The following is a 269,215-nucleotide window of genomic DNA, read 5'->3' as shown; positions in this document are numbered from 1 at the left end:
TGGGCTCAAACCAAGTAGCATAGTAACTCACCAAAATTACTCATCCTGGCTATATCTTTACCCTATGAGCACATGTAAAGTTACAGATCACATCATAAACTATAGAAAACTTCCTTTAATTCAATGTCATTTTCTTAAAAGTGCCATTGGAGTTATTTCTATAGAATAACCCCTTTCTAATCTATATTTCCATTTCTTATCTAGAGGCACAAAAAGAGTGAGAGAATTACAGTAAGCCATATAATTGTTAAAAGCACACTAGTCAAACGTTCTATTTGGCTATAGTACTCATGGCTGTAATGAAATTTCAGGTCTTTCCAGCATGCGTTTGGAATGAAATGCAGTCCTAATACTGTGAATATATCAGTTTACAAGGAGATTCAACCAGTGACAAGCAAATGATTTACCTTGCCTGAAATACAATTATGCCAAATTTGTTTTACAATTGTAAACCCTTTTATGTTTTATTAAGCTTCTCAATATCCACTGGGTGTTTCAAACAGAAATTGTTAATATGTCCTATTTAAATTGTGTTAAATGGTGAGTTTGCCCCAGTAACACTCTTGTCATGCTGAGAAAATGAAAAGTTTTCTTACTTATTTAATTAGGTAATTTTCATGCCTGCTGACAAATTGCATAGATGCACACTAGCTATCCAACAATATAAAAGCACAATCAAACAGGATTTGTCATTTTTTAAAAAGTATTCAAGCCAGTTTTCCCTTCACTTGAAACATTTGCTAACAGATGTTCTTCATTCCCATTCTTATTCTAGAGACAAAGAGGATGTTAAATCGGAGAACAAAATTATTGTGATACTTGGAACAAAGTTGTAATTGAAACAGCTAATAATAATGCTGAAAACTGTCAAAAGCAGGCACGATCTTCAGCCTGCTTTACTGAATTGGCACTTGCAATATACATCACTGTGAAGATATTTCTGTGTGCACATATATATGGCATGCATAAATGTGATTTGGGGGAAATGAGTGTATACAGTAGAAGATAATGAAGCTGTATAATGTCTGATTCCGATGGTAGCCTGAATTCATTGTAACCTGCCTGGAGGTTTCTTGTTGTACAGAAACATCTTAGGATGGGGGGTGTAACTTGTGAAAGTGGTCACTGAATCCTTAATATATAGACTATATGAGAACAATGGTAACAAGTCACCAATTAGTGCAATGCATTCAACTAAAATAGATGGTGCAATGTAACTGAAATATACACAGAGGATTTTAGCATTCTGGGACTTCTGTTTTCAACAGTCTGTGAAATGGTGAATAACAAGCAACATGTTACAGGTAGTGTTTCAATTTCACAAGACTTTAACCCCTTTTCACTATATAATCAGTTTCTTAACAAGGTAAAACAGTACTAGGAAACTAGGAGCATAGAAAGTTGCCATAATAAATCTTAGTCATTATTGTTTATACCAGCATTAGCCAGATGTCCAACTTCAGGTCCACTGATTCCTGTCTATTGGCCATGATGGCTGGGATTGATAGGAGTTGTAGTCCAACAACATATGAGGGCACTACATTAGTTTTGTCTACACTGACTGGTAGCAGTTCTCCAGGGTTTTAAGCAGGTGTCTCTCCCAGCCATGCTTGCAGAAGCCAGGGATTGAACCTAGGCCTTCCCTTACAATCTTGTGCCAATATATTTTATGACGCAAAAGGAAAGTCAAATGTAATTTGGCTTGTGAACTATACTACACGATTTCCTTCTAGGATCAGAATGCAGAAGTACATACTGCTGAACATGGATCCTCTGGGAATTCTTGTCTTACTGTGACCTGATGGTGCAATCATTATTTTAGCACTTGATATACAGGCCCGCAATCTCCTGGGGGAAGAAGAAGCATGTGCTGCAAATTTCTCTTGCTGTTTATAAATTCCGCCTTCATACCTTGAGCTAGGTCACTGGAACTATAGGAAGTAGTTATAATAATAATGCCTCCTGATTATTTATCCTCCATATTTGAAGTTCAGCCCCCTTCACAGAAATATAGCCTTTCAGAATGAGGTGCCAAGCTTCAGAAAAGCTAGGGGTTTACACAGTGTGATGTGCAGGGAAGATTTTACAGTTGCAGCAGCTGTGACCCATTTAACATATCCAGAAGCCCCTGTGCAATTGTAACCAAGAATATGCAAGGTTGTCCAGCTGGGATTGTATAAAAGTATCATAAGCACCTGAAGCATATACTTCATTTGAACAATCATGGCAAATTTAAACAATCCTTGATAAGTCTATCAATGGCTTACTAGCCATGCTGGCTTTCTTTGAACTGTTGTTAGAGGCAATATGTCTCTGAATACTAGTTGCTGGGAATCTCACGTGAAGAGAGCACTGTTGCATTCAACAGTGGACTTCCCATAGGCATCTGATTGGCCACTGCGAGAAATGAATGCTGGACTAGATGGGCCTTTGGTGTGTTTTTAATCATAGTGGTTCCATCTACAACCTTCACATAAACCTGTGGCAGTCCCTAGACACTCTCAGACACAATTATGTGGTTATTCACTAGCTATATGAACTAGGACCTATGATTTCTAGAAAATACACTAGTTTAACAGCCTTGCTGGTATATCCACAAGGCATTGTATGAAGCTCCCTGCCTTTATTTATTTATTTATGTAATATTGGGAGTCATTTGTGGCAGATCAGTGACTTGAAATAATCAACATTCTCCAATTTAACAAAATAACTTTTCCAACTGGTCACCTGGAAGTAACTGTTGCTTGCTATAAGCATGTAGCAAAGTGGTTCTTTGCAAACATGTGGTAATAGTGGGCTAGATTTAGCTGCTTGATTTCATATACTAATTTCATACACAGCTATTTTAGCCTTTCCACATGCCATCAGAACCTCTTTCTGGATAGCTAGGTGAAACATGCTAGCCATTAGAGTCCAAGTTTGCCAAAGTACACTTCATTCTTTGTTGGGCTGTGGTTAGGATGTGAAGCAGAATTAATGGGATGGCCCCAAGATGGTGGGTGGATGGACAGTAAACCTGTTCATGTCAGATAACAAGACCCGGTGCTCTGGAGATGCCTTGCAACCTGAATTGATAAGCAATCCCAAAAAAAACTACACAATAATACACTATATTCAGTGGTTAAATAACATTTCCCCTTTTCACCCCAACCCCAGAATAGTTCCTCCAGTGCTAAAAGTTTAATGTGCTAGGTAGGGACTATTCACATAACCATGTAACTAGGTTACCTAGGCTAAAACCACATGCCAATTTCACAATGCAGTCTACAAAACTAATGGATTGGCTGTTTTGTGGGTTTAGCTGCAAGCTCATCATAAGGTGAAGCTATCATGTAACCCTCTCGTCAGAAGCACAAATCAGTCTCTAGGGGCACATTCTAGACAGGCTAACTAATCATGTGGCTTGGCCCCACATCTTAAAATATGTAGGAGACATCCTGGGCTCATCCCATTACCTAGTCAGAAAGAGGCATACTTTTATCATTACATTTGTCAGAAACGGAACCTTTATACCAGTGGTTCCCAAACTTTTTTGAGTTCCATAAACTCAACTCCAGTGCCCCCTACCCCACCCTGTAAATATTCAGGAACCACTAAGGAGGATGATAACACAGCAAAATTCAAAACAGTAACAATTAATTGCTCATTCATTCAGAATCCAATTGAAACTGTTTAGTTCAATGAAATTGATAAACTTGACCCAGCAATATCAGCTTTTCAAAGTCTGATAGTCATTTACCTCCAGCACCTTCACCCACCCCCAGGGGGTAGCACCAACCATTTTGGGGGAAACCCCTGTATATCAAAAACCACCAGATTCCCTAAGATTTTGCTTTGCAGTTACGAGACTGAGAAAGTTTCCTTCTGTGTGAAAGACCTTGAGAACCAAATTGGCCTGCATAGTGATGCTGGTCATGTTTTCCTTTGTCTTTAAAACACACACAAACCAGTTTTTGGCTTTTCTGTGTGTATCTAGCAAGTTACCGCTTTGGTTATTAAACTAAGGCCATGATGTGAGCACTGCATAAGAAGGTCAATTAATCACAAACACACATGACTAAGATGGTTTATATTGATTGACTGCATAAACCACTGCAAGGAAAAGGCTTTCCACTCATGAGATTTTCCTGCTACTAATATAATGGGGGTGGGGTGTCTGAATGAAGAGATAAGACCATATTCTGAATAACAGCTTCCTAAATTCATAACTGCAAATGTCAAATAGAAACAATACATAAATCACATCAGAAGACACACAGAAATGTAGCTGTTCAGGTTGTTGTTTTTACCAAACATACCTGCTTCTTACGACTAACAGTGAGTTGAATGCAGAATTATGTAAAGTTTAGTAGTGACCACAAGCAGTTCTGTAGTAAAAAGCCATAGCAACTGAAATTTCTTTCTCCAATCTATGCATTACTCTTATTGTTCATTTTTCTCCTTTCCACATGAATGACTTCCTGATGATGATTCATAGCTATAGAGTTTATTTGGCGCTGGAAGGCACCAAATGGCCATTTATCCTGGGGATCCAGAACTGTCAGATACTATCTGTAAGAAGCTAGGCCATCAAGTGAGGCTTATTATTGTGTTGTTTTGAGAGAGCGCAAGAAGTACTATGCATGCTCCAGGAACACTAGCTGGTTCTTGCCTGATAGTGGACCAAATGAGGGGTAATTGGTATGTAATATGCAGTAGATAGACTGTATGAAGTTCTAGGCTTCATACAGAATTTTTAGCCATACGCAATTTTGAAAAAAAAGATCCCCCACCACCACACACACGGTACCGTTTTTGTAATACCAATCCCACATTTTTGCACATTGTGACCAGTAATTTTGATGTACTAAGGAGCTCTTCCACTCATTATAAGTTCTCTCATCCCCAGATTTGTAAACCAGCAAAAGCTGTGGCCTAAAGCAGCAGAGTGGAAAAATCAGTTTTAGGTATGTACATACATCCTAACAAACACTTTTTGCCTACCTAAATTAACAGCTCTCAAATTGCAAAATCCACAATTGAAAAGTTACACCAAGGTGTTTTTTCCCTGCTTGCCAGATTATTTTTTTAAAAATCTACTTTTCCCTAACCACCCTATAGGCATCTAAATGTTTATTTGTCTTATGTTTAGAGTTATTTCAAAAGTATTGATTTAAGTCTTAATGGGAATATCAAAATATGCAACAAGAGGGAAAGTGCTGTAGCAGTGCAAGATCAACAGTTGCTCTTTTGTTTTTAAGGCATCTTTTAAGGGGAAAAGGTAGGGCATATCTCTCACTACAAACTAATTTCCCCTGAAGCATCCTGGGAATTGTAGTGCTGGTGAGGTGAAGTGTTGAAGTTTTTTCTTTTCTTTTAGAAATGCCTGACACCCACCTACACATACATAAACATAACTACAGTTCATTTGGAAAAAGGAATGACTAATTTATAGTTTAGGTGTTCCATAATTACTGAGGTGCCTCAGCAACTTTGTTTTCATTCTTCTAACAATTAAACTAGTTAGTGCTCTGGAAACTAATCTTGGATCTTCTTAATTAACTATAATCTATATTAATTAGTAGACACATTAGTAGACATTCTACTGCAAATAAGAATTTCTTTTGCCTAACTACTCATAAAACCCTCTGCTCCATTGCACTGCTTGAAGAAAAAGGTGAGGGGGTTGTGGTGGTCCTGGCATGCCGGACAAAGTCTTGCACTCTGGTGAGGCCTTGGACCTCATCACTGCATCGTGAGATTTTGAGCACAGCCTGAAGGCACTTGAAGCCAGAACCAGGAATGTGAGCTATATCAGCCCATCTGCTGCTTATGCACATCATGAGTTGCCAGGCTTCTGCAAATTAGAAGCAAACAACCCACTAGCCCAGAGAAGCACAATGGACTGGAAATCATCATCATCTCTGACAGGCCATTTGCTGGTCAGTTTTCACTGTATCTGGTCAGAATCACTGTATTCCTCCTGCATGCAACTGAGGTCCATAAGCTTCAGTTAGCTGCATGCGGCTATTTCAGTTCATTTCTTTTATTACTGTTTGTTTATACCCTTGGCAGAAGGGGTTGTTACAGATGCAGAAGAGCAGAGGGGAGGAGCAAGGGAGCCCGAGTTGAGACCCAGAGGATCTCAGCAAGAGGGAGAGAGGCAAGGCATTCATGGATTATGCTGTGGAGCCGACGCGCTTGACCCTGTGTTTTCTTTTTCCTTTTGATCTTCTTGTCCCCGATCCAGACAGAAGACGGAGAGCTGCCAGGTGAACTGTCTATTTTTATTTTGGCTTAGTTACACGTCAGGCGGCTCGGTTGTTTTTATGGCTTGGGGAAACTCTGAGGTTCTGTCTTTCAGGACTCTTACTCTAAACCACGCCCAAAGCTAAGGCGGGTTACTTATGCTCAACAGTAGCTTGCAAAGACACAAGCCACACACATGGAAGGAGGAAGGAGGAGTCTGGTGAGCTATCATCAGGCCATTGCATCATGGTGTTGCCAACTGTCTGCCCAGTGCTAATATGCTAGAGGTGTTCCTCGAGGGAAAGAACTACCTGCAATTAAGAAGAATGTCCAAAATGGCAGCCCCGCATCAAGTTTTCCCTCCCCTTCCATGATGTGCAGTATGGCTTACTGCATGACCCCAGATCGGCTTTTCCATGCAGCAGCCCATGGTATCACACAAGGGCAGAGAAATGCACAGTGTAATTACATTGCTATTCAAACAAAAGTTGTACTAGACACTGACCACATTCACCCCCTACAGTGGTACCTCGCAAGACAAATGCCTCGCAAGACGAAAAACGCGCAAGACGAAAGAGTTTTCCGTTTTTTGAGTCGTTCCGCAAGACGAATTTCCCTATGGGCTTGCTTCGCAAGATGAAACGTCTTGCGAGTTCTTGCGAGTTTGTTTCCTTTTTCTTAAAGCCGCTAAGCTGCTAAGCCGTTAATAGCCGCTAAGCCGTTAATAGCCGCTAAGCCGCTAATAGCCATGCTTCGCAAGACGAAAAAACCGCAAGACGAAGAGACTCGCGGAGCGGATTAATTTCGTCTTGTGTGGCACCACTGTACATTGAAAGTGCTAGGATACCATAACAGGCATGGCTTCCTCCAAAGAATTGTGGGAGCTGCAGTTTGTTAGAGTTGCTTCGAGTTGTTAGGAGGCCTCTATTCCCCTCACTTCACTGTATGGAAGTGAGAGCGGGGCTGATCGCCGAAGAATTGATACTTTTGAATTATGGTGCTGGAGGAGACTCTTGAGAGTCCCATGGACTGCAAGAAGATTAAACCTCTCCATTCTTAAGGAAATCAGCCCTGAGTGCTCACTGGAAGGACAGATCCTGAAGCTGAGGCTCCAATACTTTGGCCACCTCATGAGAAGAGAAGACTCCCTGGAAAAGACCCTGATGTTGGGAAAGATGGAGGGCACAAGGAGAAGGGGACAACAGAGGGCGAGATGGTTGGACAGTGTTCTCGAAGTCACCAACATGTGTTTGACCAAACTGCAGGAGGCAGTGGAGGACAGGAGTGCCTGGCGTGCTCTGGTCCATGGGGTCATGAAGCATCGGACACGACTAAACAACTAAACAACAACAATTCCCCTCACAGAGTGACAATTCTCATAGTTCCTTATGAAAAGAAATTGATTGTTAAATCACCCCGGGAACTGTAGCTCTTAGAGAGAAACAGTGGTCTCCTAACAGCTATCCACATCCTTAACAAACTACAGCTCCCATAATGATTTGGAGGAAGCCATGGCTGTTTAAAGCGGTATCATCACACTTTATGTATGTAGTGTGAATATGGCCATGACTGGGGGGGGGGGGGGGACAGGACAACTTGATTCAGAAACCTTCGCTAATATTTGGTTGAGTGGATGGCTTCCCTCCTTGGACACTGGACTGCAGTTCTGTGCCGCTCTTTTTCTAGCCTGATATTAGTTGCCTTTGTGGCTTTTACTTTATTATTTTAATTGTAGATTGTGTTTGTTTTAATGGTTATGTTTCTGTAACTCCCCCTCAAGCCGTTTGGTGAAAGGTGAGCTGTACATGAAAATAATCCATGAATAAAGCTGCCTCCTGCCCAGTGTGTTGGACTACAACTCCCAGTGACTGGCTGTGCTGGCTGGGAGCTTGAGTTCAAGCATGTGGAAAGCACCAGGTTGATGAAGAGTGCAGTCTGGGACTACTCTTGGCAGCAGCCCTGCATTTGTCATAGCATGTGCAGGGCTTCACAGAGCGCAGATTCATGTTTTAACAACCTGAATAACATGGTCTGGTGTTGCCAGACCTGAAAAACACCCAAGGATACATCTTTTTCTTAGCGCATTTCATAGGCAGCAGACTGGAAAATCATACTGTGCGAGAGAGTGATGATCAAGTGAATATTATACAGTGAGATATGCAACAGAGGGTGTTTTCATATTCAGTAGGTATGTCCTGCATGCAACTTCATTTCTTTGTCTTATCTTTATGTGGGAACACAATCTGTTTGGAATCTGCTTGTTAGTTAATAGCATAAAACTAGAAAACTATTGTATCGGTCTGTGTACACCACCTTTCTCTGTACTTTCCCTCTTTCTCTGTTCCTCACCACCCCCTTCCACTGTTAAGACAGGGATGGAAAACCTGCATCATTGGATTGCAGCTCCCATCAGCCCTAGAAAACATAGCCAAGGATGGTGGAAGATTTAGGCCCACATCTGGAGGGCCAAAGGCTATCCATCCCACCTTAAGACATAGATGCCAGTTGCTTATACCAAGAGTTCTGTGTCACAGAAGCTAAAGATTGGCTCACACTTCCACCACAGGGACCTCCATCCCATCAGAAGCATCTCCACTGGACTTTCTTTTCATTGTTTGGTGCCACTTACAGGAGTGTGACATTGGCTAGGTGAAAAGCAGTGCACAAGGCACCAGTCCCAGTCTGACAGGTGTTGGTGTACCTGGATGTGCTTTTCCTTTACAAGGGCAAATGCTGCATTTGGCTTCCGCTTTTTGGGGATAGGTTTCATTACATATGGGAAACACTTCCATGACAAAGAAAATACAGATGATTTCGTTTTTGCTATTGACCCATCTGATACCTAGTATTCCAACAACATCTCGAGGGCCACCGGTTCCTCATTCTTGGCTAAGAGCCATCCCCCACTAGGCATCACTTTATGTGCTTCAACCTGGCTTCTCGCATTACTGGAAGTCATTGGCATCACTGACCTCTTGCCATATTGGACGATGCAGGTGAGAACTATTGTAGCCAGGAACTAACTTTAAACCATGCTAGACCCACCTCAGATAATGTATCCAGAACCTGCCTGATGCTTTTCCAGAAAACATTCCTACCCTTTTAAAACCTAGAGTTGTGTTCAATGTTGGGGGCAAAACAACATTCTTAATTCTACTGTTCATATTTTCCACATCTGCACTTCCAGTTGATACGCTACATTGACTAGGACAGCATTCTCTTGCCTGGTGGTCTCTAGATTTCCTGTTATTGTTGTTGTTGGAACATTTATGCCCTACCTTTTCTCCAAGGAGCTCAAGGTGGCATACATGGTTCTCCCTCTCCCCATTTTATCCTCACAACAACCCTGTAAGGTAGGAAAGCGACTGGCTCAAGGTCACCCAGCAATCCTCATGGCTGAGTGTGGATTTGAACCCTTCTCCCAAGCCTTAGTTCAATACTCTAACCACTACACCACCTTGGTCCTCTTTTTAAACTACAAAAAGGTTTTTTTTTACTACAAGTCCCATCAGCACCAGCCAGCATGGCCAATGGTCAGGCACAGTGGGAGTTTGTGGTCTACCAGCATCTGATACTGTTCAACAACATTTGGAGGACACCAGGTTGACCAGCCTTGGATATGCATTCAATTTCTAAATGTCTGTCTTCTGCTTTTCCATTCCATACTGTCTATATTCAAAACCAATGTATCCCAGAATTATTTATGCCAGTTGTGAAATATATCATCAGTTCAAGTCACAGATCTTGCCATCGCATCTTATTAGGAGCATGAGAATTAAAGAAGCTTTTCCCACATTACTGCTTTAAAGCCTTTTGTTTATGTTTCCATTGCCCTTCGCCACTTACTGTATATCTGGAGGAATTGCAGCTCCTAGCCAAGTGAAGAGGAGTAATATTGGAAAAAGAGTTCTTGACCTTTAGCTCAAGAGAACAGTGTGCAGTCTTGTGGACATAAAGAGCAACACTCCAGTAACTCAACTAGTACTGTATCCACGTTGATGTTTGAATTAAACTCACTCCATGGATGTGTGCATGTAGAGCACTTGACAGCCTACAGGGGGCGGTGATGCATGCCCAGATTGGTGCATGCGCAAGCACATCAGTTCATTACAGTTGCAAGCTCCTGAAACCTTAGGTACATGCCACAAATACTTTGCATGCTGTAGTGGGAGTCAGTTGTTGTGTCTCTGCTCACAAGTTATTTTTGATAATCCAGACATGCTTCCATCAAAGCTCAGTTGACACAGCATGTTTCATTGGTAGGAATGGCTAAAAAAAAAACGACGCAAGGCTCTCATTAAAAAGTTGCCACATGCAAGACAGAAACAGTAACAAGGGGCGGCTTTGTTCTTAAAAGTTTGCACATTTTGACAGAAGACTGAAAGCCCAATGCAATTTGGTGGCACCTCTCAGGATCGAAGCTGTTTAGAGGGAATGTCTGAAGAACGTATAAATTGTCATTATGTTACAATGATATTACAGCACTATATTACAGCTGGTGGCTGTTACCCATTCTTTTGTATAAACTAAGTAGCAGTTTAGAATTTGGTTCTTTGCAGGGCTTCTGGAAACCTCTGACTTGCAATCTGCTGCAGCATCATTCTGATCTTATCATGACTGGAATATAGGAATCTAAACTCTGTACATACATTGTCAGTTGCTCTTCTGCATTGGCATTTTTTCTTTGCTTGACATAATCATTCTAAAATCTAAAACGTCATACTCACTGAGGCCACAGAACTCATTGGTTAAAAGTAAAGATTTCTGCCATGCTTCCTAGAAGCCTCTCACTTTCGTTGTTCTCTGCCTGAACTGGAAATAGCAGCACTATTGCAGAATATTAGAAATGCTCTCCATTTGTTTCAATAGGACAATCAAGTACATGCTTAAATATCACCTACTGACACCAGCGGGTTATAAAAATGCTTAACTTTGGGTCACATTCTAAAGCTGCAATCCTAACTCACCTGGGGATAATCACCATTCAATAGGAGTTGCTCCTGAGCAGACATAGTTAGGACTGTGGTGTAAAGCTACAATCCTGTATGCATTTACCTGGGAATAAGCCCCAGTGGACTGAGTAGAACTTGTTGCCAACCAGACAAGCATAAGGTTGCACAATAATATATTTCTTGTGTGCTCCTCAGCAGCAGGAAAAGGTGTGAAACACCCACACCAGATTCTCAAATAGGCTTCAAGGTCCCCAGGATTTCATTTCCATTTTCCTCATTAGCAATTTGAAAGTACCGTAATACATGATAGACTTCCAGTCTGTCCTTTGGTGCTCAACACTTCTTTCATCTCTAAGCCTCCCCTCCATTAAGAAAACTCCCTGATATTTTACAAAATGTACAGGTTGTTTAAGGACATGCAAATGCTAGGCATTATTTCTCCTTGACTTCACAGAACCTGCTCTTGTCAGGCTCATATGACATCAAGCTGAATACCAATCCAAAAAGCTCAAGTAGAATAAAGTTGAGGCGTCTCATTCCCACCCACTGATAAATTTACAGGCGCCATTAGGAATACAGCAGAAGATCATCGGCCAGAAACACACATCAGCATCCTAATTGCTTCATAATAGATTAAAAGGCATAATTTTTTCATTACACTCGCTCCAGTGCATTAGGGTAGACGTTCTTTTAAAAATTATTTCAAAGTAGCATAAATCATGGCTCAAGAGAAAATAATATCTGCCTAGGACTAGTCCTAGTCTTGTGGGGAAAGGTACAAGATATCAGTTCAAAACCAAATTAATGATAATGTTGCTGAGTGTTCAGTTCGCTTTTAATTAATTTTAATTCGCCTAACTCTTCATACGAGTCCATTCATACAGAAAGAAAATGATTCTTCTAAGGTTGACATCTTCTGTGGGAGCTGAGAATAAACCATGGTTTAAAATGAGTGGGCAACCACATTCTCTTGGGAATAGTCCGTCAGGCACCACATATCAACTCTGGATGGAGCTGAAACCAGGCATGGATATAGGTGAAACCTGGTAAGTGGAATCATCCCTTCCCCTCCCATTCTTCCTCTTCTTCCCTGCCCACCAAGTGAGGAATAAATATTTCTTTGGGAAATTAACCTGGGGGCTGCATAGATCTCGAGACACAACATCCAGCAACCTCAGTTTGTCCATAGCTAGTGCCCACCGGTCTGCCTTCTTATAACTACTGTGCTACCTTGGTACTCGAACGGCTTGGCTCCCGAACGCTGCAAACCCAGAAGTAAGTATTCTGGTTTGTGAACGTTTTTCAGAAGCTGAATGTCCGACACTGCTTACGCGGCTTCCTTTGCAGGAAGCTGCTGCTGCCAATTGGAAGCTGCGTCTTGGTTTTTTAACATTTTTGGGAGTCGAACAGACTCCAGGAATGGATTAAGTTTGAGAACCAAGGTACCACTGTAATCCGGATGGTGGTCACCTTCCTCCTCCTCAGTCACAGTGCTGCTGTTGCAGAATTTAGCATGGAGAAGGACAGGGACAAAACTAGAATTAGTCACCTCTGCCAGTCATTGCCTCTGTCTGTCTTGGCCTGTCACTATCAGAGAATCATAAAATTGTAAGGACCCAAAGGCTCATCTATTCCAACCCTTGCTAAAGAACCACAGCTAAAGAATTCTTAACACATGGCCATCCAATCTCTGCTTAAAAACTTTGTGTGAATGAAAGTCCCCCAGATCTAGCTTCACCTACTATTGGCCTTCTCTGTTTCTTCCACCCTACCAGTTCCAGTGGGCACCAGCCACCAGTGAAAACAAAGGAGACTTGGTTATATGAAATCTGCATGCTTAGATGTTCATATGTGTTTGCATCCCCTTTGGTTAAACAGGAAAGGGAAATAAGTTCAGTATTTTGGTTCCCTAGAGGAATGAGCAGTAGAACCAAACAACAGTGAGATTGATCTGTGACTATAGACGTCTCAACATCTGATCAACTATAGTCACCCACTGGACCTCATTATTGGTTAGTTTTACTAGTCACCTCCTCTCGTAAACATTGACATTGGCTTTGTTGCTGTTTCCATAATCAAAAGAGATACAAGCATACCTTAGCACTGTGCAACCCGTTCACCCAAGTTTCCATTCTTTTCAAGTTGTGTCTGACATCAGTCTTGTTATTTATAGCTTTATATGCAGCAAAATATTTATTCCAAGCTCCAGTGAGGGTGGTTATTGTAAATGCCAGTGGATTATTTACGAGGCATAGCTAATTATTTCTATAAATGCCTCTTTTAAATAGGTAGGATTATTTGGGTATTAAGATCCTTTTGAAGTTCCTTGGTATTTTTTTCCCTAAGGAGCGAAGCTATGAAGAAGTGTGTGTAGCTAATGATATGAAAGCACATCTTTATGTGTGGTTTTGTTTAATTGTAGTATTAACAATACTTGGATAAAATGAATACATCAGATAATACTGAATTACATTTTAATTTCGATGGAAGTATACAACAATCCCCCATGATCAGTCTGTGAATGTATTTTGATAATGAACAACAGAACAATCAAAGACATAAAATAATTAAAAACTCATTTTAAAAAGAACTATTTTAAAAACATACAAATATATGCTTATAATGCTGGGATGTGATTCATTTGCTTCACTATTAGCAACAGCAGCCATATAATCAGGTTCACCTAAAATAGTGTTGTGAGATGGGGGTGGGTGAGTAGGAGAAGGTTAATAGGTTGAGAATGACTGTCAATGCTCCTTAATAAGGAGTGGCAAAATTGCCAGGCATATCTTCTGTTAGGGGAATTACAGATGAATATCCCTAGAAGCCAAGGAGATAGTTGAGGAGCATGACTTACCCTGCTGCTTCAACTCCAGCCACACAGGTGGGGCAAGCCAGATGTGAGGAGAACAAATAAGTATATTCAGAAGTCAGGCTACTGTTTTTGGAGAACACACACTAAACCTTTAAAGCATATTGAAAGCACATTCTTTTCCTCAAAGAATTATGGGGACTGTAGTTCACCGCTCACGGAGTTACAATTCCCAGCACACCCAACAAACCACAGTGCTCAGAATTCTCTGAGGAAGAAAATGCACTTTGAATGTGCTTTAAAGGTATATTATGTACACAGCCACTGAGAAAGTGACAAGAAGAGAGCAGGCTATGGGGTGTACCTTCTGAGGGACTGCTTCTTTCTGAAAATCTGATGTGCGTAAGTAGATCTGTTTGAATGCTTAAGCTGGCTGTCTCCCCCTATGATCAAGCTATATATTTGTAAACAAACTCAAAAATTATGAAACGTCATCAGCCTCCAGTGCCCTCCTTCCAAAGGGAAACCAAATCAACAGAAGCATTATGCCTTGGAATTGCCACACCAATCAAAGTGGATCGAGTTAACACTATAAAATGAGTGCAGCTGCTTCTCTCCCCAATTAAAGTGCCTGTTTTTATCCATCAGTTGCCACCAAACAGAATGTTAAAAATTAGGTGGGTAAGTACTGCTGTGTTTAGCTTATTTATTTATGATCTTCAAACCTACCCTTTAAAAACCTCTAAGCAGCTTACAAAAATACAACATAAAAACAAAGAAACTGTATCATAAAAATAGATACCACATAAAAAACCAGAACAGCAGTACTGTAAAATCAGATAAAAACAGGAATTCAGTAATCACAAAGTTACGGGTCTGGGGAAAGATATGTATCATTACAACATGTCTGAAAGCAAATGATGGATAATGGAAGGGAATAGTATTCGCCCATTTGGGGTCAGCGCCCTGTGAGGTGCAGCAACCCAGAAGAGCTAAGTCAGGAGAATCTGTGGCCAGCCCTCCAGATATTGTTGGATTCCAAGCCCCATAAATCCTTGACAACATTGCCATATCTATAGAGTCATAGATCCCTCACCCCGGATCTAAATGACTTTACAGGTGTATAGAGGAGGAGGCTAATATTTCTGTATATCAGGTGGCCCTTATCTTGTGAGGTCTTCGGGTGAAGGGCAGTATATAAATTTAATGAATAATAAAGGTAATGATAACATTTCTACCTGAATAGTCAACAGGGTGACCAGACACAAAGTAGTAGCTTGCTATAATCTTGAACAACTGAAAATAATTGAGACTTTTAGCCCTCAGCTGCACAGCTACCAAAGGGTTAATAACCTGAGCACCATCTTCCTTTTCCCTGGTCCCATTCATCTCCCTTTCAACATTGACCTATGCCATATACAGTGGTACCTCGGGTTACATACACTTCAGGTTACAGACTCCGCTAACCCAGAAATAGTACCTCGGGTTAAGAACTTTGCTTCAGGATGAGAACAGAAATCGTGCTCCGGTAGTGTGGTGGCAGCGGGAGGCCCCATTAGCTAATGTGGTGCTTCAGGTTAAGAAGAGTTTCAGGTTAAGAACGGACATCCGGAACAAATTAAGTTCTTAACACGAGGTACCACTGTACCCTTCTTTACTAAATATGAAGATAAAATATGCCACACTCTGGTGGTTATTAACCTCTTTTTAATGCATGGAGTACAATGGCCTTATCTGGTTTTCTTTGTGTCTCATTTATATAATTAGAACATATTTTCCTATTTTGTATCTCCCATTGTTTGAGTCCCCCCCCAAAAAAAGTTGTTACCAGACACTCATTTAGATATATCATTCCTCTCAAAGGCCATTGAGCTTCAGACATTTTTTTTTACAGTCAGTGAATATTTTTAATGAATTGCAGTCTGCCTAAATTAAAATGCAGCACATGTGTAAAAGGACGTCAGTGGTACCATCAAAGATATATTCAGTATACTATGATATTTCTGTCTCTGAGAGAAGTTCTGTTAGCTGGCTCAGGAATTCCTGTTTGGAATGGGTATTCGCAAAGTGAGAAAGCAGGCATTAATCATATCATCTGTACGCAGGCTGAGATCCTACCTGCCTGCAGACTGTCTCACCAGAGTGGTGGATGCTCTGGTTATCTCCTGCTTGGACTACTGCAATGCGCTCTATGTGGGGCTACGTTTGAAGGTGACCCAGAAACTGCAACTAATCCAGAATGCGGCAGCTAGACTGGTGACTGGGAGTGGCCGCCAAGACCCTGTACACTGGTCCTGAAAGACCTACATTGGCTCCCAGTATGTTTCCAAGCACAATTCAAAGTGTTGGTGCTGACCTTTAAAGCCCTAAACGGCCTCAGTCCAGTATACCTGAAGGAGCGTCTCCACCCCCATCGTTCAGCCTGAACACTGAGATCCAGCGCTGAGGGCCTTCTGGTGGTTCCCTCACGGTGAGAATGAGGTTACAGGGAACCAGGCAGAGGGCCTTTTCGGTAGTGGCCTCCACCCTGTGGAACGCCCTCGCATCAGATGTCAAGAAAGTAAACAACTACTGTATCTGACTTTTAGAAGACATCTGAAGGCAGCCCTGTTTAGGGAAGTTTTTAATGTTTTAGTTTGTCGCTTTTATTATTATTATTATTAGTAGTAGTAGTAGTATTCTGTTGGGAGCTGCCCAGGGTGGTTGGAGAGGCCCAGCCAGATGGGTAGGGTATAAATGATGTTTGTTTGTTTGTTTGTTTGTTTGTTTGTTTGTTTGTTTGTTTTATTACTACTACTACATAAGAGCCATACTGGAGCAGACCAAAGGCCCATCTAGCTCAGCATCCTGCTCTCACAGGATTTGTGATAGGGGCTTACAAAAAGTTGATGCTGATGAGTCAGAGAATACTGAAGCAGAAGAAAATCATCTTGCACAGAATGAAACAGCTTGCCTCGTAAAGAACTTTCTCGGCAGGTTTGCAGCTTTTGGCAGCGGGACGTATTAGACAATGAAGAAGTAAATTGGCAGCCTTTAAGGAGGAAATTACCCTGAAAGGCAAAATCCAGGTGGAAATTCACACGGCCCTTGACCGCTGCTCCCCTTACATTTCCAAAACAAGTGTTCACTTTTTTCACACTTCTGCACTTGGCGTCAGCATGATGGCACACACACCCTCCTGTAATACATCATCAGATAGCATTTCACAGTATGCCAGCATACCGGAGCATAATATCTCTGCAAGCCTAAGATCTTTGAAGATTTATGACTCTGTTTTCCAAGCATCAGAATGTAGCTTTGCTCCTTGCTTAAAAAGTGATGCCAGCATGAAAATTATATCTGCCCATGAAGCTTGGAGAGTGGGGGGGGGGGCAGGAATACTGTTCCATCATGCTAGAATTTTCTATAATAAAAGCCTCATTCTTCTAACAATACAGTAATGTGATGGATGCTATATACTATATTGGCCCAAATATAAGACGCACCTGCAAATAAGCCACACCTTTAAGACTGAAGGAGGGAAAAGAAAAAAAGACAAAACCTGGGCTGTTTCCTGGGGGGGGGGAGACGCACTGCTTTGCCAACGGCCTTCTCCCCTTCCCCCATCTTTCTGGCGGCTTGGGGGAGGCTTAGGAGTGGCGAGTAGACTGCACACCATTGCCCCACACTCCCGGGCTGCGCTTGGGGGGGGAGGCCACCAGCAAAGCGGTGCGACTCCCCCCCCCCAGAGCAGCCCAGGAGCACGGGGCAATGGCACGCAGCCCACCCGCTGCTTCTAAGCGCCCTCCAAGCAGTTGGGGAAAAGGGAAGGTCGCGAATATAAACCACATTTTAAACTTTTCGCTATCAGAATTTGGAGAAAAGGTGCCGCTTCTATTCAGGCCAATACGGTAAGTAGCAGCTTGGGAGTACTTCTGGACCCACTGCTGTTGCTTGAGGCTCAGATGGCCTTGGTGGCATATAATGCTGAACTACACATAGACATACACACACCTCTGTCTCAATCCTAAGTGGCCAGAGAAGGACTATATAATAAGATATATTTGGTCTTTTTACTTCTCTCTTTTTCTTTTTACCAAATTGTCTGGATTCTGATTTATCCATGATCTCATACCCATCCTGCGTTGGGGGGGGGGATAGTGTTTTGTGTGGTTTTTTGTATGTATGCATTTTCTTTTTTTATATTTTGGGAACTTAATAAAAATAATTTTATATTTTATATTAGGTCTTTCCTAGCCCCTTTATAGAAACTGCCATGCAAGAGACACACACACACCCATTAGAGTTATTAGGGCAGCGCCTATCGTTCACTGGGGTTTTATTTTGTCTGCCTTCTAGTGAATTGGGAGGGAGAAGCTTAAACCTTGCATAAGCACAACAGCTGTACGTGCAGCCTTCCTTTGTTTGAGCACTGCCTGCACACTTCTGTGAGGTCTGATGCAAGTTTGATGTGGCCCAGCGTGCCTGAACCCCCCAGTGATGTTCTCAGCTCCTTCCACAGCTAAGATTTTCGGGGAGAAGTGCAAAGGTCATGCATAGGCCATCATGCATGTTTATTTTGAGTATCTAGAAAGCTGCAACTAGCCAGGGGAGACATGTCTGGCACCAATCTTTGCTCTTCCAGTGTTTCCTATGTTGCATTATAGTTTGAAGGGGCCCCAAGAGCTGGAGGATATCCGCAAGGGAATGCACACATTCACTGCTTCGGGAGGTAGCATTTTATCCTGCCCTTTATGTTTTATTTACTATGCACCAGATGATGCATTAATCTAAATGCTTTGATTTTCAACCATGCAAGGAAGCACAAGGAAAAGAAAAGGTAGGACGACTATTGTGGTTGACTGCTGAGACTAGTGTTTTTGGTGGCGCTATAGGATATAAAAGGTAACATTTTAAAGACTTCTAAAGCTCCATTGTGATCAAGTACAATTAATTTTGGCAGTGTCAACTGGAATTAGAGACTATGCTTTCTGCAGAGCTGCAAAACCCTATCTCCTAATTGCTATGTGCCACAGCAGCTGAAAGACATACCTTGTGCTTTTTAAAACAATAATATATACTTTTGTCATTTCTACAATAATACATAATGACACACAATTGCTAAACCAATTGTTCAGTGCAGCTCTTTCTTGACTTTTTGGGCTTGTCCATTCATTCAGCAGTTGCACACTTGACTCCCTTCCTGGTAACAGTGGGTGGTTATCCTCAAGTTATACAGGTTACTACAACATGTTGTGTTGCTTAAAGCTACAGTGTTATGGAAGAAACAATACATTTTCCCAGTTCATTTGTTTCAGGGGAATTTGACTGTATTTTACTCATATGATAACGTGGGGATACCTGTGGGTACCTTCCAAACCAATGACCCTATGTCTATGAGGTTAAAATTTAGGAAGGATAAAGCTGCTGAACCAGCCAAACCAATTCCTTTGTTAAGGTGTTAGTCTTATTTGGCTAGTACAGCCATGTGCATGTCCAAAGAGGTTGCGTAATTGCTATGGAGATAAATGGGTGAGATTCTTTCCATCTCACCTAGCTGGATGCCACAACATTCTAGGCTGGAAAACAATAAGGCAAGAGGGCATCTGTGTGTGCACACGATTGCGTGCTTTGTGCTAAACCCAAAGCTGTGACTTGGTGTTTCCCTGGAAACCTAATGGGGAGGCAATGGGGAGAGTGTTTGTGCTGTGAACCCCTGCCTCCTATGCTCAGGCTGTATGTATGTGTAAGAAAACACTGTACTGTATGTTAGCAATAATACTAATAATAGCAATAATAATAATGACACCACAGTCTCTATTGGCATTCATTCCAAGGAAGTTGAATCCTGGACAAACACTGGAACCTCTGGAGTCTTTTGCTGCTCAGAGATTGAGGTGCATGCAGCAATAATATATAATATTATAGAAGCAGAAATAGTGATGGACAAATAGTAGTAATGGGTGTGGATGGGTGAGTACACACACACACACTTGTTTCAAATTCTTGGGAAATAAGTAGGTTGATTTGTAACTCATGTATATTTAAAAAATAAACCTAACACACACAGAAATCCAGGGCTGCATTCTGTCTTGAGCTACATTTTTGAGCTCGTGTGTTATATCATTAAATTTTTTCTCCCCTCATTAATGCCAACATATATTCCCCTCTCCCAGAAAGGGAATATCTGGAGATATTCATTATCCATGTTGCTTCCCACAGATTTATTTCAAGTAGGCTACAAATTGCCTCCAGGCTTGCAACATCAGATTACAGGGGCTATCGGTTTGCATTAGTCACAATAGCAGGCATTCCTACGACTATGAGGCTTGCAGGGCACTGGTTAAGAATTGATGCTACCCAACTGTTTCATTTTAATTCCTATTCTCTGCACAGGAATCTCAGCCAAAACAACTTGAATTGGGTTTCATGATGAGTAGACCACCTGCCTTAAAGAAAACGGAACATTCTAGCTTTCTTAAAAAGGCCAAATTACATGTGCCAGTCCTGAATCTATAAGTCTGGGGTGCCAAAAGGAAGGAGGAATTTCTACTCCTGTTCCTGTGGACACATATTTATAGATGTTTTAAACCAGAGAACATTGGTGCACTATACAAATAGGACCGTGCAGTTTTTAACATGGGGTGGGTGGCAACTCCCACTAACCTCCCTAAATTTCTTGTCTCTATTTGTATAGAGGCTGTACAAGCCATTTTTCATATGGCTGCATTCCCTTGTGACATCATTCTCTCACCCTCCAGGTGTCCTTTCTTTTGGATCAATAACCACAGAAATCCACAAAGGCTTCTCTTCAGATTCTAGGCATGCTGATTTGAGTAGTATTCTTTGCTGCCTTTGCTCTTTTTTTTACCCATTAAGCTACATATTCATTCTGATTGCACATGACTTGTCAAGAAAATGCCAGTGATTCTATTGAATTCCACTACATTTGAAGTATCTTGTAAGATGGAGCTCCCAGGCTTGAACATTTACTCAAACAAGTGGGTTATAGCTACAAAGTCAATATGACATCTAGAAAGTCGGAGAGTCAGGCATTAAGGTAGGTCAATTTACAGTGCAGTCCAATGCCTATTAATTCTACAGCAAATACACTGTTCAGTGAGGTTTACACTCAGCTAAGTGCATAGATTGTGCTGTAAGGATTGCAGCAAAATCCTATGCATTGACAGGTGGGTGGCCTTATGGATTTGTCATAAGTGGTTCACAGGTGTGGGGAGCACAGGATCCAACTTGCTGGTCAGATTTTGTTCCTCACACCTACTCTAACCACTACAGTGGTACCTCGGGTTAAGAACTTAATTCGTTCCGGATGTCCATTCTTAACCTGAAACTGTTCTTAACCTGAAGCACCACTTTAGCTAATGGAGCCTCCTGCTGCCGCTGGAACACGATTTCTGTTCTCATCCTGAAGCAAAGTTCTTAACCAGAGGTACTATTTCTGGGTTAGCGCAGTCTGTAACCCGAAGCATCTGTAACCTGAAGCGTATGTAACCCGAAGTACCACTGTACATGGCTTTAGGGCTGGGTGATGTATCTATACATCATCCCAAATCGGTTTGAAGTCAACATCATGGTAATGGTTTCATAATACAGTGGTACCTTGGTTTTCGAAAGTAATCTGTTCTGGAAGACCGTTCAACTTCCAAAACGTTAAAAAACCAAAGTATTTTCTTATAGAAAACTCAATACGGAAGCCACGTGGCACGTTCAACTTCCTTTTTTTTTTTTATAATAATTTTTATTAATTTCCACACATATAATAAAGAACAATATAAAACAGTATCACATCATACTCATCGGTTCTTACCCTTCTTTCTTTGACTTCCCCATACCTCCCCATCCCTGCATCCTTGTTTAATAATTCTTTAGCAACCCTTAAGTCCATTGTCTTAGTTCCCTTTCGTAAAAGTTTCTTAAGTTTTTTTGTTTACTGCTGCAATTCTTTACTTCTTACCCCCTGACATCCTAACATTCCTCAATTTTGCAATTATTTTTAAGATATATTTTGAAGTTCTTCCAGTCCTCTTCCATTGTCTCTTTCCCCTGGTCCCGGATTCTGCCCGTCATCTCGGCCAGTCCCATAAAGTCAATCACCTTTGTTTGCCATTCTTCCAGAGTAGGTAGTTCTTGCGTCTTCCAATACTTTGCCAGTAGAATTCTTGCTGCTGTAGTGGCATACATAAAGAAAGTCCTATCCTTCCTTGACACCGCTTGGCCCACCATGCCCAAGAGGAAAGCCTCTGGTTTCTTAGGAAAAGTCCACTTAAGGACCTTCTTAATTTCATTATAGATCATTTCCCAGAAAGCTTTAACCTTTGGGCAGGTCCACCAAAGGTGGTAGAAAGTGCCTTCAGTCTCATTACATTTCCAACACTTATTATTAGGCAAATGATAAATTTTTGCAAGCTTGACTGGGGTCATGTACCACCGGTAGATCATTTTCATAATATTTTCTCTTAATGCATTACATGCAGTAAATTTAATACCGGTGGTCCATAACTGTTCCCAGTCAGCAAACATAATATCATGACCGATATCTTGTGCCCATTTAATCATAGCTGATTTCACCGTTTCATCCTGTGTATTCCATTTTAGCAGCAAGTTATACATTTTTGATAAGTTCTTAGTATTGGGTTCCAACAATTCTGTTTCTAATTTTGACTTCTCTTTCTGAAATCCTATTTTCCTGTCCTGTTTAAACGTCTCATTTATTTGATGGTAATGCAACCAATCTCGGACCTTAGGCTTTAGTTTCTCATAACTCTGAAGTTTCACCCTTTCACCATCGTATTCTAAAATCTCATGATATTTTGGCCATTTAGAATCCATATTAAGCTTTTTTACTTCCCTAGCTTCCATTGGTGACACCCACCTAGGGGTTTTACTTTCCAACAAATCTTTGTATCTAATCCAAACGTTATACAATGCTTTCCTTACAATATGGTTTTTAAAGCTTTTATACACCTTTACCTTGTCGTACCATAAGTATGCATGCCAACCAAAACTATTATCGTACCCTTCCAGATCCAAAATGTCAGTGTTCTCAAGAAGTAGCCAGTGTTTCAACCAGCAGAAAGCTGCTGATTCATAATAAAGTCTTAAGTCCAAAAAGCTTTAAAAAACCGAAGCAAGTTACTTCTGGGTTTTTCAAAAACCGAGATCTCACTATATTCAACATAATAATATATCACGAAAACTATATGTGTATTTGCTGTGTAAAAAATCACGATGTGGGGAAAATCGTGAAGCCGGTTATTGCTTCTCTCATGATTCATGCCACCCCTGTTGTTCTCTACACACCATTGGAGGTTGGATTTTATAAACCTCAGGTCACTTTAGACTTTGCAACTCTATAGCCCCCAATCACAAAGTCTCCTGCACATGTTCGACTTAGCACTATATCCAAACCGCCCATCTTGGTCTGTTTCTCCTGGAGAAACCACAGACAGTAAGCCATACCTCAAAGCTTGGATGCAGCCCATGGTTTGACTGGTGCAAGATAAACCATGATCCTGGGTTCAGACATAATGCTAAATGAATCAATGGCTTAGTTTACAGCAGCACAGCCAAATAAGATGAAAAGTAGCTATAATATTTTCCAGGGAAACCAACATATTTGCTCATTTACACTAAGGCTATGTAGTTGTTAGGATCTCTGCCGGATTCCTACTCATGTGTAGGACCTCCTGACAGTATTCACCATACATTTAAAGCACCTGACCTTCCCCAAAGAGTTCTGGGAACCCTGGCTTCACAGAACTACAATTCCCAGTTCCCTTTTAAAAAAACTACAGTTCCCAGAATTTTTTGTTGGGGAGGATCACGTTACTTTCAATGCACGATGTGTATACAGCCTAAGCCATGGCTAGGCTTAGGGGAGAGGGAGGTATTTATTGGTTTGTGGTTTTCGTTCTTTTTTATCCTTATGTATTTCGTGCTTTTATATTGTATTGTATTTTATGTTGTGAACTGCCCTGATATATATGGATGAATACAAATGTACTAAAAGAAATAAATTACACAAGAACCAGGTCATAGGCTTTCTTTCAATGCCATGCTGAACATGCAGGTGTCAGGGAGGCCTGGGGCTGGTGACTTTCCTTCCATGCATTTAGCCTAGACACCTTTCCTTTGTGATATCTAAAATGTCTGTCTTTGGCAAAACAACAACACCACCACCCTCCTTGCCCCTCTACAATTTTCATTTACAGAGCTTGCAAAATCTACGCCAGGCTCGATCACTGAGATAGCTCGGAGTCGGTAATAGACTCTACAGAACACCCTGACTAAAGAAAAGGACTTGATTACAAACCAAATTTGAAGCAGGATGTTGGATGAAAACTGAGCTCAGAATGCTACATTTGCTCCTGGCTGTTTGCCCCATTGCTCTTTATAGTCAGCAAGCCGGCATGGAAGCATTTGACTGGGTGCTGACTGCATAAAACTTGGGGCTTGCTTCTCCATTAAGTTTCTGCCTGGAGAATTCTTACCCTGTGATATCATTCCATGAGATTTCAGTTCCCTGCTTTGGCCAAGCAAGTGCTACATTCTTTTGCCCAGCCGGAGGGAAACGTGATGCCCACAGAGCCCACACACTGCACTGCTGACATCACCCACGTAGATGGCAGCTGGGGCAGTCCAGAAGGATCAGGGCAGAAAGGATCGCCACTGCATGTTCTTGGCTGAGGCTGAGAGTTAAAAAACCTTCTCGCTTCAGGAAAGCTTAGATTTAAACATGTCATTTCCCCTTTGTTGTTGTTGTTGTTTAGTCGTATTTGACTCTTTGTGACCCCATGGACCAGAGCACGCCAGGCACTCCTCTTTTTTTTATAAAAAATTTTATTGGGTTTTTACATTTTATAAAGACACACACACATAAAAAGACAAAGACAACACATATACATTTTCATACCCTTACTTTCTTTACCCTCTTTCCCGGACTTCCCCCCACCCCCTCTTCATACATCCCAATTCCAATAATTAGTTCAGCAAGTTCTTGTCTATCATCTTAAACATATTGTTATTATTTTTAAAACTTAGCTCTTTTTAGTTGTCCACATTTAACTTATCCAATTCTCTTATAAACATTAAATCCTTTTTCTAAGGTCGACCTAACTTCCCTTCCATGAATTTCTCCCATTCTTATACTAATTATAGATCACAATAGCCAAATACAAAAATCATAAAATTTTGAAATTCAATTCTCCCCTCCCTCCCTACCCCGGTCTCCGTCCCTTCCCAAGCAAATGTCCACAAAAACAGTTCCTAGCCCGGACTCCTCACATCCGAGGCCCTCAACTCTCTGTTAGTCTCTCTCTGCCGATTTTGTTGGTAATCCTTTTTGTTGGTCCTCAGGTCTCGAAGGAGTTCTGTCACAATCACAACAAATTTTCTTCCATCCGAAATATTTAGAAGCAGTTGCTGCAAAAGGTCAACTGCTCTCCCATGCTCAAAAAGGAAGTCCCAATCATGTTTCTTTATTCTTTTAAATTCCAGTGTTCCAAGTACTCCAGGGACTTCCTTCTTCATCTTTCTCATCTTTCGCAGATTTATAATCCGAAGATCTTCTTCTTTCTTTTCTGACAATATAAATTTCTGGTTGGTATTTTCCGCCTGTACTTTCTCCACTCCTTCTTTCCTCTCCATCGGTTCCAAAGATGTCATTTCTGGTTCAGCCGCAGATTCTTTATCATTTGAGTCCTTTATGCATTCAGCAGAGTTGTTTGTTTTAGAATTCAAGGTCAAAAGTTCTTTGTTCATAGCCGTGCTCTGCTCTTGCAAAATTCCCACGAGAAAAAACATTTTTTCTATCTCTGCCAGTAATTTTCCCTCTGCAGCCATTGTAATGTCTCTAGTTCCCCCTAGGGGGGTTCCAACTGCTTAATAGTCCTTTTCCAACAATCCGTCACTTTGTTGTTTATTACTACTTTGTTTCCAACCACCTCTATTCAAATGTAACACCTTTAATTCAGAGAGTTATTAAGTAGCAAAGTTCTTAACTTTAACCGCCCGTTTGACAGCTCCTTTGACAGCTGTCAAACTCCTTATTCTTTTTCCTCCGGCACCCGCACAGGACGCTCCAGGGTTCAGGGGGGGGGGTTTTACCCGAACACTTCCAAGAGTCCTCCCTTTCTCTCCAGCACAAAAACTTCTTCTGTCAAATTCATGGAAATATCTTTGTCTAACACCACAAAAACAATAATCTTTCCACCTTAGTTCTCCGGTTCTTGCTTTAAATCATTTGTAGGTAGGAGGGGTGCGGACTTCCCTTTAGCGCATCCCCCGGTCGTGCCAAATTCCAAGGTAAAAAAAAAAGATTTTTAAAGTCCAAATTCCATTTTACTCACGGGTTGTTTGTTTTCCAGTCCAAATTTTGGGGAAAAAGTCAGCGCTCTCTGGCCATGGCTCGCGGCTTCGCTCCACTGAAGTAGCGGTCTACTCCCAGCACCACGCCACTCTCCGTACCCTCTCCGTAGCCTTTAAAAAGGCTCTTCGTGGGTCGGGGAGGGCGCTTACAGGTGCCCACCGAGTCACCAAGTCCGCAGGCTTCCGCACCTGCGGTTTCTAAGGGTCCCCGCGTCGCCGGCGCGGTAAGACCCGTCTTCAGCAGAGCCGATTCCCTCCGGAGCTCGGAGGGAATCCGCCATTAACCGATCGCGCTAACCCGGAAGTCACGCCAGGCACTCCTGTCTTCCACTGCCTCCCGCAGTTTGGTCAAACTCATGCTGGTAGCTTCGAGAACACTATCCAACCATCTCGTCCTCTGTCGCCCCCTTCTCCTTGTGCCCTCCATCTTTCCCAACATCAGGGTCTTTTCCAGGGAGTTTTCTCTTCTCATGAGGTGGCCAGAGTACTGGAGCCTCAGCTTCACAATCTGTCCTTCCAGTGATCACTCAGGGCTGATACGACCATTTGAATTTCAACCCTTGGGGATCTGCCCCACTTGAACATTTTACCTTCGGTGAACTGTGGCTCAAGCTCAAACTTGATGTGCCCACAAAACTAGGCACTGGGATTACAAACAGTGATGCAACCTCCATGTGCTTTGCGGATGCAGCCTGATAAATGTTTGGATGGAGGTGCTGCTTGGTAGTAGCATCTTTGGAACTGTTCTGACACCCACAGCAAATATTTATCCATGTAAAGATAGAAAGGGGTAGCAGCTTTTCATAATAAGTACTTCTCTTCAAAAAAAAGGTCGCCTATAATGGCTAAACCCCAAGATGATCAGGAATGGAAGGGCCATGGCTGAGTTCTAGGGCATCTGCTCTGCATGCAGAGGGTCCCAACTTCAGTCCCCAGCATCTTCAGGTAGACCCAGGAAGAGCTTCTGCCTAGAAGCCAGGAGAGCTGCTGACAGTCAGTGCAGACAATATTGAGCTAGATAGAATCATAGAATTGTTAGAAGGGACCCCTGAGGGTCACCTAGTCCAACCCTCTGCAATGCAGGAATCTCAACTAAAGCATCCATGACAGGTGGCCATCCAACCTCTGCCTACAAACCTCCAGAGCCAGTGTGGTGTAGTGGTTAAGAGCGGTAGACTCGTATTCTGGTGAACCAGGTTCACTTCTCCGCTCCTCACCCCACTCACCTCACAGAGTGTTTGATGTGGGGGAGGAAGGGAAAGGAGATTGTTAGCCGCCTTGAGACTCCTTCAGGTAGATAAAGCGGGATATCAAATCCAAACTCTCCATGAAAGGAGAGTTAACCATCTCCCAACGGAGGCCATTCCATAGTTGAACAGCTCCTACAGTCAGAAAGTTCTTCTCGATGCTCAGTCCGAATCTCCTTTCTTGTAACTTGAATCCATTGGTACAGGTTTTACCCTAGATAGATGGAACAATGGTTTGACTCGGTATAAGACTGGGTTCCTATGTTCTTATGTCCTACAAAATGAAATAGGCTTGTAGACTAAATCAGTAGTGACCAGGGGGTCAGTGCAACTGGGGCTGTGTTGCTCTGCTTCCCAACATCATGTTTTGCTGCCAGTTACTGCGGGAGCAAGGGGTAAGGTATCGGGGAGCTTGGCATGATGCAGTGCAGCATCAGCAGTGGTGAATTGGCTCTGCCACTGCACCGGACGATACCAATCTCCCTATTGGGTTGCCCTACCTCTTCTCCCTCTCGGTAACCAGCAGCAACATGAGGCATTGAGAAGTCAGCAGAGCAATGCAACTCCACCCACTCTAGCACCACTGGCCGCTTCTGAGCTAAATGAAAGAAACATGTAAATACAGTTCTTTTAAAAGATTTGTCATTGATCCCCCCTCTGCAACTATTCCAGTGCCATGCAGAATGCCTTTATGTTGCCTGAATTGTATGGAGCCAACAAAATCCCTTGGCTGAAGCAGAATTGCCTCTCCTTAAGATTCCTTCGCCTGGGTGGGGCACCCAGCCCACATGCTCATAGTTATCACTGCAAGCAGCAAATTAGCCCAGCAGACATGCTGTCCTCTCACTTGGCAATGAAATCCCTGCTAAGAATACACTTTGCTGGCTTGAGCTTAATAAATCTCTGGACGTCTGGGTGTTCAAAAGAGCCCCCAGAATTTGGTTCATGTAAAACTCTAAAACTGGTCATAGAACCATACTGATGTTTTCAATCAGAAATCCCTATGTAAAATAAAAAATAAAATAAAAATTGTTACCTAAAGATGAGGATTTGAATTTATCCCGTTCTGAAATTCATGACAAAACTCTCAAAGCTTAAGTGATCTAAACTAAGGGTACTAAACCAGAACCTTAGCAGCAGATGAAGAAAAGACATGAACCTTATAAGAAGGTACGAGGAAGATTCAGACTAGGGTCTGTTGAGCTACAGAGGCACTCAGAATGCATGTCTTGCCTTGCATCCTTTGCTAATAGTTCTGCAGTGATTTGGATAGTGCTGTGGATCTGTTCTCCCCCCAGATTGTAGGGCGCCACTGATATAAAACTTCTCCCCAACAGTGGGGAGTTCTGCATACACACACAGTTGTGCACCATGTTGAAGTCTCAGGCAGCTCTTTTTGCCCTGTTTGTTTGTTTGTTTTGCTTTTGCATCACTTTATTCTTCTTTCCACCTGAACATCGTCTGTTCCCTGTGGGAACAGCTCCTTAATTAACCCTTACTTTATCTCACAACCATCAGATGTAAATTAATAGTCCCTTGGGAGGTCATCTTTCCAAGGTTAATCAGCACAGCAACCACCTGTTATTGCCTATCAGATTTAAATCTGCAGAGTGCTGAGTTGCTTGGTAATGTACGTCACTTGAAGAGTCATCTATACAGCAAAGGGTGGCTTGGATTTTTGGACTTGAATGGTGCAAAATACATTTGGGTTAAAAAAAGATCTATAAGTAAAATCCCTTGTCTGAAGCAGAATAAATATAAACATAATAAGTTGATAACGCCACTTAATTCTCTTAGACCTTGAATGAGCTAAGCTCATATAAGAAGCATGATTACTCTAAATTATACCAAATCCACACTGCTTCCAGGAGTTGAGTGATATGTTAAAAAACAAGCAAATAGGAAACCCCCAAGCCAACTGTGTATAAAACAAGCGACTTTCTTCATTTTTCTTTTCTGAACAAGTTGTTTCACTTTATATGTTCATTTATATGTTTAAAGGAACATTTATAATAGCCAGCAATTTTTAAAATTTACAATGAAGTATAAAATAAAATCATTGAAACATCATAAAATTATAATATAAAATACGGAACAAATTATTAACACTAAATCAAATTAATTCTGTAAAAATGCTAGTGAAACAAAAATATTTTAAGCAGGACAGAAAATATCATAATGGCCACGTGGCTAAATGACAAATGTTGATTTTGATCACTTCTATGTACTAGGCTTTCCCTTCCAGCAGCCCTTATAAGAAAAAAGGGTTAGAATCAGTGCTTTTTTCTTTAAAAAAATGTTTAGGGGTACTCTCATTTTAGGGACGCAGGTGGCACTGTGGGTTAAACCACAGAGCCTAGGACTTGCCAATCAGAAGGTCGAATCCCCGCGACAGAGTGAGCTCCCGTTTCTCGGTCTTTGCTCCTGCCAACCTAGCAGTTCGAAAGTACATCAAAGTGCAAGTAGATAAATAGGTACCGCTCCGGCGGAAAGGTAAATGGCGTTTCCGTGTGCTGCTCTGGTTCGCCAGAAGTGGCTTAGTCATGCTGGCCACATGACCCGGAAGCTGTACGCCAGCTCTCTCGGCCAATAAAGTGAGATGAGCACCGCAACCCCAGAGTCGGCCACGACTGGACCTAATGGTCAGGGATCCCTTTACCTTTACTCTCATTTTGACTCAACATCACCATTTTATAGTTCAAATAAATACAGTAAATACAGGGGAAATAAATACAGTAAATAGACAAAAGTACAAAAATTCAAAAATGTTTAGGGGTATGCATACCCCTGTGTCCCCCCCAAGGGGAAAAAAACTGGTTATAATACATTTGGCAGGTACGTATCAAAGCTTCAGTTTACCAATATGGAAGCTTCAATTTACCAGATCTAAAATTATATCATGATGCATTTAAACTTAAACAGCCAATCCATGTTGTTAGACTTGATCAAGGAATCCCTTGGACGTCTCCCTGGGGATTCTCTCAATAAGAGCCTTCCCTTTTCTACCACTCATGCGCTTTGTCATTTAAAAAACAGAAAATCCATTCCTTCAGACTTCTTCAGATCATATAACACAGTAGGTGCTGTCTTACTGCCTTTGGGGTGGCACTGCACTGTAGCACAAGACTTGGTGGAAAGCTTTTTAATCAAATCACTCCAATCACCATAGGACGCTGCTTTCTATCAGGTCAGAAGATTGCCTCTTATGTCAGTCCTACTCACAGTAGACCCAGTGAAATCAACAAACAAGACTAACTTAAATCCATTGATATCAGTGGATCTACTGATCCACTGAGACAAACCAGATTCTTTTTTTATCAAGACTAGTAGTGTCTACAATGACTGCAGCTCTCTAGGGTCTCAGGCACACAGAGAAATTTCCATCACCTCTTACCTGACCCTTTTAAGTGGAGGTACCAGGAAGTGAACCTTTAGCTTTCTAAAGCCATAGGATGTGTACATCTCCCAAGCTGTGGTTTCTCCCCCCATCGTTCAGAGCACTATTGCTAGGAAGGAAAGAAGGAGGATTATTGGTTTGTTTTCATTTTCATTTACTGTATTATGTCTTTTGTGTTCTCATTTTGTATTTTAATGTTGTGAACTGTCCTGTGATCTTTGGATGAAGGGCAGTATACAAATTTACATCATCATCATCATCATCAATAATTGCATCTGTGGGGCTGCTTCTCAGTCAACAAGGTTAAGGTAAGGTTTATTCATACATGACATGGCATTAGAGTGCTTCCTTTGTTCCTAATTATTTTATTACAGCTCATAGAAAACCATGCAAATGCTTTTTTAAAAAATCACAACCTATGCTTCTGATTAACACAGTGCAATATGTGACAGGATCTAAGGAAAATAAACTTCCTCAGTCAGGCTAAAGCAAGAGTTATTTTGAGACAGGCAGGATGTTGGAGCCAGACTGAAACATCTTGAAAAATGTCCTACTATTTCCTATTTGCTCTGCAGTGGAAAATAAGGAAGCTCAAATCAAACCCATCTTGCATTTTCAAACTCTAAGGTAATTTATCAGCGTCTTTTTTCTAAAATGAGTTTTTAAATTCTAGAGGCTGACACTGATTTTGGGAAGTGAAGTTTCTTCTTTCTCTTTAAAAGAAACTTCACTTCCCAAAATCAGTGTCAGCCTGGTTGAAGCTCAGAAAGCTCTATGGATCCTCAGTTCAAATTCCACCTCTGCTGTGGAACCATTGGGCATGTTGTTCTCTTGCTTTGCCATCAAATTAAAATTGCCATTATACTAACCTACTTCACAGGGTTGGCAAAGCCATTGCTTTTTTTTCTAGGGGTACGCTGTACTGGCACCTCCCCCCCCAATGTTAAAAGTGTGGCTCTTACTGTAACAATTTCATGGTGAGTACCGGCTCCTCCCCCCCCCCAAAAAAAACCCCACAATTATACTGTAAAAGACTGTGTAAATGGAAAGCGCTAAAGGATTATAATTTGTACATTTCCCCCTGACATTGTATGCATTTCTTGAGAGTTAGACAATTTCTCAACTGAAGATATCAGCATATATTTAAGGAAAGCAGGTTATGTTAACAGGCTCTTAAAAACTACTTTCACATATGTGAGAGCCAATGTGGTGTAGTGGTTATAGTGGCAGGCTAGCAATGAGGAAAGGCAAGTTCAAATTCTCTCTTAGACATGAAGTTCACTAAATAACCTGGATGCCCCATTGAGCTACTTAGAAGAAATGTAGGTAATAAATGAGGGTTATTGTTTTTTACAAGCTGTTTGGCAGATGGGACATTTGCCCCTCTCCTTTTTGTCTGGCTTGATAATAACTGATCTTAATGGTGTGAGGCAACAGTCTGATATCATTGCTCAAAAAAAATCAGGAAGTTTTCTAAGACTTGAGTGACATTTATGCATTAACCCTGGAATGATTGGTCCAAATTGATTCTATGACTTCAAGCAAACTAAAACCGCATTACATATGCCAAGCATAGGTGCAGGATGCCATAAGAGGTGCTTATAAAGTTAATCTCTAGTGTGGAAATAGGAAACTCAGCACCATAGTGATATCAACCTCCAACTCTGGAATTCTCTCCTGCTGGGGTTTCTTTGCTGCTTTGGGAACATGGTGCATGAAGCTGCCCTCAGGCATTTTGTGCTTAGCCAAGGATGGCAAATCTAGTAGATGGGGAGAAAAATCCATGTACGATGGCATACAAGGATCCCCAGAGAATCTCACAGAAGAGTGTAAGCCCCCGGCAACAAAATATATGTCTGAAAATGCTTGGCCTTATGTCCGGAGATGACCTGGATCTATTCTGTGCAATTCTGAAAGGATTTTAGAAACTAGCAATTATTTTGAAGTAGGGCAGGAACTCAGTGCCAAGTTTCCCAGGCATATATATTCAACTGAATTTTACTCGGAATAGAACCACTGAAACTAATGAACTTTGGTCTTTACTTTCAACGGGTCTTCTCTGAGTAAAACTTGGTTAAATACTGCCCATTGTGCCTGAATAGTAGCCATTGGTTTGTTGTGATTTTAAGTGGAGTTCAACTATAGTAGAGCTTTTCCATACTTAGACCACATTCACACCATACTTTTTGAGCATTCTGATATGGCCAGCAGTGGAGGAAGCCTCTTGGGGCACCTGGAGAGGCGTGCCCAGGGGCAAATCGCCCATGGGGCAGGGCAAACCACCGCACAGCACCCATAGGGATGGCCGCCCGCTGCCTCCTCCCCAGCTGTAGGGCAGCTGAGGCCACGTGGCACGCCCCGTCCCTATGGGTGCTGTGCATCCTGTCCCGTCCCTGTGGGCCTCCTTATCAGTGCGGCAGCGATCCTCCCAGGGGGGATTTTGTCACATACACCCCTGAGAGAAGCACCCAAGGCAGACCACCCCACTGCACCCCCTTTCTCCACCACTGGATATGGCTTGCCCCACAAAGAATCTTGGGAAATGTAGTTTGTTAAGGGTGTAGAGAGTTGTTAGGAGACCCATGTCCCACTCACAGAGCTACAAATCTGAGTAGTTTACCAACCAATTCCTCTTAATGAGGAACTCTGGGATTCATAGCTCAGGGGGTGGAATAGGTGTCTCCTCACAACTCTCAGCACTCATAACCAATCTACAGCTCCCAGAATTCTTTGGGGGAAGCCATGACTGTTTAAAGTGGTATCAAAGTGCTTTAAATGCTTGGTGTGAATGAGGCATGTATCTTCATATGTAGATTGCAACAGAGTATATAAGCATTCAAAGGCAAATACAAATACCTTCCTTGTCACACAAACTATAGCCTTGCAACTCTGTACCCATGAAAATATACCGTAGTTACAAACGAGGATATTGCCATGGGCATAAAGGCAAGGCTGGGCTCACAATCCGTGTGTGTGGGAAGTTTGCTGTACACTTTCCAAGTATGTCCCCTGCTGCTTAGACTCACGAGGGGCCAAATGTCTATCTCCCAGTCTGTGGCCTGATATTACGTCTCCCTTTTGTCCTTCAGTTGAACTCCTAGGCATTATCTACTGCATGTGCCAAGCTCTCCCCCTTGATCACTACACACCACCAATTCATCTACCCAGCAGCCAGTGTGCTCAGAAAGACACGCTCCTGCCAAAAGCTTTTAAGTGGAAAGCAATGTGTGTCCAAATCGAAGAATTATTCGGAGCAGAGGGACACCAAAAAGGAGAAAATCCCTGCTTCGGATCCGAAGCGATGAGGGCAGCATCTTTGAAGTTGGCTGCTGCCAGCTACAGACTGGCTGGAGACAAGAGAAACTTATCTCAACTCTGGACATGAAAGACATCATGTTCACTCACTCTCTTCCCCATCCCCACTCGGCTGCCTCATTTAGGAATGTACCTAGTGATTTCTTTGGACACAGCTCAGCTCATACGATAGTTAATTCTGGGTGCAAAGCAGCTTTTGAGATATAAAAGATCAATGAGCAAATTATCGATCCTGTCAGAGCTCTTTAGAGCTAATTACAACACACTCCTGACTGTTCACCACAGAAACATATTAAGATCACTAAGCTGTAATAAGGTCACACAGTAATTCAACTCACATTTTTCCTTGTGGCTAATTAAATTAACGCGACTCCTACTAATAATAGTGATAGTTAGTAGTAGTAGTAGTAATAATATTATAATAATAATAATGCACTTTCATCATCTTCTTTTACAGGCTAGTCCTTTTAAAATAATAATAACTTTTATTTCTATAAAAATTGAGAGGAAGTAGGGGGATAATCATACAAAATGTCTGCCACTTGATATAAACAGCTCATTCAGGGAACGTATCCAGTTCATGTCCCTGAACTGCGTGGCAGAGATTTCCTTGCAGCTTGCTCAGATGGCTTGCTCAGTGCCTCAGGCAGGCCGATGCAGCTGGCACTACAGCTTGTGAAGGCTTTGGCTGCCTTACAAGTGTCAGATTTTTCTCACAGACAAATTGTACTTGAGTAGTGCTGCCAATGTAAAAGGCGTGCTCAGGAGGACCTCCAGCAGGGTTAGACCAGTATATCTGGCTTCTCTTTGTTTTAGCACCCCTCTTAAAATGGAAAAATGGCATTAACCACAGTCCTCAACGCAGGAGCTCTTGTTCTCTGCTCAAACGTTTGCCTCAGTGTCCTAAAGAACTGGTGACGTAAAGGATCATATTCCACCCATGTGTCTTTTTTTAACCTTATGAGAACCCAGCACTGCAGCGCAATGTGTTGAGGAGGGCTTTAGTAACCACCTGCACCAGCTGTTGGTATTTGCTGAAAACTGTATGCCTCTCATGTCAAGGTGGATCTGAATATAGGCATGTGTAACTTCCACATGTATTAATCTGGAGGATTAGCAGGATTCAGACACAACATGTTTATAATAAAAGGATAAAGAGGATTTGGGTATATTCTGTGTTTGCACTATGAAAAATAATGTTTTGCTATGAAGAAGCTCCAATGTTGAAACTGCATCCTATACAGGTTCCCTTTGAACTGTGGGATATTTACAGTGCAGTCAAACCAGCAATGCATGTTTGCTAGATAGGCACATGATAGGAGCTGAAGCTCAAAGAGTTTTCCTCTAAATTTGCTAGAGAGAACTCAGAGCCACTCCACTCCCATTGTAACCCTGACAGGGGGAGGGTGTAGCCATATATAATCTCCTCACCTGGCTGGGCAGTTGCTCTTTGACCTCATTCCAGCTCAGACTCCATTTTAAACTGGACTAAAGTATGTCTTTGCAACTGGATTACCAATTTAAGCCTGGCAGAACAAAAGACTGTATCTGTTACTCTTCAACAAGAATTCTGTTATTTTTAACTTTAACTGTTTGTGTTAGCATTGTTTTGAGGGGGAGAAAGGTGGGGGGTGGATACCAGGAGAATCCAGTCTGCCTTAAAGCATCCTGGATTACAAACTAAAAGGCTAAAACTAGACTATCTAAGCTTCCCTTTTAAGCAGCATTGGTGTGCACTATGCTGAAATAAGAAATAAGGCCTGTCTGTTTCTCCTCAAACCATAAGCTGTTTTTGTCCAGTTTGCTCAGTAAAATCTTAATGGCATTTTACTTTCTGCAGCCAGGCTCCATTTGTATTTTGCTAACTTAGGGTTGCACTATACAGTGTTACCTCAGGTTACATATGCTTCAGGTTACATACGCTTCAGGTTACAGACTCCGCTAACCCAGAAATAGTGCTTCAGGTTAAGAACTTTGCTTCAGGTTGAGAACAGAAATCGTGCTCCGGCGGCACGACAGCAGCAGGAAGCCCCATTAGCTAAAGTGGTGCTTCAGGTTAAGAACAGTTTCAGGTTAAGTATGGACCTCCGGAACGAATTAGGTACTTAACCCGAGGTACCAATGTAAATACAAAGTACACCTAAGTGAAGATAGATAATAATGTTCTTTGTCTCAAGAGTGCAGTTATCATGTTAGAGCCTGGGTGTTTAAAGTACTTAATCACACAGTGGCTTACTGTCAAAAGTCCTTTTTATCTACAAACATAGGAAGCTGCCTTATACTGAGTCAGTCCATTGGCCTATCTAGCTCAGCATTGTCTACACTGACTGGTAGTGACTCTTCATGGGGTTTCAGGGAGGGTTCTGTCCCAGCCTTACCTAGAGATGCCAGGAATTGAACCTAGGGACTTCTGCAAGCAGACAAGATCCTCTGCCACAGAGTGTAGCTGGCAATAGAATTACAAACAATAGCAGGCTATTTGGGGCCATCTTCCTGGACTACCATCTATGCTTCAGAACAGGTATCAGAATATAGTTTTTGTGGAACTTTTGTGGTTTGCTGCATCCATCACATCAGGCTGCATGTTCAGTTTTAAGGTGAAACATACAGAAGTGAACAGGATGAGCTAGCAGGTGCATTGTCTGAGAAAGAGCCTTACCTTTAGATTATTTGAATGCTGCTCATGGTATCCAGTGCTGTGTATATGTTCTGTGCTTTGGAAAAGATTCCTGTAGTTTTCCTTGATGTCAGAGTGTGACTGTGATGGTTCAAAAGCCTTTGTCCTGTTACTGTTTAGCGGTATCTGCTTGGTGACAGGTTCTGAAAGGAGAGTGAGTGTTGGTTGCATTTAGTATTTATAGACCAAGCCTGGATCAGGTAAATTCATTTTGATTGGTTTGAGAAACAACAGGCCTCCATTGGCTGAAGTTCTAGTCAGTGAAGAAAAGGCAGTTAATGGTCAGTGGGGAAGAAAAATACATCAGTTGGAGAAATTGCTTGAATATGGAGGTGTGAGAAAAGCCGAGGCCTGGTTATTAAGTTCTTCCTTTCTGGTGATGAAGTTGAGTTTCCTGCATTTGGAGAAACTGTGGGGTTCAGCACATCCAGAGTGCAATGGATGAGCCTCACCTGGAGAAGCCTCTTTCTGGAGATCAGAAGAGATCCTGGCAGCTGTGTTAGGCTAAGAGGTTGCCCTATATTAAGGTCTCAGCAGAAGAATGTTACACAAGCAAGTTTTGAAAACTAGTGAAGCTGTCCAAGCAGCCAGAAGTGTGACAGGTGGAGCTTTGGTGTCAGAGGAAGATTACACCCAGCAGCTGGATGGGGTTGTGAGTGAATTTGGCTGCGGTGGAAGTTTAGGGAATTTGGCCTGAGGTAAAAACCTTTTAGAGGCTGATGTCAGCAACCCTGTCTCTTGAGACCTTACAAACTGCAATTAAGCACGTTTAAGGCTCCAAAGTAAATATCACTGCTTTCTTTCGAACATAATATCCTTTAATAAACAATCTTATTTAATAGTTCCTTCTGTCTCCAGTGTTGGTGTCAATTTCACACCTAAGCCTACTATATCAAACTACTAGGGGGTTTTAAAAGCATTTCTAAAGGAGTGTGTGGCCATGGAAAAGGTCACATTATGCAAATCTTGAGTTAGCATGGTGGGGTGCACCAAAGACCCTGAAATATAAAAACCAAAGAAGCACAAATATGTAAAACATGTTTATAATCATGGCACAATGCCCAACTACAGTGACACCTTTCATGTCTTATTTCCATGACGGTCCTTATCCTCAGAAGAGCATTCAGCATCAGACCAGTGGCCCATCTTTTCTCACTGTGGCCAACCAGATGCCTGTGGGACCTGCAAGCAGGATTGGAGCACAAGGGCACTTTCCCCTCCTGTGGTTTGCAGCAACTGGTATTAAGAAGCATTGTTGCCTCCAACTGCAGAGGGAGAACATAGCCTTCAATAGCCCTCTCTTAAATGAATTTGCTAATCCTCTTTTAAAGACATCTAGGTTGGTGGCCATCAGTCCCTTGTCTGAAGTTTCTGGGGGGAGAGGGGGGACCCACATGTTTTTGCAGACTTTCCAGGAAAGAGTGGCAATGAGAGAGAAAAGGTGGGGGAGCAAGAGAAAGCCCAGAGAATTCTAGGAGATAGGCCAAATCTCACAAAGCCTGGGGGTGGGGGGAATCTGTATAGTTAGTAAAAGAAAATGCTGTCGTTTGGTATGGTTTTCATAATCTCAGTACCTCCAAATTTCATGTTTCATTTACCTCCTGGATTTAAAAATGGTGAGAAGTGACAGTACAAATTCTGTTCTTCTAATTAAAACCTCTTCTGTCTCTTTCCATTCGGTTCCTCTGGCAACACAGATCACAGGCTTCAGGATGACAGGATAGCAGGGGGCGTCTTTTCACGCAGATCAGGGACTAGAGTAGGATGGGCATTTGCTTAATTTTTTCCCCCTTAACTATGAAAAAGATGGTACAAAATTTTGTTCAGTTTTTGCAATAAATGTAACCTATAGAATTATTACAAAATGATTACAAGTACAGAAGAATTAGTGTTGGCTGTCAACAATTATTATATTACAATGTGGAATGTTTGAGCCCTTTGATTTATGTAAATCATATTTGAAGATGTGTGAAACTTATTTTGCTATTAATTAATAAAAGGCCATTAGGATGTGTGTTTTTTAAGTGCTAACACACACCCCTCTTACCCTTTTATTTATTTGTTTTTTACAAGTGCATGCTAATTCTTTCATTCAAAACCTGAAAGGATTGAGAGCAATCTCCTGTGCTTAGTACACCTTGTAGCACAATTTTTACTAGGCCTATAGTGAACTCAATGGGACTTATTTTTAGTGTACAGGTAAAGGATTGTGATGTCAATTATTTGCATTACTTCAGTTGTAGCCTTCTCCCCTCCCCCCCCCCAAATGGTTTGGCAGAAGGCAAGGGATGTGATGCTTATGGCACTGTTGTAGGGGGCAGGGGGATAGGAAGATCTTAGAAGGGATCCTGTTAATAAGTTAAGCATCTTGCTGAGCCAAAAACCAAATCTGGATCATGAGTGATTATGTGCACAGTATTTAAAAGATGAGGTTTTGCTCAGAAACAATACTTAATGTTAAAACTGCACCATGTTTATTTTCATTAACAAGAAAAGCATTAAGAATTAAAGATTTCAAGCAGGAACCTTAGTTGATTTGTGGCAAATTCAAAGAAATTCAGGCTCCTAACTGGTTCAAAGATGTAATCTTCTAGTAGAAGCAGCTTCTCCATACTATCTGCTGCTTATCCTACCCTTTCTCAGTAGTCACTTAGAGTAAGCATGTGTGCCTTCCCCTCCCTGTTTTCTGTTGTTCTCCCTAGGTGATAAAATAATTTGTGTTTAATCTACAGTAAAGTTCTGTCCATGTGTCTGGGGCAAATACGGGGAGGTGGGTCAGGTGTATATATGCAGGCCACACACACCCCCAACATGTCCCTTGCCTGCTGACTCCACTGTAGACCTTCCTGTGTTCAACAAAAAGGTCTGAACAGGATTCTAAGTGCATTAGGTGAATGTGCTCAGACGCCTCTCAGTGACAGGGAACGCTGCTAATACAAGGTTTCCAGCTACAGAGCTGATTCCTCCTCCTCCTCCCCTGCACACCTCCACATTCTGCTCCAGAAGCCCCCCCCCCCAACTCCCCAGAGCTGCTTTTGAGAATGTGCAGGGCACAGTGCTGGTGGAGCTGCAGTGTTGCACAGAGTCCCATGGAACTCCACCCTGAGTGCATGTTAACATTTCCCAGCTGATGAAAGAGAACAGGAAAGCTGGAAGCACAATGAAATCTATGCCTGACAGAAATCTTCAACTTGTGGACTATGGCAGTTGCTGCTAACCAGCTTTGCAGCTAGTTTCGGCACTTCTTCTCTTTAGTTTTCTTCCTGTAATTCACAAGCAAACAGAAGATGCATTCAGCAGCCTTTAATATTGCTCCCCTCTGAATGACTGAAAATCTATTTTCATTGACTGGACAGCAGGCAGAAATGGTGATTCTGCAGCTGTCTCTTAGGACAATATGTAAAGTATGTTTGGCATGCTGGATGCCTTGTTGTCTAGCTATCCAATAGAGAATTCCCTAGAACAGGATGTCAAATATAAGCCTATAAGGATACCCCGCTTAAACCGGCCTGTCATATATAACAGTGCAGCCCTTTTGTTTTGCTTTTCCTTCCTGTGGCAGGAGAAGAGGGTTACTCTTCTTGCCATGGAAAGCCATGATTAAGATGGATGCAAGGTGCTGAACCGGAAAGGCAGGAAGTCCACTACTAGATTTCCTGTGGTGAACGGGAACAAGGACAAAAACCTAGGCTTGAGTGGCCTGGAGGAGAGGGTTTCTAGGGGTCACAGAGACTTAAAAATGGGTCATGGCATGGCCTGCCATCAGAAGACCCAAGCAACTCATGGGAGTTTATAGGTGGAGCCAGTGATTGTGATTTTCTCCATTCCACAGATCCTTACATTTAGTTGTTTATGCTGAGCTGCTACTCAATAGATGAAGCAAATAAGTGATTCAGTATGAGCTTCATAACTTCATAATGTGAATACAGCATGTAATCAAGTACTGAATAGGTTTGATTTTATTTATTGCCTTTCTAAACGTATGGGGGGGGGGGGGGAATACCAAAGTTTGCATGACCTCCAGGTCTTAGGAGGGAAATGGATAAAAGTTAGCTTTAGGATCGAGGGTGACTCCTCTGTTCTTCTAACTGATGTTCAAAATTCATGCTACTCATTAATAAAACAGAAACAGCAAAAAATCTTGATCCCACATCTCCTCTGTGACATCTAGACCTTTAAATATGTGTAGAATTCAACGCAATGCATATAGATGTATATATTTCTCAAAAAACAGTATTTCATTTGAATATCACACATATTTAAGGGTCAATCTAAATGCAACAGAAGTGATGCTTGATGAATATCTTTTACGGCTTTCATTTTACTGATGTTCAGAATTTATGCTACTAATTAGTACAACAAAAAATGTTAAACAGATATATTCTCTGTCACATCTAGATTGACCCTTAAATGTGCATGTAAATACGACTTTACACATATTTAAGGTTGAAATTTCTCTGTATAAGCGCTGGAGTGCTGGCAGATCTCCAGACTGGCAATCACATCTTTTTTTCTAATTTATAAGCGTCTCTCATTTGATCTCATGCTAGTTTACTGTGTGGATAAGCCATCCTGAAAATGTTTCACGCAGATTCATTCTGAATCAGACCGGACACAGGCTAGAGCTCAGCGTCGAGTCTACCAAGTGACAATGGCGATGGCAAAGAGGACCTTCTTCACCGTCTCTATTGCATCTGCAGAAAACAGCAGCAGAAGACTCTTTCAGGTGGTTCACAATCTATCAGAACCACCTTCGGCACCGGGGCCTAGTAGGGACCCCAAGATCTCCTGCAATATTTTTGCAAAGTTTTTTTGCAGATAAAGTCTCTCAGATTTGGAAGGAGGTAGACTCCACCATGGAAGCAGGGCCGAGGCAGGAGAGTGCTGGAGTCCTGTCTAGTCATGTTACATGGGATCAGTTCCAATCTGTTACCTCCAAGGATGTGGACAGGCTGCTTGGACGAGTGAAACCGACCACCTGTCTCCTTGATCCTTGCCCATCCTGGCTAATAAAAGCGAGCCGGGAAGGGCTGGGTGATGGGCTCGGTGGGGTGGTGAAGGTTTCCCTCTGCAAGGGAGCCTTCCCAGACCCACTGAAAGAGGCGGTCATTAAACTGCTTCTTAAAAAAACATCTTTAGACCCAGCCAATATGCCCTACTATCGCCCAATCTCAAATCTACTATTCTTGGGCAAGGTGATTGAGCAGGTGGTTGCTGACCAACTCCAAGCACACCTGGAAGATGCAAACCATTTGGATCCCTTCCAATCGGGATTCAGGCCTCACCATGGGACTGAAGCTGCCTTGGTCACGCTGGTCGATGATCTCCGGCAGACTAGAGACAAAGGTGAGAGCTGTTTCCTAGTTCTGCTGGATCTCTCAGTGGCCTTTGACACCATTGACCATAACATCCTTCTGGACCGTCTAGAGGGGCTGGGAGCTGGGGGCACTGTTATACAGTGGTTCCGCTCCTTCCTCCTGGGCTGTGTTCAGAAAGTGGGGGGGGGTGAGTGTTCAGACCCCTGGGCTCTCACTTGTGGGGTGCCTCAGGGTTCTGTGCTCTTCCCCATGCTTTTCAACATTTACATGCAGCCGCTGGGATAGATCATCAGGGGGTTTGGGCTGGGTGTTCATCAGTATGCGGATGATACCCAGCTCTACCTCTCTTTCAAATCAGAACAATTGAAGGCAATGAAGGTCCTGTGTGAGTGTCTGGAGGCGGTTGGAGGATGGATGGCAGCTAACAGATTGAGGTTGAATCCTGACAAGACAAAAGTACTGTTTGGGGGGGGTGGGGGCGGGTGGGTTTGGGGGACTCCCTGGTCCTGAATGGGGTAATTGTGCCCCTGAAGGACCAGGTGCACAGCCTGGGAGTCATTTTGGATTCACAGCTGTTCATGGAGGTGCAGGTTAATTCTGTGTCCAGGGCGGCTGTCTACCAGCTCCATCTGGTACACAGGCTGAACCCTACCTGCCTGCGGACTGTGTCGCCAGAGTGGTGCATGCTCTAGTTATCTCCCACTTGGACTACTGCAATGTGCTGTGTGGGGGGCTACCTTTGAAGGTGACCCGGAAACTGCAATTAATCCAGAATGTAGCAGCTAGACTGGTGACTGGGAGTGGCCTCCAGGACCATATAACACCGGTCCTGAGAGATCTACATTGGCTCCCAGTACGTTTCCGAGCACAATTCAAAGTGTTGGTGCTGGCCTTTAAAGCCCTAAACGGCCTTGGTCCTGTATACCTGAAGGAGCGTCTCCACCCCCATCGTTCAGCCCAGACACTGAGATCCAACACCGAGGGCTTTCTGACGGTTCCCTCATTGCGAGAAGTGAGGTTACAAAGAACCAGACAGAGGGCCTTCTCAGTAGTGGTGCCCACCCTGTGGAACGCCCTCCCATCAGATGTCAAGGAAATAAGCAGCTATCCTCTTTTTAAAAGACATCTGAAGGCAGCCCTGTTTAGGGAAGTTTTTAATAGTTAATTCTGTATTGTTTTTAACACTTGACTGGGAGCCGCCCAGAGTGGCTGGGGAAACTCAGCCAGATGGGTGGGATATAAATAAATTATTATTATTATTATTATTATTATTATTATTATTAAGGCCAGGTTTAAATCCATTCAATAAATACAATGAATTATAATAATCTAATAATCCTAACAATGATTGCTGCTTTGATAACAAGTCTGAACTGATAGCTCTGAGACAGCAGATGTTGTTCATTTCCTTTTTCACTGAATTATTATTTCCTTTCCTGGCACTATAGTTAGTACAAACTGCGCAGAAGCTTATCTACCGGACATTTGACATCTTCATGCTAATGGCTGGGACCAGGTTACACACATATTTTTCATGTTCTTTGGCAGCGCATTTTACCTACTGTGCATTGAAAGAAATGCAGCATTAGATAGGAAGCCTGCAAGTAGCACCAGATTTTAGTTGTTTTTATTGCACAGCATTTTATATCGAAAACACTGTGATCATTATTTCCTTAGGCACTTCTCATGGTATAAACTCTGAACAGAAAAGAAATGTTCAAAAGCTGGCATTTGTTTCTTCGTCTTTACACCAAATAGGATGACCAGGCAGCCTCATTTTCGGAGGACAGTCCTTTAGCGGAACCCTCTATTTGAAGGGTTGTTGAGTCCAGGTCAGATTTAAATGCAAATCATAGAGTTGGAAGGACCATGAGGACCATTCTGGTCCAACACTCTGCAATGCAGGAATATGCAGGTGTCCCTTATGGGAATTGAACCTACAACCTTGGTATTATCAGCACCACATGCTAACCAGCTGAGCTATCAGTGGACCAAATAACTGTAAGAAGGAAGAGCAGGGGGAGAAAGGTGTCAATCCGCTGTTAGCATCTGAACAGTAGACTGGGCAGGTACACGGGTCATTCAGTAATAGTCTTATTTCCCACTCTGGTGAGTTGTATTGTACAGTAGTTCCATTTAAATTATTGATTTTATTTATTACTTGTATTCCACTTTTCCGACAATACACGTAATTTTTCGTAAACTGTTCTGTCAGTATTCGCCCAGTTATTGTTAAAGTGTTTTCTGTATAACTGTTCCGCTTGATTTTGAACATCTATTTATCACGCCCTTTGGTCTTGCTTGGCACTAAATATCTGAACACGATCATGCTTGCATCTGCAGAAGCAGAGGAAAGCTTCAGTCTGCATTAACAGCAATATAGTACAATTCCCCTCCATGGCTGCACTAACCCAACCCTGAATTGCAATAATGGAGGGAAATAACAAATACCAAACTCAAATATTTTAAAGTAAATGCAATAGTTGTGCATGGTGATGCCTCTCAGTTCTTCTGAGCAATATGATTGTGCTATTGCTTTATAACAATACACTTATATACAGAATAAGAGATTGCAAGTGTGTTGTATTTTACAGGAAGGGATTCAAGTGCATGCCAGAATTGGAGGACTGTGCAATTGGATTAGATTAAGCACAACAAATCCACTTTTGCTGTTTAGAAAGTGACAGGGAAATGCATTTGTAGGGTAAATAGAAGATGAAGACACACAAACACCCCACAAGCAAATCAGGATGAATGCAGGATGAATGCCCATTGTCATATAACCACCCCCAAAAATAAAACACAGAATGGATGCTCAATAAAAGTCAGTGATGATAGTCTAACCACTGTCAGCGGCTTCATTTTCATAAACAGCCTTCAGCTACAAAATCATCTTTTTTTCAGAACAATACAATGAACAAGGTCATAGGAAAGAATCATATGAGGAAATAAAGGCTAAGAACTTCCTTTGGAAAGGGTTCCTTTAGTAGTAAAACAGGAAATTATTCATTCTTCCTCTTGGTAGCTGATGGAAAGTCCAGGGAGTGTTTGATAAACACACACAAAAATGTACTATCTGGCACTTTCATTACTGTATTCTGTAAACATTGCTTCACTACATAATCCAAGCTCAGTCCTGCCTGGTCACTCAGAACAATCGAGTTTATGCACAACCCCAAACTAATGCAGCCAAACACTCCTCCTCTCATTCTTTAAGTTGCTCGCATATGTCAAATACCTTCCAAGAATGAATGGAGCTATGTAACCTGCTCCTGTGCACATTTTCTTGGATGTAAACACAACTGTGTTCAACTGTTGGTGGTGTCCTTCTGTCTCGAGACAATGGAATAGTGGACCATCAGTGGTAAAGTCAAACCACTGGAGAGTTACAGTGCCTGCTGCGACTGTAGAGACCAATTCAGAAGAGGAATGTTCTATTGCAGCTGGGGCAGATGAAGTCATCTGGTTTAGCTGGTGCAGATGCAGGTGCAGGTGCACCATGGCATTTATTACCAAATAAGTGTGCACAGGATTATAGCCTTAATGCCCAAAAATTATAAGCAAAAGAAAATTGGTTGCATAGGAACTGCTCCTTTAAATAAGTGTGCAAAATGAACAACCCACCAATATACATTTGACCAGTAGGAGCTGAAGCAGTGACCACAAGTTTTGGCTCACATTGGTAGCTAGCCATTATTTGTTACTGCCACAGACCCCATCTTTCCTCCAAGTTCTGTTCATGGGATGAACAGAAGTTTCAGGGAGAAGGAGCAGGGTTTCACCTCTAACTCCGATCTGTACTTTTTTCACAGCATATATTTAAAGCACATTTAAAGCACATGGCTTCCTGCAATGAATCCTGGGAATTGTAGTTTACCCCTTCACAGAGCTGCAGTTCCCAGCATCTGTAACAAACTACAGTTCCCAGCATTCTTTGGGAGAGAACATGTGTATTATATGCTTTAAATGTATTGTGCGGGTGTGACTGTGTCTCTGAAGCACAACACTGTCAGAGATAAACCCTGCCTCTTCTCTAAAGCCACTTGCAGACAACCAATTTAATGAGCACTGAGTTTGATTTTATTTATTAATTTTTTTGCTGAGAGATTAAACAACATTGGCTATTTAATGAGCATTTATCCTGATTTGCTTGTGGAGAGATTAGACCATGTTGCATTAGGCAACTGTTATCCTACACCTTCCAAGGTATTTTCTCATCGCTTTCCTTATCACAAAAAACTCCAGTCTTTGTAGGGCTTGTTCTGCAAGGGCTCCAAACCAGCTTTAATTGTGCAGCCTAAGTTTGCTGGGATGTAAATCTCACCCTAAAATTGTGAAGCTCTGAAAGCACCATAAGTTTAAGGCTCAAGATAAGGCAGCAGGGCTATTGCAGTATGAAGTTAAAAACCAGGGGAGGGACAAAGGGAAGGGGAGCATGGTCACCATGACTATCAAATTTGTGGGTTTTTGAGCTTAATACGCTTCCTGCTTTTATTGCCTGCCAGGAATGGCAGAAACGGGGAGATTGCTAGTGGACTGGTTTTGCCATAATGGGTCCCAAGTTCTGCAGGTCTGTCTTAGAATACTGCATGTTTGGAGTGCAGTGTAAAGCAAATATTTTTGTCTGCCAAAAATGAGACTATACTTCTTCAAAAGAAGCCGAGAGTCAACAAATGTTGGGTGTGGACAATCTTGTCCACCAGTGGTTATCCTGATGTGAACTGCTTCTGATCTCTGACAATGTGATCCTTGTATACTCAGAAGTAAGTCCTATTGAATTCAGTGGGGCTTACTCCATGGCAAGTAGAGTTAGAATGGCAGCCTGAGGTCACATCTTCACTATACATTTATACCACATGGCTTTCCCAACCAAGAATTCTGGGAACTGTGGTTTGTTAAGAGTGATGGGAATTGTAACTCTTTGAGGGTTAACAGTGGTGTAGCATGGAGGGGGGGCATAGGGGCAGTTGTCTAGGGCACAAAATTGTTAGGGCCGCAACATTTCAACATGCTTACTCTGTTTCCCTCCCTTGCCCCCCCCCCACCACATGGCCCTGGGCCCTGGCAACCCATATTACACCACTGAGGGGTAAACTAAAGATCCCAGGATCCTTTGAGCTCAGTCATGTGCTTTAAAAATACAGTATGGTGTTAATGTGACCTGCGTCTCACAAAATGTACTCTTGTAAAGCTGCATAGGATGAATCAGGGATGGGGGACGTGTGGCCCCTTCCAGAAACTTCTAATCCAATTGTATACCAATTGGACAGGTGCTAACACTGGAACTAAATGTTGTATTCTATAGTATTCTGGCTCCCAATTCATCCTATAATTTCACATTTATTGATGAGGGTATTTCAGACACTGCTAGCATCACTCCTTTAACTCTTGTTCATGAAGGCTAAAGAGAGCTATATTGCCAGATATGCAGAAGCAAAGGAAGGGATGGAAAGCTACTGCTTAAGTAGGCCTTACACTTTAAGTGAAATTGGTCTCTCCTCCCTTCCCAGGTTTGTACTGAGTCATCTGTGCAGCAGTTTATCTTCAAGGCTTTTGGCCTTTTTCATGCTTATCTGAAATGACAGGCTACACATTTATTGTTTGTATTCTTTTGCATGCTTTTCCTGACATGCATTAGGTGGGGTGGGTGAAAGGTAGCCTATAGCTTTCTCTTTGCAAATTTCATGACATTACCATAGGATCTGTGCTGTTTTCGGCGGTAATTGTCATGCTTCCATCCACCTAAAATGTTAAGGTGCTTGCTGGTTTCTAAAAGGCAGCTGCCAGGCATATATATATATTCAGCCTTCATACATAACTGAAGGCAGCTTGCCCAAGTATTCTACAGGATCGTTCTGATTAACTCCCCGAGTTCAAAGGCAACCCAGATTCCCAGCACCTTTCCCCTTACATTTGGAACCATTCACCCTGTGTGACCCATAACTGGGTGAAGTATTTTTACCCAGGAGTGAAACGCATTGAAAATACAAGCACCTGTCACATAACTCTACCAAGAACATTGGAGTGACATGAGCCTGTAAGGAGCCCCATGCATTAGATGACATCAGCGACTGGTGGTTTCTTTTGCTGTTGTTCTTGACAGAAAACACTCTGATACATGAAACTAACTGATGCTTCAACTGTAAGTACAGTACATATTTTCTTTCTGTGGGTGCAGGTTAATAGCATGTCCAGAATGTGCACCTAAATCTCAAACTCACCTGACAACGTCACCTCTTTTGCTGTCCCTGTATGAGCTAGCTATCCTAAGAGCCAGGTCTGTCGATTTGGATTAATTTAAATGTTTTTGAAAATGGTTGATGTTTTGGTAACATGAGTAATAAAAATGTGATATACATTTTTTGACACTTTGTGAATATGTGTGCTCCTTTATTGATGAGAAATATGTTTTGAACACTACACCCTGTGAATGCTTAAGGGAAATTAATTATTAGAGTGGGCAATAATGGCTGAAGTTCCTTTGGCTGGTTTCCTGCCATACTATTGAGTGTCTTTTTCACTTACCATGGAAGATGTACGCCTATTTCTTCTTTTATTTATGCATCATGTGGCTAGAATAATAGAACTAACCTCTCTAAGCAAACATGATTGGATGTAGCATCACCCACAGTCCCCATGTTGGTTTGTTAAGTTGTATATTGGGAGTCAAGTTTGCAAATGAATTTCCTTAAATTAGCCTTGCGTGCTTGAGAGTTAGTAAAATTGTGAGCGTAGCTTCATTTCAGTGAAACACACCACAGCCTAGTGGCTACAGAGCAAATTGCAACTTCACTGCCAGGAATATTGGTTGTGCCCACATTGCCAGCTTTGAAAACAGCTAGGTTGTTCCTCTTCTTGGTTCAGATTGAAGTGGTTTGGGGAGGGGGGGGAATGCATCAAAATGCAGCATTTCAGAAGAAATGAGGGGATAGGTACGAGATGGAAACTGATGGAAGCTAACTGTGTCAGAAGCAGCGGTTGGAACCCTCTGAATACAGAGTGAAGGGGGGGGGTGCATCGCCATTGTCTGAATACAGTCCAGAGAGCGAGCTGCATTACTCACGGTTACCCAGTCTCCTTTACAGTCACATAAACCCAGTGAAAAGTCACTGCAACAAACCCAGATGCCAGCTCTATGCTGATACCCACTGCATTGTAGTAGCAGCACTGTTACAGCTTCTTATAGTACCTGCCCTAACATCAGGTCTCATTCTCCAATGGGTGTGTGCCTGCTTCCATATTAACCTCCCTATGCACTCAGGTTCGTCTGTCAGTGCTTTCCTCCAATTGTTTCCACCTTTTGAGGTGACCTGTGGCAACTAGGGCTATTTTCAGTCATGTCATCCTTCATGCAAAACTTTCTCTTGAGGGAGGCTCATGTGTCCCCACGCGGTTACCTTTCTCGGTGCTAAGAAAATACTTTATCTCCATTATTATTATTTCTTATCGTCTTTTCTGTTTTATGCTACTTATGATTGCTGTTTTCCAAACATATTCTATATTTTGGATGTCTCATTTTATTATTTCATTCATAACTTTGTAAACCGCCCTGGAATAAGTCACCTGACAAGCATGTCCTTCATTATTCTGTTCTGGGCACAAAGACCAACCTTTATGCAAAATAAGAAATGGGCATCAAAATAGGACTTTGAAATTGCTGCATTAAAAATGAACAGGAGTCTCCCAGGCACTCTGTTTCTGGTTTGCAACAAATTTCACATCAGCATTTTTCTGAACAAGAACATCAAATCGTGACTCCAGTCTGAAACTGATAAATTAGAATTTTAAATGCATTTGATTGTATTCACTTATGGCTGTATTGGTGGAACAGCACCCCTGGTAAGGTACAAGAGGCGCCCACTATCTGTACTTTCCAGAAACAATGGAAGGTATTTTTATTTTGGCAATCTTTTCCAGGTTTAAAAACATACAAAATGAACATCTATCTTTAGTTGCTTTGGGTACTGTTTCTATGGTATATTTGTGTGAGGGGTTTTTTTAAAATGGTACGGTATATACGGCAAAAGGTATTGCCAAAGACTTCTATTCTCTTGTATAAATTTCAGCCTTGTGTTGAAATGTAACAGACTGTACCTCTGGTCTCCATGGTCTTTGGAACTCACTGCTCATATTTGTTTGCTCTATGCTTGCATGTGTTTATGAGTACATCTGTCAGCTGAGGATAATACTTCAGGCATCTGATGAAGTGGGCTCTCGTCCACAAAAGCTTATGCCACAATAAATCTGTTCATTGTCACAAGCCTCTTTGTTGTCTCCTCAAAGGAACTCCGGCATTCCTTAAGAGTTCTTTCACTAGAAACCACCTGGCTGTGACATATTAATGTGAAAAAAGGAATACCCACACTTGCAGCAGACACTGTGGTGCTAGATGATGCACAGGGAACATCAATAATTCCTTGTTCATTGAGACAATGCTCTTTTGTTCCGTTTCTTCTGAAGTGTGACAAAGGAAGCATTGAAAAGTGAAATTAAGCACCAGCCTTGGCTTTCTCATCCTCATGGAAAGAGGTAAGCGGAACAGGGAGTGATGTCGCCATTTTCTATATGCTCCCTTACCGCAACGTGCTTTGTTGCTGCCGTTCATCAAACACAAATGTATTGTTCTCTGCAATGGACCCTTTGTTAAGGATTCCTCATTCAGCTTTGGCCACAAAATCTGAATTGCTCAGAATGGCTGGCATCTGAAATTCAGCAAGTGACATCATAAGCTTTGCAGGATGCGCAAGAGGCATCATGACCCTAGGGGAGCCTGTGATATTTTCAACAGTTCCTAAGCTGCTTCTTTTGGTGGGGGGGGGTTGCTTTAATTGTATAGTGCGTGTGCAGCCTGTCAGTAGAGTCTCAAAGCAGTTAAAATAGACGATCCAATCAAAATGCAGTATGACACACAGGTCACCTGACCATGTTACCTGGACATTGTACATGCACCTTGGCTTATGTTGCAGTTCTAAGGGCAATGAAAAGCAAAATGGGTGTGCTAAGCCCAAAGCTTACTTCTGTGGCCTCCTGCATTTATACTTGCTTTTATACAAGCTGTTGGTGAATTAGCAGAGAGTGATGTGGGGAAAATAGCAAGAAGGAAAAGGCAGTCACGGCAGTACTTTTAATCAGATACCAAAAATGTTCAGTAAATTATGAAAGCAACCAGTTGCTGCTCAAGGAGTACACAGATGTGTGTACTCATATGGTGTGTGTGCATATGTGTAAATGTCACACACACAGAACCAGCCTTTAGCAACAGCAGTGATAGAAATGAACATTTGCTTTCATCTTCTAATTTTTCAGACAACAGTCCTGGAAAACCAGAATCTTTCAGCTGATTATTTCTGTGACTAGATTTGATTCCACTTCTCTCTGGAAAATAGCTCTTGTGCTGTGAAATGGTTGAGAAGAACTTCTTTAGTTTGAAAGTGGCTGTTTAATGATGATTGTGTAATTCAGGCAAGCTATCAGCTCCTTGTGATGACCAGCGAATCCTTTTACAACAATTGTGTATTCTCCCTAAAAGAAAGAAAATGAGTTAATTTGTAATTGTGAAAGGTGCTTATATTGTGCATTCTTAAGTGCCAGCGATTTCATTGGAGCTGAGGGCTAGTTTAGAACTATCTGCTGAAGTTGCCTCAAGTTGATATTTCAGGGGATTCCGGAATAGTGAGTCAGTTGTCCAATGCGTATTATTCCTTACTGGTTTCTGTCTTTTTGAAAAATTTCCCATAATGTTAGGTAACACAGTATTGACATATTCATAAAAGTGATTTCACACAATATAGTCCTTGGCAAGTTAAACCAAGCCCTGTGTGTACTCATCTGCACATGTGACACTCCCAGACAAGCAAACTGTTCACTCATGTCAATGGAAAGCAGCCTCCATCCTCAAAAGGATGGGCTCGCCAGCAAGCCAACAGTTGTTCCTGTAATCTGAAGCAGAAAGCTATTCAAGAAGTTAGTACATGCCATACTGCATGCTGTGATCTGTTTGCAAGTCATGGCAAGACATTGTCTAAAATAAACTATAGTTTACTGTGAATGCTGATTAATTGTACTCACTTCCCTCCTCCCTTGGGAATAAACCATGGAGTTATGTGTGACCCCGATCTTAAACAAAACACAAGTTGTAAGCTAAGAACAAAGCTTGGTTTCCATTTGTGGTTTATCTGGAGAGGAACAAACCATGAGCACGGCTAAATGTTGCCCACTACAAAAATAATAGCAGAATTAAATTCCTCACACCCAAAAACATATTTTTAAGACCCCTCACAGAAGAAATTTGCAATAAATTAAGTTTCACCCCATAAAATGACACACCCTATACATAACACCAAGTTAGCCACTCCATTCAAGAGAGAGGCTCTCCTGGTGCCTTCATTACATATCTTCTCCCAGACCTTTGACTCTAATGAGTCAAATCTATGGCCTTTTGAACTTGGGGGGCAATATTGTTTTGTTTGTTACTATGCTATTTATTCTTATATTTTTATATTGTAAACCGCCCTGTGATCCTCAAATAAAGGATAGTATAGAAATTTAATAAATAAATAAATAATGATAATACAAAAGTATTATGTATTATTATTAAGTTTTGATTCAGAAAGTACCTCTTCATATGTTGGCTCTTTACCACTGATTCTCACAGTTGTGTTAATTGTCTCTGCAGAAGAACAATCATCAAGAACTTGAGCATGACAAAAACAACATTATCCCATTATTCTTTCATTTCACTTTTCATTTCACTTTTCATTTGTATACTGCCTTTCTATATACACAATGTGGTTTACAAGCTGAAAAAAATTACAATTATACAAATACTGTATCTGCACCTTAAGAAGTTTACACATTTCTTCAGTGGGTGGGATTTCTAGAACAAATGTAGAGGGGTAGCATCTAATAGAGGAGCCTCAGAAGTGAGATTTATAGAATGTTGGAAAACTGACAGAAAGTACCACCTTGTTTCAGAACCTAAGTTTTAAGGCCTAAACTGTAACAATTCTACAATTTGGTTTAAGGAACTGAAGTAAATATAAGCTGCACATTTTCCATCTTGTTTAGAAACCTGTAACATCCACTGAATTTAATGTATAAATTTACTGTTTCTTGAAAGAATCCTGTCTTCTGACACATCTTCAGTTTTACCCTTTTTTTGGGGGGGGGGGGGTTAATCTGTTTAACTTCCCTAAGTCTCCCAAGTCCCAGAATTTCCTTTCAAAAAGCAAAAATAGCCAGTAGTGAGAGGGGCCACGCCTCAACTTTCCAGAGGCCAGTTGCTATGGTATTAATGGCATCCCACATGAACTGAAAATGTGCCCTAGCACAGTGCTGTGGGTGCATGTTTGCTAACATAGAACTACCCTTGTACATAGCAATTAGTGCAATACTGGTTTAGCCCTATGGAAGTCATTGATGGAAGAGTAAGGCTGGGATGAGAATCAGTTGAAGGTAGCTACCTGCATGAGGGAGAGGCTGCCTTACACTGAATCAAAACATTGACGCCTCTAGCTCAGTACTGCTTACACTCACTGACTGTAGCTCTCCATGGTTTCAGACAGGAGAACCTCCCAGCCATACCTGGAGATGCCAGGAATCGAACATGGGCCCTTCTGTGGGCAAAGCACATGCTCCCTTTCCCCACTTTACCACTGACTATATCATTAGTTTAGCCTGGTAGCAAAGACTTAAAAGTCACAACTGTTGTTCTGCTATGATCCGGCTAGATTTAGAAAAGTGTGATGGAGGGGAAAAGTGATGGCCCCATGTAAGACCTACTCTTGTCCCTGTAAGATTTTGCGTGTCTTCTGCATGTGTCCCAGTTTTTGGACACACAACTGTCCAAATACCTTTAGCAAATAAACAAACAAACAAACAAACAGGAGACTTAGAAAAGCCTGTGCAGGATTTCAAGCTAAGAGCAAAGGCAGACCCTGTATGTCAGCTAAAGGTGCCATAATCAGTGGCGTAGCGTGGGTTGTCAGCACCCGGGGCAAGGCAAGTAATTTGCGCCCCCTAACCCATGGATTTGCGCACCCTAACCCTAACCCCCAGATGTTGCGCCCGGTGCAGCCGGCCCCCCCTGCACCCCCCACGCTACGCCACTGGCCATAATGTACTCTTACCTCCCTTCAGAGCTCCACAAAATGTATAGCCATCATCCACACCTTCGCAAAGGGTACCTTTCCATTTCACGGCTTCAAACCCTTTAGACCATATGTTTACATGTGCTCTCAAAATGGTTAAATCAGCCCCTATAAAAATTAACACAATAAAGCATGTTACATGGCAACAATTTCAATTACAATCTTGACAACATTCAATGGCTTTCTCAGGGAAGGCAAAAATACACTTGTGATCTAGAACACTTTCTGAGCTCATTCAAATCCAAAGGAATTTTTACAATGTATTTTGTGTAATAATCTAGATGAATGAGACATGAATTGTAGACTATTATCCTCATACTTCCACCTCTTCACACACACAGCTTGGAACAGATAAAAGCTTCATTCTCCCATTGTGTAATTGTTTCCCATATTCCCTTTTCAGTAGCAAACGCAGGATTGAAAATTCACTAAGTATACCTGGCTCTCAGAAGCATTAGCAAATATAAAATGTCCAGAAAACAACAAAAGGTTGCTTTGCTTGCAGTATTACAGAGAACCTCTAAACGAACAAACAAAATCAGAATACATCCAGGGTAAATTATGTGAAATGTATAGACAAACCAATGGAAGTGGGATTGGCTCATGCCAAATGTCTCTCCTTCCCACCTCCACATAATGATAAGATCTTCTCTAAAAGCCTAAGGACAAAATGGCTTCATTTGTGAGTTGATTTTCAACATCTGCTTTCTGTCCTTGAGCAGCTGTGATAAACTACTTCTTCTGTCCAAGTTTTAACAACATCCCTTCTGGAGTTCTATGGAATAGGTTGTACCACTAGTGCAAGGCAGGGCACGTGATTTTCACTAATACACCCTGCCTCACCTGAGCACCCCTTCCCAAAAAAGTGTTTCTGGAGATCGGGAGACACACTCCTCCCAAGCAGTATGGGATATGGCAATCAGATCCCCACCCCACCTCCCTGGAAAAACCTCCCATAAGCACAAAGCCACCAGTTAATACAGCCCAGCAATGAATAAAACTTTCAGGTTGAAGTGCATCTCGTAGTAATGTAAAGCTATGAGCTTGGTGTTACTTGAAATAGGAATATATCTTACTTGGAATCCAGAAAAGAGTTCCCCGCCATTTTCTATTACGCTTTAGTGAACACGGCTCTATTTTAAGGGAGAAGTCTTTTGTTGGAAGGCCTCCACCTGCATAACAAAGAAAGTTTAATAATGTTGCAAACCTCATTACAAAGTGGCACAAAGCTTCCTTATTAGAGCCTCTGCTGAAATGCAAAATGCAACACACTTCACCTTTGAAGTTAATATTGTTGCATGTCACCCCAATCTCTGAGAGGTGTGAGATTCCTTTGGAATGAAGGACAGCAGTGTGTGTGTGTGTGTGATGGAGGGGTTTGCAGCATTAACACTCCAAAACGGTCAAATCAAAGCACATAAAGTTTTCCAAAATCATGTGATAAGAGGAAGCCTGTACAGTGTTTTCCTTGAGGGAAGTGTTTTTGTTTGTTTTGTTTTGGAAAATGCCTGCTGTATATTCAAAATATTAAAAACTTATAAAATAAATAAGGAATCAGTTTTGTTTAAAATAAAAAACACACACTCCAAAAGGGTCTTGCTTTTCGCATTGCAGCAGCCTTGGATTCAAACAGAAATCAAGCATTGCTCTGTCTCTCTCGGCTTTTCATCCTGATCACACTGGAGTACAGTACTACAGACACCCATGTTGCATTGTGCTACTTTATCCATTGATCTGTGGTGATGCACTTGGAAATACAGTAAAGCCACCCTTTTATGGTTATCCACATACTGTATTTTTTGCACCATAACACTCACTTTTTTTCTCCTAGAAAGTAAGGGGAACTGTCTGTGCGTGTTATGGAGCGAATGCCTACGGGTGGCGGGGGGGATCTGCTGCAGTCGTGAGCAGAGGATCCATGGTTCCCCTTCCTTCCCTCCTCAGTGGCTTGCTTTGAAACAGCAAAGCGGGAGAAGAGCTGCTGAGTGGGGAGGAGAGAGGGACAGAGAGCCTGCTTGCTTTAAAGGAGCAAAGTGGGAGAGCAGAGTCCGGAGCTGTTTTTTTTTCAGCGAGCCGGGGAGGAGGGAGAGAACAGCTCGCTAAATAGCAGCAAAGTTTTTCCACAAGCAGGCTCTCTGTCCCTCTCTCCTCCCCACTCAGCTGGCTTAATAGCAGCAAAGTTTTTCAGCGAGCCAGAGAAGCAGAGCCTTTAAAGGAGCAAAGTGGGAGAGGAGAGGAGCCTTCTCCTCTTATACCCCTCTTCTGCATTATTAACAGCATCCTTCTACACCCACCCCACGCTTGTTCCTTGTCCTTTGAGTGCTTTTCCTTCCCTCCCCACTTAAAACGTGGTTACAAAGCACGTATCCACATGGATCCTCAGCATTGGGCTACCCCAAACTCACCGTCAGATCACATGTCTGTGGCCACAGCATGAACCACAAAAATCATACATCCACTGTTTCGTTTAGAATATTTTTTTCTTGTTTTCCTCCTCTAAAAACTATGTGCGTGTTATGGTCAGGTGCGTGTTATAGAGCGAAAAATACGGTATATATTTTTTAATACTCCTTTAGCTAACCACCTGTACTTTCTAAACAATGAGCGCTCACACCTTCCTTTGTGGGTGCCCTTTGTGGGACCGCGCACAGCACCTTGGTCATATGGGACCCACCAGCTGTTTGGGCTGGCCTCCCTCCCTCTGCTAATCATTGGAGGTTCCTGCCTAACCTCAGCCAATCAGCACCACAGGGAGGTGGGGCCAGTTCCTTAAATAGGAGGCGGAGCAGGCAGCAACCATGGAATCCTTTAGTCTATCTTCCCTTAAGGGGTGGGGCGTGAATTCACAACCTCCCCCCCCAGCGCAGCAATTCCAGGGTCCCCTCTTAAAGGGGTTTGTATATGGGAGTTACTGGCCATACACTGAAAGGTTGTTAGTGAACTCCCCTGCGTTGCGGGGATATAGGGTGGGCTGCCAGCATACACAAGCATCTTGCTGTGCACCCTCCCATATCCCATTCACCATGAAGAGCCCCGGTTCCCCCAGCTGGTGGGGCTGGGAGAGATACACACCCAATGCCTAAGGCAAGGTCTTCCTACACCTGAAAGGTTTAATAAAGTTGTGGCCAATTTTTATTCCATAACACATTGTCATGAGTCATTATTCCTTCTGGTCGTCTCTCTGGGCCGGGGGTCTCTGCCTGGATACGCAATAGCAGTAGCATGATATCTTCATCAAGGCCAAGTGAAAGTCGTAAAATAATGAGCAATCTTTTGAATTGCACAGCACTCTTCTGCAGATGGAAAGTATCTAATAAAGAGAAGCAAGAAGAAGAGGAAGAAGTTTCTGGGAGAGAGCTTGGCAGAGGCCCAACGATAATGTGTTAAAATGTGTTTTAAAATGGTAAATGAGGAATGAGGAAGCTGTCTACAGGCTCACAGAGTGACAAACAAACTGGGTGAGGCACCAGCATCTCTGATCTGTGTGAAGTTTTAGAAATGGCAGCCAACCTCAGGGGAGGCCGACCCAGATCAGCACTGACATGCAGGGCGAGGGGTGTAAACCTTTATACACATACACACTTTTCCCTGTGAAAATTGGTTCCCTTAAACTGCTGCTTGTCACACTAGCATGCACACATAACTTTTTCCATAACGTAGCAAATAACTGTGTGTGACTTCTGTTGGGGGGGGGGGACATGGAGGCAGGTAGAAAGAGTTATGCACATATCCTGGCCTGGTCACATTCAAATCACACCCCTACCCCCACAGAACTGCTATTTGCAAATGTTTAAAGAGACGTGAGATTCATGAAAACAACTGAATTTGGCCCTCAGTTTGTGCCGAGTGTGAAATATCTCCGATTGCACCAAAGTATATTAGGACTGAGAAGCAATGGCTGATCTCCCTTGAAAACTATAAAAGCCAGCAATTATTCAGGTTGTTCTCCAGCATTATTTGCAACACACTCTTTTTTTCTGTCTTACTTAAATAAATGGAAATTGGAGACAGAAATTAACGTTTGCAATCCTAATGAAAACACCTGGAGCTTTAATCAGAGGAAAGGGGGAAGTGATCCTAATTATTTCACAAACGCTATTGGAAATTAGAGCCATCTGATACTTTACTTACTGCAGTTGGAATATAAAATGGTTACGTCGTCTGAACTGCAAAGCAGGTGTCTTTCTTCTGCCACAGTAAATCCACAAACGGAGAGAATCGTAACAAGCAGGAACATGTTTCTATGTCTGTAAACCATTTCGAGAGCAGGTCACATAGAAGGATACAAGACAGTATTGCATCATTTTTACTTAAGAGGAAGAAAGTTACGCTTAGTCACCCACCCTCAGACATGTGATTTCAGGGGCTTTTTCCCCCTTGTCGTTTTTAATTATGCTTCTACAGAAGGTGCACTACAAATGCTTGAAAGCCTTTTCTAGTTGCTTAAGAAGAATAATTTTGCCTGATTATCTATACCTAACCCAGTTTGGACAAAACTACATTTCAAGAAGTGAATTCTAAAAAGGCAAGAGAGAAAACTATTGAACCAACGTGTTTGTCTCACAATATCAAATGAGGAAGTTGCTCATGATCATCTGAGCTCATGATGGTACCAGGGTGGTCATGCATAACCCTGATTTCAATGCCTGCAAAGGTTTTGGGTATGCACATATTGCTTCCCCTCCCAACTGTGCCTGTCCTGTAGCTTGTGGCTGAAATCTTATAATATTTCATATCACAATTATTCAAGAGTTGTTTTTGTACTGCTTCTGTTGTGTCCTCCAAATGCCAGACAATAAAAATGCAGTGATTTGGCATTTCAGAACTAATAAAGCAGAATGACATATCTCTCTCTCTCTCTCTCTCTCTCTCTGTGTGTGTGTGTGTGTGTGTAGTTGATAAAAGGTAGTGGGTGAAACTGTTATTATGGTTAAAAAGAAATTCAGAAAATATTTCTAGACCTGAGTAAAGGTAAAGGTAAAGGTACCCCGACCATTAGGTCCAGTCGCAGATGACTCTGGGGCTGCGGTGCTCAGCTCGCTCTATAGGCTGAGGGAGCTGGCATTTGTCTGCAGACAGCATGTGGCCAGCATGACTAAGCAGCTTCTGGCGAAACCTGAGCAGCGCACGGAAACGGCGTTTACCTTCCCGCCAGAGCAGTACCTATTTATCTACTTGCACTTGGACCTGCTTTCGAACTAGGTGGGCAAGAGCTGGGACCAAGCAATGGGAGCTCACCCCATCGCGGGGATTCAAACCGCCAACCTTCTGATCAGCAAGCCCAAGAGGCTCAGTGGTTTAGAGCACAGCGCCACCCGCGTCCATATTTATTGAGGTACATGCTATGTATGAAAATATTGTTTTCCCAGAGCACCTGCGTAGAAACATTTTCTGTAGAACATATTATTGCTATGAAATCTCTGGACTTTGATATAGTTAGGATACACTAGGGGTGGATCTACTATGGAACTAATTAAGCTTAAGGGTCCCTAATCCTGAAGGGGTCCACGTTGCTTAATTTTGGGGGGTCTAGTAGACTCAATTTGAGTTGCATGATTTAAATGGATCAATTTTGTTGCATATATTTTTACAATTCCCAAACTTTGAGAGTCAGTAGCACAGATGTAAAGGTGTGGTGATCTGTTGTGGAACAACCCTATTGAAGAAGAAAGCAGGGGTTACCCAGACCTCGCTGCTGGTTGTGAAGGGGCCCCCATGACCGCTCAAGCTTCAGGGCCCCCAAAATGGAGGTCTGTTACTGGGATACATGGAACTCCCTTATACGCATTAATTGGTATAACTACACTATGAACTTATAAGAAATCCCAGGAAACTAGTTATCTGAGTAGACACTGGTGCCCACGAGAAAGACCCCCCTATAAGTCTATGACACATTCCTGTCATGAGTCTCATCCCATCAGGTTTCAGTAATGCCTATTAGGTCATATTTGCCATCCTGCATTAACAGCTCCAATTCATCTTGCTTGCTTCCCATACTCTGTGCATTAGTATACAGACAACCACGAGTCATTCCCTCCCGCTACTTCCTTCTTCCAGTTTCCTGTTCTTTAGCAGGTCTGTTAGTAAGAGACCTATGGCCATTCCTGGACCGAGATAGCTTGGCCGTTGTGGCAACCTCAAGATGATATTCCTTCAATGTGCTCCATGTAGGGCTTCCTCCAGGCTTAGTTTAGAAGTTGCAGCTGGAGTGCAGCAGCTAGGTTGTTGACTGGAACATCCCATCAACTGTCAAGGGAATTTCCCAGCCAAAGGAATGCACAGGCAAATAGTTAACTCTTTAGTGCCAAAGGTAATACAGTCGCTTCTACAGCTCTGGATTCCTACACACACCAGTTCTAAACTCTTGGCAGCTGTTCCCAGGTCTGCACTCTATGCAAGGGACCACTCCCCCTCCACCAGTTTATATACCTTCCCCCAAAGGGCTATGTACACACAGCTGCAGTCTGTGCCTTTCTGGCAACTTCCTCTATTCATCCCTTTTCAATCCCTTCCTGGTTCTGAGAGACAGTGGTGCAGGAGAAGGTGGGGAAGCATCTGGCCCTTCACTTGTCTGACCTGCTTCTTCCTGCTCTGGAAGCTGCTCCTGGCTGGTCCAGTTCCCCACAAACCACAGCCCTCCTTCCCCCGGTGCATACTCGTCAGTGTCATGCCAGTCTCTGACACCAACACTATGTAACACCTCTGCTGAGGGAGATTTACTGGCTGTCAGTATGGTACCAACCAGTGTTCAAGATTTTGGCTTTAGGTATTTACAGACCTAAGCAACTTGGGGCCAAATTATCCAAGGAACTACCTTGTCCAGTATAACCCTGCCCAGCAACTGCACTGCTCACAAGGGCCACTGCCTAGAGTATCGCATGCCCCAGGGGTGCTTAGCTGGTACAAGAAAACAGGGCCTTCAGTGCTGTAGCTCAAACTCTCTGAAATCAGTTACTTGAAGTTAGACAAGCACCTAGCATCTTGATACTTAGGTAGCTGCTGAATAAATTTAAGACTTTTCCTAATTTGTGACCCCATAAATTTATGGAATATTAACCATAATATCGTATAAATTGTTGGGATTTTTAGCATATTCAGTACGCTTCTTTGTATTTTATTGCATAACACATCAGTAGCATTTGGGTGCATTTTATAATTCTACAAAATAATATGAAAAATATTGTGTTAATAGTTCCACTTCTTGGAATTATTATACAGCTGCCTATAATGCTTGTTTATGTCAAGTCTTTAAAGATGTACGTAGCTATTTTCAAAGGCCTCACCAATGCTACAGTTATGAGTCCCTCTAGTGGTTTGTATAGGTAGAGACATTTTAGCAAACACTTGTGCATTGCTTGATACATACGGTACTCTTTTCAAGATATCCAATTCTTAACATTTGAGACAAAGAGGTTTTCAGGTACACCAAAATCTTAACCCTTTCTTAACCATGCACTCTCCCAGCAATTTAAGAACTGTTCCATCTGCACAGGAAGCTATAGTTAATGGTTCTGAATCCTGGCTTGTTTGGAAAGTCATTAACTGTCATTCCTGTTACATCAGAAATGGAAAACCACGGTTAATGCGGCTTCCTGAATTGTTTCCCTGCTTGAATAAAGGGTAAAAGAGCTGCGTGAGGTTGTAAGGAGTTCATGCATATGTCGGCTTAATTTGATTTTCCAAAGATGACCAAAAGGCTCTTTCGTATGATTAAAAGCAAGCCTTAAGCTAATCAAAAATCGACCAAACATCATCCCGTTTATGTAAATTCCTTTTGTAACCAACTCCAGTTTTATTCTTTTAATCAGTGTTCCTTTTACTGAACAAACTACAGTGGTGCCCCGCAAGACGAAAAACACGCTAGACGAAAGGGTTTTCCGTTTTGGAGGCGCTTCGCAAAACGAATTTCCCTATGGGCTTGCTTCGCAAGACGAAAATGTCTTGCGAGTTCCTGCGGGGTTTTTTTCCTTTCCCCCCCCTTTTTCTAAGCCGCTAAGCCGCTTATCAGCTGATCCGCTAAGCCGATAAAAGCCGCTAAGCCGCTAATAGCGCTAATCCGCTAAGCCGTCAATGGGCTTGCTTCGCAAGACGAAAAAACCGCTAGACGAAGAGACTCGCGGAACGGATTTATTTCGTCTTGCGAGGCACCACTGTACTTTTAATGAAGAAAAAAACTGCTCTGGGATTTTGTATCCTGGATTCTATAAAAGAATTCTGAATAGTCTGCACGTATACACACATTTTATTCAGAAACATCTATTTCCCTTCGCTGGATTCTTTTGATTCTTCGAAGTCAAACGTGAAGGGCTTGTCATAACCCATAAGGTGATTATAGTCTTGAGGATATTGAAAAAGCATAGGGTTAACAAGCATTGATTTCGTTTTAGCATAAAATGTTGTGAACATCTTGCTGATGTCGGGAACCTTCACATCCTTTTGATGGAACACAGTTTTCTTTTCCGCCAAAATAGCATTATACGTAATAGCTGTGTACGTGTCTGTTTCAGGCTTGTGGTACAGGCGGATGATGTAGCCCTTTGTAATCAAATGCAGAGTAACTGGAGTTACAAATGTAAAGAATCCTATAACACTGTAAAACATAACTTGCAAAGGAAGGTTGTCGACAGGCACACCAGTTTTGTAGAAGATAATAGGTATCATGCTAAGACTAAACATGCTGGTAGAGTAAGAGAAGAACTTCACGCCTGTAAGAGAAAGACAAATTAATATTTAGAGACTGGAAATAGCTTGTGAGCTCATACATCCTCAGAAGGGCAGCTGTTACCATGTTAGACACTCCCCCCCCCAAAAAAAAAATCATATGACTGTTGTTTAACCCTCACAGAGCTACGATTCCCAGCACTCTTAACAAACTACAGTTTTTATGATTTTGGGAAAGGGGGGCAGAATGTGCTTTAAATGTACTGTGCTTAAGGAAGTTTTTAACGTTTGATGTTTTATCATGTTTTTAATATTCTGTTGGGAGCCACCCGGAGTGGCTGTGGAAAACCAGCCAGATGGGCGGGGTATAAATGATGATGATGATGATGATGATGATGCAGCCCTGGGCTACAGAGAGTGACATATTGTCACTAGGCATATCAAAGACCAGGAGAAGCAGTGCTGCACTGCTGACACTCCCCCCCCCCAGCTATCAAATTAACTTGACAAATCCTCAACTGCGATAGAAGCAAGACAATTCTGACTTACGTCCTTTACACAAGTTTCTGGTGGACAGAGGGTCCCAATTCCCAGTGAAAACTAATTTTAAATACTTCAGAGTGTTCAGAACCAAAGCATAACAAGACACCTAACCCTAATATACTCACCTAGCACTGCCTTTGCCAAATTTCCCCGATAAACTAATCTGCCATGTTCAGAATCTTCATGCAGGGAGGATGTGCTGAAGCAGTGAAGAGGCTGCACATGGAGAGATGGAACCTACAGATAAACATGTATTTTGAGTTTCAGATTGTTATATGTATATGCACCATTCACTAAATCACATGGCAAGAAAATGGCTCACGACTAACAGTGCATCTGATGAGTATCCACCACCTGTCACCTGACCCCCTTCAGAATTAAAGCGAGCGTTCCCGGGACACTATCACTAGAAAAATACGTGCTCCACGCGGCAGCACCTGCTGGCTCCCCACGATCGCGGAGAGAGATCCCGGGGCTCCACGCCACCCGAGTCGCGGCCTGCATAGGGCAGCCACAGAGCGCTGGCCCGGCTCCAGGACTCCAGGATACTTCTCGGTAAGCAGGAGCGCGTGACATCTCCCGGCGCCCCGCAGCCACAGTCGGAGGCCGGGCGCGCGAAGGCGAACCCCAGCCCGGAGCAGCATCCCCAGCACCCCACGTCCTTCCCTGCTTAAGGCGGATCCAGGGCAAGCAAAGCCGCCGCCGCCGCCGCCGCCTCGGTCCTTCCCCTTCCGGTGCAGCTTGGCCGGGAAGGAGGGGCTGGGAGCCGGCGCGCCTTTGCTCGCGTCTCACACGTGGATTTCAAGCCAGACGTTCGCTAGGAAAGCGGAATCTTTGGGTTACAAACCTGCCTGGAATTCTGGCCATTTAGGTGGTAAATCGGGATCTGTTAGTACACCTGCAGCAAGGATTCTTTCGGACAGCAGCAGCAACAACACCCCGCCCTAATTTGTACTAAAGAAAGTTTGGGTTTTTTGGGTGGAAAGGGTGTGAGCTCCCATCACTTTTGGTTTTGGACCCAGGATTCTTTTTGTTTTTGGGGGGAATCAGAATCCAGTTCTACTCTACAAAACAAAACAAAAGATCCTGCAAGCCTGAAGTCCGCCCGACCCTGCTTAATATCACAGAATAGAAATGATATTCGGATTTCTAGTCTTTAAAGGCCCTGCTGTTTCTGGAAGGGATCCTAAGATCAAGATCCGGAAAGTAAGCACAATGCGAGTAAACTTTATTACCGTAATTAAATTTCCTTCCCACCAAGTGTGCTTTGGTCAGTGAAATACAAAGTAAAAAAGCGAAACATAAAAACAAGTAGGTATAACATTAGTAAAATAATGTTTTACTATTTACAGAATTTGAAATTTGGGGGGGGGGGGAGCCAGTTGAGCAAATTGCACATTTATAGAGAACAAGAGGCCACAAGCACATGGAATAGCACTGTTTTTAGCAAAGCATTCTGCATGAGTTCCAAAGTTTCCCATCATGTTTTCAGTTTTTAGGTCAAAGTAGGTTTATTCCGGGACGCAGGTGGCGCTGTGGGTTAAAGCCTCAGTGCCTAGGACTTGCCGATCGAAAGGTCGGCGGTTCGAATCCCTGCGGCGGGGTGCGCTCCCGCTGCTCGGTCCCAGCGCCTGCCAACCTAGCAGTTCGAAAGCACCTCCGGGTGCAAGTAGATAAATAGGGACCGCTTACCAGCGGGAAGGTAAACGGCGTTTCCGTGTGCGGCTCTGGCTCGCCAGAGCAGCGATGTCACGCTGGCCACGTGACCTGGAAGTGTCTCCGGACAGCGCTGGCCCCTGGCCTCTTAAGTGAGATGGGCGCACAACCACAGAGTCTGTCAAGACTGGCCCGTACGGGCAGGGGTACCTTTACCTTTACCTTTACCTTTACTAGGTTTATTCCACAACAGGGCTGTAGCTCAAATAAAGCCACAGGGCCATTTTATCTATGGTCTTGTTTTGGGAAATGCTCTGCCCAGGTTGGCATAAATAACCAAGTTGTTGTTGTTGTTGTTGTTGTTGTTGTTATTTTATACCCCACCCATCTGGCTGGGTTTCCCCAGCCACTCTGGGTGGCTCCCAACAGAATATTAAAAACACAAAAAAGATCAAACATTAAAAACTTCCCTAAACAGGGCTGCTTTCAGGTGAGGCACACGTCATTTGAAACAGACACCAGGGAGCACAAACATGATTTGAGGTGGCCTAAGACTTTTTCAAAAGAGCACAGTGGCATTTAAATACTATTAAGTTCCTTATTTGTAGACAAATCAGTTGTTTCCAGGAATAACATGCTTGAGGGATTTGGCTGGACATGTTGCTTGGCAATAGTGTTGTGTTCACTGCAGCATAAATGTGTGGTTTTTGATGGCTCAATATTTATGGTGGGATGAATAGATACTGAAATCTCACTTCCTTAATTGTAGTCCCCAGACAGCAAAAAAATGGCAGTATTTCAGCAGCAAGCAATTTGTTTGGGATCTTATGATGAAGGTCAGATACTGCATTAACAGATCCAATGTGGGTTATAATTTAAAATGTAAAACATTCTGACAAATTAGGGCTTAATGACCTAAACCAGTGGTTTTCAACCAGTGTGCCATGGCATCCTGGGGTGCCTTGAATGATGGTCAGGGGTGCCATGAGCAACATTGGCCTGTCCCTCTTTCCTTCCCTCCTCTGATGCCCTCTCATGCCTCTGACTAGGACCAGGAAAACCAAAGTTCAAATTGCTATGAAGCTCACTGTAGACTTTATGCCAGTGATTTTCTTTTTAGCCTAACCTACCTCATAAATAGTTGTTTTCAGGATAAAATAAGTGTGGGGCAGGGAATAATAATATACCGTCATCCTAAGGAAGGTTGGGATAAAAATTGAAGATTTTAGTGTTTAAAATCATAGCACAAGCAACAGAATAAAATAAGAATATGCCTCAGCCATACGACTGGGTTGACCTAGCCACTTATTATAATCACAAAGCCTTGTAAGATGTGATTTAGAACCTTGACAATCTGACAAAATTTCAGAATCCACTATGCCCCTCACCAATTCCGCAGAATGGTCTGTCTCAGAAAGCAAGTGAAGTAATCCACATCAATTCATTTGAAAAGCCAGTATGAAGTAGTGAATGGAATGCTGGGATTTGGAGTAGGAGTATTCAAGTTAAAATCCTAGCTCAGCTATAAAGATTACGGTGTGGGCTTCAGTAAGCCATAAACCTGTCTCCGAAAATGTTGAATACAAAGTAGGAGAGGCCCCAGAAGTCCCTTGGGAGTGCATTATATGCACTGGAGAACAATAGACCATGTTTTCTACAGATTTTCTGCCACTAAAAAATAAACACCTGGAAACTTTTTAAAAATGTATAAGAAGAAGAAGAGTTTGGACTTGATACCCTGCCTTTCACTCCCCTTAAGGAGTCTCAAAGCAGCTAACAATCTCCTCAAAGCAGCTAACAATCTCCTTTCCCTTCCTCCCCCACAACAAACACTGTGAGGTGAGTGAGGCTGAGAGACTTTAGAGAAGTGTCACCCAGTTTAGTGGTTTACTTAGAACACTAAATCATATTTCAATCATATAAACATTTACAGTCTAATTGAAAAAGCACTTAACTTGGAAGTAATATTAAACTCTATAGGGTTTATGGGAATTAAGTATTGAGATTAAAGGCAACAATCCTTAATTGTGCATTAAGTACAGTATATTAACAGTGCTTCCTATATATTTCCACTCAGAAGTAAGTCCCACTGCATTTAGAGCTTACTTGTAGCTAAGTGTTGGACAATTCTATTAACTGCAATGGGGTCTTTGTGTAAGGTATTCTACAGAACATCAGGGAAGTAAAGTCTGTGGTAGGTAATGTAAGCTATACAAGCATTAGGCAAAAATAGGCATACTTGGAATGTTTTATATACATACAAGATGTGGTCTACATAGTAAGAGCAATGGTGCAATGATGAATTGTTAATTCTAGAAAGAAAGAGAAAAGACCAATGGACCAATTTTCTGAGTAATGAACTATCTTCCAATTCTGAGTTGGTGCTTTTTGTCCTGCATAAAATAAAATATGATAAACATTCTCATCCAAAATAGTATGATAAATATTGGAAGCCTTGTAGCAAGCTACTGTATGTTAATATGCAACTAAATCATACTCGGAGGAGACCCACTGAAATCAATGAACTATTCTGGCAGGTGTACTCAGAGTTATTTTGCTGGATATCAACCATAAGATTTCCCCCTCTGTTTGTTACATTGGTTGTTTCTTGATAATTTTCAGTTAACTTAAAATAATTAGGCCTTGTCTTCTGAAGACATTTCTCATATTATTTTTGCCCTCCATACTTGAACTATTTAAGATGCACAATTGCCTGATTCAGTAACTGCGTGCCTCACACACTTTGTGCTTTCCTGATGCTGCAGGAAAAGCCTTTTTCTGAGTTTTCCTCCATTTGTTACATTTCAAAGTTCAGTACAAGACACAAAAAACAAACACATATCTAAAATTTAATCTTTAAGACAAGGCTTGAGTCTTAGCCTGCTGTTCCATTCTCTCCACAGCATTCTTCAAGCATTCTTCATCTTTGAAGAAGTACACCCACAGTTTTCTTTCCATCTGTTGTAATTTATCATTCTCCAAAACCTTCTTCTTAGCCTTTATATCAGCAAGTAAATCCACAATAAGAAGATTCAGTTTATTCAACAGAAATTCCTGCTGGTGAAACTGCTCAGCCAGTTCCTAAATATGGGGACAAATACAATAAGAACAAGATCAGTTTATGTCTACTCTAAATACAGGTTGAAGTAGAAAACCACCACACTATCTTCTTGCAAATTTCAGCAGCTACTAGCCATACATTTTTAAACTTTGCTCCTTTAAAAAGCCCAAATTTATGACCTAGATTAGGGAGCTATGAATTTTGGCTCGGTTGTCACCAAGCTGTTAGTTGTGGTTGCCATAAACCCTTTACTCCTGAGCCCCTTAAGCCCATGTAGAAAACTCACAGGGGTCAGTTCTTGCAGGTTCCAATTAGTTTTCAAAAACAGAAAAACTGTGCAGGACTTGAGATGTTTTTGTCTTCTCGGAAGGCATCAACTCCTACAAAAAAATTAGCTTCTGGCTAGCTAGGTGGTCAGAGCCAAAACGCACATCCTGTGGGAAATGAAGGGGAAATGTGTGTGTGTCTTATGGGGCGAATGCAGGCTTCAGGAAGCTATCCGCAAGGCTCTCCAGGCTTCAGGAAGCAGTCCCACGGGCTCGCAAGGCTTGCAGGCAGCAGCCTGCAGCCCACAAGCTTGGGGTACAGCGGGGAGGCGCAGTGCCGCTACCCTGCTATTCTCCGACCTGGTCTGGAGGCTGGGGGGGGGGGGGAGAAGCAAGCTTGCTTCTCCCCATCGCCAGCCCCACAAGCTCGGGGGACAGCGGCTAGAGAGGCTGTCCCTGAAGGCAGAAGAGGGAGACGGAGCGCTCCGTCTCCCTCTTCTAGCTTGGGGATGGCTGCGCAAAGCCTCTGCAGGGCAGCGGAGTGTGCTGCCCCACAGAGGCTTAGGGAGGCTGTCCCTGAAGGCAGAAGAGGGAGATGGAGCGCTCTGTCTCCCTCTTCTAGCTTGTGCAAACCTGGGGGGGAAATAAAACAATTTTCCTTGATTTCCCCCCCAAAAAACTAGGTGCGTCCTATGGGCCGGTGCGTCCTATAGGGTGAAAAATACGGTAGTTTGGAACTTAAGAGAGGAGGTGGAAGGTGCTGGCCAGCTATCCTGCACTCCCTATTCCTACAGCCATGTGTCCAGTTCTAGCTTAGGGAGAGGGTATATACCAGAGCTCACTACCCAGAGCCTCAGCTGTTGGCAGTGAATATGGTGAAGCAGCAGAAAGGGCAGACCTGGGCTAGAGTGTTCATGCCAGTAATTATTCAGAACTTCAGGAGGATTCACTTCTGTCTACCTTGTTTGTGGAGGCCCACTGCAAATAGCATGCAGATTTCTTGGTATTCAATATGAAAATGATAAGATGATAAGTATTATCAAGCACACTATAAAACTACAATCAGAACTGATCCTAATCTAGTTACTCACCAGGTTACTAAGACAGACCCTTTCTCCTCCACAGTACATAGAATTGCGAAGTGAGCCTAGATCAGCATCCATCTTTGACAGAAGAATTTGTTCTTGGCTAGATGCTGCTAATTGATCAAATACCGACATTGTGTCTAGATGTAATTTTTCAGCCATCTGCTCAAGGCCTTCATATGTTCTGAACAACTGCTTTGAATTACTTCCTTCCAGAAGTTGACACAGCCTTGAAAACAAGAAATAAGATTTGCTGATGTACAAGGAAGCTTCCAAAAGCAGCCTGAATACATAATAAAGGGGGGGTCAATGCAATTATTTCAGTAAAACTCATTTATAGAAACTGATTGTTCATTTAAGTATGGCAGCACAATAGTAGCTTTTGTTTTCTCTCTGTAACTCTGTAAAAGAGTTGCAGAAAATAACAAAATTATGAGACCAGAGTTGGTCCAATTCTCTCATATACAGCCCATTACACAAGAAATAATTGTTGCAAGTTTGGCTATATTAGAGTTGCACACATTCTTAATTCATATGAGAAACCACATAAGTTATCCTAACCCCAAAATAAGTTAAATCCAATGATTTAAATAGGCTTCTGCATGATGATTCTGTATAGGTTCAGTTAGCATGACTTCCTAATTTGATAATCAGCTTAAATACAAGTATCCAGGCCTAAAACCTCAATTTGGTTCATAAATGCTTAAGCTTGGGAGAAGGCATGCCTCCATACATCTAAGGCTGGGAACATTTATGTGTAGAAAGAATTAAGATCATCAGCAAAGGCTAACCCAATACATTCAGATAACTATGCTGGCTCAGAGTGGTTATCTTTTTGAAAAACCCACTGATTTCAATGGAACTTACTTCCACATTTAGGATTAATTTTCCACAATAGACTTCAATTAATACATTCATAATTCTATCAATAATCAACTGCTTACCTCTGTGCAGTAGTATCTTTTGAATCAATAGTGTTTCTTGGTATTTTATGATGGGATATTGATGGCTCTGACATTGTTTCTAGTACCTGCCCCAAAATATTACTGCTCTGTTTCAGATCTTGTACTATATTTTCTAGGAGACGGCTATTATCCCTAAGTTTTCTCAACTCAATTTCATAAGCCAACTGAAGAAGTTCAAAGGATGCCTTCTGTTTGATCAACTGATTACAAATTTGATCTTGTCTTGATATGTAGTAGTCCTGTCGAGCAATCTGTAAATCAAAGTCACCCCTCACCACTGGCATATTCAATAGCTCTGCATCCCCCTTTACGAGCAAAGGTAGAGTTTCATTGTTTATTTGAGCCAAGTGCTTTTTGAGTTTTGAAATGTCGCTGTTCAGGCTAGAAATTCTGGTTTCAACATTTTCTTTTCCAGGAGTCTGCAAACAAACAAACAAACAGATCCTGTAAACTTCTACTGTCTCCTTTCTGTCACTAACAAGTTCCAAATTCAGATACTGAGCTTCTTTAATAAAGGAAGAACAAATTTTAATAAATAAAAGATTCAAAACGTTACTTTAGGAGTTAGACAGATACACAAACAGAATACTTCTCTAGAAAATAATACTAATAAGGCTCAATACCTCAATAATTTTATAGCCATTAACAATAAACCTGTAATGCCATTTTAAAAGGTAAAGGTAAAGGTACCCCTGCCCGTACGGGCCAGTCTTGACAGACTCTGAGGTTGTGCGCCCATCTCACTTAAGAGGCCAGGGGCCAGCGCTGTCCGGAGACACTTCCAGGTCACGTGGCCAGCGTGACATCGCTGCTCTGGCGAGCCAGAGCCGCACACGGAAACGCCGTTTACCTTCCCGCCGGTAAGCGGTCCCTATTTATCTACTTGCACCCGGAGGTGCTTTCGAACTGCTAGGTTGGCAGGCGCTGGGACCGAGCAGCGGGAGTGCACCCCGCCGCAGGGATTCGAACCGCCGACCTTTCGATCGGCAAGTCCTAGGCACTGAGGCTTTAACCTTTAGCGCCACCTGCGTCCCTCAATGCCATTTTAGTTAGTCTCATTAATTAAAAACTGATTAAAGATATATATAAAATCCAATTTAAGTTGTTTTTTAAAAAATAGCCTGGTGGTTAAAATTAAAATAGAATTTTAAAAAACTTAAAACCGATTCAACTTAAATAGCCTGGTGGTTAAAATTAAAATAGAATTTTAAAAAACTTAAAACCGATTCAACTTCACATTGACAGGGTAAAGTCCAATTGTCATGGCACTCACACACCAACCTCTGCTCATACAACTCCTTTCTTTCCAGGGAACAGGAGCAATGGCTTTGTTGGCTACACCCCATACTCTTTATACAGTATCTGTACAGTGACACAAAGACTGGTTGTGAAATAATAATCATCTTCAATACATACCTTCTTTAAAGAACAAATATTATCCTCCACCCACTGGAGACCCGATTTCATGCTTAGATTCTTAGCTTCTTGCTGAATCAGCTGATGCCGAGCACAAACATAAGCCATCTTCAACCTGGTTAGCTCTTGCCTATCCTCACATACATGATTGCTCTCATCAGAAGTAAAAGAATTCCTTATATCTACAAGCTGGAAATTTTCTTCATTAGAGCTTTCAACCAACTCAGATATACCTTGGAAAAATTGTTTTTTTGTATACAAAGTAAGGGCTGCTGTGCTTTGCTCTTCTTGACACAAGTATTTATCTAAGGCAAGCTGGGCTAAAAGGACAGGTGCAGGGTCCAATTCTTGTTGTCTGGATGCAACAGCAAAGAAAGAGGTCAACTTTCCCATTTTTTGAGTAAGAGACTGCAGCTCGTTGTTTATCTTTGTATTCATGGCATTGAGAATTCCCTGCGCCTCTTTCAGGGTTTTAGGTTTTTCCTCTCCTGTGTCTTTCAGCTTCAGGCACAGAAGGTTATTGGCTGAGGCCACTGTTTGAAGCTTGTTCCGACGACGGCTTTTTAGGTGTTTCCTTTTTTGAAGGGTCTGAAGCTCATCCTCTAATATTTTAAGGTTTTCTTCTTTGTCTTCATCACAACTGTTGGTTTTAATTTCAAGAGACTTACATGTCTTCAGAGCTTCATCTAGAGCATCCTCTTCTAATAGTGGGTTTGCTGATTTAAGGAGCAGATTAAATGACTGCAGCTCTTCTTCAGATAAGGTATGACTCTCATTCAGTGTTGTACAAAACCATTCTAGAAATGACTTATCTTCCAGTGTTTCAAACAGCCAGTCAAAGTCTTCTCCATTAAGAGAATCTGCCTTTGGATAGCCAATCCTCTTTAGAGTTTCAACAAACTTGGGACCACAGTCCATGATTTCAAGATCAGTCTTCAACCTTGGATATTTGTGGAGGCTTGTCAGTAGGCTTCAAAAATATCTGTAGCAAACGAAAGTATAGAGTGATAAACAGAAAATATACTTTTAAGTAAAGTTCTGCCAAAAAAAAGACAAACAGAACATACAGAAAATACAGTAAACTATACATGTTTTTTACTTGCTAGATAGAATATATATAATTTTGCATGTTGATTACAAACTAGCCAACCCATAGTTGCCTGTCAACACTATGCAGAAAAATACTGTAGTAATTGCTTAATGATAATCTCAACTGTCTTGTAGGGCTGGCAGTAAAAAATAATGCTTTGCTGCATTAGCTTCCAGGTTAAGACAGCAAGAAGGCCCGGTTGAGTCCACTGCCATCACACAATGGCAGCAGTCTGCACAATATTCAGCAGATCCTGCATGCTCGGCCCCTCCCTGCCCCAAATCACCCTGCTTTGGGGGATTCTGCTGGTTACTGCTGGTAGGAATGCTGCCAGAGAAATGTTGATGGAATGCTGTCTATCTCCTGTTTGGGTGGATGCACTGGGACATTCCTCACTCAGAGGTAAATACAGCAGAGTAGAAGAACTTCCTACTAAGGAAATTCCAGGGGGTAGCCGTATTAGACTTTTTCCTTTTTACCAACATATTTTATTGTGGCTGAAGCTTTTGTCAGACGCCACCAGATCAAGTATGGCACTGCCTAGTCGGCTCCTGGTGGCCTCAGAGGATTAACTTTTTCCGGATGTCAATTTCTCCAGAAGGTTGACTCCTGTTTCAACAAAGGCAGAATACTTACCTGTTTCAACAAAGGCAGAATACTTATCAGTTACATGTGTTTGACAGCACACCCCATCACATTCAATGGTGGATCTCGATTAGCACCACATCCATGCACATTTACTCCCAATGAAGTACAGTAAGCCCACAACTTACACTTTTAACTTGTACGTATTCAGCTTTACAAACTTGGTTAAAAAATAAATGGAAAGAGGGCAGGCGTCCAGCAAAAAAAAGAGAGAGAGAGAGAGACTTTGGCAATCCCACGCGCCATTGAACCCAATATGTGACAGTACAAGATGTTGGCTTTAGGTGTGAACCCCAGAACATAGCCCCCACATTAGTGGTGGGCTTACTGTATGCAAAACGAATGCAGCTCTGGACATGCTACTGCCACAACAGTGGTGCAGGCCTAGGCATGCACACCTACTCAGAAGGAAGCCCCACTTTGTTCAACGGGGCTAACTCCAAAGTAAGTGCAGTGGGTTGCAGTCTAGCAACGCAATCCTGTGCATGACTGTAAGTCTCTCAGGCTCCAAGGGGACTTGGCCTCTGAAGTGTGTCTAGGATTGCAGCTTTAAGGATGCAACTCTGTACATATCCTCTCAAAAGTAACCCACCACTGGGTTCAGTGGCAGCTTATGCGTGCACGGAACTGCAGCCTAAATCTGTCTAGTCTTTAAGGTGCGTTGAGGCTCGTTTCCCTGTTGGATTGCATCCAACTAAGTTACACTCGGAGCAGATCCACTGAAATCAATGAACCCAAGTTATCATGGATCAATGGATCTACTCTGCATTGAACTGCCCTTTGTTTTTTGTTTTGCGCAAAAGAACCAAGACAGCTGGTGGCTCCTTCGCCCGCCAGCCCAACCCCCTCTGCTTGACTTACTTCCGAGTAAAGCTTGCAGAAGATCGGCCTCCCGATAAAGGGATTCCAGCTGCCGCGACGGTTTAGCGGCCGCCACTGGAGGAGGATTCAAACCTCCGCCTTCTCGCGGCGGCTGGCATACTTCAGAGTCTCGCGAGAGCAGCTCAACCCTTCCGGGTGGCGAAAGCGCGCGTCACTCAGCCTGCCGCTTCTTCCGTTCCGGAGACAGGGAGTTCCTGTATCGGTCTTTTACCTCCCGTGGGATTTGACTGATGGTTGGGCCTCTTCGGCGCGGCGAATTGCCGCCACTCCGATGTGTACGCATGCGCGGCTGGCAATTTCTAGTGAAGCAGCCTCTTGCGAACTACGTTTCCCAGCATGCCAAGGACACGCAGACACGACGCGGCTGGGGTTTTCCCGGGCCACTATTATACGAATTACGTAGACTGAAGGATGAGGAGCGCGTGCCTGTTTCTGCAATAGCTGGGTATACTGGGCTCATCAATGTAAAACTGAAGCCGCCCCCTTGTCATTTGCATAAATAGAAAGAACTTGCGCAACTAAGGAAATCCCACAGGAGAAATTACCGGGAACTGTGGCCCCGTGATCCCAAGGATGCAAATATCGAGTTTCCCCCCAATAAAGCGATGGGATTTGGATATATTGTGTATGCTTTATTTATAAACTTAAAGCGCTATAGCGACACTCCCATTGCCTGGAAATGGGATGTTCCTTTTACTTGTCTGGCATTTCTCTTTCCCACCTGCAGCGCAAAAGTAAATAAAAATTTTAAAAATGCCTAGATCAGCTTTCATAAAGGTAGCCGTGTTAGCCTGTGGCTTCTGGAACCTGAAACTACAGATACAAACGTTGGACGGCAACTCGCATCATTCCTGATCATTGAGAGTTCAGCAACATGTGGAGGGCTACAGATTGTTGTGATTGTTGTTGTTTAGTCGTTTAGTCGTGTCCGACTCTTCGTGACCCCAGATCACCCTGCCTCAAAGACTTAAAACCAATCTTTTTACGGTGCCTCTTTGTTATTGTCCAATCAGAGGGGAACTACAGGGGGCGCTACTTCAGTCTTTCTCTCCCCTCCCTCTCTCTATGGTTTTCCGTGCGCGTCCACTTCGGAGACCGGAAGCCGGGGTCTGTGACCGAAAGGAAGTGGTTTGGGGCGGAGAGGGGGGGCGGTTGTCCCGGCTGGAACCGTGAGGGGCCTGAGAAGCTACTCGGCGAATATCTTTCGGGCGCTGGCAGGGCAGAGGTGAGCGGGGACGGGGGAGCGCCCGCGGGTGGGGCCGACCGGCAAACCCCTTCCTTCCCTTTCCGCGTGTTGTGACTGCAGTCGGGGACCCTTTTCCTCCCGTCCTGTTGACTTTGGGAAGAGGCCGGGTGAAAAGCAGATCCCGTCGCGACCGAGGCGCCGCTGAGCCTGAGGGAACCGAACGCGTTCGCCGGGCGGCGCTTCTCTATCCTCTCAACTGCCCTGCTGCGCAGAGCTGCGCCGTCCTCGCCTCACTTCGTCCTCTCCCTTTTCTCCACCCCGACTCGCCCCCCGAAAACTCTTCCGTTTGCCTCAGACTCTTCCCCCGCCACCGCCGCCCCATATACGAAACAGACGGCCCACTTCTGTCGAAAGAGCCCAGGGCCACCTCAGTCCCACCGCCTTGAGGAGGAACCCAAAGTTACATCCACATCACAGTCTCCATGCGGCCTGCGATTTTTTCATTCCACGCGTCTGGATTTTCCTCTCACTGTCGCGCTTCTTTTTCCTCATTTTAAACCCGAGTGTACCCAGATTTCAGTGTTGCTAGGCTTCTAGCCCTTCTTTTCCTAAAACCGGCGGGTAGGGGGATCTTCACGTCCCAAGTCTCGGATAGCAGTCTTTCAGTGTATAGTTTAGGCATGGAGTGAGTGACCTGAAATCAGCCTTTATTTATGCAGTGAACCCCCCTGTTTTTTAGCCTCGGTTCCCAAGTGGCTCTTGCTGGTATTTTAAAACAGCTTATGCCACAAAATAACCTGAATTAAAATACAGAACTTGAGTTATTTCCACCCCGCCTAGCAAAACAAAGCAGTTTTTTCTTGTTGCTTTAAAAATCGGTTAATGGAGGGACCAGGTGAATAGGCGGAGAAACAGAGTTTATTGACCAATGTGTAACCACTAGAAAGGACCGGTGTCTGATATCCATCTTTATCGTTCAAGGTGGGGATATCAAGAGCCAGGTCCATGGCCTAGTAAATGAGAGGAGCTCACTTCATGACTTTAACTGTTCTGGTTCAAAGCTCTTCTGATGTAGCACCTGCTGCATGTACTCTAAAGGTCACAATATAAGTAGATCTTAATAATTTTCTTTCAGAAATTCCAGAACTTCCTCTTTTCATATGATTAATCTTAATGGTGTTTGTGTATTAGTGGGCATAATTTTCATTGCATTGCCATAAAAATAATGAATCACACAATTAGCCATATTCCAGTTCATTGTTTGTGGGTGAATTAATCTGCAAATCAAAACAAAACTTCTTTCAGATGCGCTTGAGAATACATTGAATTAAAATTATTATTTTTTGTACCAGGTAGTGGGGACAGTTTTTACAGGAGACATACATATAGGAGCAGTCCTATACACAATAAACTGGTGAATGGTAAACCCAGCTTAAATTAAACCTGCATAAATTACACCAGATCCAATATTCATTCAGAAACGGCTACTGCTGGCTGAGCTGGCCTAAGCCTGACAGAAGGAGAATAAGCCTTTAAAATATTGCTTGAGGTAAAGTTCCCATTTTGCTAGCTTAACTTACAATGGGTTGTCAGGTCACATGAATAAGCCCAAATCCTCCCTCTCTGGTCCTCCCCCCACCACACCCCTGGAATACCCCATTCTCAGGGCTTATGCTATTTTAAGATCTGCAAGGGAAGCTCAGTTGCTGGGTTCCAGCTGGGAAGTGGAGATATGCCAGTGTAGCTCTGAATGACCCAAGGATGGGGGAGTTAAGGTGGCATAGCCTTACTGTCCTAGCAACCTCCAGGGTCAGTCGGAGATCTGCCTGATCATAATGCCACTCATCCTTGCAGATCTTGCTATGGGGTAGGATTGTTCCCATAATCTTCAGTGGCCCAAATATTATTTTTCAGTTACAAATTTGATCAAATTCCAGTTCTTATTTAGTTTGTTTCTAAATTTCATTTCAGTTGATATTCATTATAGCATGTAGACAGAATATTAATTAGTCTGCTTGTATGCTGATTATTCAAAGAGACCTTCATGTGCTTCCCTGCCCCATGATAAATTCAGCAGAGCTACTCTTAGAAAATCTGCTGCCTAAGTGTTAAATAGCTGTTGGTATCCAGCAACCTTTTGAACAACTACAATATAAAGCTTGTACCAGCAGATCTGCTTGCAGTGCATTTGTTGGGTGGGGAATTGGTAGGCTGAATACAAGAACGTTAGCAGATACAGAGTGTGGGAAAGTAGCAGATAACAGATTCTTATATCTAGAAAACTATGCAAAAAGCTTGGTGGATGTTATGCTACTTACAACATACAGATGGTTTATATTCTAAAGGTCAAAACTCCTCTTTCTGTTGTCTTTTATCACTGTCAACAAAATTAAAAAAGGCATTGTCTTATATCTTTGATGCTCTTCCATAAAATAGTTGGCAGAACAATTAAATATCTTTTTAGAAATGTGGTAATGGGACCTTTTATAGAGCTGTGATTAATCATGGGGCACACCTAATCTTTTATAAAGTAGACAGGAAACAAAAGGGGCTTCTCATAAGTTTTTGGAATGACATGATATAGCAACCATTAATTACATCATCCGTGAAAACTTGCAGGCTTGTGCTGGTTGTAAATAACATTCCCTCTTCTGCTCTGTTATTTCTTCCCCAGCACTTGCATAAGTTGTCAGATATTATTCCTTTGCAATAATGGAAAGTTTTTTTTGTTTTTTCAAAACATGGGTGTAACCAAGTATGGTGTTGATCACTGGTGGGAGTGAAATCTGCAGTAGCCATTATGTTAGCTAAGAACTCCATTGAGACTGGGAAGAGACATTACAGGAGTGGCATGACTAGGCAGGAAAGTGGCCAAGACCCAAAGTTTCATTAATGTAGAAGGGTAGGTCATTCAGTTTTAAGTGTTTTTTTGATAGTGGTGTGTTCTCCCTTTGGCTGATTTGTGATATGAGATGGTAGTGAAACAGTTTTGTGTGTTTGTGTTGCATTTTTCTTCCCTGCACCCCCAATGCTGGGGGATCATCCATAATTTTTTTTTGGGGGGGAGGGGAAGTTCCACTGTGTGAGCCAAAGTCCACTTGTGCAACAGTGAATTTTGTTGTTTTGATTAACTTGTATTCTTAAATAGTGAAGGAAGTGACTATAAAGGTGATTCCAGTCCCTATCTGTGCCCATTGTGATTGTCCCTTCTTTCATTGTTTCTTCCCTTGCACCCTGAAAAAGTGCTTACCGGCTCATAGGAAGTATAACTTGTCTCAATGAAATAATGTTTATTGCTACTTCTCAGCAAAAATAAACCCCAAAGCACCTAAATAATATAATTTAATAAACCATTCAAAATGAAAACACATTTTACTGTTTGTTTGTTTGTTTGTTTGTTATAGTACTAAATTTGTATTATGAAAAAGTCCATCTGTCTATAGAAGCTAGGTAGAATAAAAGGCATCCACCTACCTACAAAAGCAAAGGATAAATCAGTCCTGTTGGACAATAGAAAACTTTTAATTACATATCATTTGTGGAAGTTTTCAGTATTTAATGTTGTATTATGTTTTTACTATTTTTGCTGGGAGCCTCCCAGAGTGACTGGGGCAACCCAATCAGATGGGTAGTATATACATATGCATGCACACTTCTTATTATTATTATTATTATTATTATTATTATTATTATTATATTTGGAACTGGATCTCCCCAATGAACTTAAGGAAGCGGTTATTTCTGGGAGGGCCAATATTTTGAGTTGAGCCTGGCAACTTGTATCCAGTGAAGACCCTTATATGCTCTCTTGGCTTTCCGTGGCCAATATCTGGGTAGCCTTATTCTGGGCCACTGGAAATTTCCTAACTCTTTTCAAGCAAAGCTCCACATAAATCATATCACAGTAATCTAGTCGTGAAGTTAAAAAGGTATGTATGAATAATTCAGATAACTTACCTCTTTTGGGGTGAGAATCTGGTTCAAGCAGGACCTGAGGAAAAAGTACCGTAGTTCCAATAAACAAAAAAAAATACTTTGGTAGAAAGCCATTGTTAGGCATGTATTCAGACATTGCCCCAAAGTTAACCTATCTAATTGGATCTGAGATCTGAATTGGAGTCTTGTGGCCAAAAAACACCCAGATGAGATTATGAAGTTATTCCTGGAAATTGTCATGGGATTGGTTAGTCAATAAGAAGTTTTGGGTGACCTTGATCTCATACTGGTTGGTACTGATTAATGAAAACACTGGTCTACATGTGATGTGGTAATGTGGCACAGTAAACATAGCTGAGTCATGTTTTTATTTAACTTTAATATCAGCTATAGAAAGGACTGCCGTTTATGACCTTTTACATTGCCACCAATCCACGTATTTTGCTTTTAGCAATGAACTTAAATGTATATGTACTTTTCTGTTTGTTTTCAGATATTATTGCAAAGGCTCTAGGAGCAAAGAACCAACCATCTGATAAGAAGAGATGGGTAAGTGTACTGTGAAAAATATCTTTGGCAACAGCCTTTGCTTTGTAAGCATATCATAAATGCCTAGTTTTATTTTCTCCATGTTTTGGTAAAATGTTTAATGACATCTTGAAAGCAACAATACAGGATAGCTCAGTGGGTAGATGAGACTCTTAATCTCAGTGTTGTGGGTTCAAGACCCATACTGAGCAAGGAGATTCCTGCATTGCAGGAGGTTGGACTAGATAACCCTTGTGGTCCCTTCAAACTCTACAATTCTGTAATTGCTTGTGGTGCTTTTGTACATAACTCTTTTTTCTGGAATACCTCTTAGCACAGATCAGACCGAGATCTGCTTAGTGTTTGCAAAGTGGCTGCCTTATGTCCCTACAAACCAAGCCCAGGAAGTTCTACAGTATACTTGATAACTGGCTGGAATGAATGGGGCATATGGGGGCAAGGGAAGAAACAGAACAAGGCTGCAATCCTATAATCCCTTGGAATAAATGGCATTGCACTCATTAGGACTTAGTTATAAGTAGACCTGTCCTGCATTGTGCTGTAAAGCTTATTTCTACTTGTTTAATGCATGAAATTGTATATGTATTTAATGCCTAGCTTCTATCAAGGAAGAGTTCCAAATGACATGTACTATACCAAAGAACAAAAGCCATTTGGTTGAAATAATGCACCAGCCACCTGCAACTGCTTTCTGTTAGTTTCTATCAACAATGCTGAGATGAAGGAAATATTTCTCTTGTTTCTAGGTGACGTTGCAAATTTTGCGTTTTCATATTGATATAATAGGAAGTTAACAGAGTTTAAACATCAATGAGAAAAAAACTTCAGTAGTTTCAAGGATTTCAGATTAGTAGATCAGCACCCATCCAATGTGAAAAGGTGCTGAGCAACTAAGGAGATAAAAGCTAGAAGAAGAGCCCTGCTGGATCAGAAGAAAGACATAGTTAGTCTAGCATCCTGTTTCCCACAGTGACCAGCCAGATGTCTGTGGCAGTGGTAGGTAGCCTCTGGCCAGCCACATCCTTGTCTAGCCAACTAGGCCTGTTCCAGCAGATCCCACTCACTTCCTGGTCATCCCATGCCATTTTATGGAGCTTGAACATAAGGCCTTAAATTGCAGGCAGAGCTGTCTCTTTTGTCCAATCTCAGTGCTAAGATTGGAGATAAGCCCTCTGCCTGCTCTTTCAGAGTAAAAGGCAGCATTTCCATTAACCCCAGCACCAAAGTGGGGGTGGAGAAAAATACTCCCTTCTACTTTTATCTCTGAGCTTAGCACCATGGTGCTTCGTGCCAAGATCAGATGATTAAACCCCTCTGCCGACTCTTTAGAGATCTTCCAGCGCTGGAGTGAAGAAGCCTGGAAATGCTGAAAATGTATTTATGTGTGCCTGCATGTCTGGTGTATGAATGTGTTTGTCTGCATGTATGTATGTGTGGGAAAGAAAGGAAGAGTGCTGTGTACATGCATGACTGTTGCATATGTGTTTCTGATAATGGAAGAATAGAAGTACATGCATTTTTCTTTGGGGTGTTTATTTTTTCCACATTGCCAACTCAGACCCCAAGTTAGGATTTTTTGCCCCAAAGTCTACCACTTTACACCTAGTTGCATTGAATCACATTGACCTGGAAAAGGCTATAGCTTAGCGGCACTGCACTTTCTTTGCATGCAGAAGGTATTAGATTCAATCCCTGGTATCTCCAGGTAGGACTGGAAAAGCCTGTTGTCTGAAATCATAGAGAGCTGCTGCCAGTATGTGTCGATACTGAGCTAGATGCACCAATGGTCTTGCTTGGTATACTGTAGCTTCCTATATTTCTTCCATCCACTTCACTGATCACTCCTAACTCCAGGTCATTCATGAACAAGTTAAGTATCCCAACATAGATCCTTGCAGACACGTCTTGCATCCCTTCATTGTGAGAACTGTCTGTGAATTCCAACTCATTGCTTCCTGTTTTTTAACCAGGTGCTGATTGCACAAGAAGATCTTTCCTCTTGTCTCACTACTACTAAGTTTGCTCAGGAGTCTTTGGTCAAAAAGTTATTGGAGCACTTTGACTGTGTTAGTGTTTCTAGTGTTCTTGCATTTCTTAATTTACTGTTCTTAATTTAACATATAATTAAACATTAAAATGAAATTTAATATTTTCTCATTTATTTATTCCTACGCTTTCTAACATACATTAATTGAAGTAAAATAATAATTGTGTATTATAGATGGAGAAGAGAAGACATATGGGGGCTGTGAAGGCCCTGATGCTATGTATGTGAAATTGATATCCTCGGATGGCCATGAGTTCATAGTTAAAAGAGAGCATGCACTCACATCGGGAACAATAAAAGCTATGTTGAGTGGACCAGGTAGGTTCAATAAAGTGTAGCTTACCCCAAAAAGGCATGTATTTGGATTTCATTGTGGTTTTCTGTTGCTTGTGATGTGGGCACTAGAATAAACCAATTTTTCAGCTTCTTAATTAAAGAAGCTCACTTTTCTTCTTTTTATTTCTATGCCTGTCAAAGGTAATGTGGCCAACAACTTCATGTACATGAAACAATAAACATATTTTGTAATCTAAGCCTTTATCTATACCGACCACTTGAAACACCCTTGTACACCACTGTGCTTGAGTACCAAAGACTAGTATCTTTTTTCTTTTTCTTTTTTCCCCAATTCATAAAGAAGAGTGTATTTTATTTCAGACTTAAAACAAAACTATTACGGCATTCCAAACAGTGTTCCTCTTTACTTTCTTATTCTTATGTTCCTCTCTCTATCTCTGCTACCACCCCACACTCAAGGACCAAGTGCCCTAACTGTCTCTCTATTACCAACTGCCTTTCCCAACCAGCCAACCCACTCAAACCAACCAACTACCCACCCACAACTCCAAACGAATTAATTCCCAGAACTCCTCTCAGAACTCCTTTACTTGTTTATGTATGTATGTATATAGATAGATATAAAAAAAACCCAAAACCACATACAAAACTGTTTGATCAGGAGTGTAACTTTAAGAAGTTAACCCTCCTGAATCGAAACTTCTTAAGGGGGGAGATATGTGACGTTACCATATATGAGAGAGTGCTGGAGGGGAAATAGTTAAATAAGTTGCACTGACAGGACCCAGGGGGGTGGAGTCAGTGGGTCTATAAAGGCTAGTATCTTTTTTCAGCTAAGATTTGAGTTTGTTTTCCTTATATAATTCCTCTTTGCTTCTTTAAGTGGGTGATAAACCCAAGAGGTCTATAATAGTAGATTTGATCAATGACATATTTTGTAGAAAGAACAATAGACTCTGAATAATTCATTCGTTCTTGTTATTATGAATAACAATTATTTATATAACAATGTACATGGTACTTTGCAGAGAATGAGAGGCATGAACTTTCTAGATATCAGTGAAAAGGGAAATGACAGGAAATCTCAACTTTTCATTAAAAAATAGACATAGTGGCTAACAATAAAATCCAGTTCATAATAATAGATAAGCTGCATCCCAAAAAAACATTGCCTCCCAAATTAGGCTTAATTACAATTGTATATGGGGACTAGTAAATTGTGCCAAAGTCTTCACAGAGAAAGTAAAGGAAGTATGAAGGAAACATGAGAGGTAGCTTCATGGAGATGTTTTGGGAAACTGTTCCAGACATAAGATAAGGTGAAATCATTTGATAGAATATGTCACAGGCAAGGATGTGTTGAGATACAACACTAGAGACATACATATTAAAACCATACTTATTGTCAAATTTTAGAATTATTTTTAAGTACTTATATGATGGCTTCCTTAAATTAACTGGCACATATGGATATATTATGTCACCTTTTTAATTTGATCTGGACTTCTAATATAAAGTTCTAAGAGGAAAAGCCAAAATAGATTAACATTTGCAATGCTCAATCCATGTATTTTTCTATAAGCCCTGTGGTTTGAGAAAACTGTTGGTCAACAGGCCAAACTTGACCTGCCAGGGGTTCAAATTTGCTCTGTGAGGGTGTTTTCCCCAAACTGGTTTAGCTTAGCATTTTATCCAAACCCAGGCTTGTGGTTTGTCGCTTTTCAGAACAAACCTTGGCTACAGCTCATGGTTTGTTTGTTTGTTTGTTTGTTTGTTTGAATGTAATGCTAAGCCAAACCATTGCTTAGCTCTGGATGGTGTGGGGAGGAGTGAAGCAGCCAAAATTTATCCACCAAGTACCCTCATTCTCTCATTCTTGCTTAGCGTTATGTCATCATCATTTTATTTGTATGCCACTTTTCCATAGTTAAAACCATGCTCAAGGCGGTTTACAACATAAAAAGATTTACATAATCACAAACATAACAAAACTAGTTATAAATACAAAACTAGTCATAAATAAATAAAAAACATCAAAAAGTACAGAACCAAACTGAAGCAGGGTCACTGATGTGGAAATTAAATATCAATTCTCAAAATGGAATAAGTAGAATCCATGACAGCCAACCTTCTCCTTAACCAACTTACTGCTTTCTTTTGGCGTAGTCATCTGATAATTTTTAGATTGTATGTAAACAATGGCCGGGCTCCAAAGAACTAATTTAAGTGTACTTAACGGTTCTCATTCACCTGAAGTGTGTGACTAGTTCATTTTTCTTTGAACAGCATTTATTTGTCATGTAGAAAACTCCTGTTAGAACTCCCCTGAGTTTTCAGAAGCTACTTTTTCTGTGACATGTTCATGTATGTGGGGTGGAGTTGGGTAAGAGGTTACCATTCAAGAAAAAAGAAGTCCAGAATCCATTTGAGTGCCCCAAACTAACTGTCATTCTTTGTACTAGTGCTGAAAAGGGCACTGCCTGGTTAATTTGTTTTTACAGCTTCTGTTGTGTTCAAGATTTCACTCTGATCAGCCCACTAGTACCTTCTCACGTGAAAACTTTCACAAGAGCTGGTTTTGTAGGATAAATATTGTTAAAATATTCTTCTAAAGAAAATATTCATAAAATAAAAATATTGTTTCTTTAGCTGGTCAAAATTGAAGTAATTTTAAAGCATAAAGGAGATACAGCATTCTTAAAATGCTCAGGTTCAACTGGCCAAGAACTCTACCAAATCATACACAACGTTTTGTTGAAATGTTTACTTGCAGAAAGATTTGTGTGCTCATTTGTCTTTTTTATGTACACAGGACAATTTGCCGAAAATGAAACAAATGAAGTGAATTTCAGAGAGATTCCTTCCCACGTCCTATCCAAAGTATGCATGTATTTCACCTATAAGGTTCGCTATACTAACAGCTCTACAGAGATCCCTGAATTTCCAATTGCACCTGAAATTGCACTGGAACTGCTGATGGCCGCAAACTTCTTAGATTGTTAAAGTAAATTATAATAAAACTGTAAACCTTTTTTTCTCCCAATATTTAATGCACGTATTTCAGTTAGTAACTTTTTCATATGGCATGTTCTGTATGTTTGGTTGAGAAGTGTAATGGTCACTGCAGAGGCTATTGCTCACAGTGATTTTGCATAGGAATCATTCGTGATCTGATTTTGTTTTGCTGCTTACATAAGTAACGGACTTCTTACCAACTGACAAATAAACATGCTAATTTAGTGGACGACTTTGCCTTATCCTTTTTGTGATGACAGAACTCGATTTTTCACGATCTTAACCCACTGAAATTAGAGAAGTGCTTTCTGAGAGCAGATCCCAGCTAAGGCTCCAATTCTATATCAACTTAGAGTATGCCCCATTGAGTACAATTGGACTTACTTCTGACCAGGTTGCATTGCAGATTTTTTTATTATTTTTTTTAGGTTTCTTTTTTGCTTTGTCTCTTATGTTATCTAAATTTTCACAGTGTTCTGATTAAATTGATTGCTCTCTGATGATAGTTCTTGCAATCATTATACAGTGGTACTTCTGGTTATGAACTTAATTTGTTCCGGAGGTCCGTTCTTAACCTGAGGTACCGCTTTAGCTAATGAGGCCTCCTGCTGCCACCTCACGACCGGCGCACAATTTCTGTTCTCATCCTGAAGTAAAGTTCTTAACCTGAGGTACTGCTTCCGGGTTAGCAGAGTCTGTAACCCGAAGTGTTTGTAACCCGAGGTACCACTATATAGTTATGCTTGTAGCAGGTGTTAATTGTGATGTTCTTGTGTTTTCATTTTCCTTGATTTTTTTCTTCTAATGTTGGTAATAATACCTATTACATTCATATAGTAGTCTGTTGTGGCTTTTTTCACTGTTGTAAGTCATGTTTACTCCCAGTATGTTTTTAAATGCATTTGCTGATGCTGTAAAATGATGATTTACTACTGCAGTGTCAAATGGGAAAAATGGGAAACTCTAATTCCATAACAGAAATTGTATTTCTTAATTAATTCGACTTCGGGTTCAACTAGATCCTCAGCAGTTACTTCTTAGTAATTGTGGTTAATAATTAACCACAGCATTGGACAGCATAAATGCAAGTTTGTCTTAAATAGCAAGTTATATCCTCCTCTCTAGAAAAATGTTAGGTCAGTCGGTTGATAGATGGAGCAAGTGCTCTTCGTCAGACAGTGCCTTTGTTCTGAAATACTGATACTTTCCAAAATATATATTTATTTCAAAAGATAATATAGTGGTTAAACACAGTCGTCTCTAAGTGGTTATAGGAAACTCAATACAGTAGAATTAAAAATATGTTAAAAACTATAAAATCAGAATTCAGTTAAAAAGCCTGCTGGGTCTTCAGTTACTGCTGGAGGTTCAACAGGGAGGGGGCCTGTCTGACCTCAACTTAAAGTGAGTTCTACAAAAATGGCTCCAAAATGCTGAACGCATGGTTCCTTGTGAATACAAGCTGTGCATCTGAGCAGTGAAGAACCATTCACAGTCACTCCCCTACAGTTATGAGGTCTTTATGCAACCCATAACTTTGGAACATTTTTTATATTTAGCATTTGTTGCAGAAGAGAGAGTCAGTTTTGAATACACATAGACACTGAAAACATTTGCTTCACTGATGTGTGGATCCCATGAAATTAAATATAAATTAAAGCCCAGGGCTTCACAGATCTGTCTACAGATAAGGTCTGTGTGTCAAATACTCATACTTGTTAGTTTTAATAGATGTACAAAAGTATAGTTACTCTTTTCTGCAAGACAAAAATATCAAAAGTTGCCCTTTCCAGCTTTTGTAGCTTAAGATCAAATGTTGCCGACAAAAGGTGATCTAGACTATGATTGCTATCCAGAAGAAACCAAGTGAATGTAGATTTCATGAGAATTAGTGATTTTAATCTCTTATTGCTTATAGGTTAAATTGTGAAATTAATGTTATCATGAAACTTTTAAAGAGTGCATTAAGTGACTATTTTTATTAGTTCACCTGCCTTGGTTACATGAGCAGTAAAATGATTTGTTGTAGATACTTGCCCCTGTGTAAATCTTGAATATTTTACTGATTTTATACTTTTGTTTCATATTGCATTAGCAAAATGCCTACCAAAATGGGTTGAGTTAGTGGGGAAGAAAAATACAGACCTCTGTTTCCTCCATCTCACCCTAGAGTTGTATTCCTAGTGGTAGCAGTCTTTGGGCACCACTTTAGAGTAAACACAAGTGAACAGAGAGACAGTGCTCTTTAGGTTGTCATGCAGCTTGTACTTTCATTTGAACTGAGCTCAGAGTTACTTTGAGCTCAGTATGGTAGGAATGGGGGAAGTTGTATTCTTCTTCCCCTTTTGGTTTCTTTGTGTGTCTGTAACAGAAGCAAGAATTTCCTCACCTGTCATTTCTTCTAGTCCTCAAGGACTGATTTCTTGAGACTGTAACTACTCACTCTTTGGAATTGCTTTCCTTTTTTAAAAAAAATAATTTTTATTAACCAGCCAATCAAATCACATAAATTCCGAATTACAAAGCCGAATTTTAAATTTTGTTGAGGGGACCCATATTTCAAGATCCGAAGGGGGATTCTGATCATCTTCTTGCTACTACATTAATGTCCAAATGAGTCCAAACAAAGTTCATAATTTTATCCAGTCTTATCTTGCTGTTTCCACATCACCTCTTGTTGATATATTTTCTCTTTTTTCTTTATGATCTCTTCTGATAGTCTCCTTAAGCTGATAAACACCAATAATAATCCTGTGTGAATTTTTCCGTTCTTCCAATCCTCGAATCGAGATGGTTTCCATATATCATCGCCTTCATAGATAACAGCGCTCTTTCCATCATTAATTACAGAACTGTCGTTCTTAAGTCCCACTGAGGAGTTTCACCCACAATATAAAAACAGCTCTATTTCTCTATTTCTCCTCTCAGACTTAAGTCCTCCGACAGAACTTCCCAATATGGCGACGGCACTTTTAACTGCGTCATTCCAAAGCCCTTATACATTCCACGCTCTTCTCAAAACATGTTTTGGTTCGAAAGTTTATCTCCACACAGCCTTAAATCCACAGCTTAAGTCCTTAAAATGACATTTCTGACTTGGGGGGGGGGTTCTTGTTTAATCACATATAAGAAAGAAAGTAAGGTTTTTTCCCCCTCCCCCATCAGTCCCTTTGCCATACCGAGTCTTTGTGTATCTTCTCGTGATTTATACTTGCTCCTTCGACTCTTCTTGTTTTATCAGAGATCTCTTCTGTTAGTAGTCTTTACACCCCCTTCTTCCTTGAAATATGTGCATTCGCTTCATCCAAATTGTTTCTTTTGAAGTTCTTGCAGCTAGTGGCGCGGATCAGAGACGGCGTCCAGGAGTGCCGAAATCCCACAGGAGGGCATTGTGCCTAGTGCCCCCATCCCCACAAATTCGGGGGTGGTATAGGGCACAGCAGGCAAGGGCAGTCCCACCCCACAATCCTGGGGGGGGGGGTAGGGAGGCTATTTACTCCCATCACAGCCTCCAAATTACCTCGTGTGGGTCGGAGAGATGTTATTGTCAGCCATCTTCTGATGCGCCCCCTACTGGCCCCCCCACTCTTTGGAATTGATTTCCGCACCTTGGCTTAGAGTCGCCAACATAGGAGCATCTTATGCGTGGAGTGAATGGAAATTTAGAGACAACTGCCGAATCGGAATCTAATGTATGCACAATATGGCCTAGGACCAGTCCTGCATTGCCACAAAGTCCCTAACTATATTTTCTAGGCAGGGGTGGAAAAGAGAAGGTCTTATTTCCTTCCCAGAAAGGCAGAGTGATGATTCTGTTCATCTGCTGTATTCATTTTCCAGGTGGGCACGTTTATTGGAAGTTTAGCATGAACAAGACACAATATTGCTACATTCTCTTTTTAATATGTATATGCTTTCTTGTCTGCGGTTTGATTTTTAAAAACTGTTTTGCTTCTCTTTCCTTCCTTACTAGATGAGTAGAAAACTATAAATTATTCAGGCGGAAAATATACCTTATGGAAGGAATTTAGCTTCTTTCAAAATATACTCTATTCCCAACAGCTCTTAAGTTGGCACGCTTTGGTGATGTGAGAACGAGCACAATTCCATTGAGGTCTACAGTCATTGTTAGTGAGATGTAGCCTCCTTGTACTGCAAACTACAGTTGCTATGCAACTGGCCCAACAAAGAGAGATTAATATATAATTTCCATAGGAGCAAGTAAGAGGTGAAACAGCTATGCTGTGAATTAGGTGGGATAAAATGATCCTGTTATTTGCATGAGCTATACAAATATCCATGTATTTATGAAAGTAGATTACATAACGTGGTAGAATACATTTTATCTGATACAAACTATGCCTACATGTGTTAGGAAGCTTATCCCACTCTAAAACCATTTAACTTAAAGAGTTGTTACTACATAGTGTACATCTGCACAATCTTAATCTCATACCCTTAAAATCCATGCATCCTTTCCTGAACTGCAATGGAGATAAATTTTCCATTCTTGTTTTTCTTTATGAAACGTGGTCTTCTACCTATGACCTGTTTCTGTTGAAATAAGCCCAGCATAGTGGCTGTCTTTGAGACTTACATTTAGCATGGCTGGTGCTAGATAAATTAAATCTACAGGTGAAGGGCAGGATACAAATTGAAACAAATAAATGCATAATTGGCACTTTAATCAATTTCATTAACATTTAAGATGAAGTATGCTTCTGAACTTGTGACATAGCATTACCAACCTTTGATCACAGTAGCATCCTTGAAGACTAAGCTAAATAGACAAATTTTGTCTAGTGCTTATGGTCTGCTATCTACAACAGTCATAGGAACCTTATATTTCCAGTGTGGCCTTTGAAACTGAGTTATTTACTTAAGAGTGCTGTAAAATCTTGAAGGCAAAGTTGAACGTACCATGTGAGTTGTACTTGAGGGCTGAAATCACACACACAAAAGTCCATAACTTTAGGACTATATACAAGTTGGATGTTGGATTTCCTTCTGTTGGTTCATTTTTTAATACACCATTAAACCATAGGGCTTGATCATGAAATCCCTAAAATATTTCCACATAAAAAACCCTGAAGTCTTAATGAGTGCAACTGTTTAAGGACGTCTGCTACCACAGGTGTTTGCAATTCCAGTAGTTCCTTGAAATTCCAGATAGACCTAGGGTTGATTTTGCCCACCACAAAATCCATTAATGTTTTGAGGTGAGAGAGTATATGGTTACATCCCTACAAATGAAAGCACAAAGTTAATAGCTCCATGTAAAGAAGTTAGTGCGCTGTAACACACTGTAGCAAAAGGATCATGTGGTCTGAAACAGAATCCCTGGTGCTATTCTCTGGACATGGCCCTGTAGGTTGGAGTGACCCCACTATTACTCTCTTACCCCATACCCATCCCACAGATCTGGTCCAGGAGGATACGATAGTCATATGACAAGCTGTGGAGATATTCAGAAACTCTTCATACAGGCAATCCATCAGGACAACCAAAATTAGTCCCTTCCCAAGACTACCTGAACCCAGACCGAAATGGATCCAGCTAATTCTTATTTTCCAGTAATTCCTGCAATCTCCTGCAATCCATCCGCCAATACCCTGCCACCATGCCCAAGAAGTGGGTATTTGCAGCTGGACTCTAATTGTAAACCAAAGACTTCAGGGTGGGGTTCTTCAAAAGTGGACACACTGCCACCTGTTTAAGTGCAACAGGCTTAAGAACACAGCCATTGTACCCTGGACCCACCTGGTCAATCCGCCAGACTGATTTCCCCCAGTCAGGATGCACTAGGATCAACTGAGCAAGAAGCTGACTGCATCATTGCAAGGGTCCTGTTCACATCAACAGACTGCATAAACTGAAACTGATCCCAGAAAGTATGGTAAGACACTGCATTGGGCACCTCAACTGGGACTGCAATTACAGCATCCAAGGAGCTGTGGGAATGAATGGCTTAAGTGCTGTGCACACGGTTCAGTGCATTCTATTGTTTCAGAGGGCCACCCACTTCTGAAAAGACCAGCCAGCAGAACACTCAAAACAGCACTGCTGAGGAAATAGTGGAGGCTGTCAAGTAGTTCTTCACCACTGTCTGACAGGCAGAATCTTGTAGTGTTTCGTCAGCTTCAGAGAGTTTTCCACCACCTGTTCTCCAGCCTGCATTACTGTTCATAGCTCCTCAGTAAACCAAAGCATAGTGCAGGTTCTGCAGCACCAAAAAGGACTTTCTTCATCTTGCCATCCCACAGTGACACCAAGGCCTCAACAGGATCACAGTGCCCTGGGAAATCCCCCATAGCATTCAGGAATCTACCAGATTCCATTAGTCTCCAGAGGTGGACCATCAAAATCAGTACCCAACTCTGGTAGAATAGGACCGCTGGCGAAAGTCCAAACATCACCAGGAAGTGGTCTCCATGTCCAGACTATCCCTTTGTTCACTAGGAACAAAGAGTAACTACACACAGCTGTGTGTGTTGGGCCAAAGGCAATCTGAGACAATCCTGCGGTTTTCATGATGGCCATGAAATCCCTTACCAGCCCTGAGGTGTCCTTGGTATAGATATTGAAATCACCAAGGAACATGATCCTGGGTTCCTTCAAGACTACACTGAAGACTATCTCAGCCAGCTCAGTTTAGTGAGGTTGCTTGGGGCAGTTAAACAACATCATATCTCCATGACTCCATGCAGGCACTCACACCCAGCTTCCAAGTGGTGAGATTTTTTAGTGTGGAAGAGTGATTTTGTGAACTATGTCAATGCCTCCCCCTCTCCTTGTCTGGATTAGTGTTGCACAGATACCCAGGTGAGCAGAGTTGCATCAGGTCAGGGCTGCCTAGCTCTGCCATCCAGCTCTCAGCTGTGTATGGTAGGTTGCCCTCTTCATCCACAATAAAAACCAACCTGGCATTCAGTGACATCACCAACAGGCTATTGTTTATGGTGGATGAAGCTGCAGTAGTATTCAGGATGGGTGGGAGGTCAGAATGGGGGATGTCTACTGGATAGCAGTAATCTTATTGGTACACCTTCCCCAAATTAACAATCAAGCGATCCAGTGCTTACCTGGGAAGCAACCAAATCCCCCTGTCTCTCACCCAGGGGTACCAAGCCCACAGAACTGAACCAGTCTTACACCCTGCCCAGCCCTGGGACAACTATCAAACTAAGTATGGACATAAAACAATACAGCTGACCACACCACAGCACCATTGAAGGGATTGTCTTTGGGGGTGGACTGCTGTGCTACTATGGCTGGTTTTATAAAGCCTCTGGGTTAGCAGCACAGCTCTTGGAGCTGCCTACTCTAAACTTAACCTAAGAATGAATAACTCGGAAGCCAAAGGTAGAGAGCAGCTTCCCCAGTTCAACAAGCAACTTACAGCTGCAAATCCAACCAGTATTGTCATTGCATTTACGGTACAGTGGTACCTCGGGTTACGAACTTAATTTGTTCTGGAGGTCTGTTCTTAACCTGAAACTGTTCTTAACCTGAGGTACCACTTTAACTAATGGGGCCTCCTGCAGCCGCCGCGCCACCGCCGTGCCATTTCTGTTCTCATCCTGGGGCAAAGTTCTTAACCCGAGGTACTACTTCCAGGTTAGTGGAGTCTGTGACCCAAAGTGTTTGTAACCCAAGGTACCACTGTATATCCCACCTTTTCTCCAAGGAGCTGAAGGTTGTGCTTATAACTTTGCCCCATTTTATCCTCATAACAACATAGTGGGGGAAGTTAGGCTGACAAGTGTTGACTGGCTTAAAGTTGCCCAGTGAGCTACATGACTGTGAATTTGAACCCTAGTCTTCCAGGTCCTATTTCAGCACTGATGCACGACAGGTTTCACAGAGACACAAGGGCAGAAAGAAGAAGAAGAAGAAGAAGAAGAAGAAGAAGAAGAAGAAGAAGAAGAAGAAGAAGAAGAAGAGTTTGGATTTGATATCCCGCTTTATCACTACCCGAAGGAGTCTCAAAGCAGCTAACATTCTCCTTTCCCTTCCTCCCCCACAACTAACACTCTGTGAGGTGAGTGAGGCTGAGAGACTTCAGAGAAGTGTGACTAGCCCAAGGTCACCCAGCAGCTGCATGTGGAGGAGCGGGGAAGCAAACCTGGTTCACCTGATTACAAGTCTATTGCTCTTAACCACTACACCACACTGGAGTTATGAAGGTTATAAAAGCCTCTCCTAGTAGGCTTGTGTTCCTTTCCAAGAACCTCTAGGGAATATCCGAGTACATCAGCAAATTAGAGAGTACAGATAAATTGGATTTAATTTGATTTTTCTCTTTCCATCTGATGTATGGGAAAGGAAGGACTGAGTAATCGCAGTGAGAAGATCCTTTAATTAAAGTAGCTGGTGCTATTTACTATGTGCCAGAGTTAAAAACTGATTCACGGTGGGTGTGTTCTGGAAGCCATGAAAGTCTAGATAATCTGATCTGAGAAAAATAGTGAAGGTGACTCCATTCCCTCACCCCTTCTCATGCCCAGCTCAGTGGTTGGGTCTACATTCTGATTAATCAGTGTGGTTTGTAGTTCATCACATGTTCACTCTGTGCATAGCATCTTTATGCATACTTGGCATCTCTAAATTTATATATTCTTTCATAAAATGTGTATCAAAACAGATAGCATGGAATTTTCTGTGTTGTAAAACATTTTGATGTTTGTGATTTTTCTTTTTTGTCAGAGTGGCCTCATATTAAAACAAGGAAAATGGAGATAAAAATCTCACTGTCTCTGTCTCTTGTCTCATTCCCTATGTGTATGAATGAGTAAGTAAGTGAGAAGATGGCATATTGCACAAAAGCATTGGTGAGCAGGTATTACCATGAACCCATTGTTAAACCTACTCTGACTTTAAAAGATGCAGTCTTAGGAGCCTAAGTAATTGTTTGTCTTTTGAAGTTGAAGTACATGTTTTTGAATTAAATGCATTGCAGGGGTTACTTTCAGCTTTTTAAAATTAATCCTATGCACATTTACTTTGGCATAAATCAAGCTGGCTTAGTTCCTAATATATATCGACCCAAGGAAGTTCACAGAAAGTTTCTCGTCCCTTTCTCCCCTCTGCAGAGACCTGCCCAGCCACTGAAGAACCTCTTTGGAGGGGTGTAAAGGGCTGTTGAGGAAAGGGGAGGATTGCCCAAAAATGGGCTTGGAGCCTAAGGTAAGTTTACTTCAGGAAATTTATAGAAGTAAAGGTTTGTAGCCAATGTTAGTTCTATGAAAAATAGGTTAATTGAATATAATGAAACTAAGTTCATTAATTTCAGTGAGTCTACCTACCAGAGGCTTTTGGGGAACCACAGGTGACTGCAGGGTAGAGGAAGTAATAGAAAATTTCTGTGAATTTATTTTGGGATCTAAGCCATTGAAGACAGTGGAATGTATTTCTGAGTAAACATAAGGTTGTCATGCAATTTCCAGGCGTGGTTATTTGTCATTTGCCATTAATTATGGTTATTCTTATAAGTGCTTTCTTTTCCATGGGGAAAATTTCTTTTTGGACAATGTTTTTAAATCACCAGCACACAAAAGAGACTGATTTTTCTGATTGTATTAGAAGCCCTACTGATTCAGAATGCACAGAGAATGTAAGGTTACATAAAACCTGTCAATTTCCGTGTACATATTGACAGGAAATTGAAATAATTAAAATGAATGAATAATCCAGTGTGAAGAACTACTTTTAACACCATGGGATTTTGGAGAAGGAAAGTTGGATGATCATATTAATTAACAAGACTACTATGTATAAACATCTATGGGAGGAACACATCAATAAATATTTTACAGAAAAACAATTTATTTGGTACAATTCTAGAACTGATAGAGCCTATGGATATTTTGATAATTTTTGCAGTTTCCATACTAAATTTAACTCTGAATTAATCTTGGACATTGAATTTTATTATTGAAATACAAAATAATGTTAACAATTTTTTGTGGTGGGGCGGACACATGCCTCTTCACTTAATTTCTGTGGGTAGCCTCTTTGCAGAGTCAGTTTGCTGATGAGAACACAATGGAGTTAAGGGTGTCTTTATAATATACAAATTGAACATATTGGACACTAGCAGACTCCAAATGCAGGTTGTATGAATTATTCTTTTTTCTGTAATCTTTTTCTTCTTTTATTTTCTAATATGCAAAAAGCAACCATAACAATAATAAAGAGAAAGAGGCATGTTCAAGGCAAGAAAGGAAAGGAAGGATATGAGAAGAGGAGGGAGTGGTAGTATTCCAAAAATAGCATTATAGTTCCAGACAATTGTCCTTCATAACCATATTATCCAATAATATTTTTCCATAGGAATCCATGAGAAGAGGGAGGCTGCCAATCATTTTCTTTTAACTTTAATGTATTCAATAAATGGATGCCAAACATTATAAAATGGACTGCCTAGGGTTTGTGTATATTTTGTCAACTTTTCCATTAAAGCAATGGTCCAGATATAGAGGTACCAATAGTTTTGCAAGTCTCCTGCAGTTGACTTCCAGTGTTTGGCAACTGTGAGCCTGGCTGCTGCAAACAGAAGTCCAAGTATATAAATTTAATTAAAGAAATAAAGTAGCCCTTTACTAGAAACCTGTTTACGAACCATTGAAAAAGGATAATAGGACCATCATTAGGTCTGTAAATAAAGTTAGGGGTGTAAAACTAGCCTATTTCATAAAATATTTTCTTCCAAAAAGACAAACTGGGCTTGTCATTTTAGCATGACTGTTATTCTCGGACTAGATTCTCCCAAACAATATCTGCACCCTCCATCCCGCAGCTGCATCCTATTTTTAACTCCCTAGCTCTGACTACTTTCTCTCTGCCCAAATTCAGATTTTGATGGGACCGACATTACACTGGCAGAAGAGATATTTGCAGTTATTAAGGATAATAAAACTCTTTGTCTCTCGTCAGGTTCAAAGTTGCAGAAAACTAAAAGGAATGATGCATTCACAATAAGCCAGACAGCCACATTTTTAACATATGTTCTATTTCTATAATAAATCACATCTAAATATATTCAGTGTAAGTAGCATTTCAAAAAGAGAAAGGTTATTTGTTATTGAAGTTAATGGTTTCCTTTTTCTTTTCTCTGCTTTTTCATTACAGGCGGCCAGTACAGCCTGATACTCTGTGTATTTACTCAAGCCCTGCTGAGTTCAATGGAGCTAACTGCCATGTATGTTTAGGACTGCAGCCATGAAGGCCCATGTAGTGTTTGTTTACCCAGCAGTCAACTGAGCTGCATAAGACTTATTCCTCAGTAATTGTGTGTAGAGAAGTGTGCCCTAATCAACACAGGGGGCTTAACTTTTTGAGAAAACATACATACAATCAGATTCCACTGCTGCAATTCTTAGTGCTTTCTGTAGGAAGTAAGTCCCTCAGAACTAATCACAAACCATATAAAGGTAACCAAATGGAGTTTAGCTGGTTCTTTTTAATAAATATAATTGGGGACCAAGAACAGCTGGGGTGAAAGCTATTGAACAAGACTCCTTGGAATGTACACTGAGTTTTTTAATATACAGAAATATTTAACAAGAAATATGAATGCCACCACAGTACTTCCTGGTTTCTTTCTTACAGCAGGTAAGAGTGTAAAACAGAATAACATCTCATTTACTTTTAATAATATAAAAATCAAAACATCTTGCAGAACAGGGGAATTGGGATTTAGTCATTCTTGTGGTTCAAATCACAAGATAGCATATATAGTTTGCAAAAAGCAATGTGACATGAGTAGAACTTGTAAAGGCTCCCATATAGTAGGTAGCCTTGTGTACACTTATTTGATAACTTTATGGAATACAGTAGAACTTCACTAAGTAAACTTAGACTCAGGCTCGAATATTATTTAAATTGTGCAGTGCTGGTCAAATACATGTTCAGAATTTAAAAGTGTATTGTCAGTAAAGGTAAAGGTAAAGGTACCCCTGCCCGTACGGGCCAGTCTTGACAGACTCTGGGGTTGTGCGCCCATCTCACTTAAGAGGCCAGGGGCCAGCGCTGTCCGGAGACACTTCCGGGTCACGTGGCCAGCGTGACATCGCTGCTCTGGCCAGAGCCAGAGCCAGAGCCGCACATGGAAACGCCGTTTACTTTCCCGCTGGTAAGCGGTCCCTATTTATCTACTTGCACCCGGAGGTGCTTTCGAACTGCTAGGTTGGCAGGCGCTGGGACCGAGCAGCGGGAGCGCACCCCGCCGCAGGGATTCGAACCGCCGACCTTTCGATCGGCAAGCCCTAGGCGCTGAGGCTTTAACCCACAGCGCCACCTGCGTCCCTAGTAGTAGTAGTAGTTAAATTCTTCATCATCATCATCATCATCTGCACAACTACAGACCATGGAAGTTACAACAACTGGAGGGCCACAGCTGCTCCACCTCTGCCCTAAAGGACAGGGACAAGATTGTAGGAGGTCTGCCTTACTTTGCTGGGTTGCCCCTAGAAACCCTCACCTTAAACATTTTCCTCTGGTTGCACCAGGATGGCACTCAGCATCTAAGTAAGATTATTATTTAGAATTATATGTTTATTTATACCCCGCCTTTTCCCCTGACGGACTCGGGGCATCTTACACTCCAGATTAAAAAAAACTGGGTTTCTAATTTTTGTAAGCCGCCTTTATTTTCGATTTAATAGGAAGCAGAGATTAAACAACCACAAAAAAATGAGAGAAAAAGGAGATCTAGGCGAGAACTGTTTCAGGCAGCCGACATTGGCGCCCGGTTTTTCGAAGGACGGATATTCTCGACGTCCGCTCGGAACTGTCCCTCTCGCCTACTTGGAAGCGACCGCGGCAGCGGTTCCCGGCGCATGCGCTCTCTCCTCGGGCTAGCCGGAGCGCCCACGTGACCCGGAAGGGGTGTGGGGGAGGAGGCGAGGAAAGGGTGCCGGCGCTATTGCCGCCGCCGCCGCCGCCGCGCTGCGTCTCTCCGCCTCTGTCTCTGTCTCTCTCTCCCTCCCGGCCCGGGCCGGCGGCTCAGATAGAGGGAGGGAGGGAGGGAGGGAGGCGGATCCATCATGGCGTCTATGCAGGTGAGCAGCTTGCGGCGGCCAGGCTGGGGCGGCGTGTCCTTTCGTCCCCAGGTGTAGAGGGGGAGAAAGAGAGGGGGGACGGGGGGGGCAGAAAGAAGGCGGCGGGGCGGGCGGGGAAAGGAGGGAGGGAGGGAGGGAGGGCAGAGCGGCGGTTGGCGCGGGGGCGGCTCTCCTCTCGTGCCCCTGCTGCTGCTGCTGCTGCTGCGCTGCTTAGTTTCTGTGGATGCGGCTCCGGGGAGGAGGAGGAGGAGGAGGAAGAAGCGGCGGCTGTTGTGGCGTTTCCTGGGCGAGCGGCGGGAGGGACTCCGTATGAGGAACTTGGCGCCGGAGCGAGGGGAGCCTGGGAGCCGAGCGAGGGGTTGGGGAGAGGCCGAAGGGAAGCCCTTCCCTCAGCTGGGGCAAAAGCAGCCGGGCATTTATTGGGGGTCGCGGGTGGGGGGGGGGCGGGCTAGGTGCGCGCGCTCCAGGTTGGGCCGGTACCAGGAACCAGCAGGTGCGTGACCCCCGGCTCTTCTTCCCTTAGGTGTGGTTTAGGGCCGGGGTGGCTTGGCCGGGGCTGCTGCTGCTGCAGCTGCTTGGGAGGCAGGAGGAGGCGCCGGCGCCGGAGAGCTGAATGGGCCTTGCTGGCTTTTGCTGTGACAGCTCTAGTCGCACCTCAGGGTTTCCCTTTAAACTTCTCCCTTTTCTTCAGGGTAATTTTCAGGGCAGGGGTGATACGGGGCGGTTGTTTGGCGGGCGGGCGGGCGGGGGGGGGGCGATCCATGAGGGGATGATTTAAGGAGGAGGGTCGCTCAAAGTCAGGAAGTGTGGAAAGTCATTCTGACGTCCTTCTCCTTTTTTTTTTATTGCATACGTTAGTCACTGTATGTTTTGCTTTAGGAAGCAAAGCGGCGACGGTAGCGCCGTCCTCTGCCTGATGCTTTGACGTTTCTCTCTCTCTTTCTCTCCCGCTCCGCCCCCCACCCACCCCCTTCTCACCTATTGTGCCTTGTCCTTCAGACTTCAAAAAGGAGAGCAAGCTTGTTTGGTGTGAAATCTCCTGTTCAGATCTGTCCTTCACCCAAAGGTCCCGCAGTTCGCCCCACCACAGAGCTGCTCTGTGGGATTACTGATGTGATGGTGCATGAGAAGCAGTTTAGGAAAGATGCTAGGCTACGAAATCAACAAATCAGCACCATTTATTTATATCATTATTACCTCATGTGGTGGTATTGGGCTACAGCCCTTTGTAGACAAATTTATACAGTGGTACCTTGGTTTAAGAACAGCTTAGTTTATGGACAACTTGGATTAAGAACCCGGAAGAAGGTGTTTTGGTTTGTGAACTTTGCCTTGGAATAAGAACATGTTTCACTTCCTGCTGAGTGTGTTCCATTTGTAAATTGAGTCCCCCACTGCTATGGGAAAGTACGCCTTGGTTTAAGAATGCTTTGGTTTAAGAACGGACTTCAGGAACAGATTAAGTTTGTAAACCAAGGTACCACTGTACTCGGAGTAGACCCATTGAAATCAGTCATGTCCTATTGTCTTCAATGGCTCTACAACTCATAGAGGTTGACTTACAAGCTTGACCAGCTTAGACAAGTACATCATCCTATGAAATAGGGCTGCCTGTGAAAAACACATATTACAATACTAATGTCTTTTAATGTTCCACTGGGCTTTCTGTTGCTTTTGGATGAAAGCTGAAATAAGCAGTGCATCCAGTGTTGCGCCTTTTTTTAAAACAAAGAAACAAGGATTTATATACTGCTTAATCATCAAAACCTTTGAGCAGTCTACATAAAATATAAAACATAGGGCGATATGTATGTGATTTCAATTTTGAATTGATGTTAAAATATAAGAAGTACAGTAACTACATATTTTAATATCAAAGAACAAAGGATATTTTTAAATTATGTGAAGCAAGATTAAACAAAACATGCAGAACAGGCATCTAATGTTCCAAACAGATGGACAGACAAAAATCTAAACCTTATTTATATTCAGTTTAACTAATACCAGATTGGAGATTAAATTTGCTGATTTTTTTTCAAGAACTTGACTTGTAAAACTGCGTTGGAGCAGTTGGAGAATAGTTCTTTTAAATGAAGCCTTTTTTGGATTCACAGAACATTAATGTTTTTGTGAGTTCTCCCCACTCCATCACTACCACTCAGCTTCTTTTACATTTCCCTTAGCTTTTACACTGCAGAATGAGAACTTGCAAGTTTCTCAGTTCTGTGATCGTTAAAGTGCACTACTTTTAGTCACAATAGAAATTGTGTTGTATTTGTTCTAATTTCTTGGTAACTTTCTGGCATTGTGAAATTCAGCTCTTGTTTCTTATTGTGGATACTGTGGTGTCAGGGGTATTGATTAAACTTTTGGATAATATGCTAGGGATACCTTATTTCCCTAGGCAATTTGATCAGAGAATCAAGTGAAGGTATTTAACATCATTTCCAGCTTTCATGTCTGTATAGCAGTCTTGAACACTCTTGTATTCCGTTCAGTCTTAGGGAATAATTCATCTGATGACATACTTAATTTAAATGTGTAATTCATTCAATTATTGGTGTCACTTCCCTGTTTCCCAGGGTATACTGTATCTCAGGAGAGGGCTTGCCACTTTGGTCTTCTCTACTGTATCTAGTATGGGGCACTAGATATTTAGTAGCAAGAAATTGCCCAAAGAGGCCACATTTATAAAAGAATTCTGCATTTTCTATGGCACTGCACCAGTTTAATTGCCTAGAGCAGAACTAGAGCAGTCCTTACACCAGTCTATTGTCCCACCCTGCCTGAAGTCGTCAACTATTGTTCCTCTGCCTAAAAAATCTACAATCAGTAGTTTGAACGACTACAGACCAGTTGCACTGACTCCAATCATCATGAAGTGTTTTGAGAAACTGGTGCGCCGTCATATAATTTCCTGTCTTCCATCAACTTTTGACAACTACCAGTTTGCATACAGGGCAAATAGATCCACGGAAGACGCTATCACTATCACTCTCCATGCTGCTCTGTCCCATCTGGAGCAGCCGGGGAGTTATGTGAGGCTGCTGTTTGTGGATTTTAGCTCTGCTTTTAACACTATCCTCCCCCATAGACTGGTGTCCAAGCTAGAGGCGATTGGACTCTCCAACTCCACCTGTCTCTGGGTTTTGGATTTTTTGTCAGAACGTTCTCAGAGGGTTAGAGTGGGGTCACATATGTCCACAGCCCTTAGCCTTAACACCGGCTCACCACAGGGTTGTGTGTTGAGTCCCCTGCTCTATACTCTCTATACGTATGATTGTACAGCCATCTATCCCAGCAACAAAATCATCAAGTTTGCTGATGACACTACGGTGGTGGGGCTCATTTCAGGAGGGGATGAGTCCGCCTATCGGGACGAGGTGGAGCGGCTTTGTGTTTGGTGTGGAGAGAACAATCTGGCTCTTAATACGGCTAAGACCAAGGAATTGGTGGTGGATTACAGGAAAAAAAAGGCGGACATTCAGCCCTTGTATATCAAAGGGGAACGGGTGGAGAGGGTGGCGGAATTCAGGTTTTTGGGAGTGACTATCGATCAGGGCATGACTTGGAGCGCAAATACCACTGCTCTGGTGAAGAAGGCCCAGCAGAGAATTTATTTCCTCAGACTTTTAAAGAAGAACAATCTGAGTGAGAGACTGCTGGTGTCCTTCTACCGAGGCTCCATAGAGAGCATTCTCACATACTGTATTTGTGCCTGGTTCTCCAGTTGTACAGCTAGGAAGAGGAAGGTGCTCCAGAAGGTCATAACCACAGCCCAAAGGATTATTGGTCATCCTCTCCCATCTTTGGAAGAACTGTACGGTTCCCGTTGTCTTAGGAAAGCAAACAACATCCTGCAGGATGCATCTCACCCGGGATACAGTCTGTTTGCACTACTGCCTTCTGGCAGGAGATATAGAAACATCAAGTCAAGGACAAATAGACTGAAAAATAGTTTCTATCCAAGAGCTGTGGCCTTTTTAAATGCTGTAACTCGATAGTGTGACCTGGGAGTTTGATGGGTGTGGGTGTGGGTGTGGCTGGAATGTGGTTTGTTTGGTTGTTGTTGTTGTTTTGCTTTTGTTGTTTTTAAGGGATGGCATCCAATTTCGTTGCACTTGTGCAATGTTGCACTTGTGTAATGACAATAAAGAATCTATCTATCTATCTAACTTTTCATGTTGGTGACACACTTTTAGACATGCATCATTTCGCAACAGAGCAGTTCAGTTTTACAAGCAAATTGGTGATGAAACTAATTCCTTTCCAATCCCAAGGAATGTGGGGAACATTGTGCAGCACACCTACATACTGCAGCTGACACACTAAGGTGTCACAACACACAGTTTGGAAAGCTCTGGCCTAGAGAGCTAAACTTTTGTTTATTCTTTTGTGTTGCATGCAAGTCTCCTACTAGGCAAATAAAAAACAATAATGTTTGAATATTTAAAAACCAGCAGTTTAACTTGTGTGTGTTTCATAATCTATTTTACCACTTCTAGCTATTGAAGGTGGTGTCTAAGCAGGAAGTAAGCTAATCTTAGTGCAGTAGATGCATGATGGTACATTGATACATATCCCCATTCAGCCATGAAGTTTGCTAGATGGCCTAGGGTGACTAATTCTCGCTTAATTTTAACTGTGCTATTTTAAAAAAATCTGATGTGGCTTGTGTGTGTGTGTGTGTGTGGTATGTACACACACAGTGTATGTATAATACACTGAAATGAAATGCAGCTGAAGGAAAATAAGAAATGCATGTAGCATCATGAAATACCCACCTAATAATATGATGTAGCACTATGAGATTATGCTCTGCTCTGAACACATTTTAGGATTAAACAGTTTAGGATTGGAACATATGTCAAGAACTGACTCATTGTAATTGGACATGTGAAACCACATTGCTTTTTGGATTGGTTCAGATATAATGAGAAACCATAACCTTTCCTAGAATGGGAGTGAGTTGTTTTGTCATTAGGCATTCCTCTCTCCCTTGCCCTCCCCTTCCATGCACACAAGAAGGATATTAGAAAATTTCACTTCATTTTAAACAAACTAGTTTCCTGTAACATCTAGACTCAGTGAACTGTGGTGTTAAGAAAGATAAGTGGAATAGACAGGAACACACCATGCTTTCAAATTCTGACTTGTTCAAAACTATATTTTAAACAGTTCTCTGAGTTTCAACATAATGGAGAACTGCATCTTATGTGGAAGTTACATTCCTGGCCATCTTGCGTATAAGTAAAATTGTGTAAAGCTGGAACAACCCCTAGAATACCATCGTTGCAGTTACCGATGAGGGATGAATGCAGCTCTTAGTCTTCCCCCTCCTCTCTGTCACTGGATGATGCTTCAGATGATATTAGGACCAGGGGGTTGACTGGTAGCCAGAAGTGCTTGGTTGTGGTTCAGATCCAGAGGTGGGTTGCATGGCCACATCTAGCGCTGCTGGTGGTGGTTTCCTTGTGAGGAACATTATGATTGGTGGCTGCTGCTGTTGTGTCTTGAGCTTGTCAAACATTTCCTTGAGAGCATCTGTAATCCCATGGATGATCTTGAGGCTGTGCTCCATGGAAGGGTCAAACTCTGCAGTCGGATCATCTGTGTGCTTTATCACTTAGAAGAGTTGAGAAAATTGCTGGCTTATGCTTGCCATCCTCATCATCACATTCTGAACTTGATCTGACCAGTTCCTCTAGCTCTTCAATAGTCAATACCTCTTGACCCTCAATTAGTTCTCCCACTTCTTCCTGGATGAGGTCCACAAAACCACCACCACCCATTTGCCTGACCATCTTGCACAATGTTCTCCACCCCAATGGCAATGGTTGGAAATCCTTTGAAATTGTGTGTGCATTCCTTCCACAAGTTTCCCCAGCATGTATTCACTGTTTCAAGCTTGATTGCATCCACTGCCTGTTTGATGTAGGTGATGCAATGAGCAATGTAACCAGTGAAATCACACCTTGATCCAGAGGCCTGCTTCATAAATGTGGAAGCCACTCCTCTAAATGATATTGGTTACAGTACTTCTGAAATCCAACTAAACATGCACACTCTTGCTGTTTTAAGCAGACAAGATGGACAGTGTTCAAGTATAGACAATGTTGGTCTTGCTTCTCCAAGGAGAGTGTCCATGTCATCTTGGCCAACAGTTTGAAAGGTATGCACAGCATCTGACATCTCCCATTTTGTTTGAAAAATGAAGTCCAACTTGGAATGGATGCATGTAATTTTATCTGCATAATAGTCACAGTGGATCACCAAAGTTTCTGTTTCCTTCCTTGACAAATTGTAAGGGGGTTCACCACCCAGAATTGCTCTATTAGATGCCACTGAATACAGATTAGGCTGTTATGTTTGTATTCTTGTTACATTCTCAATTCCTTGGAAACCAAAGAGATACCTGAACTCTACAAATAAGTGTTTGGGAATAAATGGGTAATTTTTCTATTCCAAGGATCAGTCAGGACCATTACAGAACCACCAGGCATGTCAGTAGGAAAATCCAAAAGGACTTCAGGAATCCATTTGGCTTCATAAGCCTTCAGTGGAACTCAGTAAGCAAATTGGGAGAGGATAACCTCACCACCATCATCCAACCTATCTCTGTAATAATCAGCATCTTCATCCAGGATTAAATCCTGATGGCAGGAGTGTTACCATTCATCAGCCTAGCTTTCAGGAGAAGCACTTGCAAGCTTGATGAGTTGCAGTCATGTGTACCAGGAAATGTAGGGTTAAAGGAAGGATTTGAAAGAGAGAGAGCATGCAATGCCTTGTCTTCCCTTCACCTGACCTTTCCGATTCCCACTGTCGTATCTGCATCTGCCTAGGACTCTGCAAAAAGTAACACCATCAGCTCCAGTATCCCCCGTCTCCCTGCCTATCCAAATACATATTTAATGGGCATGCCTTCCAGTCCCAAAGGCAACCTCCTTTGGTGCTGTCCACTTCTAGGTCACCACCACTGGTGTCCTGCAGTAGGACTGGTTTTCAAAACCTTCCTCACAGGGCTGCTACAAATGTAGGCACAACTGGTGCTGATAGTAATGTCCTCACTGTGGAACTCCAGAATAAAATATACAAAAATGAAAGCAAGATAATAATACAAAACAGTGTGTGTGTGTGTGTGTGTGTAATTGTACTACCTCAGCAGGCAAAACTTCCAGAAATATCAATGAAAAAGACATAAAAGTAACCATCCCATCAAGGATACTGTCTAGCCAAATATACATTCCTCCCCACTACCAACTGCTTGCTTAGATTGTATACTTAGGCATCTGAGGCAGTCTTGTTCTCAGAACTAGCCAGACTGAAATGTGTCAGGGTGTTGGAGTACAACTCACATCAGCACCTGCTAGCGTGGCTAGTAGTCATGGAAGATGGGAACTGTAGCCCAATAATTTTTCATCTGAGGCGACTTTAAATTGGCCTGCTATCATTCACTCTGAGGGACTTGACCAGAAAAAGGAGAGTTGAAACTAAATGGAAGGTTTTTCCTGCAGGAAAGGGTAACTTTTCATTGTCTTTCAAAGAGGTACATGGGCATTTGTTATGAAATCGATAGGGACTCACCACAGTGATCCATGCGACGGTCATATCCAGGCTTGACTACTGTAATTCGCTCTACGTGGGGCTGCCCTTGAAGCTGACCCAGAAACTCCAGAGGGTGCAGAATGCTGCAGCGAGGCTCCTCACGGGGTCTCTGCCATGGGAGCATATTCACCCAGTGCTTTTCAAACTGCACTGGCTCCCAGTAGAGTACAGGGTCAGATTTAAGGTGCTTCTTTTGACCTTTAAAGCCCTTCACGGCCTAGGACCCTCGTACCTACGGGACCACCTCTCCCGGTATGCCCCACAGAGAGCCTCAAGGTCCATAAATAGAAACACCCTAGTGGTCCCGGGTCCTAAGGAAGTTAGATTGGCTTCAACCAGAGCCAGGGCCTTTTCAACTCTGGCTCCGGCCTGGTGGAACGCTCTGCCTCATGAGACCAGGGCCCTGCAGGATCTGATTTCTTTCTGCAGGGCCTATAAGACAGAGTTGTTCCGCCTGGCCTTTGGCTTGGAGCCAATTTGATTCCCTCCCTCCCTCTCTTTCTTTCTTTTTTCCTTCCTTCTCCTTCTGCGATGAGGCTACATTTTAATATTTTCATGTTTCAATATTTTAATGTTGTATTTTAATTTTGTTTTTAAGTTGTAATCATTCAACTTGTTTTTATTATTGCTTGTAAGCCGCTCTGAGCCCGGTTTTAGCTGGGGAGGGTGGGGTATAAATAAAAATTATTATTATTATTATATTATTAAAAACTATAAAGCACATTTAAAACAGTTCTAAACTATGCTGCCACTTCAAAGAGTGCTTTAAAAACTTCTGCATATGTAATCTTCATGTTGCATGTTAGAGCACATGATCTAAATATATGCCAAATGCTTAGTGTTAAATATTTGATAAAACTGTGATTGTATTCCAGTGGCAAAATCTATTTCCTTGAGTCTAGAAGGACACAGTGCCTTTGAGAAGAGATCTCTATAAGGTTTGCTGGAATCTGTTTTCTCCCCACACCCACCTCAGCAGTCCAGGGAATAGGAAGTCTGTGTGCATATCACATATCTCCATTCAACTTTGACTGTGCTCTCAAGTGACCGTGCTGGTGGTGGGATATGGTAGGCATTTGCAGACCTTCCATTCTCCATAGTAATACCTGTGTGCGTGTGCTGTGCGGTAAAAATAGAAGTCTGAGCTCTATAGGGATCTGTCTCCCTATGGATACTGTGTCCTTACATGAGAACAAATCATGCCTTGCTTTGCATTTGAAAGTAAAGCAAATTTATTAATAAAGTGTGTTGAATAAAGTGTTTTGAATGTAGTAGATATGAGAAGGCACAGATAGGGATGATATGTACCAGGATAACCTTAATTTTTACCTTCCAGCTTTCCTGTTTTCATAGTTGCTGACCCTGTATTTCAAGGCTGCCATAATTGTGTCTAATTTGTTACTGTCTAATCATTTTATACTGTATTCGACTTTTACAGAAACTTGTACTAATCCATTCATTTTGCTTCTAATTTCCTTTAAAGATTCTCTTTTTGCTAATAACCTAGTAATTTGGGTGTAAAAAGGGTGGGGTTGAATTCTTTCCCCTTGTTTTAAGTAAACAAATTAGTCATTTGTTACTTCTGTAACTCCTGAGTAGGTCTGTGATACAGTATAAAATAAGAGAATGCATTGGGGAACGACTGAAGCCTGAGCATTTTTTAAAAAATACCTATAAGTAAAGGACAAAACTTGTCTCTGCAGCTAGTGTGTAACTTGTGACTGCTGCTAGTGCTGCTACTGTTCTCTAGAAACAGAAATACCAATTATCAATGTAAATTTGTGGAAACTTCCTCTTCCGCTTATGTTTGGGGATTTCTTTTACAATGTAGCAACCTGCCAATGTTTGCTTCGTTGACATAAAATGTACAGTTCCTTTCCACATTAAAAGCCTGCACCTGAAATGAACAGAAGGACTATGTGTTCTTCAGTTGCAAGTTAGTGACTAACACCACAATCCAAACCATGGTTTAAGCTGCACAGCCCTAATTTCACTTACCTAGTAGTAAGCCCCATTGAATTAAATAGGACAAACTTTTGAGTTGACATGGTTAGAGTTAGGACATGGTTTAGGATTGCAGTATAATTTACAAGGTATTATGTACATTTTCATGCACTCTTTATGCTGGAGTCCCAGGGAAGAGTACAACAGTTAATTTAAACAGAAAAAGTACAAAATTTCAATTAAACAATAATTAAAATAGCAACAACACAATAAAATATGTTGGCAACCTTTTTTTTTTTTTTTAACATCACTATGCAAAACTCTTCATTGCCACCTAACCATGCTGTGTTGGTGGTTCGGATTTCAATTCCCCCCACTTCCTAGTATGATAAGGATCCAGGGCAGCATCTATTAATAGTATTTCCCTTTTCTTCCTGTTTTAGGCTTCCTGCACCTTTAAGCAAAGCCAGAATGCCAATATTAAGGGAAGTCTGCTTTGCATAATCTCTAAACCCAGTAAAATCTTGAGATAAATTTTAAAATAAAATCTCTAGCCCTCATTGTAACAAAGGAATTCTGAAGAGACTGAAGTTCAAAAAGGAAACTCTCCAGATGCAGGCCACAATAGTTTAATAGTTTAGGCACACTCAGGGCCTTCAAAACTCTCAGTGAACACCACCTCCCTGTGCCATAAAGCAGAAAGTCCCTCCATTTCTTATGTGGTTTCTCCTTACAGTATGGGTGACTATTTGTGAAATACAAGTCCCAAGTTCCACTGGCGATGCAGAGGTTGTGTTCCATTTCTTGACTACTTGGCTACATTTTTTTAAAAAGAAGCTGCTCATCACTCTGAATATTAATGCTATACACCACTATATGGAATTAATAGTACCAAAGGAAAATAAGTTGTTACACTTCTCAGAAGATGTTTCCAGAAATGTCATACAGAATTAAAAGTTTAGACCAGTGGCTTAGCATTGACACATGTCAGTCTTTTATGGTATGAATATTTTTTATAATTTTTTGACATGTATCATATAAGCTTTTTGGAATACTGTTTGTTGGTCAGCAGTAATATGTACCAAACAGTTACAACTGAAAGGAATATATTCTTTATGAAATATTTAAAAAGCTCTTCCTCCTTTCTTTTTTTAGAAGAGGCTACAGAAAGAACTGTTGGCTTTACAGAATGACCCACCGCCAGGAATGACTTTGAATGAAAAGAGTGTCCAGAATTCAATTACACAGTCAGTGTGTTTATATTTTCATAATTTCTTTTCTAGGTGAAACTGAAAATGGGCAGGATGTTGTGTTTTCCTAACAATATATTGTTTAAAAAATTGTGAGATGTACAATATCTGACCTATGCATGTACATTAATTATATTTGCAAGCTTGTTATAATATACTTATACATAGTTATTGACCTATGCATTTATATTAAATATATTTGCAAGTATGGTATAGTGTAAATATGGGGTTGTATCCAGTGCTACTGCACAGGGTTACCCTGGTGCAATGGGATTTGCATTTCCTCTCCTCAGGCCATGTGCCCCCAGGTCTGCTCTGAAGGGTCCCCTAACCCCTCTGAAGCAGATTTTGACAAAAGGGAGCAAACAGGAGAGAAAGAAGTTCATTGGGCTTGCAGAAGTCTCACGTGCCTGCTGAGCTGTAGCATTGGATATAGTCTATAGTAAGTATTGGATTCACACAATCAGCAGCAGGAGCTGTTCTGTTACTCTCAAAATAGTTGGGTGGCAGTAAAGTTACAGAAGTTTTCTTTATTTGTTATATTTATATCCTGCCTTTCCATAAAAAATGCCCAAGATGGCATTTTTAAATGAATAAATTAAGAATGTTCTGCTTTTTATCTAGTTTTGGGGCTGTTCATTCTAAATGGAGTCACAAAACTCCACAGTTGGAATGCAGACTGATTTTAAAGGTTTTCTTTCTTCTACCTTGTCATGTGAGGTACTGAAATAATTATAAAGTGAAAGGGCAAAAAACCTATGGACAATTGTTCTGTATTCTATAAACATTTGTGTTCATGTTTGTTGACTTATTTGAAGGGAGCTGTGGACACAGTTGTCAGTATAGCATCAAGGTGTCCAATATTCAGAACTGTACACATAGTTTACACAACTGAATTAGGAACTGCTTTCAGCAATGCATGGGTGACTGGCTGGTGCTGTCAGCTTCAAGTGATTTAGGTACAAACATTGCTCACTTGGAGACATGATTTACAAGGGCATCCCTTTTTATAGAAAAGAATGGTATGTGGTTCTGGTAGTTTTGTGAATATTGAGAACCCTTCAGCCTTTTTCTTTTCATGAAATAAGAAGTTCAGGTTTTGGGGTTGGCATCACAAAAGATTTCTTGCTATTGCCTCTAACTTTCAATAAAGTTAAATCTTAATTGCTCTTGATTAATTATGAATGTATTCATAATTTTTGTCAAAAGTACATCAGGACAGTAATTTACAATTTATATTCACAATTTAAACAAAAGCAGGTCTTGCTAGAATTGCAGTTTACCCCTCCCACTTTGAAATAGCTAATATTATTTGTTATTAGAAATTTGAAAGGGTTATAGTCCAAATTTGATATCAGGCACAGTTCTGCTGGCAGGTGGTGGTAGACTGAATGTACAATTCAGAGACTTCCTTTAAACATCGCCAAGGATTAGCTTATGCAATGGGACTTTTAAAGATTTTTTCTGTAAGCATTAGACCTTCATCAACATTGAAAGTTGCTTTTTGCCACTATGAGATTAAAAGAAGCACCCTTTTCAGTTAGGAAACAGATGCTTGCAAACTAGAACTCAAAGCCTCCACTATATATTTAGTTACTAATTTTTGTCTCTGTGTTGTGTAATTTATTTTATTTCCAAAGATGGATTGTAGACATGGAAGGTGCTCCTGGAACATTATATGAAGGGGAGAAATTTCAGCTGCTATTTAAATTCAGTAGTCGGTATCCATTTGACTCTCCTCAGGTAACTTACACTATCATATATTTAGTTTCAATTTTAAACCACTTGTGTAGCAAAAGTTGATTATACATTGATTACAGCTCATTGGGTGAAAGTCATTGCCACTCCAGCAGATATTGTGGAATTTCCCTTCTTCTCTCCTCCTGTTCTGGAGGGTTCCCCAATCCTGTGGAGCAGATTTTGGCACTACATGGGATGCTGAAGTGGGGAAGGGGAAGGCCTCTGTGCATAAGTGGGGTGCTTACAATTGGATATCACACATTGTGTTATCTCTTCAGAGAGCAATAAGAATATTTTTTTTTCTGGCAGTAAGTGCTGTTTTGTTTTTATTTATAATTTTCATTTATATACAGTATATAACAACAATTAGGTAAAGGTAAAGGTACCCCTGCCCGTACGGGCCAGTCTTGACAGACTCTGGGGTTGTGCGCCCATCTCACTTAAGAGGCCAGGGGCCAGCGCTGTCCGAAGACACTTCCGGGTCACGTGGCCAGCGTGACATCGCTGCTCTGGCGAGCCAGAGCCGCACACGGAAACGCCGTTTACCTTCCCGCTGGTAAGCGGTCCCTATTTATCTACTTGCACCCGGAGGTGCTTTCGAACTGCTAGGTTGGCAGGCGCTGGGACCGAGCAGCGGGAGCGCACCCCGCCGCAGGGATTCGAACCGCCGACCTTTCGATCGGCAAGTCCTAGGCGCTGAGGCTTTAACCCACAGCGCCACCTGCAATTATTCAATCATAATTTTAACATTTCAAACTCCAACTCACTACCCCCTCTTTCTGTGGTTCTTTACATTTCTTTTCATCTTCCTGCATACTCCAAATTATCTCAACATATTATTTTATATATCTATTCCCATATATATTTTGAAACTGCAGGTTTTTACATTAATCCTGCCAATGTGTTAATCTATTTACAGTTTGTTTGTAAATACTCAATAAACCATTTCCATTCCTTTCTAAAAAAAAAAAAAAAAAAAGTTAACTTGATTTCTTATTCTCCTGGTAGGTTCGCCATTTCTCCGTAGTCCATTAACTTCTGTATTCATTATTCTCATGTCAAGACCTCTTCTTCCTTCCATTTTTGGGCACATAACATTCTTGCAGCTGTGGCTGCATACATAAATAAATTTATATACGGTTTAGATAGTTCTGATCCCATAATTTCAAAAAAAAGCTTTTGGGTTTTTTTTAAAATAAATGTTATCTTTTTCAGTTAATTACATAACATCTCTCAGTAAGCTTTAACCTTATTACAAGGTACCATCCACATATGAAAAAGGTACCAACTTTCTCTTTACATTTTCAACACATATTCGATTTTGATTTATACATTTTTGCCAATTTACTATGTGTTAGGTACTATCTATATAGCAGTTTCATATAGTTTTCTCTTGAACTATAACATGCTGTAAATTTTATATCCACATTCCATAAACGTTCCTGTACATCCATTTCTACATTATGACTAATATTTGTTGCCCAATGTATCATTGAAGATTTCACTTGTTTGTTCTTTGTCTCCCAAGCAATAAGAATAGTTTAGTCATAAATTGAGCACCTGATTATCCACCATGGCAAATAATATTGACATTTTGAGTGCCATTCCTTGTTCCAGCAATTGACTGTGAACCATGCCTTATCTCTATGCATCATTCTTAGCACTCAGAGATTTGCCTTCATGGCCGTGACATAAAAATGGCTTGCTAACTGGATTAAAGTTTATATGTAACATGGCTAGCTGTTTTTCACTGAAACCTAAAAAATGCTGCACATATTCTGTGACATAACTGTATTTACATTAGAATAAACTTATAAACTCAGAAAAAAGCCAGTTTAGCCCTCTGAGGACTAGGGCAGTGTTTCCCAACCTTGTGCCTCCAGCTGTTTTTGAACTACAACTCCCATCATCCCTGACTAGCAAGACCAGTGGCAAGGGATGATGGGAATTGTAGTCCAAAAACAGCTGGAGGCACAAGGTTGGGAAACACTGGACTAGGGCATGTATACCCAGCTGCCCAACCCACTGCATGGGCCTGGTTAGGGACTTTCCTTTTGTGGACTGCTTTTCAATGAGGTCTGCCTGGCATGTTCGTTGACATCTTTTTGGTGCTAGGTAAAATACTACAGTACCTTTTTTTCTTAGACCATGATGACGTTATTCACTATTAGTGTGCTGCCACAGTTTTCTGCTTTTGTTACTGAGGGTGAGAAGCTTTGTGTATTTTTCATGAATAGCATGTGCTTTTATGTGAATGTGTTGCTGTTATAATGTATTTTTACTTTTGCTCATGTATTGAAATATGATGTAAATTGATTGGACACCTTATTATGTAACAAGTGGTCAACCAGTTTGATAATTAAACAATATCCTTATCTTGGGCAAAATAAATAAATAGTAAAATCTGTGTTGTGTGCATGGAATAAAAGGAAGATCTGAAATCATACCTTAGGAATTATTCTATATGGAAAAGAAGAAGAGAAATTCCATTTATTACATAGTGGATGACCAAGTGATAGACTTTAAAACCGACATATTACAAGATAGTAGGATGTAATTTATGCTTTTTTCCAAAATTGGAAAAGGAATAATGAGTATGGATTATTTAGTTTGGTTGAAATTACCGTATTTTTTGCACCACAACACTCACTTTTTTCCTCCTAGAAAGTAAGGGGAAATGTCTGTGCGTGTTATGGAGGGAATGCCTACGGGTGGCGGGGGGGATCTGCTGCAGTCGTGAGCAGAGGATCCATGGTTCCCCTTCCTTCCCTCCTCCGTGGCTCGCTTTGAAACAGCAAAGCAGGAGAAGAGCTGCTGAGTGGGGAGGAGAGAGGGACAGAGAGCCTGCTTCTTTAAAGGAGCAAAGCGGGAGAGGAGAGGAGCCTTCTCCCCTTAAACCCCTCTTCTGCATTATTAGCAGCATCCTTCTCCACACATCTCACTTGTGCTCCTTGTCCCTTGAGTGCTTTTCCTTCCCTCCCCACTTAAAACGTGGTTACAAAGCACGGATCCACATGGATCCTCAGGATTTTTGCACTGGGTCACCCCAAATTCACCATCAGATCACATAGCATGTCCATGGCTACATCTTGCACCAAAAAAATCACGCACCCACTGTTGCCTGGGGCCGCAGTGGTGCAAAAATGTGGTTACAAAGCATGGATCCACATGGATCCTCAGGATTTTTGCATTGGGCTACTCCAAACTCACTGTCAGATCACGTCTGTGGCCACAGCATGAACCACAAAAATCATAAATCCACTGTTTTGTTTAGAATATTTTTTTTCTTGTTTTCCTCCTCTAAAAATTACGTGTGTGTTATGGTCAGATGCGTGTTATAGAGCAAAAAATACGGTATGTCTTTTCATAAGGCTTATGTTTTGGTCCAATAACTGATGTCATAAAACATGGAAGTTATATAAACTGTGTAATTTCCCTCTCAAATTAAGTAAATCTTAGCTGATGTTATATATAGATATATATATATATATACTGTCAATAAAATGCTAATATATTAATTCTTTATTTTATTTTTAGGTCATGTTTACTGGTGAAAATATTCCCATTCATCCTCATGTTTATAGCAATGGTCATATCTGTTTATCTATTCTAACAGAAGACTGGTCTCCAGCTCTTTCAGTGCAATCAGTTTGTCTTAGCATTATTAGCATGCTTTCCAGCTGCAAAGAAAAGGTAAGTCTTTAGAAATAGCCTTGTGATACTACGAAAACCTCCCATTCTAAAACTGAGGTTTTATTGATACTTATTAATTTTCCCTTTCTAAGCGTGATGGAATAGTTTAGTAGTTCTAAGTTAAGTGATATACTGGAACTGAAGGTCAAATGAGTCAATATTTACTGGGGGGGAAATATTTCTGTTGAATAACTGTTACTGCAATAATAGGGTTTTGTGTAGAAGAAAGGCAATTGCTTTTCTAATGCAGTAAATAACAAACATTGGGACTGAATAGTGTATATACCAATTTCAGTTACTGAATTAGTTCATGTAACAAAAAGGAGTGTCAGAATATAGCAGAATGCACTTAGTCTGCTCTCCAGTGCACTTAAAGGTAAAGGTAAAGGTACCCCTGCCCGTACGGGCCAGTCTTGACAGACTCTGGGGTTGTGCGCCCATCTCACTTAAGAGGCCAGGGGCCAGCGCTGTCCGGAGACACTTCCGGGTCACGTGGCCAGCGTGACATCGCTGCTCTGGCGAGCCAGAGCCGCACACGGAAACGCCGTTTACCTTCCCGCTGGTAAGCGGTCCCTATTTATCTACTTGCACCCAGAGGTGCTTTCGAACTGCTAGGTTGGCAGGCGCTGGGACCGAGCAGCGGGAGCGCACCCCGCCGCAGGGATTCGAACCGCCGACCTTTCGATCGGCAAGTCCTAGGCGCTGAGGCTTTAACCCACAGCGCCACCTGCGTCCCCTCTCCAGTGCACTTACTTGGGATTAAAAGCCCCATTTAACTCAGGGAGATTTACTTCTGAGTAAATGTGTGTAGATTATTGCACTGTGAGGTATGCAAACATTTTATTGAATAATAATTTGGTGTCTATTCAGACAAATGCTAGAATGCTAACCTATGTTAGTTTATTTCAGCAAACATAAATTATAGCACCTTGAAAGTTTAAAAAAATTATTATGTGCAAACAGTCAAAGACAAGAGCCTACATGATTATCATGCATCTCAAGTTCACTTTTATTCCACTGAATCTTTATTGCATAGGTAAAATAACCCTTTCTGCTTCAAAACCATTAAGTTTGCAGCATGATCAGAGGGTATTTTGACTTTTCAAGCTGGCAAGAGTTGGAGAAGAAGAAAGCTCCTAAATGTCAAGTTTGCTTATCATTGCTATTAATGCCTTTTTTGCTTGTATGTATAATCTTATACTGTATATCAGAAATATACTGATTTGATGGGCCTTTATTGCAGAGACGACCACCTGATAATTCATTTTATGTAAGAACATGTAACAAGAATCCAAAGAAAACAAAATGGTGGTATCATGGTATGTATTGACCTTGAAGAAATAAGCAATGCATCTAAGAGCATTTGAAGTTCCTGGGAATAACAGTGGTTAGATTTGCTTTGCTGAACACAATACTGTATGTGAGGAAGAGTGATAGCTTAATGGTAGAGCACTTGCATGCTATGTTGAAAGCCCCAGGTTCAATCCTTTGCTGCACTAGTAACAGGTTTAGTTAGAAAAAACCTATGCCTGAGATTGTGGAAAACTGCTGGCAGTGAGTGGACACAGTATTATCATATTTGGTATAAGGCAGCACTTTGTATCCTGGGTGGTCTTCAATTGAGTTTTACTCAGAGTAGATCGGTTAAAACTTAGTCATGTTCATTAATTCCAATGGGTCTGCTCTGAGTAAAATTTCATTGAAGGCCACCCATGTATCCTATGTAAAAATAAGCCTCTGATATCCACAGAAATTGAATTGGATCTGGGCTGCAGCTAACTGGTGGAATTCTGCTTTTACCAGAGGAAGCAAGGAGGCGAGGCAGTTTCTACTAATTTCTGCTTTCCTGTGCCTCCTGAAAATCTGGGGGTTGGGGTATCCTCTGGAATAACATGAGAGACTGCATGGCTACACTGCAGCAGGAAGGGGAAATTGGCAATAATTAGTTCCTCCCCCCCTTCCACCAGCAGGGAGCTTCTGCTGGATCTCTGTCCCTTCTGCAAAGTGCAACAGGCCTTCTGTCTGTGGAATGGCCAGTTTGGAACCAACTCAACAAGGCCGTAACACTAGAACCCTCCCAGTCCCCAGCCAAGTTGCGAAACATACAAAGAGTCCCCCTTTATTTTAGGTGTATGTAAGGAGTTGCTGGTCATGATATATATGGGTACCACATACAGTGGTGCCCCGCAAGACGAATGCCTCGCAAGACGAAAAACCCGCTAGACGAAAGGGTTTTCTGTTTTGGAGGCGCTTCGCAAAACGAATTTCCCTATGGGCTTGCTTCGCAAGACGAAATGTCTTGCGAGTTTTTCCGACTTTTTTCCCTCCCCCCCCTTTTTCTAAGCCGCTAAGCGCTTATCTGCTTATCCGCTAAGCTGATAAGCCGCTAAAAGCCGCTAATAGCGCTAATCCGCTAAGCCGTCAATGGGCTTGCTTCGCAAGACGAAAAAACCGCTAGACGAAGAGAATCGCGGAACGGATTCTTTTCGTCTTGCGAGGCACCACTGTACATTGGACTGTATCCAACTGCACGAGGACTTCCACTTATGCAATTCCCTTTCCTCTCCCCATGTGCTGCTTCAAAATCTCCTTCCTCACTGTGCAAGCCAGGAGGGTAATGAGAGAAAAGGTTTCAGAGCATCTTATCAGAGATAATAATATCTGCTGTGGCTGGACTTGTATGGGATCAAGAGCAGAACCTAGTGGAATTCTTAACCTTTTTTCCTTGAAAATCTAGGTCCCATGGCAATGATAGAGGGAGGAACTGTTGTTTGAGGAAAAGCAAGCCTAAAATCTGCTTTGGTTCATAGTTCTTTGCATATCAGCCTTAATTTATTTAAACAGAACAAAGCAATACATTGGTTCAGATTATGTCGTCTGTCTTTCCAGAATCTGTAGTTTTTCATAATTTCCCAGGGTTCTTTATCGAACAAGCAAATCAGTATATGTTGATCTTGTTACCATATGTGCTGGTAGGTGATATTTTGGCCTTAAATAACTTTGTAGATTTGGACATCAATATATGTTTAGTACATAATTTTGTTTTTGTTTTGCTTTAAAGATGACACTTGTTGATGCCACCATTTTGTGATACTCCTAACAGAAGATAGTCCTACTGAGAAAATGAGCACTTTGATCATTCAGTCTTTGAACTTTTAACCTCTGACTGGAAGTGACAAATAGGCAATGAAGACTACTTCCCTTGACTGCATTTTTACTGGTGTGCATCCTGGGCGCATGTTGATCGCTGGTTCAGTCCATGCTACTGATGTGCTTTTCTTAGTCATACAGTATTAATGCAGGTGTTAGAAAATGTCAGAATTCAATCTTTAAAATTTTTGGGAGAATTCCAGGTCTTCATGTATTGTGCAATAATAAGAATTTATTGACGGTTTTTGGTGTACCCATTGCCGGCAAAAGATTGTATCAGGAAACTTATACCCCTGTCACAAGAAAAGTTAGGTGCATGATAGGGCCTATAAAAAGTTTGTAAGTATATCGGGATTATAAAGTAACCTATCTTTACTTTGAAAGCCACCTAATTGTTTAGATTTGGATTCTGTGCACTGTGATCATAAAACTAGCAGCGTGAGTTGAAACATGCTTACCTAAAGAACTAATAAGATCATTGCATATTTACTGAACTCTCAATGTTTTCACAATGAATCCCCCCCCCCCAAAGTTATATCAGCAGAGAGGTACGTACTATGTTATAGCCCTATGGTAAAATGGATACCTTTTGTGTGTGTATTATATTTCTGAAACAAAGGTATGAATAAAATAGAGTAGGGGTGATTTAATCAAGGCAAACTTTGTTCTGAAAATGGGAACAGACGGCAGTGACAAAACTGAATTTGCTGCAGTCCATGATTGGGCTTTGTTAATATGTACACTAGAGCTGTTTTCCAAGTAGATTGCACACTGTTATTTCATACTAGCCTTCAGCATGAGCCCTGTTGCCTACACAATATTTCATGTATTTATACGTTTGAATATTTTTGTTTGAGTTCACTGTTTCTTTTGTTGTGTTGTATGTCATATTTGAATGTTACAAAACAATATTTTCACGGAAAAGCTGTCAGAAGATATTTTCTTGTAAATTATTTCTTTACCTTGTAAACATTTATCTTGTCTTCTAATCCTGTACTATAAAGGAAGAAATACATTTTGGACAGAGACGAACTGTTTTGACAAAAAAGTGTGGATCTTTTTATTTAAGTTTAGACAAAAGTATATTTTTCTTACCTTGTCCCATACAGCCATAGCAATTTTTCCAGGTTTTCTCCTTCAAAGATCTGCCTACAACTAGATTTACCTTTTATATAGAAAAACAATTGTTAAACAATAGTGAATTGTTCTTCACCTCTGTGTAATTTTATGATACTGCATCTAGGCTGTCTTTTTAGGAAGCACTGATGTGTCTTTTATAAACTTACTACCTTTACACATATGCAAACTTTCTATTTCAAAGCTCTTTTTAATGTTGCCTTATTGCACTAAAAAGAAAATCAAACCTAGTAGTCAATAAATGAATGAATGTCTGAATTGAGTACAACTCTTACTTGATTTTTAAAGTAAGAACCAGGTCAGCTTAGCTTAAAAGAACCTACTAGGATTGGCTGAAGATATTCTAGCGTTTTTTTTTACTGCTGTGTTGTAACTTACAATTTTTATAGATATGTACATACTACTGTATCTTCTCTAATATTTAAAACAAATATAATCATTAAACTCAGGGGTGGGTACAATTCAAATGGAAGAAAATAAGTGTTCTGTATTGGCACTGAATTACAAACTATCAATTTGGTAGGGCTGTTTTAAACAAGAAATTGTTATGTTTTCTATTTTGAGGGAAACTTTATTGGCTTCTTAATCAAAAGTGAATAGATGCTGTGGGTATAAACTTGTATGTAGATGTTCATAGTCCTCCTTTAAAAAATGAGAAGTATCACTCTTCAATTTCTGTTCAAGCCAAAAAAAAAAAATACTGAGGGATTGGAAGGTGTATATCTCTTTATAATTTTCTCCTATATTTTTACTTGTAAATTAATTTATAACAATCCATTAAGAGATGTATACATACTGATAGTATGCATGAGCAGTAACCACTGAATATTTAATCAGCATCTTCATATTTGCATAAATCACCTAAGGAATGTTGGAAAACTGTGTTGGAAAACTGTGTTTTTTTCTTCCGTAAAGCAGATTTACATAATTAATCATGTCAATCTGTTCTCTTAATCCACAGTGAAGGAACACCTTCATAGATCTGAAACTTTAGATTACTTTGTCCATCTAAAAGACTAATGTAATTGTTCCCACACTGTGGATTATGTTACAGCATAATTGTTGAAAAGGATGTTAATGTCCATTCTTAAAAACAATCCATGCACATATTTTCATTTATATAAATATCACAGTATGGATTAAATACAAATTCCTAAACAAAAAATTAAGTATCTGGGTGTTTTTACGCTACTGCTGTGTTCAAAGAACTTGATTGTTATCTAAAAATACTATTAATCGTAATTTAAATCAGGAATAGGCAATCACAAACATAAGACTTCATATTAACAATGGAGTTCTTCTTGCTTTTGTGTTGGATGAAATTACTTGCTTCAGCAATGAAAATTGTTTCATAAGAATTGACCTGCAGGATCAGACCAAAGGCTCATGTAATCCAGCATCCCACCTCCTGCATTAGCCAACCAGATGCTTCTGGGAAGCCAGCAAGCAGGATGTGAAGGCAATAACCCACATCTAGTGCTGCAGCCCCAGCATCTTTCAGCTGGTGACTTGCTGTCTTCAAACCTGGAGGTAGCATATTCCATTATGACTAGTAGAAATTGACAGTCCTATCCTCCGCTAACTTGTCTAAACATCTTTCAAAGTTATCTTAGCTGCTGGTCATCTCCATATATTATGGCAGCAAATTCCATGAATTAATATGTACTGTGTATGTTCTGCTAATCTATACCATTGGATAACCTTGTGCGTTATGGAAGTGGGAGAAAAAAGCTTATCTCTACCCATTTTATCTGCACACATATTGGCTGCAACCCATCAAATGGGTGGGGTATTATTATTATTATTATTTTCTCCCTGCTAATCAGCTTTTTTTGCCCTAAACTTAAATGACACAGACACTTAAGCTTTCTATTTTGGGAAAGGTGCTCCAGCCTCTGATCATTTGGCTTCCCTTTCCCCAGCTTTGGGTTGCTCTTTTTGAAATCAGCTGACCAAAACAGTTCACACTATTCTAAATGTGGTTGAACCATAGATTTTATATAAGTAATACTGAATTTTAAATTTTTCATATCTCTTTCCTGAAACTCCTTAGCATGGAATTTGCATTTTTAACAGTTGCTGCACACATGGGTGAAGTTAGGAGCTCTTGACCCAATGTGCACTCATATTGAATTGCATTTGCTATGTTATGCCCGTTCTCCCAGTTTGGAGAAGTCCTTTTAGAGCTCCTCACAATCTATTTTCATTTTATCACGTGGAATAATTTGATGTGATCAGAAAGCTTGGCCATCTCACTATTCATCCCTATCTCCAGAGGACTTATTTTAAAACCATTTGTGTCAATACAAATCATCTCGGGACATCACTTCTAACCTTTCATTGTGAAAACTGTCTGTTCCTCTCTGCTTCCTGCTCTATACCAGCACAGCAGATGCCAATCCATACAAGGACTTGCCTTCTTATCCTGTCACTGCTAAATTTACTTAGAAATTCTACTCAATCACTGCTAACTTCACATTGGAATTCTACCCTATTCACATGCTTTTTGGGATTCATAAGAAATCTGTCATATTGGTAAGGCATGCCTTTCCTTTACAGAAGCCATCCTTATTCTGCAGCAAGACTGTACTTATATATGTTTACTAATTTTAGCTTTAAAAATACGTTACCCAAATTTACCTGGAACAGACATCAAAATAACTATTCAGTTATTTCCTGGATCTCTTCCTGTATGATATGCAGACTCGGAGATTTGCTAATCATTAACTCGTCAGTAACTCCTTCAGCTTCTCTTGGCACCTTTGACTCCGTCCTTCAGATTCACTCACTCCTCAGGAAAAGAAACCTGTCCATATATAGTATCCACCTTTCCACTTCTGCAGTGAAGATGCAAATACTTTGTTCAGTTTTTCTGTATTACCTCTCAACCTATCCCTACCCCCCTTGCCCTCTAAGATCCAAACAACTCCCTAGCTAATTTCCTGATTCTGATACATTTAAATGAGTTGTTTTCTTTCTTAATGTTTTTAAACAATATGTTCCTGAGATTCCTTTTCCCTACTTGCCTGTCAACTTGTATGTATTTTGCCAAAATCTGTGCACCCAGCCCTGGCTTTGCCCTACATTATCATTCCTTCCAATGAAGACTTTCTTTTATAGCATCCTTGACAGACTCTGCTTCTTAACTATACTGACATCTTCCTGGACGCCATGCCTTTCATACAACCTGTGGTGTACCTTTTATCTGAACTTTGGTTCTTGCAGTTTTAAAACGCCTGCAAGCCCTTTCAATGAAGTTAATCCGCTTGAATCTTCCTTTCAACTTCTTTTTAAGTACATCAACTCATATATTTTTTAAAGAAGTGTCTCTTCAAGTTAAAGAGAACTTGGAACAGTTTACAATTCAAGAGAAATAGAATCTCAATTTGCATCTGAGGGTCAGCATGCATGTAGACTGAATTATTGAGAATAACGTGTCTGAAGTAACAAATACCTTTTGAATTGTGTGTGTTCCTTAAAACTGCAGGAGGACACACATCTTTTGTGGGGGTTAAAAAGCATGAGGTGGTGAGCAAATGATTTCACTTTAATTGGTGGTCTTGTGTAGTGCTGGCTTCATTAATGTGCTGAATGCCCTGTGGGTATACTTGCAGAAAAGCAGCAGTTAAGCAGTAGAACTGTAAAATTGCTTGTCTGTTCTGGTCAATAATAAAACAGTTCAAAATTCATGCCATGAAAACATTGTTCTTCAAAACCTTTAGGAATGTTTTTGAACGTAAAACTGGAGAAAGGAAGAGATAATTAGGCTATTGTCAATGATGTTTTACGAAGTGCAATCCCATTCATGCATACTCAGAATGGTGTCCCATCGAGTTCAATAGAACTTACCCCCTAAGTAACTATGTGTAGAATTGCAGTGTAATCTTAACCATGTCTACTCAGAAGCAAGTCTTACTGATTTCAACGCAGCTTGCACTCAGATACGTGGGGCTAGGTTTGCAGTGTAAATTGTGAAGTTGCACTGAAAAATCCTTTCTTTAGAAGGTCAACTCAGTTGTGATATTTTCTGCAAGTAGAACAATTGAACTAATTTATTGAAATGTAGTCTGTTTCTTTATGTATAAAATTATCTGTGTTTGAAACATTCCTATTCCTCAATAAAGTACTTTTTCAAACAGAGCACCAATTCTGTCTAGGTGCCAATTACAAGGATGACAACTTCAATACTAAGAACTCCAATTTTGTTCAGGAATAAGGATATAGTTCATGTCAACAAAAGCCCATAAATTGTCTACATCTGTGCAGGTATGCAGATATCTATGCAATCATTTGCTGTACTAAAAAGATGTTCCTTGTTAGAGTCCATATTTGTTATTTTCCTAGGACCTGTTCTCTTTATTGAAGGAGATACACAGCAAAGGCAACAAGTTGGATTATAACCTTTCATATTCTTACATTGTTTTTAGGCTTTTAGTGATAATGTATGCCACAAGTCTGCCTAAGAAATATGTTTACTGAGAATGACGCCCTAATGCCTGCAACTGGACCCATGTTATCAGGCTTCTCTCTGTCCACTAAATGCTTCTCAGCTGTGTGGTTCAGCAAGTAAGTCTGGAAGACCAGGAATTATAGCAGTGACAGAAAAACAAGGGAGGTGTTTTCTTCAGGAAAAAAGTCACAGAATTGAAATTACAGTGTTGCTATCTGAAAGTATGGCTGGGCAAGAGTACTGAAGCAAGTTAAATATGGAATTAAAGCTCTTTATTTTATAAACACAATGCTATCAAATAGGACAAATCTACAATGAATTGAAAAATGAGGAGGAAGGCATGCCCACTGAAATCAATGTAGTCTTGAATAATTTTAAGTCCATTGATTTCAATGAGACTGCTCTGCAAATTAATTAGGTATCACCCTAATATATTTATTTTAGAAGTGCTCTTAATAAATGCATGGATTCGTACATAGACTCGATTCATTCTGCAAAAGTTATATTTTGGCACACATTCATCAGAAGTCATCACTAGAGCCTTGTGTACAGGTCCATTACTGGACACAGCACTGCACTTCTCAGTACCAGTCATATTGCTGAGCAGACATTTATAAAATGGTGAGCATGTGCTCCTTGCACAACAGCATTTTATTTACTTGTAGTGAGCACATGATATTTCAAATACAACTGTTAGGATCAATACATCCCCCAAAAACCTATTGACTACCCATTCCATTGCTTGACAGTTTGCCACCTTCAGGAACGAGTGGCTGGCAAAAACTTTTCTTTGTTGAAGACTTTCTCTGGCAAAGTTTGGGTTTTGATGGAGGAGAGAATGATGGAGAAGCAATATCTAGAACTACTTTGGAGATTGGGTGGGGGAGACAAGACAAGGGCCTGGCCTCTTCAGAGTGGCCTGTCATTAGCTAGGTCCTGGTGATTAGTTTTCTGTCAAGCGGAGCCCTTTTCTTCTAGACTAGCCCTACCATTAGGGAGTGTGAGATGGCTGCCTCATATCTCAGATTCTGAAAGATGGCAGCAGCCCCCGGCTAGTCCTCCTAAGTCATTTGATTCTACATGCAACTTTAGTAACATGTATTGTTACCCACCTTTAATCATAAGGCTCCAGGGCGGGTTGCAACAATTAAAACACAGTGTTAAAAACACTTTCAAACAATTTATCACCCGCTGGGATGGGGGTCTGTAGGAAAGAAAGCAGTCTTTCAGGAATTTGGGACATCAGTGGCGTAGCGTGGGTTGTCAGCACCCGGGGCAAGGCAAGTAATTTGCGCCCCCTAACCCATGGATTTGCGCCCCCTAACCCGTGGATTTGCGCCCCCTAACCCTAACCCCCAGACATTGCGCCCGGTGCGGCCGGCCCCCCCTGCACCCCCCACGCTACGCCACTGTGGGACATGAGTTGTTGAGGGCTTTAAACACTTCAGTGAGTTGGGCCTAGAATCAAACAAGCAACCAATCAATCCATCTGCTTTAAAATGGGGGTTATGCCCCAGCTAGCTATCTGGCTGCTTCATTTTGAACCAGTTGAAGTTTCCAGGTCATCTTCAAGAGCAGCCCCATGTAGAGCGCATTGCAATAATCCAATCTGGAAGTCATCAGAGCTTGGTGTACCATGGCCTAGTCATCACTGCCCAAATGGGGCCATGGCTGGTGAAGCAGCTGGAGATGGAAAAAGGTACTCCAAGCCACTAAGTCCAAGGCACCCTGAGTCACTTGAGCCTCCAGTGACAGTGTTGAAACCAGGAGCACCCCCAAACCACAGATGTGCTCCTAGGGTTGTGCATCCCCATCGAGAGCAGGCAGTACAGACAGAAAGACATCCTCCCCATGCCCCCTCAGGTATAAATAATAAAATTATTAAGTAGTACTATCATCATGATCATATGACTGATTGATGAGCAGGAAGGGGGAGATCTGCATCCTTCTCAGGATGCTGGGCTCAGCCTGCCTGCCCCCGGCACAGAGTCTACTGTAATTTTTCTTTCTTTCTCCCCTTCCGTTGCCAAAATAGTTCAAGCCTTGGGGTGGGATGTGGGGAGCCACCCTATTCTAAAGGTCATGAAGCTTACCTGGTGGCCTTAGGCCAATCACTGCCCTTCTCCACTTAACCTACATTGCAGGGTTGTTGTGAGGATAAAATGAGGAGGGGGAGTAAGTGAGATAAAAATATAAATTGTACAAAATACAGTGGAGAACTAATTGCTGAAGCAGAATGTTATTTTTGAGGGGAGCCTGTTTTGGGTTGAGCCCTTGAAAACTCCAGCCTCCAACTACCTACTTTTCTTAAAGAGTAAATCTACTTTGCCTATAGTGTAAGCGCCTGATCCTCAAAAGGCTTGCATACAATTTGGGGGGGGGGGCGGGGAAGGAAGAAAAAACAACAACCCAGCGCAGTCCGTTCAGTCTGCAGGGGAGCTCCTGTTTCGGATCCGATGCAGGTGCAACGAGTGGCGCCATGTGCCTAGCAGCCCGCTCCTGCCCACACGCTCCTGCCCACACGCTCCTGCCCACAAACCCGGCGGACCAAAGCGACGTTTCTCGGAAAGAGCCCTGCGGTGCCCGGAGCTGCCGCTGGGGGGCGCGGCGAGTCCTCCGCCGCTCGGGCGGCGCGAAGGGAAGGGGATGCGGACGGGGCCATTTGCGCCGCCAGGAGAGGGGGGGAGCGGCGGCGGGGGTCGCGCGCGGGGAGGGTTCCGCCGCGGCGGCCGGGGACCGGGATGGTCCAGGGAGCTCTAGGCCGTGGCCCTGCGGCCGGCACCGGCGAGCAGGCCGCGGCGGCTGCGGGCCTAGCGCCGCGGCCGGCCGGCGGGGGGTTGACGGAGCGGTTGGTTGGGGCCGGCGGCGGCCGAGGCACGGCGGCGGGGTCAGTTCTCTTTAGTGTTTGCCGATGTTGGAGGCGTCTCCCAAGTGTCCCTGGGAACCAGGTAACGGAGGCAGCGGGGGTGCCCGGACGGACCCCGACGGGACACCGGGAGGGACTGGGGGGAGCAGAGGCGAGCGCACCGGCTGACGCCGGGCTCGGGAGCCGCCTCCCTGCCTTGCCGCCCTCCTTGCCGCTCTGCCCCGGAGGCGGGCGGGTCGGGGACTCGGTCGTCGTCGTCCTGAGCCTGGTCGGTCGCCCTTGCGGGGCGGACGAGGCGCGCAGGTGAGAGGGACGTGCTGCTCTCGGAAGGCAAAACAAACACAAAATAAAAGAGCACGCCTGAGCAGCCAGAAAGAGCCCAAGGCTCTCCTCCTTCTTGGAATGGACGTGCCTTGAAATAAGGGATGCCCCCCACTCCCAAAAGGGAAACAAGTTCTCCGTCCACTTTATATAAATACTGTACCTGCCTGTTTCTATTCGGCCGCAGAGTTCTGGTTATTGGACCCCTTCATTGCTTAGCTAAAAAACCTCCAAAACTAGCCTCTTCTTCCTCCTCCTCCTCCTCCTCCATGGCTGTCCCTAGAGAGGGTGTGACTTTTTTTTGGCTCAGTTGCTGCGGCACCTAGTGGAAGCTGTATTGATCTTCACAGCTCATTCCCAAGTCCAGGGACTGCGTAGGGAACCCTTGATTCACCACTTCCTCCACTTTCTTAATCCCCATGGTTCATCCTTTAATGTGGAGTTAGGCTGGAGGCTTCTGACCTGAGGAAGCATGGCTTGAATTCTTCATTTGACTGCAACTTGCACCGCCTATAAATTACTTGAACACTTAAAGCATGTCTTGTCCTATCATCGTCTCCCACCCATGTGATTTTGTGTTCTGTTGTAGCCATGTTTTGTTTGTACTATGCCTTGGGCCATTTATTTAATAATGAACATTTATTATATTTGTATCCTGCCTTTTCTCCAAGAGGCTCAGGGCAGTGTAGATCAAGGATTCCCAAACTGTGGTCTTGGGCCACCTGTGTTCTGTGAGCCTCATTTAGGTGGCCCATGGCATGTTTGTAGATTTGTGGTTAAAAGACGGGAATGGTACATCCATCACATTTCATATAGATTTTAATTATATTTTTGCGCTTCTTTATTGTATTTTACTGTTTTAAAATTTGAATTATATGGAGTTAAAATTGTAATACAGTAGAATACAAAATATGTAAGAACCAAAAATAGCAATGAAAATACAATTAAAAATAATATATCATTTAGCACAGTGAAATACAATTGTTAAAATGGGCAGAAAACCATTAAGTGGCACACCAAGACTGATGGGAGTTATGGCTTGCAGAGGAACAGCCTATATCTGCGGAACCAGTGCAGATGCTGCCTGGAAATGGGTGACTACATTCTACAAGAGGTCCAATTTGATATTACATTTATTAGAGAGTTTCACATCAACTCCTGTCAGTATATAAAAAAGCATCATACACAGGACCTATCCTTGAAAGATGTAAGTTTACCTTGATGTAGAATGCAGTGGTGCATTGCTTGGCAGCATCTGCAACTGGTTCTGCAGATATAAGTTGGCCCCCTGCAATCCATAATGCCCATCAGTCCCACCAGCAACCCTAAATGAATGTGGGACATGCCCACCTCCTCACCTGTGTAATACTCTGTCACGTTAGATCTGACAGAGTTGCAGTTGTGTTTGAAGGTGAGAAACAAAAGTTATGCAGGAAGGCATCAGTGGCTTTCTTCATTTTTTAAACTTCTCCCCCACCTTTCATGATGGAGCTCAAGACAGTCTACATAGGTGGTTATCTCCTATACAGGTACTGACTGCACCCAGGTTACATAGCTTCAACAAGGGGATTATGTCTTCTGATATTTAGTTGTAATGCCCAAGAGAATGAGTAGGTTAGAAATGAAAGTAAATGAATAGATTAGTTTTCAAAGATCAGGGTTTTAAAGATCATACAAAGTTATGTTTACAAGTAGATGATATATGTTGTATAGTCAATTAGTAAAAGAAAAAATACCGAGAAAAAATATATTTGTATTGTGCTAGTGATGATCTGACACCAATTGACTAAGTTGGTGTGATGGCCTGGAATGTTTATAAATACTCCCAAGTGCCTATAAGCAAAGCAGTATAGGAAAAGTTGTCTTTTAGCTCATTTTCATTATACACACAGTGTTGGGGACAAGTATGCGGGGCATGCTTGAGGACTCGGAAGAGGTACCTTGAGACAGAAAGGTGAAAGGGCAAGGAGGCTGAAGGAATTTCACATACTGATTTGAATTAATCCACTAATAGTTTGGTTTCAGACATCTCTCCCAGTTTCAGTTTTATTGGGTTAGCTGTTACGAGTGCTTTAATATTGCTTATCTGGCCACTCTCTGAACTGATTAATTCCATTAAAACATTTTTACATCTGGTCATAGTAATATTTTAAGTTGCTAAAATACATAGTGATACATGAACTTTACTAAGGGCAGTGCAGTGATGTGAAAATGTGTGTCAGTCACAGATAGTTCGTGACAAAAAGTTATGGAGTAAACATTTGGTTTATAGGAGTTCTGGACAGCTTTCATAAGAGGGAAAGAGAGACAGAATAAATGAATTGGGACGTTGTTGCAAGCCACTATCATCTTTACTTTTCTGATTGTTAAACTGTCAAATGATACATCAGTATGCTGAGTTGTATTTTTATTAACTCTAATCTTTTTGACCTCTGACCTGCCTACTCAGCTACCTAGTTTTGATGCCATTGGTTGAGCAGCCAGATGTCATGGCCCAATGGCTGATATCATTTTAGCCCAATCCCAATAACTTTACCTCCAGCACTTTAAATATTGACTGCATGCAATAGTCTTTTGAATAAAACCCTTGCTGTTGCAAATTAGTCAGGTGGTTGAAGAGCCTTTCAGTGAAAACATTAGCCATAGTCTCATGCACTTACATGGTAGAAAGTCGCATTGAACTCAGTGCGACTTAATTCTTTGTAGAGGTGCATAGGATTTCATTGATTGACAGCTACTGCTTAGTTGAAGGAAATGATAAACTCTGTACAGTAAGCCCACAATTTACATGGGGGTTATGATTAGGAACCTCTGGGTTTTGATCATTCGGGAGCCGATTTGTTTGGGAGCCAAGGTGTTTGAGATCCAAGGTACGACTGTATTATTTACTAAATTTATATACTCCCATTCATCTGAAGATCTCTGGGTGGTTCACAAAATAAAAATACAGGATAAAAGCACAAAAACAAAACAATAACAACCCCTCTCACAAACACAAGTGGTTCAGGCTTTGTCAGACCTCAAATGCAAAAACTTCCAAACAGGGAGAAGCCACCAATAAGCTCTCCCGTGGAAGGTGCCCTTAAGAGTCTGTACTCAGTTGGTGTAAAGCACCAGACAGGACCTGCCCACCCATGAGGCAAGATGAGGCAACCACCTCAGGCAGCAGGATCTACAGGGGCAGCAGATCCCGATGTAGATCTTTATCCCTCCACCTTGTTCCTGATGCAGGTCTTCACTCACTTCTTCTCTGGCATTGGGGGGGGTGCATTTTGTGGTTCACCTCAGATGCCAAAATGTCTTGGTCTGGCCCTGGCATCAGAGCTGAATATATGAAAGACGTAGCTAATACAGCCAAGACTGATAATTTCTTTAATTGAAAACCATTTTTTAACAGTTCAGTTGGATTGCTGGCCATAGTTGTGCTTTCCCTTAGGGATGGAAAGAAGCACAAAATAATACTAATACTTTGGCGTATTTTTCCCCCCTTCAGTAAAAATCAATGGCACAAATCATGATGCAGACCACACCAAATCACTCTGGATCTCCCCAGTCTCCAGCAGTGCTAACCCCATCAGTAACAGCAACAGGTTCAGTGGTTCTTCAGCCCTCAGTGAATGGATCCATTCCAGAAGCAGCTGTCAATTGTAATAATTCCACAACTGGTCAGGTGGATTCCATACCTTCTAGCAACTCACAGGGTAAGGTGGTGGTGGATTTAAATTGTATTTTCATTTTGTGTGATCGGTGTTAGGGGGGTTGGAATAAGTGATTCACAAAGAGCACAGAATGAAAGAAATACTCAAAAACACCTAAAACACAATTAGTGCAGTTTCACTGCTTTTATTGAATTTAGCTTAATGTAGAGTTTTGTTTCCTGGGCACTATAGAAGCCCTGAAAAGAACTCACCTCTCTCCCAGCTTGACTGTACCTTCTACTGAAACGTTTAAAACTGCATGAAGTTATCCAAGTGTGTTTTCTACACTAGGACAAAATGTCTAAGACTTTTTTTTGGGTTTTTTTGGCAGCAAGTGGTATTTCTTTTGTAGCTCTGTAAGTAAAACATTGTTCCTGTCCTTGTAAACCGAAACACTGACCCCAAAAGTAAACCTGCAATGAAATTTTGTGTTGTTAATGAACATAAACAATAGGAGGAGAAATGAAATCACAGGAGGAATAAAATATTAGCAATTTCCAAGCTTTCTTCAGTTCAGGGAGCAGTGATTAAAAGGCTTAGATTAGAGGAGATGCTAGAAATGGAGAAACAATAAACAGAAAAAATGGGTTAGATCTAGACTTGCTCTTCTGCTAATGGAAGCCGATTCTCCCTTCTGTAGTAGTGCCCCCCATGCCATCTTTCATGCTGTTCTAGTAGATCCTCCAGCCTTCTGTAGCAGTTTATTTTTAGGGGCCTGTGGGCGGTGGCATAGGAAGGGGTGTTTGGTGGCTGTGGGCCACCCCGGGTGTCATCACTGGCCTGCAGTGCGCCCGAGCCACACATCTCTCCTGGGGAGTGACACACTGACTTAGACACCTGCAGGCTCTGCGCTGCCCGTAACAGCAACGTGGGACTTGTGGACTCAGTGGAGGTTCTGCACAGTGTGCTCTGCCCCGGCTTGCCCTGCTTCATGGGTGGCTTGCGCCACCCCTGGGTGCAGGACTTTTGCACTGCCCCGGGCGCCCAAGTAGCTAGCTATGCCACTGCTTGCAGGGAGGGGGGGAGGAATCTGCGAAAACTGCCTCTCCTATCCTTCTTTCCACCAGTGGGAGAATTGCATGAGTAAATGTGACTCAGGTCAGGTCTGGATGCAATACAGATACCTCGGGTTACAGACGCTTCTGGTTGTGTTTTTTCGGGTTGCAGACCGCCGAAACCCGGAAGTACTGAAACGGGTTACTTCCGGGTTTTGGCAGTCGTGCATGCATAGTAGCGCCGAATTGTGAACGCTGCGGGTTGCGAATGTGCATCCCGCATGGATCATGTTCGCAACCCGAGCGTCCACTGTACACAAATTGAGTTCAAGAAATTTTAGTATGTGCCAAAAACGAGCACATAACAGGTATTAATTATTTGAAGTATTCATAAAGATTCTAATTAGTAACTTAAAATACCGTATTTTTCGCCCCATAGGGCACACCGGCCCATAAGGCGCACCTAGGTTTTTTGGGGGGAAATAAAGAAAAAAATTATTTCCCCCCCTGGGCGCGAGCCTGGGGTGGGGGAAACCCGAGCTTCCCCCGACCCCAGCCCCCAGAACAGGCTGCTCTCCGCAAGCCGTGGGAGCCCTCCCGCGGCTTGCACAGAGCTACCTGAAGCCCTGGCGCGACTGCTCAGCATGCCGGGACTTCGGGATAAGAGGCAGCGCTGCGCAAGCCGGGGGAGGGCTCCCACAGCTTGCGCAGAGCTACCTGAAGCCCCGGCGCGACTGCTCAGCGCGCCCGGGCTTCGGGTGCAGGCAGCTCTGCGCAAGCCGGGGGAGCCCGGCGGGAACTCCCGCGGGCTCCCACGGCTTGCGGATAGCTTCCTGAAGCCTGGAGAGTGAGAGGGGTCAGTGCGCACCGAGCCCTCTCGCTTTCCAGGCTTCAGCGAAAGCCTGCATTCGCCCCATAGGATGCACACACATTTCCCCTTCATTTTTGGAGGGGAAAAGGTGCATCCTATAGGGCGAAAAATACAGTATATGTTATATAAATTCCTTAATGTTAAGATTCATATGGTTGAAGTAAAAATACATTAGGTATAAGATCCTGACTTTTAAACTTACCATCCAAATTCGTTTTTTTCTTCAACATGGTGTCTGAGATTTGTTTTCCAAAGTTTTAGCTAGTTTTTTTTTTTTTACTATTTCTACAAACTGATAATGATGTTTCCATATAAAAACAACCTTGTATCAATTTTATTTACAGTTCCTTTACAAGATAACATGGCAAACCCCAAAGAGAAAACTCCAATGTGTCTGGTAAATGAGTTGGCCCGTTTCAATAGAATTCAACCTCTGTATAAGCTCTTGAATGAACGAGGACCTGCTCATGCCAAGGTAACTTCATACATTTCCAGTGTATATGCCATTTGTTACCATTAGAACAGATTATAAACAGAGTAATCCTTGCTGAGTGTAACATCCCTGCAGTTCTGTAACTTTTAAGTTGCCACTAAATATATGATTTTTTCTTTCCTACACACATAATAAGTTTCAGTTGTACAAACTTTCCCTTATGATTTCAATCACGCAGTTCCAAAACTGCTTTGTTTTAATGCACCCCTATCACAAATGGAAGAAATACCCTTTCATGACTTCATAAAACCAACATTTTCCATCTTCTGCCTTCTTCATGATCCTGTTTTCCAGGGAAACCAGTGGCACCAGATAGTGATTTTGATGCAGTTGACTTTATAATTGGTTCATACAATAAAAGAGGATCTGGCTGTTAAAAGTTGACTCCATTAGAATCATAGAATCATAGAGTTGGAAGAGACCACAAGGGCCATCGAGTCCAACCCCCTGCCAAGCAGGAAACATTCTTCTTTGGGAATATTTATTTGGAGATCTTTATCGCCCCCTCCATTGCCTGGTGTGTAGCTGCTTGTACATTACTTAAAATAATTGTGTGGGTGTACACACACATACACATCTGGATCCAGAGTGACCCAGAGTGGAACTTTGCTCACAGGATGGACTTGCTAGTAAATTGTGGAAGAGACCATTTTCTCAGATTGCTCCTTCCCCTACAGTCCCTTGTGCCCTCTGCAGAACAGCATGGGAGGTGGTGTGGTGTGGGGCACAAGGAGAAGGGAGCAGTCGGTAAAAATCTCTCTCCCTTGTCTGGCAGCAGGAGCATCTGCTAGATTCAAATTATTTTCATAAACAGAAGGATACACCTTAGTATCTAACCTTATGCCAGCTGTTACATAGTTCTGCATCCAAACTTGGGTTAAACACAAGGTTGCTTTGGTAGGTACATACAGAAACATACACAAGATATTTGCTTTTCCCTGCAGTTCTATAGGATTAAAATAGATTGCCTTGATATATAATTTTTTAAAAGCATAGGGCCCTTTCAAAGCTACCATCAAAATAAAGCTTAAATTGGCAGACTGTGACACTGATCCAAGGCAGAGATCCTTTTCAGTCTTTTTCATTTTTACATAGGAAGACAAAAAACACCAGCAAGTCTCAGGACACGGGGTCACAGAGGTGATCTATGATTTGATAGTAAAAAATAAGAGCATCTATAAGGATTCGTCCCTTTGGTCCCTGTTTTGCTGCCATGGCAGTACTGGAAAATACCAGGCCCATGTGGTTTTATGTGGGTTTATGGTGGGTGTGTCCTGCCAACCTAGCAGTTCGAAAGCATGTCAAAGTGCAAGTAGATAAATAGGTACCACTCCGGCGGGAAGGTAAACGGCATTTCTGTGTGCTGCTCTGGTTCGCCAGAAGCAGCTTAGTCATGCTGGCCACATGACCCAGAAGCTGTATGCTGGCTCCCTCGGCCAATAAAGCGAGATGAGCGCCGCAACCCCAGAGTTGGTCACGACTAGACCTAATGGTCAGGGATCCCTTTACCTTTACCTTTATGGTGGGTGTGGGTGAAAACAAGCCATTTCAAGAGGATCAGTTTCAATGGTCCTGACTTTTGTGTGTGTATGATTCTCCCCCTGGTCTCTACTCCAGTCTCACAGGTTGCTCCCCTTTTCCTAACATTCCCTTTTGATCATTCTGCTTGCTGCTCAGCTGCTAATCTCAGCTGAAAGAAGAAGTGGGGAAGAGCATTGCTCTTTTTGCTACCTCCTTAGCTCTATGCAGTGCTTCCAAGGACATCTGCACTCAGAGTGGGAAATTTGCCACCCACATTAGTTCTGAAGTTGTTCCATCAGCTGTGCAAAAAAGTGGCAGTGGGCAATATGAATGGCACATGCAGATACACCTGGTGCTTGTAAACTAGAGGTAATATATTCACTAGTCACCTGTGCTTGCTAGGGCTGATGAGAGTCAGTCCAAAATCTCCAGAGAGTAGATGACATATTTCACAAACATATTTCGCTAACATTGACCTTATTTACTTGCCCTTTACGTCTTTGAAGATGTTCACGGTGCAGTTGACTCTTGGAGAGCAGACATGGGATGCTGAAGGAAGCAGTATTAAAAAGGCTCATCATTCTGCTGCTAGCAAAGCTCTGAGTGAAACTACCCTCCCCAAACCAGCACCTAGGCCACCCAAAAACAATGTTAATAATAATCCAGGTAAGTCACCATTCTACTTGCCACAATATTCATGAATGTGTTCAGCCTGGGTTAGTGTCATTTCAGCTGCGGTATATAGCAAGCATAATTGAAGCTGGAAAACAGGAATCAGCGGAATGATGAAAAGCTAAGCTCTTATCATGAGATTGCGTAATTATTCATTATATTTCCATAGCAAGAGCTATTGAGCTTTCATATTTCTGCAAGATTCAGCTCCAAAGTATGTAAATTGCATTAATATGAACTGCATTAATTTGTTGGGGGAGGGAATGGTGACCAGGCACAAAATCAACACATTTGAACTGCTTATTTGTCTTAATAAAGCTAGACAAGGAAGAATTTTAACTCATGTCTTTGCAAGAGGGTGTCATGTTAAAGTACATGCAAAGGATGCGTTCGGTTCTACATTTTGCACTATTTGACCAGCAGAGGGCTGTAGAACACCTGTGATTCAAAACCTATGTTGCTAAATTGCAAAAGGAGGGACGTCAGATCTACTATATCACTTTTCTGAAAGCAAACTATGTTTTTGACAGAAAAGCACCGCTAGTAACAGTTCTGTTGGTATAGTAAGATCATGACAGGACCAGCTAAAATGTTGTGTGTTTCTGCTTTATTTGTCAAAATGAGATGATAAAACTTTTACTACTATAGCAGTTTCATACTGATCTATATTAAAATAAAACTTGAGACTCTCCAAAGCTGAACTAACAGAGTTCTGAATGTAGAATTTGTTTCAGAATGTAGATTACTACATTCTACAGTCTATAGAATGTAGATTACTACATAATACACTGCATATTGGGAATGCCTTGCCTTTCCCAGTGCATCTGTTGAGATTGGCAGAGGAAGTTTGCTGGTGCTGTCTGTTTTCTGTGGTGACACAATACAGGGCCTTCTTTGTACTGGCACATTGACTGTTGGACACCCTCCCTCTGAAAGTATGTTTGCCACCCTCAGTAGCTACCTTTTGATGCCAACTCAAGCTGTGTTTTTTCATTCAGGCTTTTTGTAGACTAAGCATGAATATTAGTCATTATTGTCATTGTTAATGTTTTCTGCTGTGTATGTTGTAATGATTGTTTTAGATTTTTCAAAGTTCTGTTTTTATTGTGTGTTGTATTCATGTGATTGACATGTTATGCCTTGCATGATTTAAATGGATGTAGGATGATTTAAAATTAAACTTAAACATAATAATAATCATTTATAAATAGTTCTCTTTATCAGTACAAAATTATTCTGTGCAAAGTACAAAGATAAAGTGTTTTGTGGAGTGACAGTTGGTCTAATACAGTGTATTATTTTGTCTTTCTGGTGTTAGTTATCCTATATATAGGGTAGCTTCACAATATTCAGTTCTTACATGGAAGACCACCCAGTAAAGAAATTGATGTGAAACTTGTTTCATAGAATTGTAAGGTTGGAAGAGATTTCCCTGAGGGTCATTTGGTCCAACCCCTGCAATGCAGGAATCACAACATGGGGTTTCCCATCCAATTTTTAAACCATACTAGACCCTGCTTAGCTTTGCAAATGTGCTAGTAGTTTTCATTGCTACACCACTAGGAGGAGTTTTGTAAGATATTACAATGCCACACTGTTTTTAAAATGTTTTATTGCATTTCTTTGTGTTTTGCTTCTGTAAGCTGTTTTGGGTGCTACTTGTGCAGAAAATGCAAGAATTTTAGAAACCAAATACTGTACATTTTATTTATTTAAAGTATTTATTGACTGCTTTATGAGTAAAACATATTCAAGGCAGCTTATGCAATACCAGATAAAAATACAATTTCCAACAATAGTAAAACAGAAGTAGAATACCAAATCTTCTTTAACACATACAAACCTTTATAAAACCTGGCAGTAATACATACACTTTCAGTTCAAAAATAAAACACTTTTTCCCCCACAAAACCATTTGCTATTGAGAAGGCACTCAATAGTAGCACAGAGAGTCACTTATGAATAAGCTAGTGAAAAAGAGTGAGTTTTTAAGGCCTCTCTGAAGTTTAATTCATTGGTTAGCAATGAATTCAAAAGTCATGAGGCCATTGGAGAGAAAGCCACTCCACCTAGTGGTGGGTAGATGACAGGTCATTGGCATTTGCAAAGCACAGAGCTGTGGCTTTGCATGGTTTGATTCCAAACTGTGGGCAGAAGTGGATCACCTGATGTCTTTGTGATGCCAAAGGAGTGACAAACTTGGCCTGCAGGGGAGAAGGGAGATAAAGATCCGGCCAGCCACCAGCTGCATCCAGTTTCCCCACCTCTGCAGTAGAGGGGTTGTGTCAAGAACTTGGCAGCAGGCCAGTTGTGTGTGAGGATTGGGGTTAGGAGTCTCAAAAGCACCCAGTGAGAAAAGCTAGTTGTTGGCTATAGTTGTGCTCAGGGATGTAGGAATAGCCATGCAAGTGCACATGCCCTAGGAAACCAATTCATGCTTGCTTTTTTCATGTATCTTTATTGGGAGCAAAATATACCTGTTATCCTTTGTGCTTTCATACATAGTTAAGATTTTCCATCTAGGTAGGAATATCATTTGCTCCAGCCTGCTTATCACTTTAATACGAACATTGCTTAGAAAATGTACCGTAGAGGATGCAGATCACTTACTGCCTTCTGTAGTTTCAGTAAAAATCTGGTATGTGAATGGATGAAGGACAGGCTATAAATACTTTTTAACAACCATGTAAAAACAAATAAAATCAACAAGACTACCTCCATGCCTGAGACGTCTGTAGAACCTTGTACCCAAATCTAGATCTGATTTTTTAAAAGCCAGTTCTGCATTCTAACAACTAATAATTTAAGTTGAAAATGGAAGCAGTGTTGAACTTTGTATTTCTATTTAACTTCTTAAATGCTGGTTATTTCTTATTTTTGACAGGCAGCATTACCCCAACAGTGGAGTTGAATGGTCTTGCTATGAAAAGAGGAGAGCCCGCCATCTATAGGCCGTTAGATCAAAAGCCAGTTCCAAACTACAGAGCAAATTATAACTTTCGAGGCATGTACAATCAGAGGTTTGTGTGTTTTCAAGTGTTCCTTTAATTTTCCTGGTTCTGACTGCCCTTCAGAAAGCAACCTCAGGGCAGCTTTTTAGCCTCCCATTTCTGTTTCTTGCTTTTCATTAGTTGACATCTTATCTGCTTCAAGTGTGCTCTGAATTCTGAAATTTCCCTTTCCTTCTGGATGAGATTGAGAAGCTGCATCTGGAAAGTTAGCAGGAAATGGAACTGTTCGTCCATCCCAGTAGATATTTATGGCATTCTTCAGTTTGCAGATGTTGTTACTGGATAGCATTTGGCTTATTATTTTTTAAAAAAACAACCCCACCGCAATTCTGCATTTTACAAATCTCCCGTTTAAGACATTCCTAAGAATGGATGTGATCTCTGAACAGCTGTTATGTGAGAATAGCAAAGCTTTCATTTTCAAGCTGGTCTCTACATTTTTTTAAGACTGACAGTACAATCTTATACATGACTATTCAGAAGTAAGTCTCACTGAATTCATTTGTTTTCTGGTAAATGTGGATATGATTGCAATTCACAAGCTTCATAAGCCTATGAAAGCCTATGAATGTGATCTGTAGGAGCAGTTTTGGCAATTGAGGTCACAGAACACCCTTACTCCATCTGGGAACATCCCCAACCCCCAGGAGACAGTTGTGTTTTCTAAGCATTTTGATCCAGTTAGACATTATTAACATCCTTATGGTTTTGTAACCTGGTCATCTAAGGGCATGTGATCATCAGTTTCTCTGCCTTCCCCCACCAATAGTTAATTGAACCCCCCCCCCCCAAATCAAAGAATAATTATAGCATTATTGCAAAAGAGATCTCCCACACAGTGGTCCCAGGGCATGGTCAAAGGACAGATGTTGCTGCCAACTTGCTATGTTAAGCAGCTGTGGATCTGGTCATTTCCTACATGGAAGACCACCTGGGAACGTCATGTACACTATCTTGAATCCCATGGTAGAAGATAGAAGGGATATAGATGTTTAGAGGTCTAAATAAATCAAGGTGGCACAGGATAAGATTTTCTTTTCCTTGATTAACCATTTGCTGTGTATTCATTTTTCATTTTCTTTTTTATATGTTAAATCTGCCAATAATAATAATAATACTAATAATAAATCTGCAAATATCAATATATGTGCTTTTTGAGACATTGAAGGAAGTACATACAATAAACAAAAAATACTACTGATTCTTAGAATAGTATTTATGTTTTCATTTCTTATAAAATATACTACCCTAGAGCCCAAACATCCCCAGAAAATAAAATGAAAATAAAACAAGCAAGTGTGCGTTGAACTCTCAGTGGCTCAGCCTCAGTGGATGCTGTGTTTGCCTCTACCAATTTATCAAGCAACTCTTTAGTTGATTAATCTCTTCGTTAGGGCTGCAGTCGTAACTCCTAGCAGGGAGAGTGGCAGATTTGATGCAGCAGTGCAGCCAGTGTGCATCCACAGCCCTACTGCTTCACTGTGCCAGCTCCCAGGTTGGTGCATCAAAGAGACCCAGATCACTTCCGTTGCTGTTGCATGACGGCAGCACATGATCTGCTAGATCCCGAGAAAGCCCACCCCACCCCCATAAATGCCCCATTTTGGGATTTCCATTGGCTAACACTGTTGGTAGCTTCCATCTGCCTCCCATTTGGGTGGCTCCTCCAGCATGGTAGATTAGGGGGCTGGATGGTGTTGTATATGAATCGAAGTGTAGAATTTTTAAAAATACATATTGCTATTCTTTTATCAAAGCAGCTTGTTTCTTAGTACAGCCAGAGTGGAAAATGTTGTCAGATTCTGTGCAAATAATTTGGGTGGCGATGGATTTGAAATGCACTCCTCCTTCCATTTCCCCATCCCAGTGCCTTATTCTCATGCACCCTTGAATGCAAGCCATTTCCCTAGCTAATATTTCTAAAGATAGCCATAAAGGGCTTGGTAGTGAATTCTCATATTGAACCTTTCCACTCATCTGGAGAACTGGCCACCAGAGAAGGCAAGCCAAGCTTCCTGACAATCCTAGGAAGAATGTGGAACCACATGAGCCTGTTTAGAGCAGGATGGGAAGAAGCAGAAAAGTGGGATAGAAATATTTTAAGTGAAAAGAAATAAAGCAAACGTTAAACATGGAATGTTCTTGGCAGGGGAGTTCAGAATAGTCCAGTTCAGATTCCTGAAGTACAGATTGAATTGGAAAGACTGAGATCCTAACACTTACAAAATGTCCCTGCAGCATGTAGCTTGGCTTTCTTGCTTGGGTCATTCAGAGATGATTACTCTACAGGGACTTACTTGCAGTGTGAGCCTACTCTCTTGAATGCAGCACCCTGATTGTGGTTTGGTGTGCATATAGAGTAAGAAGGGGCAGTCCTGCACTGGGACTCCTGTGAGAGTTGGGTGAGGACTGAATTTTAGCTCTCTCCAGTGATGTTGCTCTGTAGTAGGCAGTCTGTTTTCAGGGATGCACTGGGAAAGCTGTCACTATTCAAACCCCACTAGCCAGTGCAAGTATAGTGAAAGAATAGCATGTCTCTGTTGAGGTAGGACATTGGGCTTCATTCAGTCCTTTGCATCCTCCTGGTTTCTTCAAATTTTGGGCGTACAAAACCCACGAATGAATCAGAACTAGTATCCAACTTATTTAGCAGAGGTATGCTTTTGAAGTATGAGCAGATCCAATGATCCTACCTTTTTAAAACAGCAACAAAAGGCCTTTGCATTCAGTTTTCATGTAGAAATAGCTAGTGTGCTTCTCAGGAGACTAACTACAGGGTAATCTACACATTGCACCCAAACTGCATATAAGGAAAATCCAACAGCCTTTTTGTAAATCAAAAGCAAGGAGGCTGTGATTTTGAGCCGAGGGGTGGTGCACCTGCATGTAATTATTTCTGCACTGACTTTTCCTCCTTGAGTTCAAATCTGTAATTATCCTTGTAAAATGGATCTGTAACTGAGGGATGATTTTGAGCAGGGGAACCTACAGGTGGTTAAGCCCTACCACCATCCTTACTCAAAGTCACAGCCTTATGAAGCTGCTTTCATTAAACACAAACCAAACCTGTGGGGTTTCATGTCATGCATTTACTGTATTGTTTACTACTTTGGATGGAAAGTTAATCATGTTATGGAAAGACAACTCTCCATAGCTTCCGACCACACAGTAAGCCCAGTGTTACCTGCCTCCCTGTTCTTCTGAGGAGGTGAGGGATTCTATATGACCTACCCTATGGCTGAAGGCTGCTTTCCTGCCATACAGTTACGTGCAGTGAATTTTGAAGTAGCTGTCAATCTGTTCCCCATGATTTCTTTTCACTTTTGAACACAGCTGCAAGAAAATCCCTGGGGAATGCTACCCTGTGCCTTTGTGATTAGAGAAGAGATTTGATGTGATATGAGGGCATGGTTTGCTTAGCTCATGTGGTTAGATTTGGTTAGAGATGGTGTCACATGAAAATGTTTATGATGGCTTCCACACAGCTGGAGTAATGTAGAAACCAGATATGGGAAAGGAGGCAGGTTACAGTGTCCTCACTTGTCTCCATATTTGGAGAACTGTGAACTATATCTACAGGAGATGCAGAGAGAGAGTTATTGTGTTCATAATGACTTCGTCAAGTGGCTGCAGTAGTGCAACGTAGAATAATTCTCCTAGGCCATCAGAGGGCAGTATGAATTTGTCATTTGTGTTTAGCTTTGACTGCAGAAAGCTCACCCAAAAGCTTTTTCCAGTACTTTCCTATTATTTCATATCTATTTTTTTTTCAGAATCTTAGCAATAGAGTGGTTATAGTGTTTTGTCTCATAATAGTTTTCTTAAAGTATTAAAATGGATGAGAGTATAACACCTTGACAGTCATAACATTGTGATCAATCCAATCTCACCAAATTAACTCCATAACTGAAGGGCCTCAGAAGTTAAGAACTAAATGGTCACCTTGTTGATACTAAGCTCTGTCACAGCGGCCCAGTTTACGTAAATCTATAATATTGTCTGAGAAACCCTCTACTACCATTATGGAGGCAATTGAGAAGCTAATACAACTTCTCCAGGAGGTCATAACACATGAACAAAATCTCTCTCCCAGGAGTTTTGGTCCCAATAAATCCGGAAGCATCCAATGGTTTGATGAGCGTAGTTTGATGAAAAGAGCACTAAGAGGCTCCTATATTTCTTACAGGAAATTGGGGTAAAACTATCTTTCCCCAAGCTATTTTCAATGGGGGGGGGGAATCAGACCTTATTGTCTCATAAAAAGTGTCAGAGTGATTCATGGTTGCTGCTTTTAAATGCTTCTCTTAATAACGACTATAGAACCTTCTGCTAGCTGACTTTGGGAGCTTTATGCTCTTGATTTGAAGTTCTAAATTGTTGTATCTTGGCACAGGTCTGGGAGGACCACTTTAGACCCATTGTTACATTCCTAGATGGCCTTGCATCCAATGTAGACCCTCTTTATGGTTCTGTATTAGCAGCCCCACAAAATAGAACCCAGTCTCTCCGAAAGAAGTTTCACATACAGTATTATATAATTAGCTGAAGAGTGAAAAGGACTCCAGGAATTGACTATATTCTTGCAGAGCTTTTAAGTGTATAAGCTATTGTTGACTGCCCTTATTACTACAATAAGCAGTTCTAATATGATCCCTTCTAGCTAGAAGAGAGCACCATTAGTACTCCTTTTTTTTTAAAGGGTCAAGCTAATGATCCAGAAATCTAGAGACTTAGCAGTTTGCTATCAGTTAATGGCGAAGTTATATCCTAGGTTCTTAAACAATAGATTAATTTACCTTTTTGGAATCAGAATATACTTAATTATTTTCAAGCAGCATTTAGAGAGAACCACTCAACCCTTTACCCAGTGTCTTGTGCTTTGCCACCTTGTTAAAAAATATCCAAGACCCTGCAAGAAGAGCTGTTTACTGTCTTCATGGATATTAAGGCACCTTTCGATTTTATCCCTAGGGGCAAGCTGTGGCAGAAAAGACCCTAACCCTAACCCCTTATTCAAGCTACAGTGGTACCTTGGGTTACAGATGCTTCAAGTTACAGACGCTTCAGGTTACAGACACTTCAAGTTACAGACTCTGCTAACCCAGAAATAGTACCTCAGGTTAAAAACTTTGCTTCAGGATGAGAACAGAAATTGCGCGGCGGCAGCGGGTGGCCCCATTAGCTAAAGTGGTACCTCAGGTAAAGAACAGACCTCCAGAAGGAATTAAGTTCTTAACCTGAGGTACCACTAGCAATAGCCTTTTACAAATTAGATGTGGCAGTTGGACAGCTTACTAAAGATAGGCCCATGGCCAAGGGAGCTAGGCAAGGATGTACACTTGCCCCACCTTGTTGTCTGTTTCTGATTGATCTTGAAAATGACCCAAAAGGACACCTGCTAAAACATCTATCTATCTATCTATCTATCATCTATCTATCTATCTATCTATCTATCTATCTATCTATCTATGTATCCTATTTTATGTAGTACTTATATCCTATTCTAGATTTGGGTTAAGCACAATTCTGAATAACCAAATCCATCATACTCTGTCACAAATCCTTTGCATCCCAGAAAGCTCAAGCTAATTCATCTGCTATACTACACCTTTTCTATACCTAAAGTGGTGAGTATATCCCTGCAGATATTAACATTTTTAATGCTAGGGTAACTTTCTAATTTATTTTTGGAGCTGCTGTTTGGATTAGGGGAGTGTCGTCTGAGTCAAATGCTGTTCAAGTTAAATTCCTGTGACCCTTCTGCAGATCCCAATATGTGTTCCTAATGCAACTATATTTTGGGAAAGGGACAGTGTCCTTTTGAGATAAGAGACTGGTTGGCAGTCTTAAAGCTTTGGCTTCTGATCTTTATTTTTAAGATAAGAACAGAGCTTTTAGCACATTTATCTGGGAACACCTATTCCCAGAAAGTAGAAAAAGCAACAAGGGGTCATCTCTCTTGAACCTGGTCATCAACAACAGGGAGGAACTGACTGATGAAGTGGAAGTACAAGGAACCTTGAGAGGAAGTGATTATGTCCTCTAAGGTTTTATTATACAAAGGCAAGGGAAAGCTGAGTGTGAAGTCCCATGGTCAGAAATACTCAGAGAGAAGCAAGTCCAAGATGGATGGGAGTTTCTTAAAGGTGAAATATTGAAGGCAAAAAGGCAGACAATTCCAACAAGAAAAAGGGGGGCACCTAAAGAAAATGGTGTGGCTGCATAAGGATATATAAGTTGGAATATATAAGGATATATAAGTTGGAAAGTAAGAAGGGAATGTACAAGAAATGGAAGAAAGAAGAAAAAACAAAGGAGGAGTATACAAGAGTAGCCAACAGTTGCAGGGAGAAGGTCAGGTGGGCCAAAGCTCAGAATGAATTCAGGCTTTTAAAGTATGGTCCCTTGATCGGTACACTATACTTCTATTAATGGGCATAGCCATGATTTATTTTAGTGCGGGCAGGCTTTATGTTGCGGGGGTGAGAGAACTGAGTTATCTGCGACGCAATTGGTCAGTTAAGTATTTTTATTTATTTACTTGATTTAGGAGGGGCATCTGTGCCCCCCACCCCCTGGCTATGCCCTTACTTCTGTTGACACAGCCTAGAATAGCATTAGTCTTTTTTTGCTGCTTCATCACACAGTTGACTCATGTTAAGCTTGTGGTCTACTAAGACCCCTAGATCCTTTCCCAACGATTTTGTGAAATGGTATATGGCAGTGTGCCTGCCCTGGTAAAGCAAAAACTTTGGGACATTTTCCCCCAATAACTTGTAGCTTATTCATGTACAACCTGTTCACCTTGTTCTTTTGGTATCTCTTGTGATGATCCCTTCCAATTAGCTGCCTGCTTTAGGAATCGTCATGTTGCTCCATAAATTTTGTTCTGGCCAGAAGTGGGAAATCAGGCTAGGGAGTAGTGAATCAATGCTTGAACACAAGGCCAGAAAGAGTGTTGCTTAGTTAAGGGTTAGGGTTAGGGTCAGTGTATTCAGGGTTTGGACTGACCAGGATGCCTTTAAGGAGAGCAAAATCTGTACTGCAAGTCCTGATGGCTCAGTTTAGTAACCAGCTGGTTGCTAAAAGCAAGGAACCTGGTTCCTTCATCTAAGTTCCTAAGGCTAAAACTGAGTGAAGCAGGATTCCGATTACAGAAAGAGAAATAACTGTTTCTTCGTTCCTATGTCATCTAACTCGGCTTCGGTGCACTGCCATCATTGGATTAGGTTTTAAATTGAATTAATAGTTGTTAATTATCCGCACAGTAACTTTTATTTTGCCTTGCTTTCCATTACCATACACTTCCCACGCGTGCACCCCCCTCCACATTGTTTTAAGGGAAGTGTGGAGTACAGCTGTGCTAGTGCTTGTTTCTAGGAAAGGAAAAGGGGGAAAGTCAGCCCATTTCCTGTGACTTTTAAAAAGCAGAAACATCTGTTTGAGAAAGCGGTCCCTGGAGCACAGTGGCAAGGGAGCCTGCAGGTGATGTGCTGTGCCATTGCCAGTAGCTATCACATTGGATGATAGTGATTAGCATTAGGGCTCCAGAGGTGGGGGAAGCATTTTGTATGGGTCTGTCAAGAAAGGATGGTCCTTTATGGATGCTGTACATTTTTGACAAAACAAAGGGCTTTCTAGCCTTATTATGTTCTTTGAAAGCATAGAGGGCCTGAAGATGAGTGAAGAATAATTCTGGTTATGGATTTCGTAACCAAAACTTCATCAGTGGCATTGGGACAAATCACGCCACCTCTCTCCCGCCTTTCAAACCTGTCCACAAAAAAAACACTGCTTCTGTGAAGCCTTTGGCTTAACTCCTTAGTCTCTACCTACCTACTGAAAATAGGACCAAGTATGTGAAGCTGCACTAAATCATCCCTACTGCTTTCCTCCTTTTTTCTGCTCCCTGTACCATCAAAATGTAAAATGTAAAATTCAGGTCATACTCCATGTGAGCACATACAGTGCACATCTATCTATTACTTGGCTAACTGTCTTGAATAATTCTTTCTTCAGCACATTTCATAGAATCATAGAGTTGGAAGAGACCACAAGGGCCATCGAGTCCAACCCCCTGCCAAGCAGGAAACACCATCAGAGCACTCCTGACATATGGTTGTCAAGCCTCTGCTTAAAGACCTCCAAAGAAGGAGACTCCACCACACTCCTTGGCAGCAAATTCCACTGTCGAACAGCTCTTACTGTCAGGAAGTTCTTCCTAATGTTTAGGTGGAATCTTCTTTCTTGTAATTTGGATCCATTGCTCCGTGTCCGCTTCTCTGGAGCAGCAGAAAACAACCTTTCTCCCTCCTCTATGTGACATCCTTTTATATATTTGAACATGGCTATCATATCACCCCTTAACCTCCTCTTCTCCAGGCTAAACATGCCCAGCTCCCTTAGCCGTTCCTCATAAGGCATCGTTTCCAGGCCTTTGACCATTTTGGTTGCCCTCCTCTGGACACGTTCCAGTTTGTCAGTGTCCTTCTTGAACTGTGGTGCCCAGAACTGGACACAGTACTCCAGGTGAGGTCTGACCAGAGTGGCACTATTACTTCCCTTGATCTAGATGCTATACTCCTATTGATGCAGCCCAGAATTGCACTGGCTTTTTTAGCTGCCGCGTCACACTGTTGGCTCATGTCAAGTTTGTGGTCAACCAAGACTCCTAGATCCTTTTCACATGTACTGCTCTCAAGCCAGGTGTCACCCATCTTGTATTTGTGCCTCTCATTTTTTATTTTTTATTTGCCCAAGTGCAGTACTTTACATTTCTCCCTGTTAAAATTCATCTTGTTTGTTTTGGCCCAGTTCTCTAATCTGTCAAGGTCGTTTTGAAGTGTGATCCTGTCCTCTGGGGTGTTAGCCACCCCTCCCAGTTTGGTGTCATCTGCAAATTTGATCAGGATGCCCTTGAGTCCATCATCCAAGTCGTTGATAAAGATGTTGAATAAGATCGGGCCCAAGACAGAACCCTGTGACACCCCACTAGTCACTCTTCTCCAGGATGAAGAGGAACCATTGATGAGCACCCTTTGGGTTCGGTCAGTCAGCCAGTTACAAATCCACTGAGTGGTAGCATAGTCAAGACCGCATTTTACCAGCTTCTTTACAAGAATATCATGGGGCACCTTGTCAAATGCCTTGCTGAAATCAAGGTAGGCTACATCCACATAACACCGGTCTTGAAAGACCTACATTGGCTCCCAGTACATTTCCGAGCACAATTCAAAGTGCTGGTGTTGACCTTTAAAGCCCTAAACGGCCTCGGCCCAGTATACCTGAAGGAGCGTCTCCACCCCCATCGTTCTGCCCGGACGCTGAGGTCCAGCACCGAGGGCCTTCTGGCGGTTCCTTCATTGCGAGAAGCAAAGCTACAGGGAACCAGGCAGAGGGCCTTCTCGGTAGTGGCGCCCGCCCTGTGGAACGCCCTTCCAGCAGATGTCAAAGCAATAAATAACTACCTGACATTCAGAAGACATCTTAAGGCAGCCCTGTTCAGGGAAGTTTTTAATCTGTGATATTTTAGTGTATTTTTGGTTTTTATGGAAGCCGCCCAGCCAGATGGGCGGGGTACAAATAATAAATTATTATTATTATTATTATTATTATTATTATTATTATTATTATTATTATTATTATCCACTGCGTTCCCTTTCTATTTGCTTTCTAAGTCTAAACTCCTTTTTCTAGCTTGCTAATTAATAGATAAGAAGAGGCCATCACCTTTGCTTAAACCATTTGGCAACTGACTGTTTACCTCTCTCTGTTGGAGAATTGGTTGTTTATGCCTACATCTGTGTTCCCTGATTTTCAAGTAGTTTAATAATATAGATTGTATAATATACCATCTGAATAAGTTGCACGGCTTAGCTTTATCTCTGTAGCATCAGTAGTGGTAAATATAGTACTGGACTAAGTGGCTGAGGCACTTCATTCTTTTTTGTTTACGTGGCCACTATGTTGTCAAATGCAATGTTCTTTTCAGTGTAGGAAAAAGATGATGCTACAGTTAGAGATGTAGCATTGTTTATGTTCTTGGACTCTAATGAGTTTTTGGAAAATGTTCTTACTAACCACTCTGCAGACTGTTAAGACTGGAGAGTAATGCAGTTCATGGGAATTTTTTTAAAGAGCTGAAGTAGATAAGAGACTTGGATGTTCTGTCTTTCCACTTTGCATAGGGAACATTAGAATTCCTTGCTTTATATAATATGGCTGAAGTACATTACAAAACTTAATTGCAATCCTTTTTATAATCACCGTGACTTTTTTCCCACATCCCCCACCTCCGTTTGTAAAGCCTTGCCCAAGGTCAACATCAGATTTTATTGATCAGCGAAATACAGGTTATAGACCTAACCTGCCTATCTCTGGGGTAGACAGTTTAAGCAACTGCTTCTGTTTGCTGTAACAATTGACATAATCACGCTCTTACAAGATTTCCAGGTATGTACAAACAGAAGAGGAAGTTATATAAACTGATTATACCCGTTCCAGAAAAACATATGATAGCATAGAAGAGTTATAGAAATCCTGCTAATTGAATAATTTTTCTTTCAGACTAGAAACTACTGAATTAGGGGGATAGTACTACTAGTCCACGCGATGGGGTGAGCTCCCGTTGCTCTGTCCCAGCTCCTGCCAACCTAGCAGTTTGAAAGCATACCAGTGTGAGTAGATAAATAGATACCACTGTGATGGAAAGGTAAACTGCATTACCATGTGCTGTGGGACTCGTCATGGCCCTTCGTGCGCCAGAAGCAGTTTAGTCATGCTGGCCACATGGCCCAAAAAGCTGTCTGGACAAACACCGGCTCCCTTGGCCTGAAGTGAGATGAATGCTGCACCCCATAGTCAAATTTGACTGGACTCAACCATGCAGCGGTCCTTTACCTTTACCCTTAGTACTACTAGTGCTTATTATTTATATACCACTTTGGAATTTTAAAAATGCTTTGTGTACTCTAAGGTGGTTTGGATATTATGATAAATCCATAATTAATAAATAATAAATCAGCCCTGTATACCTGAAGGAGTGTCTCCACCCCCATCATTCAGCCCAGACACTGAGTTCCAGCACTGAGGGTCTTCTGGTGGTTCCCACACTGCAAAAAGTAAAGCTACAAGGAACCAGGCAGAGGGCCTTGTCGGTAGTGGCACCCACCCTGTGGAATGCTCTCCCATCAGATGTCAAGGAGTTGAGTAATTATATATATTTTAGGAGACATCTTAAGGCAGCCCTCCATAGGGAAGTTTTTTAAGGTTTAAGGTTTTACTATGTTTTTATATATGCTAGAAGGTGCCCAGAGTGGTTGGGGCAACCCAGTTAGATGGGTGGGGTACAAATAATTTATCATCATCATCATCATCATCATCATAACTATGGGAATGAGCTACAATGAGCTTTGGACTTCTACATTACTTTGATGAGATCAGAAGCATTTACCTAAATTTTAAAAAATTAACTACAGCTTGTCATTTCATCAAAATCCAACAAGCTATGCATAATAGTTACATAGCTGGGAACCTGTGCTAAAAAAATATTCTGGTGAATATTTTGAGGCCCTTGTAAGTCTGTTTTTTGTGTGTGCTGAAAATGTTCTCTGGAGAACATTTGGCTCAACCCAACGTATTTACACAAAAAGTCATTAGGGAGTTATGAAAATTGTGAAGGGAGCAATCAGTATGCTTAATATATGTTATTTATAATACAAAACTGACAAATATAATTTGCATGGAAAAGGAGGAATTAAATGTGCACAGCCTGTATATCAGCTTGTAATGTTACTTGTTTCATTAAGAGGTTTCTAGAGGCAAGCACTCTTTTAGGAATGTTTATGCCATCTGCAAAAATACAGGAAATGCAATATGAAAAAAATGCCTGATACAGTAATACTTATTTGTGGTGTGGTGTGTGTGAGTGTGATTTGATAGCCATACAAGGAGAGGTCCTAAGGGATCCTTAGTATGCAATTAATATTTTGGCTGGAAAAGAACCAGATTGTTTCAGCGTGCTTATATGTTATGACATCATATGCCAGTAAAATTATAATGAACAGAAATTTTGTTTGCCTCTGTGGCAAACCAAAATGAGTTTTGTAATTGTCAACAGACCATTGCGATTTATATAATTACAATGGCGCCTGATCACACCAACTTGAAGGCATGTTATGAACCCCTGTTTTTAGATGTTAAGAACTAGCTGTAAACATTTACTCATGGCTGAAACCTTGCATGCCAGGTCATAGTTTTAAAGCTGATTTCCAGCTTAATACTCTCCGTTCTTAAGTGATACTAGTGGTCTGCTAAAAATAGATGCCTATTTTAAAAATTGACTTTTTGAGCATGCTAACTGAGGGGCGGTAGTCAGTGTAAGTTATACTCAGACTAATTGAACTTAATTTAATAATTTAAATATTTAAAATATTTACAAATTGCCAATAACCATAGATCTCTTAAGTGAGTAAAGGTAAAGGTAAAGGTACCCCTGCCTGTACGGGCCAGTCTTGCCAGACTCTAGGGTTGTGCGCTCATCTCACTCTATAGGCCGGGAGCCAGCTCTGTCCGCAGACACTTCCGGGTCATGTGGCCAGCTTGACAAGCTGCATCTGGCGAGCCAGCACAGCACACGGAACGCCGTTTACCTTCCCGCTGGTAAGCGGTCCCTATTTATCTACTTGCACCCGGAGGTCCTTTTGAACTGCTAGGTTGGCAGGCGCTGGGACCGAATGGCGGGAGCTCACCCCGCCGCGGGGATTTGAACCGCCGACCATGCAATTGGCAAGTCCTAGGCACTGAGGTTTTACCCACAGCGCCACCCGCGTCCCCTCTTAAGTGAGTACCAAATAATAAAATGCAGAATAACATAAATCAAGTGTGATCAGATAAAAAAATTAGCATTCTTAAAATGCTTGTTGAAGTGAACATATCTTCATGGCATGTTGAAAGCTGTACACACACTGTACAGATTTTCTTTACCTCTATTGGGAAGGTATCCTACAGAGCAGGGCTACTGTGAATGTCTTGTGCTGAATGTAGAGAGGTTTGATTTCAGAGGCATGGGGCATCTTCAAAAGCTCAGTCCCTGGTGATTTCACTTATCTTCACTTCTATAAGGAGTGAAGCGCTCTGTAGGGTACCTAGGTTCCTAAGTTGTTTAAGACTTCATACACTAGTACTAAAACCTTGAACCTGGTCCAGTAGCATACAGGCAGTCAGAGTGGTTCCCACAGCAGTTATTTCATGCTTTCAGGAAGCTATTCCTATCAGTAATCGAGCTGCCACGTTCTGCAGCAGCTGAAGCTTCTGGAGCAGGCTCAAGGGTAGCTCCACATAAAGCACATTGCAGAATTAAGTACTGAGGCTGCCAGTGCATGGACCACTGTGCGTAAACTATCCTGGTCCCAGACTGCCCCTAGCTGTCTCACCAGCTGAAGCTGATAAAATGCAGTCCTAGCCACTGAAGACAACTGTGGTGCTAGTGATGGTGTTGGAACTAGAATCAACCCCCAGGCTACTGACTTACTCCTTTAGAAGTTCAGACCCTCTGTAGTCATTGGTCAATTTCCCAGATCCGGGGACCACTCATCCACAGTCTTGCCATGTTTCAGTCTCAGATTATTGGCCCTCGTTCAGCCCACCTCTTGAGTCTAGGCACTGATCCAAGGTTTGCACGGTTGTTGCTTTGGAAATTCACATGTATCTGTGTCTCAAGTCTGTTGTTGTTGTTATTTTGGGTAGTGAGCTATAGATGCAGAATTCAGACTTGAAATAAAGCCTGTACAGAGTGATGGTGAACCATCAGGTTCCATATGATTATTTTGGTTCCCAGACACCCCCTGTAGAGTGTCCTGGTTTTTCACTGGAAGTGTGGCATTCCCAGGCCTCTCTAGCTAAAAGAATCTCAGATGACAAAGTTGAGGAAGAGCTCAGCCTAAGGCCTTTGGAGAGCTGTTCCCATTAGGGGTTGAAAAACTGGGTTGAAAAACAGCAACATTGTGACTTGGTGTTAGGCATCATCTCCTAGAGATTTCTGGGCTGCCTACAATATACAGTGTGTGTGATTTGGATCAGGGAGCTCCAACTTCAAATCTCCACTCAGCTCTAAATCTTACAAGGAAACCTTGAACAAGTAGCTATCTTGCAAATTTATTGTGATGATAAAATTTAGAGAAACCCACATTTGCTGCCTTGGAAGAACTGTTTTTCAAACTACATTTGTACCCTGCATTTCCTTCAAGTAGTTCAAGGCAGTGCACATAGTCCTTTCGCCCTGCTCATTTTATCCTCTCAGCAACCCTGTGAAGTAGATGGGGCTGAAAGAGAATGACTTGGCCAAGATCACACAGTAAGCTTTGTAGCTGGTAGAGATTTGAACCTGAACCTCCCCTGTCCTAATGAGACACTCGAAAGGTGTGATATATAAATAACCTATATGAACAAGGTATTTTTGTTCTTACCACTTGCTAAAAAATTCTAGATACCTTTGAAAGAGGATCCAACCAAACTTCTGTTTGATTGCAGTCAAGCAATCAAAAAATCTTGTCATACACCAAGATATAATCTAGAGAACAACAGTCAGCTGATACACAGTCAAAAATGAAAAGGAGGGCATGTTTTAAGGAAAGTAAGCTTTAATCCCCACAGTGACTAGATCTCAAGCTACATAACAGGAAGGAAAAAATTTACCTTGGCTCTGAATGTTTCTGTCTTGTTCTGGCATGCTTGAGGTGACAGCAGGCTACTTCATTTTGTTAGCTGTTTTCCCTTCCTTTCGCATTTGTCATAAGTATAATAGCTCTCCCGTATTCTCAGAATATATATATTAGTTCTTAGGCTGCAGTCCTAAACATGCTTACTTTGGGAGTAAGTCCTATTGAATACAGTGGGACTTGCTTCTGAGTAAACATGCGTATGATTGTGCAGTTGTTTATTTATTTATTATTAAAAGCATTCCCAATGTATTGAGAGTGTTTTACAGACTTCTTGGTTCATTATATTTAATATTATTTAATAAAATTTATATACCACTTGATTATAGAAAGAAACCTCAAAGTGGTTTATAGAAAAATAAAATTATCATTAAAAAAATATAAACCATAATTTAAAACATACAGAAAGTGAAAACCCACAAGATTCCAAACAACATGTTTGCGATTCACAAAATACACTTGGAACTCTATAGGGAGAATATAGTTGGGGGAGCTTTGTGAAGCAGACAACTGGCATTGAGGAAACTGTTAAGTGTCACCTAACACCATTTTCCTGCTGCACATTACTATCTGCCAAAGTTACATTGGGGGGAGGGATGTAGCTGAATGTTATATGCAGTTCTATGTAGATTTGCATGTAATTTCCAGTTTGCTCTGCAGAAGATTTTACTATTAATAAGTATTTATATAGTGTCATCAGTGTATATGGCAGTTTACCACATAGAAGAGGGCAGGTCCCTGTCCTAAGGATCTTACCATCTAAAATACAACACACTGGAAACATCAGAGGAAGGGAAAGCAGTGAGTGGTAAGGCAGCTTTGCTGTGTGTAGTTTTTGTAAGTTAAAACAAATTATTTTGCATTTAAAACACGTTTTGACATCTGCTGTGAGGTCTATCCATGGCAACTTTTTAATCAATTAGAAGGCTTTTAATTGGTTTACCTAACTAATAAATTGACTAAAAGTTGTAGCTAAATGTTAATACTGGCTTTTTCAAATATAATTTACATACAGTGTTTGCAAGTTGTTTGGTGTGTGAATTTGACTCGCAAGAAGACTTAATGTTCCCATAACATTTTTCCTAGATATCACTGCCCTGTGCCTAAGATTTTCTATGTCCAGTTGACTGTGGGTGACCATGAATTTTTTGGTGAAGGGAAGACTCGCCAAGCTGCTAGACACAATGCTGCCATGAAGGCTCTTCAGGCTCTTCAGAACGAGCCAATCCCCCCCAAATTACCTCAGGTTAGTGATTCGCGCCTTCGCTTCTTAAAGCCATAGTAAGCAAGATCTCCAGATTTCCTTGGTCAACCTTTTTATATCAGCTCTATTTAGCTTGTAGTAACTGAGGCCATCAACACATTTTGCTTCTTAAAAAGTAAAAAAAAACAACCCATCCTAATTAGGGATGGCATGGGATCTCAGCTGGGGAGAGCTTGAAATGAATAATGTGACCTTCTGCTCCTTGAAAAGTTTTACCGCATTTCAATTCTGGCCCAGTCCCCTTTGTGCTGAACCAAACTAGAAAAAGAGGTTTTCAGCCTGCCTCTCCCACTTCCCTATCAGCCCCCCCCCCCAACACATCCCCCAAGCCCCGCAACCTTGCTAAAAGCATTACATCAGGGACAGAAGGTTCATCGAAATGAGAGAGATCAGATGAGGCCTCATAAGGATATCATACATGAAGCATAGTTTCCTGTTGCCCTTCAACATCATTAGTATTATCACAGTGACTCCAGTGCTTGGATCAAACTCTATGCACTATGATTTCTGCCTATACTACCCTCCGTTTGCTGCCCCTGCATCATATGCTACACCATTCTTAAGGGCTTCCCAATCATGTAGAAGCAGATTGGGTGATAGGGATGCCGAGGAAATCCTTTTCCGCAATGGAATTAAAATCCAGCCCGTTGACTCTCTTGTTAAGGTGAGAGATGGAATTCTCCATGTAGCTCTATTATTGTTGATGTTCTTATCTCTAGAAAAGTGCTTTACTTAGAGTAGTTAGGACGTATTCCAAATGGTTGTGCGTCATTGTTATGGAAGACATTGCATTGCTTAAGATTGTGTGACTCCTTTTCTTGTTATGGTCTAAAGCAGCCATGGCCAAGGTGGTACCTTGCTGGCTGGGACTGGTGGTGGGAGTTGTATTTCAAAACATCTGGAGGCACCAGTTTGGGCAAGGCTGCTGTGTTATGCAGTAGACCAGAAAACTAATCACTCAGGAAAGTTAAAAAAGAAAAGACCCCAAGTCTCTTGAAAAGAAATGCCAAATATTTGAGAGAACGGGAGTGTAGGTTGTATCTTATCACCAGTAATACATATGTATTACCCAGCTGAGTGCTGTGACAGTCACACCTGACAGTCAACCCTATAAACGATGAGCCATCCATTGCAATTCATATTCTGGGAAAATACCAGCTTTGATGCACCCTGGAGGAAAGATCTCTAATTCTACACTTACATTCCCTGCAACCAAAGGGTTGCAGAAGTGCCCTTATTTGTCTCTCTCAAAATAAAATAAAATAAAAATCATACATACTTAGTTCTAGTTTAGCTAAACCTGACTCCTTACCCTGAGGAATCCCCCCCCCAAAAAAATAACTCCACATTTTCCAAATGATGACATTTTGATATGAAATCTTGTGCATGTGAATGAGATCACAAAGTCATTTTGACTGAGCTTCTGAACAGCTGTCAGATGGTTTTAGGCTTTCAGTCTATTAGTCCCTTGGTATATCATTAGTTTGCTCAGTCTTGCAGTTGTAAGAGTCAAAACTTTCATTATTCAACAAAATGCAAAAAAAAATAATAAATAAATTATGTAAAAGTAAATGAACATATAAAAGCTGGTTGAAATCTAAATTGCAGATTGAAAGGTCTGGAATGATAGGATAGGTAAATCTAAAGCACAGCTAGAGTTCACCTAATTGAGGCACAAGATGCCCAGTTAAAACTGCAGGGCGGGGTAAAACAGATCAAGACCATGGCATGAGGACAGAATGGCATACCACTGGCACCCCCGCCATGCCATATTCCCAATTTAATTTCCCCCTGAAGCTGCTAGTTGCTCCATAGAAGTAAACACAGAGATGTGACGTTTTATCATGGGGAAAACAGATTCAGTAGAGGGGCAGGTGATTTAAAATGGGCATGGCACAGGCAAAGGAATTAACCCTTTCCTTCCCTGGCACTATAGCCCTGGTTGGCCCTGATTGGCCATGGGTAGCTTAAAAGGCAGAAAGCACTGAGTGATCACTCTTAGTCAGAAGATACAGAGGATGTGTTTTCAACAACACCACTCCTTTATAGATAAAAATCTATATAGAGCAATTGTATTTAAGCATTGAGTATATGTGGCATAATCCTACAAAGGATAGCTCTGACTAAAAATCTTATGCATGCTTACTAGGTAATCAGACCTAGAAGACCCTAAGCCCTGGAATTTGGTTACTAACTAGCATGTAGAAAATCAGTTTGCATGCATAGGCATTGGACAACAGGAATTTAAATCCCATAGATTTCAGTCTGACTTAGTTAAGAACAACACCTGCTGCACTACATCCTTGGTGATTTTCCTTTCATTGCTTTCAAAATGTCAGACATGTAGAAATAAGCTAATGTACATGAAAGAAGCAGTGGTGTAAGGCAGACTATGCATTATATCACACAATATAATACTTTGGGATGAGGGGAACGTTCTACTTTCATTCTCTAGCATTTCACACTGCCATTTTCCTAAAAGGCTCTAACAGTAGAGCTAAATGGTCTCTGTGCAAGACCTTGAGGGGGCACTGACAGAGAAGATAGCAGTGGGCTGCATAAATCTAAAGAAGTGATTCTTTTTGTTACCACTGCTGATCTCAGCACAAAGGGTTGTCCATGACTCCTGCTCATATAATAACGCTTACTATTTGCATATTTCAAATATTCAAAATGTCACAAATATTCTCTCAATAGTCCTTATAACATCTCTGAAATCCAGAATTATTATCCCCACAGGGCCTTGTGACTACCACTGTTGTTGCTCCATTTCTAGACATAGAATCATAAAATCCCATAGAATTGTATGAAAGGGACCCGGAGGGTCCTCTAGTCCAACCTCATGTGATGCAGGAATCGCAACTAGATCGTACATGACAGATGGCAACCCAATCTCTGCTTAAAAACCTCCAAGGAAGGAGAGTCTACCACCTCTCATGGGAGTCTGTTCCACTGTTGAACAGCTCTTACTATCAGAAAATTATTCCTGATGTTTAGTTGTAATCTCCTTTCTTGTAACTTGAATCCATTGGTTTGGGACTAGAGCAGGAGAAAACAAGCTTGCCCAACTTCCCTGTGACAGCCCTTTGGCTATCATATCTCCTTTTTCCCAGGCTAAACATACCCAGTTCCCTCAACCATTCCTCGTAAGGCTTGGTTTCCAGACCCTTAATCATCATGGCTGCCCTCATCTGCACATGTCTTTACACATATTTACACATATATACAACCTGAGCTTACACTGGAGGGGCTCACAGCATTAACACTCCAAAAGGTCTTGTTCCTCCATTGGTCACAGCCTTGGACTCCAGCAGAAATCGAGCTTGGACTCCAGCAGAAATCAGTTTTGTAGCTGGTCAGAGTAGTCACAAAACTTTTCAGCAAGAAACAGGGCAGCTGAGGTGGTAGACCGTGTGCACTGTAGAGCTGCAGATAGATGAAAAGTCCCCCTACGTGCTGTGGCATGTTAGGCACAAGCTATGTACTAAACAAACAAGAGCCTTCTAAACATTGGACAACGTTGGACACGCAGAGTCTTTTAAGGCACTGGATGTTGAGACTTTATGGGTTGAATCTTCATTGTGTCAGTTTGAGGAAAGCACAACACAAACAGCAGTGAGGAAAACGAGGAGTCCATGGGAACATGAACCTGCATTCATGAAAGAACTGCTGTACAGCTGCCAAATTATTCCTGCCAAGCAGCCAAAGTGAGGCCTGAGAAGGGAGTACATAGCCAAGAGCTTTACTACTGTGATGAGACTCACACGTAAACCATGGATCTTTCGGAACCACCAGTCATCCATCCATCCCCTTTCCTTTATTGCTTTTTCTTGGTGGTAAGGAAGCTTATGTGAAAGAGTCTCAAGGGTTATTGCTGCTCAGTGCCAATAACTATAAATAATGCAGGAGAGTACTTGTGTCCCTGTTTAGCCTCTGTCTGCTTTTATAATGTAATAATTTGAGGGTAAAGGAATACATTGGCTCACCAGTTAAGCTTTTGTCTGACCATTGAGTAAAGTGCAGCTGATGGCTCATAGATCAACATTTGCTTTGCTTCCTGCTGCGGAAGCCTTATGCAGACACACAACCTAACCATTGTTGATTTTTCTGAATTCTAGATTAAGGATTATGGATGAATTCCTAAACTATTTAAAGTACTGTCCACAAATTAGGAAGCATACCCCTGGTTTGAAGTGAGTTTTCAGACCACGATTGGTGTTAACCATGGCTATGTTTTATGGCTGCGCTGGCCAAACTCTGGTTAAAGGCAGTTTGCACTCCCACTCTATCTCTCCCCGTGTAGACAGGCTGACAATGTTTATCTGTACAGTGGTACCTTGGGTTACATACGTTTCAGGTTACATACACTTCAGGTTACAGACTCCACTAACCCAGAAATAGTGCTTCAGGATGAGAACAGAAATCGTGCTCCGGCAGCGCAGCAGCAGCAGGAGGCCCCATTAGCTAAAGGGTGCTTCAGGTTAAGAACCGTTTCAGGTTAAGAACGGACCTCCAGAACGAATTAAGTACTTAACGCGAGGTACCACTGTACTGGTCACAGACTAAATCTGTGTTCTTGCCTTCCAACAGCATACTCTTTACAGAAATTAGTGACTGAGCCTTCAGCCTGTTGTTTGGGTTGGACTTTTGTGAACAAGCAACCCATCCACACAAGAATTTAAAATTAACTCCATGCTCTGAAAGAACAGGACCATTTTTCTTTTTTTACCCAGGATCAAGCCACCTCTGCTTGATCAAAGTGGCTGCAAGTGTACTTGTTTGCATACACATTTTAGTGAATATGCTTCAGGGTTTTGTTTTGCTTTAATCAAAATTTCTTATTTTGCTTGACCAGAATGGAGAGCCAGGTAACGAAATGGAAGACGAAAAAGATGCAAACAAGTCAGAAATCAGTGTAGTATTTGAAATTGCACTGAAGCGCAGCATGCCTGTCAGTTTTGAGGTAAGTTTGACATTGTATTCTGCTGGATATATAATATCTGGGAACGGGGGAGAGGGAGAAATTCCTTTGCCCTCCCTACAGGCACTTTGTCAAATACAGTGCTACTAGATACATGTTTATTGAACATGCATACAAAAGAGAAAAATAATAGGTTGGAGCCATACTTGTCCTGACCAGAGTTCTGTTCAGAGGAAGTTCACACTGTTGGAAGGGAGTAGGAGGCTATTTTCACTAGCACCCCCCCTTCAGCTTCCTGTGCCTTCCCTCAAATGGAGGGTGGAAGAACGTTTTGGGCAGGGGGAGTTCTGAGAGCTGCACAGGGATAGAGCCCTTCTGTTCTCAAATCCAACCCAAATGACAAGTAATTTCTATTAATATTAAATTAAATATAATTACCGCATTCTGTCCCCCCCCCGAAGCTATTTGCTCCATTTTAGAGAGTCCTTACCATTAGTTTTTTGTTTCTGCTTTTCCTCCTGCAGTAGATACAACACTGAGCAGTCAAAATGTGCTTTGAACTCCTCTTGGTTTAAATCTTTATTTACAGACAGTCTATTTGTTTCTTTTTGCGTGGAGGTAGAGATATGTTTTTGCCTGGTGCACCATGCTTCATTGATGAACTACAGTATATATATTTTATAGTTACTATTTCTTATTTAAGTAACATTTTCCTAGACATTGCTGTTTTTATACCTACACCAACTGTTTGAGGTGGGCATTGGCTGAGGGTTCCATATCCAGTTGCAGCACTCTGTTTAATAACGGAGCACCCTGACTAAAATGCTGATTAAATTGGCTCATTTGTTAGAGAGTGAAGGGTGGAGTGAAGGAGCTGGGCCAAATATACAGATACCTGCTTATTTTATCTTCCTAAGCAATAACCGCTTCCGATCTTTGCCTCTCAACCTTCAGCAGAGAGCTCTGCTGCCCTGGATCTGAAGGCCTATGACAGGAAGGTAGCGCTCCTGCCATGTGGTTCCCAAGAGGCTCTGGCTACTTGGCTCAATTGAGAATAATGTTTCACATTGTCTAGCAGACAAGGAACAGGTATTCTATGAGTTTTTGTTAAAAGTTACTTTTGCCAAGATGTGTGTGGGTATCCAACTAATTGGTTCCATCAGCCTAAGGATCCAGAGAGTTGGAGGAAACCTAGAACAGATTTAGGGGCCTCATGGTGGGAGGAGAAAGGGGAAAGTTCCATTGCACAAGCAGAAATACTTGCTCAGATGGAACGAATATGTTAGATACTGAGAGACATGCCAAGGCTTACTTGGGAGTAGGTCCTATGGAGATCAGTGGATTAGATGCAGACTTAAGTTGGTTGCATGTAGTACCCATTGAAACCAGTGGGTTAATCGTTGATTAATTTCTGTCATGTTGTTTTTGGTGCAACTAACTTTCCTATCCTAACCCCACTTACCTGGCAGCAAACCCCATTGAATTAAATAGGATATAGTTCTGAGTAGACATAGTTAGGATTGTACTATTACTCTGGATCCAAACCAATGTGATTTATTCTGAGTAAGCGTTTTTCAGATCATGCAATACATCAGTCTTGTGAATTAAGTCTGCTGAAGTTACTAGGTGATAATAAAAAAATAATAGTAGTAGCCTGTTGTGAGTTGGTTAGAGAGATCCATCCATCCTGCAGCTGTCCACTGCATTTCTGTGCTGGGCACAGATGTAGGTTCCCCCTTCTCTTGTAGCACACTTGGTTTCTATTCTAGGTATAGGCGAGAGACCAATATGCCATACCTCCTTGCTTGCATGGAATTCCATAAACTCACCTGCATGGAGTTCCTTGTCATCTGTGGCTACTTAACTACAAAGCTGTTATCAGTGTCAGATGGGGTACAGAGGGAATAGGGGCATGGGATATAACAAGCAAGATGGGAAAGGCAAAAGAAGAAGCAGAGAAACTGTTTCTTTGCAGCAGGTTACTCAGCTACAGAAAGACAGACAGATATTGCAGCCTGAAATTACCTGACTTCCTGGCATAGGCAATCCAGTTTTCAGCTCCCCACCCAGACCTGGCAGTTGCTGCAGTTGATTCCTTTGGCCTACATCCTCAGTCATGATGTTGAGCTGCACCACCCTTCTGGCTCTGGCAGGATGGAGTAGGACAGTGGCAAGGGTGGGGAAGCACCAGCAAATGAAGATGCACTTGCATGCACCACTGCCACCACCAATCCACTGCTTCCGTTGCCACTGCCTTCCGCAGCCCATACTGATCCTGGCATGCAGCAGTGCTATCACAGCTGCAGGGGTGGTGCTGTAGTGGTGCCTCACATCACACACCACAGCGAACAGAAATAGGGCCTACACTCCAGGCAACAACATGCCGTAAATTCAAATAGATGGTGCTACTACCTGTCCTCGGAACAGAGAGGGTAGAAGTCTGTTTGATCCCCACTAACTGAAGATGGAACAGTCTGGCATTCCTACCTATTCCCTTCATATCCCTTCTCTAGAAAATGAGTTACTGCTGCTCTCCTGGGCTCCTACTCTGTCCTTAAGAACACCAGATAAAGCTTTATAAGAGGCTTCCTTGAATATTTTGCTCTCTGCAACATTAGATGGTCTCAAGTTGTACCCTCTCTTTTGTATCAGCCTCCTGCAAATTCATGACAAAAATTTGTTGATAACTCAAAGCACTTCACCTCTGAGGTAAAAATCTTGCAAAGAAAAGGTAGCATAATCACTGTCAGAATTTAGGTTTAACCCAGACCCTATATTTGGAAACAATGCAGTGACTCATTATTTTGTAATAGGCCACAGGATTTGGTGTTTGTAATAGGATTTTAATTTAGGAACTGCCGGTATTATTTTGTATCAGGCATGCATTAAAGCTTTCAGATGTCTTTGTTCACATGATAGTTGCAAAGCAGCCCTCATTTTCTTTGGGTTACAAAAACCACAGACAACATTATATCATTGCTCTTATGTAAGCCAGCAAACAGTTAAAGATATTTTGTGCTTCGTGTAAACAACTTTTTAAGACTTGCACAATATCTGGAGAATGGGTGGGGTGTGCAATGTAACTAGGAGCCAAGTTCTGCCCTCTGATGTCAGCAGCACTGCCTGAGGGCAAAATCTTGCCCTAAATATTTAGCCCAGAGGGATTACAGTGTTGCCTAATCCCATTCACTGTGCTTGATGAAGTGGAGTTAGGGTTTGTTATCTAACATCTTTTAGAAACATTGTAAAACGCTTTAATGAGAGATGTGGTATTGGAATAAAACACTTAAAGATCAAAGTTTTACTCTAGTCATATTCTCCAGCTGCCTATTGATGCTGTTCTTCTAAGAACATAAAAGGAGCCCTGCTGGATCAGACTAAAGGTTCAACAAGTCCAGCATCCTGTTTCTCACAGTGGCCAACCACTTGCAGGGCCTGAAGGCAATAATCCTCCTCTCTTGCTACTCTCCGGCAACTGGTATTCACCATGAAGAAGAAGAAGAAAATGGATTCAATTTATTACTCCACCCTTCCTCCTGAAAGATCCGGGGGGGGGGGGAGGGGAGGTGCCTCCGTTTATGGAGGCAGATTATAGCCAGCATGACTAATAACCCTTGGTAGATCTATCCTCCAATAACTTGCCTAATCTCTTTTTTAAAGTTGTCAGAGCTGGTGGCCACATACTTGAGTTGCCATTCTTGCTGTTTCCAGCTCTCCAGTTAGTCATCATCCATGTGCCACACAGAGACACACAAAACGGGGGTGGGGGGGGAGGGGAACCAGGAGCATACATCACAGGTGCTTAAGTAACAATGCTCAACTTAAAGAGGAAGGTACCGTGCGCAAGAGATACCAAGAAGCACAGTGTGTGCGCCCCACAGCTGCTGCTTTGAAATGCGCCACACGCACTCATTTTGCAGGTTTGTATAGGTCTTGTGTCATGACCTCAATGCTCACCCTACTCATTGGCTTGGTAACTGTATGAGCATCGTGGTGGAGCCCCTGAAGGAGAAGTAGCATTTACCACCAGAGCGGGCAGTGTGGAGGGCCATTCCTTTTCGGTGCAAAACAAAACACATGGGACATATGTGCTCTAGTGCCAGAGTGAGACCTCGCATTTGTCAAGGAAAATAAAATTTTTAAATAAGGAAGCATTGTGGAAATGACAGCTGAGTGGTGTGAAGAAACGGAGCATCTTATACAATGTTTTTTTTTTTTTAAGGGAGAAGCAAGCATCCATGTGACATGTTTACCTATCCTTTTGTCATATCCAAAAACAATCTCTCTCTATATATATTTAAAAAACCTATTTAGAATAGCACTTGGCCAGATGGGGAAGGTGGTGCAGGGTGGGGGTGGGGGAGTGTGTTACTTGTCACCAGTTATGTAACAAGCATTGTCCAGTAGTTCCCCATGGCAAAAACACAGCAGATGATGCACATAGTCAACGGTGCTGGAATGCTTACGAGTAAAGCCTTAGTAGCCGTTTCTGGCTGACAACTACACTCAAAGTTCCATTTATTATTGTGAAACGCTGGTAATGTTGACAGATTCCGCACATTTCAAGTTACAGCAGAAGCTTTATTTTACAACTAAATTTAATATTTCCAATGACTGTACTGTGTATATATTCACTTATGCTGTGGCATTGTTACTGCGGCATTCCCTTACCAATTGTGATATTTTGTCATTTATATAGGGGCCTAACACGGTGTGCTACATATCCAGTGGAACAACTCATTCTCTTTACAATGGAGTCTGGAGTAGGGCCTAAAAGCCAGTAAAGTGAGCATACTTAGCTTCTCCTACCATTTTTCTGTTAGGCACCACGAGGGATGTTTCCCTATAGACTGAAAATTCTGAGACCAACGTTGCAATTCATCTTTGCTGTGAACAGTGGCCACCACCTTCCCTTTTCTGTACAAAGCAACTAATCAAAATCTAGTTTAATTTTTAATATAGTTTATTTATTTTTAAAATTTCCTATAGATTGAGTTAGCTGTTGTCAGTGATATGAGTACCCATCCATTTCTGGAAATATATAGTCAAAGTACTTCCCTTTTGTTTGGCTTGTGGCCATTATAAGGAGCGGGGGGCAGACAGCCATGCACAGCCAGAAGTTACTCGAGTTCTCCATTGCAGCTTTTGCTGAAGAGGCAAGTCACATTTTGTACTGCAATAAGTGATATCTTTTCAGCGGCAGGAGTGGCTTCCTGTGTCATGCGCATACTTGTTCCACATATGCATATGGTGTCATGCAGCAGGATTTGTACTTTGAACAGTTTTGCAGAATCAAGGCAAAAATCTCAACATTACCACAACATGTAAATAATACTCAGGGTAGAGCTACATATTACCTTGGAAAGCTCATGTTTGCTAATATGAGCGGAGAGGCATTTATAGGGGAGAATCAGTGGAAAGCCCACTGAGTATTTTTAGTCTTCGCTGGTCTTTTATTACCATTTCAGAGTCTTTAAAAATGGCCAGGCATGGGTGCTGGACACGCATTGGTTCGCCATCAAAAGACAAGTCTCTGAATTCACTCTGTGCTCCTCATAGCTCCCCTCACAACATATCTTTGAACAAATTGTTTTACAATTATAAGTCGCTTTGAGGCAGTTTGTGTAGTAAGCAATAGATAAATGCAATAAATAATAACAACTCACATGTCCCAACTCATTTTATTCCATTGAACACACTGACTCTTAGAACTTTGCTTTTATGTTATCTCTGTTTCACACTCTCTTAGCTGTACGTTGTCTTTCCAAAGCAAGTAAACGGTCTGAGGGGATGGTATAAGTAGTAGGTGATAATTTTTTTGGCAACATTTGCATATAACGTCCATGTATTCAGAGCACTTCACATGCACTGTCTAGTTGTAATCCACACAACAGCCCTGTACATTATGTCAGCAATCTTATCCTCACCATCCCCACCATATTGCAGACAGAGAACTGAGGCCTAATGCCACCTAGAGAATTCATTGGAAGAGGCAAAGTTTGAACCCGGGACTTCCTGATTCATAGTTCAGTCTCTTCATCTCTGTGTTGCACTGGCTCTCTCAGTAGAAGTCAGTGGGATTTACTGCCGAATGAGCTTATTGCGATCAGGTTTTTATGCAGATTGGATTCTTATAAAAAGTTATAATCTAAGAAAGGGGTTGTTTGGTTTGAATGAAAATCCACAGGGGGTAAAATTTTACTCTGTGACATAATATACATTATCAAGCCTTCTTTAACACACCTGGTTGTTAATCTTCCTATTCCTGCTCACCGTATTTCCATACAAATAATTATAATAAGGACAAATTTATCTATTAGAAATGAATCCTATAATCATTTCATTTGCATGTCCTGTCTTGGCTGATAGGTAATAAAGGAAAGTGGGCCACCGCATATGAAGAGTTTTGTTACCCAAGTGTCAGTGGGAGAATTCTCTGCAGAAGGTGAAGGAAACAGCAAGAAACTGTCAAAGAAGCGAGCCGCAATAGCTGTCCTGCAAGAACTACGGAAACTTCCCCCTCTTCCTGTGATCGAAAAGCCAAAGCTTCATTTTAAAAAACGCCCCAGAACAATGTTAAAGGTAATGATGCATTCGAATAATAGAAGTTGCCAAACTTAATGCTTTCATTTGCCTTTTCTGGTTTGCAACGTATGTAGTGCAATTTTTATTTTGCTTAGGAAGATACACCTGTGGCTTTTTTTTAAAGTTGAGGATTACTTTTAGTCACTTCCACAGAACATTTTGCTGGTTTGCATATGCATCTCATTCTGGATCTGACTTCTGCTCGCACATACAGTTCTGGAACTCCATGGGTAGAGAGCAGTAGTACAGGGGAGGAAAACGTCTGGGGGAAAGCATGTGACAAGCGAAGGTTAAGCACCCCATTCCATTCTGCCCCTTCTCCATTACAAACAGCCCTTTGAAAGGTTGCCATGTATCTTACAGTTGGGCCCAGGAAACAGCTATTTCTATACTAGAATATTTTGCCTTAAATTGCAAATAGTACTAATGCCAAAAACATAATACTGTATGATACAATATATGTTATGCTATAAACCCAGACATCATTACTGGGTTTTTAAACATTTGCTTTTCATTTAAGACAAACCTAATTATTGCAAATAGTAATAAAGTGACCTTTTGGTAAGCTAATCATTTGCCTTTCCCCCGTTTTATTCACTTTAAATAAAGATAAAGGACAGAACAGAGCTTTGTATTTCAAAAGTTAGGTAGCTGTTGTTAATAATAGGTGTGCTTGCTATAACACACTGGTGCTTCTAGCTCTGTTCCTTCCCAAGCGTGTTTGTGCCACCAGACAGCAGTCCTCGTATAAAATCTATCCATTTGTTTTTGCTGCCTTTATGATACCCATTTGATGAGTAGCTTTGTTTGTGCTATTTTTGCCTTTATCATGTTTTTTAAAAGATGTTCCAGTGCTGAGACAAAGTAGTCCAGCTGCATCCAGTTAGATTGTTATGGGCTCATAAAGTTTATAGACAAAGCTGAGCAATACTCCTTGGATCATAGCAAGAGTAAAATGCTCGTTGCAGCCTTGTCATCTGCCCGATACTGCTGCACCAATCTAGCTATGAAAACAGCACTTGAAAAGCTAATTTGGCGGGCTGGACCAGATGCTCAGTGGCAGGCCCAGACCCTGGAACCAAGGTCACCTGTGAAGAGCTGCAGAGTGGTAGTGGGGCAGGGTTCAATTTTCAGTAAATTGACGGGTGGAAGAAGTGCTTAATTGTTCTCCTGCCAGCTGCTTTCCCTCCCAAGAATGCCTTGCACCCTATTGCCTTATTATTTATAAATTTCAGCTATAAATTCCTTCACACGAGGAACCCCAAAGCAATTTACACTATAACATATATAAAGCAGACACACACACACACACACACAGTTAAAACAATTGCATGTATAAGAAGGGTTTTTAAAAAACGATTATAAACACGAAATCAGTTTGAAACTGCACATACATAAAATCAGTTCAAATCCAAGACAGATACCAGCTTGGATAACATTTTTTGAAGGTTTGTGGACAAAGGAACATCTTTAGCAGGCACCAAAAATACTATGGAAAAGGTGGCCCAGGGGCTACTACTATGCTTTTAAGCAACTGGGGGTGGAGCCTTAAAAGTACATTCAGGACCTGGAATGATTGTTTGGATCTAGGATTCTGCAAGAACAAAATCCTTGAACCCAGTGATCTGTCCATGGTCCTGTAAGGCTTTGATCTGACTCTTGCTCCTGAACTTCAGACCTACCGTATATTGGCTGCCTGCTAACCTACTGGTGTCATCTACCTGCCCTCCTCCTTGATCCTGGTTCTCACTATCTTCTCAGAGGTTTCCTTGGCTACTTAGCAGCAGGACAGTCTCAGTCTAGGAGAGACCTGCACATTGCGGAGCAGTGAGCCAGACAGGCCCAGAGGAGAAGCCCGCTACCTTGACACAGCCTTTGTCTGCTTGGGGGGAGGATCCAGAGTGAGAGGCTAGAAGAGAAGGGGAGCAGTGGTCAGTTCCAGCAACATTGTCAGCTGAATAAGTCGAGCCTGAGTAACTCTGCTTTGTTGTTACTTTCTGTAAATAAAAGCTAATTGCATTTCGTGCCTCACGTTCTTCCTGCCCTGTGGATGACCTGTGTGTGCTGACAGCACCTTGAAACAGGGAGAGGTCTTTCGTGTTACCTAGAACTTGATTTTTTTATTATAATTTTATTAAGATACCAAGGATTGAACCTCAGACGTTCAGCACACAAAGCATGTGCCCTCCCTAAAAGGAGAAAAGGCTCATGGAACTACAGTGGAACAATACATGTTTGTCTACTAAATGACGGGAGGGGGGCAGAAATCCAGGTGATTTTGAGTCAAATTATCTTTGATATATATTGATGAAATTTGTCAAAGTTAGCTCCTTCACACAGTCTTGGAATCTAAGACTTTGTGTCTGAAGGAGGTGTAAACTTCTGTTCAGGATTTTTACATTAGTTAACCAAAGATTGCTCTTAGCAGTGAATCCAAAGAATCAAATTTCCACGGATTGAAAGCTGGTTTTCTTTGCTCACACTTTAAAATAATCACTACTTAGAAGTTGTGTGATATAACTCTTTGATTCTCACTGCAGGAACTCACTGCAGATCCAGGTCCTCGTTGCCTTATAATTATCATGTCCATAAGTACTTGTTGAATGGTAACCAACCCATCCATCAAAACTGTTTTTTCTGTTATAGGATACTAGTGTGCTTTCTAGTGGTGTAATGAAGCTTCTTTCTTAACCTCCTAAATTCCTGTGAGCTCAAGTTTCTTAAATGGAGTGTTTATTCATGGTGGCAGTGGATTTATTGCTTCTTCTAGGATTCATGAGCTTCAGTCTAGAGGGGCTGGTCCTGATTTGTGTATTCATCCGAAATTCCTCCTGAAAGCGGGGAAAGGGCTAAAGTTAGACTTATCTGCATTAAATCTGATCAAACTCAGGTGTTGTACAAGTCAGCCATATGCCATCCTCTATATAATTTGTGAAACATTACCACTTCGGCTCAGCATCATAAAAACGATCTTTTTAGCTTCTCATCTCCATAAAAAATTTTGTAAGCATCCCTTCCCTACCTGATTTTATTTTATTGGGGTGGTTTGGGCAGGGGGGGGGAGGGTCAGGAGGAAAATAATTATGCAGTAAAGTAGTTAAAACTATTTCACCATGAATGATGTTTCCTTGCACCTTGTTAAGTTGCATGCAGCAATGCAAAGCAGGTGCTTTCAGAATTCAGATTCTTTCAGCACAGTTACCCAACTTACAAGCTCTAATTACTAAAGAAAATCACAAAGCTAGATTTGATGAAAGGCAGCCCAAGCAACAGCAAACAGTTAAATCTGGAGGGTTTGGCTATAAGCTGATTTAGTTTTACTGAAGCTGGTTGGCATCCGTCTGTCTCGGGAGGCAATGGAAGAGTGCCCCTTCAGGGGTGAAGCCAAACCATTGGAGAGTTAAGCTCCTGCAGTGGCTGTAGAGACCGATACGAGAGAGACACATTTGTTGCAGCTGTCACTATTGGAAGCGATTTACTGAAGCTATTAGAACAACTTATCCATAAATTTGCTAAATGTTTATCATTTGGATTAACAGATGATAGCCCATTTCTGATAAATATACTCTATTAGTATTGTTTGGACAATGAAGAATAAGACTTCAATATTTGAGGCCCTGACTCTCAGAGAACAAGCTGACCTAAAGAAACTGAGGTGGTCAGAGAGGTTGTTGAACATGACCTTCAGGGATGTGATAGCAACATACCACTTCCAGGCTCTGAAGTCTCAGGGAAGATGGATGTAACTCTGAGTAAGAGAGAAATTATCCTTTGGAAGAGGGCTTTTCCTTGCGAAATGAGCAGGTCATTAACTCATGCCAAGGATATTCCTGTGAGACTTCTTGGTAGTGGACAGTTCATTCACTGGTGACATATATAGCTGTGTTTCTGATAAGCATGAAGGCAACCTGGTGACTTGCCTGCTTGGTGCAAGGGTTACAGATCTTACACGTTGCCTTGATGAGCTGGTAGATAGGGCTGGGGAGAGTTCAATGGTTGTGGTGCATGTTGGCTCCAAGGATGTGGGGAAATGTTGTTTTTCTAGGAGAAAAAAATAGATGGCTATGTAGTAGGTTGAAAGTTCAGCTCATTCAAAGTGGCTTTCTCTGAAACGCTAGCCAGGGCCTGCAAGACAGTCAGAGCTGAGGAGTCTCAGGTTATGAATGAGACAGTGGTGTCAGGAGTGGGTGTTTGGAGATGTTAGGCGTTGGGGAACATTTTGGGATGATCAGGGCATGTACAAAAAGGGATAGGCTTCATTTGAACCGGAATGGAAGTACACTGTTGGCACTTAAAATAAAAAAAAGGTGACAGAGCAGCTGGGAGAAAGCGGATAGGAGCAGAGAAGCATCCAGTTCTGGATAAGTCATCCAAAATCAAGTGTTTTTTTATTGTTCAAATGGGAGATGGGTAGAACTGGGCAGTGAGAGTGCAGTGGAATGTTATAGCAATTCAAAGAAGCCAAAGTACTGTAGGGTAAAATGTATGTACCAGAGACATTAGAAAAAAGACATTGCATTATAGATGCTTATGTGCTCATGCCAGAAGCTTCTGAGCCAAGATGGTTGAGCTGAAGTGAACATAGATATAGTGGGCATAACCTGGTAGAATGGAAGCAAACAACGGGACATCGTTATCTATGAACTTTTTAGGATGATCAATGAAGGGTGTTCTGGAAGTAGTGTCACACTGGACGTTGAATAGAGTCCAACAAGCTAGAAATCCCTAAAGGCACAGTCTGTGAGTGGCAATCCTGGGCCCCAAGGGTAATTTAGTAATGTGAACATACTATCATCCACCTGATCAAAACGCCCAGAGCAATCTTGAGATGGAAAGATAAACCAAGAAGGCATTCAAAGGCAGACATGTTGTAGCAATGGAGGCTTCAGTTACTCTCACATGGACCAGGTACATGCGTGTTGCAGTCACGACAAAAAATAAAATGCTACTAGCCAGGATGCTTGTGCACTACCTCTATTGTAAAAGGTGCTGAGAATAACAAGTGGGGAGAGAGCTGCTTATGTGCTTCCCATAGGCATCTTGTTGGCCACTGGAAGAACAGGATGTTAGACTAGATGGGCTTTTGGTTGGATCTGGTAGGGTTCGTCTTATGTTCATATAAGGGATTTTTATTTTACCATTTATTTTTCCTTATCTAAATCCTAATGATATTTATGGTTTGCATATTGGTAAGGTAGATCATATTTATTTAAGTAACTTGCACACTTTTGGTGTGTGTGTGTTTTAGTGTTGTCTTTATTATACAGTTGTTTATTGTTTAAAAGTGCAGTGACCTATAACCAAACATGTTACATTTTGAATTACTGACTAGCTTACATTTAACAACTTTCGCTTAGCTGATTTGTAGATCACTGCTGAAGTCTGTATGCAAACTTCATTCATACCTCACTTATAAATTCTTCCTTACTTTTGTGGCATAAGACCCAAACACATATGGCATTAGATAAATTATTTTGTGCCTTAATCTCCCTGCACATGTTACTGCCAGCGCACACTTCCACACTATTAGGTTTGATAGCTATCTGCATCAAGCAAGCATTTACCTTACACTTAATTTATCATGGGGGATGCTTTATATAGGCTGTCTGGGGGTGGTGGGGCGAGTGTCAACCTATCTTTCGATCTTGTCTTGTTGTGTAATGTTAGGAAAGCTAATCTCTCTGACCTTTCTCCTTTCCTGTCTTTATAAGTGGTCCAGTAAAATTCACCAAGCTCACAGTATTGTTGCAAGGACTGAAACGGACAAAACCCTTCAGAAGGGTGGGTTCCCTAAGTAGTTTCTATATTCTGTATAAATTTGGAATGATGTCTGAGGGAAACCCAAGGAGCAAGAATGCCTTGGTGCAAATCTGGGAGGTTTTATTGAGTTTGGAAAGCTAAAATGAAAAATATTTTGGGAAAGGCACTCCACAGTTCTTTGTGCAATGTAAGGCAGAGGTTAGGCAACTTTTCTGTTTTGTTTTTTTAGTGAAAGGTGGTAGGATCAGAGAAGACATCTATTCAGGCACCCCAGGCCTCAAACTCTAGAGCAAGAGAGAGCCAGAAAGTGCCTGAAACATTGTGCTGTGCAAACCGTCAAATCTTGGTTTCTAAAACTGGCTTGTTTAGACAAACAATAGCTAATACTACCACAGTTTCCTGTTTGAATGAAAAAGGAAGCTGCCATTAACAGGAAATGAAAGCAAAAACTTCTGAACTCCTCCTTGCAGTATGCATATGAGAATGTTGTGGTTATTTGAAAAAAGTTATTATACAGGTATAGTTTATTGTTCATAAGCAAGATGGGTGGATGCCACTTGTATGGCTATGTTTTCATATGATGTGTCATACCTGTGGAGATGTGTTCAGGAGTTCTCAACGGATGTAAACTGTTGGAAGTGGAATTGGTGAGAACCCACCTTCGCAAAGGAACATACTTTATAACTGTCTTCAGAACAAAGCCTGTTTCATTTCTTCCTCTCTCTTTTTAGACTGGACCAGAATATGGTCAAGGAATGAACCCCATTAGCCGTCTGGCTCAGATTCAACAAGCCAAAAGGGAAAAGGAACCAGAGTATCTTCTTATTTCAGAAAGGGGAATGCCTCGTCGCCGAGAGTTTGTTATGCAGGTGCCTCAAATTGTGTTCAATTTGGTGCTTTTTGGTGCTTTTTGCTCTACTTATTTTACTCTGACAAAATAATAAGAAGAAAAAAGATTAACACAAGTATAATATTTCAAATGTTTTAAATAATCATTTAAAACTTCTTTTGTCATTCTCTGTTCAACTTTTCTTGCTATAGAAGCAAGCTAATGAGAGGAACAGTGCTGTCATTTATTTTTTTCTCTATGTTTAACTAACCGGGACGCGGGTGGCGCTGTGGGTAAAACCTCAGTGCCTAGGACTTGCCGATCGGATGGTCGGCGGTTCGAATCCCCGCGGTGGGGTGCGCTCCTGTCGTTCGGTCCCAGCGCCTGCCAACCTAGCAGTTCGAAAGCACCTCTGGGTGCAAGTAGATAAATAGGGACCGCTTACCAGCGGGAAGGTAAACGGCGTTCCGTGTGCTGCGCTGGCTCGCCAGATGCAGCTTGTCACGCTAGCCACGTGACCCGGAAGTGTCTGTGGACAGCGCTGGCTCCCGGCCTATAGAGTGAGATGAGCGCACAACCCTAGAGTCTGTCAAGACTGGCCCGTACGGGCAGGGGTACCTTTACCTTTATGTTTAACTAGCTATCCCTGCCAAAAGGATGCATTTTTAACACACAAACCTACATGTAAAATATACATCAGTACAAGTATCCAAATGTTTCCAAATGTTTGAAACCACTGGTTATCAGATTTTGGAGGCCCATGGGCACATATGGAATTCTGAGAATGTGGTGTGGGCATCACTCACAAAATTGTTGCCCTGGGGTGTGTCATAGCATAAATGGCTGCTACATCTAAAAGATCAGAAAAAGATGCAGAACCACAAATTGTGCATATATGGAAAGCTTTAATAAAACAATGTTGGAAACAATAAACAGCCAAACATGTTCCAAGAATCTCTGTTTCCAAACATTGCTAAGTCTGGTCTGGTCTGTTGTGTTGCCTGTTGCTGGCGACATGTTGTAAATTAGAAGGAATACATCTTACATAAATATTCCTGAATTCAGTTGTTGCATTAATATACATGTATAGTCACAAGTAAAAAGATGCATTCAGAGATGGCTGGATAGTAATCATACTCTTGTTATTATTTGCTTAAATATTGTTTATCCCACTCTTCAGTCAAAAAAAGACTCCCAGAATGGCAGTACAGATAATTAAAACTAAGCCAGTCCCTGTTCAGACTTACCCTCTGAAAAGACTGGACATAAAAGGACAATGGATTTGGATGGAGAAGGAAATAAGCAAATGCATGTACAAGTTCTTCATTATAAAAATATTGAACTCAGAATGGGAAAGAACAGCTCAGTAGAGACAACTCACCAGAGAAATGGTGGAAAACACTGCACCAGACTAGTGTGATAATTGAGGCTGAACATTATCTGCAGTGTACAGAGAAGACTCAGCAAGCAGTTTATTGTTTCAAGTCTAGGGAAAAGTGAATCAGTCAATAAAGCTAAAAAAACACACCCCACAACAGTCATAAAATTGACAGCACACCCTAAACAATCTCAAAACCTCAAGAATTGTAGAACTGAGAGAGATCGCTGTTTAATAACTTGAACGGGACGCAGGTGGCGCTGTGGGTTAAAGCCTCAGCGCCTAGGGCTTGCCGATCGAAAGGTCGGCGGTTCGAATCCCTGCGGCGGGGTGCGCTCCCGCTGCTCGGTCCCAGCGCCTGCCAACCTAGCAGTTCGAAAGCACCTCCGGGTGCAAGTAGATAAATAGGGACTGCTTACCAGCGGGAAGGTAAACGGCGTTTCCGTGTGCGGCTCTGGCTCTGGCCAGAGCAGCGATGTCACGCTGGCCACGTGACCCGGAAGTGTCTCCGGACAGCGCTGGCCCCTGGCCTCTTAAGTGAGATGGGCGCACAACCCCAGAGTCTGTCAAGACTGGCCCGTACGGGCAGGGGTACCTTTACCTTTACCTTTTAGAGCAGCCCTTGAGGTTATTTCCCTCAAATCATACCCAACTGTCACATCACCCGACTTCACCATGGCTTAATCCTGCATTGATTATGTTCCCCCTTTTCCAGTGGGAAACACAGTTGTCAAGGCAGCAAGATTTCAAACCCACTCATCATTTGATGAGGTGGAGTCAAAGCCCCTTGCAAAAGAGCTCTTTGAAGCAGCACTTCTTTTATTAGGCAGGGAGAGGAGAAAGGAGCCTGCACTGTATAATGCAAGTTTCTTTGTTCTCTCCCCCACTTCCCACCAACATGCTTACTTAAAGGAGAGGCACAGAGCTACTTCAAAGGGCACTTTTGCAAAGGGCTTTAAGACAGCCCTTCCATTTGATCCTCCATTTACAAGCACCCCCTCCCCTCCTCCAACATCAGGGATGGCAAGGAGAAGTGTGGGAAGGCTCACAAAGCATAGGTCTGGCGACACTCTTTGGACTGCAGTTCCCATACTTGGGAATCCCACTCACAAGCGATTTTACAGGTGGGCAGGACAACCCACAACGTGATGTCAATATAAGGATCTAGCGTCTGGAGCCAAAAAGGTTCCCGGCCCTGTTGTATAGCTAAAACTGGTCAGATAGTTTGTTGCAGGGGGACGGAGGGAGGGCTGTGATGAAAATTGCCTTGGCTTGCCATATAAGCCACCGTTACTGGGCAGCAAAGGATGGGTGCAAGTCCAACTCTCATCTTTCTGCAGTGCAGCGCTGACTGCTGTTGGGAGAGGGGCATCCCTAGCCGTAATCAATCTAGAATATAGGAGCAAAAGGAGGCAAGCTGTTATCTGTCTGTCCGACTTGCAATTTCTCTCTCTCTCTCTCTCTCTCTCTCTCTCACACACACACACACACACACACACACACACACAAGCTAATACCCTTCTATCTGGTCATGAAAAAGAGAAAGGATGTTAGACACTGACAATTTTATAGACATATTACACATTATGCCTTCTCTTTGAAGGGACATTAGTTAGAATACGCTCCCATCAAAGTTTTGCATTTTCCGGTCTTGCTGATTTCAATGGGAGAATTAAGCTTGTGTTTGAAACTCCTATGAAAAGCAACAAAGCTGTTTGACTGTAGTTTGATCCTGCCTGTTTCTTTTAGTTGAGATGTTTCTACTGGTTGTAAATAAACTGACTGCTGTTGGGAGAGGGGCATCCCTAGCCGTAATCAATCTAGAATATAGGAGCAAAAGGAGGCAAGCTGTTATCTGTCTGTCCGACTTGCAATTTCTCTCTCTCTCTCTCTCTCTCTCTCTCTCACACACACACACACACACACACACACACACACACAAGCTAATACCCTTCTATCTGGTCATGAAAAAGAGAAAGGATGTTAGACACTGACAATTTTATAGACATATTACACATTATGCCTTCTCTTTGAAGGGACATTAGTTAGAATACGCTCCCATCAAAGTTTTGCATTTTCCGGTCTTGCTGATTTCAATGGGAAAATTAAGTGTGTTTGAAACTCCTATGAAAAGCAACAAAGCTGTTTGACTGTAGTTTGATCCTGCCTGTTTCTTTTAGTTGAGATGTTTCTACTGGTTGTAAATAAACTTTGTAACCTAAGACGCATGATACTGTTTTTGAAATTTTCATGCAAAAATCATATCACATTAGACAGAGACAGAGTCCCACAAGATTTATTATGGCCTTCACAAACTTATCAAAGTAAATTGTCTTTTGTATAAAGTGCCTAAACCATGTTTTCATTTGTTCTATTTGAATGTGGAAATAAAGTATCTAGAGGTAATATGTTCATTTTTATCTGTCACACAAAGAGCAAGTTTAGATGTGATGAAATGGATCCAATTACTTATGCTGACCGTTAGATAAACAGAAGAAAACCTCTGATGACATTAGTTGGTGTTCTGTTCCCAAAGTTAATTTCAGCAAGCTTTTTCTTTGTAGTCAGACCTTTAATCCTTGATAGAGGTTACAATAATACCTAAACCAGCTTTACAGGTCTGAGAAAGAACAGTTCATGCATCATGCAATTAATTTTCACTTCATTGTAGTTTTCTAATTTTATTTTATTTTTAAACCAAAACATTTCATTTGTAGCATAATTATACATGTCTATTTGGGACTTTTTCCCAAATAAGTGTCTATTAAGTGCAGCCTTAATCTCAGTTCACTTTCTTTAGAACTTCCTACCTGCACAGGTTGACAAAGCCTGAGCCTCAGCATATTTCAGAAACAGTGCAAAACGTTTGCGGTGAAATAAACATTTAGTTGCAAGGAATGCACAGAGAGTGCTTTTAATGATTTGATAGATAACAGATATTTTTTGTTTTGTTAATACATAATTTATATCAACCCTCTTACTTCCTTCAGCTAAGCAGAAAGTGTGCAGGATTGCATTTGTAGTGTTTTGAGGAAAGACTTTATTTTCTACAAAAAAAATTCTGTACGATGCAGCTGAAATCCAAAATTCTGAAATTATGTAAGTGTGATCAAACACATTTCCCAAGAAATAAACTTTCAAATTGTACAGTTATACAGTACATTTCCTCTCATTTTATCTTCATAGCAACCCTATGAAATATGCTAGGTTGAGAGAAAGTGACTCCTGAAAGTCACCAGTTAGCTTTGTGACTAAGAATTTGCACTTGGATTTCTCTTGATTCACAAGTTCAGTAGAAAAGTACTATAAGAACTTCAAATACGTGCTCGTTTCTTAAGACACTCACAAACTTCAGAAGTGCTTCTGTGCATAAGTATATTATTACTCTTATTTTCCAAGAACAATGTTATAATGATTAATACTTTTTTGTTCTGTTTTACTAGGTCAAGGTAGGAAACGAGATTACAACAGGTACAGGCCCAAACAAGAAGATAGCAAAAAGAAATGCAGCTGAAGCAATCTTGCTACAGCTTGGCTATAAAGCCTCATCTCCACTTCAAGAACAGATGGAAAAGGTAAGAATTATACCTGATGCAGGAGAGGTATATAGTCACACTCCCTCAGCACATAGTTCTTCTAAGATCTTAGACAGAGATGGGGAACCTGTGGCCCTCCAGATGTTGTTGGACTCCACCTCCACAGCTGGCATGGGAGTCAGGGATGATGAGAGTTGTCGTCCAGCAATGCCTGGAAGGCCACAGGTCCCCATCCCTGACCTAAGACTTTAAATATATTCAGTCTCATTGCTGTGAGTAGATGTGTTCCCAGTTTGCTGTACCTAGATTTAGCTTTCTGTTGCAGTGACTCGTAAGAGACAGCATCAAAAGAAAAACCCTAAAAGCAAAGCAAAGAGGCAGGATCTCAAGAAGGGTTTTTAAAAAAGTTAACCACATGACATAGTCCTTTTAAAATACGCAGTAGAACAGAACTTTCCAAACTGTGTGTTGCATCACATTAGTGTGTCATCAGCTGCAGTGTGTAGGGGTGTCGCTCAAACACTCCCTGTGCTCCTCCCAAGGCTGGAAAGGGATTTGCTTAACCTTCGCTTTGCTAGTAAATCTGAATTATTGTGTCACAAAATGATTCAGGTCTAAAAAGTGTGCCACCGACATGAAAAATTTGGAAAGCTCTGCATTAGAGTGAAGAGTCTATTAGGTGTCTTCTGCGGAGAAACCCTGGGGCTCTGAAGATCCCTAGGATAAGTGGTTTGAATGTGGAAGCTCTCACCATCATTTTGAGGCCTTGCCTCTCTTGGTTTTTCCTGCTTCCTGGCAAGGGGAGATGCTTCTTCACCTGATGTCAGTAGTTTGACAGGTGGGCAGCCCTCCCCACCTGTCAAAATGGCCTGTGCAGCTTGGGGATCTTGGTATCTGACCAATAACTGGAAAATTTTCCCTGCCCGTTGTCTGTCTGAAAGCAGGTTTCAGACGTAATTGTGATGAATTGAACCTAGGATCTTCTGCATGAAAAGTGTGTGCTCTACCACACAGTACAACCCTTTCCTCATGCAATGTCCGCATCCATCTAAATCCTTATTCCAAGCACATTCAGACACGGTTCTGAACTGAAACCTTTCCATAGTGTAATATATGGGATTTTGCCAAGAGCTGCTACTGAAGGATGATAAAACTCGTCCTCAAACATCTTGTGGTAGATCAAATTGTGATACCACACCCCTGAGCAAATTTGTTATAGTAACAAAATGAGTTCCTTTCAAGTAGAGCTGTTGCCTTGTTAAATAATTAATAATTGATTAAGCAATTTATTACATTTGCATATGAAAATTGCATATGAGTAAAAATATTTTTTTCTAAAGAAACGAACCTGTGCTTGTTGTCAGACACTGCATTCATGCCTCCTGGCAGGCATCACAGAAGAAAAGGCATTCATTGCAATTTGAGAGACAAGGGGTAACCCCTCTTAAGATGGTGCTTGCCTTGTATGGTTCTTATAAACATTTGTATTAAATGCTGTCCAGTTTAATCATGGACACCTTTTTGGTCAACTGAAAGCTTTTCAATAAATTTATCTTACCAAGAAAATCTACAGTGCTTGGAGTTTTCTTAGATTAAGGGGGAAACAGCCATTAAGAGGAGACATGAAAATCTTGCATGTCATTGAATAAGTGGATACAGAATACGTTTTTTTTCTCCTTCTGGGAGAAAAACTGGGAGCCATCCAATGAAACAGATTGACAGGAAATTCCAGAGAGTGCGTAATTAAATTATGGAATTTGTGGTAACAACATGTGGTGATGGCCCTTAGCTTAGATGACTTTAGAAGGGGATTCAACAAACACATGGAAGAAGAATCAGTCAGTGGCTACTAGTCATGATGACTGTATTATCAGCTTCAGATTTAGAAGCAGTATGGGCACCCATGACTACTTGTTGCAAAAGAACAATGTTTCTGAGTATCTGTTCCCAGGGCGTATGGGGTGTTAGGAGAGTGGTAGTATCTCTGGTGGGAGACACATCGTGCTCCTTCTGGGGTAGTTTGCCCAACTTTGGTTCCCAGTCTGCACTCAGCTCTCACCTGTGGCTCCCAGAAGCTGTCAGCATGAAGTAGCAGCCACATCATGGTGAGTTAGGGACTTCCCCTGCATGAGAAGACAGGCTTGGGCAGATTGAGTAGACGAGACGAATAGTAGGTTCAACAGTCAAGAAGCTGGTTTTTGCCCATGCTGTAGAGGGAAGTGAGGGGCAGGTGATGCTCATCAACCTGGGAAGGTAACCCATGTAGGAGAAGGAAAACTCTGATCTTAAACCTCCACTACCTTGAGGACGCGGGTGGCGCTGTGGGTAAAACCTCAGTGCCTAGGACTTGCCGATCGCATGGTCGGCGGTTCGAATCCCTGCGGCGGGGTAAGCTCCCGTCGTTCGGTCCCAGCTCCTGCCCACCTAGCAGTTCGAAAGCACCCCTAAGTGCAAGTAGATAAATAGGTACCGCTTTATAGCGGGAAGGTAAACGGCATTTCCGTGTGCTGTGCTGGTGCTGGCTCGCCAGAGCAGCTTCATCACGCTGGCCACGTGACCCGCAAGTGTCTTCGGACAGCGCTGGCTCCCGGTCTCTTAAGCGAGATGAGCGCGCAACCCTAGAGTCGGACACGACTGGCCCGTACGGGCAGGGGTACCTTTACCTTACCTTGAGGAGGAGAAAAGCCTAAGGAGTAAATGCTGCACAAATCAGAGGAGTCCCTAAGACAGTTGGGTGGCACCTTGTACGCCTCCTTCTGGCAAGTCCTGCAGCCCAGCTGGTGCCAGGTGTATTACTCTGCTTTCTTTTGGACCACGTCAGTGAGGTCGAGAAGCGGGTCTTGCCATCTTTGCATCCCAGGACCTCAGTACACACTGCCCAGGCTTGCCCCCCCCCCGGGAGGTCATTTCTGTGCTAATGCAGAGGTTTGACTTCAGACCTGGAGGCGTATCCTATTGTCTCTTGATACAGATGGATGCTAACTACATCCTGTTGCTGGATGGCAAAACCAGGAGACAGTTTCATGTCGTATTTGTGGGCTTCTCAGAGACATCTGTTGGCCATTGTGGAAAATAGGGTGCTGCACAAGATGGATACCGGTATTTGGTTTAATCCAGCAGGACTCTACTGATTTTCTTATCGATAAAACAGTGCAGCAGAACTTTCTAAACATCCTACCCCTGCTGACAAATTTCTATGTATACTGAAATGTTATTTCACAGTATTTATGCTTTATATCATGCAGTCATTTTTGTTCTTCTTTATCTTTGTCAGCCAGGTGACATCAAGGGGTGGAATGGCCAAAATGTTGAATATCCTGAATCAGCAAATAACAGTAAGTGACATTTCTATATTCATTCATTTTTAATATTCTCTCACCTTCTGCTCCGCTTTAAACTACCATTTTAAAATTATTATAGATAATGTTAGTTTATCCAGGACATTTTTTCTGGTACAGTATATGTCTTTTTTAAAGGTTTATAGTCTTGTGAAGAAAGATGGTAGCCTATGTTTTGCTTGTGAAATGGTACATCACAATATTTTTCTTTTCTATTTTGCAATGCATGCATTGCCTAATACTTTATTAATTCCCCCCTTCCACTTTTTAGTCTTTGGCTAGCAATCTGAACATGAGATTATGATTGAAGGGTAAAAGACTGGAACAAAATTTCAGATATTGTAGAGGTATCAGTTATGCTTGTTCCATAAGGTTGGTTTGTTGATGTTTTTATGTTGGCCTTCTGCTCTTGATGGTTGGCATCTGAGAAGTGGAAATCTATAAAGGCTTGACTTCTAAAGATTCCCAGAGCATATGTAAAACCATAGAGATCATTAATGAAGTTCTCTTGCCAGTTTCAAAGGTTGTGTGAGTAGACCTAATCATCTGACTGAGTCTAAGAACTCTTGGCTTGGGAAAAAGTCCTGAAGCATTTGTAATTTCTTCCCAATGCATTCATTTTGAGATACACAAATTTTAAACGATTCTCTAAGATGATCTTTGGTCCTGTGGAAAAACATGGCTTGAACTAAAATTTGGGTGAACAGATATTGAACGTTCTTAGCGCAAATCCACATCATACATTTAAAGTACCCCCAATGCATGTTTAAAGCACGTAACTTCTCCCCAAGAATCCAGGGAACTCTGGTTTGTTAAGAGTGCTGGGAATTGTAGCTCTGAAACTAAAATTCCCAGGTATCTGCCCCTAGTCCATCTTCTTCTCCCAAGAATGTTACTCTGTCCTCAAACTTGCCATAATTTCCTCTAATCTTATAATGAAGCTTCTTCCGGCTTCTCTCAAATTCCTGTCATCATTGTTTCTCCTTCTGCTTGCCTTTCCTCATTTTTGTGGTTCCCTTTGGCCCTCCTGAACATTTACAGCTTCACACATTTCATCCAGCTGTCTTTCCTGATGCACATCACTGACAATCTCTGAGACACTGGCAAAGAAGTAAAAACAAAAACCCTTACTCTTAAGCTTAAAAAGTACCTTGGAAATTTATGTTTCTGATTCAGTTCATCTTGTGTTAATAGTAGCTGAAAAGACTATAGTTAGTTTCTGATATAAGAGTTCCTGATATACCTGAGCCCCACCCATCTCAAAACAGGACACCGGGTAATCCAGTTGAAGCTGGCTTTATGGGTGTGAAAGACCAGTTTTAATGGATCTGGAGAATATAGATTAGTACATGTCTGTGCAGATTAAGGCCAGGCTTGTGTGTGTGTGTGTAACAGCTGCTTCTTAAGCAGAATTCACCCCATTACATTTTAACATGCTTAACTTGTTCATGTCAATATTGAATTTAAATATTGGCTAAACAAACCATCTATGGCCTTTAAAACTGGGGTGGTTGTGGTGGTGTTTTACTATGTTACTATGCATTTTCTATGTTACTATGCTTGTTACTATGTTAAGCATTTTCACATTTTGATATTGTAAACTGCCCTGTGGTCCTCAGATGAAGGGCGGTACAGGAATATAATAAATAAAAAAAATAAAAATAATTAATATGTTTATATAACATCTAACAATATTTTAAAAGCACTGTATATTTTTCATCATTATAGATCAGAACACTTGTCAAAGCACAATTTTGTTGAAATATAGGAGATGGGTGGTTAGATAGATTTAACCCCACAAAAGCCAATTGCAATATGTAGGGTGACTGTTGGGTATTGAGAGTGTTGTGATTGGTGCCAGAACTCCAAGAAGGCTTTTTCTGCAAAGAACCAAGAAAAAAAATGACTATGCCATAAAATGTGTCTGTTGGCCATAGAAAAGATGGATGCCCAGGGTGGAACTACATACTACCTCAGAGCAAAACAGTGGTGTCTCTCATGAAGCAAATAATGAACGTGAAGGGGGCATTTTCAAGGGTGGATTGGTAGGAAATAGGGCGGTGGTTGACACCCACCCACCCACCGCACTAAGCGCTGATTGTCCTTGGCAACTACTCCCTCACCCCCCCCCCCCAAGTAATTTTTTCTTACCAGCTGGCATTATTTCTGGTCTTGGAATCAGAATTGTAACAAAACGTGGCCAAAAGGGAGGGATTGTGTGTGCTGAAGAAAGGGAGGATTAAGCACCCCCTGTCATCTACTCATACATATCCTCACAGGTCCACATTAGTATTATGAATCAAACACAAGTTGGGAATCCCTTGTTTGCCTCATACTATGTAGACCTGCTCTCAGGGAACCTAGGATCTGTATTCCTTTAGGCATTTTATGCTGATAATAAAGAGCCCCTGTGTGTGTGTGTGAGAGAGAGAGAGAGAGAGAGAGAGAGAATCTGTAGCTTTTAGGACCCCTAGCTTTTAGTCAATCCAAACAAAAGCACTTATGGCATTTATAAAAAACAAACATACATGACACTCTTCTTGGGTGTTGGTCTAACCACAGAGTTTAGACTGGCTGGAACAACCAGTCTGTCACAATAAGAGAAGCTTGGAACTGTGGGCTTGTACCTGTCAGTCCCCTACTGCATTCTTACAGAAGTTTTACATGAAATTTCCAACTGAAGTGAGTCCAGGTTCAGTGCCTCCAACTCCGACACCGTTTTTTTTCCTGGCCCTGCTCCTGTGCCCTTATCACAAAAAAGAAAACAAGTTAAGCTTCCAAACAGTTGACTCTCAAAGAAATTGCTATAGTAGTATAATATGTAGGAAGATAAAATGGTCCTCGGAATATCTTTTAAGGACCTCTAGTTCCAATAACCTGTTTTGGTAGGTCAGTTAGAATTATACATGTTTTGTATTGCGAGGGCTTCAGTAGAGTAAAGCCCATCTGCAAGAAGTATCAGTCATCCATGGAAATGAAACCTTCCTGTTTCGAAACTGAAGTCTAATTTGGAAAGGTAACTACCATTTTCTGTAGCTTTTCTAATGTTTAAAATGTGTTTTTGCTAAAGTAGTGTTTCCATGCTGTTTAGATCTTCAAAGACTCTTTATAACATGGAAGTCCTAGTTAATCTTCCACTACCGACAGGGAACTTTTTAAATAAAAAAATCACTTGATAATTTACAGTGCAATCCTGAACATAGAATCTCTCTCTCATATTCTCTCTCATATATATATAGAGAGAGAGTCCAGTAGCACCTCAGAGAACAACTAAGTTTGTTCTTGGTATAAGCTTTCGTGTGCATGCACTCTTCTTCAGATACACGAAAGTTTATACCAAGGACAATTTTTAAATATATTTTGACTGCATCAGACCAACACGGCTACCTACCTGAATATAGAATCATAGAGTTGAAAGACACCCCCAAGGGTCATCTAGTCCAACCCCCTGCAATGCTGGAGTCTCAGCTAAAGTATCTATGACAGATGGCCATCCAACCTCTGATTAAAAACCTCCAAGGAAGGAGAGTCCACCACTTCTCATGAGAGTCTGCTCCACTTCTGAACAGCTCTTACTGTCAGAAAGTTTTTCCGAATGTTTAGTCCTAAAAGGACATCAGATAGAACTTAAAATTGAAAACAACATTAGAACATGGTTAATCAGAATCATGGTTTAAACAAGTTCTTCTTAATATACATCAGGATTAAATTCAGTCTACATCTGAAATGTTCATGTGAAAATCCCAAACCATGGAAAACCTTTTATTTGAAAACACTTGTTTTTCTTCCCTAACTCATTTATTACTTTGGACTTTTGCATGAAATCAGGAACTTTGTTCCTTAGGAGTCCATCTGCTCCTGCTGTTTGTTCACCATCTGAAATCATAATCATCTGTTTGTGACACACTAATCATTTTCACAGTAACTAATTGTGATGTCACAAACAGATGATTATGATTTCAGGTGGTGAACAACCAGCAGGAACTAATGAACTCCCAAGGAACAAAGAAGAATAAGCATGGAGAAAAACAGATATTCATGTCATAGGGTTTTCCCCCTTCCAAATCTAAGTTTGTCTGAATATAACAATTTATGCTTATTGGACAGTACCAGGTAAGAAGCCATGTCAAAACAATTTGAAGACTGTTTACCAAAATCCCCTAGAAATATATTGTCAATATATGAGGGAAAATAATTTAATAAGATTGTCAGAACATACACATTTACTTCGTAGTTACTAATATTTTTTGATAAACCAAGTACATTAAGGCAGTTATTTATGAAATTTTGCATGCTCATAGGTTTTCGTCTGAAATGAGAAACATACTTGTTTGACATTTATAGGCCTTGTGTTTGAATAATTTTGTGAATTCTCTTTTGCACGTCTCCATATGTTTCTTTTGATCCAGGGACAGGGAATGTCAGTGGAGCCCTCCTGTGGCTAATTTAACACTTGTGAATTTTCTATGGATGATAATGAGTCACTTCAAGAGTGAATAAAATGTATTCCTTATGTTTGCTATATGAGAAAGTCAAATCTGAGAGGCAGGGTGATACTTTTTTACAATTGTGTTTTGCTAGTTTATCTTGAGGGCTTTTTATTGTTTGCAAGGATTCGGTGTTTTTCTTCTTTTGGTCTCTGAGGTCCCACAGTTGTGTTCTGCACTTGGGCAGAGCCATTTCCAAAACCTTCAAGAGCTTCAGCTAGGGAGTCTTTACTCCTGGCCCTGCCCCTCCCTTCTAAGGGCAACAGAAAATTTTTCCACCCATGTTCTGATGGGTAGGATTGGTACATACTTCTAAATGCATTGAGAATTGTATCTCTCAAAAAAAATCCTGCCTCTACGTGACTTTGGAGCTTTATTTTCCTTGCCTTTCTATTAGCTAAGCCTTTATCCTTCTGATTTGTTTATTTCAAATGCATGTGATTAAAAACCATTTTTCTTTATGGCCCAGGTTCCTATAGTGCAGTGGTTGAGATAGTACATCTAGCATCTACCTTTGACCACAGTATCCTCTTAACTCTCTCAAGGGAACTTCCTCTCAATTGCCACAGTGCAGGACCAGTTCTTCTAGAACTGGGATAGAGTCCTACATCACAATATCTGATCCCTCAGCTTTTGAGTATAGAAAAGACATCAACTTTCAAGGTGTCCCCAGATCTACTTCATGTGCATCGATAACTAGACACTCCCATGCATCTTTGTAGACTTGATTCTCTTCCTTTGTTTCTATAAAACAATTTGGCTCTGTTTGTTGTCTGACATTCCAGATCTTGGAACATGTATTGTCTTTCAAACCAGAATGGCTATCTTCCTTTCTCACTTATGCTCAATCCCATGTCAGTCTCTACATATAATTCACAGATTTAAGGATATTGTATATTGTCTCATCCACACGCTAACCTTCTCTGGAAGATTCTGTTGAACCTGTGTCTTCCGTTCATTTTGTCCTCCTGCATGGGCAAACTCTTCATACCTGCAGCAGGAACAGGAAACCTGTGGCATTCCAAATGTTGTTGGACAGAGACGATGAGATTTGAAGGCTTCCTCTCTTGTCTTCAGCCATATGTGACCTTCAGCTCCTTTCTTTTAAGATGGCCTTTTTGGTTGTGACTATATCTATCAACAAGGTTAAGAAACTGGCTGCCTTGAATCATGATCCAACTTTCTTGTGCATCCTTTGACCAGACCTCAGCTCAGACCTAAAGCTGTCTTTCATTTCAGCTTGAACAAAGACATGACTGTTCCTCTTCTAGATTGATGGACCATAGTGAACTTGTGCAATAATCTGTCAGTTCTTACATTAAAAGATTATTGCTACCACTTCTTTCTGTTACCATAAACTTGCATGCATCAGTTTTCTTCAGTTTTGTTTGCTAGCTTGTTCCCTTGGCTCCCAGTTTTTGACGTAGTGTTGAGACATATCTTTATCAGCACAAGCTAGTTACGAATAGATACTACATTCTGCTGTATCTGTCATTTTCACTGAGTCACGCATGCTGTTGGGTTTGCCCAGTTTTTGTGATGTTATACCTTTTGTGTCTGATGATGCAGATATTTTGTTAATGAAACAGCACCATCAAATATGTAATTTATAATACTTGCAGTAATTACTATTGCTGTCATTGACACTCCTAGAATTTCCACTTAAGGAACTGAATCCATTACCACTACACTTTTTGCCTCTTCTCTAAGATGTATAATTTAGTGTCTAAAAGATTAAAAAAAAAAAAGGCAACAGACTTAGCTTAGTGGATTTATTTCTTGCAGGTCACAAAGCCACAGTGTACTCAATCTTGATCTTCACCCTGCCTTATCCCAAAACCCTTAAAACCCAGATATTAGAAAACAAAAAGACATGCCAGAGCCCCGTATAAGCCTCCATTCTGCTAAAGGAGAAGTACACACACAAAGGCTTACTGGATCAGAAACTGTAGTCCTTGGTTAGATGTGCACATTGGAATGCACATCTGAGTGCGGATACTGCCTGTCAGCACTGTTTTCAGTATAATGTCCATTTCTCATCTTCATTCTGATTAAGCAAGTCACACATAAATACTGGGGGAGGTGATAGTGTTAACCTGTCTTAAATAAATGCAGAAACACAACAGAAAATATTTGAGATGACAACATAATGTGAATCACTCTTCAAAACTCTTTGTAGAGTGCTGCTACCTGAACTCACTGCCCATTAAGTAAAAAATAGCAGAGCCATTGGTATTCCAGAAGAATTCAGTTGTGCAATGGCAGAGGTGTCGTGAAAAAAGCAGAATACATGTGAACTGCAGTTGAACCTGACTCTCCCACTCTTACTGTGTTGTCTACTCTTGGTAAAATAGCGACTGAACAGCCACTCTGTTTACCAGTACTGTTGTAGATGGCTGTTGTGATCACATTCTTGTGTTTTGCTGTTCCTTTTTTCCACAGATGTTTCTTGGAAATTCCAAAAGTGATACTTACAAACCATTCTCAAGAGTTTAAATTGCCTGGCATTTTGTGCAAACTGAATATGAGCGTATAAAGCACAATGTCTTCATGCTTGTATTTCTGCTCTTTTCTATTACTATTGAAAGGGTGCCTCAGAGTGTATTTTCTGTGCTTTTTGTGAAGATTAATTTACAGTGGTGCCTCGCAAGACGAAATTAATTCGTTCCGCAAGTTTTTTCGTCTTGCGAGTTTTTCGTCTTGCGAAGCACGGTTTCCCATAGGAATGCATTGAAAATCAATCAATGCGTTCCTAAGGAAACCGCCTTCAGTCCAGGTCCGGGGACAGTCTGTCCCCTGACCTCTTCTGAAGGCTGGGGGGGGGGACAAGGGTTTTTCTTCCCACCCCCAGCATTTTAAAAAACCCCGGGACAGCAGAGGACTTCTCCGCTGTCCCGGGGTTTTTTAAAATTCTGGCGGGCGGCAGCGCTGCCGCCCACCAGCATTTTAAGATCGCCCCGGACAGCGGACTTCTCCGCTGTCCCGGGGCGATTTTAAAGCCCCCGGGAAGGCAGGCGGGGGGGAGCAAAGACTTTTGCCCCCCGCCAGCCTTCAGAAGAGGTCCTGGACCTCTTCTGAAGGCCGGCGGGGGGGCAAAAGTCTTTGCTCCCCCCTGCCTGCCTTCCCGGGAGAGCGGAGAAATGCAGCGCTTTCTCCGCTATCCCGGACGGCTTTTGAAGGCAGGGACCTCTTCTGAAGGCCAGTGGGGGGGGCGAAAGTCTTTGCTCCCCCCCCCGCCTGCCTTCAAAAGCCGTCCGGGATAGCGGGAAGCGCTTCCCTGCTATCCCGGACCGCTTTTAAAATGCTGGCGGTGGGGAGCAAATCCTTTTGGCCCCCGCCGGCCTTCCTGGACCTCTTCTGAAGGCCGGAGGGGGGGGAAAGGCTTTGGTCACCACCGCCAGCATTTAAAAGAGGTCCCCGGAGATTTCCCTATGGGCTTTCTTCTTGCGAAGCAAGCCCATAGGGAGATTCGTCTTGCGAAGCGCCTCAAAAAACGGAAAACCCTTTCGTCTAGCGGGTTTTTCATCTTGCGAGGCATTCGTCTTGCGGGGCACCACTGTATGATGGTACCAAAGGTACTGACAATTTGATGCTTATTGCTGACTGAATAGAGAAATGCTTGGAATTATTTTATCATGACTCAGGTTAATAACATGTTTCAGCAATACAGGTCTGTATAAGAGTCCCCATGAGGCTGTTCGGAATATACTAAATATATACTAAACATAAAGTGCATTACATCATATTGTCAAACCATGGTTTCACATTACGGGCATAATTAGAATAGACCTGAACTTCTTGTGCTACGATTTCTGAATCTTTCTATGTTCCTGGCAAACCATAGTTTGCTGTTGCATCTGAATGTGACAAGCTATGGTGGTATCCATTGGTGTCACCCTACTGTTGGAAAGCGTCTTTCAGTAGAATGAGGAGGGGTGGGATTACATCTTCCTCTGCAGGTCCCCAATCTGCTCCAAAGCATTGGATGCTCTCCGGAGCAAATTTAGGGAGACTGTCGGAAGCTTGTAGGAAAGAGGGGAAATTACTGGAAATTGTTTCCCTCTTAACACAGATGTCTTCCATTAGTAGATTAACACCATTGGTTACAACCCTATGGTTTGAGCAAATCATGAGTTTTAGTTGAAATCAGGATCACAAACCAGAATCTAGCATTCCTGCCAAGAGCCAGAAAGAAGCTTATTAATTTTGGAGTGTGGGGAGAGGAAGGAGGGGAAATGTGTGAGTCCAAAACTCTGTTCTATCTGACTGCACAAATTGTGTACACATCCTGAGAAATACATTTTGGATTGCTGTAGTTGATATGTTCCAAGACTTTTAGTGAAACTCTGAAAGCGATTGTGAAGTCAGAGATTGTGTAATTTCTGACCGTTTTCTTAATAACAGCAACTTGCAAACCTACCAAGTGGTAGGTGTTTTTGAAGACTACTATCCTAGTGGGGAATACTGGTGGGGGGGGGGAGTCACTAATGGTCCTATAAAAGCAGACCATTCTGAGACGCAGATGATGACAGCACAGTCTCTGTACTTCTCCTTGGTTGAGGCTCATAAGTAACTTTTCGTCCTCTTTCTGTTGTGGCGAGACTATAACTTAGTATGGTTGCATACAGGTTGCATTTTGTTTTCTTTTTTCTTTCTGTAAATGGTTAGCAGAACTGTTGAGCAAACATTTTAATGGTTTTTAAAAATGGATTAGACAGATTCATGGAGGAGAGGTCTGACAGTGGTTGTTAATTTTGAACTGGGTCCTCTCTGTATAAGAACTTTCAGATTTGAAAATAAGGGATCAGCAGCCTTGAAAATAAGGGATCAGCAGCCTCACCTGTCCCGGGGACAGTCTACAGGATATTTAACAATCCGGGATAGTAGCGGGAAGCAGTGGGAAACGGCACTGGAATAAGGGAATTTCCGGCAAAAAAAGGGAAGGTTGACAGCTATGGTAATCCTCTAAATACCAGATGCTGGGAACAATTAGGAATAGCTGCCACCCTTGTGTCCTGTCGCTTGTGAGTTTCCAGTATTATCTGGCTAGCAGTTCTTGGAAACTGAATGGTGGACTAGAGCAGGACTTCCTTGATAGCGCCATGAATAAGCATCACATTCAATACTCATATTGATAGTTAATTGCATTTTATTGCTTCTTTTATTTATTACATTGTATTGCAATTTGAATAATAATATTATTATTCAAATTGTAATACAATAAAAGACAATACTATAAGAAATAAAAGAAGCAATTAAAATGCAATTAACTAAAACCACTGGACTAGTGGAATATTGTTCTAAACCAGCAAGGCAATCCTCAAGTAGTTTTTGAAACAAAAGATTGCGTTTGAGACTACTGTTTGAAGAAAACCTCTCTAGAGTTTTTAAATAATGAGTGATTACTACTGTCTTTCCAGTCTGCATATTTTTCTAATATAATTGTATACAGACCTTCATACATATGTATCTATTTACTTTCTTAAATGGGGGTGGGGGTGGGGATTGATAGTTGCTCTGCTGAGAGACCAGCTTCATCTGGCTCATTTCTTCGCTGACCTATTTCCATTCTAACTGGTCATTATTAGAACTGCTACCTTTAGTTTGGTTGTTTTCCTTTTCCTGCCTTTTTCAGACTGTATTGTGTCTTTTATATTACAAGCCTATGTGCAAAGGCTGTCTTTTTAAAATTGATCTTATGTAAGCTACTCTGGGACGTGGGTGGCGCTGTGGGTTAAACCACAGAGCCTAGGACTTGCTGATCAGAAGGTCGGTGGTTCGAATCCCCGCGACGGGGTGAGCTCCCATTGCTCGGTCCCTGCTCCTGCCAACCTAGCAGTTCAAAAGCACGTCAAAGTGCAAGTAGATAAATAGGTACCACTCCGGCGGGAAGGTAAACGGCGTTTCCGTGCGCTGCTCTGGTTCTCCAGAAGCGGCTTAGTCATGCTGGTCACATGCTGGAAGCTGTACGCCGGCTTCCTCGGCCAATAAAGTGAGATGAGCACCGCAACCCCAGAGTCAGTCATGACTGGACCTAATGGTCAGGGGTCCCTTTACTTTTACCTTTAAGCTACTCTGGGAGCCTTTTTGACTGAGGAGCAGGTTAAAAATGTTTTAAATAAATAAACATGTCACAAAGCATTTTACCTACACAGGTTGCATTCATTGTTATGGAAATAAACCAATTACAGTCATACCTTGGTGACAGTAGTCACCAAGTGACTGTAGTAACTTGAATGTTTTGGCTCCTGAATGCCGCAAACCTGGAAGTGAGTGTTCGGTTTGCGAACGTTTTATGGAAGCCGAATGTCTGACGCGGCTTCTGCGCCTTCTGATTGAGTGGAGGACGCTCCTGCGGCCAATCAGAAGCTGCGCCTTGGTTTTCAAACGTTTTTGGAAGTTGAATGGACTTCCGGAACAGAACCAAGGTAACACTGTACTAGGCTTTTTTCTTCTTGTTGTGTGTTTTGTTTAGTAAAAGTTAAATGCTTTTAATATAGCCACTAAAAGAAAACGTTAGTATTTTAATTTTTTAATTTTTTAAAAGGAGGCTTTAATGTCACAGGTCTATGAAAACTCAGTGGCTGCAGGCACTTCCTATTGTTTCCCATGTGTAGGGAAAGTTTGGGTCAATCTATAAGTGCTCCTCAAACTTTTTGTAACATTTTTTATTCTAATCTAGAAGAAGTAAGATATTATTCATGTAGTACTCTGTGTCACAGACACAATTCTCCTATTTGATATTAAAATTGATATACAGTTATACACAGTTTGCTATTTATGATCAGAAGCCAGTATGTTTGAAAAAGAAATAACTAGGAAGTTCAAAGGTTTTTCTTAACCAGCAACTTAACTATTGCAAAGCTATAATGTAATGCATTAACTGGTCTTAAAAATAAAGTTTAAAAGTAGCTATCTAGAATTTATAGTTTCTGCAGTGAAACCCCTATTTTGTTCCCTTTATTGTAGTGGAAATACAGGAAAATGTTATTATATGATGTTACTTAAAACATGAGATTATTTTTATAAATATTGTTGGTAGTAGATGGGAATGGCAGAAACCTCAAAGGAGTATTGTGTGACATAATTTGTTGACGTGTATAGTGCTTCCAAATCCTCAAAACAAAAGGTGTTACATAAGTGGAAAGTCCTTGTCATTATTGCTAATTGAATGATGTTATTACAGTAATGTGGATACAATTGAAAAACATATGGTATATTATGCGGGAGAGTTTTTTATTCATCCTATGCTCCATATTAGTTGTTTTAACATTTAAAAAGATTAGTAATCTGGACGAATTCCCGACTATTGTTCCAGACAGCAGTTAGATATTTGGGTGGATCATGTAAAAACACTGAAAAGGCTGAGAGAGCATGTGAAATGTTTGTTTGAAGTGATATTACATCAGTGGACTAGACATCTGTACTTTTTGATGTGGTTTGAAAAGGTTTATAGTATTGTACTGGAATTTTAAATGGGTTTTCTTTCACCATATTACTTCTGTTATTATTTCTGAACAAATACATGTATTTTGTTCATGTCCTGCTATTTAAAATGTTGCATCTGTATATATCTGAAGAGCTTTTATGGAGACTGGATTTGCATTAGGCCACATTCAAAGGAAACGTGAGCCCTTCACCATCTGTATTGGCATTGTCCCTTGATTTTCTCTGCAAATATGCCAGCAGAAATCATCTATCTATTACTTCCCACTGCATTTCACCATCTCGGTTACAAAAGTTGGGTGTTTTTCTGATTGTCATGGTGGGACAGAAGGAGCAAGGCACAGATTTCAGGCATTTATTAAAGTGATGTATTTAATATGTTGTGACCTGAAGATTCTTAAACTGAATCAGATCACTTCATGTAGCCCAGTACTGTTTTCCTTTGATTGGCAGCTCTCGCAAGATCTCAGGAAGAGGTCTTTCTCAGCCCTGCTCTCTGATATCATTTTAACTGAAGAAGTGAAGTACTGAACACAGAACCTTTGCAGAAAAACCTGTGCTAGGCCAGTGAGCTAAGGGCCACCAAAGGTTGGATGGAACAAATGAACCCCAAAATCATCGATCCAAACCTTGTTGCATTTGTATGTTGAGCCTGAATGAGCCCAAGAAAAGTGTCCGATGTACAGTCTTCCCTCTCTTTTGAGGTTAATCTGCCAACTTTATTTTAAAGCAGGATTCCTGGTTCAAATATAACTCTAAGCCAGGACTCGGGAAAAAGGAAATCAAAGCTGTGGGGAAATCTCCCAACAACCATGTTGGAAGGTGGGAGGCTAAAGCCTGATGTTTTGTTTGGGGTTGTTCAGGTTTGGCATTATGTGTGAATGTGGCCGCATATCTACTGCCCTGCACTGAAAAATGGCATCTAATATTATTATGCATTTCTGGAAGATGGCTAAGATTTAAGTGTATCTTCCACATAGAGAAGTAAGAAACAGATGCCACGATATCATCACTGATGATGATTGACAATGATGAGACTTGTGAGGATGAAACTGATGGTTTCAATAAGAGGTATCTGAAAGTAGAATGTGTTTACTGGCAATGTTCTGTTTGGTAATATTTAAACAATTACAGGTAGAGTAAAAAGGGTCTTTGTTCTTGTTTTCAGCACCAAAGGGAATACTCCATCTCTCTCCTGATGTTTATCAAGAAATGGAAGCGAGCCGCAACAAAGCATCCCCTGGTACCCCTGTAAACTATTTGTCCTCCAAGGAAATGAGCCAAGCATCTAGTTGTTTCTTCAGCACATCTCCTGCCACTAATAATACAGCTACAATTGCCAGGGAACTGCTCATGAACGGAACATCTCCCACTGCTGAAGCCATAGGACTGAAAGGAATGTCAGTCACTGCCCCTTGTTCTACGGTGCAACCTTCAAAGCAACTGGAATATCTGGCAAGGATCCAAGGCTTTCAGGTATGGGTGGACTTGAATAAAAGGCATTGTATAGCCATTATCTGCAGAATTACTTTAGCTTATTTATTTATTTATTTATTTAGAAGATTAGAGTTGTAAGAATGTCAAAGGATCCTGTATATATTCCAATGATTTTGTTACTGTCTTGTCTATTGCCGTCTGAAACTTGATTTCCATTGGGATGGGGGGAAGTAACGCATGTAGTGCTCCTAAATAGTCATGCACAGCATGGACGGAAGAATATATAATGGTTTGGTATTAATTTAAATACTGTCCTGTGACAAAAGGCCACGGGTTTTAATGTATTTTTAATCTTTGTTGGAAGCCGCCCAGAGTGGCTGGGGAAACTCAGCCAGATGGGCGGGGTATAAATAATAAATTATTTACTATTACTATTATTATTATTATTATTATTATTATTATTATTATTGACAACAAGAACTTAAATAACAATTGTTTTGATACAACTTGTAATAAAATGCAATCCTCAAAATATTTAGAAATTACTTCAGTCACAGTTGCCCTCCTCACAAAGCCTGGTAGAAGAGGTGTGTCTTCTCCTGTTTCACAAAGGAAAACAACAATGTCACTAGGCACACCTTGGTGATGAGGGTATTCTACAGACATGGAGCCACCATTGAAAAGGCCCTTCCATGGACCCCAGCACTACATATGTCGTCCTGTGCAGGAACCACTAGTTCAGGTATCATCCATTGATTTTACAGGATGGGCAGATGGATATGTGAGAAGGCATTCACCTCGCTTATATACCTCGTGCCTAGCCATTCAGGTCTTTAAAGTGTAAGCACCTTGACTTGGGCTGGAGGACAAAATGACAACCAGTCAACTTGTTTTTAAATGTGGGTTTTATGTACTAGGCCTGCTACTCCTACAAGCATGTTTTGCACTAATTGCAATTTCTGGAGCATCTTCAAGGGCAGCCTGATGTAGAACACGTTACAGTTGTCCACCTTGGAGGTTGTCAGAGCATGAGTGACCATAGCCATGGTATCCTTACTAAAGAATGGCTGCAGCTGGTGCACCAGCTGAAGCAAGGCATAGGTACTTCTTTATCCACCCAGGCTACATGGGCCTGAAGTGACAGTGATGGTTCAAAGAGCACCCCCAAACTAAACAACTTGAAGGCAGGTGCAACCTGGTCAAAAACAATTCATTCCTACAACTTCTGTATATGGAACCAACTTCTCACAACACTTTCCATCAGAAGTCACCCAGTGCTATTCTCTGGAGCCACCCTTGGAAATAAGAGCAGAACCACGGAAAAACACTGCACCCCATCTCCTCAGGGAGTCCAAGAAGATACCACAGTTAGTGGTACTGAAAGAGCTGAAAAGCCAATAAATTTCAGCAGGCTCACACTCCCCTGCCCTTCTTCCAATGAAGATCATCAGCTAGGACAACCAAGGCCATTTCTCCCCCACCAGGCCTAGACACAGATCCTGAAGCTGCCCTATCATCTTTTCAAGTACCTAACCCAGAAGGGGAATGTATACTTATTAGTTAAATATTTCCATCATAAGAAGTATTGGCATGTATCTAACTAGCCCCTTTTATTTCAAAAATGTGTTTGCTTGTGCAGCAGGGATTCTTTTATTTTTCTAACCAACCTAAAGCTACTTTTTAAACTTTGAGGTGGTGGTGAATAATTAAAAGTGGCTCCTGATGTGTTCTGGCGGACAGTTTGAAGTTTGCAAAAAGAAAAGAGAACCCGTTTAAAACCAAAGGAAGGAAATCAGATCTTGCACTTGCTAACACTCACATTATAGCTTCTGTTTTAAAAAAAAAAAAAAATCAGTTATATACTTTCAGGCTTTCTTGGCGCTAGGAAATAGAAACATTGAAAGCTTGCCCTAACTGAGTCGCCGTGCCAGTTAGAGGTGGATATCTTGTGTCCCTCAGTTCATCTGCATATAGTAGGATCAGACAAATCTTGATGAAAGGAAATTCAATCCTCAAAAGTTTTCATTATCTCTTACATCTTTCTTTCACATCTTGTTGAATTGCTTTCAGTGCTTTATTTTCATTAGAGAAAACACAATTTATAGTAACATTTTCACCAACTTGCTTACTTCCTTAGCTGTAAGATACAGTTACTAGGCACTGATTGTTTGTGCTTTTCCTATCTACTTGCCCCCCTCTCTGCCCCCCCCCCCAATTCTTGATTGGTCTTGAAAAATAGAATCCTTGTTTCCTTTTTTGCCCAGGTTGCTGCTGGTCATTCTACATGAACTTCAGTAGATATTCTCTCTAATTCCCACTTATTTCTTCAGTGTATCAAGAAACTGGTGATTTTGGCTTCCTACCCGCACCCCTTTTGTTCAGTTCAGCTTAATACCTTGGCTGCCTGAGTTTTTGGAATGAGCATGAAGCTTTGTGCTGGATCACTGAGCACTGAGGAGAGTGTTGAACAGAATCTCTGTGGGAAATGTCTTAGTGGGCTGTCAAGTGCCTATCACCAGTCTCTTCACCATCTCACTACAGAAAGCGCTTTCTGTTCAAGATCTTAAAAGCCTTTTTTTGCTTTACAGGTTAGTTATATCGCACAGGTTTACCAGAGAAGAAAATAGTGCATTGACCAGGATGGCGCTTATTTCATACTCCTTGAATGCCTCAGAGTTGTCTGTGGTTTTTCTTTAGACAAATTATTAGTTCCTGTGTGCTGAGAACAATAAACATTAAAATGTCTATTTCTTAATTATAAACACATCTTTGTTCTACACTGACAATTGAGCGTACACATTCCATATTTCAAAAAAATTAACTAAACAATAAAAAACTACTTCCCAAGAGGCATTGTTTACTATAATAAGAATAAGTATATTAATTTTTTAAAACCTAATTGGACAGTCTCCAATGTCCAACTAGAAGATACACCTTTTAAAAATACGTATTTTTATTTGAGCTTTAATTTTCTGTATTCATTATATACATGTAAAACACACATATGTTACAAGCCATCAATTTTTGAGACACACATACTGTACACTGCATGCTAGGCAAGTCTATTAAATTATTCATTACCCATTATTACAGGGCTCTGTTATTAAAAGAGCGGTGCTGTACTTTGATTCAGTTCGAATTAATGAAGCCAAGTACTTAACAAATTTTACAGTATCTGTATAAAGCATTCTTATTGTTCAGGTTTAGGATTATTATTTAAGCCACTTGCTTGAAGGCTTATTAAACAAAATGAGCTGCACATAAAAGAAGCGCTGCTATTTTAATGTTTACTTGCAATTTTGTTCATTGCTTCATAACTTAAACAGAAAAAAAAAAGTTTTTTAAAAGCTACAGTGCAAATAAAATACCCCAAATCATTTGGTTACATTGAAATATCTAGTGGAATTGGTTCTACATGTTGATGATTTATTTTAAAAATGTTATAGGCCATTTTTTCAAAGTGCTCCGGGCAGCTAATAGTGAATATTACTTAACTTTTCCTATCCAGCTATAGTTTACTAGGAAAATTAGTTGGAGTGTGTTGCGAAGGGTCAAATGAGATGCAGCAGGGCCTATGGAACGTACTGTGGTGAGGTTTCACATTCCTCCCCCTTTTTTGGAGGGTAGATTGCATTCCCACTTTACTTGTGAATGATACAAACATGTGCATAAAATACACATGGGTGTTCTGTGCATTGACTTGATCAAAACTTTACAGTAAGTATCCTGGAGGTCAGAATTATAGTTTTTTGGGGTGGGGGTTGGGGAGAGAGTGTAATAAGGGTTAAAAAAACCATCCCTATACTATACATGAAAGTATGGAGGCTAAAGGGGGGCACTGTTTCCACCGATAAACATGCTCACCCCAATATTTAGCAACAAAGTGCTCAGGTTTAAGGCTAGCAGACAGCTCCAAGCCTAAGCTCTGTAGCACTACCTAGGAAAGCAGGGGGAAGTGTCAGGAGGGTGGGGGGGGGAGCCATCATCCCTACAAAACTTTTGTTCAGGTTAGCTGGAGCCCTGAGTTTTCATGTTAGAGACCAAGGACACACTGCACATCCCCATGGTTTTTCTGTATAAAATTAACATTTTCTAGAAAAGGTCTGCAGTACCAATTCATCAGATTTCACCAAGTAGAGCATCTGAAATCTGTTATAGTAATTCACTACAAAACCTGGTATCTGAAGTTGTACAGGTATAAACCCGATCTGGCAATCAATTCAATAAGATATGGTGATGTGAGGGGTACAGATGGCCTTGTGTAGAAGTTTATTTCAAAGAGTTCTGGCTGATTGATTTCCCCCCACCCCTGTAAATTAAAACTGGTGCACTTAGATAGTGCATTATTGAATCAGTCTTCCAATAATTGTTTTTAGATATGCACACAAATGCAATTTGTATTTCTTTGTTTGGAAGACATCCATGGGAAGCTCAGCATTTGCATTTCCTTTGCTCCAAATTAACCTCATAAGTGGAGTATAACCAGCACCTATCAGAGTTTCCTTCCCCTTCCTCTCGTCTCCCCCTCATTTGAGTATCAGGAAGTATGACCTTCTCAGAGGTTAAGACTAGTGGTAATCTGTGAATAGTTAAGTAATTATTTACAGTTCTCCACCTGCAGAGATTATTTTCATATGTATAATGCATGCAATGTGCCATATAGTGCAACTACTACGTTTGTTCTTTTTGTACCTCTCACCATTGTTCTTTAGAAAATGTAACATCCAGCTCTGGCACACTTCAGAATAGGTCTGCTTAAGTCAATATCACTTCTTAGCTCAAAAGTGACAGGAGTGTAAGAAGATAGTTGCTGGATTAGCCTAAAGCTCTACCTAGCCGGGATCTTTTGCATAACTGTAGGTGGTTCAACATGGTCTGGAAAAACAGTGTAAAGAGCAAAAAGTGATAACCTTGTGTTCCAGTTGTTGCCATTCAGTTTCAGTCAGTGGTTTTAAGTTGTGACCTAGTAAGCAGGTGATATTCTCTGTGGAGTATGCCCACCTTTTCTGAATCTGGAAAATAAAACATTTTTATATTGTGTGAAGGCCTAGTTCTACAATGTCTTGCTACATCTGAATTTGGCCTAAGATTCAATCCATACATGAACATTGTGGCTATGAACAGATCACACTATTTCAGCTTTCTTTCTATTTCACATTTGTTGATTTCTGAGTGTCTTCCATCCAGGTGCTCTTGGAGGAAACTGATATTCTAGAACATTTTCAGTCAAGGTTTAGGCCCAGTTTTGGCACAAAAACTGTTTTGGTTGCCCTGTACTATGACCTCTGCTGGGAGAGAGAGACAGGTGTAATGTGTCCCTGTTAATTCTCCTTGACCTCTCAATGGCTTTTGATACCATCAACCATGGTATCCTTCTGGAGCTGCTGTTCGAGTTAGGGGTGGGCAGCAGTACTTTTTGGTTCCATTCCTACTTGGATGGTCATTTCCAGAGGGTCTGCTTAGGGAGTGCTGTGGAGCTTTCAGTGTGTGGTTCATCAATTGTGAATAATCAGCTAATAAGTCAAGTAATGTACATGCGTATAGTGATCCATATTTTCTTTAATTACTCCTCACATTTTATGTTACCAAAGCATTAGAGAGTTAAAGCATCCATAGTTCTGCAGTTTGAGATTTATAAGACCCTTCAGGTATTACATTGCTGTTTAAAGTGGAATTTATGGTTGTTTGTACCCAGTGCCAGTAGCCTTGATTCCTGAGGCTGGTCAGGAAGTTGCCTTCTTTCATGGGTGTGTGGGATTGCATTTACAAATAGATGTTGCTGTGTATTTGTCTGTTAGCACACAGAGGAAAGGTTATCAGTCCCTTGTACTTCATCTAACTGGATGACCAATACCAGGAATAAATAAATAAATTGTGGAGCATTTGTCTAATCAATCAGCTGGCTCTAAACTTTTCCCCCTTTAGAACCTTCAGTATAAGGTAGTATTTGACATATGTTAAACACAGTGTTGTATCTTTCCCCCATGCTTTAGCTTTGAAAAAATAGGTGCTATTCAGAAAGGAAATTGGGTTCTGTTAGATGTTTACAAGAACAGTGAATCTCTTTGGACTGATTTTGAAAGATGCATGAACTCAGTGCTGTTTGCTTCTTACGATACAGATAAACTTAAGCAGGAAGTATCACAGAGCAGTGCTGTTGACCCTCTGAAATCCAGACTTCTGCAAAAGGAGTAATTACCATAGTTTTCCCAAGTTAATGAACTGAAAAATAAGCAACATGCATATTTTTATTTCTATGTGAGGCAGGGACCTGGACTTTCTGGTCCTGTCCTGCCTTCTTTGGCCCACCTCCTCCATTTCCAGGTCCATCTGATATCCGCACACTGGAATGTCGTGTTTATGTTCGGGCTGCCACAAGAAGAACTCAACACATGAATACTTGAAATCTACACACACCAATTTTGCACACCATGCATTTCAGTTTTCATGAATTGGGCTTTTCAAATGGATACCCCTATGCAAATGCGACAGATCCCTATGCAATGCACCAACATTGTGTTTGAGGTAGAAGAAAGAGAGTATCATTCTGGTTTCCTCCTGAAGACATTGTTTTCGTCTCCTTTGGCAATGACAGCAAGGTATTCATGTATGTTGTATGATATTATGCTGAGCAGTCAGTTAGTGAAAAGATAAAAGATAGCTGTTAAAAGGTTACCCAAAGCTTAATGGTACAAACAAGCATGACTATCAAACTAAGACCTTTGGGCATTTTTTGTCAGATACCTCAGGTTCTCTGCTGGACACATGTTGCATTTATTGCAGTGGGGGGAAAATCCTTAAATATACCAGTCATCTATGATACCTCAGGCAAACTGTGACATTGATGTTATGTTTACTTTTTAAACATCTTCAGAATGTTGGCCCACTTCACTCTTAACATATCTGATTCTCAGGTGCACACACCAGCCACAACTGAACACTGAGGGATGCATGTTTTTCAGCCTGTGGGTTCCATGAAGATTTTGTACTCTTTTTACTGAAGTTTCTCTTCTGTTCAATGCTGGATTCAAACTTCCATCATCCCAGTCAGCATGATGAGCTGAAAAGGCAGGGGCTGAAAAGAATAGAATATGAATTGGTACAAATCCTGCCAGACTGAAACATATCCTAGTACAATTGAAACCTTGGAGGATTTGCCAAGTAGTTTTTCCTACCTTCTACTGGTACCTAATGTGTGAACAATCGTAAGCCACAGTATGATTGCTGTGGAAGCATTTCAGTAGCTCTCTATAGCTTGCAAGTATTCAGATAGCTTGGCATCTTTTTAATAGATAAATAAAGGTCAAGTTACAAATATTGTTTTCAATATTCTGGAATCAGAGAATTGGCAGCGGGGCAGACAATGGGCATCCAGATTACCTATCCATTGCTGCCACTATGAAAAGCAGCAACTCCTTGTGCTTAAAAGCATTGTAATACTTGGCATGATTTTTTGTCTCAAAAATGACATACAGGGTTTTCGTGTTCTAACTATTGCCAAACAGGAAAAGCAAATGGCAGATGCATAGAAATGGCAGGATCATGTATAAGTAAACTCAGTTATAGGGCTGAATGAATGAAATGCTGTTGCCTTATTTTTTACAATCCTACACATTGCAGCACATGCCTACAACTAGCCTTCTAGTTGGAGAAATCCAAACATTATTTTTAAAACCAGTACATTTGGTTTTTGTTTAGTTTTTTAAAATAGCTCTAAAGCTGTCAGGACCTCTCAAAATAATGTAACCAGCACTAAACAAAGCAGCCTGTGCTCCCTGCCAAGTTCTTTTAAGTAAATCCTTGATAAAGTTAGATGCCAACCTTACACTGGAGAGATGCCAGAAGTTTAGAAGGCTTGAGTTGCTGCAGCAGAACTAAAAAAAGTATGGCACTCAATTGTTCGTAGCCTGGTGCTTAGTTGTTCAGGTTTAATCTGCACTTTGATTTTCCAGGGTAATTTTTCAAAAGAAAAAGTAGCGAGAAACACAGATTAGAAGGAAGAAAGTACCATTAAATGGGGCTGCCTGAAGTGAGAGATCTAGATTTACAGAGGGCAGATTTTCAGAGATGAGCTTCTGATGGAAATAAGGTCATTCTGACATGTAAGCACACAAAAAACAGCAGTATATTCAATATGAAACAGGGATGCTTTGCACGGATGGAAATAGCTGTGTTTTGTATGTGTCATGTTGTGAGGCTGTAATTGAATTAACACCATATTTTTCAGCAGTTCTAAGAACAAAACTTAGACTGATCAACACCAGTTGCCCATTGGTTTGAATGTTTCTGGATTTACTTGCACGACACACAGTCTTTTCTCCTCCTCACTTTGGGCAAACAACAGCTTTCATAACCAAGAAGAAAATTAAGAGCAGGTGTAAGCATATTTGCACTGACGCAGAAATCAAAATGTTATTTCAAACATGATTTCTTTTTTATTCTCCAAACCTGCCTTAATTCTTCACAGATATTGGATTCAGCTTGCCATAATTATTCAGCTGAAATACATACTTTCAAAAAGAAATGCTGTCCGTACCTAAAATTAGCAGGCTTTGAAACAGGTCTTGCTATTATCTCTTTGGTTGTTGTTTTTTATTCCCAAGATGAAAGGACTAGGAGATCAGTGCTACGTCTCTAGACATTCTTGGCAGCCTCTCTGTATTTTTCTTTTGCTGTGAAATCTAAATAAAATGTAGGGTTCTGTCTGTATGTACACCATCTAAGGCTGCAATCCTAACCCCCTTCCCTTGGAGTAAGCCCCATTGAATTTAGTAGGACTCATTTCTGAGTAGAGAGGAGTTATGATTGTGCTGTTTGTTGTCAGATGACTCCATATGCATTCAACATAACTACTCAAGAGGTCCATATTTCTGAATAATTAGTATAAGTGTACTCTTTCACAGCTCCCATGTTGCCCATTTTTCTACCCTTTGTTTATTAACAATGCCCAACACCATATTTTTGGCAACATTAAATTTAAATTTAACGAGGGCTGGTGTGGTGTAGCAGTTCGTGTTGCATTAAGACCTGGAATACCATTATTTCAGGGGACCTTAGTCCAGTCACTATCCCCACAACCTAACAGGGCTGTTGGGAGGATGAAGCCAGGTGCAAATCATGTACAGCACCCTGAACTGATTGGCAGAAGGGCTGGATATAACTCAGTCGGGATATATTCTTGGCCTCACTGCAGAAGGGGGAACTTGGAACTCTCCACTCTAATTCTGCCAAAGGCTTTAATGATCAAATCAGTACATAAGGCACACTACAGGTTATAAGGTCCAGCAGGTACCGTATTTTTCGCTCCATAAGGCGCACCTGACCATAAGGCGCACCTAGTTTTTAGAGGGGGAAATCAAGAAAAAAAATTATCCCAGAGCTTCTCGGGGATGCCAGGGGAAGCCCCAGTTTCCCCCTCCCCCAGCCCCCAAAGGGCAAAGAAGCCAAGGCGGCGTCAGTCCCTTCTCCCTCCTGGGGAAAAGCCCGCAAGAGCCGCGTGGAGTGTGTGTGCGGCTCTTGGGGGCTTTTCCTGCCTGCCCCCCCTTCATTTGTTCCATAAGACGCACACACATTTCCCCTTACTTTTTAGGAGGGAAAAAGTGTGTCTTATGGAGTGAAAAATACAGTATATAAGAGGTTCAGATATATAGCTAAGTGCAAGCTAACACATTGATCCAACAAGCAACACCACCACCCCCTTAAACCTTCCCTTTGAAGAGCATGGTGGGCACCGCTATTTTGTGGCAAGAGTTCCAAGACAGGGCAAGCAAGTGGGCACTTCTTTGAGTTGGATTGTTCCCTCTGGTGATGGCGTTTCTGTGTCCATGGAGAAGGAGGTGGAGTCAGAGACAGCTCAGCATCAGACTTGCTCTCCATTGCCTCACTTAAACAGGGAACATCTTCACTAACCTGAGGAGGTGCCAGAGGCAGCTGTATAGCATGTTGTGCTAAACTAAGATATCCAATGCTGTAGGGACGGAATGCTCTTCTGACCACCTGCTCGGTCTCTCCCGTAGATCTAGATCTCCATCTCCCAGACGGCTAGACTCCTGTTCAGGGGATCAGAAACTTTTGGGGGTTGCGATTCCACCTTCCCTACCCTGCTAGAACCCTCCCCAGGGTCCTGCAGCTCCAATTCTTTGAGCTCCTCCCATTGCTCCACAGGATCCGACCATCTCCAAGGGACTCTGGTTGTATCATCTGCAGCATGACAAGACCACCTTGGAGATTGTTTGAACTACTTTTATGAACAGCTAAACATATTGGATTTTAAATAACTGTCTAGTATAGCATTTCAAAGCATTTCCCAGTGATCTGGAATTGCTAATGTCAGAATCCATTCATTCATAAATCCATTCTGTAAATAATAAGGTTTTGGGCCCTATAAAATTGATTTATCATTTTAATCACAGTCCGTACCTCTGCTCCTGCCAGCCCAGCTTCCTTTGATCTGTTGTACCGCTTCCTGGTTATCTCTCTGACCGTCAGCTCTTGTTTTAAGCAAGGTTAGTCTAATTCAGCTTCCCCCCTCCTATTTGGACATAGCACAGGGGTTGAAGTAACAACACAAATTAAGGACTGTCTTTCTTCCATCCTTAGCACTATTTATATAGGCATGCAGATTTAATTAACTTGGTTGTGCAACTTACAACTTGCACTAGCACGGGCTTCATTTTTATCCTAAGTACCTGAAGCAACCTTATCTTTTCCTTTATTTGCACATCTAACTATGGTGTAGAAATTATATAATTTCTAGAGACAGGTTCGGTGCTATAATAAGTATTTAAATCCATTTTCCTGCGGCTAATATGCAGATTTTTTGAGGCGGAAGCGTGTTATGAATGCTGCAAGGTAGAGTGTAGAGCTGTCAGTCTTTTCGCTGCTGTGTATCTTCCCCTTTCTATGCAGTAGCTACAATGGAAACTCTGCTCACCACTGTGAGGCAGACACAGCGATTAATGAACCTGAGGCGTACTAATCAAACATATGTTTTCTTGACACAATGATTGCGTTATATATCACATGTAAATGTTCAGGCCTTTATCTACTGTTTAATGATCTAGGAAGGGGTCTTTCTTAAATGTGGGTGTTTTTCATGTGTTCCTTAGACTTCTACCACAGGGGGTGAGCAGTTAGCCAGCTCCCCAGTGAGATTAGTAAAATACTATATTTAGTTGTGCCATAGATCAAGAAACTTCAGCATTGCAGGAAACAAGGTTTTTTTAAAAAAAGCTATTTTAATGTGGTATGAAGCCAGTTCAGCCTAAGATTTCCCCCCTTTATCTCTCACTACTTTTGAAAATTAGCATTAATTGTAAATAGTTTGAAATTACTCCCTTATATCTTATTTTGCCGTTTTGCTTCCACCATTCATGTAGCTCAAATCTGGAACATGTTGCCTAATGTGTTAAAAGTCCCATTGAAATGAAAGGGTTTTCTTAAGGGTGGCTGAATTATCTGCATAAGATTGAAGTCACAGCCTGTAGTGTTTATGTGATAATTAGCAAGTTTATGACATGAGTGTGATAAAGTTTGTAATTTAATGTGGGGTGGAAATGGGAGGAAGAGCCAGAGAAGCATGTTAGGAGAATTATTTCATGTGCAATGGGAAGGTGAAAGTAACTACAGTGGTACCTCTAGTTACGAACTTAATTCGTTCCAGAGATCCATTCTTAACCTGAAACTGTTCTTAACTAGAGGCGTGCTTTCACTAATGGGGTCTCTTGCTGCCACTGCACCACTGGCACATGATTTCCGTTCTCATCCTGGGGCAAAGTTCTCAACTCGAGGTAACTCTTCCTGGTTAGCGGAGTTTGTAACCTGAAGCGTTTGTAACCTGAGGCATTTGTAACTCGAGATACCACTGTATTTATCCCATGAGAGCAGTAAAGGAGAGATGAAGATAAGGCAAATGTGCTTTCATGAATTATAATAACACAATGGGCTAATTCAGACATTAACACCAAACTATGATATCCTGCTAAATGAGCCATAATTGACTTAAACAGCTTTGGTTTGCTTCAAGCAAACTACCAGACTATGATTTGTACTTGACCTACATCCCTGGGCTGGCAGCTGCTAATTGTGGGTGTTGCCATATTGCGCTACACGAGGGGAGGAGTGTAAGAAGGGAACATGTGCATATGACGGTCCTTGCAGCCTCATTCATGCAGTACCAAGACATGGTTTGCTATTACATCTAAATCAGCTTAGGGTCACCATCTTATTCTTTATTTCCCTAGCCCCAAATGATGATTGGGAAGCTCACCTGAGGATGCTAAGATATAAATCTGCACCATTGCACAGCATTGTAGGACTACAAAAATATTGCCCCACTAATCAATTGTTTAGGTTCCCGTTAAATATAAGGCCATGCGAAATTAATAAATAAAGAGCAGGGACAGGCACTTTCCAATTCTTTGAATAAATAAAAGGGACCTTCCCTCCCTATCAAATGGCAGTAGCCTGTCAGTTGCAGAGATTTGTGCATTGCAGGACACAGGGGCATTTTATTACCAGTTTATTTCTGTCTAGCTTTCTGAAACTCCTGCTGGTGCTTTGAATCATACAGGGTACGTTTCAGGGTTGGATACATGAACTCCACTGTCACCCATGACTTTTAAAATAATTTTTTAAAGCTAATAAATGTTAAAGGAAGAAAGCATTTAACCAGACAGAAATGTGTTTTCAAACTGTGAACAGCTAAGCTTTGGTGTGGGAAAATCTCTTCACATAACTAGCTTTTTCTAATCTCGTTGGTATCTGGTTAATGGACGGCTAATGCTTTTTCCAATAGAGTGCATAAATTTTAATTATTTACAGCCAAGAGCAGTAAGTAATAAATGGCTGCCTCCTAAGAACAAAACCCTTAACCTACAAATCTTCTAATTCATAGTTAGTGGTAAGCATGTTTTCATTGCAGAGCTATTTTATTGCTTGGCAGGACTGGACTTACAGAAAGGTTTGTGTGTCGGCCATGTAACACAGCACTGCTAATGCTGAAGCCTGTGGTTGGGATATTTTCTCCTCATTTGCTGTATTTGCAAATAGGGCTTCTTCTACTGAAAAACAGGAACATACAAATACAGAATTGGATCCTGAAAGCGCAGGGGGTGGGGGGAGGTAGAACAACTAAAATGGAGCAGAGAGATAAATCGGATGGACCAGGAAAGGAAACCAACAACCCCAGAGCCAAGTGTAGATGGTTGGGTATCTTTTAAGACACAGAAACACTGAGAACTGTGGACAGAAGAGGGTGACATGCTTGGGAACCTCAGCAGGAAGCAGTTGGCTTGCACAGCTGTGGACATGTGTGTTTCGGAGCGGGGTTAAAAAAAATTACAGGGCCAGGTGGTCTGAGTGAGGATTGGCCATTAGGCACAGGAACTCCAGGATCTAGTGTCTGGCAGTTAAGCAAATTCTGGTGTGTAAAATTAAGTACACATGCTGGTTCACGTAGATCTTCACTATTTTCAGTCAATGTATGACATACTGGCTTATTTCTTGAAATCCAAATTGCAGACTGAGGTAACATTTTTCAGACACCTCCTGAGATTCACAGTCATCTGTGTGTGATTTTTATTTTGTAGATTGCATTGTTGCAGAATTAAATTAGTGGTGATTTTAAGCATCTTTTTGACTTGTATATGTATATAGCCTCATGATTAAGATAGAAGGAGTAACTTTGCAGCAGTATCAAACATTGTCTTGGCACATTTAAATGTCCCTTTATTTTTTACTGGCTACATGCATCAGGTGTACTATCACCAGGTGTACTAACTCCCATTGTTCTAGGCGCATTTTGTGACAAGGAGTTTCATTAGCAGTACTGTGCCTAAGTTCTCAGATTAAAACTGCAGCATGTGGAAGGAAAGGAGGGCCTTTTTCTGCCTCCCCACTTCAATCTACTCTCTGAAGACTGGAGAAGAGACCCTCTTAAGTATATTAGGGGTGTCGGCAAGGGAAGGACTAGACCATGTGAAAATTGAACATAATATTTTAGCTGCAGTTCATTCATTTTCAGTTGAAACACCTAGACATTCCGTTGTAGCGCCCATAACCTAGGTTTAAGGTGCCATTTAGCTGCTAGATTTCATATCTCCGTTTCTAACACTGCCTATCACTGTCAGTTACTCACTAAATGAATGGGCACATAAGTTGATGTTGCTGAATGAAAAGCTTTTGCCTGTTTGAGTAGTTGCTTTGGTTCGTGGACAATGCTAAGCCATGATTTGTTTAGCCAAAGTGTGTTTTAACTGAATGTCTGAACTCAGACCTGCTGACTCACCTGGGCTTGTTTTCTGGCAACAAACCACAGTGTGAAGCCGTGATTTGTTGTTGGCTTATAAACCCTGGCTTGCTTTAACTGTGGTTTGGCATTATGTCTGAACCCAGAAGATTTGCTTAATCATAGTTTGCTTGGCCCTCTCACTTCCGGTGCTCACCAAGCCTCAGAGATAAAGGCATCTGGAAGCAAGCCAGGCTACAGACAAGCAAGCCCTTATTTGTATGTTCGTCTATAAGAAAAGTATTTCTGTTCCTGCACTTGAATGTGATTGTATTGTGAAATACTATTGCAAGCTGCTTTCAGAACCTCTTGGGATATAAAGTGGAATATAAGTATTCTAAATAAAGACATTAACTTATTTCCTGGAGAACATGCTGCACTTTACTCCAGGGGATATTTTTGTTGCTGTTTGAGGTTTTTCTTATGCATATGCTACAAGGTCATAATGTGTCATCAGTATGCAATAAAAATGGATTCAAAGTGCTACGTGGTAAAATGCAATATAGCCAGATCTGAACTATACACATACCATAGGAAGGAAAAAATAAGGCTGTGCTTTGTAATGGGTTAGTGATAGTGATAATAAATAATATTGACAAATAGGACCTACAAGAAATTGTTCCAGTGTCAACTCTTCCTGCTAAGTATTCCATCCAGCCATGCCCTCTCCAAGTATACTCCATTCTTGTCCCCTTGGTTTTCCTGGTTGTCATTCCACCCTGCTCTGGAACAAGAAAACCAGCCTTCTGTGGCCATAGAGCATGCCCAGTTTTCATTGGGCTGATGGTGTGTGTGTGTGTATCTGTGTGTGTCTGCATGTGTGCATAATAACAGCAGAATTTGAGTACTATTAATAGGGAAAACTGGTGGTGAAGTACAAAATAATGCTAAAGTAATAGCTAATCCTTTTTAAAAGACTGAATATGAGAAAAAGATATACTAATATTTAAAGTACAAAAAAGACCAAATTCTGTGCCCTTGATACATGTAGATGGGGAAATGACAAATAATTCTATTTTCCTGCATATAATAGAAACAAATTAAAATGATGTTTAAGGCAGTTCAAACGAACAGCTAAAACATGAGAGTCTCACTACAACGTACTACACACATCAGAATGCCTGAAACATTTTTTTCTAATACTGTACAGTGGTACCTCGGGTTAAGAACTTAATTCGTTCTGGAGGTCCGTTCTTAACCTGAAACTGTTCTTAACCTGAGGTATCACTTTAGCTAATGGGGCCTCCCGCTGCCGCTGCGCCACCAGCGCACAATTTCTGTTCTCATCCTGAGGTAACGTTTTTAACCCAAGGTTTAACCCAGTAGTACCTCGGGTTACATATGCTTCAGGTTACATACGCTTCAGGTTATAGACTCCGCTAACCCAGAAATAGTACCTCGGGTTAAGAACTTTGCTTCAGGATGAGAACAAAAATCGTGTTCCGGCGGCGCAGCAGCAGCAGGAGGCCCCATTAGCTAAAGTGGTGCCTCAGGTTGAGAATAGTTTCAGGTAAAGAATGGACCCCCAGAACGAATTAAGTACAGTGGTACCTCGGGTTAGTACTTAATTCGTTCTGGAGGTCCATACTTAACCTGAAAATGTTCTTAACCTGAAGCACCACTTTAGCTAATGGGGCCTCCTGCTGCTGCCGCGCCACCGGAGCACAATTTCTGTTCTCTTTTTATATATATATATATATATATATATATATATATATATATATATAATATTTTATTACGTTTTATCCAAAAAAGAAATTACATGAAGAAAAAAGACACAGAACAAATAAACACTCAAGCAAATAAACATTCAAGCATAATACAAGAACCAAACAATTAACATGTATGAAGAACAGAGAAAAAACAAGAAAAAAGAAAAAGAATAAAACACTAAAAAAATTCAAAAAGTTAAAAATAAAAACCCCTCTCTTTAATTTCTTACCGTCCATAAACTTATTTCTTTGACTTCCTCACACACCCCCTTTCTTGTATTCCAGTTTAAAATTAATTAGCAAATTTCTTCTTACTAGTTTTATCCTTAATTACCTTTCTTCGCATATTATTTGTTCCTGAGTCATCCTGAAGCAAAGTTCTTTAGTAAAAGGCGAAAGATTTATACGATCTGAAGAGAAACCAAAGTTCTTCACCTGAAGCAATATTTCTGGGTTAGCGGAGTCTGTAACCTGAAGCGTATGTAACCCAAGGTACTACAGTACTTAACCCGAGGTACCACTGTACTTAACCCGAGGTACCACAGTACTTAACCCAAGGTACCACAGTACTTAACCCGAGGTACCACTGTACTTCTGGGTTAGCAGAGTCTGTAGCCTGAAGCGTCTGTAACCTGAGGTACCACTGTAACAGTAGAATCATAGAATTGTAGAGTTGGAACGAACCCCAGGGATCATCTAGTTCAATCTCCTGCAATGCAGAAATCTCAGCTAAAGCATCCATGACAGATGCAATCCAACCTCTGCTTAAAAGCCTCCAAGGTTGGAGAGCCAACCACCTTCCAAGGGAGTCCATTTAACAGCTCTCACTGTCAGAAAGCTCTTCATGAATTTATGTTTAGATACGGAATTCAAATGCCTTCAGATCTCTTTTGATTATTCCAAGTTAAACCACTGTGTATGAAGTTCCTAAGTTTAATATTATGTTCTTTTCTGGCAAAGAGCCAGAAGCAATTTAGCAGGCCTACTTGGTGTGCATGCGATGGGGCGATACGTGAAAGAAGCCGGAAGACTTCATCAAGTGTTGAGTGAGATACAGATCTGCACAATATTCAAGCATGCATGCTGCACACGTACACTGGTGATCTCAGCTATAGTTAGAGAAACTGACCTTCAGCATTATCTGTTTTGCTCAAGCTTCACAAATCAAATTGTGCTAGCAGGGGTTGATTTGGATTTCCACAGATTTTTGCCTTCCACTTTAGCTTATAGTTAGCTAGTTTGCTTGAGCGTGGCTTTTTCTCATTCCCCAAGTAAAGAGCCATAGCCAGGACACACTGAGAGGGTCAAGTTCTTCATTCCCTGTTATTCTTCCGCTTGTGTTGAAGTGGTGGTGGGGCTAAGAAATCCACACATTGATTTGCTTCACCTTACCAAGATGATGTACTTTCTTCTGTTATAGGCACACTACAGTGACAGACAAAACGGCAAAGAATGCATGACCTGCTTGACACTGTCTCCCGTGCAAATGACTTTCCATGGTATTGGAAGCTGCATTGAAGCCAGCCATGACCAGGTATAAATAAGACTTAACTGATTGTTTATTTATTGTAATGTCTGTTTATCTCCACCAGCTACACCTAGGTTAAGCATTTGAATATCTTAAGCTTGTCTTCTGGGATTTCTCAAGAATCTGAAAGAAACAAGTTATTCTGAGACAATGGAATTGTAATTATTTAGCTTCTACTTCCTCACAGTACATAGTAAAATACCAAAACTATTTTCTTTCATTTGTCATAGAAGTGTGAATACTCTGCTAGGATTTGTACCGCTAGAAAAAGGGTTTATTCAAGTTTGGTGCATAGTGATGGGTATTTAAGACCTTTTTTAAAAAAAGAAAAGAAAAAAAAAGAGGGGTGCATAATATGAAGCCTTTATAGCACCTAAACACAGCCTTGGACACTTGGTATATTCCCTAAAAACTCTTGATTTCATGTTAAAATGTTTCTGGCCCCCCAAAGGCCAGGAGTTCAAATGTTGCTTTCCAACCGTCATCTGTGCACAATGGGATAAAGGGCAGGCACTGTGGCTTGTCCCCAACTATTGCTAATTATTATATATACTTCTCAAGATGGAGGTTCCATTTTTAGCTATCTCAGAAAACAGCTGTTGATAGACATGTCACCCATTAAGATACCTAATTGTTTTGAATGCCATGTAAGGTAATAACTATCTCCACATCCTGAATTTCATGTTGTTTATAATGTCTTGTCCTTCTATCTAGCCTGAATCTACTGCCAATTCTGTAAGATTCCCCATGCTCTAGTATGATAAAAGTGAAAATTCTCTAACTACTCTCTCCACATAATTAAAAATTGTAGAAGCCTTTTTTATGTTTCCTCTTAGTTAAGTTTTGTTTTTTCTAAATGATAGTCCCAACCACTTTAGCCTTTACTTATAGGAAAGATTATTCACCTCCGGATCAATTGAGTTGTTCTTCCCTAGCTCTACAATATATGTACAATTACATAATGTACAATTACATAATGACATTGTGATTCTTACTGTTTTAATTCCATTCCTATTTATGCCTAAAGTTTAGTACACATTTTTTTCCCATTGCCAAACATACTGAGATGTCATTTTCATATCTCAGGATGTGTAAATTCATCCTAAGTTATAATTATTTATATTTTAGTTTTTTTAAACAATTGTACAGCTTCTTATGACCTTCAGAAGAAACTTTGGCTTCCCAATCATGCTTTAAAAACAACAACACCTGACTGCTGGTTCAGATTTAATGATGAGCCAGCCCTCCCTGGCTTCTTTCCCCAGCAGGAGGAAAGGCGGAGCAAAGCTGGCGTGTTTGGGCTGTGTGCACTAGTGAATAGCTCATATATAATCTAATTTCTCCAACTATGATTAGTGGCCAGCATTGTGTCTGAATGCAGCCAGTGGCACCTTGTATGCAGATTTCCTCTTGTTCAGAATGTATTGGATGTGGCTTTGATAATGTTAGAGTAAGTACAGCAAATATTTTGAAGTCATGTTGACTCACTAGAAGTTAAATTGTATGAAAAGCTTTTGACAGAGCTCACCTTTCTCCACGCAAAATTTGTCCCTCAATCAAAGCGTTCCTGTTACGATTGCCATCCAGTATGGTTTTACGTATGCCTAGTGCGTCATGGTCTTTTATTTCTGCTTGTCTGCCATGTTCCTGGTATTCTTATATAGAAGCCATAATACACCAAGACTCTTCTTATCCTTTGTCTTCTGTTTCATATTAAGTTAATTTCTGCGTTACTTCATGTGTAGGAAATACATGACAGAGCATTTGTTTTTCCTTGGCAACAGCTGGAGCTTTTTCTGGCACACAGCATACAAAAACCATCCATTTGCGTAGAATTTAATACTTCATCCACACAAGTAAGTTATTAATTACATCCCATATGCAATTAGAATGTAAACCAAAAGGACTTAGCTAGACGGAGAAAGATCTGCTACCACTTTGTCTCTATTCGCCTGCATATTAATGTCTAGGTAAGCACATTCATTAGTTGTTGGCAGCAGGGGCATCACACATTACCTAGAAATGGTGTTACAAAGAAGAGGGGGAGAAAAACATTACTGGCACCACCTAGTTAAGTCCAAGGACATCCTATATGCACAAAACCATGAGTCTCTTTGCTCTAGGGTGGTTGTTTGTTTTACAAAACAGAATTCTGCTTTGGGAATTTATATGATTGGACACAGGCACCTACAGCCATTGTGAGCAGATATATTTGCATTTTATGTTCCTTTGCCAGACTGAGCCCCCGGCTCCTATGTGGCAAAGCACTCCTGTGCAAGGGCTGTTGCACCATGGGGTAGGGAGGGACATAGTAATCCGTGGTTTTCTTGCAAGGCACTCTAGTTCTGTGTGGTATCTTGTCCACAGAAGTTACAAAAACTGATACAAACCTGTTCTGAAGAAGCACCATGATAGTTGGGAATGTAAGGCTGGCAGGAAATAGCTACAGTAATGCAAAGGCTAACAAGATGCAATATTACGTGGTGGTACTGAAACACCACTTTAAAAACAAACTTTGATGACCCCAGCATATGCTGTTTGAGAAATAGTGTCAATAAAGGGTAGTGTGTGTGTGTGTGTGTGAGAGAGAGAGAGAGAGAGAGAGAGAGAGAGAGAGAGAGTGTTTGTGTGTTTGTATATATCCAAGAATCATTTTTTCAATCTTGATTCGATTCTTAAAGAACTGAAAGAATTATGAGAAAAATCTTTGCATTGGTTCAAAAAGTAAGATGTTTTGACTCTCCCTTTCTTCTGTCAACCAAGATCAAAAATTTTGGAAAAGAAAACCTGCGCCCTCTGAGCATGAAAGGGCTCCTACAAAAAATAGGTGATAATAAAGAGAGAGAAAGGGAAGAACACAAAGATTTAGCAATCAAAATGTGATGGCCATATTTTAGTAATTCCTGATTGATTGAAAATGGATACTCAAACATAGTTCATGGGCAACATCGTTTTAACTCCCCCTAGATAAGTAAATTAGTGATTATACTTTCCCTCAGTGGCATTACCCTGTCTTCTTCTGATATTTATACTTCGGCTAAGAAAAACTTGGCAAATTTAAACATTAGAGGACAATCCCTCCTTTTCTATCTGCTGCTCTGTGCATTTCTCCCACCACTCAGAGTGCAAATTCCCACATGTGTAAATTCTCTTACTGTACACCTCTTCCCAATGCACATACCCGCTGCCACACACAGGCAGACTTAGCCTTCCTCTCAGTTTCCTAATAAATACTGTTCTGTTTACCTGGTTCTTTGATCTTGGTCAAAGCTAAAATATTTTCAGTGGTAAGAAGTATTACTTTCACAGTGTGTACTACCCCTTGCAAATGTTCATATGCACACCAAATTTCAGCTCTGCTGCTAGCTGATCCACTCTTTGTGCCTTTGACCTGTTTTTTTCTTCCTCAGCGAAGTTGCTCAACTACAAAACTAATTATATAAATAGTATAGAAATCTGTTCCACCCACAGAAACTTATGCAGCATTTCCTTGATCATTTTGCATTTACAACAATAGTTTGTGCATTTGCCGTGTAATAAATAATTGTTATCTTGCCAAGATCCTGTTTGCCACCCATTCCCTCCCCCTCCCCCCGTCACTAAGTGAAATTGCATGGCCCACGTCATGGGCTTACCCAGGACAAACAAGATTGCATGGCTCATGGATTACACAATTGTTTTTTGCTACACTGGTACCACTTAGTGTGATGCACTCAAAGCCAACCTTTCTGTTATAAATAGGCTAAACATAAATCTCAGAATTTAGTAGCAGTGAACAAGTGCATCCGGCTTCAGCCATAACAACTACTTTACAGTGCTGAAACATAGTAAGAAACAAACAGCCCTCCACCAAGAGGACTGGATCTCTTTTCAGAAATAGTTTGGCCAGACTGCTAGTCGTCATCTTCTTTCCTGAGATGCTCTTTCCTTCTGCCCAGGTTGAAGCAGATCAGATTGGATGAACCCATACAGATGTCATTTCTCCCTATCTTCTACTGCAGTATTCTTCAATCTTTTCAGACCCAAGACCCGCCTTTGAACATAGCATACATTTGGAGACATACTTTGTAATTTTTCACCCTATATTTGTGTGGTGATAGATAAGGCTGGATCCTAGTAATGTGTCCCAGTCCAGCAGTCGAAGACCAGTGCTGTGCTATGTACAGTGGTGCCTCGCAAGACGAAATTAATCCGTTCCGTGAGGCTCTTCGTATAGCGGTTTTTTTGTCTTGCGAAGCAAGCCCATTGACAGCTTAGCGGATTAGCGCTATTAGCGGTTTAGCGGCTTTTAGCGGATCAGCTGATAAGTGGCTTATCAGCGGATCAGCTGATAAGCGGCTTAGGGCTTAGGAAAAGGGGGGGGGAAAGGGAAAAAACCCTGCAGGAACTCGCAAGACATTTTCGTCTTGCGAAGCAAGCCCATAGGGAAATTCGTTTTGCGAAGCGCCTCCAAAACGGAAAACCCTTTCGTCTAGCGGGTTTTCCGTCTTGCGAGGCGTTCGTCTTGCGGGGCACCACTGTAAATCTAAAAGGTAAAGACCCTGGACGGTTAAGTTAAGTTGGATTGGACTATGGGGAGGCCAAAGGAGCCAGCGTTTGTTCATGACTAAACCGCTTCTGGCACAACGGAATGCCACGATGAGTGCCAGTGCGCACGGAAGCTCCATTTTCTTTCCCTTGCTATATACTTTACCTCAGATCTCTCTGTTTACTAAAATTCTCCTTAATGCTTGTCAAGATGACAGTGATGATGGAGCTACCTTGATTGAGGGCCCAGTGCAGCATAGTTTGGTTCCTTATGTATGGGCTTAATTATAGTTTTCATTCAGTAGTTCAAAAGATGCCACACCTCAACTCTTTTTTATTTCCACCCTAGAAACCTTTCCATAATACCCAGTTTATATGAGGAATTTTTATTTATTGAGGGTACATGCTAAAGAATCCCCCTTGTGTATAATTGAGCTCTCGTTATGTAAATTGTTAATAACTCTGTAGAATATAATGGGTGTTACTTACTTTGGAATGCTATAGCTTTAGCATGTTTCTTATTTCTGCAATTTGGAACCAATAATCCTGTTTTGACAAGAAACAGTCTCAGGTTGCCACCTGATTGAGGCAGGTATATGCAGTTAGAGAGCTAATTGCCTCAACATGCATCACTTTGAATTGCATATATACCAGTGTTTTCTGTTATCAAATCCAAGTGCTACCAAACAATGACAGGCTGACTAATTATTTTAGTTGATACCCAAAGGCAAAACAACTAAATGCAGGAAACCTCAGTTTCTTTTTGCTGTAGAGTGGTTTCAGATGTTAGAAAGAGGTATGCTACAGACATTTCTCTCTCTAATTTGTGACTTCATTTTGTAACTAGTCTCACTTTTTTAAAAACAACAACAGATAAGTTGTAAAAACTTTATAGCTCAGTTGGTGGAGCATGAGACCCTTCATCGCAAGGTCATGGATTCAAACCCCATGCTGGGCAAAATGATTTCTGCACTGCATGGGGTTGGACTAGATGACCCTTGGGGTCCCTTCCAACTCCACAATTGTAGGATTCTAGGTTATAAATTCACTTGTTGAGACTTCTTCACAATTAGCATTCATTACCCTTTGTAAAAACAATATGTGTATATGATCATGTGCTGTCTGGTATGTCAGAATCAGAAGTACCAATTAAACTAATCTAGTTCATTAATAAACATGCAGAAGAATAACAAAAAGTCCACGCTTTTGCCATTCTTTAACTACCGTGTTTATAATTCTGATGACTAGTTCTAGACCTGCTTCTTCAGCTGCACAAGGATGCTGATGTCTGAGTAGTAATAATAGCTATTATGAATCCCAGAAACCTTTTGCATTGTCACAAATACACGGCAGCTGTAAAGCTGTCACAAAAGACTCCACCAGAACTTTACAGGGGGGGTCTCTGGATGCTACAAACAGAGGAACCTCCTGTGTGTCATTATTTCCTTGTCATGTTGACATAGAGGAGGAACTGAAGTTGTGAAGCAGGAGGGAAGCTGGAGCACAGTTTGTTCCACTGTTACCAATATCTGGCTGGTAAAGAAGTTGCTAAGAGATTGCTCATGCCAACAAAATTTAAAGCATCATAATTTAGGCTGGTGTTTAAAATTAAACTAGCGATGAAGTGGCCTCACCATGGGAGAAGCAGGCAGGTGGCTTGGAGCCATCTCCTCCCCCTCAGGCCCAGGCCCCTCACATTCTCCAAAGCTTGCTGCCATGAAACAAATTGTGTTACCAAATGCAATTACCATTCACTTTGCCCCTCTTCTTAATCTTATATATCTTTTGGCTTGCTTTCCCAGTTATTATTATTATTATTATTATTATTATTATTAATTATTATCCTCATCATCAACATTATCATTAATAAGAATAAAACTGACAGACTGCTTGACATCTAACAAGAAATCCCTTCCCCGGATGTATCTTGTGTTGAGGGAATCCTAATCCCCATTCATCATAGGGAGATAAAGGCCAAGGGGCAAGACACTGCTCATTCCACTTTGAGGTGAGGTTGTATGTTTGTTTGTTTTTCCTGATAGGAGTCTCCTGCATGGTACTGCAAGCCATTGATGAGGGAGGTGGGGCCTGAAAATAGAGCACAAACTCTGGCAAAGCAAATGTTAGCTGACAAGCAACAGCAACAAAAGAATCTGAGGAGCATATTGCTAAAAAAAAAAAAATGAAAGCAAATAATTTAATTTCTTTAAACACATCAGTAGCAAGAAATAGACCAGGAAAACTGGAAAGTTTTAGTACTGCCTCACTGGAAAGATTGGTTTAACAAAATAATGGGATTTTGCTATGATTGCCAAATACACTTCTTATCTAAAAGCAAAAGCATCAGAGGATAGAAGGAATCAATTTTGGACAGCTTGTTTCCCTATATACAGTTGGGTATGATTTTTTTTTATCTTTCTTAAGCTCAAATGGGATTTGATTCCCTCCATCAGGTCCTCATTTTTTCTTTTTCTGATATATATAATTCTGGAGGTTTTGTATATAATTCATGTATATAATTCTAATTTAATAGTAATAAGTGAGAAAAGGCTGGTAGATATTGAACATAAGAAAAGGCTGGTATATATTTAATATAAGAATATACTAAACATAAGAATTGTATATATTGAATTCTTACGATGTTTATTTGTAAGGTTTTTATTACGAAGAATATTGTTAAAATAAGTTAAAATAATATGAATTATGAAGGAATAATTATTTTAAAATTAATATAAATGAAAAATAATAAAATATGCTTCATTATATATTTTGTAGTTGGAATTTTAATGTACCCACTATGAGATTGCTTTTGCAATGAAGAGTGGGCGTTAAGGGTTTTTAATTAAATAAATATACCATGTCAGTAAAATTGGCTTCCTTAATGGAGGACTGGAGAGTCGCCAACATAGCATTCACTTTTTAAAAAGGGATTGTAGTGAGAGATTGAAATTGCAGGCCTGTTTGCCTTACGTCTCTTCCAGGTAAATAAACACTGATTGTGTGTGGAGTGGCAGTGACTAACCAGGAAAGAGGCATTGCTGCTGTGTGGATGGCTCAATGAACGTCAGCACAGCATGCAGCAGTGGGCATGTTTTTTTCTTTTTTCTTTTCGTTTTTTAAAGGCAAATACCATGCTGGAAGGTATTGAAAGTGAAATGGCCTGTATCCTAATGCCTTTATACAAATCTATGGCATGTAGTTTCATTTGGAAGATGGTGTACAGTTCTAGTTGCAGTTCAGAAAAAGGTTAAGAAAGGTCAGCCATTGAGGAAATGCTAAGGCATTTGGAGCTTTTTTACTTTCAGTGTTAAAAAAATGATTACTGTGAGGGAAAACATGATTGGGATTTATATGGAGAAAATAGAGACAGCCCCCCCCCCCCGAGATTAGAACTCAAGGTCACCCACATAAATTGATTGGCAGTAGATTTCAGGGCTGACAAAAGAAACTAGTTTTCCAAGAATAGGTACTTACTTTATGCATTATTGCTTTCAAAAGATAAGATTAGATTACTTTTTTTTTAAGGGAACGTGACAAATTCCTGCCTGATAGGTTTTATGAATGGCCTTTAACTATGATAGCTTAATGGAAGTAGCAGATTCCAAATTGGTATGCGGCTGAATACCTGTGGCTGCTGTGCAACATAATGGAAGGCCTATTGCCTACTGTGTCCTGCTTGTTGGCTTCCAGAAAGTGACTGCATAGCCACAATCAAAAACAAGATGCTTGGTTTGGTGATCCTTTGGCCAGATTTATGAATTGTACTTTAAGCTTCTAGTTCATATCTAATATTTTCTTTTGGATTGAAAGATATGTGTCAGGGAACTGACATCGGAGCGAGAGGTGGAGGCTAGGCTCCAAAGCGATGCAGGAGAGGGGACCAGCAGGGGGGAAGGAATTCAGCGTAACACCAGTAGAGAAGGGAGGGAGATGGAGGATTCGGAGAGAGGTCTCCAAGACTCTTCACCTGAGACCAGTGGAGAGAGCATGGGCACGCCTCTGCCCACTCCTTCCTTGCGCAGAAGAGTCCCGCGCAGGGAGAGTAGGCGGAGACTTGGCGTCAAACAGCTTCTATGCTGGAAGCGGTTCAAGAAACGCCCACTGACGGATTCTGCAAGCGACTGAACGGCCACGGAGTGAGGGCTGTCAGCCATGGTTAGCCAGGCGATCTAGCCAAAAGTAACAGCAACTTACGCACAAGTAACCCTTTATAACCATTACAATATGCTACCGGCTTACTTCATAATTTCTGCTTTATGGAGTATTATGTCCTTTAAAAAAAAATTCCATAGAAAGAGAGACATACTGCTCTCAAACCTTCCGTTTGTTTATTCTGGTCTTGTTTATGATAGTGGACTGGATCACATATGCAGACTAGCTGCCTTTTTCTCAACATGATTTTTCTCCTTCATGTTTTGCTATACTGCGGTCGGAAGCAGTGTCCAGGAAAATCCGGACACAGCAGCCCATTTAAAAAAATAAAATAAAATATGAACTTTACAGAGCAGGCATGTTCTGCCTCAGTCAGAGCAGGGCTCCAGACAGTTACCACCTTCATTTCTCAGAGTACTTCTGAGGCAGGTCTGGTCCTGGCAGCACTATTACTGCCCAAAACTGCTCCTGGAGTTTGGGGAACAATTGGGAGTGGGTAGGAATATGATGCCTGTTGTCTTTGTCCATGGAGTCTTGGCAGGGATACTGGAGTGGCTTGCTAGTTCCTGCTCCAGTGGATCACGTTTGGTCAAAACTCTCCACTATGACCTGTCCATCTTGGGTGGCCCTGCACGGCATAGCTCATAGCTTCTCTGAGTTATTCAAGCCCCTTCGCCACGACAAGGCAGTGATCCATGAAGGCTGATCACCGAAGAATTGATGCTTTTGAATTATGGTGCTGGAGGAGACTCTTGAGAGTCCCATGGACTGCAAGAAGATCAAACCTATCCATTCTTAAGGAAATCAGCCCTGAGTGCTTACTGGAAGGACAGATCCTGAAGCTGAGGCTCCAATACTTTGGCCACCTCATAAGAAGAGAAGAGTCCCTGGAAAAGACCCTGATGTTGGGAAAGATTGAGAGCACAAGGAGAAGGGGACGACAGAGAACGAGATGGTTGGATAGTGTTCTCGAAGCTACCAGCATGAGTTTGAACAAACTGCGGGAGGCCGTGGAAGACAGGAGTTCCTGACGTGCTCTGGTCCATGGGGTCACGAAGAGTCGGACACGAGTAAACAACTAAAGAACAACAGGAATATGATGCACGGGGAGGGTGGGTTGCAGATAGAGGAAGGGGACAAGGGGGCAGTTTCCCTCTCTCTTACATGAATCGAGGAGCAACTTAGGATCTAAACTAGAATGTGCTGATTGGGATAATTAAAAATATGTGAGAAGTGATTTGACTGTTCAGTACTAAAGGTACTGAGTTCAGTATAAGCCTGCTTGCATAAGTTCTTCCTAGGCTCATAGCCTAGGATAAATCAAAATCAGTCCTGACCTCTTTTCCTTTTGCTCAGATGTCGTATTTGCAAATGTAAACATATGCTGTTTAAAAACTGCTGTACCTCAGTCCTTACAACATTCTGCCAGACCACACTCTATTTTTAAAAGCAATGTGTGTAAAAATCTGAATTCCTCATAGCAATACCTTCTTATATTCCCCTGCTTTCAGACGTGGATGGCAACAAGTTTGCACATCTTTAGCTTCTCCAGTGGTGCATTAACTAAACAAAAAAGACAACTTTACTTGTTTCGGAAGGCTTTATTAGACAATGAATCTTTGAAGACCGCACACAAAAGATTCTCCTATGTTTAGACTTTATAATGTAAACAACTAATTTAATGCATCACTAATGATACACAATAGATGCCATCTTACAACATGAATGTGAACAAGAAACTGATGTAATCTGAGAGATATTTCAAAGTAATTAATTTGGGAATAGGAAAAGCACTTCTATTGTGTAAACTTTCCTCCCCCTTTTTGAAAAAGAACACAGTTAGAAAACTGTGATAGTTGTACATCTACTAAATAAAGTTAACAAGCCATCATAGCAACTGATTTCTTAAAAATAAACTACACAAGTTGAGCCCCTTGGGGGGGGGGGGGTGGCAGGGAAACCTGCCATGACACTATTGTGGAGGGGTATATTTCTTAAATTCCACTCCTCTTTTGAATTTTTATTAGGAAATGAATAGATTGTTTTTACTGACATGGCTTTCTCACCAATTAAACATCATTTTAAATAACATCTTGGTAACTGTTCACAAGGATGCTTGTCAAGCTTTTATATATATTTATTTACACGTGTTTGTTTTGTGTGTATTTGAAAACTACCTTTTCTTTTCCTTTTATCACTTTGATACTTTCCTGTGCCCTTAAATTTACACACTAAATGTCTTGTTCTTGTATATATTTACCTTCCTTTCAACGCTTGTAGCAGTCTTTAGTTCACTTACCTCTCAGGGCATGTTCAAAAACATGGACATGTTCAATCCCAATTTTCTCATTATTTATTTCCCCGTTTCTTGTTTAAATTCCCAAATATTTTCAGTTTACACCCTAAACCCACAGAAGCTACAAATCCCTGGCTTAGCTGAAGAGAAAAAATGGTTTGCTCTCATTCCTCTCAGCTTCCCCTTACTTTGTGGCTGTTCACATTCCACTCTGTGTATTGGTCATAGTCCATCTATTTGTGCTTGTGCAATGCCATCAACTGAGAAATAATTAAACCTCACGTGCTCAGCCCCAGGGTTTTTCCTTCTAGTTTTGGGGAGATTTAGGCCTTTTCCCTTGCAAAAACACCCTAAGATTTTCTTGCTTTTTTTCTTTTTGAGGGACCCCCTCTTCTTCCTCCAGTTGTAGGGACCCACTGTTGCTGTCTTCCTTGACCCATTATGGCACCTACTCAATTCTGCAAACAGCATATGCACATACAGCCTGTGAGAGGAGTTAACTATGTAGTTGGAGAGAATTGATCTTTGTAAGCTTCTCCAAAAATGTGAGGATAGGAATGTTTAAAAATCAGAGCAAAAGTATGCTTGTTTGTTTGTTTGTTTGTTTGTTTGTATGTTTCAGAATATAAACTGCTTTGCGAGAATATCTGAGCAGTATACAGTATGTAAAACGTAATACAGAACATAAAGCATTATTAAAACATATAAACCCAAAATAATTAAGAACTATGGAAATAGTATAGCTGTCTTGGAGAAAAGAAAAGGTTAGCCATTTTGGTCACTGAGGTCAAATGTCCATTTTATCTCCAGTTTGCTGACTACTGTAAATTTTATAAGGGATATTAATGCTATGGATGCTTGACTAAGAAGATTGAGGATACCATAGTGAGTCTTTCTGGAGAGCATTTATTACTTCAACTGAATAAGGAACATCGCTAGTTAGGCTCTGTATACTGAAGCTACACCAGAACAAAGAAGTGATTGAAGAAGTCAAAATGCCTTTACAGAATATAGTGACAGAGTATATATGGAGGTCATTAGAAATCACAGTAGGATAATGTCACATTGCTATTTTTACTGTTTCTGTATTATATGTGGTGTTATATGTATCTTCCACGCTTTTCACTTTAGAGAGTTAGGCTAATGCGCACCCTCTCTCTCTCTCTCTCTCTTTGCCATTCTTCCTCCACATAGTATTGCATTACAACTATTAAGTGATATTTGTAAGAGTAAAATAGTCCTTAAGATTGGAAGACAATGTTTATTAAACTGTGACATTCATGAGCATTTTGCCCAAACACTCAGCCTCCTTGGTGGTGTAATATTCTGGCTTGTTCTGAGCTGATAACCATTGTTCCTGGGTTGAAAGAAATGGGAATCTATAGTTCATTGTGGTTTTTTTCTGGTTTATGCAAAGGGGGAAGTGAAGGGACTTCATGTACAGCAAATGCCTCTTGCATATCTCAGCTTAATAAACCAAAATATGAAATCAGGCTACTCAGTATTTGGCAGTGGATGTCAGAGAATTTACATACTTTGGGGGCTTGCATCAGGAATTTGGGAGAGGGCTTTTTTCTGGCATAGAAGTCTCTGGTCACTGACAACTCACTGGCTTTGTAGTTATTACGTCCACATAGTCCAGAATCTAACAAGAAAGGGAAGTGTTGTTTTAAAATCTGAGTTAGACTGCAAAAGTGAGCTGAGATTTGAGCGAGAGTAAGTTATGTTTCAAGGACTTTGAAAAGAGTACACTGAGAGTTTGATCCAGCTGCTCATATTGATAGATCATCATCATTAATCCTGGGATGTGAATTGCTGCTTTAGACGCATCCAAGAGCTTTCACATACCCTGCTGGATTTTGGACTATTTTTCCTTTGAAGAGCAGAGCCCCGTGTCATAGCGTGAGCTGCTTTTGAAACATGTCTGGTTTCAGAAATTGTTTGTCACATATGGAAATCTGCAGTTTAAGAAACAGAAGTTCTCTGTCACCGTTCTTTATATCCTACCCTAAGTGTTAACAATGTGTTTATACCACGTCTTTGAAGTCTGCATCAGTAGATGGCTTTAAGATTCAGTTTTATAAGCTGATGGTTTTATATACAAGATTCTAGCCTTGAGAGTTTGTAATTATGTCCTTGTTGGCCTGACCCATCTGCATATTGTGTTGCACCCACATTAAGTCTATAAAGCACAGGTTATTTGCTTCAAAACATTTCAATTGAGGTGCATAGGAGCTTAATCTAGGAAATGTGTTGTGGGTCAAAAGAATATATTTTCTGATGTACTGGTGATATTTTCTGCTGCTTGCTGTATGTCTTGCAAGCATCTTCAACAAATAATAATAATGAGCCCCACACAAGAAGTGTTCCAATGAAATTAATTTATTTGCAGCTCTTAATGCTCTGAAAGAAGGAAAGAAAAACCTTTTTAACAGCAGTCACCACAGACATGTTATATATTTACTTTTAAAACTTACACACTACTTTTCATTTATAAATTTACACAAATATACACAAACCCATTAAAATCAATAAATGGAAATAGTTAAAACATCCAAATAATAATAATTTAAACATCTACAGGACTACTCTGTGATACTCATAAAAGTGCCTTTTTGTTTGTTACATTCTATGGGAACTCTTTGTGTGTTTGTGTCTAGTTATCATGTTTCATTAAAAATAGAATATGAGGGGAGATTTGTGTTTGATGGGTATCTCTGTTTGATTGTGTAATCCTCTGTTCTGGTAATTCAAGTTAAAGTGCAGGTGGCACATAAAGCTCACTGATGATAGAGATAGTATTTAAACAAGTCTTTGCACTGAGGTAACATGTCATAAGTTTTTAAACCAAGGGTGACAGGAGCTACTGCTGCACTTTCATGTTATCCAGCAGTGTGGAAGAAATTTTGATGTACAGCTGGAATGATCAAACTAAACTAATTTTGCTTTCTAGCTCCGCTTGACATGACACTCAGAGGCACTTGGAAATTATTAAACTCTACAGTGTGCTTGGTGGATTTAACTTCCTCAGGAAGATTCTTTCTGAAGCTATGATATGAAAGGCATTAGATTCTGAAATCAGTTAGCAGCATTTGAGACTCTTCATCTATGTGCTTTAAATTCTTATATTTGATTTGCAAATTACACTTCTTTGTGTCTTAGCTCTGGCAGGCAAACCAGCTATTACAGACATTTAAAAAAATTATTTTCACTTCTGAATACTTCCCCATACAGAAAAATCTCTCTGAACTAGAGAACTAGATGTCAGGGAAAAGAGGTTTGGCCTAACCTTCTCTCACACATCTAGTGTTCTGTGTGGAGGAGATTATTTTTGGAGGCTTTCAGCCACTCAAGTCCCCACCTGCATTTTGAAGCAGTACATTCCATCACAGGCTTAACTCAGAAAGATCCAGGCTCACAGTAATAGTATGGGTGTATACTATGCTTGTCTCTCCCAGTACAGGTCATCGAAATAGATGCCTTAAACCTGTAGCAGGGAACCTATATCCCATAGGCTAAAGGCCTGGCATGGATGCTAATTTGGCCCGTAAGGCTGTTTTTCCCAAACCATGCTCACTTGCCCTGTGCCTACTTGTGTGGGGCAAGTAAAGACAGCTGTAAAGCAACAGCCAGGAGCCTCAAAGTGCACTAATTATTGCTCATTAGCAAGCAGGACTTTCTGTAAGTGCTGATCAGCTGATTGGCACTGCCAGCAAGCTCTGCTGGGATCATCTGCAACTACTTAGTGCAGCTGATCCCTGATCCAAGCAGGGCTTGCTGTCAGTGCTGATCTGCTGACTGGAATTTACAGCAAGCCCTGTGAGGGTCGACTTTAAAGTTGGGTCACCTGACACCATGGTCACCTGTCAAAATGGCCCATGGGTGCTCGGGATCTATCCATTCCTACTTGCTTTAGATTAGCAGCACTGCAGAGTTATGTCATAAATGAAAAGCTTCACAATGACTTCTTGTCCAGAGCAATAGCAAGCTGATATTAAAGGTTTCACATTTGTGGCATCCCCACTGTATTTGCTCTCATTAGTGATCGGATGTAAAATATTAACAAACTCCTTTTCTCTTTGTGGAATCTGGTGGCTTATAAAAGGACTAGACTGAGCAGGAGGATGTCGTGGGAGGCAGGCCTTCTTGGGTATGATTGAGAAACCTGTTGAGAAAATAGGCAACTATTGACAGGTCTGATTCATGACTGAGTGACTCTTCTGCTAGTCTTCACATGATCCCCACAGAGAGAAAGCTTTGACCACCTGCTAAACAAGGTCTGTTTGAAGTTTCTTTTTAACATTTCCAAGACGTTAATTCAGCAGGACAGCTCCACTGGGGTTCTCAGTGTCACCAAATCAGCAGCTGTTGAGGTCCATTCACTTCAGCATGAAATGTTTATATAAGGGCTTCCTCCCCTACCCCCAAAAAATTATTTTATTTGTGACAACAGCAAAATAAATAGGAATGTGAAGTTTTCATTATTCAGCTTCTACATGCATGAAAAGTAGTTCAGAATAACATTGTGTTGGTGGTTATACTGTGGGTATTTACTCTCTCAAAATAGACTGAAAAGCAATTGAATGGTCTCTCATTTGTTGCTACTAGCTGTTTTTGTTGTTGCTTTTATTCTGTTGACAACATTACTTTCCCCACAATAGAGGAGAGCAAGTAGGTATAAAATGAAGCACTTTAAACATTTAATTAAGGACTGTTATATTGAGAGTGAAGAAACTCTAACTTCAATGCTCTTTTTATGATCTAGTTTATCAATAAAATACTGTTTGGGGAGAGACTAGGACAACACATCTGTGTGCTCAAAGCCTTTGATATTTAAGTGCTTTTATTTGTTAGATATACTGTCAGTTGTAAATAGGAACTCTATCCTTCTGAATCAGGAGACTTGTTTTTAACCCTGGGTAATATAACCACATATAAATATTCCTGGCCCAAACTATTTTCTTTTCTCTTTATCAATCTTGTTAAGTCTTAAGTGTATTTTTACAAGTTCATTAATGCGTTCCATTCTTTCTTATGTGTTTTTCCTCCCCAGTATTATCAGATTTCATTATATGGGAAGAATTATCAGCTCAACCCATTATACAGCAAAGCAGTATTAAGTCTGTCTGGAATTTGCTGCTCTTTCAGTTTATAGGGAAAATATTGTGTAAATCAGGCTCTCCAGTTTCAGTGGGAGGCACAGGGTTGAACAGCATCCATTTGTCAAGTTGATTGCTCCTCAGTGAGGCTGCCTTTGCTTGTCTTTGAACAGGAGTGAAATCCTATGTGAAGCTCCCTTTCTGTCATTTACACTAACATCCATCCTCTTAAACCAAGGCCTCCGAGAAAAAACAAAGTGTTGGCACAATATAATCAGTCACTCAAGTTGTCTGTCATCTGTTTTCTTAAAGGAAATGACTTTTAAGTTAGTGGAGCAGAAAATTGTGGAAAATTGGGAATAGGGTTGCAGTAAGTGGAGGAGGAATTTAAAACTAAATAGAAGATACCCTGTCCAATTCTATTTTTTCAGTATCCATTCGTAGAGTTCTATTCATAGATAATAATTCAACTCCTTGTTCACCTTGAAATCCTTAGTGTTCTAGGCAATGTTGCATGCCAGATACTAAATGTTTTATTTTTCAGATTTTATTTCAAAGAGTTAAAGATTAGCTGTGCAGCTTCATATTGTGAAATTTCTCTCTCTCTCTCTCTCTCTCTCTCTCTCTCTCTCTCTCTCTCACACACACACACACACACACACAGAGAGAGAGAGAGAGAGAGAGAGAGCAATTTTAATCCTGACCATGAATACTTTTTGCTTATTCAGAAAATTAGTTTAAAGGGTGCTACATTTTAAACTTTACAGGGTAGGTCTGCAAATTATTGTCTGAAGGCAATAGCTTGATATGCAGCCCACTTATAAAATTTGTGGGAGTTAAGGCAGGAATGCAAAGTTTTGCTTATTTTTTCTTAAAACAAAACATTTTATAAAGGAGCCTTCAACCTGCAAGCATGGGTAGTGCATGGGAAAGTGAGAATGACTAGTCTCAAAGCAAGGTTTGGAGAAATCGCCTGTCAGTTTCACTCCTGGCCAGCCAATGTGGCTGAAGACTTACTAGCTTTTTGGAGGGAGGATGAAGCAGGCAAGGGGCTTCACCATATTTTGAGTTTCTAGTCTAATTTGGGCACAGTTAGGGAGATGGTTGTATTGTTCCTGATGAGTGATATCATGAGCAGTATCCTGTATCTATCCATACAACTACATGCAGATACATTTTAAAGTTATTAACGTGTATACAGGTAGTACTTCTGTGTCCACCTGTTCCTAGACCTACATGACATGTAAACATTTTAGTTTAAAAGATTTATATCCTATCTTTCATCTACAGCAGCCCTCAGGGTGGCTTACAGCATAGATTGAAAACAAATTCATACATGCATAATGCATTTACTCTAAGAAATTCATGCCACTTTTTCCATGTGCGCATTTGTGCACATATGAGTGGTTTCAATTTTATGCCTTTGAAATCTGTCTTGATGTTTCCCACCCACAGTGGGGTTTGCTTGGTGGAATATATTTTTGCTATATCTTGTCCCCTTAATTAGTACTTCCCCGTCCATCCTATTTTGTGGAAATTTGAGGTCCATTTTGGTCAAGCTTATGGTACTTGTGTACTTTCCGGGGCAGTTTTTATTTTTAATATAGCTGTTTAGTGCAAGAGCACATTTGCAGGAAAGCTTGTTCAGGACTTTATCTTTCCTGACACTGTCCCTATGAGTCTGGGTTAGTCATCTGTACTTGCCATTGACAACATGCCCTTCCTTCCATTTCTTCTACATGTTGTTGTCATTGTGGATGATTCTTTGCTCACCACTGAGCTTTTTGTGCTGTCACATCAGCTTTTTAAGGTGTTCCCCATTTCCCCCCCTCATTTGAATTGCTTGTGATTCTTCAGGATCCCATCACACACTCCTTTCCCCACTAGTATAACTAACCAGATAATCCTACTGGTCATTTCCTTTAGTATACTGAAATTAGCTTTCCTAGAATCTAAGGTAATTCATAGTATTCATAGAATCGTAGAGTTGGAAGGGACCTCGAGGGTCATCTAGTCCAACCCCCTGCAAGGCAGGAATCTTTTACCCGACTGAGCTGTCTTTGGTTTTTCCATTGGCAGAGCAAGATGGTTGAGCTTAATGCAGAGTCACCTTCCCTCAGAGTTCTAGTTTTTTAATCTACTCTGTCTCCATTGGGTTGAGATCAAATCTCTCCATTCTTATCTCCCATCTTCTGAAGGAGGAAGTTATCATTAAGGTGTGTAATAATATTGTTGGGAAATCATGCTTAGCGGAGTTTGCCTTCCAGCAGATGTGAGATGTGAAATCCTACATTACTGCTAAATCTTGTTTCCTGAAACATCTGCAATTTATTTCAGGAAAGCATCATCCACTTCCTCACCTTGGCTTGGCAGTCAATAGTAGACTTGAGCTTCAATGTTATTTTTATTTGTCCATTTATTTTTACCCTGATGTTCTCCCCAGGGCTACTGTGTTTACTTTCTTGAATTTTTGCAGATGTATGCATTTGTGACATATAATGCTATTCCCCCTCCCTTTCTATTTATTCTTTTTGAACAAATTATTTCCTTCAGTTGCTACACTTCAATTATGATAATCATCTCACCAGGTCTCAGTTATACTAATCACATCATAGTTACTTGCCTTTATTAGGAATTCAAGTTAATCTTGTTTATTTTCCACAACTCTTTTAATATATAAATATCAAAAGCCACACATATTACATTCCAGTGTCTCTTCTGCTATTTTATTGTGGGATTTACTAGACACCACCCATAACTCCCACAGTTTCTCCTGTAGCCCCCAAATCCCTATCTTCAGTACTTTACCAGTCAGTCATCTCCCTCCTCTATAGTAGAGGTTTTCAACCTTCTTGAATCCAAGGCTCCTTGACCAACTACATTCTTTCTGTGGCACCCCTGTGGGACTCAGGAGCCCAGTTATGTCACCCCTTGTCTGCAGAGCAGCCTCTGACCCTTTTTTTAACACCCTCCCTTGTGGAGTGTTCCCTCAGCCTCCTCTCTTCTCCTCTCTCCTTGTGCGTCCTCCAGGCAGCTGTCGCCCCTGGTCTCTGAGCTGCCCCTGCCCCAAAGAGAGGTGCTTCTTTTTGCCGCCCCACAGGAGCCTGGGAAGAGGATGTCCCCAGCCTTAGTGACCCGACAGAGACTGGCCAGAGGTGAAGGTGAGGCCAGCGCCTTATTCACCTTGGTAGGTAGCAGCAGGTGCCGCCAGGCCTACATGAAGGCCCCTTTGGTGCCAGACACTCAGCTCCGAGGCAGGCCTTGCACACAGCAAGCATAAGAAAAGCCAGCACAGCTCCTGCCTGCCTGGCCTCCCACTTTTCCATCCACTCCCAACAGCAAGGGCTGGCTGGCTGGCCTCCCTCACCCACTTGCTTGCTTATTCTGATGCCGCCTCATCTCCTGGCAACCAGCACCCCCTGGCCAGCCCCAGAGGCACCATTTGCCTGGGGAGCTCGTCGCCAGGGTTGCTGCAACAAACAGCCATGCAAGGCTTGGGGAGGCAGAGACACAAGAGGGCACCAGAGGAGGCAGAGAAGGAAAGAGGGACAGAGGCCAGTGTTGGCACCCCAACCATCTTTCAGGGCACCCCATGGTGCCACGTCACACTGGTTGAAAACCACTGCCCTATAGGGTTTTGTTTAAGTTGATATGTTTACCTTATTTCTTCCAGACACATTTCCCCAGTCGTTTAAAGTGCACCCCATCTCCTGCTTGAGAGAGCTTTGTTAAGGAGGGTTAGACTGTAGCCCCATAAGCCAAACTTCTCTTATCTACACAATAAGTGTAGCCAGTCATTCGCTAGAAGTATTCTTCTCTCCCCTTTCCTAGTTCTGTTACTTTTACAGGAAGAATTTATGGGAATGCCACTTAGATTTGATGCAATCGTAGTTGCGTCTGGTGATGTCATCTGTTTCCAGATGGATGTGCGCAAAGAGATAAGTCTTGGCAGTCTGTCCATTATACCTTGGATCTGCACAACATAATTCATGAATTATGCCACATAGTTGCCACACAGCTAACTCCGTAACTCTCTGTAGGGAAACACCAAACAACCACCCTTCTTCTCTTTCTGCAGTTGGTATCTCCTCCTAGTTTTGTCTTTGCAGAGATGCTCAGTGCATCCAACAAGTTGAATACATTCATATTTTATTTTTTTTAATGCTCCATAATCTTTTAAATACTTTAGCATCTTTACACTTTTTGACTAATAAAAATTGCTTCACTTTACTTAAGTGATAGGATTTTGTAGGCAGGAAGATCTGATGGCATTTTTAAAGTGTATCACTTAAGGTAATATATCTTTTAACCTCTCAGAAATAATCATTGTAAATTCCATTGTTCCTTTTTTACTCTAAATCAGTTGTTAGAGATTGTGATCTAAAAGAAAAATACTGGTCATTTTTTCTCTGCTTTTTTTCTTCTTAAACTGTTCCATGAACATGTGGAATTTGTGAACGTCAGAGAGGCCCTTTAGATCAATCTTGATTAGTTTATTTTTCTTAGTAAAGATTTTGATAGCCGGGTAAAGCGTTTGCTTGGAAGAGCATTCCTTTTTCCTCTGGAAAGATGAAATATTGTTAAAGCCTATTCTCCACTAAAATAGTGAGAAACTATTTAGGTAACTGAATTTTTGATGGAGCGAAGGCTTAGATTGAACGTTGAGTATTCAATTGCCCTTTTCCTCATAATTCTTCTTCCTTTAACCTCAATGGTGAATTTTAAAGTTATGGCTTAATTGCCTACCCTCATTTTAGCCATTAGAATTCTGCCCTAAAGCAATTTATTATGGCTTTATATCCCTGAAGCAGCAAGACGATAATACTGTATTCTCCAGTAAAGAAGCATCTTTACAAGATTAATGTTAACATATTTCTTACACACAGATTGTCAGCTTTAATACCTGTGTTACAGTCTGGATTATAAGAAGAGCCGAGTTACTATGTAGTAGATTCTAGAATGGTGCATATTCTAAACTGCTTATCTGAAAAGTGTATCTTCCACTTTTTCTGTATAATTTTCAGGTAATATGTATAATATGGTATCTGGGCAGGAAAGGTAGAAAATAATAATCACCTTATTATATCCTTTAATAATCACAGTGCTGTGCTAGTGTTGAGTTCTGTGGCCATGTACTGAGAAGCTGCAGGGAGTGTTCAAATCCCTGCAAATCTACATGGGACATTAGCAACTCGACAATGGCTGCAGGCACTTAAAAAATGGTCTAGCTGTCTAGCATATTTCAAAATGCTTGACTCAAAATTGAAAATGCTTTGAATTTCAAAAATGCTTGAGAAGATCATGAGAGTTTTGCAAGATGTGTGGTTCCTACCCACATTTCATTTTATTGTTATCATATTACTTCAGCCATTTTCTGATGGCCTGTCTACACATGGTTTTAAACTGCAGACTCAAAAAAATGTGAAAACAAAACAATTTAGGTAAGAGAAAAAAGAAGTAATTGCCTGAAATCAAATTAATTGGTCTAAATGTTCCACTAAGATTTTAATTTTTGTTGGTTCAAATTTCAACTAGAATTTTAGAGGATCCAGTCTGTGTTTTATGTGTTCTAGTGGAGCAGAGTCTGGAGTGTTTCCAGTCCAGGTTTAACCAAAAACTCCAGTCCAGGGCCCTGGAGCAGTTGAGGACATAGATTTCTAGTGGACTTTTCTCATGATTAATGTGTGTATGAGTTTGTTCTAAATACCGTGTCTCCATCACAATCCTTCATGTTACAATTAAATTTTAGCATAAGTGTAACAAAATACTAGGACAAGAGACCGACCCTTGGAGATGTCAGTATAGTACCTGTTTGTTGCTGAGGAATGTTTACAAATTAATTGAAAATAGATGCAACAATGTTGAAGCCATCACAGTGTGGATACCATGTCTGATTTTCAGTGAAGTGAGCAAGATTGATGGAAAAGTTCAAATGCTGGCTCTTTGATAGATTTGGGCTTCAGTTGCAAAACAAGGTTAATATATTTTTAAGAGCTTTTGCTGTGAAGTTTAAATAACTAAATAAACAAGTTGTTGTTATTAACACAAGTCAAACAGCCCTTTTTTATAAAAAGAGAAGCAAAACTAGTGCATATGTCCGCATTTTTTGAGGGAAGGCCTTCAGGGAAGATCTTAAAGGATGTGAGAGCTCACAAAATGAAGGAGGACTAATTTTCACACTCAGACTTTTAAATCCTGCTCACCCTCTGCTGGAGTTGCTCCAGGGTATCAGTGTGCTTTTTAAAATGTTGCACCCCGGACTGGATATATTATTCCAGATTCAACCTGATCAGTGCAGAACAGATGAGCAAATGGAACTCTTACAGTATTACTTAATTTCAGTATGTATGTATTTCGAGAAAGTGCATTTAGACATTTGCTGCTATGAGCGAAAATCTGATGGCTGCCAAAGAACTCGGATCTTTTTGTGAAAACGTGTTGCCTTTTAGACCATTCACCTATATTACACAGAAGAAAGGCTGTTTTGCCATTATGTATGATTGATTCCACCCCAAAACATGTTCATTGTACTTTTTTTAAGAGTAAAAAGTGGGTGGGTGAGCACCTAAAAATATAAGCTATGAAAGGGCCTCTAATCTAATACCTAACAGGCAGGTGTCAGTATTATGAAAAAGCTTTCATTATTGTGAATTTTCATGACGAGGTGTTGATTGCATGGGCAACTTGAGTTTGAAGGTCAGAAATAAAGCAAGTTGGCAAGGCATTGTAAGGAACTTGATGCTGCAGTTATGCTGCTGGCTTCTTTCTCCATGATTCTCAATGAATACTAAGTTCATTAAAGCGAAAACAACATGAAAAGTGTATTGTGGCTACAAGACTCTATTTAGCCATTTTCTATTTTATTTGAGTTAGATCTTTTTTAGGCCGTGCAGGAGAAAGGAGCTGATGGAGACAAGGAAATAGTCTTCATTACTCCTGCCTCTAATTCCTTCCTGTAAATTTCCAGCTACCTCATTGCTTCTCTTGCCAATTTAGTGAGTAGATAAAATTTCCTATGTGTGTGTAAGTGATTTTCTTTTCCCTTGTAAATGATGTGAAGCTACTATCAAATGTTATCTTTGGTGCTGACGCAAGGAAATTAAGAGAGGTATTATCGTTCTGCTCAGTGTTCTTCTCAGAGAAAACTGCTGGTTAGGTCAATTTACTTGGCTCGATACCCTGCTTTAATCTTAACCTGGGGCGTACTTCAAATACACAGCAGCTGGCTCAAACGTCTTCATGCATGATTGCATGTTAATTTCTCTTCGTTGAGAGGTGGGAATCCAGCAAAAATGTCTCTGTTGAATGAAAACGTTATGGTGCTCCTAACGGGTGAATAAGCACTCTCATGTGATAGAATAAACCTGGAATCGCCACCTGAACTTTCAGGGGCCTGATTCCTCCAGGGCGTAAGACTTCAGTGGAATTACATCACGGGTAAATTTGTCCCAACAATTTTAAGTCTAGGAATGTGGCAAGAACAAAGCACTGCATTCTCTTCTGCTTCTTTCCCAGCTTTGAGGGCTCTGCTCAGAAGGAAATGTGCATAGCTTTCCAGCAAAAACAGGAATTAGGAGGCTTGAGTATGTGACGGTTGAGAACCAGATTTACCTATCTGTATAAAAATTGATCTGTGTTCAGGCCCACAAGGAGCAGAATTTGCCTGGAGTTGTTGTATTACAGCCGTCATCCAGATTGCACATATGGATCTGAACCTGTGTTCAAGTTGATCATGTGCTAGCCCTTAGTACAATTAATGTTTGATTCTGCTTTGTAGCTCGTGTCATAATGTCACCCTTGTAATCAAACTTTGAATTGAGTCACATAACTGTGCAAAGTGACATCAAGAGCATGGCTATAATGCCACCTTCATAAATATAGGGTTAGCTTTCCTTTCCAAGTTTTTGCTGTTCCCCTGTCTTCCCAGACTGAAAGTGTCCTATTTAAGCACAACATCCTGACAAAAAATAGGTCATATTTCTGTTGTAGTATTGAGGCATGGTATTCCCAGGCAGGCAAAGCTGGGAAGCATGGAGGCAGGCAGGCAAGATGGTAAGTAGAGAAATTCTGTCTATAAGTGACAAGTTGCTAACACTAAGAAGCCACGAATGAGACAAAATGCGTGGAGAGACTTTAGGATGGATGTATTTTGCAATTAATAAGTGCAGCTGAGTTGTTGTTACACATGAGGCAATGCAACATGCACTTAGCCTCAAATTGTGTGTATCTTCCCTTCCAGTACTAATGGGGAGGGGGGTGGTTAATTTTCTCCCAGCAAATAAAATGCAAGAACTGTGAAACCAAACACACATATCCCAAAGAGAAGCTCACAGGGCAAGCCAGCAAATTCTGACTTCTCAAAATGACGATAACTATGTAGGCTGGGTGCCTACAAATAACTCACTAGGCTCGCCCTCCTCCAGGCTAGATATTGGTAGATTTAGCAAAATAAAATATGTTGAAAAGATGAAGAACTGCCCATCTAATATTTATACTGTTATCTTCCATAACTTTGTTTTAAGGAGAGATGCTGCCCTTAATTAAGTTGTGTGTGTGTGTGTGTGTGTGTGTGTGTGTGTGTAGCAAAACTGGTAAATCATTTCTAGAAGGACAGCACAGTATAATAGGGCCTGATCTGGGAAGGTGCTGGATCCATTTGGTACCTAATGAACTCCACTGACTGGGTGCTGAGAACTCCCAGCACTTGACAGAATCAATTGCCTAATGAGCAGTCTGTATTCTGTTGGCTTCCTCATAAATCAAGTGTCGCTGCTTTTAAATCATTTGTGCCCTTTTTGTCTAAATTTATTAGGGTAGACAAACTTTCTTTGAGTTACTCATTATTGTTGCGCCCCGCCACAACATACAAAGAGCAAAGCTGTCATGTCAGAGGGGTTTGTGCATCAGAACTGTAGGGCATGTCATTGTCACATTGGTTTTTTCTGCTATGCTTCAAAAGAGTTTGCCAGAGTTCCCCATTAACTGTCCTTATTTTTGGACAGAAACCTGACTGTCACTTCTACTTAACTGCACCCATTCCTAACCTCTAATGATGTGCACGCTTTGTTTTGGGGATATGCATTGTGTCGAAAAGCATTTTAACAAGATATAAAGTGTTGGTGTGTTTATTATAACAAAATCTGGAATTTAACCCTGTTTCCAGCAGACTCGTTGGTAACAGTCATACAGCTCTCCTGATGGTAGTATGTTCATATTCTCATTCTCCCCTTCTCCCATTCACTCACTCTCTTACATACACACAACCTTAATGAGTTCATCATTTTAAAAGTTTAAATGTTTTAATACATATTCCTGTATGAGTCATCCTTTCATCTTCATTGGATTTAAATAATGAAGATGTACTTCTCAAGTGTTTAAAAAGTATTTTTTACGTACGTAAGCCTCCTTTGTTCTTGAAAGATAACACAAATGAGTCCTAGACTTTATTTTAGGTCTTAGGTCAGTCTTGCAGCGGAATGCAGGCAGCATTTTCTCCTTAGCTTAAAGGCCTAACCATTGAAAGAGAAGTTACTCTTACTTCAGCTTTTTCAAAGAAGGAGAGAAGAAAAACGTGGTGGTGGGAGGACAAAGAAACCCAATTTCCAATTAGGAAAGGAGCTGTTTCTGGTTGTCTGAGGTGTCTGTTTGACAAGCAGTCATGCAGAAGTAGTACAGTGTGTAAGCCCCTACTGTACATAGAAGTAGTCATGATCCAAACTGTGGGATAAGTAATTAAAATAATTAGAAATAAAGAAGCTTTGTCAGGGTACACGTTCTTTTTAACAAGGCAACTAAGGCCAAATATTCAAAGCATTTTTTTAAAAAAAAGGGAGGAGGTTTTAAAGAAAATCAGGTGAAACGTGTTGTTGGTTTTTTTTTAAAAAAATCAGAATTCAAATTCACACACTTATTTATATTTGAACATACCTGGGTTTTCTTTTCTGTGTTGGTCTATACACATGCCTGACAAAGGCACACATGGGACAAGTATGCACTGTTCAATCTTCTCAGCTGGCATTTTGCTCTGAATGTGTGGGTGCCTTTACCCTAAGTTGTATGAGACAGACAGTCTATCTTGGGCAGTATTGACTAGTCTAACTAGCTTTCTGTATTCTGAGGCAGAGGCATTCCCAGCTCTACTACTCAGTATCCTTTGATAGTGGTAGGGGTTGACTATGGGATGCAAAGTAGGTGCTTTTATTACAAAGCTTATTTATTACAAAGTTTCTGCAGTTCCAGTTATGTGCTATGGCATCTAACGAGTATAGGATTTTGCTTGTAATGGGTACAGGGCAAGGTTCCATTCAGCTTGATGTCCTGTGACTTTTATTCATTGACTGTATTGATGGGAAAACACCAAGCAGAGTCATTTATTAGACAGACTTTTTAAAAGGGAATCTTGAGGGGAGATACTGAGTCTGATTGCCTCATCTCAAACATGTCATGGATATAACTCTAGATAACCTGATTCAAGGCAGCCAAATATAAAATACTAAGCCACACTTAAAATCTGCAGTAATTTTGGAAATATAAAATAGTTCAGGAAGCAGACAGGATAAACCAGACTAAATGAATAAATTTAAAGTAGCTCTGAAGGCTAACTGCAGTGGTACTTTAACTTGAGGTTTGTGATCTAATCAGGTTTCAGAGGCCACAAGTGACTTCTGCACTTTTGTTGGTATTGGAAACCCAGAATTCCTTAATTTCTCAGCTTGTATACAAAGCTTTTCCAGCATTCAGACCAAGTTTCATGCAGAAATTCCTATGACAGATATACAGCAAATACAGTTGTACCTTGGTTTTCAAACAGCTTAGTTCTCGAACGTTTTAACTTCTGAACGCCACAAACCCGGAAGTCTGACGGGGCTTTCGATTGGCTGCAGGAGCTTCCTGCAGCCATTCAGAAGCCATGCTTTGGTTTCCAAACATTTTGGAAGTCGAATATTCTTCCGGAACAGATTCCGTTCAATTTCCAAGGTACAACTGTACTAACATCTTGAGGAAAGCAAAGTTTTTCCCCCTTCAGATTATTAATATATTTATAAAATTTGTATACCACCCTATATGTGCAGGTTTCAAGCAATTTACAGGATAAAATCAGAATATAAAACCACTAGTTGCATAATTGGGAATGGATGTATGGAAGTGAGAGCTGGACCATAAAGAAGGCTGATCGCCAAAGAATTGATGCTTTTGAATTATGGTGCTGGAAGAGACTCTTGAGAGTCCCATGGACTGCAAGAAGACCCAACCGATCCATTCTGAAGGAAATCAGCCCTGAGTGCTCACTGGAAGGACAGATCCTGAAGCGGAGGCTCCAATACTTTGGCCACCTCATGAGAAGAGAAGACTCCCTAGAAAAGACCCTGATGTTGGGAAAGATTGAGGGCACAAGGGGAAGGGGGTGACAGAGGACGAGATGGTTGGACAGTGTTCTCGAAGCTACCAACATGAGTTTGACCAAGCTGTGGGAGGCAGTGGAAGACAGGAGTTCGTGGCTTGCTCTGGTCCATGGGGTCACGAAGAGTTGCGCATGACTAAACGACTAAACAACAATAATTGCATAATCAAAAACAAAAACAACCCAATACCCCCCCCCCTATTTTCTGACCAATAATATCAGGCATCTTGAAACCTTTATTTACCAAGAATGTAGGTAGGTGTCTAGCTTGCTGTTCCATCTTAAAGCTTAGGATAATTTGTGGTGGGGTGGATGGAATCATATGTCAATAAAAGCAAACTGTTCACTAAAATATGGGAATCAAATCAAGTTGAGGCTCTACCTAACTAAGGACATGCAAGAGCTTGAATTTTCAGAGTGAATTAATCTGTTTACATATTTGATTTTTGACTCTTGATTTCAGGTCAATGGATGACGTTCACTTCTACTTCTATTTTTGGTTTCCTTTCCCAACTAATTATTTTATATTGAACACCATGACATTTCTGAATGTCAAAACTGATTTGCTCTGTTAACTTGGTTCTTTGTGTTGGACATAATTGGACAGATCTTGTCCCATGATAAGTGAAATGTAGAGATCTGAATCTTATCAATACATGGAAAGGCTGCTAGTATTACATTTAGGTATAATTCTAATAGTCTTGAGGGAATACAGATAAATTTCTAGGCTAATAGCATGAATAGTTGATTCAGGTTTAAATTTTGAAAGCACCATTTTTAAAATACATGGAAGTATAGTTGAGACTTCTAACTCTTAATTCTTAAAAATTAACTGATCTGTTCGTATCTCCATTTCATTGTTAGAGGCAAGGGAACAAGGAAATTGTTAAGCTTAATTGGTAGCAATCATTTTGCAAGGCTGCATCATTTAAGACAAGTCCAGTGTATATCACAAATTAGGAAAAGTATGAACAAATCTGGTAGAGTGCTTAATGAACAGAATAAAGGAAGCTATAAAAGGCAAGGAGTCTTCCTAGGAGTTAGCGGTGTTGCCCAACTGAGGAGCCCAGAAAATGTGAGTTGATAGCAAGGCAAGTGGAAAAAAATAATTTGACCATATTGCTGAAAACATAAGAATGAACAGCACATTTTTGCTTACATCGGAATTTGAAGAAGAAGAAGAAGAAGAAGAAGAAGAAGAAGAGAAGAGTTTGGATTTGATATCCCGCCTTTCACTCCCTTTAAGGAGTCTCAAAGCGGCCAACATTCTCCTTTCCCTTCCTCCCCCACAACAAACACTCTGTGGGGTGAGTGGGGCTGAGAGACTTCAAAGAAGTGTGACTGGCCCAAGGTCACCCAGCAGCTGCATGTGGAGGAGCGGAGACATGAACCCGGTTTCCCAGATTACGAGACTACCGCTCTTAACCACTACACCACACTGGCTCTCCAGGCAAGCTTTAGAGGTAGTTGGACAGTTTCTGTCAATTAAGAGCATGCACTAATGTTCCCAAAAAGTCTGTTCCTAGGATCTGTCAACCCTCTTGAGCAGAGTGTATATACTCATATTGAGTGAAGCTATGAGACATTGCGGGGGGAAGGGAAATTGTCAAAGATAGTTTCCCTCTCTGTTTCACTGACAGCTTCTCTTCTGTACAGAGGTGTGAAAGGATTGCTAAGGAAGATAGAATGATTGCAGAGAAGTTCAGTAAATTATTCAGATCAGTCTTCATTGTGAAAGATGCAGGACAGAAAGCCATACCTGAACTGCATTCTTTGTCTAAAGAACTAAGTCAAATAGGGATGACGAGATGAAATTCTAGGGCTAATTGACAAATTAAAAATTAACAAGACATTGGATCCGGATGCCATACACCTGAGAGTTCTTAAAGAACTCAAGTATGAAATTATTGATCTTCTATCAAAAATATGCAACTTGTCACTAAAATTGGCCTTCTTGCTGGAGGATTGGAGAGTAACCAACAGAACATTGATTTTTTAAAAGGGAGCCAGAGGGGAGCCAGGAAATGACAGACCTGTTAGCCTAACATCTGTCCTGTATAAATTAATGGAAACTTACTAAAGCTAGAATTAACATATAGAACAGGGATGGGGAACCTTTGGCCCTCCAGATGGTGTTGGGATACAACGCTCATCATCTCCGGCCATTGGCTATGCTGGCTGGGGCTTAGATGAGTTACAGTCTATCGGGGGGGGCACAGATTCCGCACTCCAGATATTGAAAAGCAAGCCATGCTGGGAATGAACCATCCTGGGTTTTGCAAAGGGAAAGCCTGCCTCACTAACATTCAGAATTCATAGAGAATGACAAAAGACATACAGATAGTGGTGATCCGGTAGACATGATATACTTAGATTTCCAAAATGCTTTTGACGAAGTCCCTCACCAAAGACTTCTGAGGAAATCTAGGAGTCGTGGAATAAGAAAACAAGGCCTCTACTAGATCAGTAACTAACTGAAGAACAGGAAGCAGTGAGTTGGAAAAACATTCTTGCTTTGGAAGTAAGTAAGCCTATATAAGGACTAGTGAAGTTACATTTATTCATAAATTATGTGCTCATAACAGAAGAAACCTGCTGAATGAAGGCCATAGTGACCAACCAGGTGCCCATGGGAAGCCCAGAAGATGGACATCTTCCCACTTGTGATTTCAAGCAATTGGTATGCAGAGGCATACTGTCTCCAGCAGTGGAAGTAAAATATAGCTATCATGACTAGTAGCCGTTAGCCTTGTCCTCCGTGAATTCATCCAATCCTTTTTTAAAGCCATGCAGCCATCACTTGGCTGTGTGAAGAAGTACTTTTGTCTGTCTTGAATCTTCCAACCTTCAGCTTTCCTTGATGACCCTGCATTCTAGTATTATAAGAAAAGGAAGTGAGGATTGAGGTAGCCAACTTTGCAGATGATGCCAAATTATTCAAGATGGTAAAAAAACTGAGTAACCTCCAAGAAGCTCCAAAAAGCTATTTCCAAAATGTGTCACTGGGCAGTGGCAAATGAAGTTCAGTGTAATAAATGTACAGTGATGCACATCACAGCAAAAAAAAATATCTCATGTTCACTGATGGAATCTGAGCTTGTGATGACTAAGCAGGAAACAGACCTTGGAGTTGTGGTGTATACCTCAGTGAAAATACCAACTATGCAATAGCAGTGAAAAAGGCAAATCCCTTGCCAGGGATGATTAGGAAAGGGTTTGGAAATAAAACAGCCAGTATTTTAATGGCCTTATATGAATCTATGGTGCCATCTGCATTTGGAATACTGTGTATGGTTCTGATCATTCCATCAAAGAAGAACTGAAAGGGGCAACCCAAATAATCCGAGAGTTAGAGCACATTCTTGTTTCTTGTTTGTTATGAAAAATAGGTGACAAAATGGGGGAAGAGATGATGGAGGCTTATATAATTAACCATGGTATGGAGAAACTGTAAAAAGATGTCTTGTTTTCCATACCATAATAGTAGAATTTAAGATTTGATCATCCATTGAAATTGATGGACAGATTCATGATAGAAAAAGTGAAAGAGTTATTTACACAGTGGATAAGTAATTTATGGAATTCTCTAACACAAGACGTGGTGATAACCATGAGTTTATAGATTGCTTTAAAAGGAAGTTGAAGAGGGTAATTGAGAATAGGGTTTAATATGACTGTTAGCATTGTATGCATCTGAATATTGGTGATGGTGGACAGCAGACCTCATTAGAGTGCTGTTATTTATTTGTTGCACTTAGATCCCTCCTCTTTTCCAAGGAGCTCAAGGTGGCGTACATGGTTTTCCTTCAAACACAGGCTCCGGCAGATTATGGGGATGAGACCAATAGTGGGTCCAATGGTCAAGAAGGTGGTCTCTGCATGTGCTGTAGAGGGAAGTTAAGGGCAGGTGGGGCTTGTCAATCTGGGAAGGTAGCTCATCTAGGAGGAAGAAAACTGATCCTAAACTTCCACTGCCTGGCAGGGTATCTTCAGGAGAGAGAGAAAATCATAAGGAGTAAAGCCCTCCATAAATCCAGAGTGGAATTCCTAAGACAGTTGGATGGTGCCTTATACGCCTCCTTCCAGCAACTCCGGCAGCCCAGCTGGTGCCAAAAGTATTGCTCTGATTTCCATTTTTTATTATGATTTTGTGATTTTTCCAAAGTACAAGGATATATTGCGTACATTAGAAATATATTCTACATTTTTTATAAGAAAAGCAATAACAGGAACCCGTTAGCCCTCCACCCTAGAAAATAGGTTGTTGAACCTAAATGATCCAGGAAGGCTGTTAGGATGTTAGTGCTATTCTTAGTGCATGCTTTATGAGGACTGGGGGCTTTTCCCTCTCTAAGGTATTTTAAAGTTGTTGTCAGTCAATTTCTAGGCACTATACAGGCATTGAAAAGCACAATGGCCCCGCCCACAGGTTCACAATCCTATAGACATGACACAAAATGGGGGGAATGAATGGAGAGATAAAAGGAAACAAGCAAACATGGGTACTTGTTACTAAAGTCAAACCACTGCCATTTATTTATTTTTTTGTCATGAACTCCTTTAACTTAAAGTGCCATGGATTCTTTTTTTTTTTTTTTTTTTTCATTCTGAAGGAAATCTTTTTTTTTTTTTTATAATAATTTTTATTAATTTTCCACACATAGAATAAAGAACAATGTAACACAATATAACTTCATACTCATCAGTTCATAGCCTTTTTTCTTTGACTTCCCCATACCTCCCCATCCCTGCATCCTTGTTTGATAATTCTTTAGCAACCCTTAAGTCCATTGTCTTAGTTGCTTTTCGTAAATATTTCTTAAGTTTTTTTTTTGTTTACTGCTGCAATTCTTTACTTCTTACCCCCTGACATCTTAACATTCCTCAATTTTACAATTATTTTTAAGATATATTTTGAAGTTCTTCCAGTCCTCTTCCACTGTCTCTTTCCCCTGGTCCCGGATTCTGCCCGTCATCTCAGCCAGTCCCATAAAGTCAATCACCTTTGTTTGCCATTCTTCCAGAGTAGGTAGTTCTTGCGTCTTCCAATACTTTGCCAGTAGAATTCTTGCTGCTGTAGTGGCATACATAAAGAAAGTCCTATCCTTCCTTAACACCACTTGGCCCACCATACCCAAGAGGAAAGCCTCTGGTTTCTTAGGAAAAGTCCACTTAAGGACCTTCTTAATTTCATTATAGATCATTTCCCAGAAAGCTTTAACCTTTGGGCAGGTCCACCAAAGGTGGTAGAAAGTGCCTTCAGTCTCATTACATTTCCAACACTTATTATTAGGCAAATGATAAATTTTTGCTAGCTTGACTGGGGTCATGTACCACCGGTAGATCATTTTCATAATATTTTCTTTTAAAGCATTACATGCAGTAAATTTGATACCGGTGGTCCATAACTGTTCCCAGTCAGCAAACATAATATCATGACCTATATCTTGTGCCCATTTAATCATAGCTGATTTCACCGTTTCATCCTGTGTATTCCATTTTAACAGCAAGTTATACATTCTTGATAAATTCTTAGTATTGGGTTCCAACAATTCTGTTTCTAATTTTGACTTCTCTTTCTGAAATCCTATTTTCCTGTCCTGTTTAAACGTCTCATTTATCTGATGGTAATGCAACCAATCTCGAACCTTAGGTTTTAGTTTCTCATAACTCTGAAGTTTCACCCTTTCACCATCGTATTCTATAATCTCATGATATTTTGGCCATTTAGAATCCATATTAAGCTTTTTTACTTCCCTAGCTTCCATTGGTGACACCCACCTAGGGGTTTTACTTTCCAACAAATCTTTATATCTAGTCCAAACGTTATACAATGCTTTCCTTACAATATGGTTTTTAAAACTTTTATACACCTTTACCTTGTCGTACCATAAATATGCATGCCAACCAATAAAGTGCCATGGATTCAACTTGGCACCTGGGGCATTCAAAACTCTCCTTCTTAAGCTACAGTCCCTCCCCCTTCACAGAGTTGTTGTGAGAATGAGCACACTGGCTTTCCACAGGGTGATTGTGAGGGTGAGCACAATAAACACTGCGAAGCTTCTGGCAGATTAACTGGGTTCAGCCCAAGGCACTGCATTCAGACCTCTGTCATTTGAGCTGCAGATACAACTAATAGGCTCTTTCAAAATGTGCTAGTAAAAGAAGCACTTCCCCAATAAATTGCAAGACCATTTTCTAGAAGCCCACACATCATACCATAGGGAATGTGGCTGGAGCTCTAGCAAGGTTGATACCTTTGTTCCAGGCATAGGCAAACTCAGCCCTCCAGGTGTTTTGGGACTACAGCTCCCATCATCCCTATCTAATAGGACCAGTGGTCAGGGATGATGGGAGCTGTAGTCCCAAAACATCTGGAGGACCAAGTTTGCCTATGCCTGCTTTATTCCTTGCCATATCTTAAATAACTCGCTGGTGGTGGTGGTTGCTGCTGCTGTTCGTAAATATTTTTTACTCTGAATTGTCATTTGCATTATAGACAGTTATCTGATTTGGAGAAGAACCATGTGTCAGTGGTAGAATACATGCTTTGCATGTAGAAGATCCCAGGTTCAAATCCTAGCATCTCCAGTTAAGAGGATCTGGTAGCGGGTGATATAAAATACCTCTACCAGAGACCCTGAGAGTAGAGAATACTGGCCTAAGTGGACAAAAGTATCTGAATTGGTATATGTCAGTTTCCCCTTATTCCTATGTGTTTTTATTCTATATAGACTTCAAAATGAGTTTATTTACAACTCTGTGATTCAGCTTCTTCCCTCTTTTTGAACAAATACACCTCACACATCAAGTAATGTGATCTAAGTAATGTGAACTCATATGAATATAGGGTTACTTGATTCAAAGCTGTGGGTTTGTTCCAGACTTAGCCATGCTTATAGTACAAATCAGTGGGACTTAAGTCATGATTAAATGTTTGTTGTTTAGTCGTTTAGTCGTAACTGACTCTTTGTGACCCCATGGACCAGAGCACGCCAGGCACTTCTGTCTTCCACTGCCTCCCACAGTTTGATCAAACTCATGCTGGTAGCTTCGAGAACACTATCCAACCATCTCGTCCTCTGTCGTCTCTTTCTCCTTGTGCCCTCCATTTTCCTCAACATCAGGGTCTATTCCAGGGAGTCTTCTGTTCTCATGTGGTGGTCAAAGTATTGGAGTCTCAGCTTCACGATCTGTCCTTCCAGTGAGCACTCAGGGCTGATTTCCTTAAGAAGGGATAGGTTTGTTCTTCTTGTAGTCCATGGGACTCTCAAGAGTCTCCTCCAGCACCATAATTCAAAAGCATCAATTCTTCAGCGATCAGCCTTCTTGATGGTCCAGCTCTCACTTCCATACATCACTACTGGGAAAACCATAGCTTTTACTATACGGACCTTTGTCGGCAAGGTGATGTCTCTACTTTTTAAGATGCTGTCTAGGTTTGTCATTGCTTTTCTCCCAAGAAGCAGGCGTCTTTTAATTTCATGGCTGCTGTCACCATCTGCAGTGATCGTGGAGCCCAAGAAAGTAAAATCTCTCACTTCCTCCATTTCTTCCCCTTCTATTTGCCAGGAGGTGATGGTACCAGTGGCCATGATCTTCGTTTTTTTTGATGTTGAGCTTCAGACCATGATTAAATAAGTCTCACTGATTTCAGTGGGTCTGTTCATAGTATAACTAAATCAGCATCCAGCAATACATTTGTTTTTCATAAATGAATATCTAAACTAAAAATATTCTCATTTTTAAAAGTCAGGTTTGACGCTGTTTTGCAAATATATGCATAGGGATTGCTGGTGCAATTCAGGCAGAAAGGGTTTGATAAGTCTTTACAGACCATCTCAAACCCTATAAATCTGTAATACTATTGCAACTAGCAGATATTTGGAATACATTGCAAGTGGCTTTGTAATTTGCCAGATTTTGAAAGTAGCAGTTTTTAATTAAAAAAAAAGAACCCAGCTATTATTAATGGCTTTAATAATGAGTGTTAAGTAGGAATGATAAAATAGCAGTTAACAGATCTAGCATACTAAAAGCCAGCTGCTTGGGATGGTTTTGGACATATCGATTTATTTTTTTGACTGTAACTGTAGATGGAGAAAAAGCAGGCCTGCAGTTGTGGAGTTAAGCTGTGTCAAATAAATGTTGTTGACTGCCAGTTGGAAAAGTTCCTAAACTACTAGGATCAAAATATTGAAGGAAATCTGTTACCTGGCTGGTGATGTCTCTCTAAGGTGGGCAATGTATAAAACAGGCCTACAAATGGCCAGTTAACCATATTGTGCTCTCACCAACCCCTTTATTTTTTGCTGTAGTGGATGGACAATCAATCCTCTTGGTCCCTCCCTCTCTTGGAATATTACACTATTGCCCTCTGTAAGAATGAGTGTGTAAAAGCCACATTTTTGTCTGGAACTAATGTTGTTCTGCTGTTGGCTTCCATGAAAACAAACACTCAGGGTATGTCATTGTGTTCTTTGTAGCTGTTGATAACATTCTCTCTCTCCCACACGCACACACCTTGTAGGCATATTTTGCCATTTTCAAATAAGCGGCAACATACAGTGGTGCCCCACAAGACGAATGCCTTGCAAGACGAAAAACTCACTAGACGAAAGAGTTTTCCATCTTTTGAGGTGCTTCTCAAGACGAATTTCCCTATGGGCTTGCTTCGCAAGACGAAACGTCTTGCGAGTTATTGCGAGTTTTTCCCCCTTTCCCCCCCTTTTTCTAAGCTGCTAATAGCCACTAAACCGCTAATAGCGCTAAGCCGCTAATAACCGTGCTTTGTAAGACGAAAAAACCGCAAGACAAAGAGACCCGCGGAACGGATTAATTTCGTCTTGTGAGGCACCACTGTATGTTTGGGTCAAATCATTTGGCTGATTAGAACCCTGAAGTATTTGTAAACTTACAGCTAAACTACCATGGAGGTCTACAAAGTTACACAGTGTAACGAGATCTAAACAGTAGACTCAATAACTAAGGCTCAGAGTCGTACTGTATAGAGTTCTTCTATAAAAATTGTTCTGCCATAGTAATGAATAGAGAAAATTATAAAAAGTAAGAGAAAATACACAGTCTCTCTCTGCTCTTCCAGAAAGAAAAACAATCCTGATCATTTTTCTGCGCCAGATGCAGGCAACTTCTAAAGAGACTTGAATGAGCAATTACACCTTGAGGTTGAAACCTGAGATGCATTTCTCCAGCCTATGATTCAGTATTTCTGCACCCAGCGGGGGCTGGGAAAGATAACAGCAGCCACCCAGCTTAATAGTACACTTTGGGTTCCCCAAAGATTGCCAGAGCCTTCCAAGGGAGAAGAAAGGTAAATCAGACCCTGCCACATCTAATTTGAAAAACAGGGATCAAATGAACCCTTTCTTACAAGTTAGAATTTTGGCTGTCTTAATGCATTGCAGTGAAGGAGTGAGATACTAGCCAGCCAGTCTCCCTGTTTAATTTTTCTCCCTTCCTGAAAATTCACTTCTTAACCACCAAGCACCAAAAGTTTGGATTACTGGATGTTGTTGTGGGTTAGGAGAGAATGTGTTAGAGCTTAGCAGCAGGAGCAGCAGACCCAGGTTACAAATTCAGTGACCAGGAACAAATGTGCCCTTTCCTTTATTTTTCAGCCAAAGTCCTGGATATAGGACTTTAAATGTTGCTTTTAAACCTTGTCATCCCATATCCACATACTAACCATTCTGCTCATAGTTTCTTCTGACTCATGGACACTTTTAAGGTGACATATACTAGTGTTATCAATTAGTACAGATCAGGGTGGGGTTTGCTTAAAGCTCTAGAACTTCTTTATTGTCATCTTAGTTTTAAACAAAAAAAAATTTGGAATCCAAGATGAATGCTATTATTGCAGAGTTCAGAAAATGATTACTAAATATCACTATCCTTGCTTTAAAGACAGGGAATTCTATCTTTACATATGGTTTCTAAGACCCCTGAGAATGGGTCCAGCCCTTTGGTATAAATGCCACTGATTAAATATATATATATATATGTTTTTATTTTCATTGTCAGATTTTAAAGGTGGCCCAAACAGTTTTGAAAGCTGGATTATACACAATCAGCTGTAGAGTGTTTCTGCTATCACGTTTGCAAGAATAGTGGACTGAATGTGGAATGTGGCATATTGCATACCCAAGCAATGGCAGTGTGCCAGAACAATGCAATTTATAATTAGAAGAGAATATTTCTGTATCATAAAATGTAAAGAAAATACATAAATCAGTGCCATCCTGGTGGTCTCCATTAGCACAATAGATATCTCAGTTCACTGCTCCTTCCCGTTACACATGCAGTTCAAACACTTTGGGAGTAACATGGTTGTTCCAAGCACAGGAAATTCAGGGAGTGACCACAGACCTCTGGAGTCTGATTATTGTATTGTTGCCAGGCAATGGGCATTTTGTGAGAGCCTCCTGCACATTTGCTCATTCGGCGAGTCTTTGTTTTGAAATGAAAAAAGCAGGGTCAGCCTTGGTATTAAATGAAATTATTGGATTGTCTCCAATGTCATTCTTTCCATCAGAAAATGGGCAAAGTGAGATGACCTCTTCAAGTGGCAGCCTCCTTCCTATCCTAACTTTCCCCCTAGCCTTTCCCCTCAACCCCCTAAAGTAGCCTGCCATCTCAGGTACAGTGAAGGACACTATCCTGTCACCGTTGTTGAAGTGAGATTCAGCTGCCAGTCCAGATGTTTTCTGTACGTCTTATCCCTCAAACCAGGCAGCAAAATATATTGAACCCACCCAGAAGAAAGGAGAACAGGGCAATTCTTGGGATTTCCTTCCAATATCCCACAGAGGTTGAGAGAAGGGTTAAAATAGTTTCAGATTGTTGGAGACTGACAAGTCTTAAGCAATGGGAATGTGTTGGTGTGGATATTAGGTACAGTAGGTGTAGGAGCAATCAAGATTTGGTCACCCGTTTTATGAATCCATGCTTAATAATGCAGCTCATTATGTGTTTCTGCAATGCCAGTCATACCCTACCTCAGATATGGCACATGGCCTTGGTATTAAATGAAATTATTGGATTGTCTCCAATGTCATTCTTTCCATCAGAAAGCCATCACTGGTCATCTGGACTCCCACTCAGAAATAATGTCCCTTCTGAAAAATCCTATCATTTCCCCACAGTCACATTCCTAGTTACAATATTCAGAAAATATTGGAAGAGCACTGAAAAATATAATGCAGTTCAAAAACTTTAGTAACCCCAAGAAACATTATAAAACCCGACTTGTGGGCCTCCCCCTTTCTTTAAATGGAGATAACTTGGGCTAATCCACTTCTTAGCATCTGGTGAGGAAAAAGAATTCTTACTGTGGCAAAAATTAGCTTTGGGAATAACGGTGGTTGCCAGCTGCATAAACAGCACTCACCCAGCGGCATTGTTCAGTCATTGGGAGTGCCTAGATTCTCATCTGATTAGTGACAATCTGTAATTAATATTGTAGTTTGTAAACTTTAGCAAAGCAAGCAGGCCACTAACCTGCTTTGTGGAGGAAGAGCTAAGTGGATGGGATTCTGCAGGGCGATGAGCCCTTCCTGAGAAGTGAAGAGTATGGTATACTCCTGCAGGAATTGGTGTGTGGTGATCCTGCAGGAGATGACCTTTTATTCATTATCAGAGAGAGGGGAGAGGAGACCTCCCCTTGTGAAATGCTCAGCACTCTCTGTACAAATTGACTGTGCTGGGTAGTGGGAATTGAGAGAGATCGCAACCTCTCAGGGTGCATTCTGTACCCTGCAGGATTGGGCTTACAGTGTTTTTTAGTGCCCTGGTCTATTTCAGGAGGCTTTTCTTTATTTCAGCATTTTCAATAGGAGTGTACACATCTGTCTTTATACCCAGCAGCTTTCCTGGCCCACAACAAGTCCTCTGTGAGTTTCCCCAACCAAGCTCAGTGGGATCTCTGTCAGCTGCAAGATTTATGTCATCTTTTTCAGCCCTGAGAACTGTTCCTTAAGCTTTTCACATCTGGATTTAATTGGAAAGACATTAAAAGACATTAAGTGTGCTGGAAAAGCATATTTTAGGGAGGATCTTTATAGGCACTTCCATTAAAGGAGCTAACAGTTAGAGGTTGAAGTGGGATGCAGACAAGTCATCAGCTGTTATCAAGGACAAAATTGCACTGCTAACTGCTTCACAGCAGTTCTTCATTGAGACCCTGAGCCTGTTTCTGACCTTTAATCAGGAGCCTGGTACAATTGAACAAACATTAATGCTTTTGTAAAAGAGAGCACACTTGGGCATTTTTCATATGTAGTTTCGTCTCAACTGGAGTCACCTTAATGTAGAGTTGAGAAGGCAAAAAATGAGACCTTGACATAGGCAGAGTGAAGATGCCTACTTTGTAGGATCATAAGATCATAACACTGCTGTGACCCATTATGGCAAGCCAAGATAATGGCCATCTTTAGGAAAAAAGCAGAACATTTTTGATTGATTGATTGATTGCATTTGTATCCTACCTTTCTTCCAGTGAGCTCAAGGTGGCATACATAGTTCTCCTCCTTCCCATTTTATCCTCACAACAATCCTGTGAGGTAGGTTAGGCTGAGAATGACTGACTGGCCCAAGGTCACCCAGTGAGCTTCGTGGCCAGGTCGGATTGTGACCCCTGTTCATCCAGGTCCTAGCCAGACACCCTAACCACTACACCACATTTGTTGGGCTGTAATTCTGTGGTCCATATCCTCATCCATAGCTTCATGTGTTGTTTAATGCATATGTGGAGGTCTCAAAAATTCCATTTTGGTGGGGGCAGTTCTGCAGTATAAATCCATTTGTTGTTATGGACTGGCTGGACACAGAGGAATAGTGGGAGGCAACAACTGGGGAACCCCCCAAGGGAAGAAGGCTCAGAGCCAGGGGATTGGTGGTGGGATGATGATGAGTGGTCAGAGGAAGAAGAGGGAGCAGACTGGTAGGAGGAGATGTCAGAAGCTGAAGAGTTAACAGGGTTTAGTGAAAGTCTGTGGCAGAGAGAAATGCAAAAGCAGGAGAGGAGGGAGACCAACAGACAGAAATGAGTCCAGTTGATGAAGAAGCAAGGGTGTCTTCCCCCTCTTGCTGTGACAAGTTCCCATTCCCCCTGGTCTCCTGGGACCAGAAGAGGTATGAAGTGGGAGGAGCAAAATCAGGCATGCCAGCCTAGTCTCAGATTGCTTGGGAGAGGAGGAGACTTAGGCAGCTGTGGGAAGGCAGGGACCTTCAGTCTCCACAGCGCCTCATAGGGGCAAGGCCTACCCAAGAAGAGTTTCTATGCTCATTAGGCCTGGCACTCCTGAGCAGATCCTGTTCTTCTAATAAAGAGTTAACTTCACTTTGTGTGATTTGTTGCTGACTCGCTCCTGACATTTGTGTACACAAAACTGCCCAGTTTGGTGACATGAATGGAAACAAACTTGAATTTAACAAATTGGTGTTAGTGTAAAAGATAAAAGTATGGTAGCTATGAATTCTCTTGCTTGTCTTGGACAAGTCATTCTCTCACTTCCCAGTGTGTAGCATGAAATGGACGTGGTTTCCTCACATAATTTTTCTGAAGAGAAGTGAGATAATTATTGTAAAGATCATAGTGCTAATAGCAGGATAATAACACTAGAAATTTAAGTATTAAAATACCCTTGTATATTGTACATCACAGTAAAAAGTTTAATCTGGAATTGGATCTTAGCAGGAAGCCATTTGCCGTGGGTAAAATCACGCGCTGCTGTTTACAAATAATTTAAGGTGCCTGTCTCTGTGTAGACTGACAGGCAGTTAAACGTAAAGGTCTTTTCATCTGGGAGAACAGTCATGTAATCCTCCTTTCTTGAACTTAATATATTCTTAAAATAAATGTGATATTCAAAGACATGTTTCTAGAGCAAAAGCATCTGTAGCTAAACAAATAGACCTTTGAAATAATATCCTGTCTGTCTTTAAAGTGAAAAATAGTGTGTGTATGTGTGTGTTTTTCCCCCCCTTTTTATCTTTCAATAAAAGCAAAACAAATAGTACAAAATCTTCCTCTGTAAACCATCCCAGCAAAACAAATGGATTTGCTTTATGGTCATCCATCTACTCAGGGCAGGCGGAGGGGGGGCCAGTTGCATTCATTGTCGGGAGCACATTCACATGAACTTCCTCTACAAAGTTACTTCCTCGCAGATAATGTTCTTAGTTAATATTCCCCTTCTACATACATATATGGACAACACATCAGGTTTGGGAAGAGGATGGGTGGGAAGAAAAAGTATTATGAAAACAATGTTTCTTCGTTTGTTTAACAAAAAATATATGCCGCCTGATTTGTAGCAAAACCTCTGGATGGGACTGCAGAATTTCAGGACTGGCCCTACCATTAGGGAGGGTGAGGGAACCATATCTGACAGCTGGTGCCTGGGTGGTTATGGTGGCAGTCATTCAGCTGTTTCTTCTGAGCCCTCTGACCAAGCTGTTCAGTTGGAATACAGAGCTATGTGTGCTGTGCAGACTGTCCTGCACCGTCATAACTACCCTGCTGCCCTAAGGTGCGGTGAAGGATGCTGCCCTAAGGCTAGTGTTAATGTAAGATTGAACTGCCAGTCCAGTTGGTTTCTGTATGTGGAATGGGACAGAAGCACCATTTTCGCCTTTGCTTCAGGCAGCAAAATGCCTTGAGTCGGCCCTGCAGAATCCTTCACTGCATACAGTACTGGTTTTAGAAATATTCTTGATGTTCAAAAATCTACTGGTGGGGGTGAACACTTTCAGCCACATACAAGATAATCAAGATTCCATACACCAAATTAATGTACTAATATACTGTGGCCGAAAACCAAGAATAGTCAGTTTAAATGAAGTAAGTAAATAGGCCACATGTAATGTTGGCATCTGTCTGTCTTTAGAATGGAAGAGTGACCTTTTGTGAGTAAAGTCAAACCATTGGAGAGTTACAGCATGTGCTGGGGTTGTAGAGACTGATACAGGAGAGACATGTTTTATTGCTGGTGGGGCAGATGAATGTGTCCAGTTTTGCTGCTACAGGTGCACCATAGCGTTTCTAATAATAATAATAATTTATTATTTATACCCTGCCCATCTGGCTGGGTTTCCTCAGCCACTCTGGGCGGCTTCCAACAAAATATTAAAAATACAATGAAACATCAAACATTAAAACTTCCTCCCAGCAGTCTCCAGTCATGCAATACAAAACTGAAAACTTGACTCTAATGTGCATTTCCTTTTGTATTTAACTACAACGTAAGCAAAAAAAGTAAAACTTTAAGAACTGATTTATTAACATTCCCTTTTGTGAGCCAGACTTGAATTTACAATTGTTGGGCATTCATAAGGCATAGTGCAGCGTACAAAAGCAATTGAAAGAATTTTACTACAGGTAATTTGAGTAGGAGAGCGTCACACATGTCTTTAGTTGAACCTTAGTCCATGATTGTATATGGACAGCTGCCCCACATAAACCGTAAATGCAGGTTTGGTTTACTTTGTTGTTGTTCTTCTTCTTGTTGGTAGGTAATTAATTAATTAATTAATTAATTAATTTTGTATAATGCCCTTCATCCGATGATCACAGGGCGTTTCGCAGCATAAAAATACAAAATGTGCAAAATACATAATAAAAACAAGAACGAAAACAAACCAATACTTTCCCTCCTACAAACACATTTAAAAGTAAACAGATTTACTTAAGATATTTTATTCTACGCATGAGCAGTTACAGCTGTCCTTGGCTCACATTTACACAGACAAGTTAATGTATGAATCAGATAGACATGGTACAGCTGCCAGCACTCCCTGTGAGTGAAACGGCCGTATAAATTACCACCACAGTAATGGGAATTGCTGCCGGCCATATTCATGATAAACCAATCCCCCATATTATATTAATACACATGAGCACTTGTTTGGTACCACTGTTGTTTAAATCAAAACTTGTATATACTGGCCTTTTGCTGTTCTGTATGAGGCACCATGTGCCCTCCTAAGACTCACAGAATTGTAGAGTTGGAAAGAACTCCCAGGCAATGCCCAACATGGGGCTCAAACCCACAACCCTGATATTAAGATGGTCTCATGCTCTACCGACTGAGCTATCCAAGCCAGCCCATTTCAGAATGCAGCTGAGGATTGTCGTGATTGAATGTTTCCCTATAGATACCACTTATATGTCACAGAGGGAGCTTGGCTGGAATCCTTCTAAAACTAGCATGGCTGAGATTGATCTGTAACAAGTCTCCTTCTGGAATGTGAGCTAAGGTACAAAAAGCAATAATTACAAATTTATTTGTTCAGTCATTTAAGTAATTCATTAGCTTGTTAGTAATTTAATAGAAAAGGAGGAAAAAGTCTCTACGAGACGGGCTGGGGGAGAGCCAAAGGCATAGCATAGAATAATCAACAATGCATTACAATAAAACCATTGCAAAGCCCATAAAACATACCCAGCAACTGCATATCTACAAGAATTTATCTGAAGCAAAGCACTTCTGGATCTGATTGATGCCTGGATGATAAACCACTTGGGACCTATCTATACACTATGATTCACATTACCTTGAGCTCCTGGAGGAAAGGAATGGATACATACTATATAACTAAATGCCCCATTCAAGAGTTATATGTGCACTTTGACTTATATGTAAATGGTCCACCTTTAAAATTCATGCAGCTGCCTTTGGGCAGACAGCTCTATGTGCACATCAGGTTGTGGCGAAGCCAAGGATGATAAAGATGAGACCTAATCTCATCAAATAAATCAGACTACTTTTTGGTTTTTTGGTTTTGTTTGGTTTTTTGCTTAGAACAACTGTTTCAAGGATTTTATTTTATTTTGTTTATTATATTACATAATACATTTTTATTACAACCTGTCACAGACCTGAAGGTGTCATATATGTGGCTCCTAGGAGGCCTCCCAGCCCTTCAGTAAGGTGGTAGCATTATGTGTTTCACACTACTCTGAAGTCAAGGTTTATACGCCTTGGCTTTTTGTCCATTGACATTGAGCAAAATGCAAATGTCAGAGTAAAAGGGCTGGGAAGTTAGTAGAAACAATTGGCTTTTTCTCCCCCCCTCCCCCCCCCCCCCCCCGTGGATTGACAGTACAAATTCCACAAAATTCATTTAAAATATATGGGGGTTGAATATATTAAAATAGGAGGGCACAGGGAAATTCAAACAATATATCTGTCTTCGTAAATCAAAAAGAAATTGGGAGAAGACGACATTCTTGGTTGATGTGGCTAGAAAGCCCGTTTGTTCCTAACACATGGGAGTGGGGGGAACCGTTCAAGAACAGTTAATCCTTGCTTAAAATTCCCCATGATGCCAGCAATCAGATTTGCATCTGGATAGATTATTTGCCATGTAAAAGTTAGCCGCAGAGGGTAATATAGCCTGAAGCCAGTGCTAAGCAGCACACTCTTTCCTAAATGTTTTAAACGTTGCATTTGTAAATGTGTACTCTCTAGGAGAAGTCTAAATGCATTAGCTCTCCTCCTCCCCTTTCATCTCCTCTCTCGCAGGCACAGCTACTGCACACATCCTGGTGCACACTGTTTAAAGAGCCCTTTGTGCAGACATTAATCCCTTTTCATGTAAATTACATGAGTTAATCAGATTAATATACACGGGGACAGAACACGTTGGGGGGAGAAGGGCTTAAGTCAGGTAATTAAGACTTGCATTGTGCAGTGTGAATAACCATTCTGAAATTAATTTTTTAAACAGATGTTGACCCTGGTCTGTGTGAAATCTAATCAGCTGGGGATGGTAGTGCCTGGTTACAGAGGGCTGTTAAAAGATCCCTTGCTGAAGTCAGTGGTTGCGAATTCAGGTAACAATTTGTCAGTTAAGTCACATTTTCTGATTGGTCTTCATAGAATCAGAATTATGGAGATGCAAGGGACCAACAGCACAATCCTATGCATGTCTACTCAGAAGTAAAACCTATTTAGTGCTTTGGCATTTGCTCCCAGTTAAGCAAGTAAGAGATTTCAGCCTAATTAGCAACTTGACACATCAGTGAGTAACCTGCACCTTTAAACCAGGCATATAGGTACAGTTTTGTGATTGCCAGCATCATAACCATATATTTTTACAGATATGTGAGGAATTTTGAGTGTTCACTGTAGAACAGGGGGAAATACAGACATAGTTGGTATATTAATATTTTTCATTTATTATAGACCCAAAGGCAACTGACATATATTATGAACTGACTTTGATGTTCTACGGAGTGTCTAGGCTCGGTTTCATGAGTGCCGTAGAATGCTAGTGGCATAAGAAGAGTCCTGATAGAGAACCTGTAGACTTGATTTATGTGGAATCTGTTAACATGGAGTGGGATGGAGTGGTTGTTGAGGTAGGAAAAATAATAATCAGAGTACCAACTAGTCCTTCAAGCACTGTAACATAGTGAAAGAGGGTTTCAGAATTCCCTCACTGTGCTCCTGGGGTAAGGCACTGGTTTCTCTTATTCTCTCATTTTGCTGATTTCAAACCAAAAATAACTAGAACAGGGATGAATAATCTGTGACCATCCAGATGTTGTTGGACTCCAAACTCCCTCCAGTCCCAGTCAGTATGGCTAAGGGTCAGAAGTGATGGGAGCTGTAGTACATCAATATTTGGAGGGCCACAGGTTAGCCATCTCTAAGCTGGAAGATCTATCAGGGCCCATTTTTCCTCTGCTTCTTTCTGTTGCTGTTTTCTCCACTCCCAGCAAGCCTATGCTGTCATAGGGGGTGAGCATTTGATCTTTGTCCCTACATGAGACCAACACAGATGAAGGGGCATAAAGTGCTGCCTTGGCAGCCATTACCTCCTTCCCCCTAAATCGTGTCAGCTTTAAATTGTCACCTTGCCTCCACATTTACCTCTAGGCAGGATAAATTTGCAAACTTGGTCTTGACACCACTGTGTTAGGACAATGCAGTATGAGTTGAGTGAAACTGGCCAAAGTCAGACCTTTTTGAAGAATATCATCAAGAATAATTCTTAAAACATGTGCAAAAAATTAAGGCGCTTTGGAATTCTTGGGAAACTAATTACTTACATTTGCACACTAAAAAGCAGGCATAGTTCCCCGCACCCCCAAGAAACACACATGCCCTTTCAAGCAGTCAAACATGGACATCATTTGTTTCAATGAAATGCAAGGGTTTGTACCCCAGTAATTAATTTTTGCCCATAAAGGACAGGATTGGAACGAAATCATTTGTTTTAAAAACCACAGAGAAATTTGAAGCCAGATGTCAGTCTATTGACTTGGCTCTGCTAAAGTAGAACTATCTGATGAAGCACTTAGGTTCATGCAGTGGTCTGATTCAGTGGTTAATGGGGCTGTTAGATGAGTATGTCCCTGATAAAAATGATGGACAGGGGCTTCAGAAGACGGATTTGTTAGAAATTCACTTCTTCCACTTTCTGTAGAAGAGATCTATACGCTTTGCTTGCAGGTGTAGTAGTGGTTTTACTACTTACCAAATTGCCATTCTCCCTAGATGTGTACTGTACTGGATGGAACAGAAAATTTTTGGGAAAGGACCAACTCATTCACTTGGGGGCCCTGTCAGAATTTATAGGGCTGAAATATCCTAGTAGAGGACCCTGTAACCTTCTTGTAAAGGTAAAGGTAAAGGTACCCCTGCCCGTACGGGCCAGTCTTGACAGACTCTGGGGTTGTGCGCCCATCTCACTTAAGAGGCCAGGGGCCAGCGCTGTCCGGAGACACTTCCGGGTCACGTGGCCAGCGTGACATCGCTGCTCTGGCAAGCCAGAGCCGCACACAGAAACGCCGTTTACCTTCCCGCTGGTAAGCGGTCCCTATTTATCTACTTGCACCCGGAGGTGCTTTCGAACTGCTAGGTTGGCAGGTGCTGGGACCGAGCAGCGGGAGCGCACCCCGCCGCAGGGATTCGAACCGCCGACCTTTCGATCGGCAAGCCCTAGGCGCTGAGGCTTTAACCCACTGCGCCACCTGCGTCCCCTTCTTGTAAGTTCCACTAATTCAGCTCAGAAGGTTTCTAAAACTGTAGGTGGCTGATGAGTGGTCCTGAAGTCTGCATGGTGCAAAGGAATCTGTTCTGGCATGGAGTGAAAAAGACCCAAGTGCAGGCTAGAAATACAGGCTTGTATCCAATGTGGCGCCATGTTTATTGGATTTCTGTTTTGATTATTTTGGTGTTGTTCTAACTTGTTTACTATTAGCTGCTTTGGTTTCTTACAAGAAAACTGAGGCATGTGTCTAAAACAAAACAGCCAATAAATAAATAAATAGTGGCTGTAAGCACCAGAAGGCGTCAAGCTTCTTAGTGTGGAAGTCCTATAAGAGATAATTGTGTTTCTTTTAAACTTTCCCTTCAGCCCCTACTATATGGCTGTCAAAATCCCTAAATAAGAGCATTTAATGAATGGGTCCATGAGAATTAGGCAGTAGCTTCTCACACCATAGAGAAATGGGAGACAGTAAGCCACAACAGTGGTTTGGCTGAGTTAGTAGCATTTGTGTTCGTTCCATAAAAGGGAAAAGTATGAAGAATTAAGTTAGGTGTGTTCTCTGTCTTCAGAAGTATGTGCCACTCCCAGTAAGGTGAAGTGGACAGACACGCACAAGAGGACCATTTAGGGACATCTTGGGACGAATCTGAAATGTCACATAGTGTAAAAGGCAAAGGAAATATATCCCTACATTGTACTGAAAAACATTAAATCATTATCATAAGAACGTGAGTTGAAACCACATTTTTCTAGAGCAAGCCTCTGTATGCAACTGCTTTGTGTAAGGATGACCTCATGTTATTAAATTGTCATTATAAACTATCCAGTTCCCCACAGAGGAAAAACCAGAGGGGGAAGAAATTAACAAATTTCAATATGATTTGCTAATTGCTAATTGGCTTAAGGAAACCTAAAAATGACCAAACTGATTGGAAACATCCACCTCCAGCCAGATCCAGACACATTTTTATAATGGGAAGAGCAGCCAAGACAAACAAAAGAGCAGAGTAGTGCATCCTGTTGGCATTGTGTTTTTGGCATTGCTGTATCTACACAGAAAACAAGTGATACATTAAATGTGTAAAGACATCTGTTTCATAACCTATGGGGCTTTGCTCACAAAGCAGTTGTAAAATCTTCTGGGGGAGAGAAATATTTCTATATATCTGTGCAGATGCTCTTTTGTAAGAGAGAAAAAATCCATTTGAGGAAGTGTTCAGCCTTCGGAAAAACAATTCTCTGCTAAAATCCTTGTCAGATATTTATTCCACTTATATCCCCTCACTGATGTTAATTTTGCAAGTGTTTCCTAGTTTTTTAAGGATTGTGTACATCAGGCCCAGTTCATCTGAAGTGTAGTAACAATTATGCATGACGTTGGATCTTGGAAGATCTTTATAAGTGTGGACCATTTAATTTATACTTAAAGGATTTCTAAGTCACCCCCTTAAAACTATCAAGGCAGTGTACAAACATACAAAACAGTCCAGTCCTTGTACTTCTCTGACTGACTTTGTGAGCCTACCCTCAAACTTCAATCAGAAATGCAAAACATCCTGAGAAAGTAGATGAGTTATCATCAGGACTCAGGATCAAGAGACACTGGTGACCCCAGAATCCAGTGCAACACTTAATCTCCGCCAATAGCACCTCATACTCATAAAATGACAAAAAACAACGCTTCTGAATCAGACCAAAGTTCCATCCAATCCAGCATCCTCTTCTCCAAGTGGCCAAATAGATGCCTACAAGAAACTTGCGAGTAGGAACCAAGCGCAACAGTACTCTCCCTATTTGTGCTGCCCCATCAGACTTTGACTCTCCATGCTTTACCCATGCTCAAACACTTCAGCTTCCAAATTCATCTGCAGAATTATAATCTGCTGCCCAATGCATTTTCCCTCACCTATCTCTCCATAGTTAAACATTGGGGGATGAGGGGGAAATACATTACCAGATCTCCTGGAATTCATGTGACACTGGGGGATGGACAGCTGGACCGTAAAGGGAGCAGCATTGAACAATATCTGGTGCTCCGGGTAAGCAGAGCCTGCCAATATTTAGTGGTCAGAATAATCACCACCTGCCAACACCTGGCAATCAAGGGAGAGGGCATATGGTCTTGTAAAACACCTGCTGCAAAAAAATTAGGAATCGTGTAAAGAATGTGATAGTGTCACAGAACCAATCAGATTATGCTCTGGAGAGAGAACAATGGGTGGTGTGGTGTTAGTGTAGTCAAATAAGGGAACAGATCAGCACCCTCACTGGGGAACAATTACCCTCATCTCCTGCTTATGGACTTCCCATGGGCGTCTGACAGTGGGAAACAAGATGCTGGAGTGGATACGTCTCTGATCCAGAAGGGCCTTTCCTTTGAAATCCTGAACCACTCAGCTTTCTCTCAGTCTTAACTCTATCCCACAGGGCTGTTGAGAGGATATAATGCATGTTAACTGCTGTTTAGAACAAAACCTTAATTAACTCGTTCACTTTGCAGCGGAGGCTGGCAGGCCAAGCACAAAGACTTCGCATCCCATTTGTGCAGCATGCTGGAAAAAGGGTGGGGCTTTGAGGTGGGCTTTAGTTTTTGCTAAAAGAAATTTAGTTCATAGCGCAAAGGTGGAAGTGGTGCAATGGTGGTGCAAAATATCAGCTTCATTTAAAGGTTAAAAGAAGTTCTAATGATGGAGAAAGTGTCTATGGCAGTGGTTCTCATGCTTTTTGGTCTGGGCCACACTTTCAGAATAGAATTTGCTCATGCCACGCCAGTTTTTTTCATTGATAAGGATTACATTGAAAAACAAAAAGAAACAAACTCATAGCAATGCTTGATTTTGATAAGATACGTATCCATATTCTGCAAAAAAACCACCCTATACTATACTATGCTGAAATGTTTAGATGTTTCTTTGATTGTCCTTGAATCTTTCCACCACACTTGCCATCCTCTCCTGCCATACCAGGGTGGCATTCCACATCCTTTATGAACCACTTATCTAGGCAGATCGACAGCATGAGGAGGGTTCAGAAATCATATATCTTTAATTAAGCACAAGCTTTTGCAAGGAAAACCTCTTAAGTGATGCATTACAGAATGTAATGCTGACCACACCTTTTTTATTGCATGGTCATCCCTGCTTTACCTGGATGCAATTTTAGGCAGTCATCTAAAGTATTGTAACAAATCCTACCCTGTTTTTATTTTACACAATATTTCGTCAGATAGATGTATTTCACCTTTCTATCCTTGGCATTCCTTCAGTGGGAACAAATGCTTTCGTTCAGCATTGCTGCTGACATTCCCTTCAAAGACATAGAGATAGATGTTCTGAGTAAAGAAAGAAGCAGAGGTTCCCATGAATGAATTCTGCAAACAGCGTGAGAAACTAGGTTAATATTTCATTAAGGAGCTACAAAATAGCAGTGCGGCAGGAACACAACCTGAAGCATTTAATAGGAGCTCGACAATGAAGCTGTTGAATCTTTAATCCCATTTTGTTATGTACTTGCTGCTCTCAGTTGAAAACAGCAATGAAAGCAACTGTGACGATAGTTCAGGGAAGTGTTCCTATTTTGAATTTTTTTTATTTATCATGCCTATGCCCCACTCTTGTTCCATAAAGCTCAGTGTGGCAGCCATATGGATCCCAGATGGACTCGCATCCAGGCAGGCTTAAAGTGCAGGACATTTCTTAGCTTCTGCACTAGAACTGCAGTGTGCATGTCTAGCATATAGCTCTGCTAGTTCTGTACAGCACATACATGCTATTTGTTTTCTGCCGTCCAGAAAAGTGATAAGCCTTATATGAGCTGATTAAAATGGAGCTTCCGGCATGCCTGTGCCACAAGTTGTTGAAAGGTCAGGCGTCTGATTAGCATTCACAAAATACCAACATACATACTGAATATTACATTGATGGAATTCAGCAAGAGGTGGAATGGTGGGAGAAGAGCTCTAATTGTTTCAGTTTGTAGAAGGAAAGGGGAAATGTGATTGTGGTGTTAGAGTGGGGCAGCAGCGCTCGTTAAGCTGATCCCAGCATGAAAGGAGTTAGCAACATTAATGAACTGAATGAAGGTATCGCTCGCAAAGGAATGATCAGCCCCATATTTTTAATTTTATCCAGCACATTTACATCCCAGCCCAAGGGGGCTCTGAAAGTGTTGTTCAGGTGATTTCCATAATTTTTTTAAAAATCACATTTAAGTCCGGGAACATGAAGAAAAATAACATGGTGTCCCTGTGGAGCTAGGGTTTTTGAGGTTGCATCCTGCCTTTATCCATTATCTTTCCTGCAACCCCTCCCCCCCAGGCAACCATTGGTGTCTTCTGAATCTAGAACTTGCTAGCCCCATGAGGCAAGTCTTCCCTTGCTGGCAGTTCTTCTGTCTTCCGAAAAAATGCTTACCAACATCAAAGAAAGCGAGTCTCATCTATAAAAGGAGTGCCTTTTATCTGCTTTGGTTGGTGAGATAGTTATATTTGTTCCTGGGCTGAGATACCTCAGCTGCTGTGGCCCTCCCACTGGTAATCTCAAGATTGGACGACTGTCATGGGCTTTTAGTGAGACTCCTCTTGAGCTTTCTGCTGCAGAATGCAGCCACTAGGTTATTGGCTGGGACCTCCCACTGACACCATATAACACCTCTGCTGAGGGAACTGCTCTGGCAATCAATAAGCTACTGGGCGGGTGCAGTTAAAGATTTTGCTTTTAGAATTTAATGCCCTAAATAACATGGAACTTGGCTACCTGAGGGATTTCCTTGCCCCATATATTCCTGCCCAGCAACTGTGCTCCTCAGATGGGGCACAACCAAGAGTACCGCATGCCCCAGAAGTGTGTGTAGTATGTTGTAGAAACTGGGTTTTTAGTGTTGCAGCTCCAGCCTTCTGGAATTAGTGGCCAGCTGAAATAAGACAAGCACCTGGCATTGATATTTAGATAGCTATTGAAGACATATTTGTTTAAGAAGGCTTTCCCTGAAGTGTGACCCATTCATTTTATGGGATATCTATATAAGAATGTTATTATTGCTCTTGCATAATTGAGTGTGTATTCTAATAGTAGCTAGTAGTACTTCTTGTTGGAAAGGCTGTAAATAGTGGGAGTTGTGAGAGTGTGAAGAGGTAGAAGCATCCTGAGGTTTGGTGTTTGATGAGTGCCAAAGACTATTAGTGCCAACAATAAGAAAGCATCCAAAATTTTAAGGGAACAATGAGGATTTGGCACAGAAAGACTCATTAAAGTACAGTCTGAAGGAACTTGGTATAACTTGATTAAGTTTCCAAACAGAGAAAGACCACGTTGAATGCCACCAGGAGCACGCAGTTCATTGTGGCATGATAGTTTTCAAGGTCGCAGGAGGGAGGCATAACATATTAACCATTAAACAGAAATAAGAAAAGCTCTATTCCTTTCTCTCATGTTGATTTGTATGTGTGGGTTGTGTGCATGCGTTTTATGTTTTTATTGTTGATTTACTATAGAACTTTGAAAATTAAAATCATTTTTTAAAAAATGTGTTGCATCACATCATTGCATTGTGAGTTACCATACCTATTCTTCACTTCATTGGCTGTTACCTGAGAGAGTGAGGGAATTTGCAGTTAAGTGATGTCACATTTTGCATCACTTGATGTTACAACCCCATGTCTGCCACCAGAGGTGTAGGAAGGTCAGGTGGTACCCTATGCAGAAAATTTCTTGGCACGCCCTCTCCCCCCCCCCACATTGATTTTTTGAAATTTTTTTGCCTGCAAAAATGATTTTACATTATTTCATATTTTCTTACAAAGGAATGTGGATTCTGGGCCTCTGATAACAAGTAGGCGACTGTGGACAGATACTTAAATCTACAGGATGGATTGTGTTTTGGCTTGTGTTATTTTATTTATACTTATTGTTTATTTATTTAATAAAATTTATTTTTAAAAACCTGCAAAGTGGTTTACCAAAACAAAAAACAAACAAACACCACAGCAGCAAAATCAAGAAAAATTAACAATCCTACTTTAAAACATACAAAAGCTAAAATATTAAGATTAAAATTACTTCAACTTTCTAAGCATCTAGGTATCCTTGCCTAAAGAAGATTGCTTTTAGCGGGTGCCCAAAAAGCGTCTAGCAAAGGCATGTGCTTTGTTGCAATAGGCGGGGAATTCCAAAGTGCCGGTGCTGTCACAATAAACAATGCAGTACAGATATTATGGGGAACCTGTAGTAGTGCTTGAAACTACTGAAGGGGAGGTTTTATTTATTGTGATTTCACCATGCTCTGTATTATCTGAAAAGGAAAACATTTATTTAAAAAACAGGACTGCACAGCAGCAATCTAGTCTCATCATGATCAGTGGGACTTATTTCCGAGCCAATGGTCCATAAGATGGGCTGCAATCCTATGCACCCCTTGCATGCAACTTGTACCTAAAACTCTGCACAAGCCTGCACCAGAGAACTGTAGAGTTGGAATGGACCCCTAAGGCTAATCTAGCCAAACCCCTGGGGCAATGCAGGAATCTCAACTAGACCATCCCTGACCCTGCTCCACTGAATTGAAATTTCAGCCTTCATGACATAGGAAAACGGCCAAGTAAACAGCTATTTTCGTGGAGGAGGGTCAAGATATTAGCTGATATGCATTAAATTTCATATATAGCTATATAATCCCTTGTGTAGTGAGATAAGAGCAGGCATTTAAAAAAAAAAAAGGTTTCTATGAACCGCCCAGTAGGGCAGTAATTGTTCCTTGGTAATTTGTCACCCCCCCTCCATGATAGCACCCGGGGTGAACCGCCCACCCTTCCTATGCCCCTGTCTGCCACATTGGCTAGTTTTGGCCTCAAGAGTAGCATATGAAGCAAGGAAGTATGGATCTAGGTAATCTAGAGACATGTAGATTGCTTCATTTTATACAGAGGATGCTTGTTTTAAGGTGCAAGCAAAGCTGAGCACAGAAAAGAAAAGTATTAGCCAGTCTTTCTCACCATCCAGTGGGGAAAACAATTCTCTTTGTTCCCTAATCCATCTCTTTTTCAATGTATCTTTATAACCCTGAGCTTTGTCACTGTCCACTGTGTCCCTGATACATATTTGATGTCATAAAACATTCCATGCTCATTGCTAATAGTATGCCTACTTCAGTATCTATCATTTCTCTTTAATTCCTCTGTGTTACAGGCAGCTTTAAGTGCCTTGAAACAGTTTTCAGAACAAGGACTGGATCCACTTGAAGGAACTGTAAAGCCTGAAAATGGTTCATTTGAAAAGTAAGACCCACTTTCACAGTATTCTTCTGGGAACATGTGTGCTTGCTTAACTGGACTTTTTACATGAATGGTGTAGATGTACTGAGATCTTTCCAAAATACGTGGCGTCTTCTGATCTCATAGTCATGTAAACCTTGTAACAATTTGGCGCCATTGCTGAAAGTAGGTTTCAGAATCACTTTGGATTGCTATTAACCGGGGTCATTTAGTGTGCTAAGATGAAGTATAAATTTAAATAACAAATAAATAATTTGACCATCCTCTTTAACATGGGCTTTTAAATACATGAAATCTGTGAATTCGTCATATTTTAGAAACATATTTATTCTTCGCAGCTGCGAGATCCCATATAAAGACGAGGGCAGGCAGTATGAATATGGTTTTTGACCTTAATAGTTTGGAGTCAGTTTCCTTCATTTAAGCACTTCACAAGGTCCACCTCTCAATAATCTAGAATACTGAGCATTCTGATGTGCACAAACAGATTGATACCTTTGTGGAACTGCTGTGCAAGCAAGCTTCCTATTCATATTACTAGAGGAAGCTGCACTTTCATCGAGGCTGCTGTCTCTTGCACATAATTGAGGGTGGAGAAGTTCCATGTCCACATCATATTTCCTTTAGCCGCAATAATTTCTAGAACTGGTCAAATACCTCTGACAGTGCAATCCTATACATGTCAAGAGAGAATTGAGTTCCACTGAGGTCAGTGGGACGTATTCTGAGGTGGGTATAGAATTCTCACCTGAGCTGCATAGTGGGCATTAAAAAATGTCAGTCTGTGAAGAACTGCAGAGCAAGGCAAATTTTGTTGCTTTGCTATTAGAGCTGTGAAGGCCCAGGGAGGAAACTGTAGAATCGGCAGGGAAACTTTTTTAAAAAATCAATTTTCTAGTTGTTTTCTCAATTTGTTTATGAAAAATGGGGGTGGGAGGAACCTAAATCCATTTCCCCCGGCCCTTCACATTTCTATTTGCAAATAATATATCCCACAGATTATGCCAGATTTCCATGTATTTCTGATTTGTGACGTAAGTGCTGTGATAAGCTTCCTGCCTTGTGAGGCCTGCAGTATTATAGATGAGAAAAAGAATTGAAGTACACTAGCTTTGTACTACATAAGAGTTAAATGAAGGATGTTAAATACACCACCTGTTCTACCTTTGTGCGTGTCATTTCTGTTTCGTTTTTAAGTATGCAGATGCAGACATCACATACAGAGCGTAGAGATTGATTGATTATAATATTAGATGAAAGTACCAAAAGTTTCAAATTGTTTGTGCACCGGGCTTGGGTAGATAGCGGTATTCCTCTTCCTCTACCTGAACCTGGTTTGGCTGAACCGCAGACAGGAGCATGTTTTTGTTAAGCAAGCGATGTTGGAGAAAAGCAAGAGGCTGATATATAGTGGCTATTTGTAAACTAATTTAATCAGAACCATTTACCACATGATCTCACCAGCATAGTATCTGAACATAAATATTGTTGTTTCACTTTAAAATGTCCCCCCTTGCGGTGACCTTTGAATCTCATGTGCCATCTGCTAATAAAAATGTCTTAAAGATGTGCAACCCTGGACCTTACCGCTCTTGTTAATGTATTAATCTTTCAGACAAGTCAAGCATCTGGGAGAAAACGCAGACAATAAACAGACTAACTCAGGCACCATTGCTCAGGACTGCAAGGATTCAAAGGCTGTCGTCTAGGAGCTTCCCAGCACCCGTGGCTGCCACTGCATCCTTATAAACCTGTCAACACGCAACAGGGTGTATGTGTACAAGGAAATGAATGACTAATACCATTATTTGAGTCTTATGTGAAGACAACACTATTCTAACACAGGAGATAGTCTACATGGTACTGTTTGTTGAATGAGGGAGAAATAAATAAAACTGGCTGTTTCCCCTCCAAACCTTAAAAAACTACTGGAGGTTTAAACAGCAAATAATTAACTAAGACTTGGTTGGAGAAATTAAGTTTACAGTTGCTTAATACTCTGGAGGAAAGGAAAAGTCAACATTAGGTTGAGTTATACGACTCCTTTATAGTGTAGAATAAGTTCAGCTTTCCTCTCTTTTTTTTAATTATGCTTGAATATTTTGAAATTAATCAATGACAGTGCTGTGAGAGTTGTAGTTGTTGTCTTCATATATAGTCATACAGCTTCTCTTTCTATGCCAACATTATGCATTCTTCATAGTCTTACAGAATACATTATGCCTGTAAGATGCACGACTCCAAGTTGTTTGCAAACTGAAGTTTAAATCATGACAAGTATTTGCTTGAACGTTAATGACCGGTCACAATATACTACAAGAGAAAGCAGTGATGGTATTTGATTTCCCTTGCCATTCGTTGATTGAAGAAAGCACCTTGCTTCCAAGAAACACATTCCTCCCTTTGTTCTCTCTTGTGTGAAACACATCGACTCCTCATTCTGTGTTTTGCATCAATCTCTCATTCGCATCAACTGAGTGTTTTTAATAACTGCATTCTGACCGCGAAAAGTAGAAAAGGATGGCAACGTCATCTCAGAGGACAAAAAGTGGTGGAGCAGGTGTGTAAAACTGCCAGTGGGGCAGAGACAGAAATTTGCATTTTTATTCTGTACTAGCATATACAAATTAAGCAAGTGGCCAACGCAGTAAAACCACGTCAGTTCATGTATACAGTGGTGGTGTCATCTCTTCTTTAATTTGTGAATAACACTAGTGAAATGTGTCACCTACACTAAGATGGGATGCTGCCTTAGACACTTCTCCCCTTCCCTGTCTCAAAACACAAAAAAGAATAGAGTAATATGCATAAGTTGCAAAATGTCTGCACGTCTCAAAATTTGTGTGTGTAGAAATTGGTGTTATCTCAATGTGTTTGTGTGTGTAAAACAAAGAATATGCACACCACTGACGGCTCACAAACAAGGCAGTGTGCCCTGGGTGTGCTTTCATTGCATTTGCCAGACAAATAAGGGACCAGTGTAG

General features: G+C 41.2%; 6 protein-coding genes and 1 long non-coding RNA gene across 15 annotated transcripts; 3 read left to right on the top strand and 4 right to left on the bottom strand.

The window, feature by feature from the left end:
* Nucleotides 1–51,422: 51,422 nt before the first annotated feature.
* Nucleotides 51,423–60,439, bottom strand: LY96 (lymphocyte antigen 96). Of its 3 annotated transcripts, XM_079985173.1 has the most exons (6): nt 60,144–60,419; nt 58,593–58,708; nt 55,538–55,633; nt 54,441–54,569; nt 52,929–52,981; nt 51,423–51,834 (listed from the first exon to the last, which is right to left on the bottom strand). In XM_079985173.1, the coding sequence occupies exons 1-6, from the start codon at nt 60,176–60,178 to the stop codon at nt 51,733–51,735; spliced, it is 531 nt and encodes a 176-aa protein (XP_079841299.1). In that variant the 5' UTR covers nt 60,179–60,419; the 3' UTR covers nt 51,423–51,732. The 3 variants fall into 3 exon arrangements, with proteins under 3 accessions (XP_079841299.1, XP_079841301.1, XP_079841300.1); XM_079985175.1 differs by lacking the exon at nt 52,929–52,981 and having other exon boundaries at nt 60,144–60,439; XM_079985174.1 differs by lacking the exon at nt 60,144–60,419 and having other exon boundaries at nt 58,593–58,768.
* A 2,246-nt stretch (nt 60,440–62,685) lies between these two features.
* On the bottom strand, nt 62,686–64,381 carry TMEM70 (transmembrane protein 70). The gene is made up of 3 exons (XM_079984780.1): nt 64,103–64,381; nt 63,791–63,902; nt 62,686–63,166 (listed from the first exon to the last, which is right to left on the bottom strand). Exons 1-3 carry the CDS (start codon nt 64,307–64,309, stop codon nt 62,718–62,720), a joined length of 768 nt encoding a protein of 255 aa, XP_079840906.1. The 5' UTR covers nt 64,310–64,381; the 3' UTR covers nt 62,686–62,717.
* A 3,768-nt stretch (nt 64,382–68,149) lies between these two features.
* On the bottom strand, nt 68,150–80,268 carry HAUS3 (HAUS augmin like complex subunit 3). Of its 2 annotated transcripts, none has more exons than XM_079983119.1 (5): nt 79,875–80,268; nt 72,115–73,096; nt 70,678–71,117; nt 69,740–69,962; nt 68,150–68,402 (listed from the first exon to the last, which is right to left on the bottom strand). In XM_079983119.1, the coding sequence occupies exons 2-5, from the start codon at nt 73,030–73,032 to the stop codon at nt 68,178–68,180; spliced, it is 1,806 nt and encodes a 601-aa protein (XP_079839245.1). In that variant the 5' UTR covers nt 73,033–73,096; nt 79,875–80,268; the 3' UTR covers nt 68,150–68,177. The 2 variants fall into 2 exon arrangements, with proteins under 2 accessions (XP_079839245.1, XP_079839244.1); XM_079983118.1 differs by lacking the exon at nt 79,875–80,268 and adding an exon at nt 74,711–75,150.
* ELOC (elongin C) lies at nt 75,798–85,990 on the top strand. Its single transcript, XM_079983243.1, has 4 exons — nt 75,798–75,956; nt 80,347–80,402; nt 82,624–82,767; nt 85,559–85,990. Exons 2-4 carry the CDS (start codon nt 80,399–80,401, stop codon nt 85,747–85,749), a joined length of 339 nt encoding a protein of 112 aa, XP_079839369.1. The 5' UTR covers nt 75,798–75,956; nt 80,347–80,398; the 3' UTR covers nt 85,750–85,990.
* Nucleotides 85,991–98,660: 12,670 nt separating this feature from the next.
* Nucleotides 98,661–123,484, top strand: UBE2W (ubiquitin conjugating enzyme E2 W). Of its 3 annotated transcripts, XM_079983213.1 has the most exons (7): nt 104,921–104,994; nt 105,292–105,391; nt 109,530–109,621; nt 111,265–111,367; nt 114,902–115,057; nt 116,301–116,376; nt 118,119–123,484. In XM_079983213.1, exons 1-7 carry the CDS (start codon nt 104,936–104,938, stop codon nt 118,130–118,132), a joined length of 600 nt encoding a protein of 199 aa, XP_079839339.1. In that variant the 5' UTR covers nt 104,921–104,935; the 3' UTR covers nt 118,133–123,484. The 3 variants fall into 3 exon arrangements, with proteins under 3 accessions (XP_079839340.1, XP_079839339.1, XP_079839341.1); XM_079983214.1 differs by lacking the exons at nt 104,921–104,994; nt 105,292–105,391 and adding an exon at nt 98,661–98,822; XM_079983215.1 differs by lacking the exons at nt 104,921–104,994; nt 105,292–105,391 and adding an exon at nt 107,479–107,498.
* LOC307219763 lies at nt 112,222–122,119 on the bottom strand. The gene is made up of 3 exons (XR_013840522.1): nt 121,985–122,119; nt 119,303–119,372; nt 112,222–112,476 (listed from the first exon to the last, which is right to left on the bottom strand). It is a non-coding gene; the product is annotated as an uncharacterized lncRNA (long non-coding RNA).
* Nucleotides 123,485–126,582: 3,098 nt separating the features above from the next.
* STAU2 (staufen double-stranded RNA binding protein 2) lies at nt 126,583–268,901 on the top strand. Of its 4 annotated transcripts, XR_013840512.1 has the most exons (16): nt 126,583–126,742; nt 130,475–130,682; nt 132,890–133,020; nt 135,066–135,225; nt 138,116–138,251; nt 154,046–154,205; nt 159,079–159,186; nt 165,514–165,726; nt 172,221–172,358; nt 177,140–177,271; nt 180,507–180,567; nt 193,672–193,979; nt 211,360–211,473; nt 255,119–255,220; nt 256,694–256,799; nt 266,146–266,234. XR_013840512.1 is itself a non-coding variant. In XM_079983083.1 (15 exons), exons 2-15 carry the CDS (start codon nt 130,484–130,486, stop codon nt 267,938–267,940), a joined length of 2,043 nt encoding a protein of 680 aa, XP_079839209.1. In that variant the 5' UTR covers nt 126,583–126,742; nt 130,475–130,483; the 3' UTR covers nt 267,941–268,901. The 4 variants fall into 4 exon arrangements, 3 of the variants coding, with proteins under 3 accessions (XP_079839209.1, XP_079839211.1, XP_079839210.1); XM_079983083.1 differs by lacking the exons at nt 255,119–255,220; nt 256,694–256,799 and adding an exon at nt 267,847–268,901; XM_079983085.1 differs by lacking the exons at nt 255,119–255,220; nt 256,694–256,799; nt 266,146–266,234 and adding exons at nt 213,252–213,323; nt 215,406–215,444.
* The last annotated feature ends 314 nt before the right edge of the window (nt 268,902–269,215 follow it).

The sequence above is a fragment of the Podarcis cretensis genome (assembly GCF_951804945.1).
Source record: "Podarcis cretensis genome assembly, chromosome: 7".
NCBI classification, from domain to species: Eukaryota; Metazoa; Chordata; class Lepidosauria; order Squamata; family Lacertidae; genus Podarcis; species Podarcis cretensis.
Note: the sequence above shows the minus strand (reverse complement) of the source record. Positions and strands in the feature narration are given on the sequence as shown.

Excerpts from the sequence above, each read along its gene's own strand:
- TMEM70 (XM_079984780.1), bottom strand. The coding sequence starts at position 64,309 with ATGCTGCTCCGGGCTGGGGTTCGCCTTCGCGCGCCCGGCCTCCGACTG. Across the intron at positions 63,903-64,102 it reads CGATCGTGGGGAGCCAGCAG|GTTCCATCTCTCCATGTGCA; the intron begins GTGCTGCCGCGT and ends GTTTATCTGTAG. Across the intron at positions 63,167-63,790 it reads TTTGGCAAAGGCAGTGCTAG|GCGTGAAGTTCTTCTCTTAC; the intron begins GTGAGTATATTA and ends TTTCTCTTACAG.
- UBE2W (XM_079983213.1), top strand. The coding sequence starts at position 104,936 with ATGTTGGTCTTGCTTCTCCAAGGAGAGTGTCCATGTCATCTTGGCCAA. Across the intron at positions 104,995-105,291 it reads CTTGGCCAACAGTTTGAAAG|GATCAGTCAGGACCATTACA; the intron begins GTATGCACAGCA and ends TTCTATTCCAAG. Across the intron at positions 109,622-111,264 it reads GTCCAGAATTCAATTACACA|ATGGATTGTAGACATGGAAG; the intron begins GTCAGTGTGTTT and ends TTATTTCCAAAG.
- STAU2 (XM_079983083.1), top strand. The coding sequence starts at position 130,484 with ATGGCACAAATCATGATGCAGACCACACCAAATCACTCTGGATCTCCC. Across the intron at positions 130,683-132,889 it reads ACCTTCTAGCAACTCACAGG|TTCCTTTACAAGATAACATG; the intron begins GTAAGGTGGTGG and ends TTTTATTTACAG. Across the intron at positions 193,980-211,359 it reads CAAGGATCCAAGGCTTTCAG|GCACACTACAGTGACAGACA; the intron begins GTATGGGTGGAC and ends CTTCTGTTATAG.
- HAUS3 (XM_079983119.1), bottom strand. The coding sequence starts at position 73,032 with ATGGACTGTGGTCCCAAGTTTGTTGAAACTCTAAAGAGGATTGGCTAT. Across the intron at positions 71,118-72,114 it reads ATATTTGTTCTTTAAAGAAG|ACTCCTGGAAAAGAAAATGT; the intron begins GTATGTATTGAA and ends GTTTGTTTGCAG. Across the intron at positions 69,963-70,677 it reads AAAGATACTACTGCACAGAG|GCTGTGTCAACTTCTGGAAG; the intron begins GTAAGCAGTTGA and ends CTTGTTTTCAAG.
- ELOC (XM_079983243.1), top strand. Across the intron at positions 82,768-85,558 it reads AGCTATGTTGAGTGGACCAG|GACAATTTGCCGAAAATGAA; the intron begins GTAGGTTCAATA and ends TTATGTACACAG.
- LY96 (XM_079985173.1), bottom strand. The coding sequence starts at position 60,178 with ATGGGGGCCCCTTCACAACCAGCAGCGAGGTCTGG. Across the intron at positions 54,570-55,537 it reads AACTCTTTTCTGGATTCCAA|GGGCTGATTTAACCATTTTG; the intron begins GTAAGATATATT and ends TAATTTTTATAG. Across the intron at positions 51,835-52,928 it reads AAGAGCCAACATATGAAGAG|GGAGAATACACAATTGTTGT; the intron begins GTACTTTCTGAA and ends TCTTTCTTTTAG.